Raw genomic sequence first — 288,358 nt, forward strand, 5'->3', positions numbered from 1 at the left:
CCAAAAACGCCCCTCCCCTTGACTACGATGAGGAAATATAAATATGAATATGAATTTTTCACATATTTCATGAAACAGACATGTCATATATCAGAAGAAAGCTCTCATTCTCAGGAATTCGGCTATATAGTTTATTGTACTGTTTTAACAACATCATTTGAACGATCTTCAAAAGAATCGCGCAATAAATTTGATAAATGTGGAAAAAACAAACACAAACGTCACATTTCTACCCCTTTCAATGCTTCTCTAAGATAAAATCAGCCACAAACTCTATATCATCTTTTCCCTTATGAAGTTTTCTTTCAAATGAGCCTACTTTCACTTTTCTGTGAGCTTATATTGGTAAATAATCCACTGTTATGTCGCGGTTGTCCGAAACACAAAATGGAGACGAATGAAGAAACACGCGATCTTCACACCATCATCCAAACGGTCTGGCTTCCTTCAGTGATGACGATGATATACATATCAGGCATGTGTATAAAGCTAAGGATCCTATTTGTCCAGGGACATGTCAATGAAGCTTCTAGTCCAATCAGATGGCGAGATATTCAACAAATCATTGAGGCAGACAGGCGGGATCACGCCGCAGCTTTACACACACACGCGCGCTTCAGTTTCACGTGGTGGACGTGTATGGAAGGCCATGAGGGCCAAATACACGTGAATTTTAACACGTCAACAACACGTTAAATACGTGTATTTCACGCGTATTTCACACGTAAAATACACGTTAAATACACGTTAAATACGCGTTAAAAATCTGCTTGAACGGGTCATTGTCATTGGCTGCTGAGAACTTGGGTCAAACCATTTCTGTGAGCTTAAGGGGGTGTACCATTCATCTGCTAAGATGCCACCATTTAACATGCTAGATCAGCTTATTCTGCTCTTTTATTTGGTCATTTTGTATAATGTAATTATATTTAAATATTTAAACTGTTGTTTAATGAAAAAATAGATTTAATTTTTCCACTTATGCATTTTTTATTTTATTATTTTATTTATTTTACAACGCCCTTACGTTTACTGACAATAAAATGCAGCATTATAAGCTCACTGAATGCAAGTATGCTCTCTCTCATATGACCTGCAAAGTTTTTTCTCTGGTGTGTGTTGGGGTGGGACACTGAAGAAGATTGGTATATGACTTGAGTCGATAGACCTGCTGCAAAGTTTTGTTCTAAGAAATAGTACAGTTTAGTCATACACAAATATAATTTTAAACTGATAATAATTGTAACGTAGGCGGGACTCAGAGTAAGATCCACATGCAAAGCTTTATTAAATGTTGAGCGTGGTTGTACAGGCATGGTCAAACAGGGCGAACAGGAACATCACAGACAGGCAGAATCGTAGTCAGGAAACAGGCAGTGGTCAAAAGGCAGGCAGCTAACAATCACAGAACTGTAGAACCAGACAGGGATCAGCAACAGGAACCGGAACAGACAGGGAAACAGAATAATAACGCTTGGAAATGTCACACAGGGAAAACAAGACCTAGCAGTGAGGTGATGTGTGTAAGAGTCTTTTATAGTCCTGGTAATGAGCTGCAGCTGGGTGTGGTGATTAGTGATTAATGTTAAGTGTGTGCAGGTGAGTGGCAGAGAGGATGATGGGAGATGTAGTCCGGGAACTGACAGGAACAGACGGTGATCATGACATAACGCCCCCCTCTCGGAAGGCGCGTCCTCGCTGCGTAAAAGGAACAGCTAGGCAGGGAGGGTGGGTGCATTGGAGACCTGCATGCAGACAGGAACGGGGTCCCCAATGCAGGTCCAGGAGCCTCGGGCAGCCACGGCGGGTCAGGTGGCTCAGGCGGCCACGGCGGGTCAGGAGCCAAGGGCGGCCACGGCGGGTCAGGAGCCAAAGATGTCCATGGTGGGTCAGAGTCCATTAGTGACCACAACAAGTTGCAAACCAAAGGTGGCCGGGCATGGTCCCCACCCACAAGCTCCCCACCCTTGGGTATACTGCCCCCCCAAAAAAAGTTCTTGGGGATTTCAGCAGGGTCCTTAGTGGGTTCATGGACAGAAGGCCTGGGTGGGCAGGGCTGGCCAAGGGTGCTCAGTGGCCATATCAAGGAGAGCGGACAGCTCAGTGATGGCAGCAGGCTCAGGCTGGGGCTGCACTGGGACGGCAGCAGGCTCAGGCTGGGGCTGCACTGGGACGGCAGCAGGCTCAGGCTGGGGCTGCTCTGGGACGACAGCAGGCTCAGGCTGGGGCTGCTCTGGGACGACAGCGGGCTGCTCGGGCTGCTCTGGGACGACAGCGGGCTGCTCGGGCTGCTCTGGGACGACAGCGGGCTCGGGCTGGCAGACTGCTCCCAAGTCCATAGAGCTCGAGTACATCCTCCACGCACGCATGACAGCTAAGACATAAAAAGTCAAAACAGCCCTCTTGGCCATGACAGAACTAACAAGGAGAGAGGGCTCACTGGCTGGAGCGGGTTCTGGAGCTGACTCAATGGCTGGGACGACCCCTTCTATTCCAGACACTGAAGGGCCATCTTGCCCGTGGGCACTGGCGAAACGGCCATCTCGTCCTTCGCATCCAGAGAGTTTGAGTGCGTAGCAACCGGCAGACTCGAGCTTGAGTGCGTTGAAACAGACGAGCTTGAGTGCGTTGAAACAGACGAGCTTGAGTGCGTTGAAACAGACGAGCTTGAGTGCGTTGAAACAGACGAGCTTGAGTGCGTTGAAACAGACGAGCTTGAGTGCGTTGAAACAGACGAGCTTGAGTGCGTTGAAACAGACGAGCTTGAGAGCGCGTTGAAACAGACGAGCTTGAGAGCGCGTTGAAACAGACGAGCTTGAGAGCGCGTTGAAACAGACGAGCTTGAGAGCGCGTTGAAACAGACGAGCTTGAGAGCGCGTTGAAACAGACGAGCTTGAGAGCGCGTTGAAACAGACGAGCTTGAGAGCGCGTTGAAACAGACGAGCTTGAGAGCGCGTTGAAACAGACGAGCTTGAGAGCGCGTTGAAACAGACGAGCTTGAGAGCGCGTTGAAACAGACGAGCTTGAGAGCGCGTTGAAACAGACGAGCTTGAGAGCGCGTTGAAACAGACGAGCTTGAGAGCGCGTTGAAACAGACGAGCTTGAGAGCGCGTTGAAACAGACGAGCTTGAGAGCGCGTTGAAACAGACGAGCTTGAGAGCGCGTTGAAACAGACGAGCTTGAGAGCGCGTTGAAACAGACGAGCTTGAGAGCGCGTTGAAACAGACGAGCTTGAGAGCGCGTTGAAACAGACGAGCTTGAGAGCGCGTTGAAACAGACGAGCTTGAGAGCGCGTTGAAACAGACGAGCTTGAGAGCGCGTTGAAACAGACGAGCTTGAGAGCGCGTTGAAACAGACGAGCTTGAGAGCGCGTTGAAACAGACGAGCTTGAGAGCGCGTTGAAACAGACGAGCTTGAGAGCGCGTTGAAACAGACGAGCTTGAGAGCGCGTTGAAACAGACGAGCTTGAGAGCGCGTTGAAACAGACGAGCTTGAGAGCGCGTTGAAACAGACGAGCTTGAGAGCGCGTTGAAACAGACGAGCTTGAGAGCGCGTTGAAACAGACGAGCTTGAGAGCGCGTTGAAAGACGAGCTTGAGAGCGTTGAAACAGACGAGCTTGAGAGCGTTGAAACAGACGAGCTTGAGAGCGTTGAAACAGACGAGCTTGAGAGCGTTGAAACAGACGAGCTTGAGAGCGTTGAAACAGACGAGCTTGAGAGCGTTGAAACAGACGAGCTTGAGAGCGTTGAAACAGACGAGCTTGAGAGCGTTGAAACAGACGAGCTTGAGAGCGTTGAAACAGACGAGCTTGAGAGCGTTGAAACAGACGAGCTTGAGAGCGTTGAAACAGACGAGCTTGAGAGCGTTGAAACAGACGAGCTTGAGAGCGAAGCGGCCGGCTGGCTTGAGAGCGAAGCGGCCGGCTGGCTTGAGAGCGAAGCGGCCGGCTGGCTTGAGAGCGAAGCGGCCGGCTGGCTTGAGAGCGAAGCGGCCGGCTGGCTTGAGAGCGAAGCGGCCGGCTGGCTTGAGAGTTTCAGAATGCCAGCTGCTCGTGCTGTAGTCAGTGGAGGATCATTCGTGCTGGATCGCAATCCTCTCCGCTCTCGGGCAGGACCAGCGACGACGTGACGTGACTCTGGGCGATCAGCGGAGACGTGACTTGGCTCTGGGCGATCAGTGAAGATGTGATGTGAAGTCGTAGTGACCGCCATTTTGTGAGTGTTCTCTGATGCTGAAGCAGCGGCCATTACGTGGTTTACTACGGTGTCGCATTTCCCCGCGACACCCACCGTAAAACGTGAACCAACGGTAAGCAGGGCAAAGTCCAAGAATTCCATAAACGTCCCTCGGGGACCATTAGCGATTAAATACCCCTTAAGAGGTTCGTTTAGTCCATGGGCAAAAAAGTCAATCAGGGCACAGTCCGGTAAATCAGAAAAATGAGAAATGTCCAGGAATATCTGAATATGTGCCTCCAGGGTGCAGTTACCTTGACGAAGGCCTACAAGGCGCATTGCGGGATCCATGCTGGGACTAGGACGCCCAACAAAGCTGCTGGATCTTGATGTGGCTAGGTCTTCTGTAACGTAGGCGGGACTCAGAGTAAGATCCACATGCAAAGCTTTATTAAATGTTGAGCGTGGTTGTACAGGCATGGTCAAACAGGGCGAACAGGAACATCACAGACAGGCAGAATCGTAGTCAGGAAACAGGCAGTGGTCAAAAGGCAGGCAGCTAACAATCACAGAACTGTAGAACCAGACAGGGATCAGCAACAGGAACCGGAACAGACAGGGAAACAGAATAATAACGCTTGGAAATGTCACACAGGGAAAACAAGACCTAGCAGTGAGGTGATGTGTGTAAGAGTCTTTTATAGTCCTGGTAATGAGCTGCAGCTGGGTGTGGTGATTAGTGAATAATGTTAAGTGTGTGCAGGTGAGTGGCAGAGAGGATGATGGGAGATGTAGTCCGGGAACTGACAGGAACAGACGGTGATCATGACAATAATGTAGATGCTCCCTCTGTGTTTGTGTCAGAATATGGTGCGGAGCGCAAGCTCAAACCTTTGTGACATACTGTATCAAAACTATGTGAAATAAATTATTTCTAGTCGACTACTAGTAGTTCATTTAAGCCATTAGTGACTAATCACATTTAAATTCATATAATTTCTTAAATACTAGAGAGAATAAACCATATTATTGAGCGTTTACGCAATATCTATATGACTCTGTGGAGTCTTGGGTAGCCTACTATATAGATATAACCTTGCATTAAGAACCGGCAAAAGTAATGATTATAAAAGTGGCAAAAAAAAAAAAAACAGCAAGGAGACATTTTAATTGTTTATTAATAAAATAATGTTTTCTGAATCAGTGTCGGCTGCAAAGATGTTGACATTGCTGACTCTCATCATCTCCGCAGAGATGCACATTTCATTCGATTAGGCCTACATAATCAGAGAGTAGCCTATTGAATTATTTCGTTTAAAAGTAGACATTTCACGCTTTCTATATATTTCTCATGTATGTGAGGCAAGCAGCCTATATGCTGAGTTTCGGTTCATTTAGCCTATAAGGCACGCTCCAGTTCACCTGCGAGTGATCGCGCCCGCGCATCTATGTCAGGATTATATTTTCTGCTATATTTTGCTTCTTATTTATTAAATCCAGGCAATTGGTTGATGAAACATTGATTAAAGTTAAGATACAATTTTTACAAAACGAAATTCACTTAAGTTTTGTTTTGTAGAAAGCCTTTCTTTAAAGTGAATTTCGTTTTGTAAAAATTGTATCTTAATTTTAATCAATGTTTCATCAACCAATTGCCTGGATGTAATAAGTAAGAAGCAAATATAGTAGAAAATATAATCATGACATGTGCCAGCGCGATCACTGGCGCGTGAACTGGAATGCTTACAATAAATGAACAGAAACTCAGCGTATAGGCTGCTTGCCTCACATATATGGGGAATTTCTCTATAGAAAGCATTCAATATCTACTTTAACGAAAACGAAATAATTCAAAATGAAAAGAAATAGGCTACTCTGTTTATGTAGAATAAACCGAATGGAATGCTCATTCTCTCTCTAAGCGCGTCCATGAGGAGACGAGGAGAGCCAATGTCAACTTCATCTTTGGAGCCGACACCGATTCAGAAAACATTACTTTATTAATAAACAATTAAAATGTCTCCTTGCTGTTTTGGTCATATTCATAAGACCAATATCGAATCCCAGGCTATATGCCTTTTTCAGTTGACACCTCCCACTCAATAAATTGCAAAAGGCTTAAAGCTTTGTGTTGCTTTTGATATGGAACAAAGACTCAGATTTAAAATTCTGTCCATTTCATTAAGAAATTCAAGCAATAAATACCGTTTTGGCGCTCTTTAATGTGGCATAATAGATTGTTGTAGATTCTGGGTACTTGCATGTGCGTTATCAAACACATAGCAAAAGATTCGTGCCAGTTTCATTTTTGTTCTGGATCTTAACCTTAATATATATGCTATATTTATGTAAATAACTGCAGAAAGGCCGCACTGCAGATAGATATGCATTTCATATGTCGGAAAATCAAATTAAATCGGCTGAATTGCCTGTGCGAGCAAGCTTTAACTAATCTACAGCGCAACATCAATGCACAAAAAAAAAAATTTACTAATTCAATAATTTTTTAATCAAATATTAATTTACCGAATTGAATTAGAACAGAATATAGCCTTTTAATATATGTCTTTTTTAAACTAAATAATTCAAAGCGAAAAGAAATAGGCTACTCTCTGATTATGTAGGCCTATCCGAATGAAATGTGCATCTCTGCGGAAATGATGAGAGTCAGCAATGTCAATTTTTGTTTTATTAGTAAACAATTAAAATTTCTCCTTGCTGTTTTTTGCCAGTTTCATAATCATTACTTTTGCCAGTTCTCAATGCAAGGTTTATGCGTGCCCTTGCTATATAGATATTGCGTAAATGCTCATTAATATGGTTTATTCTCTCCAGTATTTAAGAAATTAAATGAATTTAAATGTGATTAGTCACTAATGGCTTAAATGAACTAGTACTAGTCGACTAGAAATAACTTATTTTACATATTTTCGATCCAGTATGTCACAAAGGGTTTGAGCTTGCGCTCCGTTTAAATCTATATTTTAAAATTATATTACTAACCTGGGCTGGGTTTCCCAATAACGATGTATCTTAGCTCTTAAGAGCGCTTTCTACGTGCGAGGTTACGAACGCTCGCTGCAATTCCACGTGCGTTTCCCAAAAATGCCCTTAACATGAAAGCGCGAAAACGCGCTCTACGTGCTACTTAAGAGTCGCTGTCCGTTTCTCAAGTGCTGAATATTACCTTATAAAATCGTATCCTTTAACGTTTAGAATGGTTTAGAATAAATAAATAAATAAAGATACCTTTCAAAAAGATTAAATTAATGTTCTTCTGGAGGAGGTAGAGCTAAACAAAGATGTAATTTTCAGACGATTTCTTTAAGTTATATATATATATATATATATATATATATATACACACACACACACACACACACACACAGTCAAACCACAATTTATTCAGACACCTTGAACATTTCATTCATTATCACAGAAACATGGTCAGGTCAAAGTGTCTGAATAATTTTTGGTTCCAAATTTGTATCAATTTTACTGGTAGTCCACTGTATGAAGAATTTTTGGGCATAATATGTCACAGTTTACTTTATTTTGTCATTCTCACTTACATAAATTAACTATAGTGTCTATATTTAACTTAAATTAATTATAGTTTATATATATATATATATATATATATATATATATATATATATATATATATATATATGTAAATGTGTGTGTGTGTGTGTGTGTGTGTGTGTATTTTTATTTTTTTTATTTTCTTCCCTTTTCTTTTTATATTAAACAACAAAGAGGATTTAAGAGGAATGCAGTCAAAACCTTAGCTATGTTATACACATTGCACTTGAATAAAGGTGAAATCTGCCGGTTGTCCTGTAGGTGACCTCATAACTCTATCTTCTTACGATGCACTTAGGGTTTAACGATTACTCCTGAGCACTCGTAGATCTACGATCATTTTCAAGTGCAACTTAAGTTACGATGCTTTTGGGAAACAGACCTTAATATTAAGACCACTCGTACGATCGTTTTTACGATCAACTTAGGCTTACGATGCTTTTGGGAAACGCTGCCCTGCACTATTTCTTTAGAACAAAACTGTGCAGCAGGTCTATCATCTCTAGTCACACATCTCAGTTAGCCTATGTGTCCCCACCCCAACACACACCTGAGAAAAAACTTTGCAGGTCATATGAGAGCATACTCACATTCAGTGAGCTTATAATGCTGCATTTTATTGTCAGTATAGGTAAGGGCGTTGTAAAAAGAAAAAAAGGCATAAGTGGGAAAATTAAATTATTTTTTCATTAAACTGCAATTTAAATATATTATTTCTAAAGATTATACAAAAATAACCAAATAAAAAGGAAGAATAAGCTGATCTAGCATGTTAAATGGTGGCATCTTAGTAAATGAATGGTACACCCCCTTAAGCTCACAGAAATGGTTTGACCCAAGTTCTCAGCAGCCAATGACAATGACCCGTTCAAACTGATTTTTAACGCGTATTTCACGCGTATTTAACGCGTACTTCACACGTGAAGTACACGTCAAATACACGTATTTAACGCGTTGATTTTTCACGCGTATTTAACGCGTGAAATATGCGTTAAATACGCGTGAAATACACGTATTTAACTTCCATTATGGAAGGCCATGAGGGCCAAATACACGTGAATTTTAACACGTCAACAACACATTAAATACGTGTATTTCACGCGTATTTAACGCGTATTTCACGCGTATTTCACACGTTAAATACGCGTGAAAAATCAACGTGTTAAATATGTGTATTTGACGTGTACTTCACGCGTGAAGTACGCGTTAAATACGCGTGAAATACGCGTTAAAAATCAGTTTGAACGGGTCATTGTCATTGGCTGCTGAGAACTTGAGTCAAACCATTTCTGTGAGCTTAAGGGGGTGTACCATTCATTTACTAAGATGCCACCATTTAACATGCTAGATCAGCTTATTCTGCCTTTTTATTTGGTTCTTTTTGTATAATCTTTAGAAATAATATATTTAAATTGCAGTTTAATGAAAAAATAATTTATTTTTCCCACTTATGCCTTTTTTTCTTTTTACAACGCCCTTACCTTTACTGACAATAAAATGCAGCATTATAAGCTCACTGAATGTGAGTATGCTCTCATATGACCTGCATAGTTTTTTCTCAGGTGTGTGTTGGGGTGGGGACACATAGGCTAACTGAAGTGTGTGACTAGAGATGATAGACCTGCTGCACAGTTTTGTTCTAAAGAAATAGTGCAGGGCAGCGTTTCCCAAAAGCATCGTAAGCTTAAGTTGATCGTAGCTCCATTGAAACCAATGGAGCTACGATCAACTAAGGCTTACGATGCTTTTGGGAAACGCTACCCAGGTTAGTAATATAATTTTAAAATGTAGATTTAAACGGAGCGCAAGCTCAAACCCTTTGTGACATACTGGATCGAAAATATGTAAAATAAGTTATTTCTAGTCGACTAGTACTAGTTCATTTAAGCCATTAGTGACTAATCACATTTAAATTCATTTAATTTCTTAAATACTGGAGAGAATAAACCATATTAATGAGCATTTACGCAATATAGCAAGGGCACACATAAACCTTGCATTGAGAACTGGCAAAAGTAATGATTATGAAACTGGCAAAAAACAGCAAGGAGACATTTTAATTGTTTACTAATAAAACAAAAATTGACATTGCTGACTCTCATCATCTCCGCAGAGATGCACATTTCATTCGGATAGGCCTACATAATCAGAGAGTAGCCTATTTCTTTTCGCTTTGAATTATTTTGTTTAAAAAAAAGACATATATTAAAAGGCTATATTCTGTTCTAATTCAATTCGGTAAATTCATATTTGATTAAAAAATTATTGAATTAGTAAATTTTTTTTTTTGTGCATCGATGTTGCGCTGTAGATTAGTTAAAGCTTGCTCGCACAGGCAATTCAGCCGATTTAACATATGAAATGCATATCTATCTGCAGTGCGGCCTTTCTGCAGTTATTTACATAAATATAGCATATATATTAAGGTTAAGATCCAGAACAAAAATGAAACTGGCACGAATCTTTTGCTATGTGTTTGATAACGCACATGCAAGTACCCAGAATCTACAACAATCTATTATGCCACATTAAAGAGCGCCAAAACGGTATTTATTGCTTGAATTTCTTAATGAAATGGACAGAATTTTAAATCTGAGTCTTTGTTCCATATCAAAAGCAACACAAAGCTTTAAGCCTTTTGCAATTTATTGAGTGGGAGGTGTCAACTGAAAAAGGCTTATAGCCTGGGATTCGATATTGGTCTTATGAATGTGACCAAAACAGCAAGGAGACATTTTAAGTGTTTATTAATAAAGTAATGTTTTCTGAATCGGTGTCGGCTGCAAAGATGAAGTTGACATTGGCTCTCCTCGTCTCCTCATGGACGTGCTTAGAGAGAGAATGAGCATTCCATTCGGTTTATTCTACATAAACAGAGTAGCCTATTTCTTTTCGTTTTGAATTATTTCGTTTTCGTTAAAGTAGATATTGCATGCTTTCTATAGAGAAATTCCCCATGTATGTGAGGCAAGCAGCCTATACGCTGAGTTTCGGTTCATTTATTGTAAGCATTCCAGTTCACGCGCCAGTGATCGCGCTGGCACATGTCATGATTATATTTTCTACTATATTTGCTTCTTACTTATTACATCCAGGCAATTGGTTGATGAAACATTGATTGAAATTAAGATACAATTTTTACAAAACGAAATTCACTTTAAAGAAAGGCTTTCTACAAAACAAAACTTAAGTGAATTTCGTTTTGTAAAAATTGTATCTTAACTTTGATCAATGTTTCATCAACCAATTGCCTGGATTTAATAAATAAGAAGCAAAATATAGCAGAAAATATAATCCTGACATAGATGCGCGGGCGCGATCACTCGCAGGTGAACTGGAGCGTGCCTTATAGGCTAAATGAACCGAAACTCAGCGTATAGGCTACTTGCCTCACATACATGAGAAATATACAGAAAGCGTGAAATGTCTACTTTTAAACGAAATAATTCAATAGGCTACTCTCTGATTATGTAGGCCTAATCGAATGAAATGTGCATCTCTGCGGAGATGATGAGAGTCAGCAATGTCAATATCTTTGCAGCCGACACTGATTCAGAAAACAATAGTTTATTAATAAACAATTAAATTGTCTCCTTGCTGTTTTTTTTTTTTTTTTTTTGCCACTTTTATAATCATTACTTTTGCCGGTTCTTAATGCAAGGTTATATCTATATAGTAGGCTACCCATGACTCCACAGAGTCATATAGATATTGCGTAAACGCTCATTAATATGGTTTATTCTCTCTAGTATTTAAGAAATTATATGAATTTAAATGTGATTAGTCACTAATGGCTTAAATGAACTACTAGTAGTCGACTAGAAATAATTTATTTCACATAGTTTTGATACAGTATGTCACAAAGGTTTGAGCTTGCGCTCCGCACCATATTCTGACACAAACACAGAGGGAGCATCTACATTATTATCAGTTTAAAATTATATTTGTGTATGACTAAACTGTACTATTTCTTTAGAACAAAACTTTGCAGCAGGTCTATCGACTCAAGTCATATACCAATCTTCTTCAGTGTCCCACCCCAACACACACCAGAGAAAAAACTTTGCAGGTCATATGAGAGAGAGCATACTTGCATTCAGTGAGCTTATAATGCTGCATTTTATTGTCAGTAAACGTAAGGGCGTTGTAAAATAAATAAAATAATAATAAAATAAAAAATGCATGGAGTGGAAAAATTAAATCTATTTTTTTCTATTTTTAAATCTATTTTTTCATTAAACAGCATTTTAAATATATTACATTATACAAAATGACCAAATAAAAGAGCAGAATAAGCTGATCTAGCATGTTAAATGGTGGCATCTTAGCAGATGAATGGTACACCCCCTTAAGCTCACAGAAATGGTTTGACCCAAGTTCTCAGCAGCCAATGACAATGACCCGTTCAAGCAGATTTTTAACGCGTATTTAACGTGTATTTAACGCGTACTTCACGCGTGAAGTACACGTCAAATACACGTATTTAACGTGTTGATTTTTCACGCGTATTTCACGCGTTAAATACGTGTATTTAACGTGTATTTTACGTGTGAAATACACGTGAAATACACGTATTTAACGTGTTGTTGACGTGTTAAAATTCACGTGTATTTGGCCCTCATGGCCTTCCATATTCCATAGACGTGTGATCGCGTTGCGAGTGATGAGAGGAGCTGTTTGATGGAAGATTTGCATGTGTTTTCATAGTTTGTGTATTGTTTTGACTTCTAAAATGGCATATGGAGAGGCAAAAGCACCAATGGCACCGATAGAAACGTTTCTGAAGTACTTGAAAGTGATGAGGCATGGACCAGTGACGCCGTGTTATGATTCGGCGAAAATGACAGCTCGCTTTTCTCGAGGGAGACGAGAGGACCCTGCGCTTGACTGGTAAGCTTATATTCCTGCATTTACAATGCTAATGCTTATTTAATGATAAAATTATTATTTTGAAATGGGAAAGCACAGCAACTAGGCCAATAAACTGTTACATTTGACAAAACATTTGACGAAACTGCGTATAAGTATGCATACTCATACATATTAGTATACAAGTATCCAGACTTCAATAAAATCGTAATTTGAGTAAATCTACATTTTGAAATCGTAAAATGTATATTATTATATTGTAAATAACTAACTAACAACTTTTATTTTTTGTTTCAGATGCTGCATGAGATCCTGGACCACCGGCACAGATGGTCCTCAGCTTCACATCTTCAAGACAGGCCAGAGGAAGGTGATGCTCTCAACACAAGGGACAAAATATTATAGTGATGCACAGAATGATAAAAATGTGGAGGATGTAGATCATGTTTTACATTGTTAAAGACCACATACATTTTTTTTTATATGTTATACTGTCTTGTGTCACCTGAAAGGAGAATAAAAAGTGTAAAACGCTAAACAAAATCTCATTCTTTTATGCTTTTTAGCATAGTTCTTGTTTTGCATCTCAGAGACAAAGATGAAAATGAAGAAAATCAATAAATAATAAAATAAAGTGCTATACCATATCATAAAAATAGGATTTTTGGGGTAATGCAGTCTGTAAAACCTGTTTTTGCAAAGGACAATCCAAAGAACACTTGCATACGCTAAAATATCATTTTGCCTCCCTTCAGTTACATTTCAATAACTGTTTAAAAGATGATAGATTCAAAATATTTTTTTCTAGTACAAGCTGTCACCTAGTGGAATCAAAGAAAACAATCAGCAGGTCCCTATAGCAAACAGAACCTGATTTACAGATTTTCAAAAACAGGATTTTAAACAAACAAAAAAAAAACAAAAAGTTTATAGGCTATGTGCATGATTTAATTTCTGTTCAAATTGAAGTTTTTCTAGTTCATTGTTGTAGTTCGACTGTACGTTTAGGGAACTTGACTCATTCACCTAACTAAAAGTCAATCATTTTTACAGTTTAGTCTGATTAAAATTATTAATGTATTTTAACTGAATATGAATTCAAATTAATTTTGTTTAGATTTGTTAAACCTTTGCTTGCAACTAATGCAATTAAATATGTTTATTCGACTTAGAACAACATAATGATATTAAAATTATTAGACACATATGTAAAGTACAGCACTATTGCATTACGTATCACAAATGACATTTTATGTCAAATATTATGTAGAAAACTGACACTAATTGAGTTTAGAGCAGGAGCTAGTGATAAAACTTTCAACAATAAGTTGTACTGGATTATAATGTATAAGCAAGTGTATTGAAATTCAAAAGAAAATACATTTCAGGTGTATTAATGCACACAGTAAACTATATATTAAAGACTAAGCACATTTAAAATACATTAACAAATATCATTTTGGACAACACACTTAAATTGAAATTAAAATAAATTATTTTTTCATGTGCTTTAGCATATTAGTCAATACATCAAAATAAGTGTACTTATTTAAAACACTATAAAGTCATAATTAATTAAAATTTTTTAAAAAAGTTTAGAAATATTGTCATTAAATTGTACTTTCTTTAAGTACAACTTAGAGATCATTAAAAAGTGCCTTTTTAAAAAGTGCACTTTAGCATATTTAGAAATATTGTCATTAAAGTGTACTTTCTGTAAGTAAAACTTAATTAGACATTATTACAAAGTGCATTTTTAAAAAATGCACTTAAGCGTGTTAAATATTGTCATTAAAATGTACTTTCTTTAAGTACAAATTAATTAGACATTATTACAAAGTGCATTTTTAAAAAGTGCACTTAAGCATGTTTATAAATTTTGTCATTAAAGTGTACTTTCTGTAAGTAAAACTTAATTTGACATTATTACAAAGTGCATTTTTAAAAAGTGCACTTAAGCGTGTTAATAAATATTGTCATTAAAGTGTACTTTCTGTAAGTAAAACTTAATTTGACATTATTACAAAGTGCATTTTTAAAAAGTGCACTTAAGCATGTTAATAAATATTGTCATTAAAATGTACTTGCTTTAAGTAAAACTTAATTTGACATTATTACAAAGTGCACTTTTAAAAAGTGCACTTAAGCATGTTAATAAATATTGTCATTAAAGTGTAATTTCTTTAAGTACAACTTAATTAGACATTATTACAAAGTTCATTTTTAAAAAGTGCACTTAAGTGTGTTAATAAATATTGTCATTAAAGTATATTCTTTTTAAGTACAATTAAGTGGCCTTTAATTTTAATTATATTATATTATCTGCAAGTGCACTTTTTAAAAAGTATACTTTTAAGACTTGAAGTACACAAAAAGTACACTTTCAATACAATTAAGTGCACTTCTTTTTCACAAGGGCTGTCATCTACATGCTCAAACGTGTTGGAAGCTGTAGGGAGGTGGGTGCCTATTTGATTTTTGTTATAAGTTTTCTCCTGTTTTTGGCTAGTTAGGGAGTAAGTGTACTTTTCTGTTGTTTATTTGTTTTCTTTTGGCAGTCTAAGTAGTTTTACTCCTTAACTAGTCAGAGGGTACTTTTGTTTGTTATTTTGGCAATACCCCCTCCTGAAGTCTCTTTTGCTTCCTTTTGATTTACTTATTTTACTTTGTTTGAAAATATCTTTTGTTAATAAACCTTTTTGTTGAGCTTCAACTTGTGTCTATCGTACAGGGCAGGGGACGGGCACACTCACTCACCCCAACATTCCATTTTATTTTATTTTTTCACTGTTACTCCCCTTTTTCCTTGACAAACTTTATGCCTGGGACGTAACACCCCTTTGATTGTTGGCTGAGGCTAAATAGAGCCATGGACATGGCCGAGGACTGCTTAAAGAGACAAAATAAAAAGACTGATGATCTGTCCCATGAGCTCACTGTAATGTTTATCAGACATTGTCCAGATCCTGAGCTTTCCCTAATTTTCAAGTGCAGACCATTGGAACAGTGGACTGCAGCAGATATCCATGCACGTTTGGAAGAGTATGGTAGAGAAAAACGATGTAGCTCTGTGTCTAGAGTTCCCCCAGCCATTCCTCTTCTGAAACAGGAAGTTGCTGTTCAGCCTACTGAAACAAAGATTAAGACAACTGTTAAGCCTGAGTCTGTTCCTTGCCAAACTCCAACTGATGAGCATGTTGAACCCATGCAACGAATCTTGGCGATGCTAGAACGTGTCTTGGACCAAGGGCAATCAAAAAATCAGTCTGGTATGGAGCGTCATGCGTTTAGGTCACAGAGAAGCAGAGTGAGGCCTACTCTACCATGTGAGGTGTGTAGCAAATTAGCTCAAAATAAATATGAATAATTAATCATAACTAGTTATAATTAATTATTAATATTTTAATCAGTTAATAAAATTAACTTAATGTAATAAAATTAATATTACAATCAATTAACCTGTTGTTCAATGAACACACAGTGTTAATTGTTTATTAACTAAGAAATGTTCATTTCCAGGTTATGGGAAATAATCTTATTCTACTAAAAGCCTGTAGTCAGGACCGACATGAATAGGGACTCCCGTATATGAGCGCAAAACACGGACAACCTTACGTGTGACATGAACAAGACTTTATTAACTAGACTAAACACTTAAACTACTCTAACATTCACACACATACATGCATACAGTTTACCAAGAGAGAGAGAGCTAAAGCAGAGTACAGGAAGCAAGAGGTTACAGCATTGTTGGACATTCAGCAGATCAACAGCCTTGAGCAAACCATCAGTTTTAATTTTAACCGGCCCTTCTTTAAAAGGGGTAAGGATACTCAATGTATCCGATAATGAGACTAAGTTTGATACTTGCATGTCTCTCCAAGTTGAATTAAAGTGTCCTGATGCAATTTGTGGAGGCTCCCGTTGAATCTTTGCTGATATTGTCTTGATGAAAGAGAACCAGTTGGATTCAGAGGATCTTTGGTGAATGGAAGGTCTAGGCCGAGGCCTGGCACAAGCTTGGGGTTCCTTAGAAGCTTCTAGCTTCTTAAAGCATCATCTTGACGTCAGCATTTGTCAGTAAAAGAAAAGAAGAGGAGGAAGAGCAGGAAGAGAGAGGGTTCCTTGTGATCAGTGAATATAAGGGGTGAAGATGTCACACCCTCTTGAGGTGTCTGAGCCAATAAGGAGTTCCCCTTTCAGAGGGACGTTTTACGAGTCTTTGTTCTGTAGCAAGATATTAGCATAAGACACTGGATTGGATGAATGAGAGAATAACCTTCTAGATTCTTATAATACTAATGTGTCACAGAGTTAGTAACATGTGACATAAATTACCAAATAGGAAATGAAAGTTGGAGTCCGTAGATACCAAGCATGCTGCCAATGTGATCTCAGTTAACTATACATTTGCAACTATGGAACATTAATACCAAAATAGTTCAAAAGAGAGAATTAATACATAGAATAAAGCCTATAAAAGGAAAGTCATGAGATGGGAAACTTGGATACATGTTTATACATTTCCCAAGTGGTTATATAGAGAATACATAGGATTAAGAGAGTTTATTTGTCCTTCTCAGGAAGAATGAGTCACTAGTCTCTCCAGAATTCTTCTGGATCATAAAAGTACCATATAACTGTAACAGGACACCTAGGTTGGCCTGTGTGCTAGCAACATTGGGATGCTGGTTACAGTTTTAGGGGGATGAGTTCAGAGAACTTTGATAGGGAGAGTGAGTTTATGGGTAATTCATTAAATACAATGAATAATTGTGTGGCTGATTGGTCCAGACGTTACATCCCCCCTTTCGGTCGTTGTTGTTCTTTCTATGGACACCAGCGAGCGACGTTGAAGGTGTAGAAAGATCAGACACACCACTGGCACACAAGGCTGGAAGGCTGTGATGGGCTCTGGTTGTATGTGTCTCCTGGAGTGGTGGTCGTTCCATTGCGGTTGATGTAGACAGTAGACAAGCTCAGGTCTCTGAGCTGGTGTTGTGTGAGTGGTCAGAAGCTTGTACTGCTGAGTACTCCTCAGGTAAGAACTGTTCAAGGAGCTATCTTACTAGCGTTAGAAGCTCCTGCAGGTCCGATGCAGGCGTGTCCAGTCGTCCTTGGGCTGCCTGCTGTTGGAGATCCTGCTGTGTCTGCAGGGAGAGGATGCTCCCATCCCTGGCTTCTCCCTGTGGTAGGTCTGGTACCTGGGTCTGTCTGAATTAATCCTTCTCCTTCTGCAGCTGCAGAGGATTTCAGGAAAATGGCTGATAAGGTGTCAAGCAGAAGGCTTTGGCCTCCCCCTCTGTACCTCTGTGCTTGGCTGGGGGAGGTTCTTCTGCTGACTCCATGCGGTGAAGTGAGACGTTTCTCCTGCAGTGGTTCTGTTTGCTGCAGGTAAGAGAGTCTCAGTTCTCTTTTCTTCTGTGTCTCTATTCTGTCAGGTCCTTGTGTCTGTCCCGAGCCTCCATCTCTAGCTGGTCTATGTGGCTTTTAGCATGCATCAGCTCCTTGTGAGTCTCTGTGATCTGGAGTTTGAGGTTGTCCACCTCCTGTTTCAAAACAGCGAGGATGTGGGCCAAGAAAAAGTTGACTTCAGTCAGATCATTGTGATCACACCTCTGGTTTGAGTCATCTGCCTTTACTTCTCTTCCATCTTTGTCCAGTTGCTTTTGGCTCTGGTGCCGTAATTGATCAGCAGCACTGGTTAGGAGGGTGTTCCTCACGACACATAGCCAGTCCTTTCGGTCTGCCATCTGGGCAGTTAGGCTGAGCATCTGCAACATTTAGGCACGCTTGTGGTGAGAGTAAGGGCAAGAGACTACTGCAAGATCAAACAGAATTTAGGGCTAAAGGCACAGTGAGCAGCCAGGTGTATAAAATACAGCTAGGTTTAATAAATGACTTAAGATGGTTCTTGTGGTCAAATTATTTCTTAGTATTTCTTACTGATGGCTCACAACAGGCTTGACCTCTGAACAAATGGAAAAGAGAAAGAGAGAGGAAGAGGAGAGCTTTCCTATTAGATTGTGCTTATTAGTGGTGCTCAAAATTATGCCATAGCAATCATTCAGATTCCTTTGTAACTGGCTCATAAAATTGAAGCAACTGTTGTAAATAAACAAAATCAAGAAGGAGAGTATGTCTAGTTGCTTGTGGTTATATTGGGAAATTAAACCACACAAGACTAAACAGGAAAATGTAAATAAATCACATAGATGAAAGAAATAATACTAGTAAAAACAAATAGCTGACTGCTATTATAATTAAAATCAATAAAATATTTAAAGAAGTGATTAAAACAGCGGAATGACCTGGTATTGGGAATAGTCAATAGCACTAGTGATTAACAATTAGATTAGCTTTGGAAATCACTCTATAGTTGGTCACAGCTGCAGCGTGTTCAGGACCACACCATGTGTGTGTCCCTCCCAGAAGTTTAGTCAACGTGCTATTGAAAAATCTCAATAAATCCTAGAATTCTTCTTTAGCTAAACAGTTTACATGTAATTAAATTTAGATTTAATTACCCTAGTAACTGCAGATTTAGCTGAACAGTGTTCAGGGAGAACTGCACCTAAGTGCAGGTGAAATTAGCTGAGAAGAATTAAAGGTAAGGAAAGAGAGAAATCAGAAAACCAGGAATGTGGTTAAGGGAAATTGGTTTAGATCAGTTCACACTGCATACACACAAGCTATAGTTAAAGGCTTCACGTAAATGATGCTAACCACTAACTGTAGAAGCTATTAGTTAGCTTAGCCTGAGGTGCAGGGCTGCTAGGTGAGGTTAGCTTAGCCACCTAGCCTGGTTTGTTTGCAATATGGCATCACAGGGTGATGAGTTAGCACTTCCTGTGACAAGTCGTTGTCATGGGAACCAATGCACATTTGGGCAATTCAAACAGTTTATTGAGACTGTCTGCTCATTTCAAACAAGTTACGTATAGAGTTAAAATGTGACGCTTATACTTTCAGATTTTCAAAAACTTGATATTACATTCAGTAAAATGCAAATATGTTTTGGCATTTGCAAATTTTACTCATGTAAACTCTTCTCTCTACTTTAAACAACGTCTTGTACTTGTTTAAAGGGTAATTACACAGTTTGCTGTAAGTCAAAGCTTGTTTAAGCATATATAGTTAAGTCCGTCTTGTGCATGAATACTGATATTCCTTTCAGCGAGTGAAACACAGTTTTGGTCAAAAGATAGCTATGCTTGTAGGTGCAGGCAAAGTTTAGATGAATGACATCAATCTTAACTATAACAGGGGAGCATTACCCAAATCTACATTTATATAACACTGTACTGAGATTCATTCATCAGAAACAGGTTAAGCAATACTGCAATTGGTATTTCTCCAACCAAAGCAGAATAATCAATTCTGGTACAGTTTACATGCCGCTGAGCTGAGATTCCTTCGTCAACACAGGCTTACGCTCTAATACTGAGATTAGGATTTCTTCGCTAAAATCAGATTAACTTTACACTGATACCATTTGAACATATGCTAAAATGTGTCAAGAGTAGACTCTTTCAGTTACAGTAGAGATGTCAATTCAAGCCATCACTTTATCAGCATCTAACAAGCCAGCAATTAGTGACCAAAATGCGCATCGTCTGACATATTCTGACTGGAATTATCAAATGCACACTTTTAAATTGACAGTGGTTTAAGCTCATAATCTTTGTTTATTCATGCCCGCATTCTCCACCATTTGTAGCAAATTAGCTCAAAATAAATATGAATAATTAATCATAACTAGTTATAATTAATTATTAATATTTTAATCAGTTAATAAAATTAACTTAATGTAATAAAATTAATATTACAATCAATTAACCTGTTGTTCAATGAACACACAGTGTTAATTGTTTATTAACTAAGAAATGTTCATTTCCAGGTTATGGGAAATAATCTTATTCTACTAAAAGCCTGTAGTCAGGACCGACATGAATAGGGACTCCCGTATATGAGCGCAAAACACGGACAACCTTACGTGTGACATGAACAAGACTTTATTAACTAGACTAAACACTTAAACTACTCTAACATTCACACACATACATGCATACAGTTTACCAAGAGAGAGAGAGCTAAAGCAGAGTACAGGAAGCAAGAGGTTACAGCATTGTTGGACATTCAGCAGATCAACAGCCTTGAGCAAACCATCAGTTTTAATTTTAACCGGCCCTTCTTTAAAAGGGGTAAGGATACTCAATGTATCCGATAATGAGACTAAGTTTGATACTTGCATGTCTCTCCAAGTTGAATTAAAGTGTCCTGATGCAATTTGTGGAGGCTCCCGTTGAATCTTTGCTGATATTGTCTTGATGAAAGAGAACCAGTTGGATTCAGAGGATCTTTGGTGAATGGAAGGTCTAGGCCGAGGCCTGGCACAAGCTTGGGGTTCCTTAGAAGCTTCTAGCTTCTTAAAGCATCATCTTGACGTCAGCATTTGTCAGTAAAAGAAAAGAAGAGGAGGAAGAGCAGGAAGAGAGAGGGTTCCTTGTGATCAGTGAATATAAGGGGTGAAGATGTCACACCCTCTTGAGGTGTCTGAGCCAATAAGGAGTTCCCCTTTCAGAGGGACGTTTTACGAGTCTTTGTTCTGTAGCAAGATATTAGCATAAGACACTGGATTGGATGAATGAGAGAATAACCTTCTAGATTCTTATAATACTAATGTGTCACAGAGTTAGTAACATGTGACATAAATTACCAAATAGGAAATGAAAGTTGGAGTCCGTAGATACCAAGCATGCTGCCAATGTGATCTCAGTTAACTATACATTTGCAACTATGGAACATTAATACCAAAATAGTTCAAAAGAGAGAATTAATACATAGAATAAAGCCTATAAAAGGAAAGTCATGAGATGGGAAACTTGGATACATGTTTATACATTTCCCAAGTGGTTATATAGAGAATACATAGGATTAAGAGAGTTTATTTGTCCTTCTCAGGAAGAATGAGTCACTAGTCTCTCCAGAATTCTTCTGGATCATAAAAGTACCATATAACTGTAACAGGACACCTAGGTTGGCCTGTGTGCTAGCAACATTGGGATGCTGGTTACAGTTTTAGGGGGATGAGTTCAGAGAACTTTGATAGGGAGAGTGAGTTTATGGGTAATTCATTAAATACAATGAATAATTGTGTGGCTGATTGGTCCAGACGTTACAGGTGTGTGGAGATATTGGCAACACCACCCATTTTCACTGCAGAGCAAATCATCTGTGTTTTCTTTGTTACAAAGCAGGTCATTCACTTGTGGAGTGTCCTAAAGCCAAAGCCTGCACAGCTGCCGATAGGATGCCTGAGTTGGATGCTCCTCCATGTACGGGAAACGAATAGGCCTGCATGTGGAGGGGGTGAGTGTAAGGCCAAATGATGATCCCCCATCAATGTTGGATTGTGACCTGGAATCTCTCTATTTAAATGTATGTGAGGAGTATAGTTCCGTATGTACAGTTGTCTTGCAAAATACACAGAAACTTAAGCCATATGAGGATCTTTTCTACACTTCAGTGATTATTGGTGGAAAAGTTGAGGCAAAAGCAATGCTCGACAGTGGGTCAATGGATTGCACCATGAGCTCTAAGATCTTACCGCAACTGCTGAGTACTGGCGTGCTGTCAGACCTTTCATTTGCCCCAACAGATGTTGTTTTAGTCGGATGTGGAGGTACCAGAACAAACCCTTTAGGAGTGTGTGAGCTGGATATGGACGTGTACGGCTGTCACGTCACTGTTCCGACTTTGGTAGTCGATGGACAGAGTGATGATCTAATTCTTGGCAGTAACCTCTTGAAACATTTGATTCATCAGCTGAGAAGCTCTGCAGAGTTACTATTAAGTGTGTCTGATCGTGAGTACGCTAATAACGAACAAAACAAGTTACTGGACCTGCTAGCCAATGTGGAAAAGTGGAGAAATGGTACTGTTCCTGACTTAGTGGGAACTGTGAGAATCAAAAAGGCAGTGTCACTCGAGCCCATGACTGAAAACTTAGTTTGGGGCAGACTGCAAGGCACTCATGACATCTCAGCTGGCAGTGCTGTCATTTTGGAGCCCAGCAGAATAAAATCAAGGCCAAGGTCAGTGCTGGTTGGAAAAACAGTAGCTTTGATACGTAAGGATGGATGGGTCCCACTCAAAGTGATAAATCCTTCTGAGAAAGCAGTGACTTTGAAAAGAAATTCTACGCTTGATGATGCTTTTCCTTGCGTGGCCTTGCAAGATTTTGACAGCTCTGAAATTCCTGATGGTTGCTCATTTGATTTAGAACAAAATGTTCAGAGAACAGCTGATGTTTTAACTGACAGGCAGGATGAAATGAGTGTAACTGATGCTCTAAGCTTACCAGTTGAATCTGCGACGGATGACTCCGCTGATGGCATGGAAGTCTTGCGTGACTTGGGCTTAAGCCGAGTTCAGACTGCACGATTTTAGCCCCGATTTTGGCTCGCCGACAGGTTTTGAGAAATCGCCGACAAATGCCGAAATCACAGGCAAATCGGTGCTCGTTCACGCGAGTGACAATCACGCAGTGTGAATGAGCAAAGACGCGATATGAGAGAATCGCCTTCAAAATCCTGCAGTGTGAAAAGTGTTCTGACTGAAAACTACATTGGTGATGACCGACAGCCAATGAGAGAGCAAGATCCAGAGCAGTGGAGAGTTCAGGGAGGAGTTATAGACCACAATTATCAGCAAGCATGGCTTCATTCTCATAAACATTACAATTATATCAAACAAAAACAAAGCACAAACATTTACTTGACCATCCGCAACAGCAGCACATTGAAAAGTTATATAGTTCCAACTGTCGTTGCAGAACACACAATCCACAGTCTCCCCAACCCTTTCCTCCTCCATATTCTTCTTTTATGTTGTTTTCGCTGACAGGCAATTCATATTTCAAGCTTCTTGCGGACTACTATTTTTAATAATAATCCCACCGTGTGTCTCAATCAGCTCCCTAGTTCAGTAATCAGGACACTGATCAGGGTATCAGCCACATTCACTTTCATTATATACTGATTCACGACCTAGGGAGCTAGGGAGCTGATTGAGACACAGGGCCAATCTCACGTGAGAACTCCGGTCTTGAACGCATAATATCGCGTTGTTTCTTTGTCACGTCTCGCATGTGTTTGGTTGTGAAACGTAGTTTGCGCGCCAGGCAGAGTTGTCGGCGATTCTTCCTATTGTAAATTCATGCAGTGTGAAACCTTCTATCGCAGATCCATCGTGCAGTTTGAACACAGCAGCGACTGAATGCTGGCCAAGATAGTCATGCAGTGTGAAAAGAACAGTGACCCAACTACTTTGAAAATCGTGCAGTCTGAACTCGGCTTTAGCTGACTTGGATGTGGACTCTTGCGATATGTCTGCAGATTGCAAAGTAAAACTTGTTCAGCTTATCTCTCAGTACCATTCTATCTTTTCCAGACACAAGCTGGACTGTGGAAAAGCAACAGGCTTTGTTCATCGCATTCGCCTGAGTGACGACAAACCCTTTCGGTTGCCGTATCGACGCCTTGCTCCAAATCAATATGACAAACTTTGACAGGCTTTGAATGAGATGGAAGAATGTGAGATCATACGGAAATCTAGTAGTGAGTTTGCATCACCTCTTGTCCTAGTCTGGAAGAAGTCAGGAGATTTGAGAATATGCACAGACTTTCGTTGGATTAACGCCCGCACAATCAAGGACGCGCATCCCCTTCCCCATCAAGCTGACGCTCTTGCTGCATTGGGTGGAAATGCTTATTTTTCAACTATAGTAGCCAGATGTGAGGTCCATAATGTAGAAGTTCATGAAGATGACTGGAAATACACAGCGTTTACATCACCTTTTATACAAATATAATCGTTTACCGCAGGGGCTGTGTAACAGTCCGGTCACTTTCATGCGGATGATGTTGACGATATTCGGGGATCAGAATTTCAACAGCCTATTATGTTATTTGGATGACGTCCTGGTGTTTGCACCCACCGAAGAGCTGGCGTTAGAGCATCTGGAAATTGTGTTTAAGCGTTTGAAGGCTAATAACCTCAAGCTTGCTCCGAAGAAATGTCATTTCTTGCGGAGTTCTGTAAAATTTTTAGGTCACATCATCAGTGTGGATGGTATTTCTACCGATCCTGAAAAAGTCCAAGCCATCGCTTCTGTCACTGAAGATGATCTGATGGTCGAACGTACTAATGTCCCCTGCTGGCAGAAAATAAGGTTTCTGGGTATGGTAGTGTTTTACCAGCAGTTTATTGAGGAGTGTTCAGCTATTGCCAAACCATTGTTCAATCTTACTACTGGGAAAAAGGCTCCACGTGGAAAATAGAAGCGTCGAACATGTCAGAAGGAGTTGTCATCTTCAGATTGGACGGAGGAGTGTAGGCAAGCTTTTGTACAACTAAAGAATGCCTTGCTTGAAAAAGTCATCTTGTCCCATCCAAATTTTGATGAGCCATTCTTGCTGTCTGTGGATGCGTCAAGTAATGGACTCGGGGCAGTTCTGTCTCAGCTTCCTGCTGGTGGAACAGTCGCTAGGCCGTTTGCTTTCGCAAGCAAGTCACTTACCTATGCTCAGTCACAATACCCTGCACATAGATTGGAGTTTGTCGCCATGAAATAGGCTATCTGTGACAAATTCCATCATTGGCTCAGAGGTCAGAAATTCACTGTCTGGACAGACAACAACCCATTAACGTATATTCTGTCCAAAGCAAAATTGGATGCTTGCGAACACAGATGGGTTGCTAAACTAGCGCCATACCAGTTTGACATCAAGTACGTTCCTGGTCCAAAAAACGTAGTTGCTGACGCCCTGAGCCGAGAGCCCTTCGTGCACCCTAGCATACTCCATTGTCTGACGAGAGTACCTTATAGTAAATTGCTGGCAGAGGCTGACGCTGTGCAAACAGACCATATTCAAGATGTCTTTCACTGGTCTACTCACTCCTTTGACTGTACTCCTGATACTGAAGAAGTGGCTGTTGCCTGCCAAACAGTTAACCTGTTAGCCAGCACCCCGCTTTTAACATGTTTTTCAAGACCATGTCATGAGACTTTATTTAGAAAGGACTCTAAAATGTTAACTGATGTTTATTGTCATCTATTCAAGGGTATTGTCGATATTGTGTTTGTGGTGCTAACAGCCCCATTCAGTTTCAGTCTCCCCTGAACACATTCACACCTCTCCAGCCAGCTTATAGCAAACTTCTCACTTCACCTTCTTTCAAACTGTATCTAATGCCCTTCTTGGAAAAAAAAGAGAGAGAAAAAGTGAGCTTTACTATTAAAAATTATTTATTTGCATTAGCTTTAGATTAGAACAGGTGCATCTCTGGGCTCGTTAGCATATTAGCTTAGCACACCAATAAAACACGACAATTTATAAGATTAAAACCAAGTTTTTTCTCCAAACTTACTAGTCGATTGTTTTAAATAACCTTCTTTGATGTGATGTGGCTTTGGATCAAAAATCAGACAGAAAATATATAATTTTAGGCTATTCTGCAGAATGAGAAAAGCTATCTCGATTGGCATTGCATTATAAATATAATCTACTATTATGAATACCTGACATGGCGTGAAGAACACAGATAAACCACATATCGTCTCAATCGTGTATTTATTACTTTCAAAAGTGACGTTCTGTATGTTTATATCAATGATTATAGCGATGTCTGGTAGCCTCAGTTAGTTCTGTGTATGTCACATGACTGCCTCTTGTTCATGCTGTATTATTTGTGGACTAAAGGTTCACAGAGCGCCCTCCGGCTTTGGGTATGAGTTGCAAACACAGTAGTCAGTGTATACAGCGCTCATATGATGAAAACAGCGCGTTTTGGGTAAAAATTGAATAAATATGAATCCTCTGTATAGAAAATTGACATAAATGTATGACAGTGCATCAATATTTATCCAAATGTGCATGCTTTTAAGCTAAAAGCCCCAAGGGATGTTATTTTGTGGAGTTTTTTCATGATGATCGTACAGAGTTTTTTTCTCAATGGCTGAGGAAGACGCTCATATTTCAATGAAAAGGTAACGACTCCGTTTCTCATATTCATAACTCCCGACGCATATTAACAAATAACGGTCACTATACGATGTTGAGAGTAAAATAAAGATTAAAAATTGAAGCTCGAGTCTTAGATCTTTTTAATGATGTATAGTTTTTCAAGGTAATTACATTAACTTGTGCGGTCTTCGGGGTCTTTTTGACCCGCAAATGATGTTTGCTCAAATTAAAAAAAATGTTTTCTTTGTCCAAATGCCATGAGACTTTGTACGGTGGTTAACACTTTTAAGATCTACAAATAAAAAAAAATTGGAGTGATATCTTGTTTTTATGTTAGTGTAAAAAATATTGTTACTTTCGTGGTCTTCTGGGTCTCTGGAGACCCCGGGCAACAGAATGTAATTTTGTAACAACATAATATATTTTTTAAAAACCAATGTAATTTTACTTTGTTTATTAATGTTTTTTCTCAACATTTGTGCAGTTTTTGGAGGATTCCTGATATCTTTTAAATTTATATAAATTAATTAAAAAAATATTTTTTGAAATGGGTTTTTATGCATGAACAGCTTTTTATGTAAAATTCACTTTATAAAAGGCCCAGATTTCTAACTTTGATTCATGTCGATAACATGGATAATTTGACATGGTTTAGTGTAAGATTTTTGCCCATCTTTTGAAAAATGCAGTTTTAAAAGTAAAAAAAACTAACATTTTTACCAGTGCTATTTGAATGACTGAAAGATGTCTTTTCACAAGTGTTTTTTCAGTTGCATTCATATCTAAATGTTCTGAGATCACAATTATAACAATAAAAATTACTTTGTCAAAGTTTAGCATTTTTTGTGCAGGGCAAAATCAGTTTTTTGTAACGAAATGTAGCGGTTATTAATCAATTTATGGATGAAATATGAATATAATAATTCATAAGGTTATGAATAAATTATGATTCATATATCGACCCAATGGGGAATTAAACATATATTGTGAATCAATTACAACGAATTATAATCAATTACATATATGATTAGTTCTGGTTTAATAATTATTTAGAGAAACTGCTCGTTTGTCCAGCAAACTAAGTCCCTCACAGAATATTATAAACGGAGTTATTCTCTGGCCATGAAAATAACTAAAGCATAAAGCGATCGAAAAAACGTTAAAGTGACTTGGGTTTTCCGCTGAAAGAACAAACAGAACAATCGAGCATGAATAACGTTTTAATATATGCAAACTACGAATACAGAGGTTCTAAATATATATACAAGAAAATACACACCTATGTACAAGAATAGAAGTAGAGAAGGAAAGAGAGAGAAGGCAAGTAGCAAACTCACAACCAGTCCTAAGCCAGCACGGAAATCAGTTTCATCATCTAAGATTGAGAAACGGCAGTATACTTGCATTGGTTGCGTGTGTCGAATTTCAGGTTAGCGCTGGTGCAGTTCGTTGGCTTCCTCCGTTCAGCGGGAAGGTTTGAACTGAGGACGAGAGTGAGTTTCGCTGGAAGATGGCGATCCCGAAGCTGAGCGCGGTGGCAGCGCGTGGTCACCGGAGGGGTCCGGGAAAAACGTGCACGAGATGCTCGTGAGACAATCGGGAGAGAGCACACAAGAAATTGTGCGTCTTTGCTTTTATGACAGATAAGCCGACACACCTCCTTGAGGTGGGGTAGCCAATAACATGGGTGCAAAGTTGGCGGGAAAGCTTTCCCATTGTTTGGCCTCACGACTTAATCCAATGATTTATGACTCTCAGATCAGATCTCCAAACGGAGTGTGTTCTTCACAGTATCATTAAACACATAGAAAAATACATTTGTCCGTTTGGTGACATGTCTCAATGAATAGCTCGAGTCCGGAGCTTTGAAACGAGATCAAACTCGATAGGTCAGAAAGGCATAGGAGAGAAGTTATGGTTTACAGACAAAATTATATCGTTAAAATGCACACTAGCACAAATACACTCATTTAAACACTAGGAAACATGCATAGGCCCTAAAAATATATGAAATATATATTTCAGCATAGTGGTAGTTTACAAATACAGTTGAAAATGTATGATTGTGTGTTTCTGTGTCTGTCTGTGTGTGTGTTTTTGTGTGTCCCTGTGTGTGTGGGGTGTTGGAATGTGGATCTGGTCAGTCTCTGGGGGGTTTTACAACCCAGTCCAGCATGCTAAAAGCGTTCTGAACATTCCAAAGTTTATTGATTATCCTGATACGTGTGCATACGCTACAGATTCCCCCTTTCGGCCAACGAAGTTCCTGTGCGGACTTCGTTGGAAGGTAACCAAGTTCGATGGCACATGGATCCGGATGGTCACGCAGCAGGTGGTTCCTACTGGTCCTTGAGGGAGAGCAGATAAGCACCTGTCCGTGGATTCTTGCATCCCTTTGATCCCTTGGGATAGGATGAAGGCCAGGCCCAGGGCGAGTGCGTACTTGATTGCCATGGAGAGGCAACGGATTGTGTTGGCAGCAGTCCAAGCTCGGGCTCTAGGTGAGCTGGTCAGGACAGGCAGTCGTGAGAGTGCTTGGAGGGCTGCATCAGTGGGAGTACTGTCACTTAGCTGGGACCTCCCTTTGTCAATCCTCAGTTCCAGTCCTGGATCTAAGGTGTGATGGTGATTCCTGGAGGAGGATGGGATTTCCAGTTCTGACTGGTCCTCTTTGCTTGAGAGACAGTACACTGCCAGATGGCTGTGATAAAGGATGGAACTCAGGGGTAAATGGATCCTCTTACTTGGATTGGGCAGCCTGACATGAGTGGCGGTGTTGTGCTGATTGTAGATTACGATGGCAGCATGAGTGGGGGTGTGGATGAGCAGTCGATCACCCACAGTCTCGGCTTGTGTTCCGATAACTGGGGTGCGAGGCTTGGCCGGGCAGCGTGTGTCGCTGGTCATGGGCTGCAACCGGCCCATTCCTTCAGTGTGGTTTCTGAGGAAGAGCTGGTTTGGGCAGAAGTACTGAAAGTCTTTGGTGAAACTACACCTGCGAAAGTGGGGAGCCGGGCACAGCCGTGGGTTGCTGTTGTGGTAGGCTACCGCAACTGAGGTGTGTTTCTTGGCATGGGTGTTACGTTGCCGCCACCTGACATTGACCATGTCTTTGGGTCTGCCAGTAGCAAAGTCCAGCACAGTTTGTGTAGGATACTGAGGACTCCTATTCATAGCCACTCTGTCCATAGAGAAGCTAATTTCTCGCAGCAGGTCTGTCAACAGAGCTATAACCAGCTGATTTTGGGCAAAGTCATTCTGGAGGACTGTAAACAGTTGCTTCCTTGAGTTCGCAGTTTGGATCAGCAGGAAACTGTGAGTGCGGAGAACCACCGCAATACCTTTCCAGGATTTGCAGGTGGTTTGCAGGGTTTGGCTCTGTGTTGCGAGTTGCTTTCTCAGTTGTAGGCGGAGCTTGTTGTGCTGCTGATGAGGGGAGCAGGCTGTGATGAGACTCAAGTCTCCTGGTTGGTACAGATGCAACGGCAGTGGCACCTGCCGTGCCATCAGTAGTTCTGTGGGGAACACCTGAGTTGACTCCTGTACGGTGTCTGTGATGGCCATGAGCATCAGAGGAGGTTTTACCGTCCAGTCTTTCTGGTCGACTGACCGTGGAAATGTGATTCCTCGGTTTTGCAGTGAAGCTCGGTGCTTTGCGTTTGCAGTCTGGACATGACGGTAAACTTGACATCCTCTGGCGTGCTCTGCCACATCTTGCTGCATGCTGGGCCAGTACGCCACTTGTTCCAAAGTCTCATAAATAGTTCTGGTGCCATGGTGTTTGGCACATGGTGTGTCGTGGGTGTATATCAGTTCACCCCCCTTTTGGCCCTGTGGCAGTACAAGCTTTGGCGCTGTGAGGACATCAGGGACATACTTTAGAAAGTTTATGCCCACACGCAGCATGTGGTCGGTCTCGTGCAGTCGTTTGTTGCTAGGGGCCGCCGTGGGACCAGATGCCGGGAACGGGAGGTTGGAGGGGTCTGAGTGGTGGTACAAAACATTTCGAATGGAAATGTTGGAAAGTTTGGTTGACAGTGGCAGTGGCAGTAAGGTGGGAAATGTTGCAGGAACAGTCCGCTGGCTGCGGGTTGTTGTTGCCACACTAAGGGTGGGTGAATGGGGTGGGTGTGACCATAGCTTGTTATGCAGTGTGCCAGTCTTGGCAAGGGCATTAGTTTGGTCGTTCACACCTTTGTCACGCCCTGGTTGCTTCAAGCATCTTTTCACCTTTTCCCAGTAAACGATCATGTCGTGTGCTTCGGTGAGGTGATCACGTGTCTGGAACATGTGTTGATGTTTCACCTGCTTGTTGCATTCAGTCTTGAAACCAGTTTGTTTCCAGCCCAGAAGATGGCATGTGAAACAAGGTCTGGCAAAGTGTGAGTCTGTGCACATGAGTTCCCTGATGTTATGAGCTGAGGAGACGTGAAGGGTTTTGAGGGTAGCTGCTGCTTCACCATATTGACATGACTGGGGACCCCACCTGCTGTTCTGTGGTTGGCAGGGTTGGTTTCTTAACCATCGTACCCCTGCATTTGCCTGTGGGATGCCCTCATGGTTGTAGGAACGTCCATCGACGTAGGCCGTGGGCATTCCTTGGCACGCATTCTCTTTGAGGTATCTGTGACAGGCTGGTCGCTGTTGTTGGGGTACCAGTATCTGAAGTGTCAACGCTGGTGTGCTGTTATAGCAGTTTTGACAGGCAGCTGAATCTCCGCTCCGTGCAGACTTGTGCTTTCTGGCACGTTGTGGCAGTGGCACCTGCTGGTTCAGCCTCCTGAAGTCGCTGGTGGGTCGCCATTTGCTGTCTGGTTTGACAATGGACCAGGTAGGGGCTGAATAGGTGCTGTTGCATGGGCAGATAACACCTTTTCCTTCTGTTGAATGAACAACCTCCTGTACTGGTTCATGTGGGGCGATGTGACCTTCGTACTGCCTGATTAAGGTGGGAGGAGCATTTGGGTGTGTTGCACTATGCACTGTGTGAAGTTTAGTGAGACCACAGCATAAAAGGTCTTTGTCAAATGTCACTTTGAGTTTGTGCAAGACGTTTCTGAGTTTTTGACAGTCTGCATCATTCTTTAGCGCACTTGCATCTTTCTGGATCTGTTGGCCTTTAGGCTCAAACCTTGGGAAGGGCTCCTCTGTTGTGGTGTTAGCTGTCAGGTTGGCTGTCAGAGGTGCAGCGCTTTCCTGAGTTTCCCAGGCAGGCTGGTTAGCGACTGTGGGTACTGCAAGGTGTTTGTCCTCCATCAGCTCCGTTCTGTGCACCTGTTCTGTGGGTACCAGTTTGATGGAAGTGATGGAGATGCTCTTGAAGGATGCTGTGAAACTTGTGTTGCTTAAGCTTCCTTCTGGGACCATGGCAGCTGGTATTAAGTTAATGACTGTTAACTTGCGTTCAAAGTCATAGGGGCCGTGGTCCATTATCCATTCTAGATGGTGGGCTTTGGGAATGCTGATGTCTGTGACCATGCATTCGTTGAGCCAGCTGTGAACTACGTAGGGTGACCCTTCAGTTAGCGGTGTGGCTTTTAGAGCAAGTCCAAGTTCCACGCCTTCAGGTGACAGTGTGAAGGAGCCCAGCATGTGGCTTAGGGTTTGACCACATTGCCTGTTGAGCCAAACAGCACCCCCTTTGGTGTAAGGTGGTACTACAATTTCCTGTATGTTGATCCAAACAGCACCCCCTTTGGTGTAAGGTGGTACTACAGGTTCCTGTATGTTGATCAGGATGCAGACCTGTTGGATAGTCTGGCCTGACAGGAAGTTGGCAGTGTTGACAGGAACAACAGGAAGCTGTACAGTCATTGGGGCCCACAACAACTCATTTGCACTGTCCGTATGAGCATTAGAGTGCATCAGGATGTCTGGAAGGACCAGGAAGTGATGGGTTAAATGCCGGTTGTTCCATTTGAAGTTCACAACGCAGATGTCCTTGACGGTCATCATGGTTGACAGACGAAAGTCCAATGGGAAGCGTATTTGCATGTTGACAAATGGGAGGTCCGGTGTTCCTTCAATGAGGGCACTTAACAGCGTGTGGCTGAAGGCTGAGTTGTCTGCCCACAGTGTGAGAATAATGTCTGTTGTAGTTACATCATTCAGCTGTGAGTCTGTCATGACCTTGGAGCAGAGGGAGCTACAGTCTATGGTGGGTTGAAGTGTGCCGGGTAGCGAACTTGAACTGTGCTCTAAGACCGGGTTCCCGCGGTTAGCTGGGAGATTTCCCGCGACCTCTGTGACCTGACCGTCTGGCTCAGGTGGCCTGGGTGACTGGGAAGGCAGAAGTTCACACACTTGAGCCCAGATTTTCAGTGGTCTGGCGTTCAATAAGGGCTCAAAACAGTCTAGCAGGTCTTTGTGAGTGGAACAGAGAAACGTGTCCATTTGCGCTACGCACACAGGAGTTACCAGGCTCACTCGACCAATGGTGTGGTGTGTGGGAGCTGTGTGTTCAAGGTGGACCTCATTTGGACTGTGCGACTGCACATTCAGCTCACATCTTTGTGACTTGAGAGTCTGAGTTTGTCTTTCAGCTTCATTTCTCAGTCTTTCAAAAAGGTAAGGACAGGTTTCTGGACAGTGATCGGAGTCTGGGTAACTGGTTGGAATTTCTACAGTCTTTTTAGACGCAGTTCTCTGCTTGGCTTGAGCTTCGTCGACCAAGTCTCGCGGCTGCTGAATAGACATGCTGCTTGAGCAGGCCAAGGCTGCCAGATGATCACTCACCGCAGGGTGCAGCTCTCGGAGAAGCAGAGGGTTGAAGATGAAATCTTCCTCCGTTGCTGGCTGGTTACGTGCTCCGTAGTACCCTCTTTGCATTCGGCTGTAGAAAGTGTATGGGTTATTCAGTCTGCCCCGTTTTAGGTCCATGGCAGCAGGGAGCCCTTGATCTGATGCAGGGTCAGAAAGCTTTTGGATCAGAACCTGTCGCAGGTGCTGGCAGTTGGATGTGACAGCTGCTGGCGAAGGTTCTTGGCCGTTGGACGTTTTGGGCAGTGGACTTTTAACCCCATTTGGAATTAGGGCTTCTTGACTGGTTAGGGGAAACTCGGTGATGTGTGTTTCCCCTCCCATGCCACTTTTCATTACTCTGTAACCAGTGTCAAGTTCATTCACATAGTCTCTTTGTTGTTTCGGAGCCATAACTCCTTTCTGGGCCTGTTTGAGATGATTTTCACAGGTCAGGGCTTTAGTGTGTCTGTCTTTCAGTGTAGTCTCTGCTTTGGCTAGGGGAGCTTCGCTGTGTTGGAGTTTTCCAGTCAGTTTTCTACGCTCCACCTCCAGGTGGAGCTCTGCAAGGGCTTTTTGAAGTCTTTGCAGCTCCTCCTGCAGCTCGGGTTTGGATTCGTCCGCTGTCCAACGCTGGTCCTGGGTCTCGACGAGTCGCTGATCGTGGTGACGATGAATCTGGGCCTGATTCCTCCGGGCGTCCTCCGCCTGGAGCTTGAGGTTGTGGGCGATGGCTCGGATGACTCTCGCCCACTCTTTGTAGCTCGGCATTGGATCGTGGGCCATTAGTCGATTCAGGTTGTCGTCCAGCTGCTCGTTGCTTAGGTGCTGGGGATCCACAGCGTCGTTGGGCAGGATTGTGCTGGTCAGGGAGCCCAACCCGGTCTTGAGTCCGTCCCCATGGGTGCTGGGGCTGGCTGCTCTGAACACGTTAGCTTGCTGTTGGCGAGAGAAAGACAGCACAAACAGAACCAATGCAAGCACGCGCAGGGCTAACGACTTATAATAATGCATGATTATATAATTCTTTGGTTTGGTTCCAGTTAACTGGTGCAGACAGTTAGTGGAATGTAGGCTAGACACTTAATTGTCGATAGCCAAAAGGACCACGCGGGTCAATTTGTGTGGGTGAGTGCCGGATTTGAATAAAGATTTTGACAGGCGGTAGCCCTAAGAGTCCTTTGATGACTCTCGCTGCTCGGTCGTCTATCTATTACTCAGTTTTCCGTGATGGCTCTCACAGGCTCTGCTTTTACATGAACTGAAAGAAACAAACACAGTAGAGAAGCAAAACAGAACAGGGTGGATGCAATTAAATGAGAAATAGAGCAGTAAACAAATAGAAAGGAATAAAAATAGAATCGCAATAAACTAAAACAGAAGGGCTAGAGGGGAGAAGTGAAACTTAAACTTCCTATTCCAGCTGGGTTTATGACGGTGTCAGGCGAGTGCACGGTTGCGTCATAAAACCTAGAGGGATGGTATGGATCGAGAGCCTAAGGGTTGGCCCGCACCTGAGTAATTGAAGAATATGTAATATTCTGTGGCTTTCAATTAGGTGAAGTGACTGTATGTCACTAATTTAGGCCTGGGTGAATCGTGGGTGCTCAGATAAGAACTCAATGGCAGGCCACCTTTCCTCGCCGATCAAACACTCTACTGCGGTGTCCGTGGCCACCTGTCCCCTTTGTACCACGGTGCAACCTCTCAAACAGGGAACACCAGCACAATTGCGCACTTTGGCAAGGTATTTGCGCCAACGGCCCGAGTGACCAGTCAAGATTGAGTTTTCCCTGAACTCAGAGTCTGTCCCCTTTACGGGCAGTTACTCCAAACGGGCGGTTCTGTCATGCAGAAGCCTGAGCAGGGAAATTAAACAAAATTGCCGCTTGTTGTCACCCCGGGTCTCGTTGCCTCCCTGTACCTGATACACAACTCGCTGATGTCCTTGCGTGTTGCCCGTGATACGGGGTCAGAATGTCCACGATTCACACACGGTTAGTGTAAGAAGCGCCAGGCCAGGTAGCTCCACTCACTGGAACTCACTGGAGCAACCGTCAGCTCACCCCAGGGCGCTAAAGGGCCTTATCTGCAAGTGCACAAACAATCAGGTAAACACGACTTAATTGTAAATTTAAAACTCAATTTAAATCTTGTTTAAATAGAATTTAACTAATTAAGTGTGTAGGATAAAAGAGTAGGGGTCTAAAATGAACTAGCTAGAAGCAGAACAAAAGTAAAAATAACAGAAAACAAAAACAAATCAGATGCACTTGATTCAAATTTGAATTAAACTCTGTTCAATTCAATTTAAATGAGTGCATAGAATAACAGGATGGGAAAAAGCGAAAAGAGGATAATTCAGAGGCACTTGATTCAAATTTGAATTAAACTTGTTCAATTAAATTTAAATGAGTGCATAGAATAACAGAATGGGAGAAAGAAAAGAGAAAGCCTTCCCTATTTGCAGATTTTTCCTAAAGAGAATTGCTTGTTGATAGCAAAATGCCAACTGATTGACACTACTTAATTTTAAAATTGAATTAAATGTTATTTAATTAAATTCAAAAATAAGTGTATGAAATAAGGGAGGCTTGGGTGTGCGTGAATATTATTGCCAGCCAATAACACACAGGACCCAGAACTAAGAGTGAATAAAATAAAACATTAAGTAATAAAGGGAATGAATTTCCAAAGTAAACTAAAGAAATAACTTGAGAGAGAGAAAAGACAAAAAGGGAATGGATGAAATAACACAAAGTGGAATAAAAATAAAATAAATAAACTGAAATAAAATAAAATAAAGTAGATCTGTGAATACAGGAAAAAGAATACAAGGGAAAAGAGAATTGACTTATCTGACAGTGTCCACCAGGGGGCGCACTCTCAGAAAGTGAATTCCCTTGTTGGAAGGGAAACAATTTAAATTAAAAATTTAAACGTGTTTAAATTAAATTTAAATCAGTAAACCACATTCCAACAATGATTGGAAAGCATAACCACCAAAAGCAAATTACTTTTACAACTCCCCGCAGTATAGAGAAGCAAAAGATAACTTGGAGATAATTTCAGTTCAAAGTATGGAGCGGCTTTAACTCAGAACGTCCACGCGGTGGCGTCACTGAGTCCACACAACCAATAAGTAGGGAGGGGTGGCACACCTGAGCAGACTGCCCTCTGGCGTCTGGTCAGAGTTACTGCATCCCCTTTCTTTAATTCGTGATACAAAAACGAGCGCGCTTGTGGGTTTCTGACCCTTACGCTGTTTTAACTGCACGGTCACGATTACAACTATAGAACCTCAGCGGATTCTTTCATAAATATATGTGTACCGTTTTACTCACGGGTACACAACTCTGGGAATCAGTCCCTTTGGTGCAAACTTTAATGCACGCGAATATGTAACTTTTGCGGGATTGCTTCGCCGCTGTTACTAATCAACATTGGATCAGAATGCTGATACGAGCTCCAAATTATTACACATCAATCGATAAACCAGACGGACTGCTTTTCCGATTAGATCTGTAACGGGGATCACGTGGTTTTGGGTAGCTAGTCCAAACGACGTAACCCAGGAGCAAACCGGCTATTGTGAATTTTTGGACGACACAAGAAATTCAGATTTAATAGCGGGTAAATATAAAGGCCTTTAAAAGAGATTTAGTGGGAATATTCGCCACTATACTCCTTTCAAAACGCGTTGAATACGATTCAATTCGTTAATTCAAGCGGAAATTAATATTCAAAACTGTAACTTACTGCAAAGATTGTCGTCCTTCACAGATACGAGCTTGAAATATCAATAGACTGCAGTGTATTTCACGGTCAACCAAGGCTAGGCCTGCAGTGTTTTTAGACACAAACAGCAGCTTGTTAACGGTGCGTAGAGAGGACTCGTGCGTCTTCTCACTGAATAAAGCGCGCATGTAAGTTAAATCATACAAAATTATTCTACATTGCTCTTTTACCGAAAACCAAGTTTAAAACGTTGCTCGCGAATCCTCCACCAAATAATATATGTAACGAAATGTAGCGGTTATTAATCAATTTATGGATGAAATATGAATATAATAATTCATAAGGTTATGAATAAATTATGATTCATATATCGACCCAATGGGGAATTAAACATATATTGTGAATCAATTACAACGAATTATAATCAATTACATATATGATTAGTTCTGGTTTAATAATTATTTAGAGAAACTGCTCGTTTGTCCAGCAAACTAAGTCCCTCACAGAATATTATAAACGGAGTTATTCTCTGGCCATGAAAATAACTAAAGCATAAAGCGATCGAAAAAACGTTAAAGTGACTTGGGTTTTCCGCTGAAAGAACAAACAGAACAATCGAGCATGAATAACGTTTTAATATATGCAAACTACGAATAGAGAGGTTCTAAATATATATACAAGAAAATACACACCTATGTACAAGAATAGAAGTAGAGAAGGAAAGAGAGAGAAGGCAAGTAGCAAACTCACAACCAGTCCTAAGCCAGCACGGAAATCAGTTTCATCATCTAAGATTGAGAAACGGCAGTATACTTGCATTGGTTGCGTGTGTCGAATTTCAGGTTAGCGCTGGTGCAGTTCGTTGGCTTCCTCCGTTCAGCGGGAAGGTTTGAACTGAGGACGAGAGTGAGTTTCGCTGGAAGATGGCGATCCCGAAGCTGAGCGCGGTGGCAGCGCGTGGTCACCGGAGGGGTCCGGGAAAAACGTGCACGAGATGCTCGTGAGACAATCGGGAGAGAGCACACAAGAAATTGTGCGTCTTTGCTTTTATGACAGATAAGCCGACACACCTCCTTGAGGTGGGGTAGCCAATAACATGGGTGCAAAGTTGGCGGGAAAGCTTTCCCATTGTTTGGCCTCACGACTTAATCCAATGATTTATGACTCTCAGATCAGATCTCCAAACGGAGTGTGTTCTTCACAGTATCATTAAACACATAGAAAAATACATTTGTCCGTTTGGTGACATGTCTCAATGAATAGCTCGAGTCCGGAGCTTTGAAACGAGATCAAACTCGATAGGTCAGAAAGGCATAGGAGAGAAGTTATGGTTTACAGACAAAATTATATCGTTAAAATGCACACTAGCACAAATACACTCATTTAAACACTAGGAAACATGCATAGGCCCTAAAAATATATGAAATATATATTTCAGCATAGTGGTAGTTTACAAATACAGTTGAAAATGTATGATTGTGTGTTTCTGTGTCTGTCTGTGTGTGTGTTTTTGTGTGTCCCTGTGTGTGTGGGGTGTTGGAATGTGGATCTGGTCAGTCTCTGGGGGGGTTTTACAACCCAGTCCAGCATGCTAAAAGCGTTCTGAACATTCCAAAGTTTATTGATTATCCTGATACGTGTGCATACGCTACATTTTCAATAATAATTTTATAATAAAAATAATAAAATAATAAAATATTTTTTATTTTTGTGTGTGCGCGTGTGTGTGAGCATGTCCATTTTGTATTGAGGATGTTTTTTGCATTTTTGGAAGTGTGCCACTTCATTTCTGTCTATGTGTGTTGTGCGTTGTTTCTGATTTTGAGAATGGATTTTGACCAGTTTCTAAGTAGGGTCTCTGTGGGTTACATTATTGATGATATTATTGAAAAAACTGATTTTTTTTCAGTACAAAAAATGCTAAACTTTGACAAAAAGTAATTTTTATTGTTATAATTGTGATTTCATAACATTTAGATATGAATCCAACTGAAAAAAACTTGTAAAAAGACATTTTTCAGTCATTCAGCACATAGCATATAGTGGAGCTTTACAGCCATCTACTGGTAAAAATTATAGTTTTTTTACTTTTATAACTGCATTTTCCAAAAGATGGGCAAAAATCTTACACTAAACCATGTCAAATTATCCATGTTATCCACATGAATCAAAGTTAGAAATCTGGGCCTTTTATAAAGTGAATTTTACATAAAAAGCTGCTTTTGCATAAAAACCCATTTAAAAAATATTTTTTTATTTATTTATATAAATTTAAAAGATATAACAAATCCTCCAAAACCTGTACAAATGTTGAGTAAAAACATTAATAAACAGAGTAAAATTACATTGGTTTTTAAAAAATATATTATATTGTTACAAAATTGCATTTTGTTGCCGGGGTCTTCAGAGACCCCGAAGACCATGAGATCAGTCCCCAAACGAAGACCGCACAAGGGTTAAATCTAACAGTAACTTTGAGCTAATTTAAACAAAGAAGCTTTGGTGCGTCGGCGTGACAGTGCTGGTTAACAGGTTAAAGTCTCCATACCTGGCACTATGTCAAAGCAGGAAGTGGAAGCTGTTCTGCACTCCTGTAGGGATAGTAATGAGAACATCAAGTCGCATACCTTACTTCTGCCTCACCTCCCACAAGCAATAATGCCATCAGAATTGCCAGACGTTGATGTGCTCTCCCACGAGTATCTGATTAGGAAACAACAGGAAGACAATGTTTTGAGCAGGGTCATTTGCTTTGTCGAGAGAGGACGGAGACCTAACAGGAGGGAATGAATAAATGAACCAACAACTGTCTTGAAATTTATGAAACACTGGGAAAAACTACTGATGAAGAATGGTGTGTTATACAGGGTTTCAAAGAATAGTGTAACCAAAAAGAAAACTTACCTGTATGTCGTGCCTGACGCAGTGAAAACCATGGTGTTAAAAGGTGTTCATGATCAAGCAGGACATCAAAGTCAGCAACGGACTCTTTATCTTGCTCGGAAAAGATTCTTTTGGTATGGCCTGGAGAAGGATGTGAGAGCGTATGTGAAGTGCTGTCGTCGATGTGTCATCAGCAAGACACCAAGGTCATGCGCCGTTGGAAAACATCAGAAAACATCAGATCAACAGAGCCCCTTGAACTAGTCTGTATAGACTCTGCCAACCGGTCTCTGGATGTTCTTGTTGTAACAGATCACTTCACAAAACTGGCTAATGCTTTCTTGTGTCCAAATCAGTCTGCCAAAGCAGTGGCACATCAATGTGGCATAACTACTTTTGTGTTTATGGCTTCCCAGGGCGTATACACTCAGATAGAGGAGCCAACTTTGAGAGTGCCCTGATCACTGAGATGTTGAATGTCGCTGGAGTCCAAAAATCGAGAACAACTCCCTATCATCCGATGGGTAATGGAGCATGTGAGAGGATGAGACACTTCTGGACAGTCCTGATGTTGTGAACTACGACAATTACATCCAGGCTCTTCGGAGAGATATGAAGGAGGCAATGCCATCAATGCCAGTCATCTGCGCGAATCGGTGTCCATCCTGACTTATACACAACACAACACAGAGACAGCCCCGTTACACCAGGACAGAGAGGGGCAAACATTACCATGTGTGCAGCAGTTGCAAATGCAGGATTACTCCTTCACAGATGTCAGGTTGGACCCTATAATACAGAGCGCCTCCTTGCCTTTCTCAATGATCTCCACCAGTGCCTGGTTCCAGAGCAGGATCAGGAGGGTGAAAACATGAGGACCTTTGTAATTACCTGGTACAATGTGGCTTTCCATCATTCGCAAGCAATAACAACATGGTTTGAAGTCCACCCAAGACTGATATGTGTCTTCCTTCCACCCTATTCACCTTTTCTCAACCCCATAGAGGAGTTCTTTTCTGCATTGAAGTGGAAGGTTTATGACTATCAGCCACATGACCAGATGTCCCTCCTTGAAGCCATGGATGCTGGCTGCAGGGACATCACCGTTCATGATTGCCAAGGGCAATACCAAGCGGTTTTATCCCAGGTGCATCGCCTTGGATTATATCAGATGTGATGTTGATGAAAACATGTGGCCTAACCCTGAAGATCGCAGAGATTAGATACAGTAAATTTGTGATTTTTTTTTTATTATTTTTAGTTCCCCCCCTTTTTATCTGGGCTTTTTGCTGTTGTTTTTTTTTTTTTTTTTTGTTCAGAATGCTCTTATGTGTTTCATGGATATTTTGTTCACTATACTGTAAAACAATACTGTAAAACCTTTTCTGTTCTATTATACCGTGTTTCTACTGTACCTTCTGCAGTAAACAGTAAGGGGAAAAATAGCTTTTTACTGGAATGCTTTTCAATGTGAACATTACTGTACATTTGGACATACAGTACCTAACCAAGAAATTTAGTGTAAAACGGTGGATGTTTTGCATGCAAATACCTGTAAAACTGAAACCTAAAAGTCTATGCAGTTTTTGTAATGTCAACAATAGCCAGTATTTTGAAACCTGGTGTACTTTGATTGACTGCATGTACCTTGCAAGGTGAAAACAAGTGTTATTCTTTGACAGAATAATTAAATTTTGAGTCAGATTTCCAATGTTTTGGTAAAGTTAGTGTGTGCAGAGAAAGATGTGTTCTATTTTGAAATCAAGATTTAGTATATATTTAACAAAATGTGTTTTTGAGAAGAAAATTATCCATTTGGCCAATTGTGTTTTGTAGGTGTGAGTAAGAGTTTAGAAAAAGTATCTGATGTATGGTTTAGTGCTTGTTAGCAATTGAAAAAAACTGTAATAATGTGGAACAACCTCTAAGTAGGGTTTCCATAGATCTGGCAAATTATTTTGTCTGAGATTGATACCAGTTATCTAAAAAGACATGGATAAATAAACAAACAAACAAACATTTTCTTAGAAAAACTAAAATCTGAATGTTTATTGTACAGAAATCTTACTGATTTGTCTCTTGCATAATAATTTGGAACGCAGTGTATATATAATGTATATAATGTATGTGGTGTGCCAGCAGCTGCTTTACATTTTTTTAAATGTTTAACAGATACACTATATTGCCAAAAGTATTAGGACACCCCTCCAAACCACTGAATTCAGGTGTTCCAATCACTTCCATAGCCACACGTGTATAAAATCAAGCAGCTAGGCACGCAGACTGCTTCTACAAATATTTGTGAAAGAATGGCTCGCTCTCAGGAGTTCAGTGAATTCAAGCGTGGTACCATGATAGGTTGCCACCTGTGCAATAAGTCCATTCATGAATTTTCCTTACTACAAAATATTCCACAGTCAACTGTTAATGGTATCATAACAAACTGGAAGCAATTGGGAACAACAGCAACTCAGCCACAAAGTGGTAGGCCATGTAAAATCACAGACCAGGGTCAGCGCATGCTGAGGTGCACAGTGTGCAGAAGTCGCCAACTTTCTGCAGAGGCAGTTGCTACAGACCTTTAAACTTTGTGTGGCCTTTAGATTAGCTCAAGGACAGTGCGTAGAGAGCTTCATTGGTTTCCATGGCCGAGCAGCTGCATCCAAGCCTTATATCACCAAGTGCAATGCAAAGCGTTGGATGCAGTGGTGTAAAGCATGCCACCACTGGACTCTAGAGCAGTGGAGACGTGTTCTCTTGAGTGACGAATCACACTTCTCTGTCTGGCAATCCGATGGTCGAGTCTGTGTTTGGTGGTTGCCAGGAGAACGGTACTTGCCTGACTGCATTGTGCCAAGTGTAAAGTTTGGCAATTATGGTGTGGGGTTGTTTTTCAGGGGATGGGCTTGGCCCCTTAGTTCCAGTGAAAGGAACTTTTAATGTTTCAGCATACCTAGACATTTTGGACAATTTCATGCTCCCAACTTTTTGGGAACAGTTTGGGGATGGCTCTTTCCTGTTTCAACATGACTGCGCACCAGTGCACAAAGCAAGGTCCATAAAGACATGGATGCGAGCGAGTTTGGTGTGGAAGAACTTGACTGGCCTGCACAGAGTCCTGACCTCAACACCTTTGGGATGAATTAGAGCAGAGACTGCGAGCCAGGCCTCCTCCCCAACATCACTGCTCACAAATCCGCTTCTAGAAGAATGGTCAAAAATTCCCATAAACACACTCCTAAACATTGTGGAAATGAAAACAACAACAACACTCATAATGTTTATTATTACAGTTTTTTTTTTACAATCGTTAGGACACATTTCTCAATACTTAGATCTCTTTTTCAAAACTCTTCACACAGTTCTCCTAACCAACTTTCATCTTGGCACAGCAGTTAATTTCACATTCAAAATGCACTAAATCTACCAAAACACTTCATTCATGTCTCAAATCAACTCATTCTTCCAGAACACTAGCAAAGATTTTCACCCAGCAAACACACTTTGTCAGTCATAAAACAATGACCTAAAAAACACTAACATCAGTTAGCATTATACAATGTTTTCTTTTGTAAAATTTCTTAACAAAACAAGAATAACACTGCCTATTGTTTATAATTCACTGCAGTTTGTTACTTGAACCTTGTTTACATTACAGTACAAAATTATTCTGAAGTTTTCCTCTTTGAATGGATGATAATGGAACTGAAAAACGAATGTTTGTGTAGGTGTTCAGTTTCATCTAATTGCTTTGATAGTATTTGATTTTTTACATTCAGCATATATTTCATTACAATATTACTGTAAAAATGTAGCAAATTTCTGTCTTATTCAGTTTTGTGTTATGTAATTGTTTTGAACATAAGTTTATCAGTTTTGAAAACAGTATGTAAGCATGTGCAAATTGGCCTGTACGTACAAAGAGTTTTGGCAGTTGTGTCTGAGTGAGAAAAGAATTCATGAAATTTGAGAGATGTAGTCATTGAATGCATTTTGTGCCAAAGCAATGATAACTGATCCTCAGTTTAGCCCACATAGACTTCTGTTGTGCTCACTGTGTGAAGAGTTTTGCAAAAGTGACCTAAGTATTGAGAAATGTGTCCTAGCATCTGTAAAACTTTAAGTAAAAAGTGGTTATTTTATTTTTTCATTTTTCTGAGATATTTTGTTCATCCGGGTTAAAAAAGCAAAGTTGAACCAACATCATGAAAACAGAGGTAAATGCATTCATTCGGAATGTTGATTGGCCCTGTCCCAAATGGCACACTTCATATGCACTTTCGGTCTTGTGGACTTACTGTACAATGGCGTAGGGTGTCCCATTTGTCATTTTATGTTTATGTCATCAGTTTCTCCTCCTATTAGTCTACTACAGTGCAGGGCTTGATATTAACACCTGTCAACCCACCAAATTTGGGTGGATTTCAGCAGTGGCGTGTAACGCAGTCACTACTACAAGCTACTTTGGTGGGTTAAATTTTATATATAGCCTAAATACACATTTTCAATTGTAGTCTGCAATAATAAACTAAGAGCAAAGTTGTGAAAAATATAGATTTTCGATATACATATCGATACTGAAACATCTGAAATGCTTCCAATACTAATTTTCCGCAGAACAGACACACGATACCAGCTGCGCTTTCTCGCTCTCTCATCTCTACGACAGCAAGTTGACACACAAACCTGCCTCCCCTCACTCTCTCATTTTATTTGTTCAGGAAGAATATTGTTGGTGTTACAGGACTTGAATTTCAGCATGGGATTGTAAAATAAAAATATCTATATGGCAGTTTTCCCCCATGGTATTGATGTCAAAATTGTGGCCAGTGAAAATGCTGAGTGGCTGGTGAGCAAAAAAGTTAGTCAAGCCCTGCTACAGTGCATCTCTTCCTTGTGAATTGCAGCAAATTTGCCGGTTCTTGCTGTGAGATGTTACTCCACACTTATGCTGCATTCCAGACAGCTCGGAATTTGGATTTTTCCACCTTGTTCTTGGAAATAATGTCTGGAATACCACTTAAAGTCAGACATTGTGAACTCATGGTACATCAATCAACCCCAACCTCAGCGAGATGCGTCATTTGACGTCACTTCTAAGATGTCTGCAAGTCCTGCTTCCAATCACAGACATATAAAATATATAGACCCCTTGTTGGCCACAGATTGAAGCCTAAATTTAATCTCTTCATCAGATAAAGCAATCGAGTCTCTTCAGAAATTTTGGACTAAAACACTCAATTCATATGGATTCGTTTTACAATCTCTTTTTGAAATTTTTGAAGCATCAAAGTTTAAATTGCGTAGCTGTTAATGGAGAGACAGGTCTGCCTCGCTGCTGGTGTTTGCGTCTCAGTATAGCCTTGTTTTCTCTTACTTTTATTGAATCTCATACTTTTATTCATTGTTGCTTGTATTACTATTATTGCCTACATTAATCTGACGTTGCTAGCTTGTAATCTTTGAATCTAAATCGCTGTTACAGCGCGTTTGCATCTCGCTTGTTAACTTGTTATCAGTCTCGCGCGCTCCTTTTTTAACGCGTTCATCAAACAGCTGTGGTAACTCGGATCGGATCAGTCTACAAACAAGGTGAGTCATGTCATCTTCTCCCTCAGTCATCTTTTGCACAGTCTGTAACATGTTTAGTGTAGCTCTCTCTGTCAGCGACGAGGGATTTACATGTCATAAATGTAGGGAAATAGTCAGGCTGACAGAGAGAATCTCAGAATTAGAGACACGCATCCAAACTTTAATCGAGGATAGTAAGCCTCAGATACTGTTTTGGATGCGACTAGCTTAGTGAACTCTGTACATTGTTCGGTTCCGGCTGTAGAGCCCGCGCAGCAGGGCACTTGGGTAACGGTGAGGCGGCCTAGCCGTGGAAAACACCACTCTTCCATTCCAGTAAGAACATCAAACAGGTTCTCCCCACTCAGTGACGCACCCACTGAGAATTCTTTTGAAAGTGCCCTATTCATTGGCGATTCTATTACACGGAACGTGAAAATAGTGACACCAGCCACCATAGTCACATGTTTGCCGGGAGCCAGCCCTTGTGAAAAAGAAGTGCACTTAATTGTATTGAAAGTGTACTTTTTGTGTACTTCAAGTCTTAAAAGTATACTTTTTAAAAAGTGCACTTGCAGATAATATAATATAATTAAAATTAAAGTAAAATTAAAGGCCACTTAATTGTACTTAAAAAGAATATACTTTAATGACAATATTTATTAACACACTTAAGTGCACTTTTTAAAAATGCACTTTGTAATAATGTCTAATTAAGTTTTACTTACAGAAAGTACACTTTAATGACAATATTTATTAACATGCTTAAGTGCACTTTTTAAAAATGTACTTTGTAATAATGTCTAATTAATTTGTACTTAAAGAAAGTACATTTTAATGACAATATTTATTAACACGCTTAAGTGCACTTTTTAAAAATGCACTTTGTAATAATGTCTAATTAAATTTTACTTACAGAAAGTACACTTTAATGACAATATTTCTAAATATGTTAAAGTGCACTTTTTTAAAATGCACTTTTTAATGATCTATAAGTTTTACTTAAAGAAAGTACACTTTAATGACAATATTTCTAAACTTTTTTAAAAATGCACTTAATTTTTACTTAATTATGACTTTATAGTGTTTTAAATAAGTACAATTATTTTGATGTATTGACTAATATGCTAAAGCACATGAAAAAATAATTTATTTTAATTTCAATTTAAGTGTGTTGTCCAAAATGACATTTGTTAATGTATTTTAAATGTGCTTAGTCTTTAATATATAGTATACTGTGTGCATTAATACACCTGAAATGTATTTTTCTTTTGAATTTTCAATACACTTGCTTATACAGTATAATCCAGTACAACTTATTGTTGAAATTTTTATCACTAGCTCCTGCTCTATCTCCTGAATTTGTGATACTTAATGCAATAGTGCTGTACTTTACATATGTGTCTAGTAATTTTCATATCATTATGTTGTTCTAAGTCGAATACACATATTTAATTGCATTAGTTGCAAGCAAAGGTTTAACAAATCTAAACAAAATTAATTTGAATTCATATTCAGTTAAAATACATTAATAATTTTAATCAGACTAAACTGTAAAAATGATTGACTTTTAGTTAGGTGAATGAGTCAAGTTCCCTAAACGTACAGTCGAACTACAACAATGAACTAGAAAAACTTCAATTTGAACAGAAATTAAATCATGCACATAGCCTATAAACTTTTTGTTTAATGCGCATGCGCCAAAATACTACGTCATGACGGCGCACTACTTCACCAGAGTTTGAAAAATGCACTTTCACCCATCTTTCTGTGATTGCGATGCGCGAGGCAACTTTGCTGATCAAAGAAGAAGAAAACAAAGGATTGCACGTTTGGATGACTACAGATGAGACGTTATGTACTACAAATAAAGAAGCAAGTAAGTATCTTGATATATGCTCTCTTCATTTTTATTTTTTCACCGTAACATAGCAGTTGTTATTGCCATTAAGAGTGTAACTTGTTTAGTTTAAGCGCAATATGGAGGGGAATTAAACATGTTTACTATATATTTTTTAATGATTGCATTATAATAATTTCTTATATATGAATGTGATCGCGTGTGTGGGCGTGTTTAAAGAATTTGGTTGCTGAAAATATTTTAATTGAACTCTGACTTTTTAAATCATTTGAAATGACTTAAGGTTAAATTTGCAGAACTAAAGATCTGATCTTGTAACATTCAAAGACATTTACATTTAATCCATCTAAACGCTATTATAACCACCAGTAATGTTCAATATATCACCCCCTCTAGAAATAGTACTTATGATGTATTTTTCTTTTTGCATTTGAAAAGTGAGGTGTTCAATTACTGTTTGTGGTAATATTTTTGTGCTTATCTAGTGATATATTCATTTTGTAGGATCAGTGCAGATCTGTCAATGGAGATACAGTGCAAGCTGTGTGGAATCAAAGACCCATATTGATGAGGTGATGTTACAAGTTTTGCCATTAATTCTGCCATTAATTCAGCCAGCACATCCTGATCACACATTACAAGCTAAACGCTGCCATCAACTATCCTTATAGCTTTTAAATGCTTTGAATCTTTTCTATTTGCAAGTAATACATTCTCACATGTGCACTTACAAATCCCCATTTCATCATTATATATTCATAATGATATTATATAATTATTTTCAAAGCAAAAACGCATTCTGTGTAAACGCCCGCTCAATTTGCTTGGGTCTTGGGTTATTTATCTGTATTTGTGTAATTGATAAAGTTATGTTTAATTCCCTGTAAAGTAGGAATAATAACATTTATAAAAATGTTCTCTATGTTTAAAGGCCAGTGTCAGTGAAGATGGTGTGGTCACTGGAATCCTGGTGTTTGTGGGAAATGTGAAGGATGTTCTCCCAGGATTCTACTACAGTGTTGTCCTGATGACTGAGGTAATTCATCTTGGGTGATGCAGTTGCGGTCAAAAGTTTACTTACACCTTGCAGAATGAACTGCTTCATCAGGGAAGTTCTAAATAAAAAGACAACATGAAAATTTTTATGATCCCTTTTTACTGTCAAAATTATTTTGCGAATACTGCAAGGTGTTAGGGTGATTTGCCTACAGTGGTTTAGGCTGCAGGATGGCCGAATGACTAAAAAACCTTATCAAACAAGAAACTTTTAGTTTTCTACCATCTTGCTATTACCACCCACTGCCACTTATACCAACAACGGAAATAAGTGCAGTTATAATAGCAAAATATGTGGAAGATCATTGCACATCAAAGTTAATACCTAATCAAAACTAGTTGGCACATAATTTATAATTGAAATACTTTAATAATATTTGGTTTAGGACTGCACGATATTGGCAAAAAAAAAATTCTGCAATATATATATTGCGATATGAAAAAAATTCACCAGATGACTTAAATAGCTCTATTTGGAAAGAAGTAATCATTCTAGGAGGATTGGGTTGATTTTGTAGGTGAGTGAATGCACATAGAAAATAATGAACAAATTATAAGCATAGATAAATATAGAACAAAGATACAAATGAAATTAAAGCTGCAAGCAGCGTTGAGAGGGCCCTCGCACCCGGGCTCACCGCCACCCGTTGGCCTCAGGAAAACAGTGAACAGTGGGCGTCATGCATTTAAGTGAGTGAATACAGGAGATTTATGCCAAAGTCATTTCGAAATGCCACACTTCCTGCGGCCAACAGGTGGCGCTTTCACCATAACTGAAATTTGCCATGTTGATGTCTTCAGGCCAGGACTATCATTGAACACGTGAAGTTTGAAGCAGATCGGACATTGTATGCCTGAGTTACAACAACTTCCTGTTTCTTTTGTGGCGTTAATCGCATAAATTAGCACTCAGCCAAGTGTTGCATGATTTAACGTGTCTCTAACATGTTTGGTACTTCGTGGCATAATGAAATGTGACTCTGGTAGTGAATTACATCCTGAAGCATGCCATTTCCTGTTGCCAGCAGGTGGCGCTATGACTAACTAAATATTGTCATATAGATGTCTTTAGGCCAGGACTCTTATCACACATGTGAAGTTTGGGGCAGATCGGACATTGTATGCCTGAGTTACAGCAGCTTCCTCTTTCATGGCGAAACATCAGACTTTGTCAGGCCGCCACAGACACGCCCTTCAGCGAAAACTCAAGATCTTTGAAATTTATCATCGCTAAGGTCTTGAGATTAGACTGACAACATTTGATGTTGATCTGGTTAAATCTCTATGAGGAGTTAATCACAGAGTAAAACATGTCATTTCCTGTTGCCTGCAGGTGGCGCTATGACTGTAACTGAATATTGTTATGAAGATGTCTTCAGGTTAGGACTCTAATAAAGCATGTGAAGTTTGGGGCAGATCAGACATTGTATGCCCGAGTTACAACAACTTCCTTTTTCATGGCGGAACATCGAACTTTGCCAGGTCGCCACGGACACGCCTTTCAGCGAAAACTCAAGATCTTCACAATTTAACGTCTCAAAGGCCTTTAGATTAGACTGACCAAATATGATGTTGATCTGATTTAAGCTCTAGGAGGAGTTCGTTAAAGTACAACATCTGGAAATGGCAAAAACTGCGCACATTTTGCAAAGAAAATTCAAAATATCTGACTTCCTGTTAGTTTTCATGTTTCACCCCAAGAGACTTTTTTGTAGGTATTGGGCTGTTAGATGTGTGTACCAAATGTCATACCTGTACATAAAACGTAGTGTCAGGGGCACTTCGTTGAAATTTTTTAGGTGGCGCTATCGAGCCATTTTGCCACACTTGATTCTGAAATCTATATCAGACGTAAATTTTCACCACTTCTGACGCATCTGCAAAGTTTCATGAGTTTTCGAGTATGTTTTGGCCCTCAAAAAAGTGATTCACCTTATATGGCGAAACATCAGACTTTGTCGGTCCGCAATGGACACGCCCTTCAACGAAAACTCAAGATCTTTGCAATTTAACATCTCAAAGGCCTTAAGATTAGACTGGCCATATTATGATGTTGATCTGGTTAAATCTCTATGAGGAGTTAATCACAGTGTAAAACATGTCATTTCCTGTTGCCCCCAGGTGGCGCTATGACTGTAACTGAAATTTGTCATATAGATGTCTTCAGGTCAGGACTCTAATAAAACATGGGAAGTTTGGGGCAGATCAGACATTGTATGCCCGAGTTACAACAACTTCCTGTTTCATGGCGAAACATCAAACTTTGCCAGGCCGCCACGGACAAGCCCTTCAGCGAAAACTCTAGATCTTCGCAATTTAACGTCACAAAGGCCTTTAGATTAGACTGACCAAAAATGACATTGATCTGATTAAATATCTAGGAGGAGTTCGTTAAAGTACAACGTCTGGAAAATGCAAAAAACGGTGAATTAATTCAAAATATCTGACTTCCTGTTTTGTTTCGGATTTCGCTCCAAGAGAATTTTTTGTAGGTACTGGGCTGATAAATGTGTGTACCGAATTTCAAACCCCTAGTGTTATGTAGCGAGCGGGGCTGTACGTTAGATGGCGCTATCGAGCCATTTTGCCACGCCCAATTCCGAAACCCATAACAGGCGTAAATTTTCACCACTTCTGACGCGTGTGCAAAGTTTCATGAGTTTTCGAGCACGTTTAGGCCCTCTCAAATGCGATTCATTTTGGAGAAGAAGAATAATAAATATAGCTGCGAGCAGCGATGGCGGGCCCAAGCCCGGTGGCACCGCCACCCCGGTGGCTTCAGGGCAACTGTGCACAGCGGGCAATAGGCACTTAAAACGGTTAAACATCAAAGGACTATGTCATATTCACTCCACATTTACTGCACTACAAGGTGCCGTTATAGAGCCCCTCCTCCCTGCCCATTTTCAAAGGATTACATGTGCCAAGTTTTAACATTATTCTGATGAATTTTGAAGCAAATCAGGTAAAAATAAGAGGGTGATCTCAATGTATGCTGAAAGTGACACATTTTCTGCTTCCAGTTGGTGGCGCTATGACTTTGAATCACAATAGTCAAATCCATGTGATCAGCCTTGTACAACGAAGACTAAGCCAAAGTTTCATCAAAATCAATTAATGTATGCAGAAGTTATAACACTTTGTTTCCCTTTTCTTGCCATAAATTCGTTGCCTCGCCACGGCCAAACCGTTTGAGATATCCAAAATCCGTTTGCAATTAAACAACTTCAATGTGTTAGCAACAAGTTAAAAAAAGCTTGGTGTAAATTGGATAAACCCTGTAGGAGTAGTAGTATAAAATTCATAGCCTGTTTTTTCAAAAAATTAACATTCAAACCAAAATAGCTGACTTCCTGTTGGTCGGAGCTAATGAATGTAAATTAGAAAATTGTCCGGCTTGATGAGAATAATATGTGTACCGAGTTTGGTGACTGTAGGAAAAACTAACCCCCCCACTTTTGTCAAAAGGTGGCGCTACTGAGCCCCTCCACCACGCCCATTTCTATGGCTTTGTCCATGTCTACTGGTTGACAATATTGATGTGTGTGTCGAGTTTCATGCAATTTGAAGCATGTTAAGAGCCTCAAAAACACTCAAGAATATTATTACAGTTTGACCTGTTGCCATGGCAACAATATTTCAAATATCAAAAATCCTGTCATAGGTCTACATCTGCTGTGTATTGACATTACACTGATGAAGTTTGAAGCAAATCAGGTAAAAATAAGAGGGTGATCTCAAAGCATTTTAAAAGTGATACACTTCTTGCTGCCATTTGGTGGCGCTATAACTTTGACTCACAATAGTTACATCCATGTGATCAGACTACTACAACCAACACACTCCTGAAGTTTCATAAACATCAATCAATGTATGCAGAAGTTATAACACATTTCCTGTTTCCCTTTTCTCGCCATAAATTCGTTGCCTCGCCACGGCCAAACCGTTTGAGATATCCAAAATCCGTTTGCAATTAAACAACTTCAATGTGTTCGCAACAAGTTAAAAAAGCTTGGTGTAAATTGGATAAACCCTGTAGGAGTAGTAGTATAAAATTCATAGCCTGTTTTTTCAAAAAATTAACATTCAAACCAAAATAGCTGACTTCCTGTTGGTCGGAGCTAATGAATGTAAATTAGAAAATTGTCCGGCTTGATGAGAATAATATGTGTACCGAGTTTGGTGACTGTAGGAAAAACTAACCCCCACTTTTGTCAAAAGGTGGCGCTACTGAGCCCCTCCACCACGCCCATTTCTATGGCTTTGTCCATGTCTACTGGTTGACAATATTGATGTGTGTGTCGAGTTTCATGCAATTTGAAGCATGTTAAGAGCCTCAAAAACACTCAAGAATATTATTACAGTTTGACCTGTTGCCATGGCAACAATATTTCAAATATCAAAAATCCTGTCATAGGTCTACATCTGCTGTGTATTGACATTACACTGATGAAGTTTGAAGCAAATCAGGTAAAAATAAGAGGGTGATCTCAAAACATTTCAAAAAGTGATACACTTCCTGCTGCCAGTTAGTGGCGCTATAACTTTGACTCACAATAGTCACATCCATGTGATCAGACTCCTATAACGAACACACTCGTGAAGTTTCATAAAGATCAATATATGTATTAAGACGTTATAACACATTTCCTGTTTCCTTTTTCTCGCCATAAATTCGTTGCCTCGCCACGGCCAAACCGTTCGAGATATCAAAAATCCCCTGGCAATTTTTAATCATCAGTGTCTTGACTTCATGCTGACCGAGTTTGGTGGCGATCGGATTAATCGTCTAGGAGGAGTATATCAAATTCCAGAGCATGCGTTTTTCAAACAACCCTTAATAGCTGACTTCCTGTTGGCGTGGCGATTAACTTAGAGCGCGAAAGTTGTTCGGCCCGATGAGGTCTATATGTGTACCGAGTTTCATACTAATACGTGCAAGCATGTTTAATATATGGACCAAATTTTCAGACTTTTTTCAAGGGGGCGCTGTCGAGCCCCCCTGCCACGCCCGGGTACCAGCCTCTCCGGCGTCCTAATGGCCGCGGATTCCAATGTGTGTGCCAATTTTCAAGAGTTTTTGAGCATGTTAAGGCCCCCAAAAAGCCCCGGAAGACGGAAAAAAAAAATTAAAAAAAATAAATAAATATAGCTGCGAGCAGCGATGGCGGGCCCAAGCCCGGTGGCACCGCCACCCCGGTGGCTTCAGGGCAACTGTGCACAGCGGGCAATAGGCACTTAAAACGGTTAAACATCAAAGGACTATGTCAAATTCACTCCACATTTACTGCACTACAAGGTGCCGTTATAGAGCCCCTCCTCCCTGCCCATTTTCAAAGGATTACATGTGCCAAGTTTTAACATTATTCTGATGAATTTTGAAGCAAATCAGGTAAAAATAAGAGGGTGATCTCAATGTATGCTGAAAGTGACACATTTTCTGCTTCCAGTTGGTGGCGCTATGACTTTGAATCACAATAGTCAAATCCATGTGATCAGCCTTGTACAACGAAGACTAAGCCAAAGTTTCATCAAAATCAATTAATGTATGCAGAAGTTATAACACTTTGTTTCCCTTTTCTTGCCATAAATTCGTTGCCTCGCCACGGCCAAACCGTTTGAGATATCCAAAATCCGTTTGCAATTAAACAACTTCAATGTGTTAGCAACAAGTTAAAAAAAGCTTGGTGTAAATTGGATAAACCCTGTAGGAGTAGTAGTATAAAATTCATAGCCTGTTTTTTCAAAAAATTAACATTCAAACCAAAATAGCTGACTTCCTGTTGGTCGGAGCTAATGAATGTAAATTAGAAAATTGTCCGGCTTGATGAGAATAATATGTGTACCGAGTTTGGTGACTGTAGGAAAAACTAACCCCCACTTTTGTCAAAAGGTGGCGCTACTGAGCCCCTCCACCACGCCCATTTCTATGGCTTTGTCCATGTCTACTGGTTGACAATATTGATGTGTGTGTCGAGTTTCATGCAATTTGAAGCATGTTAAGAGCCTCAAAAACACTCAAGAATATTATTACAGTTTGACCTGTTGCCATGGCAACAATATTTCAAATATCAAAAATCCTGTCATAGGTCTACATCTGCTGTGTATTGACATTACACTGATGAAGTTTGAAGCAAATCAGGTAAAAATAAGAGGGTGATCTCAAAGCATTTTAAAAGTGATACACTTCTTGCTGCCATTTGGTGGCGCTATAACTTTGACTCACAATAGTTACATCCATGTGATCAGACTCCTATAACGAACACACTCGTGAAGTTTCATAAAGATCAATATATGTATTAAGACGTTATAACACATTTCCTGTTTCCTTTTTCTCGCCATAAATTCGTTGCCTCGCCACGGCCAAACCGTTCGAGATATCAAAAATCCCCTGGCAATTTTTAATCATCAGTGTCTTGACTTCATGCTGACCGAGTTTGGTGGCGATCGGATTAATCGTCTAGGAGGAGTATATCAAATTCCAGAGCATGCGTTTTTCAAACAACCCTTAATAGCTGACTTCCTGTTGGCGTGGCGATTAACTTAGAGCGCGAAAGTTGTTCGGCCCGATGAGGTCTATATGTGTACTGAGTTTCATACTAATACGTGCAAGCATGTTTAATATATGGACCAAATTTTCAGACTTTTTTCAAGGGGGCGCTGTCGAGCCCCCCTGCCACGCCCGGGTACCAGCCTCTCCGGCGTCCTAATGGCCGCGGATTCCAATGTGTGTGCCAATTTTCAAGAGTTTTTGAGCATGTTAAGGCCCCCAAAAAGCCCCGGAAGACGGAAAAAAAAAAAAAAAAAAAATAATAATCCTTAGAAGAACAAGAGGGCCCTGCGCGCTTAATTCGCTTGGGCCCTAATAATAATCCTTAGAAGAACAAGAGGGCCCTGCGCGAATTTTCGCTTGGGCCCTAATTATTAGCATTTTTGTCAATTTTGTTATATCTTTTGACCACAAGGTGGCGCTGGTCCGAAACTTCTCAGGCTCCTTCAGTGCATTGTCCTGATGACCCATACCAAATTTATGAATTTTGGTCAAACCCATCAGAAGTTATAAGCAAAAATGGCATTTTTAATATCTCCACTCCAGTAGGTGGCGCTGCGCCGAAACAGAGTATGCTGCCTCAGGTCATGCTTGTGAAGACACATACCAAGTTTGGTCTGAATATGTCAAAGCACTGAAGAGATACAGCTTCAAGAGTCGTTTTTGCATCATGCCTCAAATTCTTTGCTCTGGTATACGAAAACGGTTTGACACATCGACTTGAAATCCATAACTTTTTGTCGGCATGGTCTGACGATGACACGGTTCAATTTTGGTGAAAATCGGAGCAACGGTCTAGGAGGAGTTCGAAAAAGTAGGTTTTTAAAGAAAAACAATATGGCGGACAGGAAGTTTAGCTGACTATGGCAAATTTGATATCTTTGTTCTCAGCATGACCCAAGGAATCTACTGAGACCAGTTTCATTACAATTGGTGAATACAGTCAAAAGTTATTAGCATTTTTGTAAATTTTGTTATAACTTTTGACCACAAGGCGGCGCTGTGCCGAAACTTCTCAGGCTCCTTCAGGGCATTGTGCTGATGACCCATACCAAGTTTTGTAAAGATACATTAATGCGTTCGTAAAATACAGCATTTTAGCACAAAATTCAAAATGGCCGACGGCCAAAATGGCCGAATTGGGAAAATTGGATATCATTCGACTCGGCATGATTCCCCGAATCCAACGAGACCAAATTTATGATTTTTGGATAAACCCATCAGAAGTTATAAGCAAAAATACCCATTTTTCATATCTCCGCACCAGTAGGTGGCGCTGCGCCGAAACACTGCATGGTACCTCAGGTCATGCTTGTGATGACATGTACCAAGTTTGGTCTGAATACGATAAAGTGTTGCGGAGATACAGCCTTACTTCTGTTTTCGCAAGCACTACGTACAATTCGTTCGTTAGTTTTTCGAAAACGGTTTGAGGAATCAACTTGAATTCCATAACTTTTTGTCAGCATGGTCTGAAGATGATCTGATTCAATTTTCATGAAAATCGGAGTAACGGCCTAGGAGGAGTTCGAAAAAGTAAGTTTTTCAGAAAATTCAAAATGGCGGAAAAATTTTCATGACGGAAAATGACGTCATATGGTGCGTTCGATTCGTCTTGAGCCAAGGAATAAGAGGAAAAAAGAATTGTGTTTCTAGCCCTTATGGTTCAAAAGTTATTAACATAAACATAAGTGCAACTTTGGACAGCTGGTGGCGCTAGAGGGATTGAGTTAGAGACTCCAAATTTGCTATGGACAAAGGTCAGACTGTCCTCTGACTGTGTGCCAAATTTCACAACTTTCCCGCAAGCGGTTCTATGGGCTGCCATAGACTTCAAGAGCGGAAGAAGAAGAAGAAGAAGAAGAAGAATAAAAATAAAAAAAAAGAACGCCAACAATAACAATAGGTGCCTCCGCACCTTCGGTGCTTGGCCCCTAAAAAAAAAAAAAAAAAAAAGAACGCCAACAATAACAATAGGTGCCTCCGCACCTTCGGTGCTTGGCCCCTAAATATAGCTGCAAGCAGCAATTATGGGGCCAAGCACAAAAACGGCACAAGAAACCAGCCAACACGGCTGGGAGCATCAGACCAACTGCAACAGTGAACAATTAAATCCGTATTAAGATCATTTTAGGCATAAGAGCTGAAAAATTATCAAAAAAGAGGATTTACTGGTTCATAACTTTCGACCAATAGGTGGCGCTGTGTCCAAATTGTTGTGGTATGGTCAGAGTGAGGTGACAATGACACTTCCAAAGTTTGGTGTCAATATGTCAAAGCACTGAAGAGATACAGCTTCAAGAGTAATTTTTGAATCATGCCTCAAATTCTTTGCTCTGGTATACAAAAACGGTTTGACATATGGACTTGAAATCCATAACTTTTTGTCGGCATGGTCTGAAGATGACACGGTTCAATTTTGGTGAAAATCGGAGCAACGGTCTAGGAGGAGTTCGAAAAAGTAGGTTTTTAAAGAAAAACAATATGGCGGACAGGACGTTTAGCTGACTATGGCAAGCGGTTCTATGGGCTGCCATAGACTTCAAGAGCGGAAGAAGAAGAAGAAGAAGAAGAAGAAGAAGAAATATAGCTGCAAGCAGCAATTACGGGGCCAAGCACAAAAATGGCACAAGAAGCAAGCCAACATGGCTGGGAGCATCAGACCAACAGCAGTAGTGAGCAATTAGAAAAAAAGTTATTAGCATTTTTGTCAATTTTGTTATATCTTTTGACCACAAGGTGGCGCTGGTCCGAAACTTCTCAGGCTCCTTCAGTGCATTGTCCTGATGACCCATACCAAATTTATGAATTTTGGTCAAACCCATCAGAAGTTATAAGCAAAAATACCCATTTTTCATATCTCCGCACCAGTAGGTGGCGCTGCGCCGAAACACTGCATGGTACCTCAGGTCATGCTTGTGATGACATGTACCAAGTTTGGTCTGAATATGTCAAAGCACTGAAGAGATACAGCTTCAAGAGTCGTTTTTGCATCATGCCTCAAATTCTTTGCTCTGGTATACGAAAACGGTTTGACATATCGACTTGAAATCCATAACTTTTTGTCGGCATGGTCTGACGATGACACGGTTCAATTTTGGTGAAAATCGGAGCAACGGTCTAGGAGGAGTTCGAAAAACAATATGGCGGACAGGACGTTTAGCTGACTATGGCAAATTTGATATCTATGTTCTCAGCATAACCCAAGGAATCTACAGAGACCAGTTTCTTTACAATTGGTTAATATAGACAAAAGTTATTAGCATTTTTGTAAATTTTGTTATAACTTTTGACCACGAGGTGGCGCTGGTCCGAAACTTCTCAGGCTCCTTCAGGGCATTGTCCTGATGACCCATACCAAATTTATGAATTTTGGTCAAACTCATCAGAAGTTATGAGCAAAATAACAATTTTTCATATCTCCACTCCAGTAGGTGGCGCTGCACCGAAACACTGTATAATGCCTCAGGTCATGCTTGTGATGACATGTCATTTAAGTGTACTTTCTTTAAGTACAGCTTCATTTGACATTATTACAAAGGGCATTTTTAAAAAGTGCACTCGAGCATATTAATTAATATTGTCATTAAAGTGTACTTTCTTTAAGTACAACTTAATTTGACATTATTACAAAGTGTATTTTTAAAAAGTGCACTCAAGCGTGTTAGTAAATATTGTCATTAAAGTGTACTTTCTTTAAGTACAACTTAATTTGACATTATTACAAAGGGCATTTTTAAAAAGTGCACTTAAGCATGATAATAAATATTGTCATTAAAGTATATTCTATTTAAGTACACTTAAGTGGCCTTTAATTTTAATTATATTGTATTATCTGCAAGTGCACTTTTTAAAAAGTATACTAAGTACACACAAAGTACACTTTCAATACAATTAAGTGCACTTATTTTTCACAAGGGTAAGTATATTATTTTTGCAATAAGTACACTTTATAAAAGTATAATAAAGTGCACTTTTTTTCACAAGGGAGAGCACCTGACATCAAAGCAAATTTAAAAGTGCTGGCTAATGCTAATCGTAAATACTCTAAAATTATTATTCACATCGGCACAAATGATGTTCGGCTTCGCCAGTCGGAGATCACTAAAATTAACATTAACCCTCTGGAGTCTGAGGCTGATTTGGGGCTTGGAGAAGTTTTGACATGCCCTGACATTTGTGCTTTTTTCAGTTGTTCATAAACATATTAATGACAAAAGTGTCCTTACACTGTATTCAGCACAAACTAGGCTACAATAATATGTGAGGAACATGTATGTACATGTTTGTGTTTTTGAAGGAATAACATTTATGCGTGGTTATTGCAAAAACAAAAAACTTAAGTCAGTGAAATAAGGCCAAAAAAGTATAGTAAATCTGTGTTTACAAGACTTCTGGGTATTGGAGGTTGTAGACTAGAGTTTTTGCTTCAAAATTATGTAAACATTATGCTGCCTATTCCTTCATATAAAACAATATATTGATTTAGTTTTTGTAAGACACTTTTTGCCAAGAAACACAGTATGTGAGGAGGCGTGAATCACCACTGAAAATGGGCCATTCTCACCTGAGAAGACAAAAGAATTGGATAGTAATGAGCTGAAATGACTTGCATATTAATGAGGCATTTCAGTCAGGTAGGGTGTGAAAAAAAAACCTTCTGTGATGTCTCAAGCTCATCATGAAACATACAGAAAAATATTATTACAATATAAAGTAATGGTTTTATATTATACTTTAATTATACTTATTATTAGCTTTCCTGTAGCTCAGTGGTTAGAGCATGGCACTAGCAATGCCAAGGTCATGGGTTCGATCCCAGGGATTGCACATACTTAGATACAAATGTATAGTATAATGCAATGTAAGTCGCTTTGGATAAAAGCGTCTGCCAAATGCATAAATGTAAATGCATAAATGTAAATGTAAAATATAATGTATTTCTGTGATGCAAAGAGTCTGAATATAGGCTTTTAGTTTAAAAGCATGCACATTTGGAGAAATATTGGATTCTCATATGTTTGTCAATTTTCTATACAGAGGAGTTATTTTTATTTAATTTTCACTGTCATTACTATGAGCGCTGGTGTTTTCAATTCATCCTTGAAGTCGGAGGGCACTATGTGCTTTTTTAGTCCACAAATTCATCTAAAAGAAGAAGAGGCTATTCCATGAATGGAGTTTCCAATTCATACAGCAGCAGGAGGGCGCTAAAGAAACAAAAACTCATCTAAAATTCATCTATAGAAGAAAAGAAAACAGGAACTAACTGCATGTCTTCTAGAGCTCGCTAACCATGACTTTTACATCCAGATAAACACTTTTCAAGACAATAAATACACGATTGAGATGATGAATGCATGTATTGCCTCTGAATTTGCGTCTGAATAGCGCTGGCTCCGTGGGCGTGGCCGCATTAACGGATAATGAGCTGAATCACAGACTTCTGACATGGCTCTCTTTTCATACAGATTACATAAACACAGAAGGTTTGTTTTCGATTTGACTTACATGATTTAAAACCTGACATCTTAACGTTTTTTTAGACATAAATGTAATTTTTCTGTGATTAGTATTCACTAAGTTACAGTTAATTTTCTGAGAACTATCAGATTGGACTTCGTTCAGAGGGAGAGGAGAAATCACGCATCATGTTAGTTTTCTTTATTTTACAAAAAGCACAACATTGTTTTTTTACTCTGAGTGTATACAAGTAAAAGAAGATATTCTATAGTTTCAATTGATATATTACTTATGTCTCTATGACAAAAAATGACGGAGTATTTTAAGTCTGTTTTGCTGCAATGTGAAAAAAAACCTGCAAAACGCGCCAGCGCGTTTTCAGACCTCAGAGTGTTAAAGAGGTGTGTGAACTCGCAAGTACAATGTCAGGAGAAGTAATTTGTTCTGGCCCTCTTCCTGTTCGTCGGAGTGATGAGATAGTTAGCAGATTATCATCACTCAATGGCTGGCTGTCTAAGTGGTGTCCACAGAATAATATAGGTTTCATAGACAATTGGAAAAGCTTTTGGGGCAGACCATACCTGTTGAAAAGAGATGGTATTCATCCGTCCCGGGATGGTGCTGCTCTTCTCTCTAGTAATATGGCACATAGTCTTAGAACTAAAACATGACAAACTGGGGCCCAGGACAGGAAGCAGACAGACTGGCTAAACCGACCGTCTGCTAGCTGCCTCACGTTACAGAAGTCAGATAATTCCCAACACATAGAAACTCTCGCACCTAGATATTATCACATAGAGACTGTGTCTGTACCCCGAATTAATAAAAACAAAAAACTTCCAAACCCATTTAATAGTAAAAATTTAATTGATGTTCAAAAATAAAAAATAGAGATAATAATGATAAACAAATGATAAAGCTTGGGTTGTTAAATATTAGATCACTTTCTTCAAAAGCACTTATTGTAAACGATATTATCACAGACAATAATCTAGATGTGCTGTGTTTGACCGAAACCTGGCTAAAACCGGAAGATTACATTACTTTAAATGAGTCTAGTCCTCAAGGTTATGATTATCGACACAATCCTCGACAGAAAGGCAAAGGGGGAGGTGTTGCTGTAATTTATAGTAATATATTCAGAATCATTCAAAAGAATTTCAAATATAATTCCTTTGAAGTGATGGTGCTTTATGTAACATTATGTAAGTTGACATTTGTGCTGGCTCCTGTATACAGGCCACCAGGGCACCATACTGACTTTATCAAAGAATTTGCTGATTTTCTATCAGAGTTAGTACTGGCTGTGGATAAAGTCCTTGTTGTTGGTGATTTTAATATCCATGTAGATAATAATAAAGATGCATTTGGATTGGCATTTGCAGACATTTTAAACTCTATTGGAGTTAGACAACACGTGTCAGGACCCACTCATTGTCGTAATCATACCTTAGATCTAATACTGTCGCATGGAATTGATATTGATGCTGTTGAAATTCTACAGCAGAGCGATGATATATCAGATCATTATTTAGTCTCGTGTACACTACAGTTAGCCAAGGCTACAAAACCACCACCCAGCCATAAATATGGTAGAACCATCACTTCTACCACTAAAGATTGCTTTATAAATAATCTCCCCGAGCAGTTTCATCGCCTTAGTATACCTGACAACTTAGAAGAACTCGATTCTGCAACAGAAACTATTCGCTCTCTCTTTTCCAGCACATTAGATGCAGTCGCTCCTTTACGTCTAAAGAAGATTAAAGGAACACTCCACTTTTTTTGAAAATAGGCTAATTTTCCAACTCCCCTAGAGTTAAACAGTTGAGTTTTACCGTTTTTGAATCCATTCAGCCGATCTCCAGTTCTGGCGGTACCACTTTTAGCATAGCTTAGCATAGTTCATTGAATCTGATTAGACCGTTAGCATCGCGCTTAAAAATGACCAAAGAGTTTTGATATTTTTCCTATTTAAAACTTGACTCTTCTGTAGTTAAATCGTGTACTAAGTCCGACAGAAAATGAAAAGTTGCGATTTTCTAGGCTGATATGGCTAGGAACTATACTCTCATTCAGGCGTAATAATCAAGGAACTTTGCTGCCGTATCATGGCTGCAGCAGGCGCAATGATATTACGCAGCGTCTCTCACAAACGTCTCCATGGTTGCAAGGCACGTTCCCTGTGCAAGCAGGGGCTCACGGGCGCTGCGTAATATCATTGCACTGCTGCAGCCATGGAACGGCAGCAAAGTTCCTTGATTATTACGCCTGAATGAGAGTATAGTTCCTAGCCATATCAGCCATATCTGACGATACTCCGCTCTATATTTCCTCGCGCCCTGACGAAACCTACAAATTCACAAAACTAACAGAATGCATAGCTGACATTAAAAACTGGATGACAAGAAATTTCTTATTTTTAAATTCAGAAAAAAACTGATATCCTAATCTTTGGACCAAAAACTTCCTCACGAAAAAACCTTGAATACTCTCTAACACTTGACAGGTGCTCCATTAAATCTTCGTCCTCAGTTAGGAACCTGGGTGTGCTCTTTGATACCAAACTTTCATTTGAAAGTCATGTTTCCAGTATCTGTAAAACCGCCTTCTTCCATCTAAAAAACATATCTAAATTACGACACATGCTCTCAATGACAAATGCGGAACAGTTGGTTCATGCATTCATGACCTCAAGACTAGATTACTGTAACGCTCTACTGGGTGGTTGTTCTGCTCGGCTTTTAAACAGACTACATTTGGTCCAAAATGCGGCAGCTAGAGTTCTTACTAGAACCAGAAAGTATGACCATATTAGCCCAGTTCTGTCAACATTACATTGGCTCCCTATTAAACATTGTATAGATTTTAAAATCTTGCTACTTACTTATAAAGCTCAAAATGGTTTAGCTCCCCAGTACCTAAGTGAGCTCTTAATGCATTATAGTCCTTCACGTCTATTGCGATCTCAGAATTCAGGCCAGTTGATAATACCCAGAATATCAAAATCAACTGAAGGTGGCAGATCCTTTTCCTATTTAGCACCTTAACTCTGGAACAATCTTCCTAGCATTTTTCGGGAAGCAGACACACTCTGTCAGTTTAAATCTAGACTAAAAACACATCTCTTTGCTCTTGCATACACATAACACATTATCAATACATTAACATTTTTCAAATCCGTTAAAGGATTGTTACGCTGCAATAATTAGGTCGGCCGGAACTTCCTATAACACTAGATATACCTGTACATCAGAATAAGAATGGCATCTATGCTAATATCAGTCTCTCTGCTTATCCTGAGGTTTGCCGGGTGCTGGATCCAGGCCGTATCCAGATCAGATGGAGAACCTGTGTCTGGACCTGACTACAACGTAGCCCAGGAGACAATGGGCCTACAGATCCAGTTCTGGCTGCATCTATAATTCAGATTTTTAATCCCCGTATCCGCTTACATATATTTATATATAATCGATTTTTAATCTCAATAATAAAAATGTATAATTCAGATTTTGATCTCCATATCCATTTACATATATTATATATATCTTCCAAGGGGTTTTTTTCCCTCCTAGGACTTTTTTCCCAGTGTTAGCACGCTGGGTTTTTCTCCTAGGGGGTTTTTTCCACCCCTGGGAGTCAGCCAACATTGGCTTAATGTAGCACCATCTTGTATATGTTACACATTACCACGCTTGCTTGTACAGCTTATTTTTAACCACTTATCTTGTTTTTTTCTGTGCTTCTAATATGTAAAGCTGCTTTGAAACAATTACCAATTGTAAAAAGCGCTATATAAATAAATTTGACTTGACAGAAATCTGTCAGATTTCATCAAAATAATCTACCTTTGTGTTCCGAAGATGAACGAAAGTCTTAGGGGTTTGGAATGACATGAGGGTGACTAATTAATGACAGTATTTTAATTTTTGGGTGATCTATCCCTTTAATAGCTAGAGGTAATGCTAGTTAGCTATGAAAACTGAGACTTTATAAGAAATAGTATAAAGTTTGGTTTAAAAGAAATTATATAAAAACATGATTTTTCTGAAGTCTGAGCTTATCTTGTAGTTTATATTAAAAACAAATCTAAATCACAAGTGAGCCTTCCGTGCAGTGCAGTGATCCAGAGGACTGACAGGAAGGCTCGGTCTGTCAAAATTAGAGCTAAACCGACTCATCTTTGCAGGTGTTTTGATTGAATGTCATGTAATTGCTCATTTATATATTTTTTCCTGTTTTAGGAACCAGGACAGCACAAACCTCAAGCAAGGCTGAAGAAAGCCTGTCAGTGGACTATTCACTGCATTTCCAAGAGACTTTGTCTGCCTATTATATTATTATATATTATATTATTATATGATTGTATTATTCATTGCTTACTATTTTATTTGCAAATTTTATTCATAGTTATATTACTACTATATTATACTCATACTCAATTGTATGATTTAGACTAATAATAATCATAATAATCATAATAAAGGCTAATTGCACATTTGTAAATTACTTAAACTGTACACTTGTAAATAACATCTGTACATTAGTTAAATTATATATTTTTTCTCTAGTTTTCTACTACTGTATTATATTGCATTATTTAAAATTTTCTACAGTGTAACTCCTATGTATGTCTGCACTATGCCTTTACTTTCTTCTGCACTGGAAGCCCTTGTCGCCAAGATAAATTCCTTGTGTGTATAAACATACTTGCCAATAAAACTATTCCAGAGTCTGATAATAATAATATGCTATAGAATAAAATGACCATATACTGTATATTTAACTTTTACATCTGAACTTATATTACACTTATTTCATACAATTCATACTGTACTGTCATTGTACTATTAATGTTTTACCGCTCTAATTTTGTTCCAGTAATGTTTACTGGATCCATTAGGATGATCTTATAATTAGGGATCGAAGTTGTGATATTAATGTTGCCCACTAGAGGGAGCCACAGGATAAGGATTATTTTAAGCCCAATCCTTTTCTATCTATTTGTATCCATTTAAAGGAACTTTTTTTGAAAATAGGCTCATTTTCCAACTCCCCTAGAGTTAAACAGTTGAGATTTACCGTTTTCGAATCCATTCAGCCGATCTCCGGTTCTGGCGGTACCACTTTTAGCATAGCTTAGCATAGTTCATTGAATCTGATTAGACCGTTAGCATCGCGCTTAAAAATGACCAAAGAGTTTTGATATTTTTTCTATTTAAAACTTGACTCTTCTGTAGTTAAATCGTGTACTAAGACCGACAGAAAATGAAAAGTTGCGATTTTCTAGGCTGATATGGCTAGGAACTGTACTCTCATTCAGGCGTAATAATCAAGGAACTTTGCTGCCGTTCCATGGCTGCAGCAGTGCAATGATATTACGCAGCGCCCGTGAGCCCCTGCTTGCACAGGGAACGTGCCTTGCAACCATGGAGACGTATGTGAGAGACGCTGCGTAATATCATTGCACTGCTGCAGCCATGATACGGCAGCAAAGTTCCTTGATTATTACGCCTGAATGAGAATATAGTTCCTAGCCATATCAGCCTAGAAAATCGCAACTTTTCATTTTCTATCGGTCTTAGTACACGATTTAACTACAGAAGAGTCAAGTTTTAAATAGGAAAAATATCAAAAGTCTTTGGTCATTTTTAAGTGGGATGCTAACGGTCTAATCAGATTCAATGAACTATGCTAAGCTATGCTAAAAGTGGTACCGCCAGAACCGGAGATCGGCTGAATGGATTCGAAAACGGTAAAACTCAACTGTTTAGGCTCATTTTCCAACTCCCCTAGAGTTATTTTCAAAAAAAGTGGAGTGTTCCTTTAAATGGAAATAAATGCATTTAGTTCATTTGTATATCTGTGTAAATCTGTGAAATGCTTATAGATAATTAGATGTTGTTTAGACCCCTGTAATTCAAGTTGCCAGGCACAATGCTGTCCATTTAAAATGAAGAGACAATTTTATTTATTTTTTATTTTTTTACTATAATATAACATTTCTATAAAGACATTTATTGTTGTGGTATGAGTAATAAAACAAACATTTATGTGTTAAAATGCAAGCATAAAGTAAGGAGGCATTACATATAGAAATAAATTATAAAAACGAAAAGGTGAAGATAAATGCTTCATAAAAATGTTTTGAGCTGCAATTTATCTTCACATTCATTTGAAATTGTGAATCCTATGATGTGATTCAAGAGAAAAAGCTAAAATGATGGCTCATCCCTCTGATCCCGATATAAATTATATTACTATAATTAAAAATCTTTTTTAAAACGAAAAATTTTCTTACAAACTAATGTGATTTCTTTTGATAAAATATATCATGAAATACAGTATAATCGTATATAGGTAACAGAGAAATTATAGCTATAATTAGCTTCAAGCTACACAATTAATAAGATTACAGTTTTTTTCAATTGCTAAACGACAGTGAGCACAACTGGAGCTACATGTGCAAAACTCTAACTACAGTCTGCACTACCAACAGTCACAGTTTGAACAATTTCAGTGACTTAAGGTAAATGAAAATGTGTGAGCATGTCTGTGTATACTGTATATGTACCGTAGTTACTGTTTTGTTTTTTTGCCTTTGCAGTTCATCACAGTATTCCATTTTTTTACAGCATTAATTAGCATATGGGCTAACTGGCTAACACAACAATTCCATAATATGTTTGGAGAAAAATTTTGTCACCAGGAATCACACATACATAGTGCAAACAGTTCTTTGCTTGTTTACTTCTACACAGACCAACATCTCAGAAGTCTCTGCTGTGCAAGATAACAAACGTGAGTGTCAAACGACTTATATTGTTGACATAAGGCCAGTGACTGTGAAAGACGCGAATGTGGGACTCGCAGGTTTCTTATCAGTGTTTGAGCACAATCTTATGCCTAACAGAAGCAATGAAGATGAACTCCGATCAGTCTGTCCTCTCCAGATCCTATACAGAAAAGACACAAAACTGTTCTGGGATCAGCACACAGGGCAGATTGCTGATAGTGAGCAGCGGGGTGTGAGTGAATGGGAAAACTGCTCTGAGATCAGATCAGCCCACAGTGTAAGTGAATGAGGTAAAGCTACACAGTGATGCAGCTACATTCCATGAGCGTTATGATGTGAAACAGCAAAGCGGAGGGAAACAATGATTACATTCATCCGTCATTTTTCTCTCCTTTTATCTCACGCTTTCTCCCTCCCTTTTCAAAAGATTTTACCTGCACCTCAACCAAAAAGTGGCCCTTTGAAGAGGCAGTGCTGACATCTGACCTCAGTTTGAGCTGCCAAACATGCCAGCCTGTAATGTCATGTCGTCTAAACACTTACAGTGGCCTCCAAAACCTTTAGTTGCACTGTAAAATATCTGAATGTCGTTGTATTAGATAATAAAATATCTATCATTTATTTTAAAGAAACATGATGTCAAGCAAAAACATTTGACAAAAAGATACTGAGTTTTAAAACAATAGATAAGTGAAGTGAAGTGAAGACAAAAACACTTTGTGTATGTCAGATGTCACTGGAATAAGATCATAGTTAATGAGACAAACTACATTGGTGGTTATTCTGCTAGGATGTCTATGTGAACATGAGAACTGGCTTTTTACATCCACTAACCCTGTTACCTTGAGACCTGGTCATTAAAATAATTTGCAAATGCAGAAGCAAAACTAGTTCTGATAAAAGCACTAGCAGCATTTGATTTATAAGACAACACTTGGTTTGATATTTTGATGCCATGAAACGTAGGCCTAAAGTAGACATGAAAATGAGAAGATGAAATCAATTTTGAATTCTGTCATATCATAAAGCAGCGTTCCACAGGTGAAGTTTATGTTTCAGATCTTTTATAGAACTTGCAGATATTCAAAGAGGTACTAAAAATTACATGAACATTTTACAAAGTGTAACTAGTCATAAAAAAAACAAATCTGCATTGTCCTTTCCTGAAGCACAGCACCACCTGGTGGTATCTTAGCACATGTGCATGCATTTGTGCAAGCTAGTTTTTCCCAATATTACACTAATTCTTCAGTTCCGGAACAAATCAGACGACAAAACTACCATCTGCCCAACATATTCACCGATATTTGGATGCAACCTTCCTGCTTGCAATATGCTGAGTAGAAAAAGTCCTTGCCTATTACTCATTATATGACACAGAAACAGTATTAATATAAATATGAAAGAACATATATATATAACATAAATATTGAAAAGTCCCACATGTACTAATATTCTTAGCCTTTTTTCTGGTTTGCTGAGACAAAAATCTCAAATAATTATATTGCTGCCAGTTTTGGTTGGGACACAGTATATGCGCATAAGTTATTGGATTAAAGTTATGTTGTCCCACGTCTCAAGAATTAGAGAAGGATAAAAGTACTACAGTATCATAGGCATATAGTTCAAGCCTGATCAAGTAGTTATTTGCTCTGTATAGCTGACTTCTTGAAATGGGAGACACTTCATGCATTTGCTCTAGGGAAAACACAAATGTTTCTGTGTATCCTGCAGAAGCTGTGATCTTTTTGGAAGGAGTACACAAGATATTGTCACCTAACCTGTAGGGGAAAGATGAAGAAAATAATAGTTAGAATGTGGTTTCTGTGGTATGCAGCATGAAAGATCGGCCTGTTGTGTCTTGCAAAAGTCAGTTTCTGAAATATGACAGTTTGTCTAATATATGTAATCCTGCCCGGCCTGTATGCGCAGGACTAGAATAAAGACATTGCCACAATTTAGTGTCAAATTTTTGATAGTAATGTATAGGGAAAATGAAACATTGAAAAGGACTTTAATTTATTAACCCTTCCTTCCTTCTCTTGAATGTTACTGACATCAACAGGAACTCAAACAAAACTGCTCAGAGCTGCTGTTACCACACACACGCACACACACACACACACACACACACACACACACACACACATGTTGTGTTTCTGTGAATTGTGGGGACTTTCCATATGCGTAATGCATTTTATACTGTACAAACTGTATTTTCTCTCCCCCTACACTACCCCTACCCCTAAACCTAACCATCACAGGAAACTGTGCACACTTTTACTTTCTCAAAAAAACATCATTTAGTATGTTTATTACAGGGTTTTTTTTTTTCGAATGCTAAATGACAGTGGGCACAACTGGAGTCACATGTGCAAAACTCTAACTACAGTCTGCACAGCAGCAGTTCATGTGGACCAAACTCTAGTTCGTTTTTCATTGCTTGAACACAGTTTTCAAAACTCTACACACTTATCCCATGACTTTAACCACAATCTGCACTACACTGTGGATTTACAGCACTTTGTTCAAATGCTAACACACTGCTGTCAAAACTGTGAACCACACATTCAAAACAGAATAGATTTCAGCCTTGTGCCTTTCAAACACTGCTGATTGCAATTTTGCAGGATTAGCCCCTCAATTATTTGTTCGAATTACAGTATGTACTTTTAGTTTCTACCTTTTTTTTCTCATCACTGTAATTCCGTAAATTACTACAGACTATTGAAGCAAACTGCTAATTTTCATTTACCTTAAAGAACTATGTTCTAAAAATTTAAATAAATCATGTGAAAGAATGTCCCTCTTTTCTTTGAAGAAAATATTACTTTGTATGAAGTCACTGAAATTGTTCAAACTGTAAAGATGAAAAGTTTGTATTTTCTGTGTTGGTGTTTGATGCTAGTGTTCTTACTCTTAGTGTGTTCTGAGTGACAGTGTGTGTTATCTCAGTGAGGGTTGTGCATAGTGTTTGGCTGCACTGAGCCTGTTTTGAGCATGTGTTAATAGTTTTGTTGCTTGGAATGAGTTTTGCAGATGATGTGAACTGTTTAGCTCAGGTCACTGTTGGTAGTGCAGGCTGTAATTAGAGTTTTGCACATGTAGCTCCAGTTGTGCCCACTGACGTTTATAGCAATCGAAAAAAAAATGTAATCCATTTACATTGTGGGGACTGCTGGCTGGTCACTCAGGTTTATATTACATCGTGGGGACATTTGGTCCCCACAATGTAATATAAACAAGTACACACACACACACGCAAAATGTACTTATAATCTAAAGCTGTGTCTTGGTTGCTATGAAGGTACTTTAGCAAAGTAGTGTGCCAAGCACATCAATAACAGATATTTGCTGTGTTCCAATACTATGTCATTACAGTTTTTTTTCGATTGCTAAACGACAGTGAGCACAACTGGAGCTACATGTGCAAAACTCTAACTACAGTCTGCACTACCAACAGTCACCTGAGCTAAACAGTTAACACATGGCTCAAAACAGGCTCACCCTTGTGAAAAAGAAGTGCACTTAATTGTATTGAAAGTGTACTTTTTAAAAAGTGCACTTGCAGATAATATAATATAATTAAAATTAAAGGCCACTTAATTGTACTTAAAAAGAATATACTTTAATGACAATATTTATTAACACACTTTTTAAAAATGCACTTTATAATAATGTCAAATTAAGTTTTACTTACAGAAAGTACACTTTAATGACAATATTTATTAACATGCTTAAGTGCACTTTTTAAAAATGCACTTTGTAATGTCTAATTAATTTGTACTTAAAGAAAGTACACTATAATGACAATATTTATTAACACGCTTAAGTGCACTTTTTAAAAATGCACTTTGTAATAATGTCAAATTAAGTTTTACTTACAGAAAGTACACTTTAATGACAAAATGTATAAACATGCTTAAGTGCACTTTTTAAAAATGCACTGTGTAATAATGTCTAATTAATTTGTACTTAAAGAAAGTACATTTTAATAACAATATTTATTAACACGCTTAAGTGCACTTTTTAAAAATGCACTTTGTAATGTCTAAGTTTTACTTACAGAAAGTACACTTTAATGACAAAATTTATAAACATGCTTAAATGCACTTTTAAAAAATGCACTTTGTAATAATGTCTAATTAAGTTTTACTTACAGAAAGTACACTTTAATGACAAAATTTATAAACATGCTTAAGTGCACTTTTTAAAAATGCACTTTGTAATAATGTCTAATTAATTTGTACTTAAAGAAAGTACATTTTAATGACAATATTTATTAACACGCTTAAGGGCACTTTTTAAAAATGCACTTTGTAATGTCTAAGTTTTACTTACAGAAAGTACACTTTAATGACAATATTTCTAAATATGCTAAAGTGCACTTTTTAAAAATGCACTTTTTAATGATCTCTAAGTTTTACTTAAAGAAAGTACACTTTAATGACAATATTTATTAACATGCTTAAGTGCACTTTTAAAAAATGCACTTTTTAATGATCTCTAAGTTGTACTTAAAGAAAGTACACTTTAATGACAATATTTCTAAACTTTTTTAAAAATGCACTTAATTTTTACTTAATTATGACTTTATAGTGTTTTAAATAAGTACAATTATTTTGATGTATTGACTAATATGCTAAAGCACATGAAAAAATAATTTATTTTAATTTCAATTTAAGTGTGTTGTCCAAAATGACATTTGTTAATGTATTTTAAATGTGCTTAGTCTTTAATATATAGTATACTGTGTGCATTAATACACCTGAAATGTATTTTTCTTTTGAATTTCAATACACTTGCTTATACAGTATAATCCAGTACAACTTATTGTTGAAATTTTTATCACTAGCTCCTGCTCTATCTCCTGAATTTGTGATAATGCAATAGTGCTGTACTTTACATATGTGTCTAATAATTTTCATATCATTATGTTGTTCTAAGTCGAATAAACATATTTAATTGCATTAGTTGCAAGCAAAGGTTTAACAAATCTAAACAAAATTAATTTGAATTCATATTCAGTTAAAATACATTAATAATTTTAATCAGACTAAACTGTAAAAATGATTGACTTTTAGTTAGGTGAATGAGTCAAGTTCCCTAAACGTACAGTCGAACTACAACAATGATCTAGAAAAACTTCAATTTGAACACAAATTAAATCATGCACATAGCCTATAAACTTTTTGTTTAATGCGCATGCGCCAAAATACTACATGACGGCGCACTACTTCACCAGAGTTTGAAAAATGCACTTTCACCCATCTTTCTGTGATCGCGATGCGCGAGGCAACTTTGCTGATCAAAGAAGAAGAAGAAAAAGGATTGCACGTTTGGATGACTACAGATGAGACGTTATGTACTACAAATAAAGAAGCAAGTAAGTATCTTGATATATGCTCTCTTCATTTTTATTTTTTCACCGTAACATAGCAGTTGTTATTGCCATCAAGAGTGTAACTTGTTTAGTTTAATCGCAATATGGAGGGGAATTAAACATGTTTACTATATATTTTTTAATGATTGAATTATAATAATTTCTTATATATGAATGTGATCGCGTGTGTGGGCGTGTTTAAAGAATTTGGTTGCTGAAAATATTTTAATTGAACTCTGACTTTTTAAATCATTTGAAATGACTTAAGGTTAAATTTGCAGAACTAAAGATCTGATCCTGTAACATTCAAAGACATTTACATTTAATCCATCTAAACGCTATTATAACCACCAGTAATGTTCAATATATCACCCCCTCTAGAAATAGTACTTATAATGTATTTTTCTTTTTGCATTTGAAAAGTGAGGTGTTCAATTACTGTTTGTGGTTGTAATATGTAATATTTTTGTGCTTATCTAGTTATATATTCATTTTGTAGGATCAGTATAGATCTGTCAATGGAGATACAGTGCAAGCTGTGTGGAATCAAAGACCCATATTGATGAGGTGATGTTACAAGTTTTGCCATTAATTCTGCCATTAATTCAGCCAGCACATCCTGATCACACATTACAAGCTAAACACTGCCATCAACTATCCTTATAGCTTTTAAATGCTTTGAATATTTTCTATTTGCAAGTAATACATTCTCACATGTGCACTTACAAATCCCCATTTCATCATTATATATTTATAATGATATTATATCATTATTTTCAAAGCAAAAACGCATTGGGTCTTGGGTTATTTATCTGTATTTGTGTAATTGATAAAGTTATGTTTAATTCCCTGTAAAGTAGGAATAATAACATTTATAAAAATGTTCTCTATGTTTAAAGGCCAGTGTCAGTGAAGATGGTGTGGTCACTGGAATCCTGGTGTTTGTGGGAAATGTGAAGGATGTTCTCCCAGGATTCTACTACAGTGTTGTCCTGATGACTGGGGTAATTCATCTTGGGTGATGCAGTTGCGGTCAAAAGTTTACTTACACCTTGCAGAATGAACTGCTTCATCAGGGAAGTTCTAAATAAAAAGACAACATGCAAATTTTTATGATCCCTTTTACTGTTAAAATTATTTTGCGAATACTGCAAGGTGTTCGGGTGATTTGCCTACAGTGGTTTAGGCTGCAGGATGGCCGAATGACAAAAGAAACGTTATCAGACAAGAAACTTATAGTTTTCTACCATCTTGCTATTACCACCCACTGCCACTTATACCAACAACGGAAATAAGTGCAGTTATAATAGCAAAATATGTGGAAGATCATTGCACATCAAAGTTAATACCTAATCAAAACTAGTTAGCACATAATTTATAATTGAAATAGTTTAATATTATTTGGTTTAGGACTGCACGATATTGGCAAAAAAAAAATTTCTGCAATATATATATTGCGATATGAAAAAAATTCACCAGATGACTTAAATAGCTCTATTTGGAAAGAAGTAATCATTCTAGGAGGATTGGGTTGATTTTGTAGGTGAGTGAATGCACATAGAAAATAATGAACAAATTATAAGCATAGATAAATATAGAACAAAGATACAAATGAAATAAATAGTGCTTTATATTTTTCAGCTAAGTCTAACAGTATTCAGTAGGGCTGGGTATTGACAATGTTCACGATTCGATTAGATTTCTATTCACAAGCTTGCAATTCGATTTCGATTCAATATCGTTTATTTTGGATGTATATCAGATACAGTTAATGACAAATTTCCTTGAAGAAAAAAAATCTCTCAAATAATGCTATAAACTAGACGAGGGAGTCACTTGGTACTATATTACTATAATATTGAAGGTTAAAATTAACTTATTTACATACAAACACTTAAATTACAATAAATAGTTTTTTTTTATAATAAAGTTATAATACTAACTTTAGAATTACATAATCATATTTCTACTCCAATTTGTTTTTTGAAATATAAACATTTAAATCATGGCTGTCATAAATAATTTATTCAAACATGCATTAAATACATAAATTAATTATAAATAAAATAAAAATTTAAAATAAAATTATAATGAATATGTAACATGGTGCATATAATTAGCCGAATGCTCCTCTCTATAGCTGACTGAGTTTATGCTGAATATGATTTTTCTGAAGTAAATCTGACGTTACATGACATTGTTTACAAGCTGTTTTATTATTCTTTCCACGGTTGAAACACTGATCTGAGCGATTAAATGTGACATGTTATGGATCAGTTGTACTGTATCTTGTAACATACCTTCAGATGTTCATTCATATTTATTTCACACTGTAACTGGTATTAAAGTGGAGGAGATGATCGTTACACAGTACACATCTTGGCTTCAATCACTATCAACAACTCTTTGCCTTTAGGAATACCAAATGGGTCTAGGAGGGTGGTGGAAAAGAACATCAAATGTCTTTGTTCATTTTTGATTATTTTCAAAACTACAAAGGTGTATATAAACTTTGGAGTGCAAAAATATCTCTATATTACTTTCATTCAATTGAGCCAATTATAATAATGGACTGACTCTGTTTACAAACAATTGTTTTCCTTCTCTTTATCCTTTTCCTCAAGGTATTTTTAATTTTTTTTTACTTTCCTGCCTCTTTGGAACATGTCCATTTATGCATACTGTGTAGAGATGGTGCGCAGCTTCATGGACATTTGAGGTTTCCTGCCGATGGAGAGCTTCTGGGACATTGACATAAACAGCACTTTTTCCTACAACTTCAAAAAAGTTGGTGATAGACAATTTTGGTTTTTGTGCCTTTTGAATTTGTCAAGTTTTTTGTTTTGTTTTGTTTTTCTTTTCAAAATTACATTCACTGTAATGCTGGAGAAAGATTTTAGAAGAAACCTTTTGGTCCTGTTTAATGTTCAATGCTAGTAAAGGTTTCAGAGCTTATAAGTAACTAGGTTCGATAACACTTTACAATAAGGTCTCATTTGTTAACATCAATATATTAGACAACATGATCTAACTATGTGCATTAACTTTTTACAGTATTTATTCATCTTTTGTTAGCATTAGGTAATAAAAAATATAGTTTTTTCAAGTTAGTTAATAAAATGTATAGTCATTGTTCATGTTAGTTTACAGTGCATTATCTATTAACATATGCTTGATTAAAATCAAAAGTGCACATTGATCTGCTATTCAAGGGCCAAACATGTTTTGCTATTGTACTATTCATACAGTATCTTCATAAAAGTTCACAATTTTGTTGTAGATGTATTAAAACACGGATAACATTCAATAAATCTTTTTGATTAAATTAGATATTGATTATTAATTATTCTTTTTATTTTAATTAATTAACTCTCTTTATGTTTTTTATACCACAGAGTCAAATTAACAGCACAAGATCATCATTTCTTCATTAAATGCAGAAGATATTGATTACAACTTCAACACCCTCGGACAGAACCATCAAGAATTTATCCAGAGACTGCATATCTGGATGCTCTTCAATAGCTAAGGCATTTGAAAGTATTGTATATATGAACAATAAGCAGCGATTAAGTTGTGAACCCTTTGTTAATAAAGGTGCTTTATAGTGAGAAACTGATGATTCTTCCAGCTCGTTAAATGACTCTTAGCTCCACTCTGTTATGCTATGGTTTCATTCACTTCCACTTTCTCATTTCCGATGTATGCGTGATTTGTGTGTTTGTTGTGTCTGTTAGTTTAGTTATGTGTTTGTGACTTAGTTAAATAAAACAAGTATAACGAGTTATGATTAATTAATCATATTTCCCTTTTTGAGCTAATTTGCTACAAAAATCTAGCAACCAGACAGAACACACTAACAACCAAAGATGATTTGATATTTGGCAAGCTTCCAGAGGGTTCTGCGCCAGCCGGGCAACTACCATTCAATGCTAACGTATAGTTAAGACCTCCTTGGGTCATACAGTATATGTATTGCCTCTTTCACTTGTCTGTTCCCCAGGTCCATCTGTAGTGCTAACGCCATCTGGTGTCATGTTGAAACAAGGTAGCCCCAAAAGGGGGCTGAAAAGTTGTAAAAGTGCATTACCAACGCTGACAGATGAAAGGATTCAATGGAATCAATTAAATGGAAAGGATTCCGGAAGAGAATACAATGCTGAATAAAGTCAGAGTTTTTGTTATTTTTGGACCAAAATGTATTTTCGATGCTTTCACATGGACTACTTTGATGATGTTTTTATTACCTTTCTGGACATGGACAGTCTACCATACATATTTTCAATGGAGGCGACAGAAAGCTCTAGGACTAAATCTAAAATATCTTAAACTGTGTTCCGAGATGAACGGAGGTCTTACGGGTTTGGACCGACATGAGGGTGAGTCATTAATGACATAATTTTCATTTTTGGGTTAACTAACCCTTTAAGGTTTGTGTCTGAACAGAAACTGATTTGCAAAAATAAATATGGAGTACAAAAAGGTTTGACAACAGTCTCCCCTGAATGTAAATTATATGGAAATCCTAACTTGGTATAAGAAAATCTCAAATTATTTAGTATGTACTTTAGTTTCAAGTGTGCATGTGTCTCAATTCTTCATTCCTTGCATCAGGTTTCCTTTGAAAGAAGTTTAAATATACCAATGAAATGAGAACCAAATGATAATAAATCACACCTGGCCAGTAAATCCATGTCAGACATCAGAAGCTCCACCTTCTCTGCACACGTAGCAGGAAGCAACTGTCTTATTATGATTCTCTTTTATGTCTCACTTATTGCTTTCTCAAATCCTGGACAAAATCATAAGGAAATGAAGAGAAAAACTTTCAAGAAGTATTTGTAAGTGGTTTATTTCTGAAAGGACTCAGAATAGAGCAGACAGCACAGCTTTGGTGATTTTTTGAATTTTTTTAAAATCAACAATCAGAAAGTGAAAGTACAGTTTTGATTGTCTGAACTTTTACAAACAGTCCAAATGGATTCACTATCTGTGGAAGATCTTTCCTGTCCCGTGTGCTTGGAAATCTTCAAGATTCCTGTTCTTCTGTCCGTGTAGTCACAGTGTCTGTAAAGAGTGTCTTCAACAATTCTGGAGAACCAGGAACCATCAGGAGTGTCCTGTCTTCAGGAGAAGATCCTCAAAACAGGAGCCGCCTTATAATCTTGCTTTAAATAACTTACGCGAGTCATTCCTGAAGGAGAGAAGCGAGAGTTCATCTGAGGAAGTCTGCTATTCTCACAATGAGAAACTCAAACTTTTCTGTCTGGAGGATAAAGAGCCTGTGTATTTAGTGTGCAGAGATTCACAAAAACATGCTAATCACACATTTCAACCCATCAGCAAAGTTGTTCCATCTTACAAGGTAGGACAATTTTTTCTTATTCCATATGCGTAGGGCAACAAATAATATTTATGTACACTCTAAAAAATGCTGGGTTAAAAACAACCCAAGTTGGGTTGAAAATGGACAAACCCAGTGATTGGGTTGTTTTAACCCAACTGTTGGGTTAAATGTTTGCTCAACCTGCTGGGTAGTTTTATTTAACCCAACTATTGTTTGAAAATGACTATATGGCTGACTTAAAATGAAATGAAATTAAAATGTTCATTTATTAAACATATTAATAAATGTTAATTTTCAAGATATTTTGGGCTCATTTTAAGTAAGCAATACTGTAATTTTTAAACAATAGTTGAGTTAAGTAAAACTACCCAGCAGGATGGGCAAACATTTAACCCAACTGCTGGGTTAAAACAACCCAATCGCTGGGTTTGTCCATTTTCAACCCAACTTGGGTTGTTTTAACCCAGCATTTTTTAGAGTGTATGCTTCTCTGCACTATTGTGCTCGCTATGTGTAACATATATGAGCTCACTGATTTTCACATATTTTCAATTGTTAAATTCTATAGGAGGAACTTAAAACAGCACTGAAGTCCTTACAAGAGAAACTTAAACGCAAAGAAGAAATGAAAGGAGAGTGCAGTAAAACTGTTCAGCACATCAAGGTAAAGACACACACGCACACACACACACCTTATGAAAAAAGGTGCATGGTCTCACTTTATATTAACTGTCTAACATTATCTCCTAATTAATGTACAAACATTAAAAATAAATTGGATACAGTGCACTTATTGTTTACAAACACTTAATGCATTGTTACTTTTGCCTCATTTATGAAGGAAATGCGAATTCACGTCTGCACAGTAGAGGGCGCAGCTCAAACAAACCTTTAGCTGTGCTGCCATGCTGGCTAACACTTGTGCATTTATCCCCCTTAACCCACCCTTAAACGCTCCCATACCACCAAATCTGTCCTAACCTTACCACCTCAATAGCAGTACAAGTGTTTTGCAATACAACATCAAGACAATATATTGTGCTTAACAATTTTTTTCATGTAAGTACTTACTAAAGTAAAATGAAGTGTGATCAAGTACAATTTAGCATACTTTTATAAGGTGTACTTATTACAGTAATGATATACTTAAATACTTAAGTGCGAAGTGATGTAACATTTTTGGGCACTTTTTTAAACTGCATATTATTTTTAAATAAAAACACATTGTAGTTTACATTTACATTAAATGCAGATAGCTGAGCTTTAGAGTGATTTTTTGACCCACTTAGGACTTAAGTACATCTTTATATGTCCTTTCATACAGTAATTACTTCTATTGTCTTAAATATGAAATATGATAAAGCATACTGGCGATGGACAAGGACAAGTATTTATGGTAATCTAAAATAAAACTTAATTTAAGTTCTTTTGAAATTCCATGTATTTAAAGCTGTTGTCCGTAACTTTTTTTGGTTAAAAATTATCCAAAATCATTTTTTTTAGCAAGTACATGTCCAGCCAGTGTTCAAAACTATCTCTTTACCTTAGCCCGATTCACAACGGTAAACTTGTTATAAAGTTTTCTAATTCAAGTGGTACTGGTAGGTTTCTGCAGGAAATTCGAGCATGCTGTCATTCATTTTTATGTCTTTACGTCACATCTGTTAAAGGGGTAGTTCACCCAAAAATGAAAATTTGAGGTTTATCTGCTTACCCCCAGGACATCCAAGATGTAGGTGACTTTGTTTCTTCAGTAGAACACAAATGATCATTTTTAACTCCACCGTTGCCATCTGTCAGCCGTATAATGCATGTCAATGGGAACTCCATCTATAAGAGTAAAAAAAAACCATGACAGACGAATCCAAATTAAACCCTGTGGCTCGTGATGACACATTGATGTCCTAAGACACAAAATGATCTGTTTGTGTGAGAAACCGAACAGTATTTATATAATTTTTTACCTCTAAAACACCACTATGTCCAACTGCCCTCCACATTTAACAAGTTTCCTAAATTCTTAACACGGTTAGCACAACATCCGTCTTTGTAGGCTATACAACTAACACATTTCTTGTTGCTTTGATACAAAATGCATACAGTTGACACCAATTTAAAATGCTTGAACTTCTTTTACACACAAGCTCAACCAAGACCAAAACAATGTAATTTTACAGTCAAATTTACAAATGCTTTCACACTGTATGTCAGAACAGATAACATCATGTTCTAAACATAACTTATATAGGCTAAAGTCAAAGTGAAAAGCTGTTCATATTGTGAATTGAAACACAAATATATTCCCTGTATTGTATTCCATTGCTAATAAGAAACAGCTGATTGCAATTATGCAAATATATAAATCACAGCTGATTCCCATCTAGGAACCACACTCAGGTGTTGAGGTTTTTTCAATCACATGATCGTATGTTCTAAAAGAGGACTCTTTGGGCTGATCTTGTGTGGAAAAGGAACAATATAGAGCAACACAAAGAGAGAAAGAAAGAAAGAAAGAAAGAAAGAAAGAAAGAAAGAAAGAAAGAAAGAAAGTAAGAAAGAAAGAAAGAAAGAAAATGCCTGCACAAGGGAGAGGAAGACGAGTACCAGGACAAGGGAGAGGAGTGGGGCAAGGACAAGGACAAGGGAGAGGAGTGGGGCAGGGGCAAGGACAAGGGAGAGGAGTGGGGCAGGGGCAAGGACAAGGACAAGGGGGAGGAGTGGGGCAGGGGCAAGGACAAGGGAGAGGAGTGGGGCAAGGACAAGGGAGAGGAGTGGGGCAAGGACAAGGACAAGGGAGAGGAGTGGGGCAAGGACAAGGACAAGGGAGAGGAGTGGGGCAAGGACAAGGACAAGATAGAGGAGTGGGGCAGAGGCAAGGACAAGGGAGAGGAGTGGGGCAGAGGCAAGGACAAGGAAGAGGAAGACGAGTACCAGGACAAGGGAGAGGAGTGGGGCAAGGACAAGGGAGAGGAGTGGGGCAAGGTAAAGGGAGAGGAGTGGGGCAGGGGCAAGGACAAGGGAGAGGAGTGGGGCAGGGGCAAGGACAAGGGAGAGGAGTGGGGCAAGGACAAGGACAAGGGAGAGGAGTGAGGCAAGGACAAGGGAGAGGGAGAGGTGTGGGGCAAGGACAAGGGAGAGGAGTGGGGCAAGGACAATGGAGAGGAGTGGGGCAGGGGGAAGGACAAGGGAGAGGAGTGGGGCAAGGACAAGGACAAGGACAAGGGAGAGGAGTGGGGCAAGGACAAGGACAAAGGAGAGGAGTGGGGCAAGGACAAGGACAAAGGAGAGGAGTGGGGCAGGGGGAAGGACAAGGGAGAGGAGTGGGGCAAGGACAAGGACAAGGGAGAGGAGTGGGGCAAGGACAAGGACAAGGGAGAGGAGTGGGGCAAGGAAAAGGGAGAGGTGTGGGGCAGGGGCAAGGACAAGGACAAGGGAGAGGAGTGGGGCAAGGACAAGGACAAGGGAGAGGAGTGGGGCAAGGGAGAGGGAGAGGTGTGGGGCAAGGACAAGGGAGAGGAGTGGGGCAAGGACAAAGGAGAGGAGTGGGGCAGGGGGAAGGACAAGGGAGAGGAGTGGGGCAAGGACAAGGACAAGGGAGAGGAGTGGGGCAAGGACAAGGACAAGGGAGAGGAGTGGGGCAAGGACAAGGGAGAGGAGTGGGGCAGGGGGAAGGACAAGGGAGAGGAGTGGGGCAAGGACAAGGGAGAGGAGTGGGGCAGGGGGAAGGACAAGGGAGAGGAGTGGGGCAAGGACAAGGACAAGGACAAGGGAGAGGAGTGGGGCAAGGACAAGGACAAAGGAGAGGAGTGGGGCAAGGACAAGGACAAAGGAGAGGAGTGGGGCAGGGGGAAGGACAAGGGAGAGGAGTGGGGCAAGGACAAGGACAAGGGAGAGGAGTGGGGCAAGGACAAGGACAAAGGAGAGGAGTGGGGCAGGGGCAAGGACAAGGGAGAGGAGTGGGGCAGGGGCAAGGACAAGGGAGAGGAGTGGGGCAAGGACAAGGACAAGGGAGAGGAGTGAGGCAAGGACAAGGGAGAGGGAGAGGTGTGGGGCAAGGACAAGGGAGAGGAGTGGGGCAAGGACAAAGGAGAGGAGTGGGGCAGGGGGAAGGACAAGGGAGAGGAGTGGGGCAAGGACAAGGACAAGGACAAGGACAAGGGAGAGGAGTGGGGCAAGGACAAGGACAAAGGAGAGGAGTGGGGCAAGGACAAGGACAAAGGAGAGGAGTGGGGCAGGGGGAAGGACAAGGGAGAGGAGTGGGGCAAGGACAAGGACAAGGGAGAGGAGTGGGGCAAGGACAAGGACAAGGGAGAGGAGTGGGGCAAGGAAAAGGGAGAGGAGTGGGGCAAGGACAAAGGAGAGGAGTGGGGCAGGGGGAAGGACAAGGGAGAGGAGTGGGGCAAGGACAAGGACAAGGGAGAGGAGTGGGGCAAGGACAAGGACAAGGGAGAGGAGTGGGGCAAGGACAATGGAGAGGAGTGGGGCAGGGGGAAGGACAAGGGAGAGGAGTGGGGCAAGGACAAAGGAGAGGAGTGGGGCAGGGGGAAGGACAAGGGAGAGGAGTGGGGCAAGGACAAGGACAAGGGAGAGGAGTGGGGCAAGGACAAGGACAAAGGAGAGGAGTGGGGCAAGGACAAGGACAAAGGAGAGGAGTGGGGCAGGGGGAAGGACAAGGGAGAGGAGTGGGGCAAGGACAAGGACAAGGGAGAGGAGTGGGGCAAGGACAAGGACAAGGGAGAGGAGTGGGGCAAGGAAAAGGGAGAGGAGTGGGGCAGGGGCAAGGACAAGGACAAGGGAGAGGAGTGGGGCAAGGAAAAGGGAGAGGAGTGGGGCAGGGCAAGGACAAGGGAGAGGAGTGGGGCAAGGACAAGGACAAGGGAGAGGAGTGGGGCAAGGACAAGGGAGAGGGAGAGGTGTGGGGCAAGGACAAGGGAGAGGAGTGGGGCAAGGACAAAGGAGAGGAGTGGGGCAGGGGGAAGGACAAGGGAGAGGAGTGGGGCAAGGACAAGGACAAGGGAGAGGAGTGGGGCAAGGACAAGGACAAGGGAGAGGAGTGGGGCAAGGACAAAGGAGAGGAGTGGGGCAGGGGGAAGGACAAGGGAGAGGAGTGGGGCAAGGACAAGGACAAGGGAGAGGAGTGGGGCAAGGACAAAGGAGAGGAGTGGGGCAGAGGCAAGGACAAGGGAGAGGAGTGGGGAAAGGAAAAGGGAGAGGAGTGGGGCAGGGGCAAGGACAAGGGAGAGGAGTGGGGCAGGGGCAAGGACAAGGGAGAGGAGTGGGGCAAGGACAAGGGAGAGGGAGAAGTGTGGGGCAAGGACAAGGGAGAGGAGTGGGGCAAGGACAAAGGAGAGGAGTGGGGCAGAGGCAAGGACAAGGGAGAGGAGTGGGGAAAGGAAAAGGGAGAGGAGTGGGGCAGGGGCAAGGACAAGGGAGAGGAGTGGGGCAGGGGCAAGGACAAGGGAGAGGAGTGGGGCAAGGACAAGGGAGAGGGAGAAGTGTGGGGCAAGGACAAGGGAGAGGAGTGGGGCAAGGACAAAGGAGAGGAGTGGGGCAGGGGCAAGGACAAGGGAGAGGATTGGGGCAAGGACAAGGACAAGGACAAGGGAGAGGAGTGGGGCAAGGACAAGGACAAGGGAGAGGAGTGGGGCAGAGGCAAGGACAAGGGAGAGGAGTGGGGCAGAGGCAAGGACAAGGGAGAGGAGTGGGGCAAGGACAAGGACAAGGGAGAGGAGTGGGGCAAGGACAAGGGAGAGGAGTTAGAATGCGTGGTGGCGCTCAAAGAAGGACCAGAGCTAGGGTAACAGATCAAATTAGAGCTAAGGAAGCTAAACACAGAGTCCGAATGAAACAACTATACAAAGTTCCTTTTGAAAGGAACAGTGAGCGCATCAAAGAACTCCGTCACCAATACGTCCAGGTAAGGTTATGCAGTACAGTCATTACTGTACTATACACAGTGTGTTTTGCAGTAAACTACTCTATAAACCTGGAGTACATTTGAACATACAGTAGATATACAGTACAGCACAGCATTTACATACACTGTGTCTAAATACTTTAAGAGAGTCATGGAGTTGGAGGCCAATCAAGTCCCACATGAAATTATCTATGTTGACGAGGCTGGCTTCAACTTGGCGAAAAGGCGTCGCCGTGGGAGAAACATAATTGGCAAAAGGGCCACAGTTATCATGCCGGGCCAGAAAGGAGCCAACATCACCATGTGCGCCGCAATCTCCAACAACGTTGCACTCCTGCATAAATGTGAGATTGGCCCCTACAACACCGACCGCCTTCTCCTGTTTGTAGAAGACCTGCACGAAAGACTAGTGCCAGAGGTAGAAAGGGGACAGGTGGGAGACCACTTGCCAATATATGTTATCACATGGGACAATGTGGCATTCCACCATTCCCGTGCAGTCACAGCCTGGTTTGACGCCCATCCAAGGATGATGTCCCATTTCTTTGCCCCTTACTCCCCTTTCCTCAACCCCATTGAGGAGTTTTTCTCAGCCTGAAGATGGAAGGTTTTTGACCATCGTCCACATGACCAAATGTCCCTCCTGGATGCAATGGATGCTGCATGCCAAGACATCACAGCTGAACACTGCCAGGGGTAGATAAGGCATGCCAAAAGATTCTTCCGATGGTGCCTTGTCAGAGAAGATATCAGGTGTGATGTGGATGAGAACATGCGGCCAAATGCAGAAGACCAGGCAGATTAGAAGATTACTTTGTTTTTCTTTTATTATAATTCTGGTTCTTTTTCTGTTTGTATATCTTGCAGTAATTTCCTTTTGCAAATAAAGTCTTCACTGCAGCAATTCTGTGTCTGTATTTTTTTTTACATAAACTGTACATTTTATAAAGCTACTCTGAGATGGTCATTAATTTTTTGTATTGAATTTCTGCAGCAAAAGAAACAAAATACATGCATTTACTAAACCCAACAAAACAAAAATGTAGAGAGGCTTCAAAAGAAACTACAATGCAAAACACATCTATAATCAGTACAATATACTGTCTATTGGGCAGACCTGACACATACAATAATGCAGTTTCTGTAATTTTAGATGATGATAGCATTTTTTTGTTTGTTTTTTTTGTCATTGTGTTATGATTGACTAAATGTTCCTGTTGGAAGAGAAGATGTGTTAGTGTTTTGAATAATTATTTGATTTTAAAACATGTTTGCAGTGTTTTGTTAGACATAGTGTATTGTGTTAGTTTATTATTGTATTTAGGGGCCAAGCACCGAAGGTGCTTAGGCACCTATTGTTATTGTTGGCGTTCCGTACGCTTATTAGGGGCCAAGCACCGAAGGTGCTTAGGCACCTATTGTTATTGTTGGCGTTCCGTACGCTTATTAGGGGCCAAGCACCGAAGGTGCTTAGGCACCTATTGTTATTGTTGGCGTTCCGTACGCTTATTATTATTCTTCTTCTTCTTCTTCCGCTCTTGAAGTCTATGGCAGCCCATAGAACCGCTTGCGGGAAAGTTGTGAAATTTGGCACACAGTCAGAGGACAGTCTGACCTTTGTCCATAGCAAATTTGGAGTCTCTAACTCAATCCCTCTAGCGCCACCAGCTGTCCAAATTTGCACTTATATTTATGTTAATAACTTTTGAACCATAAGGGCTAGAAACACAATTCTTTTTTCCTCTTATTCCTTGCCTCAAGACGAATCGAACGCACCATATGACGTCATTTTCCGTCATGAAAATTTTTCCGCCATTTTGAATTTTCTGAAAAACTTACTTTTCGAACTCCTCCTAGGCCGTTACTCCGATTTTCATGAAAATTGAATCAGATCATCTTCAGACCATGCTGACAAAAAGTTATGGAATTCAAGTTGATTCCTCAAACCGTTTTCGAAAAACTAACGAACGAATTGTACGTAGTGCTTGCGAAAACAGAAGTAAGGCTGTATCTCCGCAACGCTTTATTGTATTCAGACCAAACTTGGTACATGTCATCACAAGCATGACCTGAGGTACCATGCAGTGTTTCGGCGCAGCGCCACCTACTGGTGCGGAGATATGAAAAATGGGTATTTTTGCTTATAACTTCTGATGGGTTTGTCCAAAAATCATAAATTTGGTCTCATTGGATTCGGGGAATCATGCCGAGTCGAATGATATCCAATTTTCCCATATCGGCCATTTTGGCCGTCGGCCATTTTGAATTTTGTGCTAAAATGCTGTATTTTACGAACGCATTAACGTATCTTTACAAAACTTGGTATGGGTCATCAGCACAATGCCCTGAAGGAGCCTGAGAAGTTTCGGCACAGCGCCACCTTGTGGTCAAAAGTTATAACAAAATTTACAAAAATGCTAATAACTTTTGACTGTATTCACCAATTGTAATGAAACTGGTCTCAGTAGATTCCTTGGGTCATGCTGAGAACATAGATATCACATTTGCTATAGTCAGCTAAACTTCCTGTCCGCCATATTGTTTTTCTTCAAAAACCTACTTTTTCGAACTCCTCCTAGACCGTTGCTCCAATTTTCACCAAAATTGAACCGTGTCATCTTCAGACCATGCCGACAAAAAGTTATGGATTTCAAGTCGATAAGTCAAACCGTTTTCGTATACCGGAGCAAAGAATTTGAGATGTGATGCAAAAATTACCCTTGAAGCTGTATCTCTACAATGCTTTGACATATTTAGACCAAACTTGGTACATGTCATCACAAGCATGACCTGAGGCATTATACAGTGTTTCGGTGCAGCGCCACCTACTGGAGTGGAGATATGAAAAATTGTTATTTTGCTCATAACTTCTGATGAGTTGGACCAAAATTCATAAATTTGGTATGGGTCATCAGGACAATGCCCTGAAGGAGCCTGAGAAGTTTCAGACCAGCGCCACCTCGTGGTCAAAAGTTATAACATAATTTACAAAAATGCTAATAACTTTTGACTGTATTCACCAATTGTAATGAAACTGGTCTCAGTAGATTCCTTGGGTCATGCTGAGAACATAGATATCACATTTGCTATAGTCAGCTAAACTTCCTGTCCGCCATATTGTTTTTCTTCAAAAACCTACTTTTTCGAACTCCTCCTAGACGGTTGCTCCGATTTTCACCAAAATTGAACCGTGTCATCTTCAGACCATGCCGACAAAAAGTTATGGATTTCAAGTCGATAAGTCAAACCGTTTTCGTATACCGGAGCAAAGAATTTGAGATGTGATGCAAAAATTACCCTTGAAGCTGTATCTCTACAATGCTTTGACATATTTAGACCAAACTTGGTACATGTCATCACAAGCATGACCTGAGGCATTATACAGTGTTTCGGTGCAGCGCCACCTACTGGAGAGGAGATATGAAAAATTGTTATTTTGCTCATAACTTCTGATGAGTTTGACCAAAATTCATAAATTTGGTATGGGTCATCAGGACAATGCCCTGAAGGAGCCTGAGAAGTTTCGGACCAGCACCACCTCGTGGTCAAAAGTTATAACAAAATTTACAAAAATGCTAATAACTTTTGTCTATATTAACCAATTGTAATGAAACTGGTCTCTGTAGATTCCTTGGGTTATGCTGAGAACATAGATATCAAATTTGCCATAGTCAGCTAAACGTCCTGTCCGCCATATTGTTTTTCTTTAAAAACCTACTTTTTCGAACTCCTCCTAGACCTTTGCTCCGATTTTCACCAAAATTGAACCGTGTCATCTTCAGACCATGCCGACAAAAGTTATGGATTTCAAGTCCATATGTCAAACCGTTTTTGTATACCAGAGCAAAGAATTTGAGGCATGATTCAAAAATGACTCTTGAAGCTGTATCTCTTCAGTGCTTTGACATATTGACACCAAACTTTGGAAGTGTCATTGTCACCTCACTCTGACCATACCACAACAATTTGGACACAGCGCCACCTATTGGTCGAAAGTTATGAACCAGTAAATCCTCATTTTTGATAATTTTTCAGCTCTTATGCCTAAAATGATCTTAATACGTCTTTAATTGTTCACTGTTGCAGTTGGTCTGATGCTCCCAGCCGTGTTGGCTGGTTTCTTGTGCCGTTTTTGTGCTTGGCCCCATAATTGCTGCTTGCAGCTATATTTAGGGGCCAAGCACCGAAGGTGCTTAGGCACCTATTGTTATTGTTGGCGTTCCGTACGCTTATTAGGGGCCAAGCACCGAAGGTGCTTAGGCACCTATTGTTATTGTTGGCGTTCCGTACGCTTATTATTCTTCTTCTTCTTCTTCTTCCGCTCTTGAAGTCTATGGCAGCCCATAGAACCGCTTGCGGGAAAGTTGTGAAATTTGGCACACAGTCAGAGGACAGTCTGACCTTTGTCCATAGCAAATTTGGAGTCTCTAACTCAATCCCTCTAGCGCCACCAGCTGTCCAAATTTGCACTTATATTTATGTTAATAACTTTTGAACCATAAGGGCTAGAAACACAATTCTTTTTTCCTCTTATTCCTTGCCTCAAGACGAATCGAACGCACCATATGACGTCATTTTCCATCATGAATATTTTTCCGCCATTTTGAATTTTCTGAAAAACTTACTTTTTCGAACTCCTCCTAGGCCGTTACTCCGATTTTCATGAAAATTGAATCAGATCATCTTCAGACCATGCTGACAAAAAGTTATGGAATTCAAGTTGATTCCTCAAACCGTTTTCGAAAAACTAACGAACGAATTGTACGTAGTGCTTGCGAAAACAGAAGTAAGGCTGTATCTCCGCAACGCTTTATTGTATTCAGACCAAACTTGGTACATGTCATCACAAGCATGACCTGAGGTACCATGCAGTGTTTCGGCGCAGCGCCACCTACTGGTGCGGAGATATGAAAAATGGGTATTTTTGCTTATAACTTCTGATGGGTTTGTCCAAAAATCATAAATTTGGTCTCGTTGGATTCGGGGAATCATGCCGAGTCGAATTATATCCAATTTTCCCAATTCGGCCATTTTGTCCGTCGGCCATTTTGAATTTTGTGCTAAAATGCTGTATTTTACGAACATATTAACGTATCTTTACAAAACTTGGTATGGGTCATCAGCACAATGCCCTGAAGGAGCCTGAGAAGTTTCGGCACAGCGCCGCCTTGTGGTCAAAAGTTATAACAAAATTTACAAAAATGCTAATAACTTTTGACTGTATTCACCAATTGTAATGAAACTGGTCTCAGTAGATTCCTTGGGTCATGCTGAGAACAAAGATATCAAATTTGCCATAGTCAGCTAAACTTCCTGTCCGCCATATTGTTTTTCTTTAAAAACCTACTTTTTCGAATTCCTCCTAGACCGTTGCTCCGATTTTCACCAAAATTGAACCGTGTCATCGTCAGACCATGCCGACAAAAAGTTATGGATTTCAAGTCGATATGTCAAACCGTTTTCGTATACCAGAGCAAAGAATTTGAGGCATGATGCAAAAACGACTCTTGAAGCTGTATCTCTTCAGTGCTTTGACATATTCAGACCAAACTTGGTATGTGTCTTCACAAGCATGACCTGAGGCAGCATACTCTGTTTCGGCGCAGCGCCACCTACTGGAGTGGAGATATTAAAAATGCCATTTTTGCTTATAACTTCTGATGGGTTTGACCAAAATTCATAAATTTGGTATGGGTCATCAGGACAATGCACTGAAGGAGCCTGAGAAGTTTCGGACCAGCGCCAGCTTGTGGTCAAAAGATATAACAAAATTGACAAAAATGCTAATAACTTTTTTTCTAATTGCTCACTACTGCTGGTCTGATGCTCCCAGCCATGTTGGCTTGCTTCTTGTGCCATTTTTGTGCTTGGCCCCGTAATTGCTGCTTGCAGCTATATTTATTATTCTTCTTCTTCTTCCGCTCTTGAAGTCTATGGCAGCCCATAGAACCGCTTGCGGGAAAGTTGTGAAATTTGGCACACAGTCAGAGGACAGTCTGACCTTTGTCCATTGCAAATTTGGAGTCTCTAACTCAATCCCTCTAGCGCCACCAGCTGTCCAAAGTTGCACTTATGTTTATGTTAATAACTTTTGAACCATAAGGGCTAGAAACACAATTCTTTTTTCCTCTGATTCCTTGGCTCAAGACGAATCGAACGCACCATATGACGTCATTTTCCGTCATGAAAATTTTTCCGCCATTTTGAATTTTCTGAAAAACTTACTTTTTCGAACTCCTCCTAGGCCGTTACTCCGATTTTCATGAAAATTGAATCAGATCATCTTCAGACCATGCTGACAAAAAGTTATGGAATTCAAGTTGATTCCTCAAACCGTTTTCGGAAAACTAACGAACGAATTGTACGTAGTGCTTGCGAAAACAGAAGTAAGGCTGTATCTCCGCAACGCTTTATTGTATTCAGACCAAACTTGGTACATGTCATCACAAGCATGACCTGAGGTACCATGCAGTGTTTCGGTGCAGCGCCACCTACTGGTGCGGAGATATGAAAAATGGGTATTTTTGCTTATAACTTCTGATGGGTTTGTCCAAAAATCATAAATTTGGTCTCGTTGGATTCGGGGAATCATGCCGAGTCGAATGATATCCAATTTTCCCAATTCGGCCATTTTGGCCGTCGGCCATTTTGAATTTTGTGCTAAAATGCTGTATTTTACGAACGCATTAACGTATCTTTACAAAACTTGGTATGGGTCATCAGCACAATGCCCTGAAGGAGCCTGAGAAGTTTCGGCACAGCGCCACCTTGTGGTCAAAAGTTATAACAAAATTTACAAAAATGCTAATAACTTTTGACTGTATTCACCAATTGTAATGAAACTGGTCTCAGTAGATTCCTTGGGTCATGCTGAGAACATAGATATCACATTTGCCATATTCAGCTGAACTTCCTGTCCGCCATATTGTTTTTCTTTAAAAACCTACTTTTTCAAACTCCTCCTAGACCTTTGCTCCGATTTTCACCAAAATTGAACCGTATCATCTTCAGACCATGCCGAGAAAAAGTTATGGATTTCAAGTTGATAAGTCAAACCGTTTTCGTATACCGGAGCAAAGAATTTGAGAGATGATGCAAAAATTACTCTTGAAGCTGTATCTCTACAATGCTTTGACATATTCAGACCAAACTTGGTACGTGTCATCACAAGCATGACCTGAGGCATCATACAGTGTTTCGGCGCAGTGCCACCTACTGGAGTGGAGATATGAAAAATGGCTATTTTTGCTTATAACTTCTGATGGGTTTGACCAAAATTCATTAATTTGGTATGGGTCATCAGGACAATGCCCTGAAGCAGCCTGAGAAGTTTCGGACCAGCGCCACCTCGTGCTCAAAAGTTATAACAAACTTGACAAAAATGCTAATAACTTTTTTTTCTAATTGCTCACTGCTGCTGTTGGTCTGATGCTCACGGCCATGTTGGCTGGCTTCTTGTGCCGTTTTTGTGCTTGGCCCCGTAATTGCTGCTTGCAGCTATATTTTAATAATTCTAATTATTATTGTAATTAGTTTTGGGGTTTAGTTTACAATGTGTGATTTTAAGCATGAAATTAACCATTTTGCCAATTGTGTTTTAGGTGTGTTGGTGCGTTAAGAGTTTAGGAAAATTGTTAAATGTATAGAAAAAAACTGTCATATCGATTGTAAAAATCTGTAAATACAGTATACTACAATTTACTATAGTATGGTTCAAAAACACTATAGTATTTACTATAAATTATATAAATATAGGTATAATAATGCTCATATAAATGCTTTGACAAGACAATATAAAATTTGTATAAGCTGGATAATATATAAGCAGGAAAAATAAAAATGAACAAAGTAGAAAAATTGTGTATGTATTGAGTGGGGTGTGTTTGAATATGTATATGCATGTGCATGTACAAGAGTTTGTGTGAGTTCACGTGTTTATGTGTGTGTGAGAGAGAGTAGGGCGCATCACTGTTCGACTTGAGACCTAGATGAACACTTTACAGTTGGTTTTGTGACTGTAAGTCATTCTCTTCAAATGCTATTTAAGGCAGAAACGTGAATACCAATGTCGTAACTTTAGAGATGGTCCCTAAATTTGCGAATATCAAACCTTCAACGTCAAACTAACTTTATGCCAGTATCTGCTTTCTTGGAGCCTATATAGTATAACTTACATCACAAAAGGTGCGAGTGTGGTCTTTTATATCACTGTACTAATCCATTAATGTTAAGCGTTTTATATGTCCTGATGGCAGGGGAATCCTATGAAGTATGAGGGAAACCCTAGTACTACAACACAGCGGCGCAATATAAATTTAAGAAAACTTAACAACAGAGAGAAATATATGTCTACCTCAGATTTAACATTTGATCTGTACATCAGCATCGGGCAATTACGTTATAATCTTGTTCACTGGAAAGAAAGATGCTTACATGTAGCTTACACAGGGAAAGTAACCGTAAAGGCACTGAATTAAACATAAATGCAGCTTTTGTGTCTTTATCAGCTTTTCTGCATTTACTGGCCCTGATAATCATCACACATTCACTTACCACTTGCTCTATTTCTGTAAATCCGTTTTTATGAATGAATGATGTGATGGAAATATTTATGTCAACATGAAATGTACAGAAAATGCAGACTAAGGATGCTTAGGTCAAAGACCAGTCATATGATTAGCTTAGATCATTACAAACCAATCACCAGAACAAATCACAGTGAAGAAGACATTGATTTTTACTCAACTGTAAGACTTAAATGTGCATGTATCTTTCTATTCATTGAGACTCACTTGGTTGTTGTGACCAGTGATCTCCCGGCCGTAAATAAAACTTCATTTCTTCAAAGAGCAACTTGGAAGTCGTGTCAGGTATATGCTGCGCAGCTAAGGAATGGAAGTACTAAAGATTCTACGCTCAAAAGACCACAGCAGAGACAGTGATAGTGTTGGAAGACTATAGAGTCGCCCTCGGGGTGAGGCTGTAATACTCGGAGTTAGTATTAATGATCCTGTGTCGGACCAGCGTACACCTGAGAAGGACGGTGAGAGTGTATAGAAGACCTGTGTGCTCATGTGTGATTGAGGTAGTGATAGTAGCTTCTTGACAGGACGCCGTCACCTTATTTCGGGAAGGAAATTACCTCGAAATATTGGAAATGTATTAGAAGTATTCGAGAAGGGAATTACCTCGAGATACTGTAGTATTATATTGTATTATATTCGGTATGGGAATTACCCCGAAGGTACTGTAGTTGTAGTGGAGTGTGCATGACTGTATGTGGCAACAGGTGATAGGTGGAGTGAGTGCATTTGCTTGACAGGGAGGATTATGGGAAATGGAGTCCGGGGTGAACAGGAACAGACTGTGCGGTCGGCGGGCTTGAGGGCGAGGCGGTCGGCGGGCTTGAGGGCGAGGCGGCTGGCGGGCTTGAGAGCGAGGCAGCCGGCTGGTTTGAGAGCGAGGCGGCCGGCGGGCTTGAGAGCGAGGCGGCCGGCGGGCTTGAGAGCGAAGCGGCCGGCGGGCTTGAGTGCGAGGCGGCCGGCGGGCTTGAGAGCGAAGCGGCCGGCGGGCTTGAGTGCGAAGCGGCCGGCGGGCTTGAGTGCGAAGCGGCCGGCTGGCGAGAGTGCGAAGCAGCCGGCTGATGCTTGGGAATTCCAGCCGCTCGCGCCGACATCAGCGGTGAATCAGCCACACTGGAACGCAACCCTCTCCACTCCCAGACAGATCCAGAGATGTGACGTGATTCAGCGGCGACGTGACTTTGCTCTGGGCGATCAACGAAGGCGTGACGTTGCTCTGGGCGATCAGCGGCGACGTGACATTGCTCTGGGTGATCAGCGAAGGCGTGACGTTGCTCTGGGCGATCAGCGGCGACGTGACATTGCTCTGGGCGATCAACGAAGGCGTGACGTTGCTCTGGGCGATCAGCTGCGACATGAACTGTTGCTGTTGTGATGATAGCCGCCATCTTGTGCGCGTTACCTGGCGCGGCGGCCATTACGGGACTCACCATGGTGTCGCATTCCTCCGCGACACCCACAGTAAATGGAGAGCCAACAGTCAACAATGCACAGTCCATAAAGCTGCTAAGTGATGAACGCGGTCCCTCTCGTCTTAATTTATTCTGGAGAGGCTGGTTGACGCCATCACAAAAAAAGTCAATCAGTGCACAGTCCGGAAGATCAGAGAGGTAAGCAATGTTTAGATACTCCTGCACATATTCCTCCAACGATCGCGTGCCTTGCGAACTCCACAATAGCAATTGATTAATGTCCATACCGTAATGAGATCCTCCGGGAAAGCTGCTGGATCTTGGTGGCGGCGAAGTCTTCTGTAACGAAGCGGGAGTCATGGTAAGATCCAAATGCAAGCTTTATTAAGAATGTCGTACAGGCAGGGTCAATCAGGAGCAGATGAGAACAGCAAGGGACAGGCAGAATCGTAATCAGGAAACAGGCAATGGTCAGGACAGGCGGATATCATTCACAGAACAGTATAACAGGCAAGGGTCAGGACAGGCAGCAACGGGTCAAGAAACAGGAACAGGCAGTAACGGTAACAGACAGGCAGACAGGAATAGTAATGCTCGGAAATGACACACGGGGTAATCAAGACTTCGTGGTGAGGTGGTGTGTGTGTGAGTCCTTTATAGTCCAGGTAATGCATATCAGCTGGGTGTGGTGATTAGTGTGGAGTGTGCATGACTGTATGTGGCAACAGGTGATAGGTGGAGTGAGTGCATGTGCTTGACAGGGAGGATTATGGGAAATGGAGTCCGGGGTGAACAGGAACAGACTGTGATCGTGACAGTAGTATTGTGTTACTGTAGTATTGTATTGTATTATATTCGGGATGGGAATTACCTCGAAGGTACTGTAGTACTGTATTGGTACTGAGTATTATATATTATATTGACAACTGGAGGTTGTTTGAATTGTCAGTGGCGAAGTCGGACTGTATTGAGAATTTCCTCAACAATGATGACTTACCAGCCGTTGCTCTGGTCTTCGTAAACAGCCACTAGCGTGAAGCCGACTAACAGCAGATGGCGAACATGCATTGGTACTCTACTGTTTTTCCTGCAGTTCCCGGATGTGAAATGTTGAATTTTCTGCTGAATTTAAACCACTGAATTTGTGGAAGCGAATCTGTAAAGCGAAATAAAATGGACCGAAAATTGCTAGTTAAATATTATAGGTTGTATTTTTAAACAGAATTAATATTTTGGAAGTGAAATCTGAAAGGTGAATATAAATTACTGAATTTTTAATAATGAAAATGTATGTGAAATGTTTTGAATTTAAATATTCATAGCTTAAATATACGACCATGTTGAATTTCAGCCCATAAAAATGCAAGCCTTAAAAATACAATACATCTAAGCAGTGCACTATATGTTGAAAAAAAGAAAGAAAGACATGAACACCTTGGATGACATGGGGGTGAGTAAATTATCAGGAAATTTTCATTTGAAAGTGGACTAATCCTTTAAAGCAGAGCAGTTTGAACTGAATGTGATGTGATTTCAGACTCAAGCTGATCAGACAGAACGTCAGATTCAACATGAGTTTAAGAAGCTTCATTTCCTCAGAATTGAAGCAGAAGCCACAATAACTGCACTGAGAGAGGAAGTGGAGAAGAAGAATAAGATGATGAAGGACAGACTTGAGGAGATGAACAGACACATCTCAGCTCTTTCACACATAATCAAAGACATTGAGGAAAGAATGAAGGTAACAATCAAACTCTGTATTAAGGACTCCTTTGACACCATTCAGCCATACACTTATTGAGATAATATTGTCCACATTGTTTATTTTCTAGAACTTTAAAGGTAAGTGAGCTGCTCCTGTCTCTCCTCTCTACACTGTACAAAAAAACAAAAAACAAAAGCACTATTTTAGCACTACCAAAAGCACTACTTTTTCAGGGTGCCTCAAATATATATATATATATATATATATATATATATATATATATATATATTTGACATTCTTGAGAGTTTATGCATGAACGTATGGCATCCATTCAGAGAACTGTCCTTTTAAAGGCAGCTAGAAGTTCTCCAAAGGTTTCTGCAGTTCTATGAGCCAGTTCTGAACCTGTACTAATATCTGAATGTTATCCACAGCCCAAAGCACTCAGCCTGATCCAGAGATGCATTGTGGAGCTTTGATTAATGTGCCATATTACTTGGGCAATCTGATATTCAGAGACTGGAAGAAGATGCAAGACATTGTCCAAAACAGTGAGTCACTAAAGATCTGTTCAGTAAATACTGGAGATATCCCACAAAAATAGACACAAAGCTAGATCAAGGTTTTATAAACTGAGTGTTAATGTGAAGAACATACTGACTGGAAGAAAATTTTGTGGGTTTTATACATTTTATTATTACTACATAACAGAAAATATGCATATTTTAAACATTAAGGTCTTTTGAAGTTGTCTTTATTTATAGTAAGTAAACTAAATTAAACATTGACTAACAAAAGTTTTTTTGTTTTTATTTTGATTTAATCATAATTTTTGAATAATATTAAATCAAAATGTAGGATTTGAATCAAACCATAACCAGCTTATAAATATTCTTAGTTGGTCTTGCTCCAAAGTATAATTTGTTTCACTGTAGTAAATGAGGATCATCCTAATTCTGAAATATTTTATTTGAAATATATATTTAATAAATGAAAGAGAGGTCAGTTGTGTTTATCGATGTAGTATTTCGGTTCACTCTTGATGGTTCTCTTCATATCATAATAAGAGAGGCTGCTGATTGTTTCCTTTCATCAGCTCCAGTGATTCTGGACCCAAACACTGCAAGTCCCCAACTCATCCTATCTGATGATCTGACCAGCCTGACATTCAACAAGAGCAGGCAACTGTTTCCTGATAATGCAGAGAGATTTGATTTCTTTCGCTGTGTTTTGGGTTCAGAAGGAACACACAGCTGGGATGTGGAGGTGGGAAACAATTCAGCTTGGACTGTCGGAATAATCACAGCATTCTAACAAAGAAAAGGAGACAATTTCTTCAAAGCTGGTGTTTGGTACGTGCAGTACACAGGGAAAGAGTATGTGTCACAGTCTCCTGAGCAACCCGCCACTCGCTTTCCTGTCAAAGAGAAGCTCCGGCGTATGAGAGTTCAGCTGGACTGGTACAATGGAACGGTGTCATTCTCTGACCTTGTAACTAAGACACAACTACGTACATTCTTTAGAGAGATGTTCTTTCCATTCTTTCAAAGTATTTGTGAATCGTCCCCTCTGAGGATCTTACCAGTTAAAATACAAATCAGTTCTATCTGATTCTGCTTCTAGATATAGGTATTCAAGTGAACTTTAAGGAGTACAACTAATATATACTTTGTATTTAGATTTCTATAGGTTAAATATATACAGCATAAGTTAACCTTATGGAGCCTAGAAAATTCTCAGCTCATCAAAAAAGTAATATTCAAAGTTCTTAAAATTTTGTTATTAACTTGATTTACATTTGATGTTGAGCTTTACTGTGATTGAACTAATTCACTACAATTCTGTAATGATTGAGACAAATCAGACACGATTATTTGCTAGTTATCCAATGGTTTTAACCTCATTCTGGGGCCTGGCTTCCATCCCCCGAGAAGTTCTGTTACAAACTTTATTGCACCAATAAATGCCGCATGGAGAGCAGAAAGGACACACACAAAACTCTGCACACAGATGTTACTGCACTAACTTATAGACAGACTGTTCTATAAAATAAATGGTAATCTCAGGAAATGGTATCCATTATTACTGTTGTTGTAATGTACTCGTTGTATTTACATGTTTTATGATTTTTAAGTGGTATGACATGCAAGGTAACTTCAATCATGCCATGTTTAGTGTCTACGGGTTCCCAGCGGGAAGATTTGAATGTTTGTGTATGCGGTATGTCCATACCTGCGCAACACATAAGTATTACAAGGATCTTGTAATAGTCCTTCTTCAAATCTCAGCCAGTTTAATCTTAATCGGTCATAAAAGCCCCAACAAGGGGAGGTGTATGTCACCCGGAAATACAACATCCTCATTGGCCCACATCATTCCTAAGAGGTTGGCTTTGACCAGAGGTTGAAAGTCAGTGGCACTCCCTCTCTTTCTCCTTGCTCCTGAACGACCGAACGGACTGTCCTTGCGGCCGGCCTAGGCGAGGCCTGCAAGGCCTGTAGGCCTCGGCCTACAAACGAGCCATGTGCTCCTCATCCAACATGGAAAAGACTGATAAAAACTCCGGACTGCATCCTCAAGACCTCTCCTCAGATGGCAGAGCCGATGTTCCTCAGCCTAAGAGCACCTTGCAAGTATCGTACATTTTAACACTAAATAGCAATTTAGTATTAATTTGTAAGATGTACCGTTGCTATTGCTGAAGAAACTGATGATTCCTTTCCAGATTGCCTTTGACATTTCATGTAGCTCTAGTAACAGCATCTCTTCCGGTTCAACTCTATCAGTACTCACTCTGATTTGTGTAAGTGTTAGGGCTGTAGTCAAGTCCACCTTTGTCGATTCCAAGTCAAGTCCAAGTCCAAAAGGTATGAGTCCAAGTCAAGACCGAGTCCAAAGAGGTTCAAGTCCAAATCAAGTCCAAGTCCAAAAGGTTCGAGTCCAAGTCAAGTCCGAGTCCAAATGAGACAGTCAAGACAGAGACAGAAAAAAAAAGAATCCTCTTCAAAACCTTCGTACATAACTATTGATAATTTATGTGATGTGAGAGACAGCATATCTTAGATTCTAAAATAATAATTTTGCATTATTATTTTTTGCATTATTACATTTTTATATTCTCTACAACTGTGGTTCCCAAACATTTTACAGTCGCGTACACCCTGAGGCATTTAACATTCTTCTGCATACCCCTTCTCTTCCACTTAGACTGCTGCAATCACACCTTTAATTGTCCATTAAGGGACAATATTTTCCCCTTTAAACTGATTGTGCATTACAGTGCTTTTTTTTACCTCTATAAATACCTTTATAAAATAAATCATTGTTTTAAATTAAAAATGTCCAAAAGAAAAATAAGCAATGATGTTATAATGTGTGATACTTTTAAATTGAACTAAAACTGCCACTAGGTGGCGGTAAGTCACTGTCTTAATGAGTGAGTCATCGAGTCATTCAATTCATTCATTCAGTAACGACACAAGTGGATGTATTTTTGAAAGGGTAATTGAATAATTGACTCTCATGGTTTTTTACACAGCCACAGATTTGTTCACAAAACATCAATATGAATCGCAGTTCTGCTGTGGCTTTTGTTTGAACTAGACATGCGCTGATTTCAATTTTCTTGGCTGATTCCAATTTCCGATTTTTGGATAGTGTGATCTGCCGATACCTATTTTTGCCGATTCTGATTTTCTTTCTAAGAACTATAATTGACAGCATATACAAACAAAAATCTACCTTTCTTCAACACAAAGTTTTATTTTCATAAAAAAAGTAAAACTCAGTAATAAAATAAGAACAAATAAAAAAATTCCAAACAGCAAATACATGCAATAGAATAGAGAGCAATGAAACTAAGTTTTTCAGGTTAAGTAGGTTTTTATTTAGATAAGAAATACTACAGAAATTAAAGTAATCAAATGTAAAATAACACATCCATGTTGGTTACCTTAATTTCTGTATTTTTTATTGTAAATATTAAATACAGACTTATTCTTACCATTAAAGTTAAAAACGTATTCAGTCAAGAGCAGAAAGTGATTTTCTTTGTCTTTTGTTCTTTAAATAACATGTCAGACAGCAGCAGGAATATTGGACTGCTGTCCCTTTAAGAGTTGCGTTCTCTTAGCTATTTAACGATCCAAAACTGACTGTGTTTATCTGAATAATTGCCAAGACGAGCATTTTGACATAATTTTGTATGTATTTAATATTTTAAGTGCATTAAGCCACTCATTTTGGTAATTGTGACTCTGTTTGACTTCGGTCTCTGTTTGAGACTAAGCGTGGCTTATTCGCATGATCAGTGGTGCGCGCGCTTTCGGTGTCAGCACGAAGTCTGCAGGAACCGGAGCGAATGAGACGAGTGAGAGAGAGGAAGCGCCCGCGCGAGTGTGTGTCACTTCACCGTGAGAGAAGAGAGCGAGAATGCGCAGCTGACGTTACTGCCTGTGCCGCTGGTAACAAAAAAGATCGGCTCGTAATCGGTAAGAAGTGAGACTGAAAAACTGGACTCGGTCGAGACCAATTAGGACTTGTGGCGAGACCAATGACCAAGTCCGAGACAAGTCCGAGTGCAAATATCACCGAGTCCGAGACGAGTCCGGACTCGAGTACTACAGCACTAGTATGTGTGTGTGACCCTTTGTGTATGTTATGTTACGTGTTTGTTAGTTTAGTTATGTGTTTGTGAGTTAGTTAATAAAGATTGTGCACAAGACATGTTTGGTTCTGACTCCGTCTGCTAATGAATTGCCTCTTAAGTGATAGATCGTGTCTTTCTACGTGCTCTGAGTAGTACAGTACAATAAGAAATATTATTTTTCCATAACTTGGAAATTAACATTTCTTAGAATTAATAAACAATCAACACTGAGCGTTCACTAGACGAACAGGTAAACTGATTGTAATATTAATTTTAATGTAGCTATGTCCAGTTAATCTGATTAACGGATTTGCATATTCATAATTAATTATAATTAATAATCATAATGAGTTATGAATAATTATTAATATTTCCCCTTTGAGTTAATTTTCGCTACATATTTGGTGGAGAACGAAGGGCATCATTTTAAGCAATTGTTTGCAGATGGACCAGTAATCAATTATGTGTTTTGATCATCTTTATTGACATCTTATACATGCACATACAAATTTCTGATAAAATCAGCAAAACTGGGGCTTTGAATGCACATTCCCTTGAACGGCAGAATGTTCCTCGATGCTATAATGCATATTTAAATTGTAACTAGCTAACGTGAAATTATCGAAGAAATCATAATTTCAGTTGCTAAACGAGCGTAAGACTTTTCTGACGACGGAATCGCAGATTAGCAGTGCATACAAAGGGTATTAGAATAAATTTACCTGAATTTGGGCAAAGAAACCCCCACTTTCAGTTTTAAATGCATAAGTCTTTCTGACGATCGAATCTCAGATTAGAAGCACAAACAAGTAAACTACCTGAATTTGGGCAAAGAAATCCCCACTTTCAGCTGTAAATGCATAAGCCTTTTTCTGATGACGGAATTCCAGATTAAGCAGCATAAATTTACCTGTGTGACGAAGAAATCTCACTACAGCGTTTGTAATGGTGTTCTGGGCGAGACTCCCCAGTCACTGATTAAAGGCCTTTTTACTGTTCGTTCCGTCATTGTATTCATATTCATGCGCGGGACCGCACACATGAAACATACGCAACGAATTTGTGGTGTAAATTCTAGCTTAGCTAACTAGCAATCACCACTGTCTGTGAGTTGATGTGTTGTTGTGATTTGTGAGTTATGCGTGACCACGCTGGAGTTCTCAATGCGGGCTTGCAGCGCGGTTAGAATTCTGCTCTATTCTGATCGTGTTGCGGGCTGGCATTGGTCTCCTGGCAACGCATGACAACAGAGCGTGGAGAGCAGACACCTCTGAAGCATTCAAGCCGAAGACTTTATAGACTTTGGGATCCCTTTTAGGAGGGACTTTGATTTGAACTGTTGATGGGAACACAAAGCGTTGTAAAGCTCGGAATCAAATTAATCAATTGCGTCACAAACGATTCACTGTTCGAACCGCTCAAAGCGCCCCTTTGCGAGTCAGAACAGTAAGCGTAGTGAATACTAAAGATATACGAATACGAGACATCTTTAATAAGCCATTCACAAATGGTTATTATTAAGTTGTAATCAATTAAAAGTGATCAATGAATCATCTAATATCCTTAAACATGAGGTTTCTGTCAAGACATGATATTTCAGTAAACGGTAGTGCTTGTTAATAAAAACTGAACTATATCAGACAAAACATGACAATACGTCACTTCCCTTTATCAAATGCGTCATTTAAAAGTGTTAGACACATTTCATGTACAAATCATGTATAGACATGGGTTCATGGGACTTAGAGATGAACCATGGACGTCTTGAAACACTTTGAAACTGCTAGGATGCATCACAAAGCCTCGTTTAATGAAATCACGTGACTGTGGCAGTTTGACACACGCTCCGAATCACTGATGCAACACAAACGATTCATTTGAGTTCCAAAGCTTCTCAAGGCACGCCTCAAAAGGCACCCATCTCTGGTTTAAACCGTATGTGTGTGCGTGTGTGTGCGTATGTGGCGTCACCCACGTTGTCAAGTCTGAGTACCTCTATTCAGTCAAGTTGAATTTAAATTAAATTTAAAATTTAATTAAATCAATTTGTTTAGTTACCTATCTCTACTTCATGTTAATACTTTGTTCACCTGACTATCCCTATGCAGCCAAGTTGAATTTGGTTAAATTTGAAAATTTAATTAAATCAATTTTGTCTGTTTAACTTTCGTTTTAGATTTCTAAATCTACTAGGAAATTCTAATTTTATTTTGTTCAACTTCATTCCTCCTCTACATGTCATTTTATTTCCTTCACTTTCTTTCTATCTCTGTTCGGCCAAGTTGGATTTAATTAAACTTAGCATTTAATTAAATCAACCTGGGTATTCACATTCCCTAGGTCTAAAGGGACCTTCTGTTTTTATTTTATTTTATTTTTTTATTTTTTTTTGTGTTATTCTACTATCACCCTCTTCCCTTTTTCAATAGGATTACAGTAGTTATAGAAACTGTTGTTCCCTTAATGAGGCATAATGAGTTATAGGTTATTACTACGCTAACACCTATCTCTCAGCTCCCCCTGCTCACTCCTTAGTGCTGAGTACATGAAGTACGTCCACCGTCCAGTGCACTTGGGGCTCCAGAAAGGACTAGAAACTCTTCCCGTTGTTTCTTCTCCTTTCAACCTCAAGGCATCTGGTCTTTCCCTGTTTGTCTAGAGATTAGGTCATCACTTGAACCAGTGACACCTGCTTAACCATATCTCCTAGCAAGACTAAATGGGTAAAAAACCTCTTTCCTTCCTTTCCCTTTTCTTATTTCATTTTTTTTCTCTCTCTCTCTCTACCAGTTTGTTCTATTCATTTACCTTATGGTGATAATTTCTGGAAAGGAATCATCTGTACCCTGAGTAATAGTTTAATGACGTGTACCAGCCCCGTCATCAGTCAACACAGCTTACAGCTGTCATCCAAGATAGTTAAACACCTTAGTCTCATGCTGGCTTCCCCCACTTCAGCTAGCCACTTCCTATATGGCCCACATAGCTGTACGAACTTGCATTTGCCTGTGCTATCTCTTTCTCTCATGTCCCCATAAGTGTGCCTGTCTGCCCAGTACATCCAGCCCTGCCATCCAGGACCCCCTGGAGACCCAGCAGAACAATGTGATGGTTGCCCTTCAGCTAAAGCAGTCAACAACCTGCAACAGCAGAGTAAGGGACAGCGAGATCGGCAGCACCAGCAGACACTTGACACATGACCTGAGCCAAAAGGAGCTTCAATTTCTCCTTAGCCCATGCTCATACGGGCTTCCAACAGGAGGTAATTGAACGAACGCTGCAAGTCACTGAGTTCCACAGAGAACCAACCCACTCAGCATGAGAAGGCACAGGACAGATGCAAGAACCATGACAGAGCAGAGCAATTGAGGGAGGTCACCAGTCTTCAGGAGGCTCTGACAGCTGTTGAACTTCGCCAGTCAAAGAACGTAAAGAACTGTTTGTATTTAAAGAGACACTAAAGCGCATGCAGAGCTGAAATCCAAACACTGACTCGGCAATGCACCAGTGTGGGAGACGAACTTCTGGTGGTCCAAAAAGAACTGAAACAGTCCTACCAACTGCAAAGGGACCACACCAAGCACCAGCTCCCCCAGCCTTATACAAAGGGGGGGAGGGGCCAGAGCCTGCAGCCTAGGATACCACAGCGCTCATGCCAACATATGAGACCTTCCTTTTTGCCCGAAGCCCCTGACTGGCGTGACCCACCAAGACAGGCTCTCTTTCCTTGATCTAACCAGAATCACCACGATTTCTGACTTAACAGCCAGTCAACCCACAATCAGACTATTAGCAACTGAAACCAGTCAGCATAAAGGACTCCTCTGACCCATAAGTCTGAATGCAGATTGAGCGCTGCCCTCGACACCAGGCAAGGCAGATCTGAAAGTCCCAGGGTTACTGCCACAGACTCAGACAAACCTGGAATGAATGGAGGACACCCACAGGACCTTTGCCTCCTACACCAGTTAGTCACCTCTTTGGACAGCACAACCTGCCCTCATACAATGCCACTCATGTGACCTGACACACAAGGTCCCTCAGCAGGGGTTCTTAAGACCCCAGTGACTGTGAACTGCAAACACAGTGCCTTCCACATTGCTTCTACAAAGGTTCCTAGTCAGCATAGGGCATAAAAGTAGCTTTTAAAGTAGAAAATGTGTGTTCGCAGAAATGCAGGAGTCTGCATTAGGAGTGGAAGGAAACCTTGTGTGAATGTGTAAATCTCAAATGCTCATGACCATCCACGACGAGCTATTATGAAATATGACACTAGATTGAGCTGGTTAAGCTTTGATTCGCATGTAGATCGATGGTGCTGGCTTGTTAGGTGCAGATATAACTATAGCTTGAAGTGACACCTCTGCCGTAACAGAAAGAGTCTTAAGACATTTTAGCACATGTTCAAATGGTATCAGTGTAAAGTTAATCTGATTTTAGCGAAGAAATCCTAATCTCAGTATTAGAGCGTAAGCCTGTGTTGACGAAGGAATCTCAGCTCAGCGGCATGTAAACTGTACCAGAATTGATTATTCTGCTTTGGTTGGAGAAATACTAATTGCAGTATTGCTTAACCTGTTTCTGATGAATGAATCTCAGTACAGTGTTATATAAATGTAGATTTGGGTAATGCTCCCCTTTTTATAGTTAAGATTGATGTCATTCATCTAAACTTTGGCTGCATCTACAAGCATAGCTACCTCTTGACCAAAACTGTGTTTCACTCGCTGAAAGGAATATCAGTATACCTGCACAAGACGGACTTAACTATATATGCTTAAACAAGCTTTGACTTACAGCAAGCTGTGTAATTACCCTTTAAACAAGTACAAGACGTTGTTTAAAGTAGAGAGAAGAGTTTACATGAGTAAAATTTGCAAATGCCAAAACATATTTGCATTTTACTGAATGTAATATCAAGTTTTTGAAAATCTGAAAGTATAAGCATCACATTTTAACTCCGTACTTAACTAGTTTGAAATGGGCAGACAGTCTTCATGAACTGTTTGAATTGCTGTGGTGTGCATTGGTTCCCGTGACAACGACTTGTCACAGGAAGTGCTAACTCATCACCTTGTGATGCCATAGTGTAAACAAACCAGGCTAGGTGGCTAAGCTAACCCCACCTAGCAACCCTTCCGCTCAGGCTAAGCTAACTAATAGCTTCTACAGTTAGCGGTTAGCATCATTTATGTGAAGCCTTTAACTACAGCTTGTGTGTATGCAGTGTGAACTGATCTAAACCCATTCTGCTGTTTTAGTCACTTCTTTAAATCTTTTTATTGATTTTAATTATAATAGCAGTCAGCTATTAATTTTTACTAGTATTATTTCTTTCATCTTTGTGATTTACTTACATCTTCCTTTTTTCTGGTATGGTTTAATTTCCCAATATAACCACAAGCAACTAGACATACTCTCCTTCTTGATTTTGTTTATTTACAACAGTTGCTTCAATTTTATGAGCCAGCTACAAAGTAATCTGAACAATTACTAGGGCACAATTTTGAGCACCACTAATAAGCAGAATCTAATAGGAAAGCTCTCCTCTTCCTCTCCCTTTTTCTTTCCTATTTGTTCAGAGGTCAAGCCTGTCGTGAGTCATCAGTAAGAAATACTAAGAAATAATTTGACCACAAGAACCATCTTAAGTCATTTGTTAAACCTAGCTGTATTTTATACACCTGGCTGCTCACTGTGCCTTTAGCCCTAAATTCTGTTTGATCTTGCAGTAGTCTCTTGCCCTTACTCTCACCACAAGCGTGCCTAAAGGTTGCAGATGCTTAGCCTTGTGTCTGATCTTTCTGCACCTTCAACATCGCTTGCTGTTGCCATAAGAGAGACAACAAGAGCGAAAGGGGGGAATTATGTAATGATTGAGACAAATCAGACACGATTATTTGCTAGTTAACCAATGGTTTTAACCTCATTCTGGGGCCTGGCTTCCATCCCCCAAGAAGTTCTGTTACAAACTTTATTGCACCAATAAATGCCGCATGGAGAGCAGAAAAGAGACACACAAAACTGCATTTTCCCTGCATGTTCCACACAGAACACAGATGTTACTGCACTAACTTATAGACAGACTGTTCTATAAAAGAAATGGTAATCTCAGGAAATGGTATCCATTATTACTGTTGTTGTATTGTACTCATTGTATTTACATTTTTTATGATTTTTAAGTGGTATGACATGCAAGGTAACTTCAATCATGCCATGTTTAGTGTCTATGGGTTCCCAGCGGGAAGATTTGAATGTTTGTGTATGCGGTATGTCCATACCTGTGCAACACATAAGTATTACAAGGATCTTGTAATAGTCCTTCTTCAAATCTCAGCCAGTTTAATCTTAATCGGTCATAAAAGCCCCAACAAGGGGAGGTGTATGTCACCCTGAAATACAACATCCTCATTGGCCCACATCATTCCTAAGAGGTTGGCTTTGACCAGAGGTTAAAAGTCAGTGGATAGTGCCACTCCCTCTCTTTCTCCTTGCTCCTGAACGACCGAACGGACTGTCCTTGCGGCCGGCCTAGGCGAGGCCTGCAAGGCCTGTAGGCCTCGGCCTACAAATGAGCCATGTGCTCCTCATCCAACATAGAAAAGACTGATAAAAACTCCGGACTGAATCCTCAAGACCTCTCCTCAGATGGCAGAGCCGATGTTCCTCAGCCTAAGAGCACTTTGCAAGTATTGTACATTTTAACACTAAATAGCAATTTAGTATTAATTTGTAAGATGTACCGTTGCTATTGCTGAAGAAACTGATGATTCCTTTCCAGATTGCCTTTGACATTTCATGTAGCTCTAGTAACAGCATCTCTTCCGGTTCAACTCTATCAGTACTCACTCTGACTTGTGTATGTGTGTGTGACCCTTTGTGTATGTTATGTTATGTGTTTGTTAGTTTAGTTATGTGTTTGTGAGTTAGTTAATAAAGATTGTGCACAAGACATGTTTGGTTCTGACTCCGTCTGCTAATGAATTGCCTCTTAAGTGGTAGATCCGGACTACGTGCTCTGAGTAGTACAGTACAATAAGAAATATTATTTTTCCATAACTTGGAAATTAACATTTCTTAGAATTAATAAACAATCAACACTGAGCTTTCACTGGACGAACAGGTTAACTGATTGTAATATTAATTTTAATGTAGCTATGTCCAGTTAATCTGATTAACGGATTTGCATAATTCATAATATTATAATTAATAATCATAATGAGTTATGAATAATTATTAATATTTCCCCTTTGAGTTAATTTTCACTACAATTCTAAGAAAGAAAGAAAGAAAGAAAGAAAGACAGAAAAACAAATACTACAATTCTGTATGAATGCATAAGTCATGTGGTTAGTTCATGTAGTCTGATATACTGAGTGGTGGTACAGGTTGCAGTTAAGTCTGTGTCATGCTCTCATATTGTTTACATGGAATTATCTGAAGAATCATCAGAGAAATTAAGGTTTTCATTTACATTTATGCATTTGCATAAGAATAAAATAAAAACCTTTACAGACTCTGATAGAAAAGTGTGCAATATTCAATGAAGATTATAAAAATCAGTTAAAGATAAGGTTAAATATAAAATAATTTAAGTCAGTAAGGAAATCGATTTCAGTACATTTGTCCAGTGCCAGTAACTGCCAAGTCAGACTCCTTACAAAAGCAATATTACCTGGTCAACAAGCCCATTCAAGCCTATTCTGACACAACAGAATGGCCTTCTTTCATGTATTGATGTCAACAACAATCTGCTAATTGCATAGCAGAAAACTACAGATACATGTTTCAAATCATCTTTAGAGGTGCTGTATAAAACATGTTACTTATTCAGGAAATTCACTTAGGATACATTACCTAACCAAAATGACATAAAATATATAATATATACCCAGCAAAAGGTACAGGATACACCCACACTTTGAACATGTATACAGTAAACAAATGTGATTACTATAACAATTTAAAGATTTAGATGTTGATGCTTTACAATCACAAAATAATCAAACCAGATGAAAATTAAGTAAGAGCAAATAAATGTTATTTTAAGTGCATATTGTTAGTATATTGTAACGAGTCAATTGTAAAATACCCGAGATGTTATGCAATGCCAAAAAAGATTTAAATGAAGCAGAAAATTTGTGATCCCAGTTCATTTATGGAAGTAAAATAATGCCATATGTTACAGCAGATACAGCAATTAATAAAATTAAAAAGAACAATTACAAAAATAAATAAAATAGACCCATTAAAATATGTGAATAAGAATAAAATGTATAAAGATTAAAATATGAAATATAAAATACAACATTAAAAATTAAGCAAAACACAAAGTGTAAAAAGGTTTTATAAGGTTTTATGAAACATTAATAGTTTTAAATCTAAATTAAAAACATATCTTTTTAGTCTGGCCTTCCTGTAAATCCTGTAATCCTGTAATTCAGCACATATGTTCTCTGGAAGGTTGTTCCAGAGTTGAGGAGAATAACGGCTATAAAAGCAGCATCACCGAATTTCTTAGCTCCAAGTTAGAAGAAAAGAATCAGAGGATCTAAGAGTCCTTCTAGGTTCATATACTGTAAAACATTTTTGAAAGATAGTCTGGAGCAAGTCCGTGCAATGCCTTATAAACTAATAAAAGATTTTTTAAATCAATACCAAAACTAACAGGTAACCAGTGTAATGACTTTAATACTGGTACATTTATGATCTCTCTTTTTGGCTTTTGTATAGGCTACAGGCAAGCAGGTGGACTCAGAATATGGACGTAATGTGCAAAGTTTGACGCTAAGTGTTTCCCAGTGAAATACTGGCATAAAGTTGGCTTGACATTGGATGGTCCATATTTGCAAATTTAGGGACCATCTCTAAAGTTACATACGACATTGTTGTACACATGTCTAACTTTAATATCGTTTGAAGATAATGACTAACAGTCATAAACTGTAATGTGCTCATGTAGGTGTCAAGCATGATGCACACCTTTTAGATTTTTTTATATTTAATAAAATAAACCAATAAAAAATATTGCTATTTTTTTACTACTGCATGAGCTTATATTTCTTTTAATATCAACAATCTAAAATTATGGTATATGGTTGATTTTTGATATTTAATAAAATAAACTGTCAAATCGTGTAAATATTACTATTTTTCACTACAGCATGAGTTCATTTTATTATCAACAGTCTAAAAGTTGTGCATCACACCTACATGAACACTTTACAGACTGCAATTCATTCTCTTCAAACACTATAGAGCTTTAAATTATGGTATATTTTGTGTATGAGCGTACAGTAGGCTAAGTGTACTATTAAGGTATAATATATAACGATATTTACATATGACTTGACAGTTTATTTTATTCAATATCAAGAATCTAAAAGGTTTGCATCATACCTGAAACCTACATGAACTCTTTACAGTTGGTTTCATGACAGTAAAACCAACTCTACTGCTTTTTCTGCAGTTCCCAGATGTGAAATGTTGAAATTTGAACCACTGAATTTGTAGATGCAATTTTGTAGACAGAAAATTGCCTGCTGAATATTATAGGTTGTATTTTTAAACAGAAGGAATATTTTGGAAGTGAAATCTGAAAGGTGAATATAGATCATTGAAATTTTAACAATGCAAATGTGTGAGCTGTTTTGAATTGAAATATTCACAGCTTAAATATACAACCATGTTGAATTTCAGCCCATAAAAATGCAAGCCCTAAAACTACAATGCATAAAAAAACAAGCATGGTTAATGCAATGCATATTTTTTTCAAGTAGTGCAATTCAAGATGCTATTTGTTTAAAAAAAAAATATGGCATTATTTTACTTCCATATTCTTTAACATTTCTTATTAGCTACTTAAACTGTTACATTTAACAAAATATTAGGCTATAAGTTTGTCTGAAAATCTGTCTGTATTTTATTTCATATCAATACATTTTCATAAGGAAACACAGGCGGGATTTTTTGTTAAGAAACGCTGTAAAGCCATTTCAAAACGGCAGAATGAAACTGCGTCTGCGCATCACTACACTGTGCCTTTAAGGAAACTCGTCACAGTTTCAGAATGACGGTGATCAAGTCCCAGCATGCATCATTCTGCTTCAATAGTAACCTACGGCGGGTATTTCCATGCGGCTGTTCATTCAAAAAGTATTCTTTTTTTGTATGCTCCGTTAATGTTTTTGCCTATTTTACTGACTTATATGTTTAATATTTACGTTTTTGTTCTTATCTGAAAATCTGAACCATTGAGTTTAGAGAGAAGCAATAATGAAAGTAACAGTCCCGGTTACAGTGACTGTGCAGCTCGCGCGGCGTGAACTCTGAAATCTGAAATCTGAAATCGAGCGCCTGCTGTAGTATGATACACTGCACATCACTACCGTCACATTTTGTTCAGTGGTTTGAGGGATGTGGCGGGAAGTTGATCTTCTGCATGAAGCTACTGGAGAAACCGGCAAACACACAATCTAACTACGAACAGTTTCAGAACCATAACTTGAAATATCTTGGTGAATAGTGAATCTGTGATCATGCTGAACATTCGTTCTCTCGCGGTGCTTTTCATTCTGATATCTGCATTCATCTGCAGTTTGACAAACGCTGCCAAACTCAATATACCTAAAGTTTTATTACCTCTTGCCAGAAGCACAAAAATCAATTTTACACTGGAAGCAACTGAAGGATGTTATCGCTGGTAAGTGCATTACACATATAGCTCTATATTTGTAAAGGTGTTAAGAAATAATGATGTATGTGTGACAATAAATGCATTACTGTAACGATGAATGCAGAAAGCTCAAACACGTGGTGCTGCTGTTGTGAGGGAGGGAGGGTGTGATGTGTTTGTTCTGACTGCCATAGTTGCTTTTTAAGTTGCATTTTACTTTTTAAATTTGTCTACTTTGTAGATAAGAAAATATTTTAAATAAATGTTTTATTTTTCATACGACAAGAGTTGCATTTTATTTTAACACTCTTATTGCACTCTTTTCTTTTTTTATTGCCCAGCTACCGACCTCACTCACTCATGTGTATCAGTTCTTTATTTATTAATAGTTCATTATTAATATCCGATTATCATCGAGTCAAGTGATACTGGTACAATGTACGCCCTGAGTGCACTGTAAGATCCTGTCAAAATGCATACATTTCTAGAACCCTGTTCACTTTCTGGAGCATTGTATATGCCTATAGGAAAACGATTGTTCTCGCCACAGGTCGTCCAACAGGCCGGAGGTTGCCAGTATAGAAGCAGTGGATGTGGATGAGCGTCAGTGCTCACATAGGGCCGTTCTGCAGGCCCGCTCCACTCAGCCATCCAGACTCACCAGCATCATACTCGCTGAAGATATTTGTGAGTGCCACCCAATGTTTTTATTATTGGTGCTGTAGCTTTGTAATTCCTTTTTAGTTTGTAATATTATACTTACAGAGACAATGTGCTATGCACTCTTATATCAGCTATTAACCCATCTCTCGAACACAATTACAGTGACCTGAGACTGGAGCTTTTATGCATCCTTTCTGAAGCTCAAAAGTAGTCCAAATGTGCTATCTAAAGCCATCTAAAGTGATAATATAACTTTGTGTGACCCAAATTTAAATAAATAATTATTGATAATAATCCACTGCTATCGGATCATCAGAACTGGATCAGTCTGATTTGTGAGCAGCTCCTTCACAGGTGCATTTCCCATACAATGATGTAACTCGCTGATTAACTACCATTGTATGATGCATCATTGGATAAACTAACCAACTAGTCATGACTGTCTCACAAAACAGTAGTAACATGGTTGTTACTTGTCCCTTTCACTTTCCTTCACTTTCATTATATTGAGATGTAAAGAAATCACCTTTTGAGTTTCACAGACAAGAGTATATTTGAGTTTCATGGACATTGCAATATGCAAAATTTTTTTTTGCTTTAAGTTTAGTAAACAGTGAAATTTGCATCACATTTTAAAGGACAGCAAGATGGATAATGTGTTTTTAATTTAAGGCATGTTTTGGGTGAAACGAATATTGGCAACATACCGATCAGGTTACTCTGAATGGAAATGACCTGATATCAATTTATAGTGACTAAATAAGAGTTTATGTATAAGAGCAAATGTAGTTTCAGAGAAGTTGTCAATGTGGAAAATAGCTGTAGTTTAGTCCTCCTCAGTGTGCTGTGATCTGCGTTCAGTGACAGGACAGGTGCTGCGCTGTGATGCTATAGTGGATGTTATCAGTGAGATCCAGATAGAGTCCACCACGCGAGAGCTTCACTTGGAGGATTCTCCTCTGGAGCTGAAGATCCATGCACTCGATTCAGAGGGTGAGTGGAGCACCTCTTCACATGACGCACATACACATCTGCTCAGTTTTGTTTTTGTTTAGCTTGCATCGCAAAGCAAAAACAATATTTTTTTCTGTTTTATAAGGTAATTGTAAATTAAAATCTAAAAGGAAGTAATTTTGTTGCGTAATACCATTCCTGTTTCATTTTCAAATGAAAAAATGAAAATACTTAAATTAATACTTAAACTTAAATCAAGTGTGCATTATAATAATGCCATATCTGTATCTATAATGCTGTATATTGTTGGAGGAATTAAAATTTTACAGTTCTTTCCACAGGTCAAACCTCAAGCTTTCCAAGCTGTATATTTAAGCTTCTAGTTATCATTTGTATTTATCCAATTTAAGCTAAGTCGATTACAAAACTAACAAGCCATTCAAGATTTGAAGATTTTCCTTTTTTCTGTATGTAAATTAAGGTGCAATCTACAGTAGCTGAAACAATGCAATTACTTCTAACATCCGAATTATATAAATATTTAAGACTAATTGTGAAACACTTATATTATCATAATGTATTCTCATTTATTTTGTCCTGATCTCTTCATTAATTAAAAAAATGCTTGTAAATGTAACTTATATTATACATATAATGATTTGAATACACAGATTCTATGCTTTAAATTTCTTGAATTAAAATTCATTTTGATGTCATTTTTTGAGCAGGGTGATTATACCTGTTTTGGTTTCATAACGGAAAAGAGCATCATAATGAGAATAAAATATCTGAAAACAAAATTGTACGTAGTTTGGTATAATATTTTGTTAAAACAGGTGCTGGTCATATAATTAGAATATCATCAAAACGTTGATTTATTTCACTAATTCCATTCAAAAAGTGAAACTTGTATATTATATTCATTCATTACACACAGACTGATATATTTCAATTGTTTATTTCTTTTAATTTTGATGATTATTTGATAACAACTAAGGAAAATCCCTAGTTCAAGCTAGTTCAAGCTTCCAGAATGACTCTGACAGTGAAGACGGATTGCACACATGTCATTTGTGTTCAGTCAGGGTAAAAATATTCCTCATTTTGTCTTCAGGAAACACCTTCAGTACTCTTGCCAGTCTGTTGTTTGAGTGGACTATCGTGAAGGACGCTGAAATGGCAGGTTTCCCTGATTCCTACAACACGCTACAGTAAGAGCACATGCTTCCTGTGACCAAATAATGCTATCTTTTACTTGGTAGTCCTGTTTTGTCCCATTTCCTCATGTTTGAATATTTAAAAGGTTTTTGTTTTTGTTTTTGTTTTCAGCATGACAAAATAAATATGAAATTATTTTATAAGCACTGAAGAATGTTTTTTTTTTTTTTGTGTCCCTTAGCTGGGGTAGACTCCATATTTATATGGACAGTTCAGCCAAAAATATAAATGGATATTTACTTGTCCTCATGTCATTACGAAATTGTTAGACAACACAAAAAAACTTTGTCCACACAATGGAATTCGGTGGAGACAAAACATTAAACAACCATAAGATTGCCATTTATTATACCATTTATTGAAGTGACTGTAGATCTATCCTTCACATCCTCATTTTACATTCACAAAAAATTTGATATGGCATCTACCATGATTACATTCTGTTCTGACAAGCTTGACTGCACATGTAATTTTGTCTGTCTGTCATGTCTGTCTCTAGGGTCCTGAGGTTTGCGGAGTCAGCGTACACTCCTCCAGCGTATATCTCTGAGATGGAGCGAGTGGGACAACAGGGCGATATCATCCTAGTTTCAGGAATCAAAACCGGACACGCCAAACTCAAAGCCAAATTACAAGAGACAATATATAAGGTCCATGTCTCACGTGATTAATTTTACACTTATGAATAGATTTTTGGCCGTTTTGAAAATAAATATGTTATGGCATAGATAAGAATATGTTAGCAAAAGTTCTGAATGTATTTTTCTGAATGTAGCATACTTTCAAATTTTTCAGGACGTTGGTGCTGCTGAGGTCAGATTGCTGATTCTGGAAAACATTCTCTTGAGTCCCGCCTATGATGTTTATCTGCTGGCTGGCACCTCCATCAAATACAAAGTCCAGAAAATCCGTCAAGGAAAAATTACTGGTAAGCTTTTAGTAATTCATTTTGGTAAATTATTTTCGTTATTTTGGCCAAAAATAACAAACTAATCAGACTGTATTCCATTACCAAAAATATTTACAAAATAAAATTATTAAAAGGGACTAAAATATTTTAAATTAAAGCTGCACTGTGGACATTTGGCCTCTGTATGGCCATCTAAACACTGTAGGAAGGCATCCCTAAAGGAGCTGGATTAAACACCCTTGCTCTCAGTTATCAATAAATTGATAATCAATATAGTTTAAACTTAAAGGTGCCATCGAATGTTTTTTTACAAGATGTAATATAAGTCTAAGGTGTCCCCTGAATGTGTCTGTGAAGTTGCAGCTCAAAATACCCCATAGATTTTAAAAAAAAAATTTAACTGCCTATTTTGAGGCATAATTAGAAATGCGCCGATTCATGCTGCGGCCCCTTTAAATCGCACGCTCTCCGCCCTCTCCCGAGCTCTTGTCTCTATCACTGCATAAACAAAGTTTACACAGCTAATATAACCCTCAAAATGGATCTTTACAAAGTGTTCGTCATGCAGCATGTCTAATCGTGTAAGAACAATGTTTATTTGGATGTTTACATTTTATTCTGAATGAGTTTGATAGTGCTCCGTGGCTAACGGCTAATGCTACACTGTTGGAGAGATTTATAAAGAATGAAGTTGTTTATGCATTTTAACAGACTGCAAGTGTTTAAAAATTAAAATAGCAATGGCTCTTGTCTCTGTGAATACAGTAAGAAACGATGGTAAATTTAACCACAATTAACAGTACATTAGCAACATGCTAACGAAACATTTAGAAAGACAATTTACAAATATCACTAAAAATATCATGATATCATGGATCTTGTCAGTTATTATCGCTCCATCTGCCATTTTTCGCTGTTGTCCTTGCTGGCTTACCTAGTCTGATTCAGTTGTGCACAGATCCAGACGTTACTGGTTTCCCTTGTGTAATGCATTGAACATGGGCTGGCATATGCAAAATATTGGGGGCGTACATATTAATGATCCCGACTGTTACGTAACAGTCGGTGTTATGTTGAGATTCGCCTGTTCTTCGGAGGTCATTTAAACAAATAAGATTTATATAAGGAGGAAACAACAGAGTTTGAGACTCACTGTATGTCATTTCCATGTACTGAACTCTTGTTATTCAACTATGCCGAGGTAAATTAAATTTTTGAATTCGATGGCATCTTTAAATATTGGGAAAAAAGCTAATGGACCCAAAATATCCATATGGGTTGGCCATGTTGGATTTTATACCAATGGACATGCTATGTCTGTAGTTGAATGTGTCTTCCTTAATTTCAGAGCTGTCCATGCCCTGTGATCAGTATGAACTTCAACTTCAGAACAGTGTAGTCACTCCTAATGGAAACCCAGAGGCCCCTGTCGCATACTTGGACCAGAGCAGCTCAACAGTCTTTGCCCTTCAACATGGACACACCAACATTGTGCTGGACCACAAGAGTATCCTTCACATCACCTTTAAACTGGCATTTTCCCAGCTTCAATAAGAGACTGAGGTTCCACCGAACAATACAAAGTCTTTCATGAAGAAAGGGATGCTTCTGAAGCATGTTATGTTTAGAGATGATTAATTGTATTTGCAGGAGTTGATTTGATAACTTTACTTTGAGGTTTCCTTCATTCTGAATATCAAGGTCTTGGGATGCAGGGCGCTTCCCGACTTCCCAACAGCACCATCTATGTTGTGGAACCTGGATACTTGGGTTTGTCTCTTTATTAGCTTTGCATGGAGAAAAATGTCAGCATTTTTGACAACTTGTGATCTTAAGTTGATAAATTGATAAGTAAATTAATAAGACTTTTTAGTATAAATGAATCATGATTGAAACCTTTTTATCATCTTCTCTACTAGCATTCAAGATTCATCCTGAGGATCGCTGGGTCCTTGAGACAGGGAGGAAATATGAGATCTTCATTGAAGTGTTTGATAAGTCAGGCCACAAGATTTATCTGTCGGATGTAAGTTGAGTTTGGACTTTTAAAATGTGTCTTTGGTTTTAATTCTTATCAATGTGATTAAATGCATCTTCTGCTCATAAAGCCCTTTTTATGTGTATGTATGCTAGTGTATACTCACAGTCGAACACACAGCCTTGGAAAGTATACTTCATTTGACTCGTACGCATACACTGGTGTTTGACACATGCGTAGTTTTGAGCAATCTCTCACCACTAGTTACAACCCATGTAAACATCTTTTGCATTATTTCATGCTAGAGTTGTACAAATGAGGGTACCTTCTAACCTCTTCGCACAATCTTTCGTCTATATAGGCCTCCATTGTCACTGTAGTTTGCATGCATTCCGGTCTGTTCTGTTTATGTAGTTTTTATTTGACTGCCTTGTGAATCGACACCCCCAGGGCACGGTTGCCAGCTTGTGGAAAACTGCAAAAATAATTAAATGCACACATGCGACCTGCACATACAAATATGTGCGGTTACAAAAATCGCTGATGCTCCGAGAAATAAGGCTTTTTCCACCAGTCGCTCGCAAACATGTTGTTTGTCATGGTTTAGATAGCAAATTCAAAAACCACTAAAGTAATTTTACATTTATTTAAAACAGTGGTTTCCTCAATGGATACAAATGTGAAGTGATGCTTCTGTTCTTTTGAACATATCAGATGGAAATCGTTCTATGTTAACAAATTGTTTTAACAATATTTTTTATTAATTTTTTTTAAATTAAAACTCAAATTTTCACAGAATATTCGTATAGAAATCACGTTCCCTACAGAGTACTTTGAGGTTCTGGAATCATCTGTTAATGGATCTTACCACCACGTGAAAACTTTGAAACATGGTCAGACCGTCATTGATGGCACGCTGAAAGCAGTCGTTGATCAAGTAAGTTTTTGTCTCATTACAAGGTGAACATTTGTTTTCTTAAGCATTTAAAACTATATAATTTACCCCAGTTACATGGATCTTCCCAGTGTTCAGTGTTGGTTTGTCGACATTATTCTAGTTTAGTGTAACCTCATTTGTGTCTTCAGACAGGAAGTGTCCATGCACTCTCTGTTCCTGTGCGTAATGAGCAGGATGTGGAGATCTACGACCCCATAGTTCTCAAACCTACCATCCTTACATTTCCATGGCAACCAAAAGAGGGAGCATACCAGTATACCATCAAGGTATCTTTTGTTAAAGATTAACAATTTAGCATTCTTTGGCATTCTAAAGTTTTAATCTAGTCTTCTATGCGTTGTTGAATCTGTACATTAATGTGATGTTGTGTCAGGCAACTGGAGGAAGTGGCAACTTCAGCTGGTCATCCACTAACTCAGCAGTCGCCACAGTTACAGTGAAAGGAGTGATGACCACCGTCAAGGATGTTGGAGTCAGTGTGATCTACGCCCATGACGTGAGAAATCCACTGCATTATGGAGACATGAAGGTGATGACAACGCTTGTGCTTCTACAAATCAATTTTTTTTTAAATTACTGTTCTAGATTGATCATTCTTGAATGTTTTTTTATTTTTAAATAACACATTGTATTTGAGCATAGGAATATTGAGCTCTTCTCTCAGATAATTTGCTTTCTGTTGTTCCTGCAGGTGTATGTGATTGAGCCTGTGAGGATGGAGTTCAGCCCATGTGCAGTGGAGGCCCGTGTGGGCGTAAATCTGGATCTGCCGCTGCGAATCTTTGGTCAGCTGGCCGGAGAGAGAGTGATGCTCAGTGACTGCTCACACTTTGACATGCAGGTGGACATGGAGAGTCACGGCATCTTTCAGTTGTTGGAGGGTGAGTTAAGTTGATGATAAAAAAAATAGTTTCTTGCATGGAACCAAAGTCCCTTTAAAGCAGGGCTCCAGACAAAAAAAATCATTAAGGAGCCATTGGCTCCTATAGGGGGAAAAACAGAAGCCAAATAAAGTGCCACACAACAATGAACTTAAATTTTTAAATCACTTACTTTTAGTCATCCTATACACAATAGGATGACTAAAAGTAAGTGATTTAAAAATGATACATCTCCTCTTTACAGTTTCATCATTTTCATCTTGTGTTTTTTCTGGGAAATGAATGTCACTATTTTCACTTAAAGGGGTGGTTCAATGTTTTTTTTTTTTTTTCTAGGCTTGATTGTGTTTTTGGCACAGTTTAACATGTCTTAATGCTTCGTTTTTTTTTTTGAAAACGCTTTATTTTTCATATATTTTACCTTTAATCTACACTTCTGTTTCCACTATCATATGAATGGCTCGTTTGACATCCTCCGAAATACGCAATGTGCTCAGATTGGTTAGCAGGTTGGTAGCTGGCCCAGTGTATCATGATTCGCTGAAGCGTCCGGATATGCCACGCCCCTTACCATCTGTTGCTTCAGTGAAAATGTAAATAATGGCATCTATATTGCTGTATCAAATTGATCCCAAATTAGACCCAGATGAAGAGGGTCAAGCAGAACCTCTGTAATCGTGACTTTTAAAGGATGTTTATGAATGGTATTTCATTTAGTATTTGTGTCAAAGTGTTTAGATATGCTGTCACTGCTGTTTGTTAGCTTTCAATATACAGTTTTATCCAGATTTATAGCTTTACTGTAGCCGAATACATGCCTGAGTAGTAGCATTTTTGTAAAGGTAGCGTTTAATTTATAGCATGAACAACTGTTTGTTTATGAACATAGAAGTTTGTTGGTGTTTGTTGGCATTTGTTGAAGTACGCACTAGAATTTAGCTAACTGGCTAGCGAAGCAAAAACGAGTTGCTCTTTGTATATGTTCTTGATGCAACGAAAAATAGCAACAGAACTATACGTTTAAAAGACATGTACAAACAATAAAACGTACTTACAGATTGAAGCCAATAAACGGCGCCTTCTGCTTTTAAAGTGGGAACTGCTTCTTTCAGTAAAAGCCTTTGTGTAAATCCAGCATTGAACTCGTGTAGATTCTGGAAGCTGTCTTCAGTGACGCATCCAGTGTAGAAAATATCACGGATTATAAAGGGTTTTATATCTTTTGACACGTTGTGTTGCGCCGCTCGCGTCCGGTGTACACAACTCTTCCGCTTCCGCATGCTGTGCGACATGGCCTTGCCCACTTTGTTGCATGTTCCCGGGGGCGTGTTTTGCAGGGTTTATGATGTCACCAATCCGGGAAGAAGCTCGTTGCAGTCCAAACCGTTCGTTTTTGTAGGCATTAAACTGCCATAACTTTAAAAGACAATATCTCTGTTTGCATTGAACTTTCAGCGCTGTAACTTTGCAGGTACTGTTTATGCTCAAGCAGCAACATTACACTCTAACTAAAGTTAAAAAAAAGTGAAATCGCATTGAACCACCCCTTTAATACTCTTATAGTTTTTGTTAATATTATGAATCCGATTAGATTTGTATATTTTCTGCTTTAATTTTTCATTGTTTTAATTTTTATTTTGTCTGTTTATTTCTATAAATTTTTATTTTAGTATTAACATTTATTTCAAGCAATGAAAAATGTTTTTAATGGTTTTCGTTAACTATAATAACCCTGGTGCTAGTTAAATCTTTATATTGAATAATATGTGTCAAATAATGTTCTTAGTCTTTCCTTCCTGAAGCTACAAAAGTTTACATTGAATCAAATGAAAATAAATATAAATATATGGAAATAAATGTATAAATATATTAAATTTGGTTTGTGTAACCAAATAACAGGTGAAATACAGCAGGATTCTTATTTTGAAATGTGTGCGCTTTACTTTTGCTGTTCAAACAAGTTCAGATGAGGAAGGAAAAAAAATTACGTTGTTACAACCATTTACAATGCATTATAATATAATTAATATAAAGTAAACTTCGTCATAATTGATCAGCATTAGTTCATAAGCAATCGGTTGACAAATGTGCACTAATGATTTATTGCGAGCTGCTCTGAAGCACTGTTGTTGCGAGAGCCTGAAAGTACAAAAGCACCATCTTTTGACTTTAAAACATGCAGCGCTCACATTTATTTAATGAAATAAATTAATGTTAATAATCACATTAGGGAGTATCATGATTCGTTTTTTCCATCCACAAAATATAAGACGCCTTTAAAATGACCCATTAATACTCTTGTTATACCATTTATGGTACTGAAGACTTTTTATGACCTTAAATTTATCTGATGAGCATGAGTGGAGTGGAATAATGAAAGTGATCAGCATAATTGATATTCAAAACGGTAAGTACGTGCTGCATTGTGTGTTTATCTGCAGTTTGGAGAGCTGGTTTCCCCTTCTGAATAACGAATATAGACAAATTTATATGAAGAAATAGGCAGTTGTCTCCTTTATGCAGGAGCAGAATGCGCAAGCTAGTTGACACTCAGCTGTAGTCCTTTCGGTGTGTTCAAATGCAGCTTATTTGCACCAACGTGAGGCGACAACAGTCTTTCATCAGCATCATAGTTCTTTGGTGTCGGTTTGGTGTGTGATATTTTTCCCTACCCATTCATATTTTGGCGCTCTAACTCAGTGAAACTTTCACATGCAATATCTCAAAACAGGAAAATTATGTGATAGGCTACTGGTCACCAGTGTTGGGCATGTTACTTGAAAAAAGTAATTAGTTATAGTTACTAGTTACTTCTCACAAATAGTAACTGAGTTACATCATTATAAAAGTAACTAATTACCAGGGAAAGTAACTACTGCGTTACTTAAAAAAAAAAAAAAAATCAAATATGTCAAATAACTTGGATGCCCTCAGTATTAAATATGTCTAAAAATAAATTATGCTTGATCCAACTTGCTCACGAAATGAAATGAGTGTGTTTGAGTGCTATATCTAGCCTATATTACATAAACACTCATTTTTATGGTTTAATCTCTCCAGTATTTAAGAAATTAAATAAATGTGATTAGTCAACTAATGGCTTAAATGAACAACTACTAGTCGACTATAAAAAAAAACTTATTTCACATATTTTTGATCCAGCATGTCACAAAGGGTATTTTGGTCGGAACTCGCACTCCGCTTGCATGCTCTGACACACACACACACACACACACACACACACACACACACACACACACACACACACACACACACACACACACACACACACACACACACACACACACACACACACACACACACACACACACACACACACACACACACACACACAGAGAGAGAGAGAGAGCATCGTACATTATTATCAGTTTAAAATTATATTTGTGTATGACTAACCTGTACTATTTCTTTACAACAAAACGCTTTGCAGGTCTATCATCTCTAGTCACACACCAAGCATCATCAGTTAGCCTATGTGTTCCACTCCAACACACACCAGAGAAAAAACTTTGCAGGTCCTATGGCTGAGAGAGAGCCTACTCGGTTGAAACTGAGCTCAATTTTAGTAATGCAGCATTTTATTGTCAGTAACAGCAATGGCGTTGTAAGGGGGGAACAAGTAATTAATTTGATTACTCGTTACTGAAAAAAGTAACGCAGTTAGTAATGGCATTTATTTATAACCCCGTTATTCCCATCACTGCCTGTCACAGAACATGCAAATAACATGCAAATTTTACAGTCATAACGTGTGAATTTGTATGGTCGCCAATGGCGACCTCAGCGAAAATATCACTCACAAATTAATATTTTTAGTCACAAATGAGACCGTTATTGAATTTATTTATTCTGCTGAACACAAAATATCATTTTTTTTGTGTTCAAAACGTGACAAAAAAAATTTTCCAAGCTGGACCATGTGCAGTTCTAAGTACGTGTCTCAGAACACTGTTTGAACCTGAGCTTCCAACGGCTGCTGCAGTGACGCAATGACTTTATCAGCAGCTGATTGGCTCTTTTATTTAGAAGGCGGGACTTATTCTGCCATATTGCGCGTTTCACTTTCTATCGTTCATAGTAATATGCACCGTCTTTGTATATTTAAAGTCTTTAATGGAACACAAAACTAGAAATTGATGAGTTTTCATACAGCATATAGTTAAATATATTTCCATATAATTAAATCTATTAACTCCCTGAGGTTGGCGCGTTTTGCAGCTTTTTATCACACTGCAGCAAAAGAGACTTAAAATACTTCGTCATTTTTTGTCATAGAGACATAAGTTAAATATCAATTGAAACTATAGAATATCTTCTTTTATTTGTATACACTTAGATTAAAAACAAAATGTTGTGCTTTTTGCAAAATAAAGAAAACTAAAATGATGCATGATCTCTCGTCTCCCTCTGAACAAAGTCCAATCTGATTACTAATGACAAAAAAAAAATAGACTTATGTCAAAAGAAACGTTGAAATGTCAGGTTTTAAATTGAGCAAGTCAAATCGAAAACAAAAATTCTTTATGTAATCTGTATGAAAAGAGACACATGTCCGAAGTCCGTGTTTCAGCTCATTATCCGCTAATGCAGCCACGCCCACGGAGCCAGCGCTATTCAGAGGCAAATTATGAGTCAATACAGGCATACATCATCTCAATCGTGTATTCATTGTCTTGAAAAGTGTTTATCTTTATGTAAAAGCCATGGTTAACGACCTCTGGAAGACATGCCGTTAGTTCCTGATATGTCCTCTTCTTCTTTAGAATAATTTGTGGACTAAATGTGCACAGAGAGTGCCCTCCGGCTGCAAGTATGAATTGAAATCACCATTCCTGAAATGTCCTCTTCTTCTTGAGAATAATTTGTGGACTAAAGGTGTACAGAGCGCCCTCCGACTGCAATGAATTGAAAACACCAGCACTCATAGTGATGACAATGAATATAGAATAAACTCTGTATAGAATAAAATCTGTATAGAAAATTGACATAAACATATGAGAATCCATCAATATTTCTCCAAATGTGCATGCTTTTAAACTAAAAACCTATAGTCAGACTCTTTGCATCACAGAAATACATTATATTTTAAAGAATATAATAGAATACCATTATTTTAAATTGAGCTGAGACATGATTACAGAGGGTTTTTTTCACAGCCTACCATTATTATGCAGCACCATTAGAGGTTCTTTATGCAATTCTTTTGTCTTCTCAGGTGTAAATGGCCCATTATTCATGATGATTCACGCCTCCACGCATACTGTGTTTCTTGACAAAAAGTGTCTTACAAAAACTAAATCAATTTATTGTTTTATATGAACAAATAGGCATTATAATTTTTACATAATTTTGAAGCAAAAACTCTAGCCTACAACCTCCAATACCCAGAAGTCTTGTAAACACAGATTTAATATATAGTTTTGGCCTTATTTATTTCTTATTTCAATATTTGCAGATTTAACAGAAGCAAAATGTTATGTAATTAATCCAAGTCTGTGTAGAGTTCTACTCTTGCAGTATTTTGAGCATTTGTGTGTGTTTGTATGTTTTTAGGTAGACTTCCTCTGGGTCAGGGCCACTGCAGCGGGGTTCGCGTTAAGGCCTTGACCCCCGGTTACACCAACCTGTTGGTTAGCTATACCCATAGTAATGTTCACCTCAGTGCGAAAATCACCATTGCTGCCTACCCGCCTTTCAAGGTAAGATGTTTTAAAATAATATTTTAAAGATGGAGCAGCCATGTTGCCATGAGTACTGATCTGTAGATGACCATGCTTGTCTTTGGCAGCCGGTTGACCCTGTATCTGTGGCTGTGGTGACATTGGGCTCCTCTAAAGATATGATGTTTGAAGGAGGCCCCAGGCCTTGGGTGCTAGAACCATCCAAGTTCTTCAGAAACCTGACTGCTGAGGACCATAGCAGCGTTACGCTGTCTCTGCATGGACCCGCCTCACGATCCTATTCCAGACATTTGGTCAGAGCCACATGCAGAGCTCTGGGAGAACAGGTAGAGATGTCTATGATGTAATATCCTTTAGGCTAAGTTCACACAGCAGCAGAATATGGTTGTCAGTCCTGTATTTGAGTCCTTAATACTGTTACGTTCACACACAATACGGTTATTTACGGGAGTGACAACCGCATTCTACAACCAAACTCACACCCGTAAATTTTCAAACTGATGATGGTTAATGAAGATTTGATGGATGATCGCATGGTTCAATTGAACTCTGTTGTGTTAAAAGTGATAAGACTTTCAGTTTTATGGATGTCACCATCTTTGAAATGACTTTGGTCACTTTCGCTATGGTTACTAGTAAGAGAATACGGGCTTGACTCTTGTTACACATTCGTACAGACAGTATTCGAGACACTGCTGTAAGTTGGTGTTTGAAAGAGACATTTCAAGACTCACACCTGGAAGTAAATGTGGTTGTCAGTCCCAAAAACTGACTGTGTGAACGTGGCCTTAGACTATCCACTAGGAATGTGGACTTGGAATATGTTTGAAATGTTCAAATTGTGTCTTCGCAGGTCTTAGCAGTGACTGTTGGAAACCAGCCCACCATGACGAACCCCTTCCCTGCTGTGGAACCAGCTGTTGTGAAATTTGTGTGTGCACATCCGTCACGTCTCACACTGACCCCCATTTACCTGAACCCACAGCTGGACGTGTCCTGCCCTCTGCTGCAGCAGAACAAACAAGTGGTGAGCAGTCAAACTCTCACTATCTGTAGTCTTAACATGACAGGAAGTTCAGTAGCATTTGTTCTTGTTCTGTAGGTGCCAGTTTCAAATTATCACAACCCAGAGCTGGATGTGGCGGCTTTTGACCAGCAGGGCAGGAAGTTTGATAACTTCAGCTCTTTGAGTATGATCTGGGAATCCTCCAAAGTTTCCCTTGCAAGCATCGAACCGACCATGCCCATGAAACTACACATACACGAGGATGACAGCAAGCAGAAAAAACTTCATGGTACCTTATAATGAATAATCAGACCACTGATAATTATGAAATGCAAATATGTATTAGGGATGGACGGTATGTCAAAAATCCTAACACTGAGTAATTTTATATTGTGTTTCTAGCATATCACAATTTATTAGGGATGAACCAATACCATTTTTTAAGGACCGAGTACGAGTACAGATACTTTTTTTTTCTAGTACTCGCCGATACAGATGCCCGATTTATTAATTTTTTTTTTTTTTTTTTTTTTTTGATGTTGCAGTTTTCCAAGCACAACACAGTGAAACTAATGAATGTAGGACATTCTTTATTATTACTCTAATGAAAAAAGTAATCATTTTTATGTGCTTGTCACAAACTTAAAGAACAGAAATTTCACAGTGTCCAATAACCTTCAAAGGGCATAATTTTATATATTATATATATGCTGCGTTAACGCGAGACTCTTATCGGGCAATAAAAAAAATATCGCCGTTAATCTATTCTCAAAGCTGGGTCTATTCTACGCAAGTTATGATGACTTTCACCTTGATATTTTAGCGCGGATGTATACCTAGCCGAACTGACCCTTCTCAAAGACCCACCCGCCCCCCTTAGTTACTGTTGCTTTGGTCGACAAGCCGTGGTGCTGTCAGGCCCGTCACACAGTGATAAATGCATCACGGAGCAGAGGACACTGACAAGACAAAGCAGGTAACTTATGATATTTAACAAAGTCCCAGCTTTAAAACTGTGTAGTTTAAGAAATTCAAACAATAAAACCCGTTTTCTTTAATGTGTCGTGACCATGGTCGTGACAGATTGCTGTAGCGCCTCAGCTCAAGAGGCTCGTAAATATATAGCATCAAATAAACATGAATGAACATGAGAATCAGTGTTGTTTCAAACGCGGAAAGATGTCAATATACAAAATATAATATACAAAAGTTTAACTCCACCGAGGTTAATGTTCTAACTCCTATCTGCTTTGTCGGACAAAATGGTGGATTACTTTTAGTCATTTGCTGCGTTCCAATTCGCCTACTTATAGTACGCCCTAAAAGTACTCTTTCTGTGAACAAAAAATATGTGCTTTTGAGTGTTTAGCAAAAGAGTAGACAAGCTTTGGGACATATCACGTCATACAGTTGCGTCTTTGCTCTCTGTCGCATCCAGTCACCGTAAACTTCCCTGTCAATCATCTTACATCCTCCACATTTTATTTAGCTAATTTCCTACCGTATCGGAGAGAAATGCAGCACGTTGATCTGCAGTCGCGAGTCTTTCATGTGGAGAACTCTCCTCATATTAATGCATAATGATGCATTTAAAACTTAATGGCCAATCAGATCTTTAAAAAAAGTCCACATTGGTATTTGCAGATGAAAAACAACACATATAACATTAAATAAATATTTTCTATCAGTATGAACTGATTATTAGTCACTCAAACAGCCTCTCAGCCTCTATCGTACATATTCGTCATGTTTTGTAGTTTTTAACACTTTTTACTCGTGTTTGTAGTTCTGAACTGAATCCTCGTACAACGCGCAATGGGTTGTGGGCAATATTAGCCTTTATAGTGTGCACGGATCCACACTTCGAAAATCTACCGGAAATAGTAGACCATCCGGGGACTTTTGGCATAGTCTTTTCAACATACTATGCTTTGGCACACACTTATTTTAATCTCACATACTATTTAGGATGGATAGTATGGACATTGGGACGCATGGACAATTTGGGTATCTCACATATTCTGAATGTCTTCGGCAGAATTCAAATGAGCCATTTTAATCTAGATTAATTCCAAAATTAATCTAGATTAAAAAAATTATCTATGCCCACCTCTAATAAATATATATATAAATTAAAAAAAAAAAAAAAAAAAATATATATATATATATATATATATTTAAATATATATATTTAAATATATATATATATTTAAATATATATATATATTTAAATATATAATACATATATTTAAATATATAATACATATATTTAAATATATAATACATATATTTAAATATATAATACATATATTTAAATATATAATACATACAGGTGCTGGTCATATCATTAAAATATCGTAAAAAAATATCGTTTTTCATTTATACTAGATTCCCTACATGTAAAGTAAAACATTTCAAAAGGTTTTTTTATTTTTTTTATTTGTTGATTAGAGCGTACAGCTGGGACCATGATTTCAACATGAAATGCAAAATTTACTTTTATCTGAAAAGAGGACTTTCGACCACTGTTCACTGTACAGTTCTTTTTCTTCTTAGCCCAGGTAAGATGCTTCTGACGCTGTTTCCGTTTCAGAAGTGGCTTGGTAGTCCTTTTCTTGAAGATGTCTGAGTGTGGTGACTCTTGATGGGGTGACTCCGGCTTCATTTGACTCATTGTGAAGCTCTCCCAAGTGTCTGAATTGGCTTTACTTGACAGTATTCTCAAGCTTGTGGTCATCCCTGTTGCTTGTGCACCTTTACCTACCAAATTTCTTCCTTGTAGTCAATTTTGCATTTAATATGCTTTGATACATCACTCTGTAAACAGCCACCCCATTCAGTTAAGACCATCTGTGACTTACTCTCTTTGTGGAGGGTGTCAATGATTGTCTCCTGGACCATTGCCAAGTCAACAGTCTTCCCCATTAGTGTGGTTTCAAAGAACAAGAGATACCTGGAATTTATACTGTAGGGATGGTCATTTAATGAAACTCAAATGTAAATATTCTAATATTTCGAGATACTGGATTTTGGACTTTCATTAGCTGTACGCTCTAATAAACAAATAAAAAAATAAAAAAACTTTACATGTAGGGAATCTAGTATAAATGAAAGTTTCATTTTCTTTTAAATAATTTACAATAAAAAAAACTTTTTCACGATATTCTAATTATATGACCAGCACCTGTATGTATGTGTGTGTGTGTATATAATATATAATATATATATATATATATATATATATATATATATATATATATATATATATATATATATATATATATATATATATATATATATATATATCAGCACTTCTCAAAGTCCGGACTCTAATCCGGACCCACCTCCATTTCTTATTTCAACAGCAGTAATTGTGTGTAAGGGATTAAAAGTCTGGATTTCGTACTTTGATAAACGCATGTCAAAATCATTTGTTTAGTGTTTTATGTCTTTTTGGAGATGGTCCGAAATTAAAGTGAAGGCGAGATATTTAAGTTTTCCTGCCATGACATCCAGTGAGTGTATACTTTTGACGTAATTGGGCGCGAGTCGCGCAACGCCAAACTTCACCGCAGTAAGCATTTGAATGGGAGTGGAGCAGTGGTTCTCAACCTGCGGCCCGTCACGAATGTAAATGCAGCCCTCGATATGCTGACCACAATAATAATAAAAAAAAATTATAGCATTTATTTTTGTTTTAAAATTTAAATTAAAGTGAATTTAAATAAATATAAATGAGCTATAATGCTTTGTCATATAAAATAATTTTGGTGAGCATTTATTTTCAGACATCAGGCAATGTAGGCTAATGATGCAATCACTCAGTTAACGAAACAAACACAAGTGCGCGCTTAGGAAGAATTCAAACAGTAGCCATTAATATTGTAAATGTAAGCCTCAAAATGGTCAAATTTGTTATTAAAGCAGAACTAAGTAACTTTTTTTTTTTTTACCTTCATAAATAGTTTTCTAAGTCCTTACGATGGTTAATTGACTTGTAGTGGTGTGTTTGAGGCGAGCACTAACCCCCTCTGGCACGTCTACGCCAGAATACAGCACTTGCAACTTGAGCTGCACCGACCCGAAACGATCTCGCCTCATGTTCACGTTCACGTGAGAGTGACAAAATGCTTTACGGTAATTCAAAAACAATGTATATATTATGTCTTTATAAGACAATTTCGAAAATTACCCACCTCCATCGAGTGTACTGTATTTGCAAATTACCCACCTCCTCTTTCTTGTACTGTATTTGCAAAACTACTGCGCTGGCGAGTGTTGTAGTCGTTGTATTCCAGAGCTGCGCTTGGAGTATTTATGACAGTGTCATTCACTGAAGGAAACTGTAGGGGGAGCTTTGCGAATCTTGCTTAGTTCTGCTTTAAAGGAGAAAAACTAAATGTGGAACATAAAATGAAGGAGCACATGCAAACAAGAGTCGCAGCATCTGCAGTAAAGGTAAGAAGAATGGAAGAATGAGTAGCAATGGTCCAATGTTTGCTCTGTAGTAAAGTAGGCCTACTTGACAAGCAAAACCTACAATTTCAAAAGACTGAACTGTAAATTCAATGTGTTTGTTTGATGTATTTTAAATCCGTAAAAATAACCGCATCAGCACACCCGCGGCTGGAATGAGCCCAACTCTGCGCGCTCGCGGATCCGATGCTGCGCGAAAGATTGCGACATGACAGAATGCTTGATATCGTCAGGGATTGTAATTAGCCTACAGTGCGCTCAATGTTTGTAAAAAGAGCTGAGTAACATTTGCTTAAGGCGTTTATGTGATTGTTTGGTGACTATTGTGATGCTGTTGAAGAGAGTCATACAGTCATACAGAATAAAATAGCAACTTAAAGTGATTATATATATACAGGTTGTGTGTTCATTGCGCATTACTGATAATTATTGTAAAGCTAATGTCAGTAAGTTAGTTTTTATTTGTTATTTATTGCATGCAACATCTAGGTATAATAATAGTATTATCTGCTAATACCATAACATTAAATCTGATTGGTTTGCATTGGTGACGTCATATGTAAATTATATGCGGCCCGTGAGACTTGCACTTGGACCGTTGTGCGGCCCACTGGGAAAAAAGTTTGAGAACCACTGAGATATATATATATATATATATATATATATAATATATATATAATATATATATAATATATATATGTGTGTGTGTGTGTGTGTAAGTTGTGAATAAAAACAGAATGCAATGATGTGGAAGTTTCAAATTTCAATATTTTATTCAGAATACAAAATAGATGACATATCAAATGTTTAAACTGAGAAAATGTATCATTTTAAGGGAAAAATAAGTTGATTTTAAATTTCATGGCATCAACACATCTCAAAAAAGTTGGGACAAGGCCATGTTGGCTTCTGAATTGAGCGCTGATAACAACTTGGGTTGTCCTTGTCCTCTTTTAAAGTCCCAGTTTTCCAAAAAGAACTTCAAATTTTGATTCGTCTGCTCACAGAACAGTTTTCCACTTTGACACAGTCCATTTTAAATGACCCTTGGCACAGAGAAAATGCCTGCTCTGCCTCTGGAAAATGCCTCTGGATCAGGTTTAGATATGGCTTCTTTTTTGACCTATAGAGTTTTAGCCGGCAACGGATTGTGATTTTGTTCACCAATAATGTTTTCTGGAAGTATTCCTGAGCCCATGTTGTGATTTCCATTACAGTAGCATTCCTGTATGTGATGCAGTGCCGTCTAAGGGCCCGAAGATCACAGACATCCAGTATGGTTTTCCGGCCTTGACCCTTATGCACAGAGATTGTTCCAGATTCTCTGAATCTTTGGATGATATTATGCACTGTAGATGATGATAACTTGATGATAATCCACAATTTTTGGCCGCAGCATTGGGGGAATTGGTGATCCTCTGCCCATCTTGACTTCTGAGAGACACTGCCACTCTGAGAGGCTCTTTTTATACCCAGTCATGTTGCCAATTGACCTAATAAGTTGCAAACTGGTCCTCCAGCTGTTCCTTATATGTACATTTAACTTTTCCGGCCTCTTATCGCTACCTGTCCCAACTTTTTTGGAATGTGTAGCTCTCATGAAATCCAAAATGAGCCAATATTTGGCGTGACAAAATGAACATTAATGACAAATATAGGCTATGGTCCCTGTAAGACCGAATCCATGGATACTGACACGCATCCTGTTTTTACCCAAATGTTTACGACCACTTAAGCCATTACCGACTGTATTTACGTGAGATACTCCACACGATGGACATTTTGACAACTATGTGTGCATTTGACCATTCTGGCACAAGGAGAACTGATCGTGCACAAGAAAGAGAGAGCGCGTGCGAGAGAGAGAGCGCGTGCGAGAGAGAGAGCGCTTCTGGCCTGTGTCATTCAGCGTGATTCCGCCTATCCCGCCTTCACTAATTGATAACGAATTGTGATTGAAAACATGCAGTTCGCAATGTGTGGGTTGTCATCATTAATTTTTAAGTATTTCCACACCTCTGAGGCTGACATTGTTTCTGCTGCTGCCGTCGGTGACAGAAAATTCTGTCAGTTACGTCATGTGAGGTATCGGTCTTTGATATCGGGGGTATTTTTATGAGTACAAGTACATGAGCTTGGTATCGGGCCGATACTGGTATCAGTATCGGTGCATCCCTACAATTTATCAATTTAAACATTAATCCATAAGCATAAGATTACAGCTGGAACGAATAGTTGACGATATTAACAAAAAATTGCCAGAAAACCGAAAATATTGATGATAGTATCAGAGAATGAGAAAAAGTGTAATTGCATAGATAAAGTATCAGTTTTGACATGCCTATAAAAGTATATATCCATTATGAATTCAATGGTACTGAATTCCATTTTTCTACATATTAAATCTACTGGTTCACACATTTCTGCTGTCACACAATAATATACCATCATACCGCTCAGCCCTAATATTTATTTTTGTTATAATAATAATAATAATAATTAATAATAATAATAATAATAATAATAATATAAATATATATAAATGTATGTGTGATGTTTTCCGCAGGTCTTCAGATGGTTCTTGTCCATCATGAATCTGGTGTTGCAGCCATCACTGTAACCGCAGTCGGCTATCAGACGTCTCATCTAGATGCAGCAGCGGTTTTGAGTGGAGTGAGTTCCTCTGTAGTATTTTGATATGAAAGTTTTTTTTTTTTTTAAACCCCAATCAAATCCACAATAAATCGACTCCATTTACTTCAAATCAAAACATGGTCAGGAATAGAATACAGGATTGCAGTTGTTCGTTGTTCTTTACATGTATTCTTTTTTTCTTTTTTTTGACACAAAGCCTTAGATGCCAGTTCAGACAACAGGTTCACGCTAATAAGCGCCCATTGTCATCTCTTAGTGCAAAAAGCTGCTCGGACAGCAGAGTTCAAGATAAAAATAACTAAAACAATGATGCTTGCTTATTATAATGTGTTTATTCTTGTTGGCATTTTTTCCCCCAAATATTTATTGTATTAATATTACATCAGTGAAATTACAAAGCTGGCACAGAGGTGTATTATTACAGTGTAAAGTTACTATGGCTTTTTTTTTTAAGTGAGCTACATGTAGGATAAAAGTATGTGACTGTGTGGTTATTTCTGCGACAGCTCCAGTTCTCACTTCAAAAAATGAAGCGGATATAGTTCACTTCTGGCAGATATAGTGCACCAAACTACCATGTGCTTTCCAAGGATTAGAGAGTGAGTGAGCATGTGAGTGATTTTGGACACAGCAACGGAGTCAACAATGAGAGTCCGTTCCTGTTCTAGAGTCGACCCTGAAACTAGGGCTGTTCAGAGCTGTGTGGGGGCAGGAGGGCATGGGTTTAATGGATATCTGGTTTCGATTAAGCAATCAACATCCTGAGGATCAGAGAAAGGCTGATTCGCCATTTCTGGAGAACATGAGCCGTTTCGTTTCCTCAGCAGGAAATGACTGACTCTCTCTTTAACCACACACATCACCCCACAACATCACTTCAGTTACTGTTGCCAACAACAAACCTAACCAGCACAGGAAGTTGAAATGGCAAAAGGCTAGCTCTGTTTTAACACCTAGCCAGCAGTGACTGCCAGATATTTTCTAACTGAAAAGGAGCTTCAGGTTCATTTGAAAGACTCTTCTTGGGCAGCAACTCATTTAATAGTCACACATTAGCATATGACACATTAGCGCTTTTGTATGAGTTTCCTAAGCATTTATATAATTTAAACAAGTCTTTAAATACCTGTTAAACACGTAATTCCACAAACCTCCCAAACTTTGACAAATCCAGCTGAAGATCTCATTGAAACCCATATACAAATGCATGTACTCTGTGTGATTGATTCAACCTTTGTAAATTAGCTTCACTGGGCACGCATTTCTTTTTTCTTTTTTCTTTTTTTAAAAATACCATTATAAGATTACAGAATCAAGTAGTTGCTATCTAAATTATAAATCAGGGGCCATATTCACCAAACATCTTAAGGCTAAAAGTAGCTCCTAACTTGCCGATTTAGGAGAAACTCTTAAAAATAATGGGTGTGTCAGTCATAATTTTAGGAGTCCTAAATTTTTGCTCTAAGAGTATTTCACAAAGCATTTTAAATAACTGTTTTAATTTTTTAAATTTTAAATCACAATAACTGATCAACTAGCTCCTAAATCTGTGAAACGTTAGTAGTCAAGAGGACTCCTAGGTCACTAAGACCAAATCACAAACAGTCCTAATCCACCCAAACACACCATTGAGGCAATAGCGATAGTGCCTTGGGTGCTGAACCTTTTCTTCATAAATGCAATACATTTTGATTTATAAATTTGAATCTACGATGAGACGCCAAAAATAAATCTTTAACAAATAAATAAATATTGTCCAATTACCTTTTCCAGTCTTTTCATGAGTTCACATTTACAAATGATTGAATAGAGTTAAAACAATTTAAAAAATAAGCGTATTTGGTGTGCTGTCCAAGGGGATCGAGGGCTCCGAGCTTGGAATTTAGCCCAAACCCAAAGTTCTCCCTGTATCCCCAGCCGAGAGTGGAGCGGGGTGGCGGAGGGATGCAGAAAACTGTCGAAATAACTATAGGCGAGTCGGCTCTCGTCTGTGTTATATTTCTCCTCTCGAGCTGATTATAAAGACCGTTTGAATGTGTTCCTTTTATAAACTTTGTTTATAAAACATAATTTGTTGCTTGAATTCTGCATTCTCTTGAGATGAAGACATCCAAAAGGCGATCCACAATTAACTGTATATTTTAATTACTAAAGCCTTTATTTGAATAGGGCAACATTTTTATTAAAATATATTTGTTTGAATAGGGCAACATTTGTATTTTAAAACCTTTATTTTAATATGGAAACATGACACCTCATTCTACAATATTTCTAAGATTAAATCGCTGATTCCTCCCCCATCAGCCAATCACTGTGTGTATACTCCATAGCAACGAGGTCAACCCCGCCCTTATTCCTCTATTCCTTAGTAAAAGTTTGTCTCAGCAGCTTTGTGAAGAGGTTTTAAGAGAAAACTCTTAGCTAAGAATTTTTACTGCTATTTAGGAGAACTCTTAGTGGTAAGATAAAATGTTTTGTGAATATGGCCCCATGGTTTTATCCCTCAAATTGATACATTTTCAAATAAATATTATGTAGTAAATATTAATTAAGATAAATCTAAATATAATTGCAATAATTATGCTTGTTATTTACTATTGTTAAATTAAATAGTCTGATGTCACATATATTGGCTTTTGTTTAGCTGTCGTGCTCTCTAAGATATCGGCATCAGCCAGCAAAGAATCCATATCGGTGGACCACTGCCAATTTACTCATACATATTGAATCATTATTGAACTTCACTCTAAATCGGAGCTCTGATTCATGTGTGTTTTGTTTACATGTGTGCATTAGTTTGATCCTTTAGGTGCTGTCTCGGCCATGCTTGACCTTCTGTTAGTAGAGGACGTGAGGGTGACCCCTGACACAATCACCATATACAACCATCCCGATGTGGCGGTAAAATACACACACACACACACACACACACACACACACACACACACACACACACACACACACACACACACACACACACACACACACACACACACACACACACACACACACACACACACACTCTGCTGTGCCTGAAAGAGCTTGTACAGTGTGCCTGACATCCGCTTCTCTGCAGGCGGATCTGACTCTGCAGCAGGGCTCCGGTTATTTCTACATCAATGCAAGCATTGAGGGAATCGCAGAGGTCACATTTCAAGAGTCCCAGGGAATTGCCCAGGTAACGTTTTAAAGGCCTGTTCCAGGTTCAATAGAAGTCAAGTCAAGTCAAATTTATTTATATAGCGCTTTTTACAATTGGTAATTGTTTCAAAGCAGCTTTACATATTAGAAGCACAGAAAAAGAGAAGTGGTTAAAAATAAGCTGTACAAGCAGGCGTGGTAATATGTAACATATACAAGATGGTGCTACATTAAGCCAATGTCGGCTGACTCCCAGGGGTGGAAAAACCCCCCTAGGAGAAAAACCCAGCGTGCTAGCACTGGGAAAAAAGTCCTAGGAGGGAAAAAACCCCTTGGAAGATATATATAATATATGTAAATGGATATGGAGATCAAAATCTGAATTATACATTTTTATTATAGAGATTAAAAATAGATTATATATAAATATATGTAAGCGGATACGGAGATTAAAAATCTGAATTATAGATGCAGCCAGAACTGGATCTGTAGGCCATAGTCTCCTGGGCTACGTTGTGGTCAGGTCCAGACACAGGTTCTCCATCTGATCTGGATACGGCCTGGATCCAGCACCCGGCAAACCTCAGGATAAGCAGAGAGACTGATATTAGCATAGATGCCATTCTTATTCTGATGTACAGGTATATCTAGTGTTATAGGAAATGTTCTCGGTTCCGGCCGACCTAATTATTGCAGCGTAACAATCCTTTAACGGATTTGAAAAATGTTAATGTATTGATAATGTGTATGCAAGAGCAAAGAGATGTGTTTTTAGTCTAGATTTAAACTGACAGAGTGTGTCTGCTTCCCGAACAATGCTAGGAAGATTGTTCCAGAGTTTAGGTGCTAAATAGGAATCTAATAAGGATCTGCCGCCTTCAGTTGATTTTGATATTCTGGGTATTATCAACTGGCCTGAATTCTGAGATCGCAATAGACGTGAAGGACTATAATGCACCAAGAGCTCGCTTAGATACTGGGGAGCTAAACCATTTAGAGCTTTATAAGTAAGTAGCAAGATTTTAAAATCTATACGATGTTTAAGAGGGAGCCAATGTAATGTTGACAGAACTGGGCTAATATGGTCATACTTTCTGGTTCTAGTAAGAGCTCTAGCTGCTGCATTTTGGACCAACTGTAGTCTGTTTAAAAGCCGAGCAGAACAACCACCCAGTAGAGCGTTACAGTAATCTAGTCTTGAGGTCATGAATGCATGAACCAACTGTTCCGCATTTGTCATTGAGAGCATATGTCGTAATTTAGATATATTTTTTAGATGGAAGAAGGCGGTTTTACAGATACTAGAAACATGACTTTCAAATGAAAGATTGGTATCAAAGAGCACACCCAGGTTCCTAACTGAGGACGAAGGTTTAATGGAGCACCCGTCAAGTGTTACAGAGTATTCAAGGTTTTTTCGTGAGGAAGTTTTTGGTCCGAAGATTAGGAGATCAGTTTTTTCTGAATTTAATAATAAGAAATTTCTTGTCATCCAGTTTTTAACGTCAGCTATGCATTCTGTTAGTTTTGTGAATTTGTAGGTTTCGTCAGGGCGCGAGGAAATATAGAGCTGAGTATCGTCAGCGTAGCAGTAAAAAATAAAACACCATGCTTCCTAATTATTTCTCCTAAGGGCAGCATGTACAGAGTGAAAAGCAACGGTCCTAGTACTGAGCCTTGTGGTACTCCATATTGAACTTGTGATCGATACGACATCTCTTCATTAACTACTACAGATTGATAACGGTCAGATAAGTAAGATTTGAACCATGCCAAAGCAATTCCACTAATGCCAATATAGTTTTCAAGTCTTTTTAAAAGAATGTTGTGATTGATAGTGTCAAAAGCAGCACTGAGATCTAATAACACTAATAGAGAAATACAGCCTCGATCGGATGATAGGAGTAGATCGTTTGTAACTCTAACGAGAGCAGTCTCAGTACTATGGTATGGTCTAAATCCTGACTGGAAATCCTCACAGATATGATTTCTTTCTAAAAAGGAGCACAGTTGTGTTGAAACTGCCTTTTCTAGTATCTTTGACAGAAAAGGTAGATTTGAGATTGGCCTGTAATTTACTAAATCTCTTGGATCTAGTTGAGGTTTTTTAATAAGAGGTTTAATAATAGCATTCTTAAAAGTTTTTGGCACGTATCCTAGTGTTAAAGATGAACTAATTATATCAAGAAGTGGACCTACGACCTCTGGAAGCATTTCTTTCAGTAGTTTAGTCGGCATTGGGTCTAACATACATGTTGTTGATTTTGATGATTTGATAAGTTTAGATAATTCTTCCTCTCCTATAGCGGCGAATGATTCTAGTTTTACCTCAGGGACACTACAGTGCACTGTCTGAAGCGAAACTGTAGACGGTTGCATGTTTTTAATTTTCTCTCTAATATTGTCAATCTTGCAAGTAAAGAAGTTCATAAAGTCTTTACTGCTGTGCTCTTTGGAAACGTCAGCAGTTGAATCTCTGTTTCTAGTTAATTTAGCCACTGTATCAAATAAATACCTAGGATTATGTTTGTTTTCTATTAAGAGATTTGAAAAATAAGTAGATCTAGCATTTCTTATAGCCGTTTTTGCACTCAATAATTTTTTCTTTCCACGAAAGGCGAAAAACTTCTGGTTTTGTTTTCTTCCAACTACGTTCAGCTTTTCTCACAGCTCGTTTTAGAGCCCGAGTGTGCTCATCGTACCAAGGCGTTGGATTAGTTTTCTTAATCTTCTTTAGACGTAAAGGAGCGACTGCATCTAATGTGCTGGAAAAGAGATAGCCAATAGTTTCTGTTGCAGCATCGAGTTCTTCTAAGTTGTCAGGTATACTAAGGCGATGAAACTGCTCGGGGAGGTTATTTATAAAGCAATCTTTAGTGGTAGAAGTGATGGTTCTACCATATTTATGGCTGGGTGGTGGTTTTGTAGCCTTGGCTAACTGTATTATACACGAGACTAAATAATGATCTGATATAACATCGCTCTGCTGTAGAATTTCAACAGCATCAATATCAATTCCATGCGACAGTAGTAGATCTAAGGTATGATTACGACAATGAGTGGGTCCTGACACGTGTTGTCTAACTCCAATAGAGTTTAAAATGTCTGCAAATGTCTGCAAATGCCAATCCAAATGCGTCTTTATTATTATCTGCATTGATATTAAAATCACCAACAAGGACTTTATCCGCAGCCAGTACTAACTCTGATAGAAAATCAGCAAATTCTTTGATAAAGTCAGTATGGTGCCCTGGTGGCCTGTATTCAGTAGCCAACACAAATGTCAACTTACATAATGTTACATAAAGCACCATCACTTCAAAGGAATTAGGGGTTCAAGCACGTAGTGCTGAAACCCTATTGTAATTGTTAGGATTATTATTATTATTAGGGGTTCAAGCTCGAAGTGCTGAAACCCTATTGTAATTGTTAGGATTATTATTAGGGGCACCTATTGTTATTGTTGGCGTTCTTTTTTTTTTTTTTTTTTTTTATTCTTCTTCTTTTTCTTCTTCTTCTTCCTCCGCTCTTGAAGTCTATGGCAGCCCATAGAACCGCTTGCGGGAAAGTTGTGAAATTTGGCACACAGTCAGAGGACAGTCTGACCTTTGTCCATAGCAAATTTGGAGTCTCTAACTCAATCCCTCTAGCGCCACCAGCTGTCCAAAGTTGCACTTATGTTTATGTTAATAACTTTTGAACCATAAGGGCTAGAAACACAATTCTTTTTTCCTCTTATTCCTTGGCTCAAGACGAATCGAACGCACCATATGACGTCATTTTCCGTCATGAAAATTTTGAAAAACGTACTTTTTCGAACTCCTCCTAGGCCGTTACTCCGATTTTCATGAAAATTGAATCAGATCATCTTCAGACCATGCTGACAAAAAGTTATGGAATTCAAGTTGATTCCTCAAACCGTTTTCGAAAAACTAACGAACGAATTGTACGTAGTGCTTGCGAAAACAGAAGTAAGGCTGTATCTCCGCAACGCTTTATCGTATTCAGAGCAAACTTGGTACATGTCATCACAAGCATGACCTGAGGTACCATGCAGTGTTTCGGCGCAGCGCCACCTACTGGTGCGGAGATATGAAAAATGGGTATTTTTGCTTATAACTTCTGATGGGTTTGTCCAAAAATCATAAATTTGGTCTCGTTGGATTCGGGGAATCATGCCGAGTCGAATGATATCCAATTTTCCCAATTCGGCCATTTTGGCCGTCGGCCATTTTGAATTTTGTGCTAAAATGCTGTATTTTACGAACGCATTAACGTATCTTTACAAAAGTTGGTATGGGTCATCAGCACAATGCTCTGAAGGAGCCTGAGAAGTTTCGGCACAGCGCCACCTTGTGGTCAAAAGTTATAAGTTATAAAGTTATAACAAAATTTACAAAAATGCTAATAACTTTTGACTGTATTCACCAATTGTAATGAAACTGGTCTCAGTAGATTCCTTGGGTCATGCTGAGAACAAAGATATCAAATTTGCCATAGTCAGCTAAACTTCCTGTCCGCCATATTGTTTTTCTTTAAAAACCTACTTTTTCGAACTCCTCCTAGACCGTTGCTCCGATTTTCACCAAAATTGAACCGTGTCATCGTCAAGTCGATAAGTCAAAACGTTTTCGTATACCAGAGCAACGAATTTGAGGCATGATGCAAAAACTACTCTTGAAGCTGTATCTCTTCAGTGCTTTGACATATTCAGACCAAACTTGGTATGTGTCTTCACAAGCATGACCTGAGGCAGCATACTCTGTTTCGGCGCAGCGCCACCTACTGGAGTGGAGATATTAAAAATGCCATTTTTGCTTATAACTTCTGATGGGTTTGACCAAAATTCATAAATTTGGTATGGGTCATCAGCACAATGCCCTGAAGGAGCCTGAGAAGTTTCGGACCAGCGCCACCTCGTGGTCAAAAGTTATAACAAAATTTACAAAAATGCTAATAACTTTTGTCTATATTCACCAATTGTAATGAAACTGGTCTCTGTAGATTCCTTGGGTTATGCTGAGAACATAGATATCAAATTTGCCATAGTCAGCTAAACGTCCTGTCCGCCATATTGTTTTTCTTTAAAAACCTACTTTTTCGAACTCCTCCTAGACCGTTGCTCCGATTTTCACCAAAATTGAACCGTGTCATCTTCAGACCATGCCGACAAAAAGTTATGGATTTCAAGTCCATATGTCAAACCGTTTTTGTATACCAGAGCAAAGAATTTGAGGCATGATTCAAAAATGACTCTTGAAGCTGTATCTCTTCAGTGCTTTGACATATTGACACCAAACTTTGGAAGTGTCATTGTCACCTCACTCTGACCATACCACAACAATTTGGACACAGCGCCACCTATTGGTCGAAAGTTATGAACCAGTAAATCCTCATTTTTGATAATTTTTCAGCTCTTATGCCTAAAATGATCTTAATACGTCTTTAATTGTTCACTGTTGCAGTTGGTCTGATGCTCCCAAACGCATCGTGCAGCCTAAACCGTAAGTGCTAGAGACTATAACTTTGTCAAATGATAGTACAAAAATCGAGGAGAGGTTGACAAAGTATGACCCAAATCGGCCAATAGGTGGCGCTACAGCGATCAAATGCGCAAAATGGCTCATAACTCCTAAACCGTTTGTCGTAGATTAAAAAAATTACATATTTGGAATCCTTGGGTCAAGGCGGTTAAAAGCGTAGAAGATCAGATTCGCTCTGCGAGGTCCCGTTTTCCCGCCATTTTGAATTTTGTCCAAAACCTACTTTTGCGAACTAGTCCTAGGTTTTTCGTCCAATTGGAACCAAACCAGTGCAGAAATGTTCTATGTAGTCTAAAGATCAATAATTATCGAGAGAATTTTGAAATTTTGATTCACAGTCGCTAAGGGGCGCCAAAACATGCAATGTGGGCGGAGCCACTTTTACTAAAAAGGCTATAACTCGAGAAAGAAATGAGATATTTGCACCAAACTCGGAAGACATATGTAGGGGCTCAATCTTTGGTCACGATAAAAAAATTGCGTCGATTGGACACTAGGTGGCGCTATAACTTGAAAAAAACATAAAAACGGTTGTAACTATGCAACTGTTAGTCCGATTGACTTGAAAATTGGTATGCAGTGTCTTGGTCCAAGGTGCCATGTATGTCTATGAGGACATTGGCGTATCTCAAAAAACATGGCCGCCATCGGCCAATGAAATTTGAGCACCTATTAGACAAGGTTAACGGAGGCCGATCGGAACGAAACTCGGTGTGCATGATCGAATCGTGGTCATGGATGTCTGTACCAATTTTGAAAGAAATCGGCCACTGGTTGGCGCTAACGAGTTTTACGACTCTGTAATCACATGGTGTTTCATAAATCCACATAATATGCATTTCATTTGATAGATCTCCTCATGCTGAACAACTTTGCCTCTTGAACCAATGCTGTCAATCAAACCGTTCATTAATTATTCATGAATATTTTAAAAACCTACTTTTGCGAACTAATGTATATAACTCTGGATGTGATCGACTTAGAGATATATCTTTAGACTCCTGAATCCTTGCCGAGTTCAACGATATCAGACTTGCCAGGTTTCGGAAAATGGTTTGTGCCACGTTGTGATTTAGCGCTTAAAAAACGTTTGCGAATATCTTCGAAACAGTTTTTCCGATCGTCACGAAACCAGCATAGAAAACACGGAACCTATGTTGGTTTACTAAATGTTAAAGCCCAAATGTCAAAATATTGATAGGAAGTGTCAAAAAAATCCAATCAAAGTCTTTCATGGGTCAATTTTTATGCGCTCATATATATAAATGTCTATAACTTCAAAACGAAATGAGATATTTTCACCAAATTTGGCACACATATGTATGGATACACTCCGAGGACATCCCCCAAAAATGGTGGAGATCGGGCAATAGGTGGCGCTGTAACTGTCAAAAAACCTTTAAAACTATATATTTCTATAATGAATTGCCTGACACTGTCATTTTGTGCCACCAGATGGCAGCAGAAGGCAACTAATATAATTCAAGGTTTCAAGAATTCAATGTTTTGTCATTTAAAATCCCATTAAACTAGGGGTGCCCAATCTACCTACCTGCACATTTTAGCTCCAACCCTGATAAAACACACCTGAATCAGTTAAAATCTTCAGGAGCACTTCATAATTACAGAAAGGTGTGTTGAGCTGGGCTAGAGCTGAACTGTAGGAAGGTAGATCTCCAGGAACAGGATTGGGCACCCCTACTTTAAACTATATAAATCCTTATAATAACATTACAAATCACATTTTTTTCAAGGTTTACCACTTCATTTGTTCATGTGACTTATGTCTTTGCAGTAAGACAACATTACAATTACATTGTGACCTGAAAATTATATTTTTTTGTTTATGTGTGTGTGTATGTGTGTAAAGCATGCTTTGTATGTATAAGGTATTACTGTTTAAACCTTTTCTTTCTGTGTTTGTTTTAGCATATATGATTTCAGTGGTACATGCTTGCTAAATAAGACAAATCCTGCCTTAAACTGCCTTAAATGCTTGAACCCCGATAAAATGCTGCATGCAGCTTTAATTAGGGGATCAAGCACGTAGTGCTGAAACCCTATTGTTATTGTGCTGATTTTTATTATTATTATTATTATTATTATTATTAGGGGTTCAAGCACGTAGTGCTGAAACCCTATTGTTATTGTGCTGATTTTTATTATTATTATTAGGGGCCAAGCACCGAAGGTGCTTAGGCACCTATTGTTATTGTTGGCGTTCCGTACGCTTATTATTAGGGGCCAAGCACCGAAGGTGCTTAGGCACCTATTGTTATTGTTGGCGTTCCGTACGCTTATTATTATTCTTCCGCTTCTTCTTCCGCTCTTGAAGTCTATGGCAGCCCATAGAACCGCTTGCGGGAAAGTTGTGAAATTTGGCACACAGTTAGAGGACAGTCTGACCTTTGTCCATAGCAAATTTGGAGTCTCTAACTCAATCCCTCTAGCGCCATCAGCTGTCCAAAGTTGCACTTATGTTTATGTTAATAACTTTTGAACCATAAGGGCTAGAAACAAAATTCTTTTTTCCTCTGATTCCTTGGGTCAAGACGAATCGATTGCACCATATGACGTCATTTTCCGTCATGAAAATTTTTCCGCCATTTTGAATTTTCTGAAAAACGTACTTTTTCGAACTCCTCCTAGGCCGTTACTCCAATTTTCACGAAAATTGAACCAGATCATCTTCAGACCATGCCGACAAAATGTTATGGAATTCAAGTTGATTTCTCAAACCGTTTTCGAAAAACACGCAAACGAATTGTACGTAGTGCTTGCGAAAATAGACATAAGGCTGTATCTCCGCAACGCTTTATCGTATTCAGACCAAACTTGGTAACTGTCATCACAAGCATGACCTGAGGCAACATGCAGCGTTTCGGCGCAGCACCACCTAGTGGTGCGGAGATATGAAAAATGGCTATTTTTACTTATAACTTCTGATGGGTTTGGCCAAAAATCATGAATTTGGTCTCGTTGGATTCGGGGAATCATGCCGAGTCGAAAGATATCCAATTTTCCCATATTGGACATTTTGGCCGTCGGCCATTTTAAATTTGGTGCTAAAATGCTGTATTTTACGAACGCATTAGCGTATCGTTATGAAACTCGGTATGGGTCATCAGCATAATGCCCTGAAGGAGCATACCAAGTTTAGGACCAGCGCCACCTTGTGGTCAAAAGTTATAACAAAATTTACAAAAATGCTAATAACTTTTGACTATATTAACCGATGTAATGAAACTGTTTTCAGTAGATTCCTTGGGTCATGCTGAGAACATAGATATCAAACTTTCCATAGTCAGCTGAACTTCCTGTCCGCCATATTGTTTTTCTTTAAAAACCTACTTTTTCGAACTCCTCCTAGACCGTTGCTCCGATTTTCACCAAAATCGAACCGTATCATCTTCAGACCATGCTGACAGAAAGTTATGGATTTCAAGTCGATAAGTCAAACCGTTTTCGTATACCAGAGCAACGAATTTGAGGCATGATGCAAAAATGACTCTTGAAGCTGTATCTCTGCAATGCTTTATCATATTCAGACCAAACTTGGTATGTGTCATCACAAGCATGACCTGAGGCATCATACAATGTTTCAGCACAGCGCCACCTACTGGAGTGGAGATATGAAAAATGGCTGTTTTTGCTTATAACTTCTGATGGGTTTGACCAAAATTCATAAATTTGGTATGGTTCATCAGGACAATGCCCTGAAGGAGCCTGAGAAGTTTCGGACCAGCACCACCTTGTGGTCAAAAGTTATAACAAAATTGACAAAAATGCTAATAACTTTTGATAATATCTACCAATTGTAATGAAACTGGTCTCAATAGATTCCTTGGGTCATGCTGAGAACATAGATATCAAATTTGCCATATTCAGCTGAACTTCCTGTCCGCCATATTGTTTTTCTTTAAAAACCTACTTTTTCAAACTCCTCCTAGACCTTTGCTCCGATTTTCACCAAAATTGAACCGTATCATCTTCAGACCATGCCGACAAAAAGTTATGGATTTCAAGTTGATAAGTCAAACCGTTTTCGTATACCGGAGCAAAGAATTTGAAAGATGATGCAAAAATTACTCTTGAAGCTGTATCTCTACAATGCTTTGACATATTCAGACCAAACTTGGTACGTGTCATCACAAGCATGACCTGAGGCATCATACAGTGTTTCGGCGCAGCGCCACCTACTGGAGTGGAGATATGAAAAATGGCTATTTTTGCTTATAACTTCTGATGGGTTTGACCAAAATTCATTAATTTGGTATGGGTCATCAGGACAATGCCCTGAAGCAGCCTGAGAAGTTTCGGACCAGCGCCACCTCGTGCTCAAAAGTTATAACAAACTTGACAAAAATGCTAATAACTTTTTTTTCTAATTGCTCACTGCTGCTGTTGGTCTGATGCTCACGGCCATGTTGGCTGGCTTCTTGTGCCGTTTTTGTGCTTGGCCCCGTAATTGCTGCTTGCAGCTATATTTATTCTTCTTCTTCTTCTTCCGCTCTTGAAGTCTATGGCAGCCCATAGAACCGCTTGCGGGAAAGTTGTGAAATTTGGCACACAGTCAGAGGACAGTCTGACCTTTGTCCATAGCAAATTTGGAGTCTCTAACTCAATCCCTCTAGCGCCACCAGCTGTCCAAATTTGCACTTATATTTATGTTAATAACTTTTGAACCATAAGGGCTAGAAACACAATTCTTTTTTCCTCTTATTCCTTGCCTCAAGACGAATCGAACGCACCATATGACGTCATTTTCCGTCATGAAAATTTTTCCGCCATTTTGAATTTTCTGAAAAACTTACTTTTTCGAACTCCTCCTAGGCCGTTACTCCGATTTTCATGAAAATTGAATCAGATCATCTTCAGACCATGCTGACAAAAAGTTATGGAATTCAAGTTGATTCATCAAACCGTTTTCGAAAAACTAACGAACGAATTGTACGTAGTGCTTGCGAAAACAGAAGTAAGGCTGTATCTCCGCAACGCTTTATTGTATTCAGACCAAACTTGGTACATGTCATCACAAGCATGACCTGAGGTACCATGCAGTGTTTCGGCGCAGCGCCACCTACTGGTGCGGAGATATGAAAAATGGGTATTTTTGCTTATAACTTCTGATGGGTTTGTCCAAAAATCATAAATTTGGTCTCGTTGGATTCGGGGAATCATGCCGAGTCGAATTATATCCAATTTTCCCAATTCGGCCATTTTGGCCGTCGGCCATTTTGAATTTTGTGCTAAAATGCTGTATTTTACGAACGTATTAACGTATCTTTACAAAACTTGGTATGGGTCATCAGCACAATGCCCTGAAGGAGCCTGAGAAGTTTCGGCACAGCGCCGCCTTGTGGTCAAAAGTTATAACAAAATTTACAAAAATGCTAATAACTTTTGACTGTATTCACCAATTGTAATGAAACTGGTCTCAGTAGATTCCTTGGGTCATGCTGAGAACAAAGATATCAAATTTGCCATAGTCAGCTAAACTTCCTGTCCGCCATATTGTTTTTCTTTAAAAACCTACTTTTTCGAATTCCTCCTAGACCGTTGCTCCGATTTTCACCAAAATTGAACCGTGTCATCGTCAGACCATGCCGACAAAAAGTTATGGATTTCAAGTCGATATGTCAAACCGTTTTCGTATACCAGAGCAAAGAATTTGAGGCATGATGCAAAAACGACTCTTGAAGCTGTATCTCTTCAGTGCTTTGACATATTCAGACCAAACTTGGTATGTGTCTTCACAAGCATGACCTGAGGCAGCATACTCTGTTTCGGCGCAGCGCCACCTACTGGAGTGGAGATATTAAAAATGCCATTTTTGCTTATAACTTCTGATGGGTTTGACCAAAATTCATAAATTTGGTATGGGTCATCAGGACAATGCACTGAAGGAGCCTGAGAAGTTTCGGACCAGCGCCAGCTTGTGGTCAAAAGATATAACAAAATTGACAAAAATGCTAATAACTTTTTTTCTAATTGCTCACTACTGCTGGTCTGATGCTCCCAGCCATGTTGGCTTGCTTCTTGTGCCATTTTTGTGCTTGGCCCCGTAATTGCTGCTTGCAGCTATATTTATTATTATTATTATTATTCTTTTTCTTTAACTCAAGAACCGAAAGTCCCCGCGAGCTCAAACTCGGATGGTAAGGTCCCCTCCGGGCCCTTGAGCAGCCACATCCGTCGCGGGCCTCGGGGGCGCCCCCCCCGCGGATCGCTAGTTCGCGGGACCCCCGACTTTAAACGGCCGTAACTCCCGAGCCCTACCTCCTAGGACCTTGGGGAAGGGCTCATTGGAAAGGCCCTTTCCCCGACTAGATTCGATTCGAGATTGGTGCAATTTGGCCTGAGCGTTCTTGAGATCTAAGCACAAAAATATACGCATTTGACCAGGCGTAACTCCCGACCCCCAACACTCACTGTCCCCGCGATGGTCTCGTTCCACAGGGCCTGTTGAGCTCTATCTACCCTCTGAGTTTCAGAATTTTTCGATGTCCTGTTCCCGAGATATAAGCGAAAAACCAAATTCCCATTTATCATTCATTCATTATTCTGTTGTCAGAAAGACAAGACTTGCACTAAGATTTTCTTACCTATCATGTATGTCAAATATCTACAACAATGTGTGTGTAAACATGTTTAATGCAGTCATGGAAAATGTACAAAACCAGACCATTTTTAAACTGAAAGTAGGCTAATGACTGGTCCTTTGCTGCCACCTGCTGGTTAAAGTAGTCATATTGTTCTGTAATGCATATTTAGACTTGATAAAATCACTATTAATGATTACAATCACATTTTGTCAAAATGCACCACTCAATTTCGGTTGAATTATTAATGACAATTGTGCCACATTATGTGAAACTTTAAGGAGACTTGCAGTAAACATTTCGTTACCCATCATTTATTATGTCAATCAAATCGTTCATTCAAGAATATTTTAAAAACCTACTTTTGCATACTAATCAGGTTTTTTGCTCAATCTGAATGAAACCAATGCAGTACAATTCTCTGGACTCTGTTGTTTAATAATGATCAAAAAAAGTAGAACTTTTGCATTAGTGGATATAAAAGGGTCATTTCAAAATGTGGCCTTCACCAAGTGTCCCTGAAAGCCATATATCTCTCCAAGGAATGCTCAGATCTTTCTGAAAATAAGCAAGGACGTGTGACATGACTCTAAACAAGCAATTTCATGGAGATCGGGACAATAGCTAACTTTAACAGTTAAAAATGTGTTGAATGACAATGTTCATATGTTTTGTATGTCCTGAAATTGTCATTTGCCACCAGATGGCAGTAGAAGGCCACTAATATAGTTCAAGATTTCAAGGTTTTTCCAAGGTTTTGTCATGTTATATCTCTTTTAAACTATATAAATCCTTATAATATCATTACAAATCACATTTTGTCAAGGTTTACCTCTTCATTTGTTCATCTGACATATGTTTTTTTGCAATAATACAACATTACAATTACATTGAGACCTGAAAATGATGATTTTTAAAGGGAAAACCTGGAATAAGCATTTTCTTACCTCATTATTGATTTCAAATATCCATATTTGCAACAAAATGTGTTTGTAAGCATGTTTAATTAATGTAGTGAACATGGAAATATACTTGAAACACAAAACACATACTGTTTTGACACAGAATGAAAGTGAACCAATAAGTGGTGTGTGTGTGTATGAGTAAGCATGCGTATTATTGTTTAAGCCTTTTCTTTCTCTGTGTTTGGTTTAGCATATATCATAGCTGTTCATCTGTGATTTAAGTGGTGACATGCTTGCTAAATAAAACTTAAATATCTTTCAAACTATAAAATATCTTTTTATGCATATCTGCTTAAAGGTCTTAAATGCTTGAACCCCGGTAAATGCTGCTTGCAGCTTTAATTAGGGGTTCAAGCACGTAGTGCTGAAACCCTATTGTTATTGTGCTGATTTTTATTATTAGGGGTTCAAGCACGTAGTGCTGAAAACCTATTGTAATTGTGCTGATTTTTATTAGGGGTTCAAGCACGTAGTGCTGAAACCCTATTGTTATTGTGCTGATTTTTATTATTATTATTATTATTAGGGGTTCAAGCACGAAGTGCTGAAACCCTATTGTAATTGTTAGGATTTTTATTATTATTATTATTATTATTATTATTATTATTATTCTGCCGTAAAACTGATTGTGCAGCCTAAACCGTAAGTGCTAGAGACTTGAAACTTTGTCAAATGATAGTACAAAAATCGAGGAGAGGTTGACAAAGTATGACCCAAATCGGCCAATAGGTGGCGCTACAGCGATCAAATGTGCGAAATGGCTCATAACTCCTAAACCGTTTATCGTAGATTAATAAAATTACATATTTGGAATCCTTGGCTCAAGGCGGTTAAAAGCATAGAAAAAAAGATTCGCGCTGCGAGGTCCCGTTTTCCCGCCATTTTGAATTTTGTCCAAAACCTACTTTTGCGAACTAGTCCTAGGTTTTTTGCCCGATCAGAACCAAACCAGTGCAGAAATGTTCTCTGTAGTGTGATTATCAATAATTATTAAAAAAAGTTGAAATTTTCATTCACGGTCACTAAAGGGCGCCAAAACGTACGATGTGGGCGGAGCCACTTTTACTAAAATGGCTATAACTCGAGAACGAAATTAGATATTTGCACCAAACTTGGTACACCTGTATACGGGCTAAATTTTTGGTCACGATAAAAAAATCGCGACGATTGGCCACTAGGTGGCGCTATAACGCGAAAAAAACATGAAAACAGCTGTAACTATGCAACCGTTAGTCCGATTGACTTAAAATTTGGCGTGTAGTGTCTTGGTCCAAGGGGGCATGATTGTCTATGAGAACATTGGCGTATCTCAAAAAACATGGCCGCCATCGGCCAATGAAATTTGAGCACCTTTTAGACAAGGTTAACGGAGCCCGATCGGAACGAAACTCGGTGTGCATGATCGAATCGTGCTCATGGACGTCTGTACCAATTTTGAAAGAAATCGGCCACTAGTTGGCGCTAACGAGTTTTACGACTCTGTAATCACATGGTGTTTCATAAATCCACACAATATGCATATCATTTGATAGATCTACTCATGCTGAACAATTTTGCCTCAAGAACCAATTCTGTCAATCAAACCGTTCATTAATTATTCATGAATATTTTAAAAACCTACTTTTGCAAACTAGTCCTAGGTTTTTCGCATAATCGGAATAAAACCAGTGTAGGACAATTCTCTGGACTCTCTAGATCAATAATTATTAAAAAAAAGTTGAACTTTATCCTTTGGGTCGCTATAACGGGGTCATTTAGAAAGTGGGCGTGGCTAAATATACCCAAAAGCCTATAAAACCTAAACGAAAACTCAGAACTTCACGAAAATTGGTGAACGCATGCAGAGTATGACTATACAGAAGCACACCAATTTTTATGGAGATCGGACCATAGGTGGCGCTATAACTGTTAGAAAACTTTAAAAAACTTGTGTTTTTAATGCTTTTGGATGAAATTGTATATAACTCTGGATGTGATCGACTTATTTCAACGGGAGATATATCTTTAGACTCCTGAATCCTTGCCGAGTTCAACGATATCAGACTTGCCAGGTTTCGGAAAACGGTTTGTGCCACGTTGTGATTTAGCGCTTAAAAAACGTTTGCGAATATCTTCGAAACCGTTTGTCCGATCGTCACGAAACCACCGTAGAAAACACGGAACCTAAGTTGGTTTACTATTCGTTACAGCCCAAATGTCAAAATTTTGATAGGAAGTGGCAAAAAAATCCAATCAAAGTCTTTCATGGGTCAATTTTTATGCGCTCATATATATAAGTGTCTATAACGTCAAAACGAAATGAGATAATTTCACCAAATTTGGCACACATATGTATGGATACACTCCAAGGACATCCCCCAAAAATGGTGGAGATCGGGCAATAGGTGGCGCTATAACTGTCAAAAAACCTTTAAAACTATATATTTCTATAATGAATTGCCTGACACTGTCATTTTGTGCCACCAGATGGCAGCAGAAGGCCACTAATATAATTCAAGGTTTCAAGAATTCAATGTTTTGTCATTTAAAATCCCTTTAAACCAGGGGTGCCCAATCCTGTTCCTGGACATCTACCTACCTGCACATCTTAGCTCCAACCCTGATAAAACACACCTGAATCAGTTAATTAAGATCTTCAGGAGCACTTCATAATTACAGACAGGTGTGTTGAGCTGGGCTAGAGCTGAATTGTAGGAAGGTAGATCTCCAGGAACAGGATTGGGCTCCCCTACTTTAAACTATATAAATCCTTATAATAACATTACAAATCACATTTTTTTCAAGGTTTACCACTTCATTTGTTCATGTGACTTATGTCTTTGCAGTAAGACAACATTACAATTACATTGTGACCTGAAAATTATATTTTTTTGTTTATGTGTGTGTGTGTATGTGTGTAAAGCATGCTTCGTATGTATAAGGTATTACTGTTTAAACCTTTTCTTTCTGTGTTTGTTTTAGCATATATGATTTCAGTGGTACATGCTTGCTAAATAAGACAAATCCTGCCTTAAACTGCCTTAAATGCTTGAACCCCGATAAAATGCTGCATGCAGCTTTAATTATTATTATTATTCTTTTTCTTCTGCCGTAAAACGCATCGTGCAGCCCAAACCGTAAGGCCTAGACACTTGAAACTTTGTCAGATGATAGTACAAAAATCGAGGAGAGGTTGACAAAGTATGACCCAAATCGGCCAATAGGTGGCGCTACAGCGATCAAATGCGCAAAATGGCTCATAACTCCTAAACCGTTTGTCGTAGATTAAAAGAATTACATATTTGGAATCCTTGCGTCAAGGCGGTGACAAGCGTAGAAGATCAGATTTGCTCTCCGAGGTCCCGTTTTCCCGCCATTTTGAATTTTGTCCAAAACCTACTTTTCGAACTAGTCCTAGGTTTTTTGCCCGATCGGAACCAAACCAGTGCAGAAATGTTCTCTGGAGTGTGAATATCAATAATTATCAAAAAAAAGTTGAAATTTTGATTCACGGTCACGAAGGGGCGCCAAAACGTACGTTAAGGGCGGAGCCACTTTTACTAAAATGGCTATAACTCGAGAACGAAATGAGATATTTGCACCAAACTCGGTACACATGTGTATGGGCTGATTCTTTGGTCACGATAAAAAAATCTCGTCGATTGGGCATTAGGTGGCGCTATAACTTGAAAAAAACATAAACACGTCTGTAACTAAGCAACCGTTAGTCCAATCGACTTGAAATTTGGCATGCAGTGTCTTGGTCCAAGGGGGCATGATGGTCTATGAGGACATTGGCGTATCTCAAAAAACATGGCCGCCATCGGCCAATGAAGTTTGAGCACCTATTAGACCAGGTTAACGGAGGCCGATCGGAACGAAACTCAATGGGCATGTTCAACTCATGGTCCTAGAGGTCTGTAAGAATTTTGAAAGAAATCGGCCACAAGTTGGCGCTAACGAGTTTTACGCCTCGGTAATCACATGGTGTTTCATAAAATGCATATCATTTGATAGATCTCCTCATGCTGAACAACTTTGCCTCAAGAACCAATTCTGTCAATCAAATCGTTCATTAATTATTCGCAAATATGTGAAAAACCTACTTTTGCGAACTAGTCCTAGGTTTTTCACCCGATTGGAATGAAACCAGTGTAGGACAATTCTATGGACTCTCTAGATCAATAATTATCAAAAAAAGTTGAACTTTGTCCTTTGGGTTGCTATAACTGGTCATTTAGAAAATGGGTGTGGCAAAATGTACTCAAAAGCCTATAAATCCTAAACGAAAACTCGGAACTTCACGAAAATAAGTGAGCATATGCCAAATATTATTCTAAATAAGCATGACAAATTTTGTGAAGATTGGGCAACAGGTATAGAAGTTATAACAGTTATAATGATGAAAAATGACAATATTCCTATGTTTATAAACGAAATCTCAACCAATCCAGCCAGCACTGAGCTCATTCGAACAGTCTAGATGACGTCTGTCCACACTATGAATTTCAGGCATTTTCATTGAATTTTCGCCGAGATATTAGCCAAAAACCAGCGGGCGCGATTTAAAATGGCGGCCGCCAATGACGTCACATCCCGGTACATTTTTGCTTCTAACTCAGGAACCGAAAGTCCCCGCGAGCTCAAACTCGGATGGCAAGGTCCCCTCCCGGCCCTTGAGCGGCCACATCCGTCGCGGGCCTCGGGGACGCCCCCCCGCGGATCGCTAGTTCGCGGGACCCCCGAATTTAAACGGCCGTAACTCCCGAGCCCTACCTCCTAGGACCTTGGGGAAGGGCTCGTTGGAAAGGCCCTTTCCCCAACTAGATTCGATTCAAGTTTGGTGCGATTTGGTCTAGGCGTTCTTGAGATATAAGCACAAAAAGATACGCATTAGACCAGGCGTAACTCCCGACCCCCAACACTCACTGTCCCCGCGATGGTCTCGTTCCACAGGGCCTGTTGAGCTCTATCTACCCTCTGAGTTTCAGAATTTTTCGATGTCCTGTTCCCGAGATATAAGCGAAAAACCAAATTCCTATTCATCATTCATTCATTCATTATTTTGGTGTGAAAAAGACAAGACTTGCACTAAGATTTTCTTACCTATGATGTAATTTCAAATATCTACAACAAAACATTTTGCGTGGCAAAATGTACTCAAGAGCTTATAATTCCTAAATTAAAACTCAGAACTTCACGAAATTAAGTGAGCACACGCAGCATATGCCTCTAAAGAAGCATGCCAATTTTTATGGAGATCGACCAATAGGTGGCGCTATAACTGTAAAAGCTTTAAAATCCATATATTTTCAATGGTAAATTGCCTGTTTTGGCTGAAAATGGTCAATTCCTTCTATGATTTAGGTGTTTACATGCTTGGTAAATAAAACTTAAATATCTTTTAAACTTTAAAGTATCTTTTTATGCATATCTGCTTAAAGGTCTTAAGGCGAGACACGGCAGATGAATACATCGTTTTTTCATGCAGTGGTCAATTTTGAGATTTTGGGCCAGTTTGCTCCCTTAACATGTAAGCTTTCATGTCAAAATAAAAAATATGTCAACATTACACATTAAGGTGGTTATTTCATTACATTTTGTCAACTTGCGCCTTTAGATTTCTATCGGAAATCACCAAAAGTTAGCATTCTAACGCGAGCTCCCGTGCCGTCTCCATTCACAGAAACATATTATGCCTTGTATCATTGTAAAGCTCTCAGTCTCATTAACGGCGCTGTCTAATCCAAATATGGACATTTCCTTTGTAGAAATAACCAACCGCGAAAGTTTGCCGGGGAATCTACAGCCGAAACCCACATCTGATTGATCGATGTGAATTTCCGACTACGTGATTGGTTCTCAGGCGTCACGCTTCCTTGTTTATTCTGCGCCTGAGAGAAAATGCCGACAAAGCCGAAATCAAAATACGGCAACAGCTGTCACTTTCAAGAGCTAGTAAAATGAAAGTAAACAACAGATTAGACGATGAAACCCCATCATCGAGTGTCTCATCGCGTAACCTATTGTTTGGAAAGGGAAAGAGTGTGTTGGAGGGATTGGGAATGACAGCCGCGCCACACAGGAATGGCTCATAATTCACGTCACACGATTGTATGAATTAGTCATGTGTTTGTGTTGTCCTAACTGTGCTGGATCAGGGCTGAAAATTAACATCGATCCACAGAATCATGGGTTCTGTAGTAGTGTGTTGCTGGAGTGTAGTCTGTGTGAGAGAGATAGGTACTGCAGAAGTTTGCAGTTTTTGTGACTGCTGTTATGTGTGTTTGTTATGGTAGTTCTCTTCAGCTTAAGGCTATTGTTATTTATAATTTATTCATTTATCAATTTCCATGTGTTTTAAATATTACATAATACAGATATTAATAAACTGAATATATATTTTGTTTGTAGGTCGGGGGTTTCAATAGAAATAAATGAACTTATACAATATAAAAACTTTAAAGGCCGTTTTCTCAAAATGAGTTTTTTCTCACTCTCAGAGTCAGATATATCCACTTCAGTAGCACCTACAAGCACCAACTTTTCCAGACTTATACTTAACTATATTCTGAAGGCTTTTACAGAGGGATTTGTTGATATATCATTCCTATCCTGAATTATGGGTCATTTTACTCAAAAAAACATGGCGAAAATAGGTTTTTTAAGGCTATTGTCAGTATTCTCTAATTTACTAAAGCACAAAATAAGATATCCAGAATCCCTTCTGTAAAAGCCCTTTCATCTAATATGTCAACAAATATAACCAAAAAATTTAAACCTGGACCATTCCAATTTTCAGATTTTGTTTTTGGAAATGTATGCAAATGAGCATATATTTAAGTATATAAGGCCTCATTTGCATATTAAAACATAAATTTACACAAAATTTGTAATACATTTTTTTCTTATGTTTATGCCAGTAATAAACTGGAAAAGTTTCACAGTGATATCTTTTAATTTAAAAAAAATCCCTATTCACCTGTAGTGTCTCGCCTTAAATGCTTGAACCCCGGTAAATGCTGCTTGCAGCTTTAATTATTATTATTATTATTATTATTATTATTCTTTTTCTTCTGCCGTAAAACGCATCGTGCAGCCCAAACCGTAAGGCCTAAAGACTTGAAACTTTGTCAAATGATAGTACAAAAATCGAGGAGAGGTTGACAAAGTATGACCCAAATCGGCCAATAGGTGGCGCTACAGCGATCAAATGCGCAAAATGGCTCATAACTCCTAAACCGTTTGTCGCAGATTAAAAAAATTACATATTTGGAATCCTTGGATCAAGGCGGTGAAAAGCATAGAAAAAAAGATTCGCGCTGCGAGGTCCCGTTTTCCCGCCATTTTGAATTTTGTCCAAAACCTACTTTTGCGAACTAGTCCTAGGTTTTTCGCCCGATGGGAACCAAACCAGTGCAGAAATGTTCTCTGGAGTGTGAATATCAATAATTATCAAAAAAAAGTTGAAATTTTGATTCACGGTCACGAAGGGGCGCCAAAACGTACGTTAAGGGCGGAGCCACTTTTACTAAAATGGCTATAACTCGAGAACGAAATGAGATATTTGCACCAATCTCGGTACACATGTGTATGGGCTCATTCTTTGGTCACGATAAAATAATCTCGTCGATTGGGCATTAGGTGGCGCTATAACTTGAAAAAAACATAAACACGTCTGTAACTAAGCAACCGTTAGTCCAATCGACTTGAAATTTGGCATGCAGTGTCTTGGTCCAAGGGGGCATGATGGTCTATGAGGACATTGGCGTATCTCAAAAAACATGGCCGCCATCGGCCAATGAAGTTTGAGCACCTATTAGACCAGGTTAACGGAGGCCGATCGGAACGAAACTCAATGGGCATGTTCAACTCATGGTCCTAGAGGTCTGTAAGAATTTTGAAAGAAATCGGCCACAAGTTGGCGCTAACGAGTTTTACGCCTCGGTAATCACATGGTGTTTCATAAAATGCATATCATTTGATAGATCTCCTCATGCTGAACAACTTTGCCTCAAGAACCAATTCTGTCAATCAAATCGTTCATTAATTATTCGCAAATATGTGAAAAACCTACTTTTGCGAACTAGTCCTAGGTTTTTCACCCGATTGGAATGAAACCAGTGTAGGACAATTCTATGGACTCTCTAGATCAATAATTATCAAAAAAAAGTTGAACTTTGTCCTTTGGGTTGCTATAACTGGTCATTTAGAAAATGGGTGTGGCAAAATGTACTCAAAAGCCTATAAATCCTAAACGAAAACTCGGAACTTCACGAAAATAAGTGAGCATATGCCAAATATTGTTCTAAATAAGCATGACAAATTTTGTGCAGATTGGGCAACAGGTATAGAAGTTATAACAGTTACAATTATGAAAAATGACAATATTCCTATGTTTATAAACGAAATATCAACCAATCCAGCCAGCACTGAGCTCATTCGAACCGTCTAGATGACATCTGTCCACACTATGAATTTCAGGCATTTTCATTGAATTTTCGCCGAGATATTAGCCAAAAACCAGCGGGCGCGATTTAAAATGGCGGCCGCCAATGACGTCACATCCCGCTACATTTTTGCTTCTAACTCAGGAACCGAAAGTCCCCGCGAGCTCAAACTCGGATGGCAAGGTCCCCTCCCGGCCCTTGAGCGGCCACATCCGTCGCGGGCCTCGGGGACGCCCCCCCGCGGATCGCTAGTTCGCGGGACCCCCGAATTTAAACGGCCGTAACTCCCGAGCCCTACCTCCTAGGACCTTGGGGAAGGGCTCGTTGGAAAGGCCCTTTCCCCAACTAGATTCGATTCGAGTTTGGTGCGATTTGGTCTAGGCGTTCTTGAGATATAAGCACAAAAAGATACGCATTAGACCAGGCGTAACTCCCGACCCCCAACACTCACTGTCCCGGCGATGGTCTCGCTCCACAGGGCCCGTTGAGCTCTATCTACCCTCTGAGTTTCAGAATTTTTCGATGTCCTGTTCCTGAGATATAAGCGATAAACCAAATTCCTATTCATCATTCATTCATTCATTATTTTGGTGTGAAAAAGACAAGACTTGCACTAAGATTTTCTTACCTATCATGTAATTTCAAATATCTACAACAAAACATTTTGCGTGGCAAAATGTACTCAAGAGCTTATAATTCCTAAATTAAAACTCAGAACTTCACGAAATTAAGTGAGCACACGCAGTTTGCGAATATTTATTTGCACTTTATTTGCGAATATTTTCGAAACCGTTTGTCCGATCGTCACGAAACCACCGTAGAAAACACGAAACCTAAGTTGGTTTACTATATGTTAAAGCCCAAATGTCAAAATTTTGATAGGAAGTGGCAAAAAAATCCAATCAAAGTCTTTCATGGGTCAATTTTTATGCGCTCATATATATATAAGTGTCTATAACGTCAAAACGAAATGAGATTTTTTCACCAAATTTGGCACACATGTGTATGGATACACTCCGAGGACATCCCCCAAAAATGGTGGAGATCGGGCAATAGGTGGCGCTATAACTGTCAAAAAACCTTTAAAACTATATATTTCTATAATGAATTGCCTGACACTGTCATTTTGTGCCACCAGATGGCAGCAGAAGGCCACTAATATAATTCAAGGTTTCAAGAATTCAATGTTTTGTCATTTAAAATCCCTTTAAACCAGGGGTGCCCAATCCTGTTCCTGGATATCTACCTACCTGCACATTTTAGCTATAACCCTGATAAAACACACCTGAATCAGTTAATTAAGATCTTCAGGAGCACTTCATAATTACAGACAGGTGTGTTGTGTTGAGCTGGGCTAAAGCTGAACTCTGTAGGAAGGTAGATCTGCAGGAACAGGATTGTTCCACAGGGCCCGTTGAGCTCTATCTACCCTCTGAGTTTCAGAATTTTTCGATGTCCTGTTCCTGAGATATAAGCGATAAACCAAATTCCTATTCATCATTCATTCATTCATTATTTTGGTGTGAAAAAGACAAGACTTGCACTAAGATTTTCTTACCTATCATGTAATTTCAAATATCTACAACAAAACATTTTGCGTGGCAAAATGTACTCAAGAGCTTATAATTCCTAAATTAAAACTCAGAACTTCACGAAATTAAGTGAGCACACGCAGCATATGCCTCTAAAGAAGCATGCCAATTTTTATGGAGATCGACCAATAGGTGGCGCTATAACTGTAAAAGCTTTAAAATCCATATATTTTCAATGGTAAATTGCCTGTTTTGGCTGAAAATGGTCAATTCCTTCTATGATTTAGATGTTTAAATGCTTGGTAAATAAAACTTAAATATCTTTTAAACTTTAAAGTATCTTTTTATGCATATCTGCTTAAAGGTCTTAAATGCTTGAACCCCGGTAAATGCTGCTTGCAGCTTTAATTATTAGGGGTTCAAGCACGTAGTGCTGAAACCCTATTGTTATTGTGCTGATTTTTATTATTATTATTATTATTATTCTTTTTCTTCTGCCGTAAAACGCATCGTGCAGCCCAAACCGTAAGGGCTAGAGCATTGAAACTTTGCCAGATGGTAGTACAAAAATCGAGGAGAGGTTATCAAAATATGAGCCAGATTGGCCCATAGGTGGCGCTACAGCGATGAAATGCGCAAAATGGCTCATAACTCCTAAACCGTTTGTCGTAGATTAAAAGAATTACATATTTGGAATCCTTGCGTCAAGGCGGTGACAAGCGCAGAAGATCAGATTTGCTCTCCGAGGTCCCGTTTTCCCGCCATTTTGAATTTTGTCCAAAACCTACTTTTCGAACTAGTCCTAGGTTTTTTGCCCGATCGGAACCAAACCAGTGCAGAAATGTTCTCTGGAGTGTGAATATCAATAATTATCAAAAAAAAGTTGAAATTTTGATTCACGGTCACGAAGGGGCGCCAAAATGTACGTTAAGGGCGGAGCCACTTTTACTGAAATGGCTATAACTCGAGAACGAAATGAGATATTTGCACCAAACTCGGTACACATGTGTATGGGCTCATTCTTTGGTCACGATAAAAAAATCTCGTCGATTGGGCATTAGGTGGCGCTATAACTTGAAAAAAACATAAACATGTCTGTAACTAAGCAACCGTTAGTCCAATCGACTTGAAATTTGGCATGCAGTGTCTTGGTCCAAGGGGGCATGATGGTCTATGAGGACATTGGCGTATCTCAAAAAACATGGCCGCCATCGGCCAATGAAGTTTAAGCACCTATTAGACCAGGTTAACGGAGGCCGATCGGAACGAAACTCAATGGGCATGTTCAACTCATGGTCCTAGAGGTCTGTAAGAATTTTGAAAGAAATCGGCCACAAGTTGGCGCTAACGAGTTTTACGCCTCGGTAATCACATGGTGTTTCATAAAATGCATATCATTTGATAGATCTCCTCATGCTGAACAACTTTGCCTCAAGAACCAATGCTGTCAATCAAATTTTTCATTAATTATTCGCAAATATGTGAAAAACTTACTTTTGCGAACTAGTCCTAGGTTTTTTGCCTGATCGGAATGGAACCAGTGTAGGACGATTCTATGGACTCTCTAGATCAATAATTATCAAAAAAAAGTTGAACTTTGTCCTTTGGGTTGCTATAACTGGGTCATTTAGAAAATGGGTGTGGCAAAATGTACTCAAAAGCCTATAAATCCTAAACGAAAACTCGGAACTTCACGAAAATAAGTGAGCATATGCCAAATATTGTTCTAAATAAGCATGACAAATTTTGTGGAGATTGGGCAACAGGTATAGAAGTTATAACAGTTACAAAGATGAAAAATGACAATATTCCTATGTTTATAAACGAAATCTCAACCAATCCAGCCAGCACCGGGCTCATTCGAACCGTCTAGATGAAGTCTGTCCACATTATGAATTTCAGGCATTTTCATTGAATTGTCGCCGAGATATTAGCCAAAAACCAGCGGGCGCGTTTTAAAATGGCGGCCGCCAATGACGTCACAATCCCGGTACATTTTTGCTTCTAACTCAGGAACCGAAAGTCCCCGCGAGCTCAAACTCGGATGGTAAGGTCCCCTCCGGGCCCTTGAGCAGCCACATCCGTCGCGGGCCTCGGGGACGCCCCCCCGCGGATCGCTAGTTCGCGGGACCCCCGACTTTAAACGGCCGTAACTCCCGAGCCCTACCTCCTAGGACCTTGGGGAAGGGCTCATTGGAAAGGCCCTTTCCCCGACTAGATTCGATTCGAGTTTGGTGCAATTTGGCCTGAGCGTTCTTGAGATATAAGCACAAAAAGATACGCATTAGACCAGGCGTAACTCCCGACCCCCAACACTCACTGTCCCCGCGATGGTCTCGTTCCACATGGCCTGTTGAGCTCTATCTACCTTCTGAGTTTCAGAATTTTTCGATGTCCTGTTCCCGAGATATAAGCGAAAAACCAAATTCCCATTTATCATTCATTTATTCTGTTGTCAGAACTTGCACTAAGATTTTCTTACCTATCATGTATTTCAAATATCTACAACAATGTGTGTGTAAACATGTTTAATGCAGTCATGGAAAATGTACAAAACCAGACCATTTTTAAACTGAAAGTAGGCTAATGACTGGTCCTTTGCTGCCACCTGCTGGTTAAAGTAGTCATATTGTTCTGTAATGCATATTTAGACTTGATAAAATCACTATTAATGATTACAATCACATTTTGTCAAAATGCATCACTCAATTTCGGTTGAATTATTAATGACAATTGTGCCACATTATGTGAAACTTTAAGGAGACTTGCAGTAAACATTTCGTTACCCATCATTTATTATGTCAATCAAATCGTTCATTCAAGAATATTTTAAAAACCTACTCTTGCATACTAATCAGGTTTTTTGCTCAATCTGAATAAAACCAATGCAGTACAATTCTCTGGACTCTGTTGTTTAATAATAATCAAAAAAAGTTGAACTTTTGCATTAGTGGATATAAAAGGGTCATTTCAAAATGTGGCCTTCACCAAGTGTCCCTGAAAGCCATATATCTCTCCAAGGAATGCTCAGATCTTTCTGAAAATAAGCAAGGACGTGTGACATGACTCTAAACAAGCAATTTCATGGAGATCGGGACAATAGCTAACTTTAACAGTTAAAAATGTGTTGAATGACAATGTTCATATGTTTTGTATGTCCTGAAATTGTCATTTGCCACCAGATGGCAGTAGAAGGCCACTAATATAGTTCAAGATTTCAAGGTTTTTCCAAGGTTTTGTCATGTTATATCTCTTTTAAACTATATAAATCCTTATAATATCATTACAAATCACATTTTGTCAAGGTTTACCTCTTCATTTGTTCATCTGACATATGTTTTTTTGCAATAATACAACATTACAATTACATTGAGACCTGAAAATTATGATTTTTAAAGGGAAAACCTGGAATAAGCATTTTCTTACCTCATTATTGATTTCAAATATCCATATTTGCAACAAAATGTGTTTGTAAGCATGTTTAATTAATGTAATGAACATGGAAATATACTTGAAACACAAAACAGATACTGTTTTGACACAGAATGAAAGTGAACCAATAAGTGGTGTGTGTGTGTATGAGAAAGCATGCGTATTATTGTTTAAGCCTTTTCTTTCTCTGTGTTTGGTTTAGCATATATCATAGCTGTTCATCTGTGATTTAAGTGGTGACATGCTTGCTGAATAAAACTTAAATATCTTTCAAACTTTAAAATATCTTTATGCATATCTGCTTAAAGGTCTTAAATGCTTGAACCCCGGTAAATGCTGCTTGCAGCTTTAATTATTATTATCTTTCTTCCGCCGTAAAACGCATCGTGCAGCCCAAACCGTAAATGCTAGAGACTTGAAATTTGGCCAGATCGTAGAGCTCAATTTGGGGAGAACCTATCAAAGTCTCATGCCAATTGGCCTAACGGGGGCGCTACAGCGCAAAAAACTAAATTTTCAGACATTTTTGGCCATAGCTCGTAAACCGCTTGACGTAGACTCAAAAACTGTACATCGTTGCATTCCTTGGGTTAGTACAGACAAAATTGTTTTGCGCCTTTTTTTGCTCTACGACGCACAGTTTTTCCGTAAAATTGACCTATAGCCCAAACCTACTTTTGCGAACTAGTCCTAGGATTTTCAACCGATCGGAACCAAACCACTGCAGAAATATTCTCTGGACACTGAATATCAATAATTATCAAAAAAAAAAGTTGAAATTTCGAATGTTGCACGAAACAGTTCGCCAAAAACGTCTATGCTAACATTAGCCAAATGCTATTTTTAGTTATAACTCTTGAATGGAATGGAATATCTTCACCAAACTTGTTACATATATGTATAACCTCAGTCTTTGGTCAAATAAAAAAAATTGCGCACCTCTACCACTTAGGGGCGCTATAAGACACAAAAAACACATAAATGGCTATAACTAGGCAACCGTTGGTCCGATTGACTTGAAATTTGGCATGCAGTGTCTTGGTCCAAGGGGGCATGATGGTCTATGAGGACATTGGCGTATCTCAAAAAACATGGCCGCCATCAGCCAATGAAGTTTGAGCACCTATTAGACCAGGTTAACGGAGGCCGATCGGAACGAAACTCGATGGGCATGTTCGACTCATGGTCCTAAAGGTCTGTAAGAATTTTGAAAGAAATCGGCCACAAGTTGGCGCTAACGAGTTTTACGCCTCAGTAATCACGTGGTGTGTCACAAAACCACACAACATGCTTATCATTTCATAGATCTCCTCATGATGAACAAATTTGCCTCAAGAATCAATGCTGTCAATCAAATCGTTCATTAATTATCCACAAATATGTGAAAAACCTACTTTTGCGAACTAGTCCTAGGTTTTTCGCCCGATTGGAACAAAACCAGTGTAGGACAATTCTATGGACTCTCTAGATCAATAATTATCAAAAAAAAGTTGAACTTTACCATTTCGGTTGCTATAGGGTCATTTATAAAATGGGCATGGCAAAATGTACTCAAAAGCCTATAATTCCTAAACCAAAACTCGGAACTTCACGAAAATAAGTTAGCATATGCCAATTATTGTTCTAAATAAGCATGACAAATTTTCTGGAGATTGGGCAACAGGTATAGAAGTTCTAACAGTTACAATGATGAAAAATGATAATATTGCTATGTTTATAAACGAAATCTCAACCAATCCAGCCAGCACTGAGCTCATTCGAACCGTCTAGAAGACATCTGCCCACACTATGAATTTCAGGCATTTTCATTGAATTTTCGCCGAGATATTAGCCAAAAACCAGCAGGCGCGTTTTAAAATGGCGCCCGCCAATGACGTCACATCCCGGTACATTTTTGCTCCCCGCGAGCTCAAACTCGGATGGCAAGGTCCTCTCCGGGCCCTTGAGCGGCCACATCCGTCGCGGGCCTCGGGAACGCCCCCCCGCGGATCGCGAGTTCGCGGGACCCCCGAATTTAAACGGCCGTAACTCCCGAGCCCTACCTCCTAGGACCTTGGGGAAGGGCTCGTTGGAAAGGCCCTTTCCCCAACTAGATTCGATTAAAGATTGGTGCGATTTGGTGTGGGCGTTCTTGAGATATAAGCACAAAAAGATACGCATTAGACCAGGCGTAACTCCCGACCCCCAACACTCACTGTCCCCGCGATGGTGTCGTTCCACAGGGCCCGCTGAGCTCTACCTACCCGCTGAGTTTCAGAATTTTTCGATGTCCTGTTCCTGAGATATAAGCGATAAACCAAATTCCTATTCATCATTCATTCATTCATTCATTATTTTGGTGTGAAAAAGACAATACTTGCACTAAGATTTTCTTACCTATCATGTATTTCAAATATCTACAATAAAATGGGTGTGCAAACATGTTTAATGCAGTCATGGAAAATGTACAAAACCAAAACCAGACCATGAAAGTAGGCTAATGACTGGTCCTTTGCTGCCACCTGCTGGTTAAAGTTGTCATTGTTCTATAATCCATATTTAGACTTGATAAAATCACTATTAATGATTACAATCACATTTTGTCAAAATGCATCACTTAATTTCGGTTGAAGTATTAATGACAATTGTACCACATTATGTGAAACTTTAAGGAGACTTGGAGTAAACATTTTGTTACACATCATTTATTTTGCCAATCAAATTGTTCATTCAAGAATATTTTAAAAACCTACTTTTGCATAATAACCAGGTTTTTTGCTCAATCTGAATAAAACCAATGCAGTACAATTCTCTGGACTCTGTTGTTTAATAATGATCAAAAAGAGTTGAACTTTTGCATTAGTGGATATAAAAGGGTCATTTCAAAATGTGGCCTTCACCAAGTGTTCCTGAGAGCCATATATCTCTCCAAGGAATGCTCAGACACACAAAACAGATACTGTTTTGACACAGAATGAAAGTGAGCCAATAAGTGGTGTGTGTTTGTGTATGTGTAAGCACGCGTATTATTGTTTAAGCCTTTTCTTTCTCTTTCTCTGTGTTTGATTTAGCATATATCATAGCTGGTCATCTGTGATTTAAGCAGTGTCATGCTTGCTAAATAAAGCTTAATATCTTTTTGCACATATATGTTAATTAAAGGCCTTAAAGGCTTGAACCCCGGTAAATGCTGCTTGCAGCTTTAATTATATTTGAAATTCTTTTGAATGATTCTGAATATATTACTATAAATTACAGCAACATCTCCCCCTTTGCCTTTCTGTCGAGGATTGTGTCGATAGTCATAACCTTGAGGACTAGACTCATTTAAAATAATGTAATCGTCTGGTTTTAGCCAGGTTTCTGTCAAACACAGCAAGTCTAGTTTATTGTCTGTGATAATTTAATTTACAATAAGTGCTTTTAAAGAAATAGATCTAATATTCAGTAACCCAAGCTTTATCATTTGTTTATCTGATTTATCTGTGATTTTAATTTTTTGAACATCAATTAAATTTTTACCCTTAAAAGGTTTCGGAAGTTTTTTGTATTTACTAGTTCGAGGTACAGACACAGTCTCTATGTGATAATATCTAGGTGAAAGAGTTTCTATGTGCTGTGAATTATTTGAGTTCTGTGACGTGAAGCGGCTAGCAGACGGTCGGTTTAGCCAGTTTGTCTGCGTCCTGATCTGGGCCCTGGTTTGTCATGTTTCAGCTCTAAGACTATTTGCCAAATTTCTAGATAGAAGAGCAGCACCATCCCGGGAGGGATGAATACCATCTCTTTTCAACAGATCAGGTCTGCCCCAAAAGCTTTTCCAAATGTCTATGAAACTTATATTATTCTGCGCACACCACTTAGACAGCCAGCCATTGAGTGATGATAACCTGCTAACTATCTCATCACTCCGACAAACAGGAAGAGGGCCAGAACAAATTACTTCTGCTGACGTTGAATTTGCGAGTTCACATACCTCTTTAATGTTAATTTTAGTGATCTCCGACTGGCGAAGTCGAACATCATTTGTGCCGACGTGGATAATGATTTTAGAATATTTACGTTTAGCATTAGCCAGCACTTTTAAATTTGCTTTGATGTCAGGTGCTCTGGCCCCCGGCAAACATGTGACTATGGTGGCTGGTGTCTCTATTTTCACATTACGTGTAATAGAATCGCCAATAACTAGGGCACTTTCAACAGGATTCTCAGTGGGTGCGTCACTGAGTGGGGAGAACCTGTTTGTTCTAATCGAAACGGAAGAGTGGTGTTTGTTCTTGCCACTATGCCGCCTCACAGTCACCCAGTTAGCCCGGAACCGAATGTGCAGTGTTTACTAGGCTAGTCGCATCCAAAGCAGTATCTAAGGCCCTTTCATTCTCGCTATCCTCAATTAAAGTTTGGATGCGTGTCTCTAATTCTGAGATTCTCTCTGAATTTTTATTTTGGTATATATAATAATAATAATAATAATAATAATAATGATGATAATAATAATAATAATAATAATAAATAATCAGTATTAAAAAGTGGCATTAAAAAGTTAATTTAACTAATAATCTAATTTTCTACCATAGCTAACAACAACTTGCTGTGTTCTGGTTTCACCTCACTCCAGTCTAAATTAACTGATTTTATAGGTAGGCCTAATTACTGCGCATTGTTATATAAATAACCTACAAATACTGTGGATAATTAAGGCTAAATCTTACTAAACACTCTTGGGGTAAGCACACTTATGTTCTCATTTGTTCTCTTAGTTGTTCTGAGTAAATGATTTGTGAAAAATAAGGGAAGGATACCAGAAACATCAACAGAACATTAGGATTCACACATCATGCACCTGCAATGCAGAGAATATCCAACCACTCCTTTTTTTTTCTTTTTTTTAATCCAGATAAAACAAGCAGTCTCTGAACAAGCCGTTTCCAGATCCCTGGCAGTGTGACGTCACATTAGCCACATGCCCCACCCACGAATGTTGACAGACACTGCCGTTTTAACAGAGAACCACCCTGTGCGAGTTCACAGCCAGTTGTACAGTCCGCCATTGCTGCACTGACGAGAATGTCTCCCAAGCGTTTTAGGTGTTCTATCGCTGGATGGATTAATCCACATACAGTAGCTCTCTCCATTTACTCCCTAAATTTGAGCTGCTGAAGACCAGGTGGATTAATTTGGTTTTTGTGAAGAAAATGCTCACTCAAATCTACTGAAATTCATTTATGTCTGTGCTGTTGGAAACTTTTCCTCGTCGAAGCAGAGACCAAGAGACGTTGGGATATCATTCAAGCTGAAGTTACTCTTTATTAAGAAACACGCTGTACATAGCTGTAGTCATCCAAGTCTAACTAAGGCAGTGTACTTGGTAGTTCATATACATTCAAGGGGGAGGGATACATAGAGTAAAGGAGGAGACAATATAAACAAAGCATGCAAATGCAGTGCAGGAATCAGCCCATTCCCTACATTTCCCAGCCATGATCTAATCAACATTAATGTGTCATCCAAATGCGTATGTGCTAATCCAATCAGTCTGACAGTATCGCCCATACCTTTACATTATCCTAGAGACAAAGGCAACGCTGTATCTTGAGCTTGTCATGCCAAATGGTCAAAAAGAGCATGAAGACAAAAGGTTAATTTCACAGACGCCTGGGCTGCCTGTCTTGATCTCCTTATTATCTTTGCCTCAAAATGTAAAATACAATGTACATAACCTTTTCAGTTCATATACTATTACATTGAAACCTAGATAAAACAGTACAAATTTGTAATCCCACAGTTCCCCCTTTGAGATTTCTAATAACTCTCACATAATACAAATTTAAATCTTCTTAAATCCCTTCTGTTACCTATGTTTGTTAACATAAGTCCCATCTTCCAGTAATGCAACTTGTAACAGCCACAGGCACATACATCTTATTCTGTGTCGTGTCCAACATTACATAAGTGTTGTTCTTTAACTTGAGTATACTGTTGACACATATACAACGCAGGGTGGTAATGTTATATAAACTACATGATAACACAGAAAAGCATGTAGCTTAAGCGTGGAAGTCCTAAAAGTCCATGGCGCCTGAATAGCTGTGGAGTCTGTTCCCTGTAGAGTCCATTTCCATGTTTGTCCCAAGATGATTCTTTGTCGTTTGTCGTTGTGCAACTCCTAGTTGCTCAGATGACTCCGTCATCATGAAGGTTGTTCATGGATATCTGAGGTGATGCTTTACACCAGGTGCTGCTTATGAGATGTCATGGCATATACACATACCTGCAACACAAGAAAACAAAGAAACAGCAGACCAGCAGTATTCATGCATAGACTTTAGTACGTTATACCTCTGATGATTGTATCGATTTTCTGTCTAACTCTGGTCATCATAAACTTCTAGTGATCGTATAGTGGTTTTGTCCTTTTTCTTTTTTTTTTTTCTTTTTTTTTTTTATTAGAGGATATATACATTACAGATAATTTAACAAAATCATATCAGAAGTTCCTCCAAATTTTCCATATGCAAAAAAAAAAAGAAAAAAAAGCAAACCAAGTTATAATTTCTTCTGCAGTTAATTATACATATTTGTACATACATATACACACATATGTACACCAATAATCGCTCCTATACATACACTCTTCTAAGAATACACTGTACATATAATATATGCACATAATCCACCATACATAAAACTCCTAAAACAAAACTACCCATCCGCCCGCCCAACCAACCAACCACTCTACCACTTTTTTACAGCTTATTGGTGAAATAATCACAGCACCAAGATCGTACGGGGTACATTCGTCCTTTTCTAATCTGAGCCAGTCTAATTGACTGCTTTTATCATTTAATATTATTGAAATAATTCTGAGGTTAGCTGCCCAGTAATAGCAGCGGAAGTCAGGAAAGGCAAGATCCCCTACATTTCTAGGTTTGGAGAGATGTGATTGTTTGATTCTATGATTTTTATAATTCCAAATAAAGGGTAAGATAATTGAATCTAGTTGTTTAAAAAAAGACTTGGAAAGAAATAGAGGGGTGTTTTGAAACGGATATATTAATTGTGGGAGAAAAACCATCTTGATGGCATTTATTCTACCAATCAATGAAATGTGGAGTGTCCTCCAGAATTGAATATTTCTTTTCAATTTTTCTAAAAGGGGGGAGTAGTTGGCTTCTCGTAGAGAACTAAACTTCCTAGTTACCACAATTCCTAGATAGGTAAACCTATCTTTAGCTATTTTAAACCGAACTGGGAAAATTTGTGAAAGATCTTTAAGCCCAACTGGCATGAGTTCACTTTTACTTAAATTAATTCTATAGCCTGAAAAAGAGCCGTATTGTTCTATCACTTTTAAGATTACAGGGATGCTGGACGCAGGTTTAGTCACATATAATAAGACGTCGTCTGCATATAAAGAAATTTTATTAATAGTTTTAGTATGAAGCCCATGAATTCTCTCATCAGAGCGGATGGCTTCTGCTAGAGGCTCAATGGCTAGGGCAAAAAGAAGGGGAGAAAGTGGGCAACCCTGACGTGTGCCCCTAAATAAAGCAAAGGACGGTGATAAAATTCTGTTTGTGAGTATGCGTGCCCTAGGATTATTATAGTCCTTCTTTTTCTTAACCTAGTCTTAATCAATTTGACACCTATAGACCACTAAGGTGGTGATAAAGTACGGAGATGGGGAAACCTATGAGGAAGTCTTCACCACAGTGTTGGCCCCCGAGGCTTGTTGCACCTCGGTTCTTCCCTGGCCTCCTCACTGGTCTGTGTGTCCTATTCTCTCCCTGTGGTTAATTTGCAAACTTTTACTGTGCTACATCTCCATCTTCCAATGAAACATCAGTCTTAGCAGACATCATAATCCATAGAGGATGGATAAGTGAATGGAGTGTGCTGTAGCATAACATTTAATGCTGTGAGTGTACTTAACCAGTGTTCCCCAAATGGTGGAAGTGACAGTCAACTTTCTTTTGTTCAGAATGAGTCTTTCAGCTTTCTTGTAGATTACTGGGGAAATTAAGCACTCACAGCCCAAATGGTTAGCATGTCGGCAAGCTGTTGCTCCAAGAGTTTGGAGAAGAGGGGAGGGGCAGTTTCAGTGTAGCAAGTAGACTGAGTAGGAGCTGAGTAAAGCTGTTCATTTCTTTTAATGTCTTTTTGTTTTTCCTACACTCTTTCATCCAATGTCCAGGTTTACCACAATAGTGACAACTGCCCTCTCTCTTAGGACATTTACGTTTCTGTTGATTCTCTGTGTTGACCTTAAAGGATGTTGCTGCAATCTTTACTCTTGTCTTGACATCGGAGTCTCTTTCCCAAACAGCTAACCTATCCATGTTGTTTTGCAGGTTTCCATTGGACCATGTGAGGTCTAAGAAAGGCAATGCATTTCTGTATTCTGATGAAAGCCCATCAAAGCACATGCGGACCAGTGGTTCATTATCCTCTAACACCTTCTCTGGAGTGACAGCTATTCCACTGTATGCTGCTGCTTACTGACAAAATCTTTGTGTACTCACTTATAGTTTCATCCTTCTTCTGTACACAACTAGTGATCTTTGACCAGTCCACCTTTGGTCCAACAAGGTTCTGTAACACTCTCAGAACTCCTTCTCTCAATTCACCTTTGCTGGAATGCTGAAACTCAGAATTATTTACAGCACTTTCAAAATCATTGAATTCTGACTCTTTCAGGATTTGTGACATTAGCTGGGTGACTTCTGCTAGGGACATATCATAGAGCTTCATTTTTCTGGACAACTCTATCCTAAACTCAGAACTTTCTCTGCACTGATGGCAAACTCTCAGCAAGTCTTTCTATGTCTTCAGGACCGAGAGCGGTACTGACTGCTTGTAACTGCAGTATGGGAGTTACAGATGTAACTGTGTCAACCCCTTTTACCCTAATCTGAGCGTTTTGTCTCGCTCCACATACTTCAACGGCATTTACATCTTTATCCATGAATCCAGTATTGCTATTGCCCTCTAGTCTACAGAAAGACTGTAAGTCAGGATAGCTTTCATCTGACTGTTGGTCTTTTGAGTCACATTTGGTTGAGGCTTTAAGGCCCAACTTCTGAGTGAGATGAGACACTCGAGTGTGCAACTGTTTGTTCTGCTCTTCTAACTTAGCAATGCATTGGATTTGTTCTTGTGCAATGGATAGAGTAAATTCTCTGTGGCAGCAGATAATGCCCTTCATATTTTTCTTCCGAATACAAGCACCAAGTACCTTTTTGCATTCTTCAATGGACCAAACTTTTTCTGGATGAATCCCAATTTCTTTGTCAAATCCAATCTGACTGACTCATTGTTGAGTCCATGTGCTTTCCTAACAATGATTTGAACTCACTATCTGTCCATAAAGGGGTAGCTAGTCCACCTTTTTCAGTTCTTGAAATTAGTCTAGCATTCTTAACATTTTGTAATGTCTTTCTGGCACAACAATACATTCAACACTTCCCTGACAGAGCAGAGGTTAACCTAGTTAATAGACATCATAATGTATTCAACCTTCTCTGGTGAGCAGAGTAGAACCAACTTGCTATCACACTAACAATTGTAACCTTCCCTGAATTAACAGAGGATGAACCTTCTTCTCTAGCAAAGTAGAGGATGGCTATTCTGTTCCCTGATTAAACAGAGGATAAACAACCTTCCCTTATAAAGCAGAGGATAAAACTTCCCTAACTTTACAGAAGATAAACCAATATTAGCACATGTTGCCAATCTTCCCTGCCTGAACAGAGGATAAACTTCATCTCTAAAAGAACATTTTTAGAGGATAACTTGGTTAACCAAACCCTACAGCTGTCTGTTAACTCTTCTCTGATGGCGCAGAGGATAAAAATTTTGTACTGGTCTTAATGGTTCTTTTGGATAGAGTACCACTCACCAACACTTGGGTGTACAGGAAAATTCGCTGTGTGTGTCACTGTAGTCATCCAAGTCTAACTAAGGCAGTGTACTTGGTAGTTCAAATACATTCAAGGGGGAGGGATACATAGAGTAAAGGCGGAGACAATATAAACAAAGCATGTAAATGCAGCGCAGGAATCAACCCATTCCCTACATTTCCCAGCCATGATCTAATCAACATAAATGTGTCATTCATATGCGTAGGTGCTAATCCAATCAGTCTGACAGTATCGCCCATATCTTTACATTATCATAGTGACAAAGGCAACGCTGTATCTTGAGCTTGAATCATTTCAACCGGACTTCTTTGTGAACGAATGTCAATACAAGGGGACAATACAAAACAGAGGTTGTGTTAAAAATTTGTTACTCAAGGATAGATCAGTACTGTTCGTGATCCAGCTTATAGCCTCCAGAGTGATACTGGATACGGCAGTAATGAAGGTGAGAGCACTTTATTACAGTTAATCGGAGTTGATTTACAAATATAAAGTTTACCAGTTTATTAAGCACCACCCGAAAAGGCATCAACATGCACATTGCCCAATTTCTATATCCTAATTATTAGGGATGTCCAGATCCGATCACATGATCGGAAATCGGGCCCGATCATGTGGTTTCAGACTCGATCGGAATCGGACATTACCTCCCGATCAGGACTCGGATATATATGTATTAGGGGTGCAACGGTTCTCGGTAAAAAATCGAACCATACGGTTCTCCACTTACGGACCGCACTTGCACTGCGGTCCATCTCGAATGACGACGCATCTATTGGTTAATATGGTTTGTTTAAAATGGCAACGTGGAAAACAGACAGAGTTCAGATAATGTATGTTTCAGTCGATGGATGCACAAAACGTTACAACAACGATAATCAGAAAGCGTGGACAAAACAGTCACTCTTTGTAAACTGTTAACTGCGAGTGCCGTCTGCTCTAATGTCCAGTCATTTACGCAGTCATCACCCGGGTGTTGATAGCGTGCAAGCGCAGGTGAGACCTGAACAGCACACGTTGCTGTCTGTGTTTAAACTAACTCATTTAAGCCTTGCTGATTTAAACCTTAAAGTCCCTGTAAAGTCATTTTAAAGTATGTGTTTTGAGCTTTTCACACCCCAGAAAAATGTGTTATTAACCACTCAGCCAAATTTGAATGATTAAAAAAATCTGCAAGTAAATGAAATAAGTTATCAAAATCTCGAAAAAATAGGCAGCGCTCTTTGCTCTCTAACGCTAGGGGCGTGTCCGCTGTCGGCGCTGAAACCACACCCACTCGCGAGAGATGCCGTCTCAACTTACTTGTCTAATGAGTCAAACATACTGATGCATATAAACAAAAGAATCACGTTCGAGGGTTGCACATTTTAGTAGAGTTACTGTGGACTACCTACTAATTATACACAAACTCGGTAACTTACACTCATTGGTGGGCACGTAGCCTACTGCCGGACTGTTGTCGAGTCGACAAATGACGGTGCCACGAGACGGGAGGAAATAAGAAGACCGAGTTGTATTGTATATTATAACAACCATGTTATATGCATTTGCGTGACGAAGGCATTACTCGCTAAATGTACAAAGGGCTGTATGACTGTAATGACACTCGAGACACAGCGAGTGAACCGCTGTAGAGGCGGCGCCACGCTCGGTGCGTCATCGACAGTTATATAGTGTTAGGGGAGGGGCTATGCTCGGGGACGATGTGCGTCATTACACCCCCGTTTTAGCTCCGCCCAAAAAATCCTGAGCAGAGACTTGGTGGAAAACTGTTTAACGCTCTAACTTCACAATTAAGCATTACTCAATTCACACCCTTTGTAATGTGTTTCAGCAATACAGCTGTAACATTTATAAAGTGTTTAGAAACAATTCTCAGAATTGACTTTACAGGGACTTTAAAGAACAAGACGCGAAAGAGAACTCACACGCGCTGTGAGAAGATTTGTGTGCGCTCATCCGAAGCGCGCACACGCTTATTCCAGTCAGCGCGCAAATACTGAGTTCTCTTTCAAGTCTTGCGCTTCGGCGGCCACATTCATACAAAAATTGTCAACATGCCCATCCTAGCGAGTATCCTAGCAAACATAGTCGGTTATGTCTTAAGTGAACGTATATTAGTCGAGAAAGACAGCGCATGTGGAACAGTATATGTATACTACTGGATCGTGCATGTCTTAAAGGGAAAACAACTATTCCTGCTGCCTGTATTTAATGTTAAATCAAACAACAAAAAACAAAGAAATCACTCACTGCTCTTGACTGAATAGTTTTTGTAACTTCAATAATGATTAATCTTTATTTATTTTATACAGTAAAGATAATATGCAGTGATATTTTATATTTGATTACTATTTGAAAACTGAATACCTGAAAAACCTGAAAAGCACTGTTCCTGGATCTGTTTTTTCGCTCTTCTTTATTCTTTTTTATGTAGGCTATTAAGTATCGGATCGGGACTCTGTATCGGCTCGGACTCGGACTCGAGGGCAAAAAAACGTGATCGGGACATCCCTACTAATTATTGTTAATGCAATTCATTTTTCCAGGAGCTCATTGCTTCTACCTTCAGTTAAACTGCTAACAGTGATTGTAAATTAATTGCCTAAATTAATACAATTAATTTTTTTGACAGGAACTTTCCTTAATAAGCCTTTATCTGTCCGAGTTCTGCTGTGCTCTAAATCACTAACAAATCTTATGATAATTTGATAATCTCCATTCAGTTTTCACACAATATTAGTTGTTTTCATGCCTTTTGCACAACATTACACCATTTCATGCTTTTCATCTTCAGAAAGATCTTTCTTCCTCCCCATGTTGCATGAGAACTGTGACTTGATTAATAATGTGGAACAACTTCTAAGTAGGGTTTCCATTTACCTAAGTAGACCTGGCAAATTATTTTGTCTGAGATTGATACCAGTTATCTAAAAAGACATGGATAAACAAACAAACATTTTCTTAGATTTCTTAGAAATTTAAGGATTTTCTGTGGAGTGAAGAGGGGTACTAAAATAACCAAATTTATTATGTTAATAATGTTTGTAAGTTTTTCATTTTATTTACCAGTATTTTCTTTTTAAATTAATTGTATTGTTTTCAATTACGAGGTTGAGGGGTTCTTTTTCATGTGACTACTTCCTCTTCATGACCGGGTTACGTTTCTCTTTGTCGTGAACTATAAAGGGTATGCACGTGACGTCACTGTAGACCGTTATGACTGCGGTCATGCCCACTGAGTGGCAGCATTGGTTTTCAGTGTGAATGCTGCGAAAAACACACAAAACACATCTAAAACAGGAAAGAGCTTTGCAATTGTACAAATAGTTCTGACACAAAATCTGAGGTATATTTTTACAGACTGCCAAAAGCTACAGAAAAAAAGTAAATGGATCGCTGCAATTCACATAACAACTGGACTCTAGACAGAGAAACATGGATTTGCAGTTATCATTTTGTGTCGAAACGATGGATTTTGGGGTAAAATCATACCCTCTATATTGTATTGTTATATATTGTGTTGACAGCTCATCAATTAAATATTTATTATCTTATATTATAACATTGATATGAGTGATCACTCAGATTTAGACCTACCTATATTTGATAAATCAGACGTGAGCCCTGTCGTAAGATGATTTCTGCACTCATTTCTACGTTAGATTGATAAATGAAGCCCAATGGGATGCATGTTCATTTATAGATCAGTTCTTCTATAAATTAATGCAGGAAAGTCTGCTTTAAGGGCTATGGGTTTTACCTATGGCCTCTGCCTTTCCATGTGGCTACATGGTTGAGCAATAATCCACCTTATCAGTTGGTATACATGGTTCCTGAGGCCCTTGCTCAAGTTGGTCTTTTGGGGTATGGGTCCACAGAACCCAGAGTGAGTTTTAAAGATTATTTGTTAAATATGACTATGAACAATGACTTGTCTAAGTCGTTACATAGTTGATTTATGATTCATACTTCCTTTTAAACATCAAGTGCAAGAAGACTGGAAGTCGCACACTGTTTTCTGTGCACACATCCGCGCACACAGCACACCAAATTCTCTTTCTCTTCTTTTTGAGCTTGAACGGACACATGCATGCAAAATTAAGTCAAAATGCCCGTCTCGTTGAGTATCCTCGTAAACACTGTCAGTTATGTGTTATAAACAATTGAGAAAGGAAACAGATGTATCATTATATTGGATCCGTGCTTTCACCTTGAACCTAGGTGAGCAGCCTAATGTACCTGCAGCTGTTTGTCACCAATTGTTAATCAAAAATTGAATGAGGAAGAGTAAATCACTTTTGTAGCTTTAACAAAGATATATTTTATTGATTAATTAATTATATTAATTTTATTTAATTTATACAGTGAGGACTATGCAGTGTCATTTTACAATTGATTGTCTGTATCTGAATACAGATAGATTTACCTGATAAACATACAGCACTGCATATATCATTTGTATCTGTGTTCTATTGTATTTATCTATGCTTGTAATTTATGTTCTATGCAGATTCACTCCCCTACAAAATCACCACAATCATCCTAGAATGGTTTTCTTTACAAATAGAGCTATTCAAATCATGTGGTGAAAATGTTTTCATATCACAATATATATTGCAGAAAAACAAAATTTCGCAATGTCTGTTTTTTTCGATATCATGCAGCCCTAGTTCAAGGCTGACAATTGCTGTCTGATTTTTGGGTGTTTAAAATGCTTTGAAAAAAAATATTTAATTAATATTGCTTTCAATGACATTAGTGGACTTCTGTTGGTGAGCTCTACAGCTGACTGCACAATATAACTTGGTAATAATTTGTTCATTCTGCACACTGTAAAATCAATTTTAATTTAATTTGAATCTAATCTGATTTCATTATAACTCAGGTGGTCCCAGTTCAAGCGGGGGTCTTGCAGGTGATGGTTCATGACCTTTGTTTGGCCTTTCCTTCCCCCGCTACGGCTACAGTTCACATATCTGATATTCTGGAGGTTTATGTTCGTGTGGTCGACAAGGTTGGTGACATCCACTCAAAAAAGAAAAAGAAACTTGAATGTGTTAAAATAAATTAAAGAATTTCACAAACAAATCCTTTTTGAAATTATAAAAGCCTCATTTCATGCATGTGAACTTTATGATCTTTTATAAAGTGGTTTTGAAATTGGCGGTGAAATTCAGATGAAACAATCATTTCAGGTTGAGATTGGCAAGTCAGTCAAAGCATATGTTCGGGTTTTGGATGGCAACAAGAAGCCTTTCCTGTCCAAATATTTCTCTGTCATGAACCTGAAGCTGAGGGCAGCGTCATCCATTATATCTCTGCAGTGAGTGACCGATTCCAAATCATCTTTACTTGATGTTCTGGCATCTGTGAAAGCTCATAAACTTCTGTTGTTTGTCAGATCTCTGCCTGATTCATCAGAAGAAGATACGGACACATTTCTGGTCAAAGGACTGGTGATCGGACAAACCAGTGTGTCTGCTGACGTCATTGACAAAAATGGCAGAAAAATCACCTCTGCACCCCAACAAATTGAAGTAAGCCTCTTCTGTGCTGTCATTTACAGTATTTACATTATTTAATGGATGCTTCAAACATAGCATGTATGAATTTTTATTGGTAGAAATACTACAGGGCTGCTTAGTTGATTAATGTTCATAGGTGTGTAATTATTTTGCAGTAAATGCATGGCTAAAGTAGTTCCAGGCAGTTTTTGACTGCATTACAGTTCCATATCACTTCGCCAAATGATTTCATTTACAGTCATGTGAAAAAGTTAGGACACCCTTTTGAGGTCTTAAAATTTGGGAAATAAAACCATCACACCGTGTCATTATTTATTTAACAAAAATAAAGCCAAAATGCAAAAGCCATGGGTGACAAACCGAAGACACCCTATGATTCAGTTGCTTATAGATCCAATTTTAGCAGCAGTAACTTGAAGTTTATTTTTTTCTTTTTTAGCCATTCTGTTGTAGATTTGATGGTGATCTTCAGATCATTGTCCAGTTGCATGACCTAATTTTGGCCAACCTTTAGCTGTCCTATGGATGGCCTCACATTTGACTCTTGAATACTTTAGTATACAGAGGAGTTCATGGTCGACTCAATGACTATGAGATGCCCAGGACCTGTGGCTACAAAACAAGCCCAAAATCATCACCCCTCCACCAGCATGCTTTCCTTTTGGTATGAGGTGTTTGTGCTGATATGCTGTTTAGTTTTCACCAAACTTGGCTCTGTGCATTATGGCCAAACATCCCCACTTTGGTCTTGTCTGTCCAAAGGACATTGTTTTAGAAGTCTTGTGGTTTGTTCAGATGCAACTTTGCAACCCTTCCAAACATGCAATACTTGTCCTGTCTTTTTCCAATTGTACTGTCATGAACTTTATCATTTAACATGTTAACTGAGGCCTGTAGAGTCTGAGGTGTAGTTCTTGGGTTGCCTGCAATTTCTCTGAGCATTGCACAGTCTGATCTTGGGGTGAATTTGCTGGGACGTCCACTCCTGGAAAGGTTGGTGTCTGTTTTGGATATCTTCCACTTGTGAATAATCTTCCTCACTTTAGAATGATGGACTTCAAATTGTTTGGAAATGGCTGTTTAACCCTTCCCAGATTGATGGCAGCAACATTTGCTTCTCTAAGACCATTGCTGATGTCTTTCCAACTTGACATTGTGTTAACACACACCTGAAAGCTCCAGACCAAACCTCTGCTTTTATAGAGTTGGTCACACTTGCTGATGATCAAATAATCAAAGGCATTTGATTATCAGTGTTAATGACGGCTGCTTACCCCATTAGTTGGGAAATACAATAACCCTTACGCACGTAAGTTTAAAATATTCTGGCTGACCCCCCCAGTAGACTTGTGCCGATAATCGGTAATGCGATAAATCGCGATAATGAATATGCACGATATTGTAATCGTTGGCACTTCAGAATACCGTAAATAATCATTTATTACCAATTATTAATTTTTTATAAGGCACTTAAGAATACTTTACCCAACAATCGTATAAAATGCACAACACCGCTGTATTCTGCGTCAAAAGAACACGCGCTCAGACGTAAACAATCCCAACGTGCACGAGAAGCCCATGGCGGAACCAGTGAAGGAGATGAGCTTTTAATTTATGTTAATTTCTTAGTTATTGTTTAATAACATTACTAAAATCAAAATAACTTATTTAATGGACCTGAGATAAAACTAACAATGATCAGTTGTGTTTCTTAACTAACATTAACAAAAAATAACACTTTCTGTATCAAATGTTCTTTGTTCTGTATCAAAGCTTCATCAATTAGTCGCAACATGAAAATTTGATACCATCACATGCCTACCCCCCAGCGTGAGTTTTTCAAGGCGACCGTTATTTAGAACGTATCACTTTGTTTCCATGGCGACACATCATTGCTTGTCATGTCACACACCGCAGCCCTGTATGACTGATGATCTGCTTTTATTTCAGTTTTCCTTTATTCAAAATATTCACTAATTTGTTAACTATAACATGAAATATCTGATATTCCGATTGTCAAATATGTGAAAGTGGATGTGTTTTGCTGTTTAAACAACTTTATAATGATTGCGTTAGTTGAGCTATACACGTTATGGGCGTCGCCATGTTAGTTTGTGCCGCAGGTTCTGTTGGATTCACAACATCTTATGTATTTAAACATCCGAAACCTAAAATAAACATTATGTGGTTGAAAACACTGCATATTTATGATATATGAAAAGTGCTGGACGCACATTTGAATTTGGCAATTGATCACGTGATACACTGCACTGAACGTTCTAATCACACCGGTGTGATCGTACGTAGCAAAGGGTAAATAAAGTAATAAAGTAAAATAATGAATATTAATGATATAATAACGAAAAATTAAAATACATCCCCCCCCACCCCCGACGATATCATCGTCCATCACAATGTTTTACTGTAAACATCGTCAACTGCCAATTTAGGGGACATCGCCCAACCCTAGGGTGTCATTAGTTTGTCACCCATGGCTTTTCCTTTTTGGCCTAGTTTTTGTTACATATTTAATGACACTGTGTGATATTTCAGGTGGTGATGTTCATCTGAGGTTTTATTTTCCAAATTTTAAGACCTGCCAAGGACCAGATGATTTTTGATTATGTCCTGATATGAAAGAACATGGAATTCAATATGGTGTCCTAACTTTTTCACATGACTGTATTTCAAATGTCCTCACAGCCTACAATAGCAAAAGAACCAAAACTGACAAATATACAGACCGAGCAAATAAATATAAAAACAATAGAATAAAAATGACAAACTATTACCATTTCCCCCACAAAATCAATTTTCAATTAAAAATGGTTAGTATAAAATATAGGGCTATCAAGCAATTAATTTTTTTTATCTAATTAATTACATGATTTGGCGATTAATTAATCTAATTAATCGCAATTTATTTTTTTTATTAAATCATAAAGCAATTAATGTAAAGCATCAAATATTCATTACAAAAAGTAGCTTCATAATTTTTTTTTTTTTTTTTTTTTTTTTTTTTTTTGATTCAGCATAGAAATTTTTACTCATGAACTTTTGGACCATAAGGGTGAGTAAATGATGACTGAATTTTGAGTGAACTATATCTGTTTTTTTAATGGAAATGGAAATATTTTTTTAAATAAAATTAGACTCTAAATAAGAAACTAAAACTGCCAGTAGGTGGCGGTAAATGTCTTGATGACTAAGTCGTTCATTCATTCATTTGATTCATTCAAACGGCTGGATTTGTTCATGAGTTCTAGAGAAGCGGCACTACACAGACTGATGACATGTATGACATCAAAGTAGTAAAGTATCGCGAGAGCGAATAAAGAGCAGATGGCTCTGTATGCTGTTCAATGTACTTTGATATCATACAACCAGTCTGATATCAGTCTGTGTAGCTCCGCTTCAAGTTCAACAAGTCTTTTATGAATGGTTCACTGAATCATTGATTTTTACGTGGTTCATTCAAAACGCAATATTAAAATTATTTACTAAACTGTTGTATAAAATCAGTATTGCATTTGCACCCGTTATACAGGGGACAACATAAATATTATATTAATGTGACAAAAACAGCACTCAAGTAATACTGCACTCATTATCATGTGATATTGCTTAACTCATATGATCTAAATATGAGACGACAGTGCATCCGGAAAGTATTCACAGCGCTTCACTTTTTCCACATTTTATGTTACAGCCTTATTCCAAAAGGGATTAAATTATTATTTTTTTCCTCAAAATGCTACAAACAATACCCCTTAATGACAACGTGAAAGAAGTTTGTTTGAAATCTTTGCAAATTTATAAAAAATTAAAAAACGAAAAAATCACATGTACATAAGTATTCACAGCCTTTGCAATGACACTCAAAATTGAGCTCAGGTGCATCCAGTTTCCACTGATCGTCCTTGACGTTTCTACAACTTGATTGGAGTCCCGCTGTGGTAAATTCAGTTGACTGGACATAATTTGGAAAGGCACACACCTGTCTATATAAGATCCAACAGTTAACTGCATGTCAGAGCACAAACCAAGCCATGAAGTCTAAGGAATTGTCTGTAGACCTCCGAGACGCAGTGTATCGAGGCACAGATCTGGGGAAGGGTACAGAAAAATTTCTGCAGCATTGACGGTCCCAATGAGCACAGTGTATGGGTGTAACGGTTCACAAAATTCACGGTTCGGTTCGATACGATACACTGGTGTCACGGTTCGGTTCGGTACGGTTCGGTACGTTTTATCACAACTATGCAGTGTTTTCAGCCACATAATGTTCTTTAACGTTCATTCTTTCAAGATTTCAGACATTTATATACGCATAAGCACCATTAAAACAATATATTTAGAGTTTATAAAATGCACACTGATGTCAGACATCAGTGGAAGGAGCAATAACAATCCATTCATATACAATTTGCCGATATTTATTCATATCAGACACACATAATGGGCCTAAGTAACTATAAAGTTTACTCTATTATTCTTCCAGTTCACCAGCCACTTACTTGCATATATTTCGGGAGAAAATGATGAATTCACCTGCTGTAAATCCGACTGACAGAACTCTGTGAACTGCAGCGCAAACTAAGATGGCGGCGCCCATCTCGCGTTATAGATCAAGATAAAGATAATTTATAAAGGCTTTTAAACGACAAAACACACTCACTTACACATATTTGAGGATCGGAATATCAGATAGTTGATAACATGGTAAGCAAGTTTGTGAATATTTTAAATAAACAAGGAAAAACAAAATAATAGCGATCCATCTGTCATACAGTGTTATTGTTGCTGCGCTCAGCGCTAGTGACACGCAAGACGTGTCGCTATGGAAACATTAAAGGCAAACGTTCTAAAATAATGGTTGCATTAAAAAAACCTCACTCTGGGGGGAGAGTTGGAATATTTTAAACTCACGCTCGAAAGAGATAAAACAAAAACAGCTCCTTATAAAAAAATGAAAATGTTATATAGCTTACAGGGAATCCAAAGTGCACCCAAACACCAGACCTGTTGGTTATTTGGACGATCTTCTATTTCTGGTCTGTTAAACCAGTCTATGTGTTAAACACATTAGCCATTTTGCAAAGAGCCTTCAGCGCGTACTTCAGTGAGCGAGCGCCTGCCTGAGTAGCCACATGTAAATCAAACGCTCCAGACGCCCCAGACGCGTTCGGTTTGAACGCAGCATAAAACGTATAAGTTGGTGTGTTTTTTTTTTTCCTTCGGGGGTGTCAGGGGCGTTGCCTGTTACGTCGTTTGGGTTATTGGGCTACCTTGTTAAACGCATATTATATTTCACAAACTTTTTTATTTTACAAATGTAATTAATTAGTCCAACGAACCGTTCGGTACATAATGCGTACCGCGTACCGAACCGAAAGCCTCGTACCGAACGGTTCGATACGAATACGCGTATCGTTACACCCCTAGCACAGTGGCCTTCCGTAAATGGAAGTTTGGAACCAACAGGACTCTTCCTAGAGCAGACAGCCCGGCCAAACTGAGTGACTGGGGGAGAAGGGCCTTATAGTCAGGGAGGTGACCAAGAACCCGATGGTCACTCTCACTGAGCTCCAGCATTTCTCTGTGGAGAGGGGAAGAGAACCGTCCAGAGAAACTACCATCTCTGCAGCACTCCACCAATCAGGCCTATATGGTAGAGTGGCCAGACGGAAGTCAAGTCAGTCAAGTCAAGTCACCTTTATTTATATAGCGCTTTTTACAATGCAGATTGTATCAAAGCAGCTTTACATTAATATAAAATATAAATTGATAATGTGTTATGTGTATGCCAGGTTAAAGAGATGCGTTTTTAGTCTGGATTTAAACTGACAGTGTGTCTGCATCCCGAACAATGCTAGGAAGATTGTTTCAGAGTTTAGGTGCCAAATAGGAGAAGGATCTACCGCCTGCAGTTGATTTTGATATTCTAGGTATTATCAGCTTGCCTGAATTCTGAGATCACAATAAACGTGAAGGACTATAATGTATTAAGAGCTCACTTAGGTCCTGGGGAGCTAAACCATTTAGTGCTTTGTAAGTAATTAGCAGGATTTTAAAATCTATTCGATGTTTAACAGGAAGCCAATGCAGTGATGACAGAACTGGGCTAATATGGTCATACTTCCTAGTTATAGTAAGAACTCTAGCTGCTGCATTTTGTACGAGCTGTAGTTTATTTATCAAGCGGGAGGAACAACCACCCAGTAGAGCGTTACAGTAATCTAGCCTTGAGGTCATGAACGCATGAACCATAGACTGTAAAAAAAGATGGACGACGCGACGCTGCTTCCTTCCATTGTAATGAACTGAGGCCAAAATGGATGACGATGGGCGCTGACATATTACGCAAAAACGTCATAAAAAAAAGGTTTGCAACCTGGGCATGCGCAGAAGGTATCGTCCGTGGAACCGGAGGCGAGCCGCTGTATCAAACTTCCGCCCAGACGACTGCGTCATCATTCATGTATTTTAAATAGACTATAAAAATTATACACAATTTAAAATTCTACCTATAAAATAGGCTATTCTGTTTCTAGAGCAATAATATTATTGAGACAGCAAATTCAGTAGATAAACTCAATATAATATGCCACTAGAAACAACTCTAAATCGTCAGAAAGGGTCTTGCCATTTTAAATCAAGTTCAACTAACGTTACAGGAGATCGACTGCTGTAGTTAGAGTAGGCTATCATTGTCCTGCTAATTATTATTTTATACCCATAAAAATAATAAGTAACTGCCAGATAACGATCACCTGCTTTTTCCAGACATGGTTAACATTAGGTGTGTTATCTTAACTAATAACATTTATTAATTAGCTTATAATGCCCATATTTAATGTTACAGAAAAAAAGTTCATTGATCCGTCAGATCCTGTAGGTCAGTTAGTACAGTTTACTGCTGAACAACTCATTTTGTTGGTGTTAAATAACAAAGAAATTGAAAATTAACAGTTAATACATCTTCAATCTCCCCTCGAAGCTCCGACAGTCCTCAGACAAGCTGTCAATCAACTTCGAATCATGACGACACGCCCCGTTTTTATACAATCAAATTGCTAGCTAAAATCTAAATCATCACAAAAACGAACAATTGAATATAACTACCTTAAATGACCAAAACCATCTTTCAGAAAGTTTTATTTGAAGCAGAATTTATTTTTAAGTTTTCACTGAAGTCTCATTCGACTGCATTGAGAGGGCGGGGTTTATGACCTGTACTGCATCCAGCCTCCAGGGGGCGATCAAAGAGCCCGCAGCTTCACTTTTCAGGACGTATGAGACACACCCGGCATGAACTAACTGTTCTGCATTCTTCATTGAGAGCATATGTCGTAGTTTAGATATATTTTTAAGATGGAAGAATGCAGTTTTACAGATGCTTGTAACATGGCCTTCAAATGAAAGATTGGTATCAACGACGAAGACTTAACAGAGCAGCCATCAAGTGTTAGACAGTATTCTAGATTATTGCGTGAAGAAGTTTTCGGTCCAAAAATTAGAATCTGTTTTTCCTGAATTTAGAAGTAGGAAATTACTGGTCATCCAGTTTTTTATATCAGCTATACTTTGTTCATTTTGCGAATTGGTGATTTTCGTCAGGGCGCGAAGAAATATAGAGCTGAGTATCATCAGCGTAACAATGAAAACTAACGCCATGCTTCCTAATGATATCTCCCAACGGTATCATGTATAGAGTAAAAAGCAACGGTCCTAGTACTGAGCCTTGCGGTACTCCATATTTAACTTGTGATTGATATGACATTTCATCGTTTACTACTACAAACTGATCATGGTCAGATAAGTATGATTTGAACCATGCCAATGCAATTCCACTAATGCCAACATAGTTTTCGAGTCTGTTTAGAAGAATATTGTGATCAATAGTGTCAAATGCAGCACTAAGATCCAATAACACTAATAGAGAGATACAACCACGATCTGATGATAAGAGCAAATCATTAGTAACTCTAATGAGAGCAGTCTCAGTACTATGGTATGGTCTAAATCCTGACTGGAAATCTTCACAGATACTTCTTTCTAAAAAAGGAACATAGTTGTAATGAAACTGCCTTTTCTAGTATTTTTGACAGAAAAGTGAGATTTGAGATTGGCCTGTAATTGACTAATTCTCTAGGATCAAGTTGTGGTTTTTTAATAAGAGGTTTAATAACAGCCAGCTTAAAAGTTTTTGGTATGTATCCTAGCGATAAAGATGAATTAACAATATTAAGAAGAGGATCTATGACCTCTGGAAGCATCTCTTTCAATAGCTTAGTCGGTATAGGGTCTAACATACATGTGGATGATTTTGATGATTGAACAAGTTTAGACAATTCTTCCTCTCCTAAAGCAGTAAATGAATAGAATTTTTCTTTAGGGACACTACAATGCACTGTCTGACACAAGACTGTAGTAGACTGTTGTATGGTTATAATTTTTTCTCTAATATTATCAATCTTGCATGTAAAGAAGTTCATAAAGTTATTACTGCTGTGCTCTTTGGAAACATCAGAAGTTGAAGCTTTATTTCTTGTTAATTTAGCCACTGTATCAAATAAATACCTGGGTTGTGTTTATGTTCTTCTAAAAGTTTTGAAAAATAGGCAGATCTAGCAGTTTTTAAGGCCTTTCTGTACTCAGTCATTTTGTCTCTCCACGAAATGCCAAATATTTCTAGTTTTTTCTTCCAGCTGCGCTCCATTTTTCTAACTGCTGTTTTTAGGGCCCGAGTATGCTCATTGTACCATGGTGTTGGATTCATTTCCTTAATCTTTTTTAAACGCAAAGGAGCAACTGAGTCTAATGTGCTGGAAAAGACAGAGGCAATAGTTTCTGTTGCAATATCGAGGTCTTCTAAGCTGTCTGGTATGCTAAGGTGATGAAACTGATCAGGAAGATTATTTATAAAGCAATCTTTAGTGGTAGAAGTGATGGTTCTACCATATTTATGGCAGGGAGGAAGTTTAGCCTCTTTGACTAAATGTAGTATACACGAGACTAGATAATGATCTGAGATGTCGTCACTCTGCTGCAGAATTTCAACGGCATCAATAACGATTCCATGTGACAATATTCGATCTAAAGTATGATTACGACAATGAGTGGGTCCCGACACGTGTTGTCTAACACCAATAGAGTTTAGAATGTCTGTAAATGCCAATCCTAATGAGTCTTTTTATTATCTACATGGATATTAAAATCACCAACAACAAGGACTTTATCTGCAGCTAGTACTAATTCTGATAGAAAATCGGCAATGTCTTTGATAAAGTCTGTATGGTGTCCTGGTGGCCTGTATACAGTATAATGTCAACTTACATAATGTTACGTAAAGCACCATCACTTCGAAGGAATTATATTTGAAAGACTTCTGGCTGATACTGTAAATATTACTATAAATTACAGCAACACCTCCCCCTTTTCCTTTCTGTCGAGGATTGTGTCGTAACCTTGAGGACTCATTTAAAATAATGTAATCGTCCGGTTTTAGCCAGGTTTCTGTCAAACACAGCACATTTAGATTATTGTCTGTGATAATATTGTTTACAATAAGTGCTTTTGAAGAAAGTTATCTAATATTTAACAACCCAAGCTTTATCATTTGTTTATCATTATTATCTCTATTTTTTATTTGTTGAACATCAATTAAATTTTTACCATTTAATGGGTTTGGAATTTTTTTGTTTTTACTAATTCGGGGTACAGACACAGTCTCTATGTGATAATATCTAGGTGCAAGAGTTTCTATGTGTTGGGAATTATCTGACTTCTGTAACGTGAGGCAGCCAGCAGACGGTCGGTTTAGCCAGTCTGTCTGCTTCCTGTCCTGGGCCCCAGTTTGTCATGTTTTAGTTCTGAGACTATGTGCCATATTACTAGAGAGAAGAGCAGCACCATCCTACCACACTAGGGCACTTTCAACAGGATTCTCAGTGGGTGCATCACTGAGTGGGGAGAACCTGTTTGATGTTCTTAATGGAACGGAAGAATGGTGTTTTCCGCGGCTAGGCCGCCTCACCGTTACCCAAGTGCCCTGCTGCGCGGGCTCTACAGCCGGAACCGAACAATGTACAGAGTTCACTAAGCTAGTTGCATCCAAAACAGTATCTGAAGCCCCTGCATTCTTACAATCCTCGATTTAAAGTTTGTATGCGTGTCTCTAATTCTGAGATTTTCTCTGTCAGCCTGACTATTTACCTACATTTATGACATGTAAATCCCTCGTCGCTGACAGAGAGAGCTACACTGAACATGTGACAAACTGAACAGGAGATAACAGTGGGAAAGGATGACATGACTCACTGTGTTTGTAGACTGATCCGAGTTACCACAGCTGTTTGATGAACGCGTTGAAAAGGAGCACGCGAGACTGTGGACAAGTTAACAAGCGAGATGCAAATGCGTTGTAACAGCGATTTAGATTCAAAGATTACAGGCTAGCGACGTCATATTAATGTGGTAGGCAATAATAATAATATAAGAAACAATGAATAAAAGTAAGAGATTCAATAAAAGTAAGAGAAAACAAAGCTGTACGGAGACGAAAACACCAGCAGCGAGGCAGAGGCAGCGAGGCAGACAGGAGCACAAAGCCACTCCTCAGTAAAAGGCATATAACAACCTGCCTGAGGTCCTGCAAAGAAGAATGAGAGAATCTGCCCAAAAATAGCTGTGCCAAGCTTGTAGCATCATACTCACTCAAAAAATCTTGAAGCCATAATTGGTGCCAAAAGTGCTTCAACAAAGTATTGAGCTGTATTGAGGCTGTGAATACTTATGTACATGTGATTTTTTTTTTTTTTTATAAATTTGCAAAGATTTTAAACTACTTCTTGTCATTATGGGGTATTGTTTATAGAATTTTGAGGGGGGGGAATTATTTAATCACTTTTGGAATAAGGCTGTAATATAACAAAATGTGGAAGAAGTGAAGACTTTCTGACTGCATTGTACAGGCTCCATCGCACAGTGAGTTGTTGTCCTGCATCGTATTTGTCATCAATCAACTGTATAAAATGTCAGATGAACTATAGTTTTGGGGCGAGGCAAGCGCGTTAATTGCATTCATTTTAATGCATGATTTTTTTACCATAACTAATTAATCTAATTGACACGTTAAATAGACAGCCCTTATAAAATATATAAATAATATGATTAAATGATAATGGATGATAAATAGTTAAAAAGATTGACTGTAAATAATATCTAAAGAAATTGTTTTTATGATCTGTAGGTCTTTCCCCCCTTCAGACTGCTGCCCAGGAAAGTCACTCTAATAGTTGGAGCAATGATGCAGGTAAATATTTTTCTCACATTTTTATTTATTCCAGTACATTTCACTTTCCACTTGTCTAATGCACTCAGATCTTATGAGTAAATGAGCCGTTGAATGAACAAAACGCAAGCTAATGCTGCAGTCTAGAGTTGCAAAACATAAGTACATTAACTGTGTTTACATGGACACCTTTTTTTTAGTTCAACATTAAATCATTCTGGTTAAAAATCTAATCTGTGTGTGAAATTTGTGTACATTTTCACGAACAAATAATTATTCACCAGTAACTTTTGTACTGTATATTGTATATTTGATGCAAATTACTAACATCAAGCATGCAGTCACTCATTTAGAATATACTGCAAATTCATTATGACTAAATTGTGCATACGCATTTCCATGAGAAGTTCTCCTGTGCATTTAAAAATGAATAGTCCACGTAATAATTAGTGATTGAGACCCAGTGACTGTCTTGTCCTGGATGAATGGATAAAATGATGGTCAAAAATACCACTGGCAAACATCTCAGGCTATGACATGGATATCTGCTTCCAGGATGATAACTGTCAGGACAACTTTCCATACTCATTTTCCTCAGCACTGCTAAAACCACTGCACTCAAGCGCATAATTAACATGGAAGCCAGCATGATTTGCGATATTTGCCAATGGTCCTCCAAGAGCTACGTCTGTGCACAAAACGTCATGACGCCATTACAGTGTCAGTAATGAACATGCACAGAACATCCCCATTTCAGAAAGTAAAAGAAATATACCACCACTTTCAGTCCGAATTAAATTTAGTTTTTGCTAATTTTTGGACTAGGCTAATATCCCAAATTATTAGGGCCCAAGTAAATGTACTGTCAGTTAAGGCTGTGCAATTAAGCGTAATTATCGATTTCAAGTTGACTATTAATTTTGGATTCCATGAAAAGTGAGTGTTATAAAATGCAGTACTATTGCTAAACTGCGGAACATGTGTTATATTAAACAGTGTCATTAAAAGCACATTAAGCCGCAAAAGAGACACTGTTCCCATGTGGCTTTCTGTGCACAGACTTTGAGTCGGAGCCGAACGTGGATAAGCACATGGGCTTCGGATAGGCAGCTAAACATGTACACAAAAATGTCCGAATGCCTTTTCGGAGAGTATTTATGTAGACACAGTGGGTTATGTCTTAAGTAAACTTAAGTAGTTGAGAAAGAAAATGCATGACCGCACCCACGCTATACGGAGAGGCATCACAGGCAAGTAGGAGAGGTTTTCCTGGATCATAATGCACAAGGCACTTACTGTTCAGTAGCAGTTGTTTGCTGGCTTTGAATGCCTCTTCACAATTTGGTGACCAATTCCATTTAGTGTCTGCTTGCAAAAGCTGGTGCAGAGGGTGCAACAATTGTGAAAGGTTGGCCACAAACTTTCTGTAATAATTTAGCAATCCTAAGAATGACCTTAGCTCTGAGACTTCCACTTTCTCTTCTGTAGGGTGCAAACCCTGCTCATCTATCCTGTATCCCAAATATTCTACAGAGTCTTGAAGGAAAGCACACTTTGCGAGTTTCATCCTCAGTCCGTGCTTCTCTAGCCTGGCAATCACCTGATCCAGTACTGCTAGATGTGCTTCTTCAGTAGATGCTGATACTAAAATGTCATCCATAAAACAGACCACATTATCTATGCCTTGCAGTATCTGGTCCATTGTGTGCTGAACAAAAAAAACAGCTGGAGCTGTCGAAACACCGTAGGCCAGGCAGTGATAACGGAAAAGACCCTTGTGGGTGTTGATTGTCAGATACTGTTCTGACTCAAGATCTGCCCAAATACTTCATTTCACCTGAGTGATGATTCCATTGCTTTGCAGTCGCTGCAACTCTTTCTCCACAGCATCCCTCAGAGCATATGGTACAGGTCGCGGCTTATGTAATATTGGTTTACGATCACGCTGAACTCTGATTCTAGCCTGGAATTCTCTAATCTTTCCATAATCGTCTTTGAAAAGATCCTTATGCTTGTCCAGTATGGCTTTAAGAGAGGGCTCAGTTCTTGTCTCATGTTTTAGGCTGAAAATTTTACCCCAGTCAAGCTTGATCTTCTGTAGACAATTTCGTCCTAGTAATGGTGTTTTGTCACCCTTGACTACCAGCAATGGCAGTCTCCATTCATTTCCGTTATACTGGACTGGAACTTGAATTTCTCCCAGAACTGGTATTGTATCCCGAGATTAGAGAGACGAATTTCAGCTGGCTGCAAGGGGCAGTCGTTCAGGAGCTCTTTGTATACGGATTCTGGAATTAGAGAGACAGATGCGCCAGTGTCAGTCTGTATGGTTACCATCTTCCCTGAGAGTTCCAGTTGCAGAAATTTTGTCCTTTGTCCTTTTTTTGTCCTTGTGCAGTGTAAACTGTAAAAAGTTCAAATACATCAACAGGAGCACTTAATTCGTCAGCCGTAGCTGTCACTAACTGGGCTTTACCTGCTCATTTACTGCTTTTGCAGACCTTTTTCAAATGGCCTGTTTTACCACATGCATGACATACTGTAGTGCGGAAATGGCATTCATGTGGCTGATGACCCTCTCTGCCACAACGATGACATGCAATTTTACGTCTGGCCGAAGAGCTCTGTGCTGATCTGCTCGATGCAGAGAAACCTGAATGCGAAGATCCTTTCTGTGGTTTGTTCATCTGTCTTCTCCGTGAAAAACTGGCAACCTTGTGAACAAAAGCACTGGAATGGTCATCACGCTCTGTCAGCTCCTTTGTATCCTTGTATGCCAGTTCAAGGCCAAGAGCAATTTCACAGGCTTGTTTGAAAGTCAAATCCTTCTCCGATAAGAGACGCTTTGGGTAAGCTTTACCTGACTACCACAGACAAACTGATCCCTCAGTGCATCGAGGAACTAGCCAAACTCGCATGTGCTAGCAAGTCTTTTTAGGTCAACATTATAGTCTGTTAACGTTTCACCTTCTCTCTGGTTTCGTCTGTGAAATCTGAAGCGTTCAGCGATCAATATTGGCTTTGGCTTAAAATGCAGCAACATTTCAGTCATTTCTTTTAGTTGTTAGTTCTGTCACTTTCCTTGGTTGACTCAAATTCTTAAGTAGTCTATACTCTGTGGGACCCAAGACACTTAGGAACATGTCAGCTTTCTTTTCTGCTGCAATCTCATTTGCTGCAAGCTATCTTTCAAATCTTTCTAAGTAAGTTTCAAAATTTTCTTTCTTTCAAATTCAGGAACGTTGCCAATCATTGCCATGTTGCTGTCACTTTAATTTCCGTTTATCACCTCCATGCAATTCAGATTTTTTTATTTACTTATTCATTTATTTTTTACTCCAGTTTATTTTCTCCCATATGTTTTGTTGTACTTGCAATCTCTCCATGAAGTACTAACGATGGCCACTAGATGTCAGTCTTCTGCTTTTTTTTTTTTCTAAAGCTGCCAACTGATTAGTTTCCTCCATCACACAGTGTGATAGACTTGAAACTTTCGATTTCTAGTTGCTTCAATAAGTGACAAACTGTTACTCTAGTATTGCAAATTCACTTGCACTTTTACTTTTCTTTCGCTGTGGAATCCAAGTCTTCATCGCCACTGTAGTGTTTTTATGGGAAAAGAAAGACACGGTATAACAATTGCAGTCTTTACTGTTTTACCAACTTCCTGGTCTGCTACTGAAACAACCCACAGCGCATGTGCGCTATGAAAATTATCTACAACATTCTAAAATCTGCCAGTTCAATGCGACATGTAAGCTATGTATCGTTTCTTTTGCAACAATTATTTTTCCAGTCATACACCAGCGCTAAAGCGCTGAAAAGAATTTACGTGCACAAAAATGTTTCGCGCTGACAACAATCCGGTGGTGGCTAGAATCCATCACTGACTAGAACCACGCAGCAGAGGAATTGAAAGTTGACAAGCCATTAAAAAAGTATTGACTTAAGAACCACTTATATTTTCAATAAATCATGTTCCCATTCACTCCAGTGACGAATTTTAAAATTAAACTAAATTCTATTTATTAGGTAAAACTTTTACATTTTTAGCCATTAACTAATGCCAATGCCTAATGCCAAAATGTTTTCTTTGTTCATCAAGTAATTTACTGGTCAGGCATTATTGTTAACTCGCAAGACTGTAAGGAGAAAACGACAATTTGATGGATAATTTAAATATATTCTGTAATCACATATAGATAATGTATTAATTCCGCCGTCACATCTGAGCACGGAATGTTGGATAGTTTTATGATAGTTAAAATCTCAGCGGCCGCAGCACCTGGGGGTAAGGACAGACGAGACGAGAGAAAGGAGACGGAAGCAAGGGGAACGACAGGACGAGAGAGGAAAAAGAAAGAGGGAAAAAAATTCTGGGTCTGGTTCCCAGACACACTGCCACTCTGTCCCCAGCCTGCCGAGAGGCTTTTCCTCGCGGTGCCACATGCGATGGCACTGGACGCTTGGTGGACGGCACGATCCTTGACCGCCTCCTGGCGGCCGGTGATGGCTCCTCCGGCTGAGGGCAGCCAGCAGCGAGTCCCCCATCCCTTTGCTCCTCCCCTTCATGGAGGACGGCAGCAGGCTCTGGCCCACGGTGACTCCTCCGCTCCCTCCTGGACGGCAGCCACCCCACCTCGTCCCAGGAGCACGGCTTTCGGGTCTCCATCCCACCTTTCACAAGGCTCCAGTAACACCGCTTTGGGCAGCCTCTCGCGGTCTTCACTCCCAGCAGCGAGGGCTCTCTGACAGCATGTCCCTCCTTCCTCCCGGGTTTCGGCACCAATGTAACGTAGTTCGTAAGTATGGGAAGAAGGAGGCGGGAACCAGCGAACATTCAACAAAAATTAAAAAAAAAAAAAAAACACACAAAATGAAAGTAATGCCGGCAGACGGCCACACAAACATAATAGAACATAAAATAAAGTCCAGGCCTGGTCCTCTCTCATCCTTCACTGTCGTCGCTCCTCCTTTTATGCTCCTGGAGCTCCTCCGTGAGAGACTCAAGGCTGGTGCGTCCCCCAGGTTAAGCTCGTTAACTCTAAAACACTAAAGAGTTTTTTTTTTTTTTTTTTACTGATTATGAACACAAATTAATCATGACAAACCAAATAAATTTGAATTGAATTAATTATACCAATGACAAACACAAGCTGATAACAATTTAGGCCTATAATTATAACAGAATTTTTCATGAAAAATCATGATTATATTTATTTTTTTCGAAAGTAAGATTAATGTAAGCAGCTTCTTGCAATACTCTCCTAAATGCGTAATAAAACCTAAGTGCAAACATTACCGCTTTAATGACCGTATACGGTCGTTTTTACTGCCCAATGACAGCCCATATTATACTCTGAGTGAAATGAGAGAGAAGTTGATTTGTTGCCCCTACGAGTTTATAATAGTATATTTTAACTATATTTTGAAATGGATAAAGAAAAAAAAACATGTGAATAAACAGTCTCATGTCTATTTTTAATATAGGCATACTATTTATTAATTTATTCTATTTTATTTAACATTTTTATATTTAACATGAATAATCAAACATTTAACATAACATTTAACAAACATTAAACATTGCACAACAATTTTAAATGTCTACTCATTTGTCCATTTTAAAATTATTTAATCATTTACATGTTTGTTTTAATTAAATTGATTTATGCTATTCCTTATTCTTTCAGTTTATAAGGTGTCACAACAAATCCTGCATTCCTATTCTTCCATACATAATATAATAGCCATAATAATGTAATAAGGCCCAACAAAGTCTGACAAACACAGCCCTCAACATAGAACTCAGATGTTTAAACATGTAGTCACTTTGTTCATGTGGAGGCTGCCAGTGTATGGGAATATACACGTTTAATCATCCATATTTCATCAGTTCTTCTGCGTCTCCTCACAGCGTTTTAATAAAACGATGTCCAACAACACAGAGTTCTCTCTGAAGTCACAAGTTCCCTTCAAGATATAATGCGAAGCATGTGACTTGCACGCTTAAGTTTCAGAAACTTCGTCATCGAAGTTATGTCTATAGTTTATATAAAACATTGAAGTTTATATGTATTCTTTATATCACAGGTTTTCAAACCCTGTCACGAGACTGTAACAATATTTATTAGCTCAAAAGTCATTATGATTAATTATAAATATTTTAATCAGTTAATCAAATTAACTTAATGTAGCTGAATTAATATTACAATCAATTAATCTGTTCGGCCAGCGAACACTATTAATTGTCTATCAACTCTTATAGAAAGGATATTTTCTGTTGCCACAGAGTATCACTTTCTTAGCATGTAGCTGTGATCGAATCATTATCAGGGACATTGGTTTTATAAGCAGACCAGAATCAACTCGCAAGAGTGTGCACACAAGTTTTATTTAACTACATCACAAACGCATAACTAAACTAACAAACACAAACATGCCATTCACGCAGTGAGAGAGTGGAAAATGAATTTGAACCATATCATAACAGGGGAATGAAACAATGGAAAGAGTAAATTAACAATTGCTGGACGAACCATCAGTTTCAATATTATAAAGCACCTTTGTTAAAAGGAGTTGACAGTCTTAATACTAAATTGCCATTTAGTGTTCAAACGATACTTGCAAATGCCTTAGCTGTCAGGATCTGCAGGCTCATGAGAAAATCCTTGATGGTTTGGTCCGCTGGCGTGGAAGTTTTAATCAACATCTTTGGCGTTGATGAAGAAAATGAAGACAAACTTTGCGCTGTTAATTTGACTCTTTTTTTTTTTTTTTTTTTTTGTCGCTGCAGTTGTGCATGGCTTGAAGTGAAATGGAGGCCTACCAGGAACAGAGCGAAGAATTAGAAGTCCATAAGTACTAAAATTAAACTCAACTGAGTGTGATTTTTGTGGGGGCTTTTGAACTGTCCAGACAGTCAACACCTTCAAATCTTGGCTTGACCAATGAGAAAGGTGCCATTGATTCATTTTTGAGAGGCGCAGCACTCCACAAACAAATTCACGGAAAGGGAACCGAGACGACAAAAATCCTGTTTTATTTATTTAGCAAAAGCAAAAAAAAAAAAAAAGCAAAAAGCTTTATTTATTTAGCAAAAGCAAAAAGTTCTGTTTTTAGTGTGAGTGTATAAAAGTAAACTTCGCAGTATCGAATAACGTCTTACTCATATCTGTATTTTAACTTGTTTCTGCTGATAAGGAAACAGTTGAAGTGATCGCTCCGGCGCCTGCGCACACAACATATTCTAGCACTGCAAACTTGACATCGCAGCCTGTTCATTATCAAAATAAAATAGTCAGCCAAACATATAAAAAGTTACACTGCTCATTTTAAATACTCCGTAGTATCCTATCTGTGCTGTTCAGCATGATCACTGCTGAAATTGGTCTGCCAAGCACATTTTTTGCTCATGTGAAGAGGATGATTTTTTTCGGGAGAGAAGTACAAATCCTAGTTTACATAATAAATGATAGTTCAGCATCCAAATACATTGCTAATATGGAAACATTTGAATTTGTGCCGAACGAGAGGCTGCGTAAGAACAGCGGTTTTTACTTTTGGTTTTGCTTCAAATGAATTAGTTTTGGCTTGTTTATTTCTACTTAAGTTCCCTTTCGAAAGGGAACTCCACTCTGCGCTGACTGCGCTATGGGGAACGTCCTCCGTGACCCGTGCTCGAAATGCCAAAAATCACCACACTCCAATCCTATTGGCCGGCGACAGCCTATCACGTCAAACGACGCGAACCGTGGCATATAAAGGGAGCGCCTGGGGAAACAGCCGACATCCTCTTGTCTTTTCGCGACTGCTTTTGCTCGTGCCATTTTCACTCTGCCAAAAGAAATTAGGTCTGCTAAATCGTTCAGGAAGTGTGCTGATCCTTGTCCCAGGTTTCTGACACCGGAGGACACACACAACTTGTGCGTTTTCTGTCTGGGCGAAGAGCACGCACGGTCAGTACTCGAGGGTGTTACCTGTGCTAACTGTGAGCGTTTTCCTATGAAAACGCTCCGTTCTCATTTGGCCCTCTTCTCGAGGGGAGAGGTGCCACCACCGCTGCCTGGTGGTTCGCAGCAGGTTAGACTATCTCTTTCTCTCTACCCATGACCCGGCAACTGCGGCGAGGGCCCTGCCATCCAAAGCGTTGAAGGTGACGTCACGTTTGAATGGCAGGGCTTACGCCACTGCAGGTCAGGCTGGTGCGGCGTTGCACTCGATGACGGTGCTTCTGGCGTACCAGGCTGATCTGCTTGCGGATCTTGATCAGGGAGGCGAAGACGTGCTCCGCGGCGTTTAGATCTTGCATCCCGCTCAGATCCAGCTCTGGGCCCAGACAACCGGGAGATCTCGGGCCGTCTCGAGCCGAGGCTCAGAGGCAGGCCCAGAGGGAAAGTGTCGCCGCTCGTGCGCCTCCTCCTCCTTGGAATAAGTCACAGAGACAGCGAGATGATAGAAGGAAGAATCAAGATTTGAGGGAGGTGATCGAGGAGCGGCGCCAGCAGCGCCGGTAATCGATCTCCGCTCTCGCGAGGGCTTTTTCTCGCCCTCGCTCTTCCTTCGCCTCCCGGTAGCATTTGTGACATCTATATGCTGCGGGCTTTACAGTCGGGCTGATGTTGTGGGCCTATGATGGATATATTCCTGACGGCCTGCCGTCTGGCTTGATAGTGAAAGTGCTTTTGGGCTTTGGGACTTTGGTTTTTCCCCTCGGTGTGACGAATCGGGGAGGAATCTGCATTCTACGAGCCGCAGGAGGTAAGCCAGGTCCATTTTTCATTCTCAATATAGACCTTGCTTTTCCTGTATAGCTTCCCGTGCATATAGTTGTCATCTGTTCGTGTTTTTTAGGGGTTATTTGGGCAAATAACTGTATGTTAGGCTGACTGTTACAGGCAGGCCCTTTATGGCCGCTTTGTTGTTTAGCGTTGGTGTAGTTTACCAGACTTCTCCCGGTCGTTTGCATCACAGCATCTGGGGTTCATTGCTGTTTGATTGTTGGCTATTTGCCTTTTAGCCTCTCTGTATGCAGCTTGTTTGGATACAGCGCTGTTGGTCTACGATGCTGGTTACGCTCACGCTGTTTAGCATATTAACATTGCCTGCTGGAATGTGTATGCCTAGGCTCAGGTTGTGTAGCTAGTTCCCTTAAAATGATCATTTTAGGTTATACTGGCCCTTCCTTGTAGCTAGGGCCCTGTCATGACCACGGGCTGGTGCCACATGGTTCTTTAAGTAGCAGGCCTTTCCAGGCCTCTTTTATAGCTTCTAGATATAGTTAATATTTTAACATATAAACAATTGTCCCCTTTTGAGATTCAAGATTAAGTCCTTAAGCATAGTTTACACTTTGACCGGAGTCACGAGTGACCGGGTCAGGATAGACTGCTCACACAAGGGAGGTATTGATAGGACAGATTCGTCTTTAAATCCATTGATGGGTGTTTTCCTGTTCCGTCCGATAATACAAGAGGGTTTTGTGAGAGAATCAATAGATTTAATGTGATCAGATCCACGTGATGGGTTCTGATTAGTTTATTGCTGATGAGCTAAGAAGTCCTTTAGACAGAATCCTTTGTTAAAAGAAGTCACGTCATCACTTCTGTTAAGGCTAGGTGTTTCCTGTCAGGAAATGGATCTTTTGGACCAAATGAAGCTTTGTTCAATCGTGTTGTTCATTGATAAAGTCATTGGTAAGTTCTGTCGAGCGAGGCCCTACACCCGTCACGGAAACCAGGGACACAAGTCGGCAGCACAACTTTCGAGCAAAATGTGAAAGAAGCATTTTTTTTTTTTTCAAAATTGGTGATTTTCATTTTTTTGCAGAATCTGTTAGTTGAGATCATGAAGAAGCCTTTCCGAGTTTGAGATAGCAGTATTGGTATATTTAAAAGTGTACATTTTGAGGTTGAAATCGGCTTGTTTTTCGGAGATTCTAGCACGCAGTAGGGGCGTGTCATGTCTGTGTGTATTTCCATACTGAGAAGCGTGCCTACTTATTATGCAGCGCTCTGGCCGGCTCTAGCTGATATCAAAATTCAATGAAGAACCGTGGCCGTTACACCGAAAATGTTTTGAAGTACTTCTTCGACAAGCCGGATGCTTATGAACAAGCGCTCACTGATTCTGAAGACGATCTGAGCGACGATGAAAGCGGCATAATAAGACATTACCTCTCTGGAGTCGGGTAACACGCCGGCGCATTTTGCAGGATTTTTTTTCACATTGCAGCAAAACAGACTTAAAATACTCCGTAATTTTTTTGTCATAGAGACATAAGTAATATATCAATTGAAACTATAGAATGTCGTCTTTTATTTGTGTACACTCAGAGTAAAAACAAAATGTTGTGCTTTTTGTAAAATAAAGAAAACTAACATGATGCGTGATCTCTCATCTCCCTCTGAACGAAGTCCAATCTGATAGTTCTCAGAAAATGAACTGTAACTTAGTGAATACTAATCATAAAAAAATTATACTTGTGTCTGAAAAAATGTTGAAATGTCAGGTTTTAAATCGTGTAAGTCAAATCGAAAACAAACATTCTGTGCTTATGTAATCTGTATGAAAATAGAGCCATGTCAGAAGTCTGTGATTCAGCTCATTATCCGCTAATGCGGCCACACCCACGGAGGGAGCGCTATTCAGACACAAATTCAGTCAATACATGCATTCATCGTCTCAATCGTGTATTTATTGTCTTGAAAAGTGTTTTGAATAACCATAGTTAGCGATCTCTGGCCTCTGTTAGTCCAGTTAGTTCCTGGATTGCCTATTCTTCTTTAACAGGCTTCTCAGCTGAGAAAATTTCATTTCATGATTATAGTGACCAAAATGATCACGGTTATCACAGAATCCTGTTCAAAAAGTAAATTCACCAAGTTTCATGTGGAAAACCAGCAAATAACAAATAAAATTAGCATCAATAAGTACTTTTTCTTTACATAAACATTAAAATAATAACATTAAAAATGATGGGCAGATTTTAAAGGAGTGTCTTACAACAATCTACAATGCACAAGTTCAAATAGAGTTTTGACAAAAAAATATTTCACATATTTCAGCCTCTAAATCATTTTTATAAAAGTCAAAAAAGATAAATTACTGACATTTATAATGCACATTAACCTTTATTAATAGTATGCGGTCCATGCAGCTTTACAGGGGGTATGGTTTATCTAAATGAGATGTAAATGAGCCCTATTGTCACTCCCAGCAGGTGAGAACTGCAACTTTAGAGGCGTTTTTCTCCCTATAGAGCTTTCTTGAATGCCTACCTTCAAATGGCCACAACTTCTCCAAACATTATCAGATTTCCATGTGTCACACATCGTTGGAAAGCTTGGAGACTACACTTTCAGAATCTGTGTATATAACTCAAAATGCCCCAGAACCGACTTGTGTCCCTACTTTCCGTGACTGGTCACATTTTCTGTCTATCTAACAGGTTCTATTTTTGTTCCTAGAACTTTAGTGGCCGCTGGCTGATGTCGCGTGTGACGGGTAGGCCGTAAAGGCCTCCTGTGGAGCATGCTGAACTTTGACAAACAAAAAGGGATGGTTTCGCCGGCTGGCCGGGTCTCAGGTTGACTATGACCTCCTGTGTAGTCAGTCTGTTTAGCTTGAACCCTGATAACACTGCCACGAGCTGATGCCACGTGCCTACTGGGATTATAGGCCCACGGGGCCTTTCCTTAGCGCATGATGGCGTATGTTGTACTCCTCTTGCTTAAAGAATAGAAGGTACTTCACCGAGTGCACTGCTCGTTGGTTTGTGTTGGACGGGCTGTCTCTTGGGCACTTGCAGCTGTTATGTCTTGGTGTTTGCTCCACCTTGATATGCAATAGGATGTGGCCCTACAGGCCATCCTGGGCTACCGCCGTCTGCATTCAGTTCTAGTTCTCTGGTGAACTCTGGTTATGTTGTAGGCCTTTTTCCCGGCCTCCATGACTATGTGCCCGCCTTACAGTCTGTCTGTTAGGTTGAGCTTTGTACTTCCCCTCGGGGTTAACTGCGTAATTGCTTAGCTCTCTAAGCTGGTATGGTTGTAGACTTTTATGAAGTCTCCCATTAGACCGGCCCCCAGGCTGGTTTGTGCTCCCCTGGGTCAGGGGTCTTTAGCGCACAGCCTCCTCAGCACCTTGTTAACGGCTGAGTAGATCCTTTGATGAGTGGTTGTACTCCCCTCATACGAGGGTCCAGAGCGTTTAGCTGAGTTCCGCTCTCCAGGATGCCCATCTCTGCGGGTGGGTTTGAGTTGTTTACTGCCTTTTCGCAGTCGCTCTTTCCTGCTCTCCTCTCTGGAGTTTGCGCTTGGAGATTCTGTATATCAGACAAGGTTGGCTAGGCCAGATTTAGCTTCGCTGGATCTGGCTAGGCCTCCTTGGTGGCAGCGGGTGAATTCCCCCCCAACCCCCCCCCCTCGAGTGACTGGCCGAGGTTCCTTGGCCACATTCCCTTAAAGGGACCACCCCCTCTCGGGGCTGTAGGTTCCAGATGCTCGAGCAGCCTTGGTAGGCTTTTTTCGGAAGGCCTCTTTTAGGCTCAGCTTGGGCTGTTGGCCGTAGGGAATGCTGTCACTGACAGCCTTGGAGTTCTGCCCCCGGTTTTTCCCTGGAACTGCCGGATGTGTGTCCAGACATTTGGACTGGCGTTCTCGTCTAGCATGGCGGCGTGGGTATATCGTTCCCCATAGCGCAGTCAGCGCAGAGTGGAGTTCCCTTTCGAAAGGGAACGTCTCAGGTTACGTATGTAACCATGGTTCCCTGAGAACAGGGAACGAGACTCTGCGCTTTCATGCCACGCTGCGGGATGCCTGCTACAATAGCTCAAAGACAAGATGTCGGCTGTTTCCCCAGGCACTCCCTTTATACGTCACGGTTCACGCCGTTTGACGTGATAGGCTGTCGCCGGCCAGTAGGATTGGAGTGTGGTGATTTTTGGCATTTCGAGCACGGGTCACGGAGGACGTTCCCCATAGCGCAGTCAGCGCAGAGTCTCGTTCCCTGTTCTCAGGGAACCATGGTTACATACGTAACCTGAGACGTTTTTATTCTTGTTCTGTTTATGTATAATATATACAGTTGCAAGAAAAAGTATGTGAACCACTTGCAGAATCTGTGAAAATGTGAATAATTTTAACAAAATAAAGGAGATTATACAAAACCATGTTATTTTTTACTTAGTACTCTCCTGAGTAAGATATTTTACATATAATCCACAAGACAAAAAAATAGCTGAATTTATTAAAATAACCCCATTCAGAAGAAAACAGATGAAAACTTTTTAACAAGATGTCTAAATTTTTCTTATTTTGTTTAAATATACATTTTCTTCATTTAGTACTGCCCTTTAGAAGCAACAGAAGATACTTTCATGTTTCCCAGAAGACAAATTAAATACAATTTACCTTGATCTTAAAAGTACAAATGTTTTCACCCCCCGTCTATTTATGTATCATGTTTCCTTCTGGAGCATTAGTGAATGTTTCAACCTTTTTTAATAGTTGTGTTTGAATCAATCAATTGTCTTCAGTGTGAAAAGACGGATCTCAAAATCATTCAGTCACTGCTGTAAATGGTTCAAATATGCAAAAGATGGTGGAAAACTGAAGAATCTGCAGGACCTGGAGAATTTTTATGAAGAACAGTGCTCAGTTTAACTGTTCAGAACAAACAAGAGACTTATGAAGAACCATCACAAAAAAAACAAACAGTCGTAGATCATCCAGGTAACCACACACAGTATTAAGAATCAGTGGTTCACATACTTATGAATTTTAAATGTTTATGAAAGAAAATCGTTTTCAAAAAATGTTTTTATATTTAGCTTACAAATCGATTAATTTTAACCTTTTAATAATATAATGTACAAACTGTCGCTCCTGTTTACAGCATTAGTTGAGAGATATTTTTTACTTTAAGGAATTTGCCATGTACTTATCCTTATAGGCCCCAAATTAATCAATATTGAATCGTAGGTAAATTAAATTGCAAGCTCCTGAATCGAAAGTGAATCCAATTGTGAAATTTGTCAATGCCCATCCCTATATATATATATATATATATTTTTTTTTTTTTTTTTTACTTGAATCAAATTTTGTTTTTGTTTTTTTCATTTATTTTGTGCATTCTTTATTTCAGAGTCCAAAATGCTTCATTTAAATTTTAAAATCACAAAAAAAATTCTGATTGGGGGAAGATGCCCCCAGACCCCTCAAACAATTTAGTTTGTACACGTCACCTTTTTAACCTCTTTTGAGTTTGCAGGTATGTAGTTAGTTTTAAGGAAAATCATTTTCAGATAAATGTTTTTTTTTTTTTTTTTTGGGCCAAAAAACCTTGCATATGTAAAATTACTCATACCGTGAAATAAGACTGATTATTTCATCCACCAATAATCGTGTTAAATAGTCGTGATTTCAATATTGACCAAAATAATCATGATTATGATTTTTGGCATAATCGAGTAGCCCTACTGTCAGTTATTTCTCAGTATTGTAATCACAATAATTAATTGGTTATTAGAATTTACATGACATTTCAGCTTTTCCATTCACTTTGAGGTTTCTTTTTTTTTATGCAAAATTGTGACATTTACATGTGATATACGCAATAGACAAGGCTCACAACAGTAGTAGTAATATTAGTAGTGATAACAGTAAAAATATTAATAATAGTAAGTTATTATACGACTGCCTCTGCTTGTCTGTCATGTAAATGGCATGTCTATGATTGATCTTCTGATGTCTGGATGAATTGCACCTGTTCATTTGTAGATCACATCAGAGGGAGGACCGCAGCCCCAGTCAAACATACTCTTCTCTCTCTCCCATGACTACATTGCCTCTGTCAACAGTTTGGGTCACGTTCAGGGCCTGTCGGTGGGCAACATGACTGTAACTGGCGTGGTTCAGGCCGTCGACACGGAAACAGGCAAACTTGTGGTGGTGTCAAAGGTGATGCTCTACAAACAGATGTGGACATATATTGATCTGTGTGGTAAATGAGTTAAAGGGATAGTTCACCCAAAAGTGAAAATTGTCATCAGATACTCTCCCTTATGTTGTTCCAAACCCAAAAGAATTTCATTCATGTCTGATTGAAACACCAGTGAAGATTCATTGTAATCTGAGACATTTCTGTCCCTCCATTGAAAGTCCATAAAATAATTAAAATAAATCCCCCCCAAAACAAGCTGTTTAATCTAAGTCTTCTGAAGAGACACAATCATTTTACATGGTGAACAGAGTTTTGGACTTTTTGGACAGACTTTTTTTTTCTTTTTGTTTTTTGAGTTTTTAAAAATAATCTGCATAAACAGAAGTGAATGAGTGAATCATTAAAGGGTGAACAGACTTTCAAAGGAAGGGCAGAAATCTCTCAGATTTCATTACAAATATCTTCATTTGTGTTTTGAAGAGGAACAAAAGTTTGGAATTTCATGAGAGTGAGTAGTTGATGACAGAATTTTCAGTTTGGGTGAACTAACCTTTTAAATATTGTTATTGACAGGATCAAGTGGATGTTGAGGTTGTGCAGCTAAAGGCCATTAGAATCAGAGCTCCCATCACCAGAATGAAGACTGGAACGTTGGTAAACACATTGAGTTGCTCAAAGTTTTTGTCTAAAGAGTATTTTGGCTTGTTACAAAGTTATATTTTTTTTTGCTGTAGATGCCGGTGTATGTGATGGGCCTGAGCAGCAGTCAGACGCCCTTCTCTTTCGGAAACGCTCTTCCTGGACTGACGTTTCACTGGTCTGTGACTAAGAGAGACATTCTGGATGTTCACACACGCCACGCAGAGGTCAGAATAAAACTTTCTCTGCTGCACAGTGCTTGTTTTCACTATTCGTATGTTGATTTTAAAGTGCCCCTATTATGCTTTTTTGAATATTACCTTTCACACAATGTGTAATATAGCTGTCTGTCAATTGACCCTTCGCCGGCAGTTTGATTGACAAGCGATCTACCCAATCAGAATGCCGAATCCGCCATTTTGTCTGACAAAGTAGTCAGGAGTTAAAAGATTAACCTCGGTGGAGTTAAACTGAAATTAAATTTTAGCAATCAAAAAGCATGTCTAATAAATTGAAATAATGAAACTTATTCAATTTACCAATTTATTATAAGTTTAGCAAAAAATTACATTTTTCTTTTTTTTTTATAGGGCCCTATGATATGTTTTATTCTTTCCCCTCAAATTCTGTTTTATTTTTACCAAATTCTTTTTTAACTTTTCAGGATTAATGGTTTCATTACATTTTAATTAGTAGTCAAAAATAATCAAAAAGCATGTCTAATTAATTGAATTCTTAAAAACAACAAAATTTATTAATTAAAAAATGTTTTTGTTTTTGTTTGTTCAGAAATTCTGTTGCGTATTTTAATTTTTCCGGGAATCAAATGAACGCATACCATTTAATTTATCTTTTAATCATGAAATTAAACCTTTTTTGTCAAACAGTGTGCTGCACAACAGAGCTTTACTGTTAAAATTAAAACATGGAAGAAAAACCTTTTTTATTCCTTAAAAATATAGTTTTAATAATTTATTATTAAATTAATTTATCTAAATTCTACTTTACAACACTAATATGTTTGTCAAGTTAAATCAAACTTTTATTTTGACGGGTTGCCGAGATCTTTGAGTTTCTCTGTTTATGATGATAGTTTTCTCAAACGAAGCGGTTAAATGCTGATGAAGTGACATTCAGAGCGCCTCTGGAGATGAATTTCGTGCATTCATTTCCTCGTATAGTGAGGCGACAGAGGATGAAAACACAGTGTGTGTGCGTGTGTATGAGTTAAATGAAACTAGGGATGCACCGATACCACTTTTTTGGAGTACGAGTACGAGTACGAGTACTTGCATTTCAGTACTCGCCGATACCGATACCGAGTACTTAATAAAAAAAAACATGATTTCAATTTACAGGTAACAGCTTTAGTCATATAAATTTAACAAAAAACAAGGGACTAGTTTGGAATTAAGAACATTTATTTAAAATGAAAAGCATGTTGTATGCAAAATATTACAGAATAAATAATTATAAAAAAAATAATTAAAAAGTGACAGTGCAACTCAAGTATTTTTTTCAGTTTGTTGTAAACTCTGCCGCTTTGGACAACACAAGGGGCATTCATAAACATCTTTTTAGTGATGTTTAGCTATTTAGTGCACAATATTTGGATAAATATGTTTATGTCGTTGCGGCGTGAAACTCTCGTCTATCCACTGGGAGGTTAGGCTAATTAGCGACACGGGGCTAACACTGCTTGTCCAAATATCCGTGGTGAAACTAAACGCAGAGGAGGCTTGCAGTAGGCTGTGGATATGTTTTTTCACGGAGTCGTGTAGTTTAGGCAGCTCTGTGTCAGTCATGTAGCGGCGGCTTGGGACATCATATCTGGGCTCCAAAACATGGAGGAGACGCAGGAATCCCACATTTTCTTCCTCTGAGAGTGGCTGGTCACTCAATGCAATGTACTCGATAATTGCTTGTGTTATTTTCACAGCACGTGGATTGTCTCTGGACATTTTCTCTCGTCTTGCAAGAGTTTGCTGCAGCGTGGGTTGTGTTGGTTTAGAAGCGTGGGTAAACTCTTTGTACTCATTGTCATGTTGGGATTTTAGGTGCTTGATTAAATTACTTGTGTTAAATGAGCTACCTTTTGAGCCTCCTCTGGACAATTTCGCTGAGCACAATTTGCAGTCCGCCTTTGTTTTGTCGTCTTCATTCACTTTGAAATAGTTCCACACGGCTGACATGTTGTCTCGCCTCGCCTTCTCCCCGCTCTGAGCTGCAGCCGGGGCGGAGCCTGGGGGCGGGCACTCGGCGCCTTTGATTAACCCCTTACACGCCGCTCAAACATAGACATTTCTCAGACCGTGGTATCGGTCCCCGGTATCGGGGGACTTTTAACGAGTACGAGTACTTTAGAAAATGTGGTATCGAGGCCGATACCAGATACCGGTATCGGTATCGGTGCATCCCTAAATGAAACCATGCTTCCATGTCATTCATTTCAAAGGCACACAGACATGCAGGATTCATATTTCAATAGTCTTTTTGCACTTTAATATTCATGGACACTAGTCTATATCGTGATTTGATTTAAGTGTACTGACTTGCTTTTTATTCATTCATCAAAAATTTGACTCATTCCGTGTTATATACTAAATTCCGTTTTTAAGACTGGATTCCGCTATTCCATCCGCTTTTTCTGCATCGCGTGACATTGTGGAAAATAGAATAATAGAACCAAAATGTAGCTTTTTTACCCATTATTAATCTAAATAAATTAATCTAAATTATCTAAATAAATCTACTACGAAATATAGGAGATTGTTAAAACTCAAATGTGAGATTTTACTGGGACGTCACATATAAGGCCTGTCTGCGTGAGGCATGCCGCTTCCGACTCACGCTGTTTTGTAGTTTATCAAAAGTTTATTAATTCTGAACATGTCACGTGTGTTACGTATGCAGGTAGAGATGAGGCTGATACGGATTTCCACAATACGAACAATACATTTATTAAACAAAGCAGAGATCACCAAACATACATCTTAACAAAACAGAGAACGGACAAGGAGTGCAGGGAGTGAGTGCATTATAAAGGGAGTGCAGATAATAGAGTCCAGGTGCAGGTGATCCGTGATGATGGGGAGATGACGAGGGAAGTGAGTGCAGGTGTGGAGAACAGGAGGATCATGGGATATGGAGTCCAGGGAAACAAGGGATCTGTGACAGTACCTCGCGCCGTAAATAGAATAACCGGGAGGGGGGGTGGGCGCCCTGGAGACCTCATGCAGGTGCCGGGGGAGGAGTGGACTGGAGTGGAGGTCTCCAGGGCGGATCCATGAGCCATGGCGGGTCAGGAGCCTTGGCGGGCCACGGCGGGTTAGGTGCAGAGGGCTGCCATGTCAGAGGCCCACCCACATGTGTGGCGCCCACATGTCCCCCACCCACGGGTACTTGGCCCCCCCAAAAAAATACTTGGAGAGGTTTAGGATAATATTGAGGAGTCCAAGGAATAAAGTAAATATGTGGGTGGAGGAGCATGGAGCTGGTTTGGCAGTGGATACTGGAGCGGAGGGCTCGGCGGCTGAGACTGGAGCGGAGGGCTCGGCGGCGGAGACTGGCGCGGAGGGCTCGGCGGCGGAGACTGGCGCGGAGGGCTCGGCGGCGGAGACTGGCGCGGAGGGCTCGGCGGCGGAGACTGGCGCGGAGGGCTCGGCGGCGGAGACTGGCGCGGAGGGCTCGGCGGCGGAGACTGGCGCGGAGGGCTCGGCGGCGGAGACTGGCGCGGAGGGCTCGGCGGCGGAGACTGGAGAGGAGGGCTCGGCGGCGGAGACTGGAGCGGAGGGCTCGGCGGCGGAGACAGGCGCGGCGGGCTCGGCGGCGGAGACTGGCGCGGCGGGCTCGGCGGCGGAGACTGGCGCGGAGGGCTCGGCGGCGGAGACTGGAGAGCCTTGCTCGGCGGCGGAGACTGGAGAGCCTTGCTCGGCGGCGGAGACTGGAGAGCCTTGCTCGGCGGCGGAGACTGGAGAGCCTTGCTCGGCGGCGGAGACTGGAGAGCCTTGCTCGGCGGCGGAGACTGGAGAGCCTTGCTCGGCGGCGGAGACTGGAGAGCCTTGCTCGGCGGCGGAGACTGGAGAGCCTTGCTCGGCGGCGGAGACTGGAGAGCCTTGCTCGGCGGCGGAGACTGGAGAGCCTTGCTCGGCGGCGGAGACTGGAGAGCCTTGCTCGGCGGCGGAGACTGGAGAGCCTTGCTCGGCGGCGGAGACTGGAGAGCCTTGCTCGGCGGCGGAGACTGGAGAGCCTTGCTCGGCGGCGGAGACTGGAGAGCCTTGCTCGGCGGCGGAGACTGGAGAGCCTTGCTCGGCGGCGGAGACTGGAGAGCCTTGCTCGGCGGCGGAGACTGGAGAGCCTTGCTCGGCGGCGGAGACTGGAGAACTTGGCTCGGCGGCTGGAGCTGAGGGCTCGTTCGTTCCCTCAAATACAATTAAGATCCCCACAGGCACTGGAGCTGGCTCTGTGGGGACTGGAGCGGGCTCTGGAGATACTGGAGCGGGCTCTGGAGATACTGGAGCGGGCTCTGGAGATACTGGAGCGGGCTCTGGAGATACTGGAGCGGGCTCTGGAGATACTGGAGCGGGCTCTGGAGATACTGGAGCGGGCTCTGGAGATACTGGAGCGGGCTCTGGAGATACTGGAGCGGGCTCTGGAGATACTGGAGCGGGCTCTGGAGATAGTCTCAGCCGCCGGAGGGCTCGGCGGCTGAGACTGGCGCGGAGGGCTCGGCGGGCGGAGACTGGCGCGGAGGGCTCGGCGGCGGAGACTGGCGCGGAGGGCTCGGCGGCGGAGACTGGAGAGCCTTGCTCGGCGGCGGAGACTGGAGAGCCTTGCTCGGCGGCGGAGACTGGAGAGCCTTGCTCGGCGGCGGAGACTGGAGAGCCTTGCTCGGCGGCGGAGACTGGAGAGCCTTGCTCGGCGGCGGAGACTGGAGAGCCTTGCTCGGCGGCGGAGACTGGAGAGCCTTGCTCGGCGGCGGAGACTGGAGAGCCTTGCTCGGCGGCGGAGACTGGAGAGCCTTGCTCGGCGGCGGAGACTGGAGAGCCTTGCTCGGCGGCGGAGACTGGAGAGCCTTGCTCGGCGGCGGAGACTGGAGAGCCTTGCTCGGCGGCGGAGACTGGAGAGCCTTGCTCGGCGGCGGAGACTGGAGGGCCTTGCTCGGCGGCGGAGACTGGAGAGCCTTGCTCGGCGGCGGAGACTGGAGAGCCTTGCTCGGCGGCGGAGACTGGAGAGCCTTGCTCGGCGGCGGAGACTGGAGAGCCTTGCTCGGCGGCGGAGACTGGAGAGCCTTGCTCGGCGGCGGAGACTGGAGAGCCTTGCTCGGCGGCGGAGACTGGAGAACTTGGCTCGGCGGCGGAGACTGGAGAACTTGGCTCGGCGGAGACTGGAGAACTTGGCTCGGCGGCTGGAGCTGAGGGCTCGGCGGCGGCGGCTGGAGCTGAGGGCTCGTTCGTTCCCTCAAATACAATTAAGATCCCCACAGGCACTGGAGCTGGCTCTGTGGGGACTGGAGCGGGCTCTGGAGATACTGGAGCGGGCTCTGGAGATACTGGAGCGGGCTCTGGAGATACTGGAGCGGGCTCTGGAGATACTGGAGCGGGCTCTGGAGATACTGGAGCGGGCTCTGGAGATACTGGAGCGGGCTCTGGAGATACTGGAGCGGGCTCTGGAGATACTGGAGCGGGCTCTGGAGATACTGGAGCGGGCTCTGGAGATACTGGAGCGGGCTCTGGAGATACTGGAGCGGGCTCTGGAGATACTGGAGCTGCTTTCTTCCTCCTCCTCCGTTTACTGGGCCCAGTAGAGGAATGTGGGTCCAGCATGGGGCAGGCAGGCAGTTTGCTGGAGGGGTATGCGGAGGAAGACGGAGATTGACCGACTGGCCCGGCCAACCGTGTTTCCGGATGGACTGGAGACATACACTGATCATGAACCGTGTCCACGAAGAATTTGGAGCCATTTAACCACAAAATTAAATTGATGGTTTCGCTTAAGGAGAAACGAAAAACAGGTTCATCAAAACGGATAGTGTTGTCGTCCAGTCCATCCAGAAACAGGGCGATCAACTGAGCGTCGGGCCAGTTAGTCAAAAAAGCAAGCTCAACGAACTCCTCCACATACCTCTCCAGCGAACGACCCACCTGCAGGAGCCCGATGAGGCGATCGCCGGCTGCCAGATGGGAGAGAGGCCTTGGAGGAGCAGGAGCCAGGGAGCTGGTGGAAGTCTCCATATTCCAGTTTGTGAAAATCCAACGTTTTTGGGTCCGTTCTTCTGTTACATATGCAGGTAGAGATGAGGCTGATACGGATTTCCACAATACGAACAATACATTTATTAAACAGAAAGCAGAGATCACCAAACATACATCTTAACAAAACAGAGAACGGACAAGGAGTGCAGGGAGTGAGTGCATTATAAAGGGAGTGCAGATAATAGAGTCCAGGTGCAGGTGATCCGTGATGATGGGGAGATGACGAGGGAAGTGAGTGCAGGTGTGGAGAACAGGAGGATCATGGGATATGGAGTCCAGGGAAACAAGGGATCTGTGACAACGTGTCCATATTGCACCAAATATGGCACTCCCCAGGGTCCGCAGCAACACATCAGCCACGTGTGAAGTCGATTAGATGAACGGTTCTCAACATGATCAAAATGCAAACAGACAGTTATTGTGTACATACATGTTTTAACATTGTACTTATATTTTAAAAACACTTGCATGTAATTACATATATAATTACACTGTTGACCCATCCCTTACACCTTACCCCTACCCTTAAACCTACCCATACCACCAAAGCTTTCCCTAACCTTACCCGTATCCCACCTCAATAGCAGCAAAAGTGTTTTGCAATTCAATATGAACCCAATAAGTACATTGTATTTAGTTGTTGATGTAAGTACATAGTAGTTAAGGCCACTTAATATAAAGTGGGACCGCTCATTCTCCGGTGTCAGGAGTCAGAGAATGAGCTCTATATTGTCAGAAACTGCAAATATATGCTTTGCATATATGAATGAGCTCTATATTGTCAGAAACTGCAAATACTGTATATGCTGCATGGAGATAGAACAGGTATAGTTTAGTTTAATAACTTATATTGTCGTCTTGTTTTTCATCCACTATATTAGTACAAGCCTGTTTACCGATGAGTTTTATAACGTTTATTGTACTTCACACAAAATATGAAGCATCTGTTTTCAGAAATTATCTGAAAATCACTGTAAGAGCTTAATAAAACACAGTGCAAGTGTGCATTAAAATATTATCCATAAACTCTCTCTCTCTCTCTCTCTCTCTCTCTCTCTCTCTCTCTCTCTCTCTCTCTCTCTCTCTCTCTCTCTCTCTCTCTCTCTCTCTCTCTCTCTCTCCCTTGCATTATCAACAACATACATAGCGAAGTACACAGAAACACCTGTTACAACTAGGTGTGTGACGAGACGGGTATCTCACGAGACGAGACAAGACTTGATCGAGTTCACAAGACAAGATTTTTACACACTATTTTTAAGAAATCCTCAATGGCGAAATACATGACTAGAAAAAATATTCTGCAGGTGTCTTTAAAATGTTTTAACTAATCATCTTGTAATGAATGTCATTTCAGTTCTACTTTCTGAGTATGAATTATCATATGCAGTAAAAGACAACAATACTCAAGTACTGTAAAAGGTTTTACCACAAACTCAACTGACTGGCTTCTCTTCTGTATGATTTCAATCTCTTCAGACATTACTGTACATGATTTATGAGATTCTACAACTTTTGACCTCCTAACTGAACTCCTTTCCACAAACTGATCATAGAAATAAAAACGGTATAAATAAAAATATTAACACTTTACAATAAGGTCTCATTTATTAACATTAATTAACCAACATCAACTAACAATGAGCAATAAATTTGCTACAGTATTTATTAATCTTTATGTTAGTTAATAGTCATTCATTGTTTGTTCATGATAGTTCAGTGCATTAACTAATGTTAACAAATGAAACCTTACTGTTTGTGCTTAATAAGATTAAGAGAAAACTGTTATTCATTTTTTATGGTAACACTTTACAATAAGTGCAACCAAAGTGCAAATAAGACCAAATTTTTCTCTAATACAGAGCTAAGAGATGGTTACAACTACGCTGCCCAGCCTAAGATAACTTTCAAATTGAGAGATATTTGCATTCAAAATGCGGGGTATTGACATCGCATTTGAATCAAGCGACAACCTCCCCCTTTCTCTCGTGAAGCCAATACGGAAGTAACTTAAACTGCGATTCATCGACTGGCCGCTAGGGACAGGCTCCAAAAGAGAGCAGAATCTCATAGAGTCCCATGTTAAATTGGCCAAGTTTATAGCAGAAAAAAACATGTTTACAAGTTGGTTCAAATTGTGGTTTTGGTCTATACTGCTATTTTTGCCCTTCATGACAACTCTGAGGGGGGTGAATTTTTTTTATAACTTATCCGTTTAAATTAAATTAAGCCTTAAAGTTCTGCATAATTAAGGGCGTGGTCACTTGAGTGACAGGTAGATTGCGCTGCTGTCTGTGAGCCGTCATGTTACCTCAGCTGCCGCTGAATTTGGCATCTCAGCCGTTTTTGTGCTTTTTTTTCTCGATTATTTTATACAATTATAAAATATGGCTTGCTGCATAATATTTGAGACTGATGTGTGTCTGTGTGCTTGCATGGGGAAGAGACACAGAACACACGTTGTTGGATCGTGGCATTGGCTGAAAGTTTTGATTGCGAGATTTACTACAATGTCAATACCAGGAGGATATACAACTCTGACAGCACTGCTTGGATATTATAACTAAAACTGCTGCACTATTTTGAAAAAAATATATTTTTTACACAGGCTCATTTGTTTGTTAGATACGATCACTGCTCATATTGCATCCTTTCTTGAAGAACGATGACAGAGAGCAGATCATTCAGAAGAAATGTGAAATGTTTTTTTTTGTTTTGCAATGGACATTTATATTTTACCCAAGTGCCACAGATTGGATTCATCTCGCGATCTCTATTTCATTATAAAGGTATGAAGTCCCATTTGATGTTCCATGTTGTTATTTGCACACCCAACACAAATTACTGGTGTTGGAGCATCTGTATCTTAAAAAAACACTGTAAATTGACAGTAAACCTTGAGAACTTTCTGATGTTAAAACTTATCTTTATTAATAATTTAGATAGTATCTAGATAGATAGCTCCTTTGCTTGCTAACGTGGTCATGTCGAGCTAGGCGGGCGTGGTTTCAGCAACCAATCACATCAGCTCAAACCACCTCCCCGCCTCTTTGCCCATTTTCAGTTATCCGGGAGTGACGTGCGGTGACGCGCAGCTAAGATGGCCGCGGCCATTACGGTTACCCAACTGAATTAAATGTTTTTTATTTAAATAAAAAGTAAAATGACAGTGGAGGCATAATGTAAACAAAGCGGTGGCATATTCTTTCCTAATCATCCTAACACTCTGTCATGGCAACAACATCACGAGACTACTTTTCGCCTCGACGAGAAATCTCGTCACATATTTGTCTCGCGAGATCTCGTCACACCCCTAGATCTCGTCACACCCCTAGTTACAACTAACAGTAAACAAATATATAAAGGCCTTATGCCTTTTCGGGTGGTGCTTAATAAACTGGTAAACTTTATATCTATAAATCAACTCAGATGAACCGTAATAAAGTGCTCTTACCTTCATTACTGCCATATCCAGTATCACTCTGGAGACTGTAAGCTGGATCACAAACAGTTTGTACTGATCTGTCCTTGAGTAACAAATTTTTAGCACAACATCTGTTTTGTTTTGTATTGACATTCATTCACAAAGCAATCCAGTGTGAAATGATTCGCGCAGACATAAATGAATTTTGGTAGAGTTGAGGGAGCATTTTCTTCGAAAACAAAATGAATCCACCTTGTCTTCTGCGGCTCAGATTTTGGGAGTAAATTGAGAGAGCTATGTGGATTAATCCATCTAGAACACCTAAAACACTTGAGAGACATTCTCGTCAGTGCAGCAATGGCGGACTGTGTACAACTTGCTGTGAACTTACACACGGTTCTATGTTAAAACGGCAGTGTCTGTCAACATTTGTGAGCAGGGCCTTTGGCTAATGTGACGTGACATTGCCAGGAACCTGCAAATGGCTTGTTCTGAGAGACTGCATTTGATTTATGTGGATTAAAAAAAAGGAGTGGTTGGATTTTTATCATTATAGGGTGGTTGTGTACACACACTGCCAACACACATTTATGTCCAAACACCATGCAAAAGTGAATTTTGCATAATAGGTTCCCATTTAACGGTGTCGGTCTGTTCTGATTAATTTGAGTAATGATAAAGGATGGAGAAAGATTTAATTTACAAACTTTGTTACATCAGTCATTCACATTAGTGCTTGGCTAACATATGCTCTGTTTTTGATACTGTTAATAATACACTTCCCACATGTGCACCGCAATGATTTATACACATCAGTTTATTGATAGACATACACTTGTTAATGCTGATGTAGAGGAATTACAGTTGCAACATATTTATGTCAAACTGAGTAGAGTATCACTGAGAAACGTCCTGCTGAAGTCGTCCTTTTGATGGAGGCTTGGGTTGAATAAGTAGCCCTTACAATGTTTCATCATCAGACTCGAGCTTGGATTGATATAGTAAAATCGATGCCATTAGTTACTAATCGCTGAGCTTTAGGAAGCCTCCGGAGCTGAAGTTCAGTTATGGTAACAGGCGTTTAATTTCCACATGCGCTGTAAGCGGTAGACCAATCACAACAGACTGGGCTGTCTGACCAATCAGAGCAGAGAAGCTCGTGGAAAAGGAGGGGTTATAGAGACTGAATCTTCGGGTGAGTTACTTGAGAGTCATTGAAAAATGTGGTGATGTGTAATGTATAATATGAAAAAGTGAAAGTGTGTTTTGACCCCCAAAACAAAATTAGGAACATTTAAAATGGCATAATAGGGGCACTTTAGGGCGTCCACCAGAGCGTTTTTAGCCAGCTGAAAACGCCTAGCTGTGAGCACTTGAAAGCGTTTCGGCAGCACAGCTTTTTTTTTTTGCTTTTTTCTATTGAGACGCTTTGTTGCTATGATACGGAATATCCGCAGCACTGTTACTTGTAACCGATTTCGCAGATAATTTGTTTCAGACTAAAAATGTCAACACAATGTAGAGTACTTGCTATGTATGTTCGGAGAACAGCAATATTAATTTCTCATCCATTTTGTTCCGTTCTCTGCTTGAAGAATGTTGTAACAATTGGCCGGTGTTGTATTTGTCCCACCCCTTCTCCACTCTGATTGGACTGCTGGCTAAAATGTGACAGTAGCTATGTTTCCATCCACTTATTTTTATGCGCATTTTGGGATATCACATCAAAAACTGCTGGATGGAAACGCCAAGATGCGCATTCTAAAAATGAGCATAAAAAACTTGTGCGCTCAGTTTGAGTCTGATAAATTTTCTATCTGATAAGAAAACATGCGACTTTTCACAATGAGTTGGCATAATTGTACTAACAAGTGGAAAAATCATGTTGCAAAGCATCTGAAATGCTGTTTTGGTCATTCAGAATTCTGTCCTCAATGTGGTTCAGTATTATTCCTCCCAGAACTGTCTTGAACATGACTGCGTTCCCAAACGGCAGCATCCGCCTCTGAAAGCAAGTTTAAAAGAAAGTAGGTTTATTGCGTTTCGTCTGCATGCTCTGAGACACAAATAATTTATTATATACTAAAATTATTATATACAGTGGCTTCTCCTACGTTTCTTAGTGATATTTAGCACCAGTTTATCAGGAAGTGATGATTTTGTTCTCTTTGGCTCACTGGATGGAAATGCTTTATTCGCAAATGTTTTATGCGATATTGCAATTTTAAGCATAAGTTAAATTCTCAACTTTGGATGGAAATAGCTAGTGATGAATGAAGCATTTTGCTCAAAGTTGAACATTCTTCAACTCAAGGAAACCGGTAAAAAACGTTGAGCGCTCGGTGATTGAGCGTGAAAAATACGCTCAGCGCCTCATTACGCCCTGGCCTTTAAAAAAAAATGTGGTGCTCACATTGAAAACAATTGGAAAAGTACGCTAGCCGCTGGAAAAAAAAAATGCTTTGGTGGGGACACGGCCTAACTTCATCAGAGTTAGGGCTGTTAACTCAGTATCTTTACTTTGGTTTTGATTTGGTATCTAAGTATTGAAGATATTTATTATACATCTCAGTTTTTGCATTTGCTCTCGATACATTTAAAAGAGTGAAAAAAAAGGAAAGGAAAGACATAATCTGGATAGTTCTTACAATGTACATACAAATTGTTTACTACAAAATCAACACTAGTTAAAAAAATGAATAATCTAGACATTTTTAAAAAAATAAATAAACACGAAAGGAACATTTATAATTAAATGTACTTAAAGGTACCAATATAAAAAAAATAATAATAATTAAAAATGTGAAAATTATACAAACATTTGTAATTGTTGCAACAATAAAGGCGAGTTCTTTGAAGAACAAAGAAACACATGAAGTTCAATGAAACACATCACGCATTACCTGGAATAAGTGGCAGGTCTTAGTTTGCATTTACTCATTTCTGTGGTCAACCTTCACCCCAGTGTCTGGCAGAATTTGTGCTTCAGTTTAAGCAGTGTTTGTGTGATCTCTCCTGCAGGCATCTGTAAAGCTCAGTGCTGAGCACAACTTTGCCATGAGTGTGTTTGGCAGGAGTAAAGGCCGCACTGGATTGAGGGTGGTTATGAAGGCCAGTGTTCCTCTGGCTGGACATCTGGATGACAATGCCCTTGAACTCCATGATGAGATACAGATTCAGGTAGACTGAAACTCATTCTGTCATTCATTTGCTAAACAGAGAGCAAAGATTGACTCTACCATACTTTGATTTTCAGGTCTATGAGAAACTGCAGCTGTTGAACCCAGAAGTTCAAGCGGAGGAGATACTGATGTCCCCAAACTCCCTGCTGAAGCTCCAAACTAACAGGTACTTCAGTTCAGATGAACACAAACAGCCACAGCTGACATGGGCTGTGCCTGGACTGGATAACATCACACATCTGATGTTTTGTCATGAATGTGAGCTGCACTGCTCTACAAAAACAAAATACAGTAAAGTTGTTTTGTTATGACTCTAGTTATGACCAGCATGCCAGTAAAAACCTAGTGTGAAATACAATACAGGCCAGTTTAATTCAGTTCATTATGGATTTGCAGTGTTACCTCCGGGAGGTATGGACAGGGACCATCCTGGTGGTGGTGGGGAGGATGGAGGTGAAGGTTTTCGTCAGCATCTGCGGCTCAAACATGTGTCAGCAATCTTAAATACTCCAAGTGCAAGATAATGATTGGTTAGCTCTAAAATAATTTTTTGACGTAACATTGAGTCTTCCTGGCAGAACTTACGCTAGAGCTTTCATTTATAAAAAATAAAAAAAAGTCAATTATACAGTGTTTCCCTGGACAACAGTCATTATTTAGAAATATTTTACCTAAATATTAGAATTAAATATATTAATTAGAATTAAATAGATTTGAGTATTCCAGATACATTAAATAATATTGAGTAACTTTTAGACAAAATTGGATCAGTTTGTATTATTATACTGTATACACCGATCAGGCATAACATTATGACCACCTTCCTAATATTGTGTTGGTCCTCCTTTTGTTGCCAAAACAGCCCAGACCCATCGAGGCATGGACTCCACTAGACCCATGAAGGTGTGCTGTGGTATCTGGCACCAAGATGTTAGCAGCAGATCCTTTAAGTCCTGTAATTGCGAGGTGGGGCCTCCATGGATCTGACTTGTTTGTTCAGCACATCCCACAGATGCTCGATTGGATTGAGATCTGGGGAATTTGGAGGCCAAGTCAACACCTCAAACTCGTTGTGCTCCTCAAACCATTCCTGAACCATTTTTGCTTTGTGGCAGGGTGCATTATCCTGCTGAAAGAGGCCACAACTACCAGGGAATACCGTTTCCATGAAAGGGTGTACATGGTCTTCAACAATGCTTAGGTAGGTGGTACGTGTCAAAGTAACATCTGCATAAATGGCAGGACCCAAGGTTTCCTAGCAGAACATTGCCCAAAGCATCACACTGCCTCCGCTACCTTACCTTCTTCCCATAGTGCATCCTGGTGCCATGTGTTCCCCAAGTAAGCGAGGCACACACACCCGGCCATTCACGTGATGTAAAAGAAAACGTGATTCATCAGACCAGGCCACCTTCTTCCATTACTCCGTGGTCCAGTTCTGATGCTCACTTTCAGCGGTGGACAGGGGTCAGCTTGCGCAACAAACTGTGATGCACTATGTATTCTGACACCTTTCTATCAGAACCAGCATTAACTTCTTGAGCAATTTGAGCTACAGCAGCTTGTCTGTTGGATCAGAACACACGGGCCATCCTTCGCTCCCCATGTGCATCAATGACCCCTTGGCAGCCCATGATCCTGTCGCCGGTTCACCACTGTTTCTTCCTTGTAACACTTTTGATAAATACTGACCACTGCAGACCGGGAACACCCCACAAGAGCTGCAGTTTTGGAGATGCTCTGACTCAGTCATTTAGCCATCACAATTTGGCCCTTGTCAAACTCGCTCAAATCCTTACACTTGTCTGCTTCTAGCACATCAACTTTGAGGACAAAATGTTCACTTGCTGCCTTGTTGAAAAGGTTAAATTTTATCTGGATAGAAATAGTTGTGTTGCTGCTGTTTTCATAGATATTAAACAGGCATTTGATACAGTGAACCACCTTAAACTTCTTACCAGACTTTCTGCATTTAACTTTACTGATCACACAATTAAGTAGATACAGTCTTACTTAACAGATCGAAAGCAGTGTGTGCAGGTATGTGATAGTAAGTCGCCATACCTTGATTATTCAGTAGGTGTCCACCAAGGGTCAATTCCGGGCCCACTACTGTTCTCACTCTATGTCAATGAATTACCTAATGTATGTAAAAATGTAGACACTATTATGTACGCTGATGATACAGTAATTTTTACATATGCAAAAAATCCATGTGAAGCAGCCCAACGACTCTCAAAAGCTTTAGATGATCTACAGAACTGGTTAATTGATTCTTGTCTTTGCTTGAATGATAAAAAGACCAACAACACCATTAGCTAGAGCAAGGGTCTACCTGGGAGGACAAGAACTACAAAATGTTGAAGTATTTAAATATCTTGGTCTATTTAGATTCAAAACTGTCCTTCCAAAAGCATGCTCAAAACATTATAAAAATAACAAATTTTAATATAATGAATTTTAAACATATTAGAGCATCTTTGACAGACAGAGCAGCAATCACTTTCTTACACTCAATGGTTCTGTCTCATATTGAGTACTGTATTACCAGCTGGTCATACGCTGGTTCTTCTGTTATTAGATCTGTTGAATCATGCTACAAAAGGGCATTGAAAGAAGATAAGAAGCCTTTTTCTCACCACCACTGTAACATTCTTGATAAATATAGTTTGTTTCTCAAATTTTAAAACATATAAATCTGCTTGCCTGCTCTATACAGTTATTCACAATTTGGCGGCTCCCCCATTGAATGAGTTTATCAAACAGAAATCGCTTAGTGGCTCTGGTTTACAAGTAATGCGAGCCACAGTTAGAGGTGACTGTGAGCCGCCATATAGACGTACATCCTTTTCTCAAAACGTTTTGTCAGTTCAGGGCTCAAGGTTCTGGAAGAATATCCCACTTTCAGTAAGGGAATTGTAGCGAATTAACTCAAAGGGTAAATATTAATAATTTTTAATAACTCAATATGATTTATTAATTATGAATATATAAATCTGTTAATCAGATTTACTGGATATGGCTACATTAATCTTAATATTACAATCAATTAACCTGTTGTCCAGGGAACACTTAGTGTTGATTGTTTAACAATTCTAAGAAATGTTCATTTCCAGGTTATGGAAAAATAACATTCTTATCGCACCATGCTACTTAGAGCATAGGTTCGGGGTCTATATCTCTTAAGAGGCAATTCATTAGCAGATGGAGTCAGAACCAAACATGTATTGTGCACAATCTTTATAAAAAATGTACGATACTTGCAAGATGCCTTTAGGCTGAGGAGCGTCAGATCGGCAGGTTGAGGAGAGATCTTGAGGATTTCGTCTGAAGTTGTTGCCAGTCTTTCTGTGTTGGATGTTGAGCACATGGCTGGTTTATAGGCAGAGGCCAGCAGGCCTACCAGGCCTTGGGCCAAGAGGGTTCTGTTCAGTTGTCCAAGAGGCAAGGAAAAAGAGAGGGAGTGGCACTGTTCGCTGGTTTTTAACCTCTGGTCAAAGTCACACCTCTCAGTTGTTGAACGGACCAATGAAGATGTTGTAATTCCGGGTGGCAACACCCCTCCTGTCAGGGCTTTTACAACCCAGAAAGATTAACAAGCTGAGTTCTTGAATAAGAACTATTAAAGATTCTTGTAATACTGATGTGTTGCACAGGTATGGACATACCGCATACACAAGCATTTAAATCTTCCCGCTACGAACGTATAGACACTAAACATGGCATGACTGAAGTTACCTTAAATGTCATATAACTTAAAAATCATAAAACATGTAAATACAATGACTGCAATACAACACAGTAATAATAGATACCATTTCATGGGAATATGCCTGTTTATTTATAGAATTAATGCAGTAAAATCTTTGTTCTGTGTGGAAAATGCAGGGAAGATGCAGATTCCCTGTGTCAATGTGGCAGCACATTCCTCAGTGCAATAAACGTCTCGTGGATGGGGACAGTTAAATCCCAGAGTGAACTTAAAGCTATTGGTGAACTAACAAATAATTGTCTTATTTGTCTCAGTCATTACAGAATGTACAACTTTTCTTACTTTTAAAACACAATTGAAATGGTGGTTGAGAGAGACCCAAACATGCTATCATATGTGAACTGCATTCTAATAAGTTAAGTTGGTAAGACGGGCCTGTGCAATATTCATATTTTATCATCACCTTTCTTTCTCTCTTAGACTCAATACAGTTATACGCTGCAATACACTGCAATACAGATATATATATATATATATACATTTATATATATATATATATATATATATATACATTTATATTTGAGTATGTGCAAAGTTTCTTTCCAAACCGCTATAAGCGCCGAACCTGTTTTTAGCCATAAATGCAATATGTCTTCTCGACCAATCGGCGAGCGTTCGATGCAATCTAACATGGCGGTTACATTTATATTTGAGTATGTGCAATCCCTGGGATCAAACCCATGACCTAGGCATTGCTAGTGCCATGCTCTAACCACTGAGCAACAGGGAAGCTCAGTGGTCAGCCCAGGAAAGGTTCTTTGAAGCGAGGGAGTTTGTTTTTGCTCAGTCTTCAAAATGAGTGCTTTAAACTCTATTAACACTTTTGATGGCCTGGATGAGCCAGTGAGACCTACACCTGGGGGCCGGAGTCCGGAGCGCCAACTCGGTTTGGTTCCCGAGATAGGTTTGTTTGAATATAAGGGTGCCTCGCCTCGCCTCGCCTCGTGTATGTGTGTGCGTGTGCGCAAGTGTGTGACATTGTATCAGGCAATCAAACAGTTCAGTAAACTGTTTAAAACATAGTCACCCTTTCAATACTGAGATTATATTTGTTTTTATATAAAAAGGCTTAAAGGATGGATTTGTAGCGTTTTGAAACAAAAAAAAAAAACTTTGAATTTATAATCAACAAAATTTTTTTTTCATTTAACAATCATTGTTTAACATGTTCAGACTGAGCCAATTGACCATTTTAACAGGATAAATTGAATATTAACAAAATGTGTAGGTCTATGTGAAAATGTAATTTTCATGAAAACTATTAAAATGGATTTATAGCGTTTTGGAAAAGAGCTCTTCTTTTTTATATATTTATATATATATATATATATATATATATATATTATAAATAAATTAGTTTTTTTTTTTTTTTTGTATTTCTTTGCATGCCACCGAGCAACATGCATTATTAACCATATAGTATGTGTTATTTCCTGTAGAGATGGGCAGGGGTCCCTGTCATACCATGTGCTGGATTGTCCAGACAGCGCTGCTCTCATTCAAGTGGATGATAAAGGTCATCTGACATCTGGATCTCTGACAGGAACAGCATCCCTACAGATTAGCTCACAGGAAACATTTGGTGTCAATCAAACCATCATCATCGCTGTGAAGGTAACACCAACATATAAAGATAGGATGCTATGCAAGTACAATACAGCCTTCAAACAGAAGATCTTTTTAGCAAATTGTAAGTTCATTTTACAGAACCTAATAAATTTACTTAATGAAGAACAAATAGAGGATAAGTAACTTGAATTGCAGATAAATAATATTGCTTATTAAACGTCACGTGATTCATTTTTAGTGACTAATGACTGGCTGACTGTACATTATCAAACATATTTATATTTTGTAATTCACAGTTGTTCTTAACTGTAAGTGAATGTTTTAGTAATTATAAATCAGAATCAGCAGTGTTTGTGTTTTGTTGTTTTAAGGTGGTGACCGTATCATACCTACGTCTGAGCACCAGTCCAGTGATGTACACGTCGAACAGGGAGGCTGTGTCCGCCATTCCGCTGGGAGCCGTTTTGACCTTCACTGTTCATTTCCACGACAGCACAGGCGAAACCTTACACAGCCACAACTCGGTGCTTAGCTTCTCCACCAACAGGTGCTGCAAAATCAGGAAATGAAAGTCTACATGACATGCAACACTTAGTCCCTACACTTCAAGCCAGCATCATTTCAAAGTGACAATGCTCCTATTATAGTCAACAAATCTACACCACTCCTGTTATAGTCAATAAAAATCAGTGCTGCCTCCAAGGGGAGGCCATGGCCACCCCTAAAAAAAAAAAAAAAAAAACTCTGCCCACCCTACTGGCCCACTTGTCTGCCACAACCAATTATAACTGTTTATATTTAACGCAGAATATTATTTTAACATCTACACAAATTATTAACACGTTAATATTTTGCATCAAAAAACATTTGTTGCGCAAGCATAAATGCAACATATTTCACCATGTTTTATTTCTCTTGTAAAAGAGATTAATATTGGGACTGTTCTCCCCAGGTCATCGCAAACTCTGTAACACGAAATAGGAAAATATCTTATTTTTTTAAGTGTATTTCTTCCATTTATAATCTGGATTATTTTCAAATTAATTAAAATGCTTGAAAACTCATGAATCTTTGCACATGCATCAGAAGTGGTGAAAATTTACTTCTGATATAGGTTTCAGAATTAGGTGTGGCAAAAGTTCGATGTTAAGCCATGAAACAGGAACTTGTTGTAAGTCAGGCATACAATGTCCGATCTGCCCGAAACTTCACACGTTTTATTAGAGTTCTGGGGTCTCATTTATAAAACAGGGCTGGAAACGTGCATACGTCAGTTCCTGCGCAAAGGTTGTGATCTATAAAAACAAACTTGACGGGAGAATGTGCGCACCTTTAAGCAAACTTTGAGCCGTGCGTACGCACATTCTGGAGACAAAGTGATATGAATTGAGATAGTAGATGTGCTACTTTCGATCACTTTTCCAGTGAAACGCTGTTTTATGACAGCGAGGAGCGCTGGAAGCACAATAATTCCTCTTTAAACTAAACTGCAGATGTTATGACAAAATATGTTTTCGAGAATGATGATCAGTGATGCACACTTAACTTAGATATTATGGAAGACACTGCTGGATTCGGTGGTCAAACGGTCCGTTGTCCAGCTTGAATAGGTCCAATAATATCTTACTGTACAACCACAGCTGCATGTTCGTGTGAAGGATCTTCAAATAATTACCATTTGAAGGATATCATTTGAGGAAAATGGTAAGATTTGCACGTTTTCTTTTTTAAAATACTTTGTCAGTGACACGCCGAGTCAGACAATTGTATTTACACTGCAATAAATAAGTAGTCCTATCTGTTTCCACTAAAAATAGCCTATAAACTTCCTAAAATATATGTTCACCTTATCAGCAAAACTGCATAAATTTGATTTGAATTGTTTAAAACTATTTAAATACTATGTGGCCAGTGGAAATGAATGAATCAACTCTATTCTAAAACCTTTATCTGAAGTATTTTATACAATTTTGTTTTTATGGATATTTTGATATATTTATTCTAAAACATAAAGAGGATATTGGATTATCTTTATCAACATAATGTGTGGCACAAATGGCATTTATAGTCCATATCTAATATTTTCCAATGTCTTGTACCTTTGACGGTGTTAACCATGGTGTCACGTGGTTGGGAACGTGTATGGAAATGATATGTAGATGAGGTTATGCATAGTAAAACTAGGCGTCGTAAGGTCCATATATGGTTATTTCGCGGAGGAGACAGGGTGGAGATCTACGTACGCACAATCTTCCGCTGACTGGGATTTATAAAGGGATTTGTGCGCCGGTTCTGGCGTACGCATGGTTTTATAAATCTGATTTTTTTTGTGCGTACGCAGAATCTAGCTTTTGCGCGTACGTACACTTTTAGTAGGGATCCTACGCACAGTTTTATAAATGAGACCCCAGGCCTGAAAACATCTGCATTGCTAAATTCAGTTACATTCATAGTGCCACCTGCGGGCAACGCGAAATGTCATGTATTATACTGTGATTAGCACCTCATAGAGATTTATCCAGATCAACATCATATGTTGTCTGTCTAATCTTAAGGCCTTAGCGATTGTTAAAATGCGAAGATCTTCGATTTTCGTTGAAGGGTGTGTTCGTGGCAGCCTGACAAATTTTGATGTTTTGCCATGAAACAGGAAGCTGTTGTAACTTCACACATTTGATAAGAGTCCTGGCCTAAAGACATCTACATGCCAATATTCAGTTAGTGATAGCGCCATCTACTGGCAACCGAAAATGGCATGCTTTGCACTGTAATTCACTTCCACAAACACATTTAAATATGCCAAACATGCTAGAAACATGTTAAATCATACAACACTGCGCTAAGTGCTAAAGTATGTGATTAACTCCACAAAACAGGAAGTTGTTGTAACTCAGGCATACAATGTCTGATCTGCTCCAAACTTCACATTTGATAATAGTCCTGGCCTGAATACATCTACATGGCAATATTCAGTTAGTCAAAGCTCCACCTTTTGGCAGCAGGAAGTGTGGCACGTTGAAATGACTTTGCCATATTTATCCTATATTTACTCGCTTGCATGCATGTCGCCCACTGTTCACTGTTTTCCTAAAGCCTGAATGGAATGGTGGCCCTGGGTGCAAGGGCCCTTTCAACGCTGCTTGCAACTTTAATGTTTTTTTATTTTTGCAGTTCATGCTATGGTTTTTTTTTTTTTGATAACCTAATTAATGTACTTTATGTGAGAACATCTAAATTAATTAATTTCATGCATATCAAAAATTTAATTTAAACTTAACTTACAAAGTGCATCAAGTCACTTTTATGGGTTAGATCAAGTACAAATAGATCCTTGAAATAAGTTGCAGGTTACCACTTTTTCAGTGTATTCAGTGGATTTTGAATTTCCTGAAGGTTCCATACAGTGATGATGCTTGCTGTGTAGACATTTTGCTTGAATTTAATAGTAATCTAAACATATGTATTATATGGCCTGTGGTAAATGTGGAAGAAGCAACACAGAGGAGATCTGGAGGCCTAATGGTTATTCACAAATTAATGAATGTTTATTTGCAAATGCGTAGCCTTCAGAACATTATAATATACTACTATGTTAAAGTGGTAATTGCAGACAGTTAAAATATATTTATGCAAGAATATTAAGAAAAATCAGTGGGTATGCTTTTTTTGTTTGATCAGTGTGTATTAATGATTTTAACCATCTATATTATGTGTGCAGGGATGATTTGGTGCAGGTTGGTAAGGGTTCAAGTAACGGCACGCTGATGGTGCGAACAGTCAATGTGGGTCTGACTCTACTAGGAGTTTGGGACTCGGAGCAGACCGGATTAGCTGATTTCATTGCACTACCTGTCCAAAATGCCATTCATCCAGCTGAAGCCCAACGGCTGGTCGTGGGTGATGTTGTGTGTTTTTCTGCACAGATTATTAATCAGGAGGGTAAGTGCGAACACAGACACCTAAAAAATACTAGACAGGGAAAAACGGAGTGCATATGTATTTCAGACCAAACTGAGCATTTACACAGTCAATTTCACCAAGTATGAGTGTCATGATGTCATTGTCAGGTGCTTCAGGTGTGTGGAGCTCATCATCCAGTGCTGTGCTGGAGGTTGAACCCAGGACTGGAGCCGCAGTGGCCAGAGACAAGGGCACAGTCACTGTCTACTATGACATACCAGGCCAACTCCGCACTTACAGAGAGGTGAGCGCCTGTACGCTAGTTCAGACCTCAAAACTCATCACAATGAGTTCCTTCAGAGATATTTCAAATAAGATATTTAGGAAAAATCATGAAAAGATAGTGGTCTAAATGTGTGATCCCTTATCAAACTGAAGACGCACATTTTTCTATTTGTATTGTAACATTGTGTTTTCTTTAGGTTTTTATTGAAGGTGCAACTCAGACATCTGTCATGACTCCCTCAGTGAAGAAAGACGGAGACTCTAAAGTCTTGATGTCAACCAGGGACACAGCAAGCAACCTCATTGGTACAGATCACTCCTTGAATTGCTGTAATCCTCACACTGACTTCATGCTCATTGAGGATCATGCTTATGTGCTGTGTTTGTGTCCTGCCTTATTGCATTAACCCTCTGATGTGTATGATCAGTGTGATTAGAACGTTAAGTGCATGACGCAATTCAAATCTGTTATCATGCTTTGGCCAGATTGCGACACTCTCTGTGCTCATCATATAATGCAACTTACCAGTGTTTGTTGCAATCCTCATTAGCTACAGTAAATGTTACATCAGCTTAGTGCAGAATCAGGCAAGCTGATACATTGATCATTGCAATGTTATCTAAATAATACAGGGTTCCCACGCGCCTTGAAAGTACTTGGATTTCAGACACATGAATTCAAGGCCTGGAAAGTACTTGAAAAAAAATATTGGTCCTTGAAAGTGCTTGAATTAAATTTGAAATAAATTTTGTGTGAATTTATTATAAGAAGTCCCTCTTAGTCTTAACTATATTTGTTTTGGAATATTATTTTACAATCAGTTTATGAGTGTTTTCCATTGCAGTACTTCCCCTTGCTTGTTATTAGGCGGGGTTTGGACATTTGAGCTGTGACACTTGCTGTGTCAAAAATGAACATTCTTATAGGTGTGTGCGATTTTGATCATGGACGATTAAAAGGTCTCCGTGATCTGCTTTTTAAGAAATAGTGTTGTTTTGTGCTATATCGCTTTCTGTTAGTTGCAGCCCTGGCGCCTCCATCTCAACAAACTGTGTAGTGCAAAGCGACATACATTCACATCACGTGTTAACACAGCGGTAGAGTTCTACTCATGGAACACTGCAGTTATTCACAATCACAAAAGTTTATTATTTGCATGCATTTTAAAGCCTTACCAGTTAAACTATTTATCTGCATGCTCACCTAACACAAGCTTTTCTGAGGCGAAGCACGCACACTCTAAAACCCTGTCAAACACTGTATTTTCTGGACAAAGTTATCATTCGCATCTTACTCTTTTAATGCTGTCAAATACACACAAGGTTTACACCATCGTTTAAGTTTAAAGTTAAACAGTTGAGAGAAAATCGAATCTGTGTCAATATATTAAATGTGCGCAAAAGCCTTAAAGTGATAGTTCAACCAAAAATGAAAATTCTGTCACTCTAAAGTTGATCCAAACCTGTATTTTGTCTTGTGCTGAACACAAAGGAACATATTTTGAAGAATGTGGGTAACCAAACATTTGACATAGTATTTTCTTTCCTACTATGGAGCTCACTGGGGACCAGCCGTTTGGTTACCCACTTTCTTAAAAAAAAAAAAAAAACTTGTATGTTCAACAAAAGAAATGTATTCGGGTTTTAAACAACTCCTACGGTGAGTAAATAATAACAGAATTTCCTTTTTTTTTCAATTTAATACAGTAGCTTTAAAAAGAAACTCATAAGAATTGGTGCTCTGGGCACGCCAAATTCACAAATTCACTTTAAGCCACAATTACAATTCATATAATCCTTTTAATTCACTCAATTGCAAAATGCATTTTTATAATATTCACTCTATATTATAATGTTTTTACTCGAGTAATATTCATAAAAAATTAAAACCAAAACTAGAATGGAATAATTGTTAACATTAGGGATAAGAAAGCTGCAAACAGTTTTAATATATTTCCAAAATGAATGTACAAATGATTCTGTTCCTTTTCCGGGTTAAAATGGATGCAAAAGCAATAGGATGATTAAAATGTTAAGTACAGTAAGAGGTCTTTCATGACGCTCCATATGTAATGTGAATTTGACAGGTGTTTGACATAAATTAAACGGTGCTTGAAAAAGTCCTTGAATCTGGTGTTCATGAAAGAGTGGGAACCCTAATATTAAAAGTTTAGCTTGGGTTTCTAAAAGACATCAAGCCAGTTTCACTTCTCTTTTTGGTGAAGTTTGGATCTGTATTTGTGTGAGAATGAAGAGTGTTAAAGATTATTCATGTTTTAGGCATTGCAGTCATTCCAGCCAATCACATATATATATATCTTTTGAAGGTGTGAGATCAAAGGTGTTTTGTGTTTGTTTAGCTAAGCTCATTTAGCTTAATATTAGTTCGAAAATAACTGTCACATTAAAAAACTCACACAGAGGGACCAGACGTAATATTTTCAGTTAAATCAAAGGGGTAATATTCTATAATGGCCCCAAAAGTAACATGCAAGTCACACTAAATGTGTGATTGTCATATTATCTCAATTGTGGAAGTTTATAATGATAAAACAATAGATAGAATACTGCAGTGCTGCCAATAAAATGAAATCCAGAAAAAATAAAACACAATGATAAAAATAAAATGAATTTCAATGGGACTAGCAACACTAAAGTCATGAGTTTGATTAATTGGGATTGAGTAATTGTTTCTCACGTGGTTGTCTGTAAAAATAAATTTGCATGGCACCTCAGTGTTAAAACTAATGCTTTTAGATGGCATTCAGATTTAATGTATATAATTATAATACTAACATTTTATTACTGTAATGCCCTATTTCAAATGTTTAAATGTTTTTTTTCCTCTATTCTTTCACTGAGGTGGAGTGGTAATGAAATATTGTTCTTGTAAATACTTCCCAGTATTTCAGAAATAAATATGTACATATTTAAAATGCACGCAAATTACTGTGAAACACAAATAATCGTACGGTGTTCCTCAGTGGGCAAAAAGACAACTGTGAACAAAATTTCAACTGTGAATTTTGAATTGACTGTTGTGAGTTTGAGAGTTGTGGATTCAGACAGCGATTAAATTACCACACGACCTTGGCATTTGTCAAAAAACAGTAAGTAATTTGGCCTGGGGTTTTTACATGGGTAATGGGAGAAAAATACTGACATTCTGGATTTGGACAGCAATAAAATCATTCACTGACTAGCCCCTGTAAATGTTGAAAATACCTTTATGAGAAACGATTACTGTCCGAATAGGGCTTATGAATGCACTGGAAGTGTCTGCCAAATGAACATGGAAATGTATAAGTTTCTTAAATAGGTCTTGTGTTCTTTTTAATTGATCACAATACTTTTCCACACAGCATTATTTTCTTGTGTCCACAGGAAGCTGCTCCTCATCCCAATCGGATAGCATTGCTCTGCTCCACCCAGAGTCCTCCATCATCTGTCACCTCCACTTTACTAGCAGCGCTGTGGATTTCCCAGCTCATGAAGTCTACCACACTCGCACAGCTTTTGATGCCAGCACAGGTCTCTCAGATTAAGCTACGCAGCCACTGGACTTCAGGCATTTAAATCAATTCAGGCAATTTCATCTTTATCTCCTTTGAATGTCAGGTTTCTACAGCTGTGCGTTGAGCTTTAAGCCCATGAGTGACCAGCAAGTGAAGGTGTTGAGTGTGTCTATGACTGACGTTGAGGTCACGGCCGGTGTGCAGGGCGGTCACTTCACCGGACAGCAGATCAGCGCTAGGCTGCCTGTCAATCCAGGGATCTACACTGATCAGACGGACATCATCCTGAGTAATCAGCACACATCTGCTGATCTGACCATCTATGGGACACCAGGCGCTCTGCAGAAGCTAGATGTAATGTTTGCACCTTTGTCTATTTGTGTCTGAAAAGTGAAATGACAATAATTTTGTTAATGTGTCTGAGATTGCTCAAATAAGCATTAGTGTATTCACCAAACATGTGCATGTGGATCTGATCTGATGTTTAGGCGAAGAGCAACTCTCCTGCAGTTGTGATCGAGCAGAAGGAGGTTTCCCCGAGCTTTCCAAGCTTTATCACATACACTGTTAGTGTGGTGAACCCACAGGGAGCTCTGACGACATCTGTGTCTATAAGCAGTGCGTCCAGTGATCAGGTGCTGCTCATCCCAGTGTCTGTCATGCATCTAGCAGCCAGCGGCAATTCTGTGCAAGGTTTGTTCCTCCACATCAGTCTGATAGCATAGTAGGAAATATTTGTATGGTTAAGACTACATTAACAAGTAATATATTCTTTTTATATCTTATATATTTATTTACGCAATTGAATGCCCAAAAGAAGCCGTTTCAGAAGATATAATTATGTAGTAGCCATGTAGTTACCATGTAGTTAAAGGGGTCATGACATGAGAACTCTAATTATCCTTGATCCTTTAACATATGCAAGGTCTTTGTACCAATAAAACATCCTACATCCTGAAACATCCTAAAACATCATAGATTCTTAGCTTAAAACATCCTACTCAGAAAACAGCATTTATTAAACCAAGCTCCAAAAATGGCTTGTTAGGTTGTTGTGGGATTTGTGATGTCACACAAGCAAATACATTTGCATATGACTGTCTCTACGGCAATACATTGATGAATAGTTATAGATCATGGGTGTCAAACTCATTTTAGGTTGAGGGCCGGATTGGAGAAAAATAACCATGTGCGGGCTTAATTAATTAATTAAAAACCTTAGTGCACTGATGGTTGCATTAATATTAACCATATAAACAACAAATAATTTGCAAAAAAACTAGGACACTGCTCTTTAAAACTGCATTTGTTTTTACAGCGATTAGATTTTCAAAATAATGCTTTATTTAATATTTTTTTTATTAGTGATGCACCTATTTTGATTTTTCAGGGCCAATTCCAATTTTTTTTTAGAAGCAAATTGGACAATCCTGATTCAGTTTTTCCTGATTTATTTAGTTTATTTGTTCAAAAAATATGTGTAGCTCTTGCAAACACTACATTTTTATCTCAGTCCAAATAAAGATGTTATGCACATGAGCATGAGCAGTTGTTTTTAATTTAAATTATTGTATAATTTCAAGATTAACAGCAAAAACAGCATGGTCTGACTTTAGCTTTGAAATTATGCTACATAAGTCACCTGCACAAAACAAAATCAGCAGATGGACTGAATGAAAATGCAAATTCACTCTCTGGCAATAGGTGGCGGTTATGGAACAGCAGTGATATAGTGTTTCCATGGATACTGCTATACACAAAGCAGCACTGCATCGATAAATAGTCTACTACTTTATACGGAGATAAGACGAAAAGCCATCAACTTTTCTGAAGACCGTTCCCTTCAGAGATACATTCATATCAACCCCAATTTAATATTTATATTATTCTTCCTAAACAGTGAGCTTGTGCATGGTAGAGTATTTTCTCTGCTGGTGCGTCTGTTCTCCTCTTTGTGTCCGTATTCAGCGTGTGCCTGTATTAACGTCCTGTTTACAGACTTCCTATATATTTAAATGAAATTTTGGGAAGTTATTACAAAGCACTTTGTTTGCAAGCCCGGAATAAAGATTGACCAAAATAAAATTAAAAAATTTTTGGATTAATGACAGGTTGACTAGTGCATCTCTATTTTTTTTATTATTATTATTATTATAGTTCAAATCATCCCCCGGGCTGGATTCAAATCATCCCCTCTGGTCCGTATGTTTGACAGCCCTGTTATAGATCATTGCACTATAGGCCCCATCCACTAGCGTTCAGTATTATAATGGCTGTCACCTGTTTACATCAGACACAAGCTTCTCTATACAGCCTTCAGAAGGACCCCGTTGTCAGGAACAAGTGAATTGTTTATTTTTTACTGGCATTCCAAAGCGTTTGAGGATTATGTTTGTTTCAAAGCACTCGATTGCATTATTAAATAAGGCATAATGTAATGCATTGTTCAAAAAGAAAATTATGGAAAATGAAACCGCCAACTGTATTGGATCTGACATTACAAAGTATAAGTAAGCAGTTTGATAATGCTTTGCCTGTAAATCATGGTTTTATATGGATAATGTTTTTAAAACACTTTACAATAGCGAGATAACGTTGGATAGTTTTCCCATGCAGTGACATTAGCCAGTCATAACAGTGGCCAAGCCTTAAGGGAGAAGGCCCCTAAAATGCATTGTTCAGACAGAGGATCAGAATGAGGGTTGAAAATGACCATTTTTGTAAAAATATGACACTTTGGTTGTTTTGAATTTTTTGCTCATAAATGCATGCTTCTTCACCTTTTCTTGCAGTACATATGGTAGATGGAGCAGATGGGCTCAATATTCTTCAGCAGTTTATTGACTCCTATCAAGTGATGTTCTTCACTTTATTCGCTCTCTTGGCTGCCACTGCTGTTGTCATCATTGGTAAATGCTTTAATAAACACTTAATATCATGAATAATGGGTTTTAGGACAGTGATTATTTCTTCTTTAATACCTTTTTATATTTCTTTTTATAACAATTTTCTATCTTTTTCTATAGTGTGCCATGTGCTGTTTTCTCCAAGAGATCCTGTTAATCATCCTGCATTCATCCAGAAGACTCCGCCTCCCACAGGTACATGCATCTGGAAAATACTCCTGCAAACCAAAATATAAAATATAATATTAACCAAATATAAACTAAATAAATGCTGCTCCATTAACACCTGACCTCTTTTTTTGCAGTGCAAAATGTGTAATACAATTCTTTTGTGTGCTAAAGGTAGTAAAGGGATGTTTATTATATCAGTTAAAGCCGTCATATCATTTATTATAAATGGACCCTTTTTCCACCCTCTCCTTAGATGTCTTAAAGGGGTCATGAAATGCAGTTTCAGATTTTTTTATGTTTCTCGAGGTTAGTTTATAGCATTTGCAAAATATTTTGCACCAAAAAAGGAAAATGGTTCACTTCTCTGCATCCATCCACCAGGCTCTTACAAAGCCTCTGCATTAGCCTTCAGAGCTCTTTACGTCTCCCTACTCTGTTTACCAGCTGAAGGCGCAACAGTGGAGGCCGATCAAGCCCTCTTCCCCAGTCGCCCTGATGTAGCAGCATTATGATGACAAAAAGAAAGAGTACGAGGTGTTTAAGTTCTGTGTTCCCCAGAAATCTGCCACACGAGGTTCCCCCTTAACGCCCAACTAACCCTCCCGCAATGGGTCAAATTTCCAGGGTCTAAACAGAGCTAAACCTCACAGCAAGTCACCAATGCAAGACGGTAACCTGAAGTTCAAAGAGGCTTCACTTTTCCTAGAGTGCCCCCTTCCTACACGTGTTGGGAATTTCCCTGTTCTAAAGGGAAAAACAGTGAGAAGGTGTGCACAAGCAGTTACCACACAGCTCCCTACATCTCACAAATTCAATAGGGCATCGGTCCCAGTGTTCCCCAACACAAAAAAAATCTAACGAATCAAATATGTTATTAAAAAGAGAAAACATCTCTCAGCAATCCCACGTCACCCAACACAAGTTGTCCACATAATGCGCCATTGTATCACAAATGAAAGAACCAACTGCATCAGCAGTTTTGAGCTTTTCTCTGGTTTCTGTGGGAAGAGTGTCATGTCTGTGTCAGCCCCCGAATGGGTGATTCATGCTGTAATGTAGGGCTTCAGAAGACTTCAGTTTGCCCGAAAACCCCAGCTTTTCAGCTGATTTATCTCTTTTCACACAGAAGAGAGATTCTGAGTTCATATTCTGAAAGATGAAATCTCCCTTCTCGAGAAGGGGGCGGTAAGGTGCCAACAGAGGTTTTATTCCTGTTATTTCCTGGTTCCACAAAAGGATGACTTGTCCTATTTGGATCTTTTGAACAAACATTGCAGAAAACAACTTCAGAAAGTTAACACACGGTTCTCTCTCACGCTCAATACATCAGAACGATGGTTCACATCATTTGATCTGAAGGATGCTTTCTTCCACATAAGGATCTATCCTCAACACAGGAAATTCATTCGTTTCACCTATCAAAGCATATGTTACGAATTCACAGTTCTTCCTTTCGTGCTTTCTCTGAGTCCAAGAGTGTTCTGTATGTGCAGAGGTGGGCTTAGCCCATGCTGAGAATAGCAGGTTCTAGATCCTGATATAGCTTTTTGCAAGACCTTATGGATGTTGGTAAGTGTTTGTCCACTATTAAGGTTTATTTGCCATCTATCATTACATGTCATGTTGAGGTTTGATGGCACAACAGTGGGGCAACACCCCCTCATTCGTAGATTAATGAAGGGGGCTCACCGTTCCCTTCCTGTGTCTAGAAAATCTGTGCTGGAATGGGACCTCTCCATGGTGCTAGAGGCTCTGTCACAACAGCCTTTTGAGCCCCTGGGAAACATTTCCCTTAAGCTGCTGTCTTTCAAGACAGCCCTGCTCCTGGATCTGGCCTCAGTCAAATGTGTCAGTGATTTGCAAGCACTCTGATTTGCATTCCTCGTGCAAATTCTTTCTCAGTGGTGATAAGGATTTTCTTAGGCCTAACCCAGCCCTAAATGCTTCCCTTTTATGTGTGATGTGATGTGATTGATCCTCCTTTCACCCACCCCCTTTCTCCTCCACAGAAAACATTAGCCCATTCTGTCCTGGGGGTGGGTTCATCATAACCCCATCCCCCTAATAACATGCACTTTGTTCATGTTATTAAGCATGTCATTATTACCCTTGCCTGGCTCAATTTTCATGAATGTGTGCATTATCAGGCATATTTATGCATGCATGTATCCACATGCCATTTATATCTCTGCTGGGGTGACACCCCAGTGTGTTACCAGGATTGTTTCTTTGTGATGTGTCAGGCACCGCCTTTCCAGGTAACCGTCCTCTGGCTTTAGGGGCCTTGCTGTGAGTGAATGGGCTACTGGGGAGCTGTCCATATCTCCCATGGGTGGATCTCGAACATGAAAGAGAACAATAGGTTACTGTTTGTAAACCCAGTTCTTTGAAACATCGAGTGAAGAGATCCTCCAAGCTTGCCACTTGTTGCATGAGAAGCAAATATGCTCACTAAAGAAAAGGTATCATCCAGGTGCTTTATGCACTCTGGTAAGGGGTGGTTCCTTAGCGGTCATTGGGCACGCGCTTCTGTCTGTCAAAGCCAGACTTGGTTCAATTGGGTGCTTGAGGTTGGTTACGGATGCTCTTCCTATAGGTGGATCTACTCAATGTTTTAGAGAAATGAAGTTACGAACAGTAACCTATTGTTTCTTTACATCCACTGACAGAGCAACTCAACATCTTTATCTGACAGTAGAATCTATCACTCTTGTGATTAATGAACAGAGTTGTTCAAAACACACTTACACACAGGCAGATGATCAAATGATCTGATAGACTTTACCACATTTTGCTTGTATTATTATTTCTTCTGGTGTTTAGGAAGATTTGTAACCTCCTGTAGATTTTGATTACTGACTTAGAATTGTAAATGTTTTTTTTTTGCAGGTGTAGCTAAGCTGACTGAGAGCCCCTACAACAACAGTGTGTCTTCAGACATGAAGGGAAGCCCAAGATTACGTCTGTATTCACCAGACTACAACTCCAGATAAACCTTCTCCACTTGAAGACCGCAGAAAGTGCCTTACCATTGGATACAGGAGTATAAGCATGCTGGAAAATACTTGTGCAAGAGTATTGCTTACATGCTTAAAATAGCTTTTTCATTTAAATCCAAGTTTGCTGAAATGCTGCAAATCTGATTAAATATGTCAGGGCTGCATAGTTATGTCTGCTTTTATTTGATTATTTAAATGTTTGATGTGTGCTTTCATTTATAATTATTGCTATTATTATTTTCAGTAGCCTTTTTCCAATAGTTTTCATAGCTTGATATTCTAAGTTTTAGTGAGTTGTGATGTTAAATGTTTGTCTTTTTTTTTCTTTGAAGCTCAGGACAACCTTTGTAAATTAATGTGAGACTGCAGCTTGATTATGTAGCATGTAATTGTGTGAATAGTGCAACCACTGATTCCGTCCAAAGTGCTCTTACAAGTGTTTGATCTGCAAAAATATAAATGGCCAGTTTAATTTCATGAACAATATTATACTGATTTTAAATATTTTGAAGAATTTTTTTAGTTTAGTGCAGGTACTTTCAGTTATTGATGTGAATATTAAAAATGTTTAAGGGCTTAGTTCAGTTCAATTGCTTTAGCAGATGTAAAGTGGTTGTGAAAGGACAGGCTAGTAATCTATGAAGTAGCATTCTCTTGAACCTACAGCAGCATTTGACATGGTCATTTGCTGTTCAAAAGTCCTACAATAGATACTGCTAATTCTGTTACTGTGAGTTTGAGTCATATTCAAGATTGTGATCGTTTTAAATAAATAAATGCCTCTGCCTTGTGAGCCTGTTTAAGTGAGAAAGAAATACTGTTTTAATTAATATTTTCTACTAGTATCTGCCTTTAAGCAAGAGCCATAATATGACTTATAGAACTGCTGCACTGAATAAATTGAGGAAATGATGTCATAATGAGTTTAATCTGTATATGTAACCACTTCTGAGCCTTTGTCATTGTTTGCTCTTCTGTCCATCATACCTCCCTGCATTGAGAACAGTCTGTATTTACAGTGTGCTTTTTTTCTGCATGAGATCTATAAACATTAAATATGCTCTTTTTAAGTATCACCTAACTGCATTTTTTTCGTCCGAAACCGATTCAGCAAAAATATAGCGCAAGATCGCAATCTGGATTCAAACACCCACGCGATCTACTCATTGCTCGAAGTGGGCCGGCACCTGCACTTCTTTAATCTGTAGCCAATATTACAAGCCCCGTGCAGAAGGCCGTGTTTGCAGATTAGAAAATACCTGTAAAAACAGGAAAGAATGTGTGTGTCACCAAAATCCCCAGCAATCGGTCTTTGTCAGGCACGTGATTTTGTTGTGTGTGACGTCACCGCGGCGCCATATTTGTGGTATTCCTGCTGAGTGTGAGAATGAAAGAGATTACACGAGTAGAGATAACAAGCAAATAACTCGCAAAAATTAAGAAGCACAAGAAAAAAGTTAAAATGTCATATCGCGATAAACTCACCAAAGATGCCAGGGACCGTTATTTGGAGAAATTTTCATCCATTCATAACATAGGTCTGTATACGAACTGACCGCAGTAAGTTGGAGTGCTGCTAACCCCGCATTGCTACCTAAATCATCATACTTAAATATTAACTATCTTGTTTATGGTATAAACGCATAGTGAACAATTTAAAAACTATAAATCCCTTGAAGCCCACAGACATTTCATTAATGGCTGGGTGCAGGGTTTATTTATATTCTGAACGAAGGACTGCGATGCAGAGGCACCAAAAAAAAAAAAAAAAAATTGTAATAACGCCATAAAGGTTCCCTGGTTTGGCAGACCCGTATAGTATAGTTAACATCATCTCCAAAACAAACATCAGACATCCTGTACATATCAAGTCGGTTTACTTCTGCGCATGCAGATCACCATCTCCTCCAGCCTCCTGCATCTTCTCAGTGTGAAGATGATCACTTTCTCCAGCCTGATGGACCATAGTGTCAGCTGACTGACTTGGGTAAAGTTGGATTTATATTCGCACATTTGGACATCTGTATTCAATAGCCTTGTTAATCACACTACATTGGACATTCACAAGTAAATATGCCATTAAACAATACTTGCCTATTTTGATCGACTGTGAAAAATGTTATAAGTTGACAATCGTTGGTTGTCAATATCTTGCTGCTTAAAATTCACAAACATAAATTTATTGCACATTTATTGGAAAGTCTGAATTTATCAGAAGTCTGAATGTGCGAATATTAAACCAACTTTACCCAAGTAGCTGACTGCATTGTTTTTCCTTACTTAGTGTCTGTGTGTGCATCTCAATCAGCTCTGAGCTCTTGAATCAGTATATTGTGTATACAAATTTTGTGACTGAGACCGTCCTGATCAGTGCCCTAACTACTGAAATAGGGAGCTGACTGAGACACAGCCTGTGTTTAATGCTGATGTGGCCTTAATGTAGGAAGGGATGGTGTCCAGTTGGGGTCAGTCTCCATAATCTTTAAGCAGGCTGATCTGCAATGAATTGAAAAGGTTTTTAGCTACATAACATAAGACCACAGCTGTAAAAATTAGAATCAGCATATGGATACAGAGCAAAAATGTTGTACCTTAAGTATATAAAATAAAAATGCCTTAGCAAAATTAAGAATAAAAATATAGCTGCAAGCAGCAATTCGGGGCCAAGCCCCAGAAGGGGCAGTAGCGCAATACGGAGCAGGAAGAGCAAAAACAGCAGAAATTGAATGTACATGCTAAACAGCTCGTTCAGAAGGACAGGTGGAAATGAAATTAAAATTAATAGAAGTTCAGAGAATGAACACGGAATGAACTAAAAACACTTGTATCTCATTCAAGAGGAATAAAGATTAGTACAATGCTTATTTGGATAAAAAAGGTATCAAAATGACTCATTACACACAATTGTATAAAGGCACCCCACACGGGATTCGAACCCACAACCTCCGGGTCCAATGTCCATTTCTCAACTCATTGCGCCACTGTGCAGGTGAATGTTGGCACACCTGCCGAAGTTCATTAGTTCATGTGAAAATGAACTCAAAATGAAGAATTTTTATAAAACTGCACTGAATGTTATATTTAATAACTACTTTAGATCATTCTGCAGCTCATCATGCTGTAGCGCAATACAGAGCAGGAAGAGGAAAAACAGCAGAAAATGAACAAACATGAAACAGCTGGTTCAGAATTACGGGCGAAAATGAACTCAGAACTTATGTACATAAGCTTAGATGAAAATGAACACAGCATGAAACAAAAAGCATTTATTTCTAATCCAAGAGGCAGTAAAGGAATCAAAACACACTATTTCATAAAACCGCTCCACCTGGGATTCGAACCCACTATCTTAGGGTGCAGAGCTCATCAGGTAACTGGCTTTACACATTGAGCTACTTGAGGATGCACATTCAACAATCTGTGGAAGAGAACTTTTAGTGTAAGAAAGAATTTACAAAAAAGCATTACTTAGCATGCTAACCATATTAGCATGCTAAGCTAACTTAATGCTAATGAAGCTCATGGTTAACTTGATAGCTGAAGAGCCACATTAAAGAGAATGACAACTGGTTAGCATGCTAAGCAATTAGCATGCTAAGCTAACTAGCATAAGACAACAAACACAAGCAAGGTCACATTCAGAGATGAATATCTTGGGAATGGTAGCGAATATCAAAAATCCATTCAGTCATTTCTGTGCGGCTCGGTCCAAAGATCACCTGAGCTGATTTTGGACAAAATTGGACAAAAATTGTAGGAGGAGTAGTGAAAAAATGGAATACTGTACTTTTCAAAATGGCCACTACTGTACTGGGTGGAGTCTTAATGTAAGATATTGAATGTGATCAGTATGAAGAGAGGAATCAGTTGTATTGACATTCATTTTTCTGGAACAAAGGGTTCAAAAGTTATAACCTTTACAAAAGTGAATATTTGAACTGGTGGTGGCGCTATAGACTTAGTCCTAGATACTCCAAAGTTGGTCAAATTACTTTTAATTACTATCACTACAAGCATGCCAAATTTGATAATTTTCCTTCTTATGGTTCATTGATTACCATACAGGGGGAAGAAGAATAACTACGAATTTGGACATAAAGGAATTGCATGTGATAGCTTCAGATTAGACCAGTTTTAGGCAGAATGCCTAGAACAGACACAAGTTCTGCATCTTTTCCTGCCACAGTACCTCATGCGGTCTGGGCATGTGTCACACTGAGTTTCGAACCCACGATGCAGAGCATTCGGGAGCCGTGGCGTAACACATTGAGCTAATCAGCCATGCAAGTTCATCAGTATGCTAAGCAGAGGTTTCAGTGTGAGAAAGAGTTCACAAAAAATAGCATGTTAACCATATTAGTATGCAAAGTTATTTAATGCCAACTAAGTTTTGGTTAACCTGTTGACTGAAGACCACATTAGAAAGAATAGCAATAGTTTAGCATGCTAAGCAATTACTGTGCTAAGCTAACTAGTATAAGACAACAAACACAAGCAAGGTCACATTCAGAGATGAATATCTTGGGAATGGTAGCGAATATCAAAAATCCGTTCAGTCATTTCTGTGCGGCTCGGTCCAAAGATCATCTGAGCTGATTTTGGACAAAATTGACCAAAATTTGTGGGAGGAGTAGCGAAAAAACTGTTTTTGATTTAATTCAATATGGCAGACAGGTACACTTAAGGAAAATGACAAATGACACATTGTCGGAATCGGCATAAGCCAGGGAATAAAATGACATAAAGCAGACAAATTTTGGATAATGTTTTCAAAAGTTATAAGCAATTTTGCAAAAATCATTATATCTGTGGAACACTAGGTGGCGCTGTGCTGAAACTTCTCATGTACCTTCAGGACACTCTGATGGTCATATGTACCAAATTTTGTGATGATATGTCAAATTGTTTAAAAGTTATTGCAATTTATGACAAAATTCAAAATGGCGGACACGTGGTTCATCCGATGTTGACGAATTCGATATCCTCGGATTCGGCATGGCACAGGGAATCCATAGACACCAAGATCTTGATTTTCTAATAAAGTGTTCAAAAGTTATTGGCCAAAATAGCCATTTTTCAGATCTCATGACCTGTAGGTGGCACTGTTCCCAAATTTGGCATGGAACCTCAGATCATGGTCTTGATCAAGTGTACCAATTTTAGTTTTGATTGCTCAAAGTTTGGCCGAGATACAGCCTCTATAGCAATTTTGGGTCAACCTTGTTAACTTCGTGACATCATAACTTTTGAACAAAGATGAAAAAAAAAATCTGTTCAGTCATTTCTGTGCGGCTCAGACCAAAGATCACTTGATCAAAGTTTGGACAAAATTGGACAAATTTTGAAGGAGGAGTAGCGAAAAAACGGAATACTGTACTTTTCAAAATGGCCACTACTGTACTGGGTGGAGTCTTAATGTAAGATATTGAATGTGATCAGTATGAAGAGAGGAATCAGTTGTATTGACATTCATTTTTCTGGAACAAAGGGTTCAAAAGTTATAACCTTTACAAAAGTGAATATTTGAACTGGTGGTGGCGCTATAGACTTAGTCCTAGATACTCCAAAGTTGGTCAAATTACTTTTAATTACTATCACTACAAGCATGCCAAATTTGATAATTTTCCTTCTTATGGTTCATTGATTACCATACAGGGGGAAGAAGAATAACTACGAATTTGGACATAAAGGAATTGCATGTGATAGCTTCAGATTAGACCAGTTTTAGGCAGAATGCCTAGAACAGACACAAGTTCTGCATCTTTTCCTGCCACAGTACCTCATGCGGTCTGGGCATGTGTCACACTGAGTTTCGAACCCACGATGCAGAGCATTCGGGATCCGTGGCGTAACACATTGAGCTAATCAGCCATGCAAGTTCATCAGTATGCTAAGCAGAGGTTTCAGTGTGAGAAAGAGTTCACAAAAAAAAAGCTTCATAGCATGTTAACCATATTAGTATGCAAAGTTATTTAATGCCAACTAAGTTTTGGTTAACCTGTTGACTGAAGACCACATTAGAAAGAATAGCAATAGTTTAGCATGCTAAGCAATTACTGTGCTAAGCTAACTAGCATAAGACAACAAACACAAGCAAGGTCACATTCAGAGATGAATATCTTGGAAATGGTAGTGAATATCAAAAATCTGTTCAGTCATTTCTGTGCGGCTCGGTCCAAAGATCATCTGAGCTGATTTTGGACAAAATTGACCAAAATTTGTAGGAGGAGTAGCGAAAAAACTGTTTTTCATTTACTTCAATATGGCAGACAGGTACATTTAAGGAAAATGGCAAATGATACATTGTCGGAATCGGCATAAGCCAGGGAATAAAATAACATGAAGCATACACATTTTGGAAAGTGTTTTCAAAAGTTATAAGCGTTTTTGAAATAATCATTACATCTGTGGAACAGTAGGTGGCGCTGTGCTGAAACTTCTCAGGTACCTTCACGACCTTCTAAAGGTCATACATACCAATTTTTGTGAAGATATGTCAAATTGTTTAAAAGATATCGCAATTTATGACAAAATTCAAAATGGCGGACACGTGATACATCCACATGACAGAATCGGTATCGTCGGATTCGGCATGATCCAAGGAATCCATAGACACCAAGATCTTGATTTTCTGACAAACTGTTCAAAAGTTATTGGCCAAAATAGCCATTTTTCATATCTCATGACCTGTAGGTGGCGCTGTTCCCAAGTTTGGCATAGACCCTCAGACCATGGTTCTGATGAAGCGTACCAATTTTTGTTTCGATTGCTCAAAGTTTGGCCGAGATACAGCCTCTATACTAATTTCGGGTCGACCTCGTTAAGTTCGTGACATCATAACCTTTGAACAAAGATGAATAAAAAAAATCTGTTCAGTCATTTCTGTGCGGCTCAGTCCAAAGATAATCTGATCAAAGATTGGACAAAATTGGACAAATTTTGAAGGAGGAGAAGCGAAAAAAACAAATACTGTACTTTTCAAAATGGCCGCTACTGTAATGGGTGGAGACTTAATGTAAGAAGTTGAATAGCATCAGCATGAAGAGACGAATCAGATGAACTAAATTTAATTTTTCTATGACAAACAGTTCAAATGTTAAAACCGTTAGAATGTTGAAATTTTGAACTGGTGGTGGCGCTATAGAGTTGGTTCTAGAGACTCCAAATTTGGTCCAATCACTATTCATGAGCATCTCTACAACTGTGCCAAATTTCAGCATTTTCTCATGTTCCGTTGATAGGGCTGCCATAGACTCCCATTCGGGAGGAAGAATAATAATAATAAAAGGGAAAACGTACAATTACAATAGGGGCTACAGCCCCTTCGGGGCTTGGCCCCTAAAAATGTAGACATATTCAAGTAAAGGGATTCAGTTTAAATTGACCATTGTTTCATAGCACATACAATCCAAAACAATGCGTTGCTATAACGTTTGCTACTTTAGAAAACAGAAATCTCTAACTCACCTTGGTGTGAAAATGTAGAAAGCAAGCATACATGAATGGAGATATCTTGACGAAAGTGAGATAGCACACGTACGTCTGCAAGACGTCTGTTAAAGATCACTTCATCTGGAAAGCATCTGCCGTTTACAAACATCTAATAGACGTCTTTAAGATGTCAGTTTTACATACATTCTAAATCATAAACATCTTAAAGACATCTTCTAAACGTCTATTTGACATCTGACAGGATACGTCCTATAGACGTATTCCAGATGAGCAAACACCCTAAATAATACGTCTTCCAGACGTAAACACGCACATCAAATAGACGTCTCCGAGATGTACGTGTGCTATCACGCTTAAGCGTCTCACCGCGGCAACCCATGCGTTCCGGCGCGTGTTATTGCCTCTACATACTCTCCGAGTCCATACAGCCTTTTTCAAGTAGGAAACCGACTAAATCTAATCTCGTAGTAAAGTTTTTGACATTTTCTATCGTGGGACATATTATTGCAGCTTTTCACACAACAAAAGTGTGCCATTTTTACAATGAAAAGAAGCCAAAGAAGAAACAACTATGCACTGATACAGAGATTGTTTGGATACCTCACAAATGGCGCGACACCCATAATGCACTTCGGTTTTCACGAGTTTGACGTCACCTGACGAAGACCGATAGAGGGTATGCACGTGACGTCACCGTCGACCGTTACGACTGCGGTCACGTCCACTGAGTGGCAAAAGACTGAGCGGCAACGTTTGTTTTCAGCGTGAATGTCGCGAAAAACGCACAAAACACTTCCAAAACGGGAAAGAGCTTTTTGTTTGACTGTACAAATAGCTTTGACACAAAACCTGAGGTATATATTTAAAAACTGCAGAAAGCAACAGAAAAATAAGCAAATGGATCATTGAAATTCACAGAAACAACTGGACTCTAGCAGAGAAACATGGATTTGCAGTTATCATTGTGTCAAATTGTTGGATTTTGAGGTAAAATCATACATTGTATTGTTATATATTATGTTGACAACTCATCAATTAAATTTGCCATCTTATATTCTGCATTTTGTGTTTTTAAATAAACAACACTGTCACTGACAAAAACTATACTATAAAACTATATATGTTTTAAGGCTGGACACTTATGACGATATAACATTGATATAAGTTATTATATTAGGAGGAATGGCGGCAGCAGACAGCAGTAGGCAACAGCAGCTTGGCAGGCGCTGTTTCTTTGCCTATCCTAAAAATACCTGGGAGGCCGCCTGATATAAGAACTACCAGAATTGCCGTAACTGCCCGGGCCTTAAGTGTGTTAGTTGTTTTGTTTTACCTGATGGCTCTTACTACTACGCAAATGTTTGGGAGCTGGTAGCTGCTCATGAACGCTCAACCTTAATTGGCGGTGTGTCAAGACGCTCGTTGCCCCCCTGGACTCGTGGAGCCAATATATAATCTACTCTAATGTGCTGGACGGTGGGCGAGCCGTTTACCAGGATGATCACTGTGGTCAGCTATGCGGTCAGCTACGCGCGCGGAGAGTGGCTCGTCACGAAAAAGCTCAGCGAGGGAATGCGGCGATTCTTTGCATTATGTTACTACTATGCGGAGATGTTCATGCAAATCCTGGCCCTATGGTCTTACAACATTCACCACAGCTGAATATATCTACGATAACACCAGCGATTTCAATGCTACAAGGTAACATCTTAACATGCTGCGCGTCCAAAACTGCTGAACTCAACTCGCTGCAAACTATTGCAACTTCCAAACAACGAAATACTAAACTTTTTCAAACAGTCAATCATGCATCGGTATTATGGAATCCTAAAACAAAACCAAAATGAATATTTGGTGGACATTTAAACATACGTAGTGTGATTTCAAAAACGGAACAGTTGGAACATTTACTTTTGGACTCAAATCTTGATTACTTGTGTCTTACAGAGACTTGGTTAACACCTACGACTCCTTCATCTGTGTTTACAATTCCTGGATAATGTTTATAGACGGGACAGAGGGAAGGGGGCGGAGTTTTAATCTATGTGAGAGACAGTATTGATAGTCATCAAATAGATATTTCAGTGCAAACTTTGGAGTGTGTCGGTGTTGTTATAACCCTTTCAGAACAAATGTCATTTATTGTATTTGCTGTATATCGACCACCAAATGCCACAAATGAATTCTATTTAGATTTAGCTGAAATACTTAAAAATATGAAACGAAAGAAACTCTGTTAATGGGTGATTTGAATATAAATTGGCTTGGTAAAGTAAAAAAGAAAAAACTTAAGGATATTACAAACTCGGTACAAATGACTCAAATGATAAATAAGCCAACTAGATTGACAAAAAGTTCCCAAACCTTGATTGATCTCATATTTACAAATAAACCAGGTTACCAAAACATACAATTTAATAACAGGTTTGTCAGATCATAACCTTACTCTAGTTGCTAGAAAATTAAACAAATCTAGGTATAGAGACAAACAGCAGATAAATAAATTAAATAAAAATTTTTATATTCCTAAGAGAAACCAAATTGCACTGATTAATGATTTAAATGAAATAGATTGGGAGTCTAAACTTGATAGTAACGGCTGCGAGTATACATTGCAGTAATATTATTTTATCCTTACAAGAGACTATTTCCAAGCATACAGAATTAAAAAGAAATAAAACTAATAAAAAGAAATTGCCATGGTTCAGTAGCTCTCTCCGGGATCTAATGAAGCAGAGAGATCTGGCACTTAAAACTTTTCTTAAATCAAAAATGTCTACTGATCATTATGTATATAAAAGTTTAAGGAATAAAGTCACTATGCAGCTTAGAAAAGCCAAGGCAAACTTTTATTTAAATCTGATTAAAGATGCAAAAGGTAATAGTAAACTTCTTTGGAAAAGTATGGACAAATTACTTGGAAAAGAAAAGATAAATTGTGATCAATACAACTTAAAATAAATGGAGCTATTCAAAATGATAATAAAGTGGTAGCAACACATTTTAATGATTATTTTTTAGATTCTGTGCAGGATTTGGCTGATATGTTTTTGAAACCAATTTCTGTACATAAATTTAACTGTGATGAGTCATTTTTTAAACTATCTTATGTAGATGAAGGGACAGTTTTAAAAGTAATATCACACTTAAACAATAGTAAAACTAAAGACATTTTTGCCATTGATTCTCTGTTTTTAAAAGAGCACAAGGAAATTTTGACTCCAGTATTATCTAAAGTTATAAATCAGTCTATAAATGAAAGTATTTTTCCTACAGCTCTGAAAACAGCTATAGTTAAGCCTATACACAAGTCAGGAGACATGTTCCAGGTCTCTATCGACCAATAAGCATCCTTCCCACTATCTCCAAAGTCTTTGAAAAAGTAGTTGCAGCGCAGCTAGTGGAACATCTTGATCATAATGCTGCATTTTATCCTCTTCAGTTTGGTTTCAGAAAGTGTTACTCAATGGAGACAGCATGTTGCTATTTGATCAAATTTCAAATTTGGATAGTGGAGGAGTTCTAGGGGCGGTCTTTCTTGACTTGCATAAGGCATTTGATATAGTAAACCATGGAATACTGATAGATAAACTAACACATTTTTCTATTAGTAGAAGTATAATAAACTGGATTCAATCTTTCCTTAGTGCAAGGCAGCAGTGTGTATTGGTAAATAATGTATCATCTTCCCTACGAGCATGTACCTTGGGTGTGCTGCAGGGCTCTATATTAGGGCCCCTGTTGTTTTCTCTTTATATAAATGATTTTCCATCTGTGTGTACTAATGCTAAAATGATAATGTATGCTGATGACACAGTGGTGTATATTCATGGTAAAACTGTTAAGGATGTTGCCCGAAAGTTAACTGAGGAAATGAAAAAGATTTCCTGTTGGCTGAAAAACTCTCACTTAACGTTGAATGTTGACAAAACGGTTTTTATGTTCTTTACAAATTGTCGTAAGTTTTCATCATGTAAAACTGAATCAAAAATTATAATTGAAGGTCAGGAAATATCAAGGGTTGACCAAATTAAATATTTAGAAGTTACTCTTGACCCAAATTTAAATTTTAAAAAACATATTAAAAAGATAACTAATACATTGAAAATTAATATTGCACAGTTTAGATATATTAGGAACTCTTTGACCATAGATGCATCTAATTTATATCTAAATGCTTTTATATTCTCGCACTTTTGTTACTGCATGACGAGTTGGTCACAGGCCTGTAAAACAACAATGAGGCATTTGGAATTATTGTACAAAAGTTCTCTTAAGGTTCTTGATAAGAAATCTCGGTTATTGTCATATTCTCAAAAAACGTAGCTTATTAAGTTTTGAAAATATAATCATATACTCAAATCTCTGTCTTTTGTTTAAGATAATAAATGATACTGCAGCTCCTCCTTTAAAAAAGTTTATCTTACTGAACTCAGAAAATCCATCTCGAGCCACTCGGTCAACTGTTCGGGGCAAGTGTAGGATTCCATTGTGTAAAACAGCATTCGGTAGCTCAGCTTTCTCTACGTGTAACCATCAGACAGTGGAATAAGTTGCCAACAGAGTTAACCACATGTGTGAATTTTAACATTTTTTCACATCGGGTCAAAAAATGGCTTCTCTCACAACAAACATGTTTACATAATGTCTAGCATTTGATGTGTATGTGAGAGTGTATTTGTATATGCGTGTTGTAGAATGACTGCAGGGGGTGTGATTATTTTAATGTTGTTTTGGGATAAATGTATTATTAGCTTAACTTGTTTACATCAGCCTGTCCAGGGACTGCAGGTGCAAATTAGCAAAAAATGCTACAACCTGGTAAAATGCATCTTTCCCTTTTTAAGGTTTAATGTATATTTAACATTGTCCCTGTTTAAATAAATAAAGAGAAAGAGAAAGAAAAAATAAGTGATTACACGGATTTAGACCTACCGATATTGTTATATAAAATATTCACAGGCAGATTTGCTTTATGTATTTCCCCACTGTCGAAATCAGGCACATATAAATGTCAGGATTTATATCCAAACACGATTCCTGGCTGCATGTCAATATCCATGGATTAGGTTTATTTGACATGTTATAAGGAACACTTTCGAGTCCAACCTTTAGTGTAATTCGTTAGTTTTAGTCCCGTTTTCGCAGTTTCCTCTATTAAATCCAGTCATGCAGCAGGTTCTTTTGCCACTCAGTCCAGCTGAGGGAGCGCGTTTTTGGCGGGAAAGTGATGTCTTCTTCTTCTTGTAACGTTTATTGGCGGTGGGCAAGCCAACTTTTGGTGCATTACCGCCACCAACTGAACTGGAGTGTGAAGTGACAATGGGAAGTATTATATATCTATATGTATCTACATCCATCTATACCTAATATATACACACAAATTCAAAAAAAAAAAAAAACTTATATTCTCCTGAAATTTCCTGTATCTATTATATATTTTATTATCATTCTTCTGAATTTCCTATTGCCTAATATCAGTTCTAATGTCATATTACTTGCCCCTTCTGTTTGTATCTTTGTTTCCAGCATTTGTCTCTCTTTATTATATGCTCTACACTGTAATAAAATATGCTCCACTGTTTCAGTTTCACCACAGAATCTACTGTGTCTTCAAATCGGCGGTTGCTAACAAATTGCTAAAAGGGACTACTTCCTTTGGCGGGGACTTTAGACGTCATCATTAAAAACGGGACATTTGGACAGCATTTCTCATGAAAAAGTGGATAAGTATTCATACACAGCGCAGATCATAATCGGTGAGCATGTTTTTAAATAGAGTTGTTTTCTAAATAAAGTTTGAGGACGCTTGGTGGTGACGACGTTGATCCGCGACCATGGTGTGCTGTAGTTCGTTTATAGCCTACTGTTAGCCTTTTAAATCTGATGACTTTATTTAGGCTTCAAAATCTATAAATTTAGGCTTCAAAATCTATACTTATTTTCTGCGATTTTCCAAAAGTCTATGGGAAAAATGAATAGGCTTTCAGTCGAGGGAACCCGTGCGACGCTAACTTCCGGGTTGGTCTACAAAAACGCGTCATCCCTGGGGCACTCTATTGTGAGGGCGCCGGCGCACAATGCTCCTCTACACGAGTCCACAGTATCAAAATAAGAGTCCCGCTCTCAACCAACAAAAGATAACTTATACACAAGCGGCAACCTCCCCCAGTTTCTCGTGAAGCCAATACGGAAGTAATTTAAACTGCGATTCATCGACTGGCCGCTAGGGACAGGCAAAAGGGAGTAGAATCTCATTGACCATAATGTTAAAACAGCCAAGTTTACAGCAGAAAAAAACATGCTTACACTCTGGTTCAAATTGAGTTTTGGTCTATACTGCGAATTTTGCCCTTCATGACAACTCTGAGGGGGGTGAATTTTTTTATAACTCATCCGTTTAAATTATATTAAGCCTTAAAGTTCTGCATAATTAAGGGCATGGTCACTTGAGTGACGGGTGGATTGGCGCTGCTGTCTGTGAGCAGTCATGTTACCTCAGCAGCTAATTTCAGCCACTGAATTTGGCATCTCAGCCGTATTTGTGCCTTTTTTTCTGGATTATTTTATACAATATATGGCTTGCTGCATACTCAAGACAGATGTCAGTCTAGGTAGATGTGCTCGAATGCGGAACACATGTTGTTGGATCGTCATGGCATTGGCTAAAAGTTTTGTTCCTGAGATTTACTACAATGACAATACCAGGAGGATATACAACTCCGACAGCACTGCTTGGATATAACTAAAACTGCTGCACTATTTTGAAAAAGTATACTTTGGAAACGTGCTCATTAGTTTGAGAGAACATTTGAGAGTTATACAAGTGCAACAGATTGGATTCATCTCGCGATCTCTATTTCATTAAAGTTATGAAGTCCCAGTTGATTTTTTGTGTTATTTGCACACCTTACACAAATTAATTAGCCTACTGGTGTTAGAGCATCTATCCGCTTGTTAAGTCATGACATAAGGAACGCCGTTTCCGGGTCCAAGCCTCGACTCGTTTCACTTGAGAATGCCATCGATGGATGTTTATGAGCGCTATTTATTCATATTAAACATCAATCATTTTAAAAAGTTAAACACTTTAAATACTTACAGTCTACACAACAGTCTCCATGCTCACAGCATCACAGACATTAATATTTTAACGATTTATAAAAGATGAATCATTGTCTGGCCATCTGGAATATTGGTATGGAGATAAAGGTTATAATTATATATTTTTTGTAGTATTACACCACATCGTGTGTGTATATTAGCACCATTTGTTGTTTTCTTGTGGTACGAGATGGAGCGTTTGGACCCGGAAGCGCTGCCACATGATGTCAGACTTAACAACCGAATAACGTTATCTTAAAAAACACCGTAGATTGACAGTAAACCTTTAGTACTTTCTAATGATATTGTTATCTTTATTAATATTTTAGATAGTATCTAAGATAGATACGCTAGGCGGGCCTGGTTTCAGCAACAAGTCGCATGGGCTCCAACTACGTCCCGCCTCTTTGCCCATTTTCAGTTATCCGGGAGTGACGTGCGGTGACGCGAAGCTAAGATGTTTGGTGTACCTCCTCTAGGGGGGTCTGGGGGCATGGCCCCCCAGAAGAAAATTTTGTACATTTTAAGGATAAATGCATCGATCTGGTGCACTTTGAGAGCTCAAAATTAAGAGCTTCAACCCATGTACATTATGCAAATTGACCAAAGAAACAGCATTGACTTGTACCTGGACATGAAAGAGGGTTCAAACATCTTTTTAGTTGTGATATTGTCTCAGTGTACATTGCGTTTTAGGATGCCAAACAATTATTACAATAATATAAAAATAATAATATTAGTGTTTAATAATAATAATGTTTTAGGCCTATATAATTATTCATATGACAGTTATATCCACATATTGTGACAAATGCACTCTAAATTAAATTTAAAAATAAAAAATTACACAACAGTACACAAAAATTATTTTACAGAAAAGTTACTTTACACAACAGAATATGGAAATTACAATAGCCTACTTTTGTAGTAATTAATAAGATAAATCCCTGCGCTTTTATTTTGATCACCAGATCACCAGTTGATCTCGAGCAAATGTGCGCACTTCTCTTTAAAACACGCAGCACAAACAGACTGTACTTGTCAGGGTTCTGTCACTTCAGTCTTGTTTATTTCTTGGTTTTGTGACAGAGCTCTGACACTCCCGATCTTGTCGTGTTTTTGTGTGAGCGTACGGTCTCGAGTGTTCTCGGGGCTGTGCGCTCTCTTGTCTGCGTGCCTTGTTTCATGTTGGGAGCGTGGCGTTCGGATCCCGGCACTCGTGTCTAGTTTGGTTTCGGTTTCGTGTCGGGATTCGGACACTCGCGCTCCCAGTCCTGTCTTAATTGTGAGCGCACGGTTTGTGTGTACTTTCACTTGCCGTGCGCTCTTGTCTTATGTTTTGTGTAGCACGCGGTTATTTCCACCTGCCGCGTGCTTTCATGTTGTGGTGTTGTCTTGTGTAGCACGCAGTATGTGTTTCACGGGCTGCGTGCTCTCATGTTGTCTCGTTTTGTGTGAACACGTGGCTTATGAGTTTTCATAGTCACGTGTTCGTGTCTCGTCTTGTGTAAGCACATGGCTTGTGATTTTAGGCTTGTTCGACTTGATGCAGCGCCGCAAAGACCGATCGTCGGCTGACTTGAAGCAGTGCATGCCGGTTAGAAATTTTGTCCGACTTGATACAGCGCTGACGCCACGTGACTGTGACGTGTGCCATCAAAGTACCGCGAGAGCGATTCGAGAGTAGCCGGAGAACTCAGCCAGCGCAGCTTCTGAAGAGCGGCTGCACAGGTTCTGATGACGACACAACTGATCCACGATTGGCTGGATTCACTGATGACACCGATGACGTGCGTTTCAAGTTTATTGCGACGACTTCAGTTTCAGAAATTCTCATATGGACTTTTAAATCAGTTCAATACGTTTTTATGTCGTCTTCATCTTATAAATCATATTTATTAAATATTGTTTTACTGTATTTACTTTATTGTTAATATAGAGTTTGTGTATGTTTATTTTTCATGACTTTCTTTTTTATACAGACCTTTTACAGTATTCAGCAACCTATTCAAATGAGCATTTTTAATAACTAAAATGTTAATCTTAAAAACATACAATCTAATGTGGTCATAAATGTATGCTCCTATACAAATGATACATAATACATTATGTTCCTCCATTTGTTTGGTTTCTTCATATTCTCTAGTTTATTTTGCTGTGTTTATACTTCACCTGCATGTGGTTAGCAAACTGCTAACAACTTGCTGTAACTTCAACTTAACAACTTGACAACATTCTGTTCATTTTCAAATAGTTGGTCTAAATCACAATATAAATCCAACAGAATTGTGCTTTTCTGTATATGAAAATCAATGGTGTTATGTTTAAAATGTTAAAAAGAGCTCAGCTGGAGGGTACTGTAAATCTTGTTGCTGAAACCTTCTTAAAAAACACATACCCACCAGGGAATTTTTTTATAGGTTACTTTTATAATTTTGTATTAGCAGAAACACCTATGTCATACTGCTAAAGTATATATCCAATATGTTATCTTGTTTTGGAAGACACCCTTCCAAAACACCACTTATACACACATCTTAAACGCGTGTTAATACCATTAATACATAGAGTTACTTAATCACTAAATCATGAAAACAATGGAAGTCACTGATACAAATGTTGAGCCAAAACTGAAAGTGGACTTAAAATGGTAATTGCAATTGTTGCTAACTATAAGTAATGAATGGAACAGGTGTTGGCTATGGTCCCATGGTTCCTTAGGATATATAAAGAACCTGCATTACCCTGTGTAACACACAACAAAATGGACAACGTAACCATTAATGTGTTAGACAGCAAAGGCAATGTTGTCATGCTAACGGTTTCCAAGGACATTGCTGAAAGGATGCAAAATGGTAAGTAAACCACATGACTGTGAAATAATTACAAGTCACCAATGATTTGTGCAAGTGTTTTATTTATCATTTATTCCCCCAGATCAAATGTTCCTTTCCTCTGTCATGGAGAAAGTATCAGCTGTTGAAACAAAAGGTACACATTTACTTAATGAACAAGAATATACAGGAAATAATTCTTGAGTGACACTGACCACATCTCCAAACAGCTCTCCTCAGTGGCCCAGCTTGTGCTGCAAAGCTTCTCCAACCTTCTATTCCATGTCCCACTACCTCCACTAGGTCGCCGGCACCCCTAAACCTCAGTTTTGTGAAACCACCATCCACCAGCCAGTGCCCCATTACTACCACTAGGCCCCCTGTACTACTTACCTCCACTGTCAAGGACCCACCACCTTCCACTCTGCAACCTGGTGCAGTGTGTGGAAACCCTTCAGCATCCATTCAACCTTCATCCCCTTCCTTCCAGTCAGACAGGCATGAATCTCAAGGTATTGCATCAAATACTGTAAGGAAGATAAATGGCAATACTGTTGTTAAATTACATAATTTTCTTTGTTGATCTATTTCTCTCCTTATCCCCTCCATTTTACAGAAATAACACATACAATGACACTATTTCTACTGGACCTTACAAAAACTCATCAGCACCTTTATTTTCGGAACAAAATGGCATTCTATAAAAAAATACAAAACTTATTCTCACTAAAGGGCTACAACTTGTCAAGTGAGAAAATTCGAAAAAAGCTAGCAAACATGTTAACTACTTATAAGAGAGTGAAAGACAGGCGCCGTGCAACTGGGGAAGGGAAGATCACCTGGGAGTACTATACAGTAAGTTGAAGACTGCTTTACTTTGTTTCTGAAATAACATTGTCATGTGTTACAAGACTGAAACATTGGTCATTTTCATTTTACATCCACCCCCACCAGCTAATGGATGAGTTATTTGGGTCATCGGGGATCGGTACTGCACCACCTGGCACCATTCACTCCACACCTCTGGGTTTGGAAGAGACCTCTTCCACAAGCAGGCCCACAACGTCTTCTCTTCAAGACCAGCCGGTAGGTGCTAGTATGGATGAACAGCCAGGAACTGCTACCATACAAAATGCAAACATCACAAGAAGGCAAAGACGACCACAACCCTTACAATTCCTGGACGCTTATGAAGAGCATGCAGAGAGAAGGACTGCTGTGCTTGAGTCCCTGGTAAGGCCAGATCTGGAGAGATGGCGGCGACTTAAGGAGAGGCGGAGAAGGTCCTTCGAAAAAAAGATGGTGACCAGCTTGGGAACAATTGTGGAGGAGCTAAAAAAAATGGGGAAAAGACAAGAGCAAATTATGCATCTATTACAGAACCCACATGAACCCCAATAAAATTATAATCTAAAGATGTTATCTCTTTTGATTTACACCTTTCCCCAAAATGTCCTATGTTTTTTTTCCCCAAATAACAATTTCTAATGACAAACTAATTTTGTTCAATAAAACAAATTTCTTTATTTCAACACAAAATCTGTTTGTTTGTTTTATCATTTTTTGAATATTTCTGAACATTCAAATCTTTACTTTTCATCTTTTGTTTTGTATGTTAACTATACACATACAAGTTAGATCTGGCCACAAATCTGGTCTCTATAATGACATGCATTAGTGTTGTGGGGTTGCTGGGGGTATGGTTCATCATCAACACCATCACTTACCACAACTACTTGATCACTGGGCTCTAAACAAAGATTATGCAAAATGCAGCAGGCTGAGACTGCTGAGCTGATATTAGAAATGCTTCTCATTTGCAGGTAATGGAGCCTCCTAAACTTAGATTTTAGAATGCCAAATGCATGCTCAATGACCACGCGAGCTGCATTGAGCTTTCTGTTAAAATATCTTTGCCTAGCAGACAAGTGGCCATTGTCTCTATAAGGCCTCATAAGTTGAGGCAACAAAGGGTAGGCAGAATCCCCAATTATGTGCATTCCCTGTGGAACAAGTGAATGAGGATCTTCTTCAAGAACACGACAAACTTCTGTGAATCGAAATGCTCTGGCATCATGCCAACTCCCAGGGTGACCCACACTAATGTGACAGAAGCGCCGCTGACTGTCACAAAACCCAGTTAAATTTACAGAATAAAACTGTTTCCTATTCATGTATGCTAGGGGATTATCACAGTGGGGTCTCATTATAGGAATGTGACACCCATCTACTGCACATACAGTGTTGGGGAAACCTGCTGTGTCAAACCCTAACTTTGACATCTTCAGCCTTTGACCTCTGGGCCAGGATATGTGGTGGGCCATGTATGTGTTAATATTGTAACAAAACTCATGGAGATGCTTGGCAAGAGTGGATTTTGACATGTTAAATCTATCTGCCACCCCACGATATGACTCCTGATTCACCAATGTCCAAAGGCAGGCAAGAACACTGTTCGTGAGTGGCAGTTTGGTCTGTTGTAAATTCATATACACAGGACCAAGGGTAGTGATGACATCCTGCAAAGGTAGAAAAATAGGTAATCAAGACAACATGCTAACACTTGTAATAGTTCAATGAATTTTATATTAACCAGTCCAGTACAAACCTCCACTTGTTCTCTGGAAAGCCTGAAATGACTTCTAAATTCTGAGAGACTGTAGAGAGGGACAACATCCTCCACAAAATTCTCTATTCTTGGAACCATTCTATATAAGAACAAGAGGAATTGTACTCACTATATACAGTACATGTAGCCTACCTGAACACACATGTAACATTAGTCAAACATTTATTATCAGTGTTTTATGTTGAATAGGTATTTTAATTAAATAATTAGTCTATACAGAAGTGTTCAAATTTGAGTAAAACTCAATTATTTATCTGTCAGAATGAGTCATTCTCTCTAATTAAACCAAAATAATAACAATTATTGTTAAAAGGCAAGCAACAAGAGCTATTGATTACAAAAAACACCCATTACATCATTGCAAAGACTTTAGACTTTCGATACAGTATTTTTATTCAACATATAATTTTCCAATTCTAGGTATAGGTCTAGTAACTTTAAAGCTAAATTGATAATGTGTCTATAATTTGTTTAAAAATATACTTTTTACATTTAACCTTTACTCACCTTCGTTGCTCATCGTGCTCAATGTATTGCAAAAATAATGGATTTTCTATTGCTTCCAGCTCGTCTGCGATCAAGTAAGCAAACGCCACGTGATCTGCCATGACTGACGTAATTGCAGCAAACTACGGGAGCCACAGCGTGTCCGACTTCACGTCTCCGTTTTCAGCTCCTCCCCGCCTGCACGCGGCTAATCTCGCCGATCGGTTACATCCAGCCGCAGCCGATGTCGAACACACCTTTTGTCTTCATTGGCCATGTGCTTGTGTCTTTGTTTTGTTTGGTGTGAGCACATGGCTTGTCATGGGTTTCTTTGTGCCATGTGCTCTCATGTCTATTGTCTTGACCCCGCCCACCTTGTTACCTCATTATTGGTTGATTTGCCCCACCTGTCCTCCCTCGTTACCTGCCTTGTTTGCTCTCCTATTTATTAGGGGCCAAGCACCGAAGGTGCGGAGGCACCTATTGTTATTGTTGGCGTTCTTTTTTTTTTTTTTTTTTTTTTTTATTATTAGGGGCCAAGCACCGAAGGTGCGGAGGCACCTATTGTTATTGTTGGCGTTCTTTTTTTTTTTTTTTTTTTTTTTTTATTCTTCTTCTTCTTCTTCTTCCGCTCTTGAAGTCTATGGCAACCCATAGAACCGCTTGCGGGAAAGTTGTGAAATTTGGCACACAGTTAGAGGACAGTCTGACCTTTGTCCACAGCAAATTTGGAGTCTCTATCTCAATCCCTCTAGCGCCACCAGCTGTCCAAAGTTGCACTTATGTTTATGTTAATAACTTTTGAACCGTAAGGGCTAGAAACAAAATTCTTTTTTCCTCTGATTCCTTGGGTCAAGACGAATCGATCGCACCCTACGTCATGAAAATCTTTCCGCCATTTTGAATTTTCTGAAAAACTTACTTTTTCAAACTCCTCCTAGGCCGTTACTCCGATTTTCATGAAAATTGAATCAGATCATCTTCAGACCATGCTGACAAAAAAATTATGGAATTCAAGTTGATTCCTCAAACCGTTTTTGAAAAACTCACGAACGAATTGTACGTAGTGCTTGCGAAAACAGAAGTAAGGCTGTATCTCCGCAATGCTTTATCGTATTCAGACCAAACTTGGTACATGTCATCACAAGCATGACCTGAGGTACCATGCAGTGTTTCGGCGCAGCGCCACCTACTGGTGCGGAGATATGAAAAATGGGTATTTTTAACTTCTGATGGGTTTGTCCAAAAATCATAAATTTCGGAGGAATTCGGGGAATCATGCCGAGTCGAATGATATCCAATTTTCCCATATCGGCCATTTTGGCCGTCGGCCATTTTGAATTTTGTGCTAAAATGCTGTATTTTACGAACGCATTAACGTATCTTTACAAAACTTGGTATGGGTAATCAGCACAATGCCCTGAAGGAGCCTGAGAAGTTTCGGCACAGCGCCACCTTGTGGTCAAAAGTTATAACAAATTTTACAAAAATGCTAATAACTTTTGACTGTATTCACCAATTGTAATGAAACTGGTCTCAGTAGATTCCTTGGGTCGTGCTGAGAACATAGATATCACATTTGCTATAGTCAGCTAAACTTCCTGTCCGCCATATTGTTTTTCTTCAAAAACCTACTTTTTCGAACTCCTCCTAGACCGTTGCTCCAATTTTCACCAAAATTGAACCGTGTCATCTTCAGACCATGCCGACAAAAAGTTATGGATTTCAAGTCGATAAGTCAAACCGTTTTCGTATACCGGAGCAAAGAATTTGAGATGTGATGCAAAAATTACCCTTGAAGCTGTATCTCTACAATGCTTTGACATATTTAGACCAAACTTGGTACATGTCATCACAAGCATGACCTGAGGCATTATACAGTGTTTCGGTGCAGCGCCACCTACTGGAGTGGAGATATGAAAAATTGTTATTTTGCTCATAACTTCTGATGAGTTTGACCAAAATTCATAAATTTGGTATGGGTCATCAGGACAATGCCCTGAAGGAGCCTGAGAAGTTTCGGACCAGCGCCACCTCGTGGTCAAAAGTTATAACAAAATTTACAAAAATGCTAATAACTTTTGTCTATATTAACCAATTGTAATGAAACTGGTCTCTGTAGATTCCTTGGGTTATGCTGAGAACATAGATATCAAATTTGCCATAGTCAGCTAAACGTCCTGTCCGCCATATTGTTTTTCTTTAAAAAACTACTTTTTCGAACTCCTCCTAGACCGTTGCTCCGATTTTCACCAAAATTGAACCGTGTCATCTTCAGACCATGCCGACAAAAAGTTATGGATTTCAAGTCCATATGTCAAACCGTTTTTGTATACCAGAGCAAAGAATTTGAGGCATGATTCAAAAATGACTCTTGAAGCTGTATCTCTTCAGTGCTTTGACATATTGACACCAAACTTTGGAAGTGTCATTGTCACCTCACTCTGACCATACCACAACAATTTGGACACAGCTATTGGTCGAAAGTTATGAACCAATAATCTGGGACATCTTGTTTAAGATTATTTCTATGAGTAAAGGAACCTAAAGCACCGCTCACTCGAAGCGTCTGTTTCAGCACTTCGAGCTGCGCAAGCGCGCTCACCTCACGAGCATCAGGCGCGTTCACTGCGAGACGCCTAACCATACATATCTATGCTTCTAATAACGTACTGGTTCTATGACTGACAGAAGCGCATAATTTGCAGGAACATTGCCATTTCTCTGTTCTTGATCAGCACCATCTGCCAGTTTATGCCTCGCTCTTCATAACTCTGCTGCCGCCATGTTTCCAACACCTGGCCCCGCCTTAATGAAGTGATTGACAGGGCGGGGACTTGATCGGCTGGAAATGCATTTTCAAATCCACATTGAATTTTGCGACTTCATTGCGGGGCATTTAATTAAAATGCAATCGCACTTAGTGTAAATGCAATTAAGAAAAATAACATTTAAATGATCATTTTGCTACAATTTTGGCTTGACCGTGTTAAACATATATAATCATTTCTTTAATACATTTTCATTTTAATTTTGCAACTTATAAAGCATTAAAATATATGTTTAAATTATTTGTTAAACGTAGTGTAGGAAATGGCAAATGTAAATTCTATTATTGAATTTGAATTATCATTTTGCTCCAAACATTGTCAAGTCAAATTTATTTATATAGAGCTTTTTACAATTGGTAATTGTTTCAAAGCAGCTTTACATATTAGAAGCACAGAAAAAGAGAAGTGGTTAAAAATAAGCTGTACAAGCAGGCGTGGTAATATGTAACATATACAAGATGGTCGGCTGACTCCCAGGGGTGGAAAAAAACCCCTAGGAGAAAAACCCAGCGTGCTAGCACTGGGAAAAAAAGTCCTAGGAGGGAAAAAAAAACCCTTGGAAGATATATATAATATATGTAAATGGATATGGAGATCAAAATCTGAATTATACATTTTTATTATAGAGATTAAAAATCTGAATTATAGATGCAGCCAGAACTGGATCTGTAGGCCATTGTCTCCTGGGCTACGTTGTGGTCAGGTCCAGACACAGGTTCTCCATCTGATCTGGATACAGCCTGGATCCAGCACCCGGCAAACCTCAGGATAAGCAGAGAGACTGATATTAGCGTAGATGCCATTCTTATTCTGATGTACAGGTATATCTAGTGTTATTGGAAATGTTCTCGGTTCCGGCCGACCTAATTATTGCAGCGTAACAATCCTTTAACAGATTTGAAAAATGTTAATGTATTGATAATGTGTTATGTGTATGCATGAGCAAAGAGATGTGTTTTTAGTCTAGATTTAAACTGACAGAGTGTGTCTGCTTCCCGAACAATGCTAGGAAGATTGTTCCAGAGTTTAGGTGCTAAATAGGAAAAGGATCTGCCGCCTTCAGTTGATTTTGATATTCTGGGTATTATCAACTGGCCTGAATTCTGAGATCGCAATAGACGTGAAGGACTATAATGCACCAAGAGCTTGCTTAGATACTGGGGAGCTAAACCATTTAGAGCTTTATAAGTAAGTAGCAAGATTTTAAAATCTATACGATGTTTAATAGGGAGCCAATGTAATGTTGACAGAACAGGGCTAATATGGTCATACTTTCTGGTTCTAGTAAGAACTATAGCTGCCGCATTTTGGACCAACTGTAGTCTGTTTAAAAGCCGAGCAGAACAACCACCCAGTAGAGCGTTACGGTAATCTAGTCTTGAGGTCATGAATGCATGAACCAACTGTTCCGCATTTGTCATTGAGAGAATATGTCGTAATTTAGATATATTTTTTAGATGGAAGAAGGCGGTTTTACAGATACTAGAAACATGACTTTCAAATGAAAGATTGGTATCAAAGAGCACACCCAGGTTCCTAACTGAGGACGAAGATTTAATGGAGCACCCGTCAAGTGTTAGAGAGTATTCAAGGTTTTTTCGTGAGGAAGTTTTTGGTCCAAAGATTAGGATATCAGTTTTTTTCTGAATTTAATAATAAGAAAATTCTTGTCATCCAGTTTTTAAAGGGATACTCCACCGTTTTTTCATATTAAACTATGTTATTCCCTTATGTAAGACGAGTTGATACATACCTCTCTCGTCTCAGTGCGTGCACTAAATCGCTCTGTCTTGCGGCAATACTTTGTTAGCACTTAGCTTAGCCCAGTTCATTCAATAGGGGCCAAGCAGAGAAGCTACCAAACAGAGAGAAGCTACCGGCCCCCGTTCCATCTCCTCCTCCCTCTCATTTCCGTCAATAGAACCAACGTGACTTTTACAGGAGAGGGAGCGGGGGCCGGTGAGAGGACTTTTCACGAGTGAAGATATTACTGCGCCAAGTCAAAGTGCTCCCGAGCACTTGCTATGGTATTCCGCCATACAATATAGTTATCCATTTTACACGCTTAGAAAAGCGCAACATTTTGTTTTGTGTCACCGTCCTAGGTCGAGTTACACTACTCGAGTAACTGTATTTAAATAGGGAAAACATGGAGGTGTTTGGTAGCTTCTCTGCTTGGCCCCTATTGAATGAACTGGGCTAAGCTAAGTGCTAACAAAGTTTCGCCGCAAGACAGAGCGATTTAGTGCACGCACTGAGACGAGAGAGGTATGTATCAACTCGTCTTAGTTAAGGGAATAACATAGTTTAATATGAAAAAACGGTGGAGTATCCCTTTAATGTCAGCTATGCATTCTGTTAGTTTTGTGAATTTGTAGGTTTCGTCAGGGCGCGAGGAAATATAGAGCTGAGTAGCATCAGCGTAGCAGTGAAAACTAACACCATGCTTCCTAATTATTTCTCCTAAGGGCAGCATGTACAGAGTGAAAAGCAACGGTCCTAGTACTGAGCCTTGTGGTACTCCATATTGAACTTGTGATCGATACGACATCTCTTCATTAACTACTACAGATTGATAACGGTCAGATAAGTAAGATTTGAACCATGCCAAAGCAATTCCACTAATGCCAATATAGTTTTCAAGTCTTTTTAAAAGAATGTTGTGATCGATAGTGTCAAAAGCAGCACTGAGATCTAATAACACTAATAGAGAAATACAGCCACGATTGGATGATAAGAGTAGATCATTTCTTTCTAAAAAGGAGCACAGTTGTGTTGAAACTGCCTTTTCTAGTATCTTTGACAGAAAAGGTAGATTCGAGATTGGCCTGTAATTTACTAAATCTCTTGGATCTAGTTGAGGTTTTTTAATAAGAGGTTTAATAATAGCATTCTTAAAAGTTTTTGGCACGTATCCTAGTGTTAAAGATGAATTAATTATATCAAGAAGTGGACCTACGACCTCTGGAAGCATTTCTTTCAGTAGTTTAGTCGGGGTCTAACATACATGTTGTTGATTTTGATGATTTGATAAGTTTAGATAATTCTTCCTCTCCTATAGCGGCGAATGATTCTAGTTTTAGCTCAGGGACACTACAGTGCACTGTCTGAAGCAAAACTGTAGACGGTTGCATGTTTATAATTTTCTCTCTAATATTGTCAATCTTGCAAGTAAAGAATTTCATAAAGTCATTACTGCTGTGCTCTTTGGAAACGTCAGCAGTTGCATATATGGAATGGAAAATGTATATTTAAACACAGTAATACATTGCCATTTTACATATTGCATTGCCATTTTGCATATTACATTTCAAATTGAATATTGCTACACATATGCTTCCATATTTTATAAAGGCACAAAGCCATATCACGGTTTCGATTTTAGCTCGTTGGAAAAATACAATGTTACAGACCAGCTATGTATATTTTAAATTTTCGGTTCATTATGAAACAATGGTGGCAGCACAGGGTCATTGATAGGAAACACTGAATGAATATTTAGCTGACATATGTCTTAAAGTTGTCATATCAGTTATATCATAACAAAAACCTTTCAACCGGACCGAACGAGCGTCTCGAGGCCTGCCGCTGCGCTGAGTGAGTGACAGGAGGCTTGGCTCTGTACATCTGCGGTGTGCGTGAACTCGCTGTCGGAGAGAAGAGAGAAAGCGCTGCCGGTGTGTGGATACTGTAGAAAAGCGGTATTGAACTACTTAACGTATTTTAATAGAGAGATATGTTTAGAAAATTATATTTTGACAGCACTGTTAAGATACCTCAAACCTGAAAGATTCGGGGCTTTTGGAAAAACATTCGGGGTTCTAGCCCCCTTAGCCCACCCCTAGCGCCGCTCATGCAGGCTCTGCGCACTTTAACCCTAAAACTGGCAACGTATCCTGTGGGATACAAACATTTGAGAGGCTGTGGAGCGAGTCAGGGAAAGTTTAGGTCTCATTTCTTGGTTTCATGTTGAAAGGGTGTTTGTTGTGAATATTTAGATATATTGACTTTGTTCATAATTTTTTTGTCTACTTTACAGGCAGCATTTAAAAACAGCATGACCCCCAGTTGTGGGAAATCTACTAACCTTACCATAAATGTTTATATATTTCACATATTTACAATATTTGGATGGGACTTACAATTTTTAAGAGTTGTTGTTGAGTGTTAGCTTATTACGTTTATGTTGAAATTTTATGAATTTAATTTATACATTTTTCATAATCTGCCTGTAAATGTTTGTATCCCACAGGATACGTTGCCAGTTTAGGGGTATAAATCAGCTGAAAACAGAATGCTTGTTTGGCAATGCCTTTTACAACATTATAGCCAGATTTTTATAACTTTTATTCTATCATAACTTAAAGCAAACATTCTTTGTAAAATTCTGCTGAACAATAAGAATAAGGCCTATTTATGAATATATATTAGCCTACTTTATCATAATTCATATGCAAATTTCTATGGTCTATAATTTATCAATATCGCCAAAACTTTGCTGAAAAACCTGTCGTACACAATCTATTTCATGCCTTCTGTCCTCTGATTGGTAGTTCATAATTTTTTATCAAGTAACCACTTTTTTACTCATAAATCTTTAATATTTTTTATAAAGTAAATGTTATCATTTTTTTTATGTTAAAAATAAAAATATATAGTTTTACATTGTTTTCATGTCAATGTAAATATCAGATATGACACAACGGGCAACATTTGTTTGTCCATCTCTCTTAATTATCATTGATTTGCATATATATATATCTATCCCAGTGTGAAAGGATAGAATATACAGTTTGTACAGCTTTCTACACCTTGAAGACATGGATGAGAAGAAAATATTTAAGTGTTGGTATTATTACGGTTTTTATGACCTAGGTGTACATTTTACCAGTTACCATTATGTTTATGTTATTATACAAACATGGTCATCGACCAGTGGTTGATATCTCAAACATAATAATAGCACGTTTAGTAATACGATCGCATTACGATTAATTGAATAAATAGAACCGAATTTCAGGGCTTTACTGAGTCATGTAAACCGAGTATTTACATTTAAACCTGTAAAATCATCTGAAACTCACGCACATGTTTATTATGTGTTAAAATTGTAATCTTAGTTCAAATGGAACATTATGTATTATTACATCTGTATACATTATTTAAATAAGCATGTATATTAAGCAAAAGCAGGCTGTGTAGTTGGTCCTGAGGGTTGCACTTTGCGTTTCCTGCCTGAAGCTGAAGGCAGGGGCGTAGCCAACCCCCGGGGAGTATGGACGGGACCATCCTGGTGGTGGTGGTGATGGAGGTAAAAGTTTGCGTCAGCATCTGCGAACTCAGACAAGTGTAAGTACCAATCTTTTATACTCCAAGTGTTAGACAGTGATTGGTTAGATCTGACTTAATAAGTGACGTAACATTTGAGTCTTCCCGATAGAACTTGCGCTAGAGCTTCATTTTCATTTGCCCTTTGTCTGAGTTTCAAGGTGTCAGGTCTGTTGATAAAAGGCAACGCTGTTTTTTTTTTTTTTTTTACAAGTGTTGTTATGGAAATACCAGATGAGGGACGTCAGCAGGGGCGGATCTACCGGGGTGGCACGGGGTGGCAACTGCCACCCTAAGAAAAAGCTTTGCCACCCCAAAATTATCACAGAATAAAATATAAATGTAAGCAGTGTTTCAAGTACTGCTTTTCAGCAGCGGCGCTTCAATGTGATGACCTAAAAAAGTCAGCGTAACGCAAAACAATGGCAAGAAAACACTTCTTTTAATAAACTGCATGACGGTTGCACGCAGCGCGCCCAGTGTAGTCCGCTTCATTAACAAACGACTCGGTTCTTTGAGAATCAAAAACAGCGCAGCCAAGTTCACTTACGAATTTTCCCCCTATTTGTACGTGAATTGGAACATGACTGTTTCCCGGTGATGTCCTGTGAGAAATGTAATCCCATCCGAATATGTCTGAGATTAATTTTCGTTTGGCGAGCTGATTCACCGCCCGCTCCATTTTCATCATGGATAAAGGTTTTGTGGCATCCGACGAAACAATAACATGAAATCAATAGGAAGATCCCGATCACAGAAACTAGTTAGGTAAGAATCTAAATGTATTTTTAGCTTTTCTCGATTGCTAACACATTATACATGATTCAGTTGGCCCAGTTTCTCAAACCATTCGCTCAGTTCTCAAAACAAAGACACGTTTCTCAAAACGTTTAACAATGACTACATTAGGTAGCAAAACTGATGTCAAAATCCGAGAGAGAGCTGAATGAATAATTTACATGGGTTTTAAACTTACACAGTAGCCTACCAGTACTTTAGATGAGGGAAATTTCACTATGTACAGTAAACTGTAGCACGTACACCCTCAAACTTGTGATTGTCAACTTTTTTGTAGCCACGTGTTATGTGTACTGTATTTTTACACAACTGAGAAATGACAGCCTAGGGATATAGTCTAGTAGTGTCAAAAGACCTATACACTGAATTAATTTAAATGAAATTTAGCCAAATGTGCAGAGGATGCTGAATGTACTTTTACTGCAATTGACAGTATACTGTATTGTGAGGCATACTAAGTTCATTCTTATTTTCTCATACTTTTCATCTACTGCAAGATCAATTCATAATGGTAAAATGAAGAAGAAAAAAAATCCCTCCAAAAGTTCATTGCTGTGTTTTACTGTAGCTGTATCTGCATGTAAATGTATTTTTGTATAGTGTGGTAGACATTGAGCTGCAAAATAATTCCTGAATCCCAGTAAGAAGTATTTTTGTTACAGTGTTACATGAATTGATCTCACTAGTGTTCACTGGGCAGTGCAGAAATCTGTGTATTTGTTAAGTTTTTTGTGTCATCTGAGGCCAAAGTTTGATTTTGTCAGACAAGAATAAGTTTTTGACTAAAACATTTTATTTTGACCTGGAAGTTTGAGTTTTGTTGGTGCATAGTTTTGAGATTGTGTTTATAGTTGTGAGAAAATGTTGAATTGTTTTGTGAATTGTGCATTAGCAATAAACAATAAGACTGAAAAAGTTTGAAAGACAAATTTATGTTGGCTTGTCATAAACCCAACTTAAAGTCTTGTTTAAAAAACGTAAACACTTTGTTCAGTTAGGCTGGAATATAGATGTTCTGGGTGATTGCTAAAGTGTTGCTAAGTGGTTGCTAGGAGATTCTGGGTGGTTGCTAGGCTCTTGCTGTGCAGTTGCTGGGGTGTTGCTAGAGTATGTTGATAGGGTGTTCTAGGTGAACACACACAGACATTCCCACCTCTGTTAATAACAGAAACTCAAAAATTGTTTTGTTGCTCTTTAACTTGAACTAAAATGTGATTTAAACCATTGAAGTAGCCTGTGTAATATTAATAAAACTGCTCATCTCCTTTAGTGAAACAAGCTCAGACTCATTTAGAATCTGTTGATGTTTTTCACGTAGTGTCTTGATGGATATTGAAATCTTATTTATTTATTTTTTAAATTTTAAACAGTATATAGATGAAAATTTGTGAACACAATCATGTATGAACACAATCAGGCCATAAATCTCCAAAAACTATGCACGTTTGCTTGCTTTGGTGTTGCCACCCCTCATAGACCTCATGCCACCCCTTTGCCACCCTATAAATAATTTTCTAGATCCGCCCCTGGACGTCAGTAGGACTTTCGCAAACTGGCAAGGACTTGAATGTCCTCCGAACGTCCGTCAGCGAACGTTACAAAGCGGACCAAACGCGGACGTCCCCCGAACGTCCGTCAGCGAACGTTACAAAGCGGACCAAACGCGGACGTCCTCCGAACGTCCGCCAGCGAACGTTACAAAGCGGACCAAACGCGGACCTTAACGGACGTTCACAACGTCCGGGGGACGTCCCTTTTTGCTGGGTTGTGAATCTACTTCGGTAAAGTTAGTTTTATATTCGCACATTCGGACTTCTGATAAATTCAGACTTTCCAATAAATGTGCAATAAATTAATGTTTGCGAATTTTAAGCAGCGACAAGATATTGACAACCAGCGATTGTCAACTTAAAACATTTTTCACAGTCGATCAAAATAGGCAAGTATTGTTTTAATGGCATATTTACTGGTGAATGTCCACTGAATGTCCAATGTAGTGTGATAGGCTATTGAATACGGATGTCCGAATGTGCGAATATAAAACCAACTTTACCGAAGTTGAGAATCTGTATTAAAAAAGCTCATTTAATTTTATTATCGTTACTGACCGTTATGAGCACAAAGTACAACACAATTTTCTGTAGAACTCGACAGCAAACAAACACATTTACCTCTATGGAGTGCTGTGACGTCATCGTTAATCTGAGGAACCATCTACAAAGATTGACAGCGTGATAAAGACTCACTGTCCATGGTACTTAAGACTAGTGATGGGACGGTTGATACCGAGGCTTCGAGGCACAAATTAATTAATTTAGATGAGATTAGTTTATATCAGATATAACTGATTCAAGACAAAAGTGATTCCGTATGTCACGGATTTCCGAAGCTTTGGTCAAGTGCTTTTTCAAACCGTAGATCTGTGATTAATGCGCACTATGTGGAACTATAACTGTGTGTGTCCATCAAAACAGCCTTAAGCCTTTGATACTGAACTTTCTCAGATAAAATGACTTCATTAAACACTTTTCATTTGTTCTTTATATTAATATAAATATTTTCCAAATTCTTTTGAAAGGCTGTGAGTGTGTTATCAAAAGCTATTGAACTGGAACTGTGTGTGTCCATCAAGAAAAAAAGCCTTAGACCTTTGATACTGAACTTTTTCAGTTAAAATGACTTCATTAAACACTTTTCATTTAATATAAATATTTTCCAACTTCTTTTGAAAGGCTGTGAGTGTGTTTTCAAAAGCTATTGTACTGGAACTGTCTGTGTGCATCAAAACAGCCGTAGACCTTTGATACTGAACTTTTACAGATAAAATGACTTCATTAAACACTCTAACATCAAGATGGAAATATCCTTAATGCAGACAATATTTAAGGACATTGACGAAAAATACTTCAAAATACCAGGCTACATACAGCATTTCATTGTGTTCATTTGTACTCTGAGTTTGGGATCAGCATTCTTGTGCATCATTTGCGAAGTAAGTCTCCTGTGTCCCTCTATCTTGATACCACTGGTGGTGTAGTGTCAAACATTCCAGAACAGATCCAGATGCTATTGAAGAAGAAGGAACATACAGAGCTGCTAGTAGCCATTGTTCAGTCTCCTAGCCAGGATCTCGAGTTCCTTTTACATCACAAGGAATTCAATGCACTGAGGCCACATGAATGGTTATTTGGAGAGGTACACATTACAGAACAAAAATCTGCATAATTACAATTATATTTGTATGTAACAGTAAATGTTGTCCTCAATGTATGTCAATCAAGTAATGTGATTCAAATTGAAATGCTTTATCATTTTAGACTATTGAGTGCTATTTCAGAGCTGTACTTAATAAGGAGGATGGAAATCTCTACCAGCTAAGCCATGAGACCACAGGTGTCATTTTAAATGGCACAAGAGAGCAGATGGAACAGCAAGGATTTTGAAAAGTGAGTGCAACTACTTATGATATTAAATTTTCACATGTACACTGTACAGACATGATTTTTTACATTTTTGATAAACAGGTCAACTTAGAGCAATATGATGGAGTCATCACTTTTGTCAATATCACCAAAAATCACTGGAGGTTTGTGGTAAGTAAAATAGTGCTAATTTCAGTGATAATGATATGCCCATTTAGACATGTTTGATCTTTCAGTGACATTTATTTGCTAATTTATTTATTTCTTTTTATCCAATTTAGTTTGTATATGCTCAGACTGACACCCTTTTCGTGCTTGACTCTCTGAGTGGTACAAATGAAAAGGCATGCCAAAAATTCGGGTATGATAGTCTGTTTTTAAAAAGATATTTAGCATGTGTAGATCCAAAACAGTAATAATGGAAACTAAGCAAAGTTCATGTTGTGTAAGACTACCATAATCACACACTGCCCCCAAAAAGAATTACCCCCAAAAGAGGAGCAATGCATTAAGTATGAACACAAAGAAATACGTCACAAAGATGATCAATGCTCAAACTGTGGATACAGACAAAGAGATCCAGTAGATGTGCTCTACAACTGGGTATTGTTTATCCAATTTCTGGCTGTTGACTTTTCGTTTTAAGTGAAAGCATGTTTTTTCACAACTACATTTAATAATTACAACACTGCGCAAATAAATCTAACAACATTTCGTATTTTCCTTCCAGGTTCAATGTGAAATTTGTCTGAGGGGTATCGTCTCAACATTAAAGTGCCAGCACAGGAATATTATGGTAGTACTTTAAAACATAAATAATACACAGAAACAAAACATAAATGACTGGTTAATCAAACAAACTCAAACGTACTCAGGGTGTTTAATATAGTAATATTGACTGTAAAAGAGTAGTTTGTACCCTTAAAGTGTAATAAAGCTATTTTTATTGACACACTTCCAGATGAATATCTTTGGAAAAAAAGCATCAGAACAGTCTAAAAGAAGTTGCAAAATATTTATCTCAATGTAAAGAACACAGTCACAGTGTTTAATATAGTAATATTTACTGTAAAAGTGTAGTTTGTACCCTTAATGTGTAGTAAAACTATTTTGTATTGACACACTTCTAAAATGAATATCTTTGGAAAAAAATATCATATCAGTGTAAAAGAAGTTGCAAAATATTTATCTCAATGTAAAGAATATAGTCATAGTATTTAATGTACAATTATTGCCTGGAAAAGGATACTTTTTACCCTTAAACTGTAATTGTAACGGGGCAGACTCTGAATAATCCATATGCAGCTTTATTAATAAATCGTAATCGTACAGGCTGGGGTCAAACAATGGCAAACAGAACACAAGGCAGGCAGCGAGCTAGATCAGAGTAGTCAAGGCAGTCCAAGGTCATACACAAGATAAACTAAACACGGGGAATAAACGCTCAGAATTGTTGGCCAGGGCAAAACAAGACTTCGCGACTGGCAGTGGGTACAAGAGTCTTTTATAGTCCAGGAAGATATGAATCAGGTGGTGAGCTAATCAGGGGAGCAAAGGATAGTGGGTAATGGAGTCCGGGGAATGGTTAGTATTCAGGAGATGGCGCCCTCAGGTGGCGATCGGAGGGAGCCACAGAGGTCGTATTCGTGACAGAGCCCCCTCCCTGCGAGCGGCTCCTGAAGCGAGGAGGCGGGCGGCGCCAGGGTCTTCCACGCGGTCGAGGGGCCGGACACTCCGGATGGGTCCTGTGGAATTCGGCGATGAGGTTGGGGTCCAGGATGTCGTCGCCGTTAACCCAGGACCGCTCCTCCGGGCCAAACCCCTCCCAGTCCACTAGATACTGCAGCAAGCGGCCCTGGCGCCTGGAGTCCAGTAGTTCGTGGACCTGGTAAGCCTCCTCACCTTCGATGATGAGGGGAGGAGGTCTCTGGTCACCGATCCCCTCTAGGTTCTCCCCTCCTCTCGGACCACCTGCGGGCTTAAGCAGAGAGACATGGAAAGTGGGTGAGATACGGTATTCAGGAGGTAAAGCTAGACGGAAGGATACTGGAGTGATTTGACGGATGATTTTGAATGGGCCCACGTACCTAGGGTTGAGTTTCTTGCAGGGAAGTTGAAGACGAAGATTCCGGGTGGACAACCAGACCCACTGACCAGGAAGATAACCAGGAGCTGGACGACGGGTTCGGTCTGCTTGTTCCTTCTGGCGCCTGAGTGCTCTTTGTAGATGAACATGAGCCTCGTTCCAGATTCCTCACTTCTGCGAAGCCAGCTGTCCACAGCGGGCAGATCGGTGGGTTCGCCGGACCATGGGAACAGTGGTGGCTGATATCCTAGGATACACTTGAAGGGCGTGAGACCCGTAGCTGGTTTCAGGAGCGAATTCTGAGCATACTCGGCCCAGAACAGATATCGACTCCAATCGGACTGATTCTGGTGGCAGTAGGAGCGGAGATAACGGATAAGTTCTTGGTTCATTCGCTCTGCCTGGCCATTGGCCTCTGGGTGGTAGCCAGAAGTGAGGCTAATGTTGATGTTGAGCCTCTGGAAGAAGGCCGACCACAGGCGTGAGGTGAATTGGGGCCCTCTATCGGAGACGATGTCTTCGGGAAGACCGTAGAGCCGGAATACTTGGTTGCACAGTTGTTCGGCTGTCTCTAGGGCGGACGGTAGTTTGGGCAGGGGAATGAACCGACAGGCCTTTGAGAAGCGATCCACCACAGTGAGGATGGTGGTGAAACCCCGGGAGTTTGGTAAGTCCGTCACGAAGTCTATGGTAATGTGGGACCATGGCCGTTGAGGTATGGGCAGTGGTTGAAGAAGGCCGGCAGGCAGTTGTCGGGGTGACTTGGTGGTTTGACAAGTGGCACAGTTTTGAACGTAATGAATTATGTCTGAGTACAGGGAGGGCCACCAGAAACGGTTATTAACCAGTTGTGCAGTAGCGGCGATACCGGGATGGCCAGAGCTGGGGGAGGTGTGTATCATGTGCAGTACTCGCTGACGAAGAGATGCAGGTACGTAAGTGAGTGTTGCGGGGCATTCGGCCGGTGAGGGATCTGTGAGTTGAGCGTTGGTAATCTCTGTCATAATGTCCCATTGTATAGGTGCCAGGACGATGGTCGAAGGGAGAATGGGTTCTTTGGTGGGTGGTGAGGCTGTAGATTCGAACTGCCGTGAGAGAGCATCAGCTTTGATATTCTTGGATCCAGGGCGGTAGGTCACAGTGAACACGAAGCGTGTAAAGAACAACGCCCACCGAGCTTGGCGATAGTTAAGACGTTTGGCGGCTCGCAGGTATTCCAAATTGCGGTGGTCGGTCAGTACTGTGAATGGGTGCTTACTTCCCTCTAGCCAATGTCGCCATTGTTCCAGGGCAGCCTTGATTGCCAGAAGTTCCCGATCTCCCACATCATAATTTTGCTCAGCAGGGGTGAGTTTGCGTGAATAAAAGGCGCAAGGAAACATCTTGGGAGGATTGCCATGCCGCTGGGAGAGTATAGCCCCAATGCCTGTGTTGGAGGCATCTACCTCTACAATAAACTCACGTTCGGGGTCAGGATGGTGGAGAATGGGAGCTGTGGTGAATAACTGTTTCAGGTTCTGAAAAGCTTCGGAAGCGACACTGGACCAGACGAGTCTTGAAGTTCCCTTCTTCAACATCGAAGTGAGTGGGGCAGCGACCAGACTGAAGTTTCTGATGAAACGCCGATAAAAATTAGCGAACCCCAGGAAACGTTGGAGCTCCTTAATGTTAGCCGGCAGTGGCCATCTCACTACTGCTTGAACCTTCTGATCATCCATGGCCACCCCGTCCGTGCTGATGATGTATCCCAGAAATGAAGTGGAAGTCTGATGGAACTCACATTTTTCAAGCTTAGCGTATAGATGATGATCAATGAGTCGTTGGAGGACAGCGCGGACCTGCTGGATGTGTTCAGTGAGGGTGTTGGAGTAGACCAGGATATCATCAATGTATACGATGACCCACTTGTTGAGCATGTCCCGGAATACATCATTTATGAATGCTTGAAAAACGGACGGACTGTTGACCAGGCCGAACGGCATGACCTGATATTCGTAGTGCCCAGTGGTGGTTGAGAAAGCCGTCTTCCACTCATCCCCCTCCCGGATGCGGATGAGATTATAGGCACTCCGGAGGTCTAGTTTAGTGAAGAAGCGGGCTGATCGTAGTTGTTCTAGGGCTGCGGGGACCAGAGGTAAAGGATAGCGGAATTTCACTGTTATTTCGTTGAGACCCCAGTAGTCAATACAGGGCCTTAAGCCCCCGTCCTTCTTCTTAACAAAAAAGAACCCAGCGGATGCGGGGGAGGTTGATGGACGAATGAAGCCCTTTGCCAGTTCCTCCTCGATGTAGCGCTGCATAGCTTCCGATTCAGGCTGTGACAGTGGGAAGATGCGGCCCCTTGGTGGTATGGAACCAGGAAGGAGATCGATGGCACAGTCACTGGGACGATGGGGTGGTAGTTGGGCTGCCTGGTTCTTGCTGAATGCAACTGAGAGATCGGTATAGTCACTGGGTAGTTGGTCACAGATAGATGAAGATTCGTCAGTGTGTGGACGCGTTGGGGACTGGATACAGGTCTTATGGCATTCCTCGGACCAGTGAGTTATCTGATTTTCAGCCCAGGAGATCTGTGGGTTATGTCTGCGCAGCCAGGGTAATCCGAGGATGATAGGATTTTGTGGGGAGTCGATGATGAAGAAACGTAATGTCTCTCTATGAAGTGAACCGACCTGCAGGATGATGTCATCGGAGGTGAACTTCACCTGTCCAGTCCCCAGGGGGCGTCCGTCTAACGCTGCCACTGACAACACAGAATTACAAGGAATTAGAGGAATGTTTTTAGACTTGGCAAAGTTGCGGTCCATGAAATTGCCTGCGGCCCCAGAATCGATCATGGCAAGCGTGTGCATGGATTCATCTTTATACATCAATTCAGCTGGAATTTCAATATTAGGTGAGGCAGGAGAGGAACTCACCGTAGATGAAGTGCGACTGGGAGGACGAGTGGGGCACGAGGATTTCATGTGGCCAGGCTGACCGCAGTAGAGGCACAGCCGTTGTTGAATCCACCTCTCACGCTCCTCAGAAGACAGGTGAGTAGAGCCGATCTGCATGGGTTCAGCCTCCGCCGCGGCAGGTGTGGGTAGAGGCATGGATGTGGTTGGTGTATAACGGGCTGGACGGCGTGACCGGATCAGATTATCAACACGGATAGCCAGTTCAATGTAACTGTTGAGAGAGCGTCCCTCATCACGGCATGCCAGCTCCGACTGCAACTCAGTGTTTAATCCCTTACGAAAGAGCAGTTTAAGGGTGTCATCAACCCATGAAGTCTGTGCCGCGAGTGTGCGAAATGACAGAGCATAATCCGCAGCAGTTTGTCTGCCCTGACGAAGAGCCAAAAGCAACTCACCAGCCTCCTTGCCGCCCTCAGCGTGCTCAAACACCTCGCGGAAGTGTCGTAGGAATTCCTCTAATGATGTGAACGAAGATTGGCCGTTTTGCCACACCGTGGTGGCCCATTCCAATGCCCTCCCGGTGAGTAAGGAACACACGAAAGCTATGCGACTCACATCAGTGGCGTACAGGGCCGGTTGTTGAGACAGGAACAGAGAGCATTGTAGCAGGAAACCTTTGCATCGAGCGGGTGAGCCGTCGTACTTCTCCGGGAAGGCTAGGCGGGGGCTGCTAGTGGAAGCGACAGGTGTGACAGACGCCGTGGGTGGCGTGGTTGATGGCGGATTGGCGTCAGCTGGCGTGGAGCGCATGCTCTGTAGGGTCTTGACAAGCTCCTCTGTGATCGAGGTGAGACGAGTAAGTTGCTGTTGGTGAACAGCTAAAACACTTGCCTGAGTAGAAAGCTCAGTCGACAGACGCTGTAAAGCCGCTGGATCTTGGTCTGGCGAAGTCTTCTGTAACGGGGCAGACTCTGAATAATCCATATGCAGCTTTATTAATAAATCGTAGTCGTACAGGCTGGGGTCAAACAATGGCAAAGGCAATATAGAAGGCAAGGCAAACTCAGTATCAGGAACAGGCAAGAAGTCAGGGCTGGCGGCAGACAGGGAAGGATAAACCAGATGGCAAACAAACAGAACACAAGGCAGGCAGCGAGCTAGATCAGAGTAGTCAAGGCAGTCCAAGGTCATACACAAGATAAACTAAACACGGGGAATAAACGCTCAGAATTGTTGGCCAGGGCAAAACAAGACTTCGCGACTGGCAGTGGGTACAAGAGTCTTTTATAGTCTAGGAAGATATGAATCAGGTGGTGAGCTAATCAGGGGAGCAAAGGATAGTGGGTAATGGAGTCCGGGGAATGGTTAGTATTCAGGAGATGGCGCCCTCAGGTGGCGATCGGAGGGAGCCACAGAGGTCGTATTCGTGACAGTAATAAAGCTATTTTGTATTGACACACTTCTAAAATTAATATCTTTTGAAAAAAGCCGCATATCAGTCTAAAAGAAGTTGAAAAATAGTTATCTTAATGTAAAGAACAAATGAAAAGTGTTTAATGAAGTCATATTAACTGAAGAAGTTTAGTATCAAAGGTCTTAGTCTGTTTTGATGCACACAGACAGTTCCAGTTCAATAGCTTTTGAAAACACACTCACAGCCTTTCAAAAGAAGTTGGAAAATATTTATATTAATATAAAAAACAGTTGAAAAGTGTTTAATGAAGTCATATTAACTGAAGAAGTTTAGTATCAAAGGCTTAAGGCTGTGTTGATGGACACACATAGTTCCAGTTCAATAGCTTTTGATAACACACTCACAGCCTTTCAAAAGAAGTTGGAAAATATTTATATTAATGTAAAGAACAAATGAAAAGTGTTTAATGATAATTCTAACTGAAGAAGTTTAAAACATAAATGACACACACAAACAAAACAAAAATTACTGGTTAATCAAGCTACTTGGTTTCAGAGTAAAGTAAACTTGGCCGCATATTCACAGATTCCAATTTCCCGGATCAATAACGTGTGCGCTAAACGCTGTTACTACACAAATAACACCTCTTTTTAATCGTTGTAACATAGACAAGCAGCAACAGCCTTATTGTCCTCATAACCAGCTTTTATCCGCAGTGGGAAACACGCACTGATCTCTATACGCACACGGCTAAGAGACAGAATGAAAGGAACCGTCTGAAAAGTCCTACGAAACTCCAAATACTTTACTTCAAACAGTCAAGAACCTCACTGTAATACAATGTTGGTGATTTCTGTGCAGGATTCCACACCACTCCCCTTCATCGCTGGAAAAAAAAAAATAAAAATCACGAACGATATAGGCTATATAAAGGTATCTGTCACATCTGGAATGATGATCTGGCATGGAATGATCATAAAATCTAGGCTAGGCAGGTCAGTTAACAACATACCGTTTAAAAAATTACTATTAAAACGTGGTGGAAAACATTTGTATCTTTAATTTCCAATGTGTTTATCGTAATGTATTATCTTGAAAAATATTTATTGTCAAATGTGTTGAATGTAAAGTCCTCTGAGGAATTCCACCATTCAGTGTGAATTTATCTGAGAATATTCTTAAATAAGGAAATCTATTCAGTGATTGGTCCATGCCTATGTCGTCATCCAAAATACCATTTGTGGCACAGCAATGTGTCGTGAATCACTGAGATGCTTCATAAGTAACTTTTAAGCGCATATTTGAGGCAAGATTCTTTTTGCAGCAGTGTTCTTGTGAGTAATTGTCAGAGGCTTGATAAATATGGGTTACCATGATGGTGATTGGTGGTTCCATTAGTTGGCCACTAAACGTTTAAACATTGGGTTTATCCTTGGCTGTTGAATCGGTGTGTGCCAAAACACAATTGAAACAATAAGCTGAATTGGAAATATATGAGTAGGATTTTGAGTGATTCCATTTTTGATGTTATTAATTAGATCTTGTTTTATCAATGAGTTTGAAATATAATAATTGATATGAGCCCTTGGATTGAAGGAAAGAGTACTTTAATGAGAAATATAGATATCAGTAATCAGCATATGAATCTCAACAATGGTGACAATAAACAAAATATTCAGAGATAAATTCGACATAAAAAGCGAATAAAACTGCAAACATGTTTGTTAAACAAACTGTCTCAGCAGTCAAAGAACGCCACTACTTATAACAAAACTTTAGAGACCAACAAATGGAAACATCAATCACCATCACGGTAACCTTAAATGAAAGAAATATAAAAGTTGTGTTAATTATCAATAAGAACTGCTGCAGACATCTGACAGAAATAAATGTCAGTGAAGTTAGTAAAAAGTGAAGCTGGTAATGCTCTTTGTGGAGTTCTTTAATCCTCCTCTGCTGAGTTGATTTCAGGCTGGTCGATTTGTTGCTATCAGTTGCTAAATTTCGTTGTGATTTCATTGTGTGATGACATCATCACGTAGCCACTAACGCAAATCTTCGTTTTTGTGAAGTAGACACATAAAAAATAATTTTGTAATATATTCAGATTTTGTAATATTTTAATATAGATGTGTTCATAAAAAAAGGATATACAAATATAATTTGTAAAAGTAGTAACATCTTTATGATCACATATTACTTTTTTTAAATGCAGCATTTCATTATTGAACAGTTACACATTTTTGAACAATTACATGTAATGTTTTTTTTCAGATGAACTAGTACAAATACAGATTTTGAGCAATTATACTTTTAAGCAGTGTATTGGTTAGTCGTTTGCTACACACTGGAAGGAATTATCCTTTTTTTCCCCAATTTTTCAGAGGTGTTTTACCTGTGTTTTAAATACACTGAATTTCGTGTTTTAGGGTTACAACTTAACAGGTTATGTATGACCTGGCAGAAAATTACTAGTACAAAAATATTCGTTTGAAGGGCTATCGCACTTACCTCTACCACTCCAGCCAAAAGAGAATCGAGACACCCCTACTCATTCACGTGAACGCCCAAAACGAAGGGGGTAGAAATGGGATTGGGCCTAAGTAGAGGCTGATTGGTGCAACAAAAAAAAAAAAAAAAAAAAACAATTGTACAAATTGGGTGAATAAACATTGTGGTACCCTACCTTTCTAATAAATGTCCAGTAAACCATCTTGAAAAAAAGTTTTTACACTACTTTTTGAAGTGTTCACCCAAGTTAAACATCCTGTTTGCTGTTATACTTTGTGAGTGCTTGTCAATAATCTGATTGATTCAGTACCATGGACAGTGATAACTCTGCAGGACTGTAAACATCCGTCAATGCACATGATTTGTGATATTGTGAGAGTTTATTGTTAAACGAAGGTGTCATACAGGAAAACATAAAAGATAGTTTAGAAGTTTAGCCATTCATTTTATTTAACACGTGGAGAACACTGTTTTCTATTACCACTTCAAACCAGAAAAACAGAGGTGAATAAAACAGCATGTTCTGTAGGTATAGAAACAGCCGTTTCTATATCTATATTCTATATTGTACATAACTGGATAAAATGTAGTTGTCTGTTTGCATAAAATAAAACAATATCGAACTTTTGAGACGCTCCCTATGTGGTTTTCCGCACAACATTGGACATTCAGCAGACATTCAGCAAGTAAGTTAGCCTGACTTCGTCATACTCATATTCTAGGCAGAACTTCCCGTCCAAAAAATGTTGTGGGCGGGGTTCGGGCTGGCACCCAGGCTACAAGTAAGTATGCGATTAAACAATATGGCCGATTTGTTCAATTGTGGAAAATGTACAGTTTGAGAATAGTTGGTTGTCAATATCATGCCATGCACAAAGCACATATAATTAGAAAAATCTTAAACGCGGAAGTCCGAATGTGCGAATATAAAACCAACTTTACCGAAGTAACCTGAAGCTCCTGTCAAAAAAAAAAAAAAAGAACCCAGACCGTTATTTACGGCGTGACGATCGAGTCTGTCCCAAAAACACCTCTCAATGCGCCCTCGTGGACTCGCGCCAAGGGCCCTAGGTCTGCACTACATGACGTCACCAAAGTGTGGACTCTGAGGAAGTCCACAAGTCCGGAGTGTAGCCTACCATTTGGGACAGGGCCAAAACTGATGTTCAGAACTCTATGGGTGACGTCACGGACACTACGTCCATATTTTTTTACAGTCTATGCTTATACATCACCATTTTCAACTTCTTATCACATTTTACATGTACTTAAACTGAAATATATATAACTGTTATATATATATATATATAACTTTTTCCTCCAAAATTACAATACACAACATGTGTACATACATTAGTGTGTCACACGTACCCACGCTTTGTCTTACGTATCGGCACTTCTCCTATGTTGCCGGTACTCTAACTACCACCACACCGAAACATAGAATCAGGCTGTTAATTAATTGCATAAATCGCGCGTTCGGAGCTTTTATGTGTGCTTTTATTAAGCATGAGTGGCGCACCGCACGCGAATCACCGCAGGCGCGTTCACCAGCGCGATCCAAACGTGTGATAAGATATGCGCGAGCCGTTCCTATGATAAAATAGAATGTTCTCAATAGAATTCAAATGGGTTTAATTTGAATTCTATTGAGAATGTAGTAAAACGTTATGGAGAAAGTCATCATGATCTAAAAACAGCCACTAAAAAGACTGATGAAAAAAGGGGAAAACATGGTGATGATCTTGCAAGCTTTTTAAACTTCATGGCCACCTTTTCTAGAATTTATCACGTTCTATTGTATTTATTGTGGTACATTTTAACTAACTTGTTCAAGAATTTATAATATATAATCTATTAAGGCAATAGATTTTTAAAAAGAGAGAAAAAAGTTAACATTGCCCTAAGCATGCAATGAGGAGCCGCCAATGGTCTAGCTGTAATTATATCCTTATTGTAACAAATGCTATGGTTAAACAATTAAGAACTACTTTTTTATAAGGCCAAGTACAAGTTAGAGTAATGTATCTTCTTGAATAATTGACTAAACTTTAGTTTTCCTCATGTGTAAAATGTGTTCTGCTAATGTGACAGATATGCCCATTAGGAAAAACCTGACTGTATTCCAAGAATTAACATTTTAAATAGATAGTTTGACTTCCCATGGCACTTTGTAAACAAGTAATTGTTAACTGTTACTTTATTGCAGTTGTTTTATCAACCAACTTTGCATGTGTGGACCATTTTGCAAAAATAAAGGAAGACAACCAGTCCCCCATCCCAAATGGAAGTGAACAAAATAGAGTAAATTACCCAATTACATCGTTACACCAGTAGGTGTCGACAAATGATTGTTAATGTATTTGTCATTGATTCATTCATTACAAAGAATTGTTCAAAAACGTTGATTCATAAATGAAACAAGTGACATCTTTATAACTGAGTCATTGAATCATTTATTCAAACTGATTTTTATTAAAAAAAATCATTCAAAATAATGAATGTTTTTGTAAATAGACTGCAGCAACTAACATGATGTCAGAATCAGTAAATTACATTTTAGCTTTTTTTTTAATGGTCTATTCAGAATCATGGGAGAATTGTGAACACTTTAAAAAAAAAATGTGATTCTCAATTTTTCAGAATCTTGCAGCTTATTGAGTAAAAATTAATTAAAAAAAAAACAAAAAACATTGCTACCTGAACATGCAGTTTTATTCTAACTTTCGCTGAAATAATTTCAACTGCATGTTCAGGTAGCAATGTTTTTTTTTTTCTTTTTTCTTTTTTTTTTTTTTTTAAATCCATGTCTATGGTAACATCCTCAAAACAAAACGTTTTATAAAATAACAAACATCACATTTCAACCCTTTTAACCATTGTTTAAGAAAAGGGATGAGTGAATATTATTATATTGACATTATTATCCAAATTATTTTGCTTTTTAGAATGTCAAGTCAAGTCACCTTCATTTATATAGCGCTTTTTACAATGCAGATTGTGTCAAAGCAGCTTTACATTGATGATTGGTATATCATTTTTCCTTTTAAAGAGTAGTGTCAATGCAGGCAGATCAATTAATGCTGTTATAATCAGGTCGATTAATCGTATTTTATCACGATAACCATATCTGCTTCTCTCGATTGATTTTAAATAATCGTCACGATATTGGCCCGCTCTATGAAAATGAACAGAATTTGGAAATATTGGAAGTAATATTAGGAATTTCGCTGTTTTATCTTTTGAAGTTCCTAAAGGTTTTACCAGTTTTCATAATGTTGATCAGCTAGAAATGATTTTTCTTTGCTTTACGAATTTGCCGGGCAATTTGAATCTGGTTTGTCTTATTGCAAACGAATTGTGTTGCTTTAAAATCTAATGTGAATACATATTACAAAGCGCTCACCAAAACCATGTTTTGTATTGATTTACCATCTAACGAAGTTATCATAGTTGGTTAAATTTAAGTCTTTGTGCCATCTACAGGCCTTTTGGGTGAAGTGTAGGTTGGTAAAGAACTTGCAAAATAGCCATAGTTATTACTCTTTTGATAGAATAAACAAGATTAATAATCGTGATTATAATTTTGAGGAAACTGTGGCACTGGCTGTCGTGTTGATGATGTCTTCACAATGGATGATCTAGTCGACTCAATCTCTGCTGATACTTCAGGGCTGCGTTGTCGTGTCAAGGCACCGGTCCTCGGTCTCATCTGGAAACGGCCCCGAATCCGGTTGACTACGGTAAACCTTGGGATAAACAGAAAGACTAATATTAGCGTAGATGCCATTCTTTTTCTGATGTAACAAGTACATCTGGTGTTATAGGAAGTGTTCCCGGATCCGGCTGAACTAATTTATGCAGCCTAATAATCCTTTAACGGATTTGAAAATATAAATATATAATGTGTTATGTGTATGCCAGGTTAAAGAGATGCGTTTTTAGTCTAGATTTAATGTGACAGAGTGTGTCTGCATCCCAATCAGGGTATCTTCCGTTCATTCATGTTTTGATTTGATATTAAAATCAGAAAAATTAGAAAACCGCACATTTTTTCGTTTTTCCTTTTCAAAATGAAAACGAAAAAAAAAAAAAAAAATTGGCTTGATTTTTCTTTTTTCGTTCTGGGGTTGGAAACGAATAACCAGTTTGAATATTCGATCTATGCATGTGGGCGGGAATGAAACGCCTCTTTCCGCTGATTGGTCAACCAGACATCAAACCGTGTCGTCATCAGTTGTTCATCGGTTCAGCTCAACAGAATAAAAGTCCCTCGTTCTACAGCTGTACGGATTCCTAACGCGTTTATTCTACATTTTATCTCTTTCTCATCAAATAGCCAGACTAGTGAATGGCTTGACACAAATCGTTCTGATGCAGAGTCAGGGCCAATTCTGTGTATACATGAATTCATCTCAAGAAATATTAGTTTATCTGATAAATATTAATTTACTTTGCAGCTGCACACAACTACCCCCAGCCTACAACTTTGATACATTGAGTGTAAAATGTCTTTTGTTTTAGACAACATGGGATGGAATTGAAATGATGGATAGGCTATGAAAAAATATATATATATTTGTGTATTTTACAGTCACAGCATATCTATTAGGCCTGTTTTATTTTGAGTTTTTTTTTTTTTTTTCATAGAGAAGTGTAGAACATGTCAAATGTCAACTATTCAGTTATCCTTCTGTATCATATATGCATATAATAGGCAACATACTATTATTTTCCTTTTCTTAAAGTTATAACTTTTGTTTAAGGCAATATTCTGATTTTGTAATTTAAAATTTTCTGTATTCAAAATTATGTTTAAAACATTAATCGCATTACAGTATGCAATTGTAATTCCTACACATATTGTTACGATCACCGTCTGTTCCTGTCAGTTCCTGGACTCTATTTCCCATAATCCTCCCTGCCAGTCACATGCACTCACTCCACCAATCATCTATTGACACATACTGCTTAGCCTACTACCTGGACTATATAAGACTCACACACACACCAGCTCAGGGCCAGGTCTTGTTTACCCAGTGTGGCATTTCCTAGCGTTTTCCCTGTGTATATTGTCCTGCCTATTTGTTCCGGTTCCTGTTCCTGTCTGGATTTCCTGTTTATGATTCTTCGCTGCCTGCCCTCTGGATTGTTTATTGATTCCTGGTTTTGTGAACCGTTTTCTGCCTGCCCTGATCTACTGCCTGTATCCTGACCACGATTCTGCCTAGCCCTTGCTGTTCCTGTTTGTGCCTGTTTGACCCTGCCTGTACGACCACGCTCACCTTTTAATAAAAGCTTGCATTTGGATCCCTATCTGAGTCCTGCCTTCATTACAGAAGACCTGGCCGTCCTCAGATCCAGCAGCTTGGTGAGTGTTCCAGTCTCAGCTATCATGAATCCGTCTGCTCAGTTAATGTGTCTCCGTCAAGGAGAGAGAACCATTGAGGAGTATGTCATGGACTTTATAGAACTGGCACCGTTAACTTGTTTTAATGAGGTGTGCCTCATGATATTCTGCGGTGGACTATCTGACCTGCTCAGTTCCGTCATGCCATTGCATCTGCCTGAGGGGACGTTGGAAAGTTATATTCATCTGGCATTGCAGTTGAGCGGCTCTCCATGTACAGTGGGTGTCGCGGAGGAACACAACACCTCATCTTTTCCTGTAATGGCTGCCACTAAAGAGGATACTCACAAAATGGTGGCTACCATTATAACAACACCAATCCAAGTCAGCAATGATCATCCTGAACCAAGTCAAGTCACAAGTGATCTTCATGAACCAAGGCAGGTCACCATTGATCTTCGAGAGTCAAATCCTGTCTCCGTTGATCGCCCAGAGTCACGTCCTGTCTCCGCTGATCGCCCAGAGTCGCGTCCTGTCTCCGCTGATCACCCAGAGACACGGCACGTTTGTGAAGCTGTCCGGGAGTGGAGAGGGTTGCTGTCTAGTGTGAACGACCCACCGTTGACTTCGGCACGAGCAGCTGGCATCCCGAAACCCACACCGGCCGCTTTGCACTCAAGTCAGCCAGTCGCTACGCACTCAAGCCCGTCGGCCGCTTCGCTCTCAAGCCTGCCGGTTGCTACGCACTCAAGCTCGCCGGTTACTATGCACTCAAGCTCTCTGGATGCGGTGGACAAGATGGCTGTTTCGCCAGTGCCCACAGGCAAGATGGCCGCCCCTCCGGTGTCTGTGAACATAGGGGTTGTTCCAGCCATTGAGTCTGCTCCAGAACCCAAGCTCCGTGCCCTGCCGGCGCCGCCAGCGCTTCTCGCCCTGCCGGCGCCACCCGAGCTCCTTGCCTGCAAACCCACCACGATCTCCGTTGATCTCCCCAAGAATTTTTTGGGGGGGGCAGTATTCCTGAGGGTGGGGACCCTGCCCGGCCACTGCCATCTAGGGCCTCTGAACTGTTAGGGCCGCCCATGGACTATAACCTAATAGGGCCGTTTATGGACTCTGACCCGCCATGGTCATCTATAGACTCTGTCCCGCCGTGGTTGCCCAAGCCACCTGACCCGCCGTGGCTGCCCAAGCCACCTGACCCGCCGTGACCGCCCAAGCCACCTGACCCGCCGTGGCCGCCCGAGGTCTCTGATCCGCCGTGGCCGCCCGAGGTCTCTGGTCCGCCGTGGCCACCCGAGGCTCCTGACCTGCCGTGGCCGCCCGAGCCACCGGACCCGCCGTGGTGCTTAGAGTTCCTGCACCTGCCCTGGGGACCTGCATACCCATCTGCACATCCAGTATCACCTGCCAGTAGGTCTCCAGGGCACCCACCCCCCCCCCCCCCTCCCTGGTTGTGCCATCTACGAGGGCGCGCCTTCTGGGAAGGGGACATTCTGTTACGATCAACGTCTGTTCCTGTCAGTTCCTGGACTCTATTTCCCATAATCCTCCCTGCCAGTCACATGCACTCACTCCACCAATCATCTATTGACACATACTGCTTAGCCTACTACCTGGACTATATAAGACTCACACAAACACCAGCTCAGGGCCAGGTCTTGTTTACCCAGTGTGGCATTTCCTAGCGTTTTCCCTGTGTATATTGTCCTGCCTATTTGTTCCGGTTCCTGTTCCTGTCTGGATTTCCTGTTTATGATTCTTCGCTGCCTGCCCTCTGGATTGTTTATTGATTCCTGGTTTTGTGAACGTTTTCTGCCTGCCCTGATCTACTGCCTGTATCCTGACCACGATTCTGCCTAGCCCTTGCTGTTCCTGTTTGTGCCTGTTTGACCCTGCCTGTACGACCACGCTCACCTTTTAATAAAAGCTTGCATTTGGATCCCTATCTGAGTCCTGCCTTCGTTACACATATACTGCCCTCTCTGAGCAGTCTAACAACTCATAAATCTAAAAGCAACTTCAGGTGCTGCTTCTTTGACACCTTTGCAAGCCTTTGGTTGATACTGAATTAATTGATAACAACCTAGGCTATAGCATCATAATATTGTAATTTAAATGACTAAATTTAAGAACTTAACATTAAAGAAAGCATACATATTTAATAAGATTAGGAAAAAATCCTAAAATCCCCTGAAAATCAATTAATCAGATCAATTACAGTTAATTTCTGACACAGACAGATGGCAATAAATAGGCTATAAAAATACTCTTTATCTGATTATTGTTATTATCAGCGGAAAGAGGCATTTCATTCCCGCCCACATGTAGAGATCAAATATTCAAACTGCTTATTTGTTTCCAACCCCAGAACGAAAAAAAGAAAAACAATCCAATTTTTGTTTTTTTCGTTTTCATTTTAAAAATGAAAAACGAAAAAAAGTGTGGTTTTCTCATTTTTCTGATTTTAATATCAATTCAAAACATGAATGAACGGAAGATACCCTGATTTTGATCAATGAACCCAGATAGCACACGTACGTCTGCAAGACGTCTGTTAAAGATCACTTCATCTGGAAAGTCTGCTGTTTACAAACATCTAATAGACGTCTTTAAGATGTCAGTTTTACATACATTCTAAATCATAAACATCTTAAAGATGTCTTCTAAACGTCTATTTAACATCTTACAGGATACGTCCTATAGACGTATTCCAGATGAGCAAACACCCTAAATAATACGTCTTCCAGACGTAAACACGCACATCAAATAGACGTCTCCGAGATGTACGTGTGCTATCAGGGAACGAATGATACACGGATTCGTACACGGACCAGGGAACTGTATCAGAATGGCATGTCCATATTGTTTTCGGTACATAGTCAAGCATAAAACACTTTATGAATTAATGTCGTACAGAATACGGGTCGATTTGACCAATCATATGAATGTTTTGGTGCTGCATACAAACATGTACCATAAACCACCACACAAAAACTCAAAAAGGAGATATCAAGCCGAAATATCACTCTCCTTTTGTTAAAGAAAAGAAAATAAAGTTGGTTAACTGGGCTGCGTGCAGCCACGACAAAACGTTGCAAAACGTTTTTAAACGGAAACGGAGGTGCGTTGAACACCCCGTTGTGATGACGCAAGAGTTGCAACTATGGCAGCTGAGAAGGACATTCTTTGTGTTCTTTTTGAAGAATTTTCGGAGCCTGATGAAGTCGGTATAAATACGTGTTTAATACTGCAAAATACGCTCGATGTTACAGTCACTGCCCTTACCGTTCAGAATAAAAGAGATATCCCAATCTAGTGAAAGGATTTGTGGAAACTTCTAATTATTGTGATACAACACTTGCCTTGCATTTCAGGATGAAAAGACAAACATTTCAGGTGAAGGATAATCCACTTCTTAAGACTGTGTTGATCTATATTATTTTTATTGTTTGTATTAATTAGGCTTATCATTAATGCTGATCACTGTTGTTGTGCTTTGATATTGTTATATTTACCATTATATAATCAGAGGAATATAGAAAAGTTTTATTAAAGTGTCACTTCTCAATACAACAGCAAATAGTATTTTTATATTACATTAATACTCATTTTGTGAGCTGTCTCTTTAATACCGCGTGGTTTATATACATCTTGCCGCTGATTGGGCGAACATTTCTGACACGCCAACCAAACAAGAGAAAACGCATTTCAAACCCGTTGCACACCGATGCACACCTTTTCCAGGAAACATGTCGTTCAACCCGGAAAACGTAGCAAAACGTTGCGCACCGGTTTGAGCTTGAACGTGCCCCTGGTAGACTAACTCACCTCCCAATAGGTTGTTTGCAATCACGTGGTTCTGGTGACGCGCGAAATTCCAGTGGAGGGCAAGCAGTGACAATTAGAATGGAAGAGATGGGGAAAAGTCCTTTCTTTGCTGGTTTAGAAAGGCATAAACAGAAAATCACAACATATGTTGGACGCGATCCTTATGCTATGAAAAGGAGCGACTTTTCCGCTGAATTAAGACTTTCCTGCCATCGAGGAGACAGATATAGAGGATGTGAAGCTGCCCTCACGCCATGTTCAGTTCTAGTCTGTGTTTGTTTATATTGCGCTGCCTTTCTACTAGTGAGGTCCCAGCTAACACAGTTACGTTGTGACGACGTAACTGGACCGGACCATATTCATTGTAGCGACGTACCAAATGACGTTCTAGGGACGTAACTTTGTGATTCCCATATTCGTCGTGGCGACGTTATAGTGGTACGTCTCTGTAACGTGAGGAGTACGTCTCAACGACCAAACTGGCACGTTGTAAAAACGTAACCAGATTGGCTCATATTAGTTGCAACGACGTCCCGAATAACGTTCCAGCGACGTAACTTTGTGATTCCCATATTCGTCGTGGCGACGTTATAGCGGTACGCCGCTGGAACGTGACAGGTACGTCTCAACGACCAAACTGGCACGTTGTGAAAACGTAACTGGATCGGCTTATATAAGTTGCAATGACGTCCCGAATAACATTCCAGCGACGTAAATTTGTGATTCCCATATTCGTCGTGGCGACGTTATAGTGGTACGTTGCTGGAACGTGACAGGTACGTCCTAAAGACCAAAATACCACCTCGACCTTTATCTTAAAATCTGCTTCTCACCTTTACTCCGGGAAATGGAGATGTGCACCGTCCATAACCTTGAAATCCATGCAGAACTGATAAACACTTCATTCTCTGCTATAAAACCTAATAAATTCTAATTGTTATAGGGAATTGTGTTGCTTTGGTTAATACATTTGCAGATCAAAATATGTAGTGGAAACCAATATAAACCCTCATTAATTTCTGATAGAAAATGGCTAGAAACACACTGCATCCATGAAATCATCAGCATTG

General features: G+C 39.2%; 3 protein-coding genes across 7 annotated transcripts; 2 read left to right on the plus strand and 1 right to left on the minus strand.

The window, feature by feature from the left end:
* Positions 1-95,312: 95,312 nt before the first annotated feature.
* LOC137009334 (E3 ubiquitin-protein ligase TRIM35-like) lies at positions 95,313-101,009 on the plus strand. Its single transcript, XM_067371461.1, has 4 exons — positions 95,313-95,407; positions 95,495-95,698; positions 96,097-96,213; positions 96,759-101,009. Exons 1-3 carry the CDS (start codon positions 95,360-95,362, stop codon positions 96,139-96,141), a joined length of 297 nt encoding a protein of 98 aa, XP_067227562.1. The 5' UTR covers positions 95,313-95,359; the 3' UTR covers positions 96,142-96,213; positions 96,759-101,009.
* Positions 101,010-110,394: 9,385 nt separating this feature from the next.
* nup210 (nucleoporin 210) lies at positions 110,395-237,382 on the plus strand. Its single transcript, XM_067370411.1, has 40 exons — positions 110,395-111,012; positions 111,536-111,672; positions 112,510-112,641; positions 113,717-113,813; positions 114,320-114,470; positions 114,616-114,748; positions 116,079-116,237; positions 116,432-116,500; positions 116,650-116,756; positions 117,505-117,645; positions 117,795-117,932; positions 118,040-118,195; positions 118,358-118,547; positions 124,122-124,267; positions 124,357-124,575; positions 125,103-125,276; positions 125,352-125,544; positions 132,298-132,404; positions 135,183-135,287; positions 135,463-135,564; positions 176,818-176,946; positions 177,128-177,255; positions 177,334-177,469; positions 188,712-188,774; positions 203,534-203,713; positions 204,270-204,350; positions 204,431-204,562; positions 217,035-217,193; positions 217,270-217,361; positions 222,407-222,581; positions 222,908-223,083; positions 226,255-226,475; positions 226,604-226,740; positions 226,919-227,027; positions 230,106-230,252; positions 230,340-230,590; positions 230,725-230,929; positions 233,029-233,145; positions 233,263-233,337; positions 236,203-237,382. The coding sequence occupies exons 1-40, from the start codon at positions 110,849-110,851 to the stop codon at positions 236,304-236,306; spliced, it is 5,637 nt and encodes a 1,878-aa protein (XP_067226512.1). The 5' UTR covers positions 110,395-110,848; the 3' UTR covers positions 236,307-237,382.
* Positions 237,383-253,752: 16,370 nt separating this feature from the next.
* Positions 253,753-257,020, minus strand: LOC137009290 (uncharacterized). 5 transcript variants are annotated; one of them, XM_067371365.1, is made up of 5 exons: positions 256,839-257,020; positions 256,311-256,410; positions 256,129-256,221; positions 254,877-255,034; positions 254,049-254,229 (listed from the first exon to the last, which is right to left on the minus strand). In XM_067371365.1, exons 1-5 carry the CDS (start codon positions 256,937-256,939, stop codon positions 254,223-254,225), a joined length of 459 nt encoding a protein of 152 aa, XP_067227466.1. In that variant the 5' UTR covers positions 256,940-257,020; the 3' UTR covers positions 254,049-254,222. The 5 variants fall into 5 exon arrangements, 2 of the variants coding, with proteins under 2 accessions (XP_067227466.1, XP_067227465.1); XR_010892866.1 differs by adding an exon at positions 253,753-253,844 and having other exon boundaries at positions 254,096-256,221; positions 256,839-257,014; XR_010892868.1 differs by having other exon boundaries at positions 254,070-254,229; positions 254,877-256,221; positions 256,839-257,014.
* Positions 257,021-288,358: the final 31,338 nt, after the last annotated feature.

The sequence above is a fragment of the Chanodichthys erythropterus genome, chromosome 20 (assembly GCF_024489055.1).
Source record: "Chanodichthys erythropterus isolate Z2021 chromosome 20, ASM2448905v1, whole genome shotgun sequence".
NCBI lineage: Eukaryota > Metazoa > Chordata > Actinopteri > Cypriniformes > Xenocyprididae > Chanodichthys > Chanodichthys erythropterus.

Bases quoted from the DNA above. Each gene is read 5' to 3' on its own strand.
- LOC137009334 (XM_067371461.1), top strand. From the start codon at position 95,360: ATGTTGAAAAAAAGAAAGAAAGACATGAACACCTTGGATGACATGGGG. The intron at 95,408-95,494 runs GTGAGTAAATTA...ATGTGATTTCAG, and splicing joins ACACCTTGGATGACATGGGG to ACTCAAGCTGATCAGACAGA. The intron at 95,699-96,096 runs GTAACAATCAAA...TGTTATCCACAG, and splicing joins ACATTGAGGAAAGAATGAAG to CCCAAAGCACTCAGCCTGAT.
- nup210 (XM_067370411.1), top strand. From the start codon at position 110,849: ATGCTGAACATTCGTTCTCTCGCGGTGCTTTTCATTCTGATATCTGCA. The intron at 116,757-117,504 runs GTAAGTTGAGTT...AAATTTTCACAG, and splicing joins ACAAGATTTATCTGTCGGAT to AATATTCGTATAGAAATCAC. The intron at 188,775-203,533 runs GTAAATATTTTT...GTTCATTTGTAG, and splicing joins TAGTTGGAGCAATGATGCAG to ATCACATCAGAGGGAGGACC.
- LOC137009290 (XM_067371364.1), bottom strand. From the start codon at position 256,939: ATGGCAGATCACGTGGCGTTTGCTTACTTGATCGCAGACGAGCTGGAA. The intron at 256,411-256,838 runs GTGAGTAAAGGT...GTTCTTATATAG, and splicing joins GAGCACGATGAGCAACGAAG to AATGGTTCCAAGAATAGAGA. The intron at 256,222-256,310 runs GTTTGTACTGGA...CTACCTTTGCAG, and splicing joins TTTCCAGAGAACAAGTGGAG to GATGTCATCACTACCCTTGG.